This window comes from Leptonotus elevatus, chromosome 1, assembly GCF_054856555.1.
Source record: "Leptonotus elevatus isolate MCC_2025b chromosome 1, RoL_Lele_1.0, whole genome shotgun sequence".
Lineage (NCBI taxonomy): Eukaryota > Metazoa > Chordata > Actinopteri > Syngnathiformes > Syngnathidae > Leptonotus > Leptonotus elevatus.
In genome coordinates, this window is record NC_141239.1 from 8,202,955 (window position 1) to 8,491,312 (window position 288,358).

General features: G+C 38.0%; 12 protein-coding genes and 1 pseudogene across 26 annotated transcripts in view; 8 read left to right on the forward strand and 5 right to left on the reverse strand.

Moving 5' to 3' along the window:
- The first annotated feature begins 332 nt into the window (after positions 1-332).
- Positions 333-4,860, forward strand: atp6v0b (ATPase H+ transporting V0 subunit b). The gene is made up of 8 exons (XM_086058609.1): positions 333-609; positions 1,720-1,768; positions 2,058-2,141; positions 2,342-2,419; positions 2,913-2,982; positions 3,139-3,190; positions 3,314-3,504; positions 3,836-4,860. The coding sequence occupies exons 1-8, from the start codon at positions 525-527 to the stop codon at positions 3,860-3,862; spliced, it is 636 nt and encodes a 211-aa protein (XP_085914735.1). The 5' UTR covers positions 333-524; the 3' UTR covers positions 3,863-4,860.
- A 1,562-nt stretch (positions 4,861-6,422) lies between these two features.
- Positions 6,423-117,012, forward strand: b4galt2 (UDP-Gal:betaGlcNAc beta 1,4- galactosyltransferase, polypeptide 2). 2 transcript variants are annotated; one of them, XM_086081759.1, is made up of 8 exons: positions 6,423-6,819; positions 31,298-32,092; positions 71,301-71,419; positions 71,552-71,668; positions 93,788-93,975; positions 94,059-94,181; positions 99,483-99,587; positions 110,181-117,012. In XM_086081759.1, exons 2-8 carry the CDS (start codon positions 31,759-31,761, stop codon positions 110,329-110,331), a joined length of 1,137 nt encoding a protein of 378 aa, XP_085937885.1. In that variant the 5' UTR covers positions 6,423-6,819; positions 31,298-31,758; the 3' UTR covers positions 110,332-117,012. The 2 variants fall into 2 exon arrangements, with proteins under 2 accessions (XP_085937885.1, XP_085937892.1); XM_086081766.1 differs by lacking the exons at positions 99,483-99,587; positions 110,181-117,012 and adding an exon at positions 97,052-97,142.
- Positions 117,013-119,010: 1,998 nt separating this feature from the next.
- LOC147180573 (von Willebrand factor C domain-containing protein 2-like) lies at positions 119,011-124,164 on the reverse strand. The gene is made up of 3 exons (XM_086094669.1): positions 123,429-124,164; positions 121,363-121,492; positions 119,011-120,292 (listed from the first exon to the last, which is right to left on the reverse strand). The coding sequence occupies exons 1-3, from the start codon at positions 123,774-123,776 to the stop codon at positions 120,105-120,107; spliced, it is 666 nt and encodes a 221-aa protein (XP_085950795.1). The 5' UTR covers positions 123,777-124,164; the 3' UTR covers positions 119,011-120,104.
- ccdc24 (coiled-coil domain containing 24) lies at positions 123,474-148,083 on the forward strand. Of its 3 annotated transcripts, none has more exons than XM_086094658.1 (10): positions 123,474-124,264; positions 125,130-125,192; positions 125,277-125,444; positions 132,738-132,901; positions 139,266-139,361; positions 139,455-139,553; positions 145,024-145,078; positions 145,797-145,860; positions 146,013-146,109; positions 146,967-148,083. In XM_086094658.1, the coding sequence occupies exons 2-10, from the start codon at positions 125,175-125,177 to the stop codon at positions 147,232-147,234; spliced, it is 1,029 nt and encodes a 342-aa protein (XP_085950784.1). In that variant the 5' UTR covers positions 123,474-124,264; positions 125,130-125,174; the 3' UTR covers positions 147,235-148,083. The 3 variants fall into 3 exon arrangements, with proteins under 3 accessions (XP_085950784.1, XP_085950769.1, XP_085950777.1); XM_086094643.1 differs by having other exon boundaries at positions 123,477-124,264; positions 146,895-148,083; XM_086094651.1 differs by lacking the exon at positions 125,130-125,192 and having other exon boundaries at positions 123,478-124,264; positions 146,895-148,083.
- A 628-nt stretch (positions 148,084-148,711) lies between these two features.
- Positions 148,712-151,705, forward strand: LOC147180575 (protein THEM6-like). Its single transcript, XM_086080492.1, has 3 exons — positions 148,712-148,817; positions 150,005-150,509; positions 151,287-151,705. The coding sequence occupies exons 2-3, from the start codon at positions 150,009-150,011 to the stop codon at positions 151,392-151,394; spliced, it is 609 nt and encodes a 202-aa protein (XP_085936618.1). The 5' UTR covers positions 148,712-148,817; positions 150,005-150,008; the 3' UTR covers positions 151,395-151,705.
- Positions 151,706-154,546: 2,841 nt separating this feature from the next.
- Positions 154,547-158,162, forward strand: LOC147180576 (protein THEM6-like). 2 transcript variants are annotated; one of them, XM_086072612.1, is made up of 3 exons: positions 154,547-154,664; positions 155,903-156,407; positions 157,437-158,162. In XM_086072612.1, the coding sequence occupies exons 2-3, from the start codon at positions 155,907-155,909 to the stop codon at positions 157,545-157,547; spliced, it is 612 nt and encodes a 203-aa protein (XP_085928738.1). In that variant the 5' UTR covers positions 154,547-154,664; positions 155,903-155,906; the 3' UTR covers positions 157,548-158,162. The 2 variants fall into 2 exon arrangements, with proteins under 2 accessions (XP_085928738.1, XP_085928746.1); XM_086072620.1 differs by lacking the exon at positions 154,547-154,664 and adding an exon at positions 154,769-154,878.
- Positions 158,163-158,776: 614 nt separating this feature from the next.
- Positions 158,777-175,895, forward strand: ftr67 (finTRIM family, member 67). 3 transcript variants are annotated; one of them, XM_086072579.1, is made up of 8 exons: positions 167,363-167,825; positions 168,750-168,905; positions 170,134-170,220; positions 170,812-171,045; positions 172,148-172,307; positions 172,380-172,424; positions 173,744-173,806; positions 175,226-175,895. In XM_086072579.1, exons 1-8 carry the CDS (start codon positions 167,463-167,465, stop codon positions 175,750-175,752), a joined length of 1,635 nt encoding a protein of 544 aa, XP_085928705.1. In that variant the 5' UTR covers positions 167,363-167,462; the 3' UTR covers positions 175,753-175,895. The 3 variants fall into 3 exon arrangements, with proteins under 3 accessions (XP_085928724.1, XP_085928705.1, XP_085928716.1); XM_086072598.1 differs by lacking the exons at positions 167,363-167,825; positions 168,750-168,905; positions 170,134-170,220; ... (3 more) ...; positions 173,744-173,806; positions 175,226-175,895 and adding exons at positions 158,777-159,468; positions 161,280-161,375; positions 161,449-161,682; ... (2 more) ...; positions 164,822-164,920; positions 165,194-166,500; XM_086072590.1 differs by lacking the exon at positions 173,744-173,806.
- Positions 175,896-178,643: 2,748 nt separating this feature from the next.
- Positions 178,644-186,632, reverse strand: eef1da (eukaryotic translation elongation factor 1 delta a (guanine nucleotide exchange protein)). Of its 2 annotated transcripts, XM_086072689.1 has the most exons (8): positions 186,018-186,632; positions 183,293-183,416; positions 182,747-182,803; positions 180,891-180,969; positions 180,741-180,829; positions 180,467-180,664; positions 178,813-179,007; positions 178,644-178,727 (listed from the first exon to the last, which is right to left on the reverse strand). In XM_086072689.1, exons 1-8 carry the CDS (start codon positions 186,458-186,460, stop codon positions 178,689-178,691), a joined length of 1,224 nt encoding a protein of 407 aa, XP_085928815.1. In that variant the 5' UTR covers positions 186,461-186,632; the 3' UTR covers positions 178,644-178,688. The 2 variants fall into 2 exon arrangements, with proteins under 2 accessions (XP_085928815.1, XP_085928823.1); XM_086072697.1 differs by lacking the exon at positions 182,747-182,803 and having other exon boundaries at positions 186,018-186,628.
- A 4,500-nt stretch (positions 186,633-191,132) lies between these two features.
- cfap300 (cilia and flagella associated protein 300) lies at positions 191,133-194,836 on the reverse strand. 2 transcript variants are annotated; one of them, XM_086073176.1, is made up of 7 exons: positions 194,664-194,836; positions 194,478-194,559; positions 193,659-193,722; positions 193,433-193,581; positions 193,196-193,368; positions 191,799-191,865; positions 191,133-191,721 (listed from the first exon to the last, which is right to left on the reverse strand). In XM_086073176.1, exons 1-7 carry the CDS (start codon positions 194,771-194,773, stop codon positions 191,590-191,592), a joined length of 777 nt encoding a protein of 258 aa, XP_085929302.1. In that variant the 5' UTR covers positions 194,774-194,836; the 3' UTR covers positions 191,133-191,589. The 2 variants fall into 2 exon arrangements, with proteins under 2 accessions (XP_085929302.1, XP_085929293.1); XM_086073167.1 differs by having other exon boundaries at positions 193,433-193,590.
- Positions 194,469-225,825, forward strand: ghrhra (growth hormone releasing hormone receptor a). Of its 4 annotated transcripts, XM_086073148.1 has the most exons (14): positions 199,168-199,517; positions 205,884-205,992; positions 216,681-216,788; positions 217,799-217,899; positions 217,976-218,073; positions 218,319-218,451; positions 218,524-218,677; positions 220,582-220,642; positions 220,736-220,805; positions 220,886-220,980; positions 223,690-223,819; positions 223,904-223,963; positions 224,171-224,251; positions 224,664-225,825. In XM_086073148.1, exons 1-14 carry the CDS (start codon positions 199,431-199,433, stop codon positions 224,697-224,699), a joined length of 1,323 nt encoding a protein of 440 aa, XP_085929274.1. In that variant the 5' UTR covers positions 199,168-199,430; the 3' UTR covers positions 224,700-225,825. The 4 variants fall into 4 exon arrangements, with proteins under 4 accessions (XP_085929280.1, XP_085929274.1, XP_085929259.1 ...); XM_086073154.1 differs by lacking the exon at positions 199,168-199,517 and adding an exon at positions 194,469-194,617 and having other exon boundaries at positions 224,171-225,825; XM_086073133.1 differs by having other exon boundaries at positions 224,171-225,825.
- Positions 225,826-226,217: 392 nt separating this feature from the next.
- LOC147180581 (pituitary adenylate cyclase-activating polypeptide type I receptor-like) lies at positions 226,218-257,489 on the reverse strand. 4 transcript variants are annotated; one of them, XM_086072654.1, is made up of 15 exons: positions 257,345-257,489; positions 252,078-252,221; positions 244,846-244,942; positions 241,349-241,459; positions 241,174-241,274; positions 241,011-241,108; positions 239,772-239,904; positions 237,659-237,812; positions 236,537-236,597; positions 236,325-236,394; positions 236,115-236,206; positions 234,593-234,676; positions 232,540-232,669; positions 232,402-232,443; positions 226,218-230,724 (listed from the first exon to the last, which is right to left on the reverse strand). In XM_086072654.1, the coding sequence occupies exons 2-15, from the start codon at positions 252,117-252,119 to the stop codon at positions 230,521-230,523; spliced, it is 1,419 nt and encodes a 472-aa protein (XP_085928780.1). In that variant the 5' UTR covers positions 252,120-252,221; positions 257,345-257,489; the 3' UTR covers positions 226,218-230,520. The 4 variants fall into 4 exon arrangements, with proteins under 4 accessions (XP_085928780.1, XP_085928770.1, XP_085928797.1 ...); XM_086072644.1 differs by having other exon boundaries at positions 226,218-230,737; XM_086072671.1 differs by lacking the exon at positions 234,593-234,676.
- LOC147180582 (uncharacterized) lies at positions 244,961-247,618 on the forward strand (annotated as a pseudogene).
- Positions 257,490-281,424: 23,935 nt separating the features above from the next.
- The window catches only part of fyco1b (FYVE and coiled-coil domain autophagy adaptor 1b), a 16,376-nt gene continuing 9,442 nt past the window's right edge, over positions 281,425-288,358 (reverse strand). The window contains exons 12-18 of the mRNA XM_086076522.1: positions 288,191-288,331; positions 286,626-286,834; positions 286,412-286,547; positions 285,808-285,915; positions 285,195-285,405; positions 283,667-283,776; positions 281,425-283,588 (exon numbers count right to left, since the gene is read on the reverse strand). Of these exons, the coding sequence (XP_085932648.1) occupies positions 283,531-283,588; positions 283,667-283,776; positions 285,195-285,405; positions 285,808-285,915; positions 286,412-286,547; positions 286,626-286,834; positions 288,191-288,331 (973 nt within the window). The 3' untranslated portion in view covers positions 281,425-283,530. The remainder of the gene's footprint in view (positions 283,589-283,666; positions 283,777-285,194; positions 285,406-285,807; positions 285,916-286,411; positions 286,548-286,625; positions 286,835-288,190; positions 288,332-288,358) is intronic.

Below are 288,358 nucleotides of genomic sequence, written 5' to 3' on the forward strand. Positions count from 1 at the left end.
CTGCGCTTATAAAATGTGCCTAGTGTCCGCGGTTGTCTTGAACCCTAAACAAGTACAACGGGGACATCTAGTGTCATTTTCAAACACTGCATGGAGATGTCCTACTCCGTTATGGAACGCAGCCTTCCGGGATCCAGCCAGTTTTGAGCGCTTATAATGATTTAAACTGCCCATATTTTCACTATATTATTTTATAATATTTTATTAAACATGTTGGGAGAAAAATAATGTGTTATAATAAGAGTGTTTAAAGAAATGAGACATAAGCGGAACGTGTACGATAAAGTGAAGGAAGACGGTGAGGAGAGGAATCGAAATGGGACGCGGCCCTCTGGTCACATGCTTGTCAAGCTGGATCAGCTGACTTTGGCTAGCTTCTGCTTTTCACGCTTCTGATCGGCGTCCTACGAGCGCTGGCTAAGCCGTCATACTTCATAAAAACCTTATTTATTCTAGTGGCATCTTGTTTTCCGACACCGAGCCCGAAGTTCGTTCGCTTATCTACTTAGCACACCGCCGAATCGATGCTGCTGGAGTGGATGATGGACGGACACGCCATTCTTTATACGGGGGTCACTTTGGCCTTCTGGAGCACAATACTCGTCGTCGGTAAGCCCGTTTACGCCTTGAAATGAGTTAGTTATGAATTAAAGTATGCATTCAAGGACATTTTCGAATAATAGCAATCACTTGAGTCTTTTATTGTGTTTGCTTGACGCTTCGTGTGCCTCTTTGGCAGCTGTGTTTGGGATCAGGCTAAATACTGGTGGCCAATGGCAGAGCGCTGCGGCGGCTCCCGCGATGGCTAGCAATCGCTTAATTAAAAACTTTATTTATTCCTCACGATTTGTTAGTTCGTTCGGGATGCGTAACTAGCAAAGCGCATTTTGATTTAGTAAAAAAAATAAAATAAAATCAATCGACGTTGGCGTTGGTTTGTCATCGCCGACGAGCTGAAGCGAATATTAGCTCGTAGCTAATTTGTGCTAACATAACTGTTCTGTCTGGGTTTTTGTTGTTGTTTTTTTGCAGAGGACAAAAATGCAATACTTTAAGTCGTCTTAATCTTAATTGAGAGATAAACGTGCTCCTATACTGTATTTTGACTAGAGCGGATTTATTTTGGTCCCATAACGGAAGTGTAGCAGTTGTCATGGCACAGTGAATTATCACACCATAGTAGGCATATCTGAAAAAGTTTGGACACACCTACTCGTGCAATACGTTGCTTTATTTTCATGACTATGTACATTGTAGATTCTCACCGAAGCCATCAAAACTATGACGACGACTAATGAACACATGTAGAGCATGTACTTAAATAACAAAATAAATAAAAAGCCACCCTTTTCGTTGATTACTTTTTTTTTGCACATTCTTGGCATTCTTTCGATGAGCTTCAAAAGGTAAGTCACCTGAAAGGGGTTTCCAACCTTCTTTAAGGAGTTCCCAGAGGTAAGAATGCCAAGAGTATGCAAAAAAAAAAAAAGTAACCAAAGCAAAGGATGGCTATTTTGAAGAATCTATAATATAAAGCATGTTTTCAGTCATTTCACCTTCTTTTTTTTATGTTAAGTACATAATTTGACATCAGTTCATACATAGTTTTGATGCCTTCAATGAGACTCTACAAAGTAACCAGTCATAAAGCAAATACATCTAATAAGAATCTGCATATGTGACTTTTTTTGATTATGACCTCTGTCTTCTTCTTTTCAGGCATATGCTATACAATATTTGATTTAGGATTCCGTTTTGATGTGGCATGGTGAGTATCCTTTTCTTTGTCTTGCATGTACATGTTTAAAAGTGCTCTGTATATAAAGTTGAGTATGTCGGTCCCGACTCCCGAGCATCCCCCATACAGCGAATCTGTAAAATCCTCACTTGGGTCTTGTCAAAGGCGTTTTGATGACAAACCATAATCTTCCCACACATCTCAAATTTTCACGTTAACTACACTTCTTTATGTGTATAAATGTGGTCTTCGCAGAAGTGAAACTAAGACAAGGTTTCAATCAGATGAGAACACTCAATTGTTTATATCTTTTTGGCAGGTTCCTCACAGAAACGTCACCTTTCATGTGGGCCAATCTGGGCATCGGATTGGCCATTTCGCTGTCCGTAGTCGGAGCAGCTTGGTGAGTACTGACTGCATGACGAGTGACACATGGTGGGACATTTTTTTATTTTTGTAGTCGTTTCCTCTTTTGAAGAAAATCCTCTGAGATGGTGGAAGTGGCATATCTTTAAAGGAGTTGTTTTATAAAGGAGGATTTTTTTTTAGTGTGTAAGTGGTGGTGGGATTATTAATTATTGCTGTTGTGTGTTTGTTTCCCAGGGGAATCTACATCACTGGCTCAAGCATTATTGGCGGTGGAGTCAAGGCTCCTCGCATTAAAACCAAAAATTTAGTCAGGTAGGCTCATTTAAAAAAAACTATTTATGTTTGACCTGAAACACGTTTTTTTTTTGTTTTTTTTTGTGGGCAAGCATCTTGTTGATATTCTAATGTTACATTTTAAAAGCATTGGTTGAGGTGAAATTGGTGTAACATTTTACATTAAAAAAATGTCATCTGTAAAATTTGTAATGTTTTATTTGATTACATAAATATTACTTAAAAATAATTTTTTTGTTTGTCAAGAATTTCTTGAGAATGTAATTTAAAAAAATATATTTTCATACTAATTTGTTTCTTTACAATTTTTAGCATAAAATGTAAAGTTTAAAAAAATACATTTTCAATACAATTTTACTTGTTTAATTTATTTTAATTCATTTAAAAAAAATCATATTAGTCTTTTCAATAAAATATATATTTTGATATTATCAATGACATTTATATTACCGTAGGTTTTTCATAAAAAAGAAACATTCTTTTCATATTTTTTTTGCTGTTTTTTTTGTAGCATCATTTTCTGCGAAGCTGTTGCAATCTATGGCATCATCATGGCCATTGTCATCAGTAACATGGCTGAGGTAAACTTCATATTCCACGTATCTTATCTATCCAGCTAGCTAGCTATCATATGTAATGTAATACATGATATTTAATGTTATCTATGTAAAAAAAATAAAAATAATAATAATCTAAAATGCTTCTGATTTCTGAATATGATTTGTATAATCTTGCAGAATTTCAGCGGAACAACTCCAGAGACCATCGGGGCAAGGAACTACCAAGCTGGTAAGAACGTACAACTGACACAACGGTGGATATGAAATGAAAGTGACTCACATCAAAAAGTTAGTTGTGGCTGAAAATCGCATTGAAACCAACAAGCCATGTTGTCCTTGTGTGTGTGCGCAGGCTACTCGATGTTCGGCGCCGGCCTGACGGTGGGCTTCTCCAACCTCTTCTGCGGCATCTGCGTGGGCATCGTCGGCAGCGGGGCGGCGCTGGCCGACGCCCAAAACGCCAGCCTCTTCGTCAAGATCCTCATCGTGGAGATCTTCGGCAGCGCCATCGGCCTCTTCGGTGTCATTGTGGCCATCTTGCAGGTGAGCGGGCACTATTGAGAAATTGAATGGAATGGGAATTGAATTGTGATGCTAAACCCTCGGACAGGATTAAAACTGATTGTTAAATCGAACAAAATCGTGCTAACGGTGCGAGGCCGAAAACTGAAATTGTACATTTCATGTGTTTGTTGTTAATGGGGAAGTTTTGCACCGGTTCCCGCAGGGACATTTTGAAAGGATCTGTAGTCCATGACTTGATATAGACAATTATTAGGATTTTTAATTTTTTTTTGCTCCAGATCAAAATTAATTAGAAAATTAACACTACATCATTGTTATTGACACTTGTATGTTTTCTCCTCCCCCGAAGACGTCAAAAGTAAAGATGGGCGACTAGAAGAGGACAAGAGGGAGGATGACAACTCCGCTGGAAAAATTAAGATGTGTAAATAATGCACCGTAAATTATTTAAATGTTCAATTTGCCGCATATTGTCTTTAATTGTCATTTCAAGGAGAACAACTGTTTCTTCACACTCTTTATGAACGATGGTTGAAAATGACACTATAGAGTATTTGAACATATTTGTCTCTGTGTGTGTGTGTGTGTGTGTTTTGGATGTGTGTGTGTGTGTGTGTTTTTTTTCTTCCTGTGAAGCATGAACTTGAACGTTGTGTTCATTGTTGTTGCCTGGCCTGTCAGACCAACTTACTCAGTAGCGCCCCCTGGAACGCTTTCCGAATGAATTTTCGTCATCCTTCACATGACTAAAAGCCTTTGACTTTTTATTGGATTGTTTTGATATCCGCAGGGAAAAATAGGACAATTTAAATTTTGAGATCATTTTCAATCGACAATGTCTCAAGGAGTGACTGATATGAATTATATTATTATACTACAGGTGAGCATATAAAAAAACATGTTACCTTCAAATATAAAATTGCTTTTAATTGTATTTTTTCCCCCCCTGTCAATGTATGTTTTTTTGTTTTGTTTTTTTAAGCACTGTTATTGTCTTCATTTATTGTAATTGTAACATTCCATAACCTGGTCATTGCTTCTTTATTAAAGCTTGTGGTGAAATGATGTACGATATATCAGTCTGACATACCAGGTTAGCTAAACTACAAATCTGCTTGTAATTATTACCCTGAAGTTGTGAAAAAAATATTAACATGGATTTAATTGTCATAAATGTTACAAATGTGATTTTCCCCTCCCACTCACCGACATGAAGCCCGAAGGAAAATTCCCGTATTTTTGTTGGTTGGTAATCTGTGTGTAATTATGTTGACGTGATGGTGGCAAGAAAGTAAATGTCCAATAAAAATAGGAAACCGTTCATTGGGCCCTCATAAATGTCTGCGGGTGTCAAATAAAACTATCCAATCACAATCTCACCTGTTTGCTTGTTGCACTGCGCTATGCCAAGACATCAGTCGAATTGTGCAGTGTTATGATGAAACCTCTAGGTGGCGCAAGTATAACGTACGAGTATTGATGTGGACTCAATGGAACGCTATGATTCCTCACATTTTGTATAATAAAAAAAAATTAGCATAGTAAATCGATATACAAATACACACATCCTCATCTTGTATTTAAAGGGCCCGTTTTCTAAATTAATCACGTATGGAAGTATCTCGGGGCATTTTAATTTATAAGAACTTTCTTCAATCTCCATTTAGCTCTACCTGTCTCTGATTAAAATCCAACGTTAAAATGTTCTAGTAGGCTTTTCGTGACTATTGATTTCAAATAGAAGCCAGACTGGTTTTGTGATAACACTGTTACTGACTGCTAATTGGAAATTGTTCATAATTTCCTCCACTCTTGAAACAATTAAGCACCATACCTTTTGAAATTATGCCTCAGGGATTTAAAGTTAAAGTAACACTGATTTTTTTGAACCCACAATCTCCCAGTCTCAGGGCAGACACTATACCACTAGGCCATGGCTGAGCTACATTTCACCACATTTTGGGGTGATTTAAAATTGTAGCCAGTTTGCTTCTCTTTGAATGCATTTTTGGTCATTGGATGGAGCTGTCTTCACTATTTTCTATTTTGTATGTTTAATGCATTTAACATTATTTTGTTCCATTCTCCTGAATGATACATTCGATCCCTTTTGTGGAAGTTGCCGCCACACAGACGACTTGAACAGCTGAAATGTATTTAGGGTTAATCACAGGCACTTAAAAAGTGGTGGCAGGTGTACTCAGACGCCGTTGGTAAATTCTGAACACATATAATCTCTTTACAGTTATATAGTAAACCACGTTATCGCTGTTGTATATATATATATATATATATATATATATATATATATATATATATATATATATATATATATATATATATATATATATGCGGATGTACGTTTTTTTCCCCTCAATTGAGTTGGCTAGGTTATATCACATAAATGGTGGAAAAACTTTTATTAAAGAGTTTACCCTTGTCTACTTTTTTTTATATCACAAATATCTGGCATTTGAACATGCGGGGTCAAAATCAATTTATACATTTTAATTATCATTCATATCATTATTTGACATCTATATCTGTCAGTAAAAGTACTTTTCAGTTATTTTAAATTTATATAAATTAAAATTTTCACATTGTAATCATGTCTGTTGACTTGAATTCTACCAATTAGTTTGACATATTAATATCAAATTTATTATACGTCTAAATATCATCATGTAATTCCATTATGTTAATTGAAGTATTAATCAAATGGTTATGAAATGATTGTCGATCAGTGCACCGATTTAGGCATTTTTAATATATAAATAAACACTTTAGTGTCTTGATAGCCACGGTCATAGAGTAAAACAAATTATTTTAAAAATAAATTTAAAAGGATATTTAAAAAAATTTTTTTATTACAGGGTAGGACAAAAGGCGATTCTTTTTTCCTTCGCTTTCTCCTCGGGCTTCCGTAGTGAGTGAAAGCGGAGCAGAGGGACCTGCTGGAGAGAGGAAGAGGAGCATCCTTCCATCCTTCCATCCTTCCTCCTTTCCTTCGCTTTTTGTTTTTGTTGCCTTGTCCAAAAACCACCACAAAATGACGGCAAAACCATGAGGACGTCGCCTCTCTACTCGCCTCCTTTTCGCTTGAACGCCGACGACGCGGCGGATACGGTTGACGCTAGCTAAACAACACCGTGCTTCTTTATTTATTTATTTTCCACATTTTCCCCCGACATCATCGGCGAGTAGATATCCAAATTGGGTGGAAAAATCGACTTCTCACAATAATATTTTTCTTTTTTTTTAAATTGACATTTTCCAATACGATGTGCTGCAAGGAAGACACAACGATGCAAGTATTCGCCTGACAAAATCAAGGTAAGCAGCCCTGCGTTTCCTTTGTGCCTTTTTATTTAGCTCCGTTTTCATCTTTTTTTTTTGGAGGTGCCAATTCTTTTGTTGTTTCCTGCACAGCCACCCCGCACACTGCCTCTTTTCCACCCGCCATGCTAGCCTCCCTCCCCTGCACAGCTCTGCTGCCTCCCAGCTCTTCAAAAAGTCCACTCTGCAGCTCCCATGATTTTGCATAATGACATATTTGATTTAATAGAGACACGTGTGAAGGAGGAGGGCGAAGGGGGAGTGTATCATGACTTGTCCATGGGGTCTGTTTTGTGGGAGTCCGGCCAGCATGTTTCCCAACGAGATGATGAAGCTGGAGGTGGTGGTGGTGGTGGTGGTGGGGGTGGGGGGGGGATAACATGGATGTGGATGTGGAGGTCTTCCTCGCGATGAAGCTTAACCCAGGCAGGCAGTTCCGCACGGACTGGGGAGAGAAGATGGTAATCCAATCCGACGCATCTCTCATTTCTGACACAGTATCTCTTCAGTGAGGGACCGGAGCGGTGCTGTAAGTCACTGAACTATTTGATGCGTTTATAATAAGCATTCAGGAGCACAGTTGAAATACTACACGGTTGACTTCTGAGTTGTCCTGTCTATTGGCGGAAGCAAAGCAGTTGCCCCCCATAGAAAGCGATGCACAGTAAAGCACTTTCGAGTGGATTATTTCTAGTTGTCGTGTTTATTTTCCATTGTGCGAGGTGGTGTGATCAATGTTAGCTGACAAAAAGAATGATCCGATTGCATGTGGCCGAGTATGACCGGTACTTTTTGGATTATTTCAAGTCGTTCTGTTTTGTTTTCATTGTGCAGAATGGCAATTGTCACAAGTAGATGACGAAAGGAGTATTAATTGTAAGACTGTGGATTATTTTGGCTTGTTCTCGTGTTTCTGTTGGGCAAAATGAAAGTAATTTAGCATGAATAATAACTGGCAAGAGGCATAGTCACGTTAATTGGCAGTGTGACCAAGCACGACATGGACTTTTTTGTTGTTGTTTTTTAATTTGTGGATTATTTAGTCCTTTCTTGAGTTTTCAATTATCCTAAAAAAACAGATGAGAGGAATGATTGTGTTAGTTACAAACATGCACATGCGCCCAAGGTTGCCCAAGAGTTTTTGTACTCTGTGGATTATTTCGAGTTGGTCTGTTTATTTCCATTGTGCAAGGTGGTGTTATGGTTACCTGGGACCAGGGATAATCAGGTTTATCATACACATGTGCATGTAACGGAGTATGCCCAATACTTTTTAGACGATGTGGATTATTTCAAGCCTTTATTTTTTTCCATTCTGCAAAGGAGCTGTTAGTACAAGTAACTGGTGAAAGGAGGTGATTGCATAATAGTAATTAGAAGTCAATCCAATATACAGTACATGGGTTTTTCGATTGTGGATTATTTCAAGTCATTCTCTTGTTTCTGTTGGAAAAGGGGACTGTCAAAATCATGTTAATTGATAAAGTGTGTGACCAAGTGCATTCTATTAATTTCCATTATGCAAGGTGGCAGTTATCCTGACCAAAAAAAATAGACGAAAGGAGTGATTGTGTTAATTACCCCCCCCCACACACACACCAAGTTTGCCTTTTTGTTCTGTGGATTGTTTCAAGTCAGTCTATTTATTTCAATTGTGCTGCATTATTCATGTCAGACGTGCATTGCATTGCATATGTTTTTGTGCTTACTGTGTCCTTTTTTGAATGTGGATTATTTTTAGGTGGAAGTTACCATTAATGGGGTATAAGCCATGGAGGAGGCGGGACTTTCAACTTCCTGGTTTTCACACATCGGCTTTGTTTCTGTTTCCTGTTTGCGACGTGCGGGCCGCGTTCTTGCGCTTCGGCCTTTGTGCCCCCCGTTTGCGCGGCCCCTTCGACGGGTGCGAGTGTGTAGTGTGTCTGTCTCAGTTGTCCGAAGCATTTCAGAGAGTTGAGACACACGGTTGGGGGACGCAGGGGTGGGGGTGCGAGTGTTGGAACGCGGCCATCAGTGGCCGTAAACGACACTGATGTGTGAAACCCGGAAGTTGGAAGTCCGTGGCATCTACCCCATTGGCAAGAGGTAACATCACTTTAATTGTATGCACAGTGCACACACGTGACCGAGTGTGAACAAGCTTGCCTTGGAATTTTTCTGAATTTGCTGTCGCTGTCTTCATCCAAAAGAGACCCAATGCCACCCGCTGGCCATAGTGGATTTCTTTTGTTTACTTTCCCACCTTTATGATCAAACCAGAGCTGGGCAAGATTTTTCTCCGCCCATTTCCATTTAAAAAACGTAGTTGATGACAATTCCGTCACTGGCCCTCCTTGTTTTGTTTCCCGTTGACAACAATTCAGGTCAAATGCGCTCAAAGAATTAATAGAAATACTGTATACATACATTACATGTTTTTCTTACTCTCTAGATTTCTTTTATATTGCTCCTGTGCTCGTATTTACTTTTTTTTTCTTTTTTTTTCTCTGGATTATTTCTAGTTTCTTCTCATTAGGGTTGAGGGCGAGTGGGAGCACATCCCAGCTGACTTTTAGATGCTAAACGTTGACATGCTAACCCATGCTAACCATGCCAACATGCTAGGCAACCGTGCTGCTTTATTGTTTTCATGTTGATAATTTTTTTTCTGACTAAGTTTTCGTTGTTATTTTATTGATTATTTGTATAAAAAAATTTAATGACTACTCTGCACAATTAACTCATTCACTGCCATTGACTGCTATAAACGTCAAAAATTCATTTGAACTATTTCTATTAGTTTAACATTTTTTTCCACTTTTGTTAACAAGAGTGTGAAAACCTAATTTTTTTTATTGTACATTTAGAACAGATATAACATTTGTGATTAATCGTGAGTTAACTGTTAATGCGATTAATTACAATTAAAAATGTAATCGCCTGACGGCCCTAATTTTTAATAATCTTTTTTTTAATCGCGTCAGGCGATTACATTTTTAGAATTGTAATTAATCACATGACTTCAATAATTAACTCACAATTAATCACAAATTTTAGATCTGTTCTAAAATTTACAATATAATTTTTTTTTGTTGGTTTTTATACTCGTCGAAAACGAATAAAAATAGTTTAAATTAATTTTTGACGTCTATAGCCGTCAATGGCAGCGAATGAGTTGAGTGTAAAAAGTAAAGTAAAAGTACTTACTATTTGAAGAATCACTAGAACTAGTTGAGGCATGTTGCATTGCAGTACAGATTGTCAGGACTTGACTTTATGGTGTCAGTTGTAGTGCGACGTGAGCCACGGGGGTTTGACCTATGAACCTCGACGCACTCGTGCGCGGCCAGGCGAGACCAGGCAATATCGGCGCTCATTCGTCGGCCGGCAACGCCTGCGCTATCGCTCATCAGATAGCGCAGAGGCGCTCGTGCCGTCGAGGGGGTTTAATTACAGACGGGAAGGTCACAGCTTGAGCGCTCTGAAACACTGATGCCTGATAGATGGAGTTGATTGGAGTCAGCGCGTTCCTCTCGGGGTGCTGATATAAAGAATAACACACAATTAGCTGAGCGCGTGTGATACATTAGAAATGATTCAATAGACTTTTTTTTTTTTTTTTTTTTTTATCTGCACAAACCTGCATTGTACTGGACCACACAGCCTTCACTTCAATATTCAATGCTGCATTTTGCAACTTTGCCCATTTGTGGATTAATTTTGCCCCGCTTCTGTTTATTTCTATCGTGCAAGGTGGCAGCTATAAAGAATAACTGGGAAAAGGTGCAAGGGAAGGGCTTGTAACTGAGCGTGCTGGATGTTTTATTTACTCTTTTGATTCATTCTAGGAGTTGTTTATTTCTTTTGTACAAGCGGTGGCCATCATTATTTACTGGTGAGAGCAGCAATCATCATCCGTACTTTGCGTGGGCGTATGTGGCTGAGCATGTCGGTGACTTTTTGTTTATTATGTGGATTATTTCAGTTTGTTCTGTTAATTTGCATATGCCAACTGATAGTAGCCTGCCTGCATGGCTTGACTGGTAGGAAAACATTGAGTCTCCACCCAGAAACGTCCTGGACAGGCCAAAACAAATCCTTCGGATTATACCTTTAAGTGTTGGTGGCGGGTATCGACAGCCTCCATGAGTACCTGATACCTTGAAATATTGCCGACATCGGCCCAATACTGATACCTGGTATCGGTACTACTCACCCATCCTGATAATAAGTCAACATTAACTCTTTGACCGCCATAAACGTTATAAAACGTTTAGCATAAACCTAGGGAAGGGCGCCGAGGACGTTAAAAGACGTCCCCTATGTTTTTTTGTTTTTTTTTTGGAAACGGGTGCAGGAAAGCCTTGGGCAGCTGTGCTGAAAGTATCAGGCAGATCTGATTAGTAAAAGACTCGTTTTGGCCCCTAGAGGGCAGCGATGACTCTCTTTGCACAAGGTTGGATGGGCCGCCCACCGTGGGCGTCAGTAGAAGACGTGAGGCGGAGCTAGAGTGTTGAGGAGACAATGGCTGAATAAGCCACAATGGCTGACCAAGCAACCGGTTGCAAGCAGCTCACGCTTGAGCATTTTTTTCAAAGACGGAAAGCATCGATCAATACTAAAAAGCGCATTGATGTCGACGATGATGATGACTTCGAGCTTGACGCCAAAGTTGGAAGCCTTGACGCGACTGTTATGATCACGTAGTAAGCCTCACCGGCTAAGCGCGGCTAGCGCTGCTAAGGCCGGAAAACACGCACAATAACCGACCGGGTACTTCTACACAATCGGACATTCGATCGGGCGATGGAGAGTTGGCATCGACCAATGCAGATTGATGATGATGATGATGGTGAATCCCGAGGTTGACGCCACAGTTGGACGCCACAGTTGGACGCGGCCTTTATTCTCACGTCATAAAGCATCACCGGCTAGCTCTGCTAACGCCGGAGCTCCACATGCGGACATTTTGTCGGACAATGAAGAGTACCCCGAGTCCAATGCATATTCATCGGAGGAGCGGGTACAGTCTGATCACGGAGAAGACACTGGTTCTGGACTACGATGCCACCATGAATGGAGTGGATAAGATGGATCAGAACATCTACCACTCGGTATAGCAACTGGAGGACATGAGGAAGCCAGACGTAACACCACCGTAACGTAACCGTAGCTTGATCCTGATATTAGGCTTGATGGCAACACACACTGCAGTATATACTTGCTATTCCCCGGAAAAAACGGCCTGCAAGAAAGTGGAGCTTTTGCACGCGAAGAGGCAATCTGTTGTGCAAATGCTGTTGCGTCTCCTTGCACGCAGGGGAGAAAAAAGAAAAAGAAAAACTGTCGTTGAAACATCCACACATTTGTAAATAGCACCACAGTTGCACACATTTGTAAATAGTTTGCCAAATTGTTGTCAAATTGTTACACTGTTGAATGTAAATAAACGTATTTTGCTATCAAAAAACACTTTTTCATTCTTGGTGGTAGTGTTTTATAGAAGTAAAGCACTATTTAGGTGTTTGTGGCATCATTCGTGGACAAAAAGAAGTGTAAAATTCACTAGAATGCATGAAATAATATCGTTTCACTAAAAGCTTGATTTCTCCGTATTTGAGTCCAAAATGAGCGAAATCGGGTGAAACTAACCATTTTCTATTGTTGATTACTAAAGAACGGAATAAGGTAGAAACAAACTTTTTTTTTCTGATGAAAGATGAAAGTCCAATCTTTCATTTGGTAGCACAGAACATTTTCTGTGGACCTTGAAAGATCAGTCAAAATGCTTAAATCGGCTGGCACTGACGGCATCCCTTTTCTGAAAACGTCTGGCAGTCAAAGAGTTAATCCTGATGAAAATAAACCATAACAGAAAATAAATAAAATAAAAACATTTCGGGTGGAAAAGTGTTAGCCAGAATGTGCCAGCATGCTGTTTTTCCTGTTCCGGGATATTATTTCTAATCGTTTAATTTCTGTTGTCCAAAATGCCCTTTGATCATGAATAAATAACCAGTAAGCAACCATTACATTTGACCTCAAATCACATTGGAGCCAGAAAAAAACCGTCCAGACGTCAGACAGCCTTCCAGCTCTACATTCAATTTCCATTTTTACCCTTCCTTGCATTTACTGTACTATTCAGCATAACAACACTCGGGTTGTTTTTACACTCGAGTGGCTAAACAGCCTTTCTAACATGGCCTATTCAGTCCAGAGCGTGAAGGACGAAGGCTGATCAAATGGACAGCCGCGGCCCGCATAATTGGACGGCGGTGGCCTTAAGTCTGAAAGGCCAGAAAGACGCTCGTAGTTTAAATGATGCCGGAGCCAGAGTGTTCGTCTTTCTCCACTCCTCCGAGCTACCATCCTCCTCTTCTTCCGCCAAAGCTCTTCATTTACTCCTTTGCTCTGCTGCCAAATTAGCAGCTGGATCAGAGGCGAAGACTTCGCATCGGCGGGGGGGGGGGGGGGGGGGGGTCTGGGCTCCAGACGGCACTTTTGCCTGACAGCGGTACAGCATTAGAAATTGATACTCTCATACGGAGGTTTCACCGTGATTGGGACGACTTCTGGGGAATCCGAGATTTCCGTTCATCTTGGGAGACTTCTGCAAATCTTTGGAGGCAAATTCAGTAAAGTTACTGACTTGGTAGGTATATTTTTCTATGAATGTTTTGGTTGAACGTCTTTTGAGGGTTTTGGAGACTTTAACCAATTTCTTGAGACTTTGACAGGTCATGCGAGACTTCAGCAAATCTCATGAAAATCTTGTAAGGTTCTATCAATGAAGTTTTCTGTGATCTAAGAGCCCCCCGAAATGTCAGTTGAATTCCAATTTGGATGACATTAATCTTGTGAGACAAAAAAATCGTGTGAGTCTTCAGAAAATCTTGCGAGACTTCCACAATTCTTGAATGGTTCTATTAAGTTCTGTATGACTAAAGAAGCCGACTTATCATGAAATTTTCTGTTGAAGTTGGGTTTATATGACTTTGGGACAAAACTCAAGACTTTAGCAAATCTCATGAGTTTTCAACAAATTTTGTGAGACTTGTGCAAATTTTGAAAGCTTAAATCCATGAAGTTCTGTGCTACCAAAGGCGTAGTTTTCCAAAGTTTTCAGTTTAACTGCGATTTCTATTTTAGGGGTATTTGAAACTTGTGCAAATCTCATGAGACTTCAGCAAATTTTATGAGACTTTCACATGGCTTGAAAAAGTGAGACTTTGGCATGCTTGGAAGGGGTCTGTCAATGAAGTTCTGTGAGATAGTAGATGCGTATTTTCCCCAAAATGTTCGGTTGAATTTTGGTTTGTACGACTTCAGTGGTTTTTAGAAACTTGTGCAAATCTAATGAGACATCAGCAAATTTTGTGAGACTTTCACATGGCTTGAAAAGGCTCTATCAATGAAGTTTTGTGTGACTTGAGAAGCATATTTTTCTTGCAACTTGCATTTGAACTCGGGTTTGTCGTGGGTTCAGAAAATTCTGCAAATCTCGTAAGACTTCACCAAATCCCATGAGACTTTCACATGGCTTGGAAGGGGGTCTATCAGTGAAATAAGATTAAATTAGAAATTAGAATCATATTTTACCTCTAAATTTTCAACTGAACTCTGTTTTGTACGACTTCAGGGTTTTTAGAAACTTCTAAATCTCTTAAGACTTCGCCAAATCTCGTGAAACTTTGGCATGCTTGGAAGGGGTCTGTCAATGAAGTTCTGTGAGATAGTAGATGCGTATTTTCCCCAAAATGTTCGGTTGAATTTTGGTTTGTATGACTTCAGTGGTTTTTAGAAACTTGTGCAAATCACATGAGACTTCAGCAAATTTTGTGAGACTTTCACATGGCTTGAAAAGGCTCTATCAATGAAGTTTTGTGTGACTTGAGAAGCATATTTTTCTTGCAACTTGCATTTGAACTCGGGTTTGTCGTGGGTTCAGAAAATTCTGCAAATCTCGTAAGACTTCACCAAATCCCATGAGACTTTCACATGGCTTGGAAGGGGGTCTATCAGTGAAATAAGATTAAATTAGAAATTAGAATCATATTTTACCTCTAAATTTTCAACTGAACTCTGTTTTGTACGACTTCAGGGTTTTTAGAAACTTCTAAATCTCTTAAGACTTCGCCAAATCTCGTGAAACTTTGGCATGCTTGGAAGGGGTCTGTCAATGAAGTTCTGTGAGATAGTAGATGCGTATTTTCCCCAAAATGTTCGGTTGAATTTTGGTTTGTATGACTTCAGTGGTTTTTAGAAACTTGTGCAAATCACATGAGACTTCAGCAAATTTTGTGAGACTTTCACATGGCTTGAAAAGGCTCTATCAATGAAGTTTTGTGTGACTTGAGAAGCATATTTTTCTTGCAACTTGCATTTGAACTCGGGTTTGTCGTGGGTTCAGAAAATTCTGCAAATCTCGTAAGACTTCACCAAATCCCATGAGACTTTCACATGGCTTGGAAGGGGTCTATCAGTGAAATTCTGGGTAACATTAGAAGCATATTTTACCTCAAAATTTTCAACTGAACTCTGATTTGTACGACTTCGGGGTTTTTAGAAACGTCTACAAATCTCTTAAGACTTCGCCAAATCTCGTGAGACTTTGGCATGCTTGGAAGGGGTCTGTCAATGAAGTTCTGTGAGACAGTAGATGCGTATTATCCCCAAAATGTCCGGTTGAATTTTGCTTTGTACGACTTCACAAACATTCAACACCTCAGCAAATCTTATGAGACTCAAGCTAATCTTGTAAAATTTCCTTGGAATCAATTATGTTCTTTATATTGTTGTATTAAAATACCCAATTTTTGCACGGTGAAGTCATTTGTGACTTCAGCAATTATTGTAAGGCCAGCTAAACTTGTTAGAGACTTCAGCAAATTTCGGAATTACCAGCCTACGTAGTTGTGTGTGACTTTTAAAAGCAAATTTTCTCCAAAGTTTATGTTTGAACTTGCGGCTCTTGTTGTGCGTTGACGTGCAACAACGAGCAGCCGTCGGATGTCTTTTCAAGAGCCCCGACCTCCTTCAGACCGTAAGACGACTTGAGAGGCAATTAAGTGTTGTGCTCAAAGAACCCTGTTGTGTTTTGTTCTCTCTCGAGTCCTGTTTCCTTTTCACTCGGCTCTTTTCATCTCCGTGCCGCTGCTTCTTTTTTTTGTGCTCATTGCTGTTTTAATTTTTATTTTATTGCATTTTTTTTTTTTTTTTGCCTTTGTAGTTACAGTAACACATTCGGGCACTGGCTTTGGTCAGTTAAATGGACCACTGGCATTAAAGTCGGGTGTTTATTTTTGCTCTTTAATATCATTCTTTTGATGATTAAGAAATAACATGATTCAGTGTTTATTTACTTTACATACAAGCATACCTCTTCTACAATATATAAGGTTGCAACAGTTCTCAGTACTTTTCGTTAGTTTAGTAGGAAACAAGTGTTTTTGCCATGTGAATAAAATTCAATAAAGTCAAAGCAGTTGTCAGCGCACACGCATGATATCAATTTGTCCTTTTGCGCCAGAAGATTACGGTAGTAGGAGATCAGAGGTTGGAGACGCTTTCCTCTTTTTGGGCCGCACGTTCGTTGCTAACCGCTGCTCTTCGATTCGTTGCGTCTTTCCTCCAGGCGGATTCTTGATTTGGTACACCTGCCGCAATGCAAAGACCAGATCCAAAATTCAACCAAGCAAAGATAATAATTCTCCGTTTTGATTGGGATGCAACTGCATTGTGTCATATTGTGACTCTCAAGTAGCTACAAAAATACTAAAAACACCTGTAACCGAAATATCAGTCAGAAATGTTACATTTCGACTTTCATAAATCATTAAAAAAAAAAAAAAAAATCCGAAAAATGTATTTATCCATTTTCATGACAACATTATTGTAATATGATGCCATTTCTCTCAAATGTAACGTAAATGCATTTCATTTGCTAAATAAAATAACACAAATGTGTTCAATTTTCTATATAAATTCTAGCTAGTTTTCAGTTTTGGATGAGATCCGGATGAAAGTTGTTTTGACCATGAATAGAGATCGCATATAATAACCATCATCATCATCATCATCATCATTTGACATATTATTGAAATTATAATCAGTCTAGCCCTACTACCTGTATAAATATATATTTAGCTTATCTTTTTTTATTTTCATTAGTGTGTCAAGTTAGACTTGTCTTATTTTAGTATCAAATTATTTTGTATTATTACGACAATAACATCTTTGGGAAGTTGAGCTTGGAAACAGGCGTTCCTAACGTTCTTAGGGATTCTCCAGTACGGCTATACAATATTTGAAGTCGCCACGATGACATTTAAAGTCATCTCGCTGAATATTTAAATCTCTTCTTGTTTTCTTTCTCTCATTTGGTGAATAGAATAGTCTTAAGTACATTTAAACTAATGCACTGTAAATAAACAACCAAGTAAAAGTACAGTAGTTGATGTCCATCCCGCGCTTAGTTGTATTTTTTTTTTGGTTACTTTTGGGTTCTGTCTGTTGTTGTCGAGTGACATTTTGCCGTGCGCGCATGAGGGATTCAAAGATGCGCACGGTAAACCGGGGAGCCCCGGCCGGCCTCTCCTTGCTTTAATGATCAGCGAAAGGTCACCGCGCGGCCGATGTGTCTGATTCATGTCATCTGGGCGACGGCGTGTCTCAAGCTCGGAAGAAGAATGGCGGCGTATCGGCCACGTCATTATTTTAAGTCACACGCTGGTTGCAACGGACGGTTTCGTTGGCTAAAAGATCCCCACTGGAAAAGTTTATCATTAGTGCTGTAATTCTGCTAAAATGATCCGCAGTGAAGTAAATAAATGCCTCCAGCCACTTACTATTCTCAGCAATGCATGCTGGGTAACATTTAGCTGTGAATGTATAAATGCGTACCTGACGTCAGTTATATTACAGCCGGACTGCAACTTAGTCGCTGCAACCCTGCAGCACATTTATGTTTTATGACCCGATTCTTAAGCAACGTGACCCACATCAAAATGACGACTTTATCCCCCCCCCCTCCCCCTCCCTTCCGCACTCCCCCCTCCCCACACAATTATTGTCATGATGTCGCCCTCACGACAGGCATGTAATCCTCCGATGGGCTTTCAAAGAACTGACGTTTCAGCATTTCAGTTACTGTTGCACTAATGAAAAGTTGATCAGGTTTTTTCGGGCCAAAGAGCGAGTTTGAAAAATCTTCAACTTAAACACTTTTAGGGTACATATTAACAACAATAGAATTTACTTTTTAAATAAGAAAATATGATTTACATTACGGCATCCTGTGATCAGCTAGCACGCTACATACTACACAGCTTTCCAGGGCCGCTGTCAACTCGTCCCACTTTCGCATCAGGACATATTTTGACGAAGCAGCGCTCCGGACGCTCGCCAGCACTCATCCGGCCGCCATCTCATGGCCAATGTAGCGTTAGCGACTTAGCGGAGCGCACAGCCTAGCAAGCCAGCCAACCTTTGTTCATTAGATAGCAATGCCTTAGCAATACCGTAGCTTTTATTTTGAAGCCGGCGCTTGACTTGACTTTGAATTGAGGCTGGGCTTAGCTGTTAATTAGGGATGCGCGATAATATCGGTGGCCAACAATTATCGGCAATTATCGACCAATTTCACGTCGTACTGATAAACCAGATCATAAAGAAATCCACCGATAATAATAATTATAATAGACATGCCACGTTAGTCCATCTGTTGTGTTTGTGCCCAACTTCTCAACCCCTCCCCATTCCTCTGGTATTCCGTGTTTCCCACAGGTTTGAAATCGACTTGGATGGGTGGACTACGGCAGGGGACGCGATGGGAGGGGGGGTTGGGTTTTCAGTCCTGTTACTACATCTCTTCTTGCCTCACGATCCACAAAGTGATGGCGAACTAACATTACGTGCAGTCATATCCGGTCGCGACAGGGTTTTTGTTAGTTTGTTTTTTTAACTCATTCACTCCCAGCCATTTTCACAGAAGCAATCACTTTCAATCCCGGCTGTTTTACTGGATTTTGGCCCACATAATATTGTGTTCTATTGCTATAAAAACATGGCACCTACCAAAAGAAAGATTAAAGTCTCTTCTTTCATCAGGAAAAAAAAAAGTATATTTATATCTGTTTCCGTTTTGCAGCAGTTAGTGTTAGAATATAGCTAAGTGTCATCATTATTCACAAATCTAGAATTGCGAGTAATTTAGTTTTTTTTCTCCCAACATGGCCCTGGTTGATATATTTTGCTCCGCTGCCACCTGCTGGCCGTTTGTGTAAAAACTACCATTTCTTCAACCGTTCTTTGCAGTTGAGGCTGCATCAAAACCTTCTTTATGCTCTAGTCTAGCATAAAAAACATATAAATACGTATTAGGGACAAATTTAAACATTTAAAATAGAACGTATTTATACGTTTTTGGGAGCAAATGAGTTAATATATTTTTAATACATTTTCTTGAAAACTTCTTAGGTGGTGGCCACCCAGATAGCAAAATCAATGTTGAAACAAAGTATATACGTTGAGATCTAAAGTTTAAATCATACAGAAAACGCAAGGTTGATAAAATGTTGAGTCAACGTTTTCAACCATAAATCACACAATATCAATGTTGATTCAACCATCATCTAAATCAGAATCTACATCCCTCCGTCCATCCATTTTCTTAACCGCGTGTCTTCACAAGGGTCGCTGGAGCCTATCCCAGCTGGCAACCCTGAACTGGTTGCCAGCCAATCGCAGGGCACACAGAGACGAACAACCATCCACACCTATGGAGTGTTCAATTAACCTGCCATGCATGTCTTTGGAATGTGGGAGGAAACCGTAGTACCCGGAGAAAACCCACGCAAGCACGGGGAGAACATGCAAACTCCACCCAGGAAGGCCGAAGACTCGATCTCACGTCCTCTGCACAAGTGTCGTAGAGACGGGACCAAGTTTAATGGGTTCAGCGTCCTTCAAACATTCAGAAATACTCTTGCTCGAAAGAAAAGATTATTTTATTGATTTTTAAGGACTCTCAAATTCATTGGATTTAGCGTCCCTCAAATAACAAGAAATTGTCCTGCTTGAAACAAAACGAATTGCAATCACGTAAAATTGCAATTATGCAATATTTATATGCATGATTGTGCAATAATTATGTCCACAGAATGCTCCCCTCTCCTAATCCCTTTCCCCGCTGAAGGAAAAAAAGGAGGGAAGGCAAACAGATTCAACGTTAATTAAACATTGATCTTTCAAACGTTTTAATTCAACCCAAATACAATGTAGATGCAAACGGCATCTTTTAAACACAAACTTCAATGTTGACATCATGTTGTTGAATCAATGTTGATTGACCAATCAATCTTTAACCATAACCAAAAACCAACCTTCTTAACCCCTAATTTAATGTTGATTTAACATCTTTTGCTACCTGGGCAGTTTACCGCCCAAGTATTAACATGGTGTGGGAAACACTGTGTCGTATATTTGTGACATCATATTGTGCGCGACCTCGCGTTCACAGAAGATGCATCATGGCGGCATGGCATTCGCCAGTGTGTGCTTTCTTTACTGTCTCTCCCCAAAATGCTACCCTCACAGTTTTTTGTTGCTTTTTTTTAAAAAAAATTTTTTAAACATGACTGTTTTGTTTTGGCAAACTCAAAATGAGTTACTGGTTGTTTTTTTTAAGCAGACCTATCAATAAAATTCAGCGTCATGGTGCTTTTCACAATGTTTTAAAGTATTTGTACCATTTTCGACTTATAGGACTTAAAAGTGTATTTGTATTCAAGTTGATTTTGCAAACAATTATCGGCTTACCTATCGGTTCTCGACATCGGCACTTTCTAAATGATTGGTTTATCGGTTGAAAATAGCATGATCGTGCATCCCTACTGTTGATGCACAATTGGAGCGCCATATTGAATTTCCAGTGCTCTTGCGCTCCGCTTATCTGCACCCCTGTGTCTAATTGATTACTCCCTTTAAAGTGGAAGTCAACTTTAAACATTTCTTGACAATAATATGTTATACGTGACCGCACTAGTCATTTGTGGAATATGAGTTATGAAGCAAAATCCAGCCGTTTTTATCCATCTCAGGGGGGGGGGGGGGCAGCCATTTTGCCACATTTTGCTGTCGACATCAGTGTTGCTCAGGGCTCAGGCAACAACCAATCAGAGATCACCTGTTTTCCGAAGCTGAGCTGTGATTGATTGTTACCTGAGACCTGAGCAACTGTGATGTCATTTTCACTCGACAACAAGTGGCAAAATGGCCCCCTTCTGAGATTGATAAAAACAGCTGGATTTTGCTGCTTAACTCATATTCCATTAACGCAATATTAAACAAAAATACTGTGTTAAGACTAGTGGGGGCTGCATAGAACATATTATTATAAAAAAAAATAATAATTGGGGGTTGACTTCCCTTTTAAGCCCTAATGTAGCCCCAGTTTAGTTTCAAGTCAGTTTGGAACCCGAGCATGATCAATTGCAAAGAAAATGGATGAATGAATGAACTCGGTTTGGATAAATCATGTGATGTTTACATCGGTCTTCACGTGTCCTACGACTGTAACACGGCTGATCTGCGAATCGGGATCGATCGCGTCACATGAAGACCGGTGATCAGAAAGTCTTCACTTAGAATTATTTAAATGAAATCTCCATGTAAACCCGGCTAATGTTCAATTTTGAGTTCAAGAAAAGCTTTACCCACCTTTCTTTACATGCCGCCATTCATCACGTTCTTTCTTTACTTAGCCGCAATGCAGGGCGGGAGCTAGCAAGCTTCCGTTGCTTCCGTCTGTCCCGCAGTGTTTTGGCTGCGAACTTGGGGGAGCCGAACTCGCCTCCAGCCAGATGTGCTCCAGACGATCAGGTGTAGCCTGCCCTGATGCATTTTTGATAAGGAGCAACTCAAGTCGGGGTCGGGAGGGCGAGAGAGCGCGAGTGCGAGAGAGGAGGGATTTGCATGCGGGTAAATGTTTTCTTTTTGCAATTTTCTTACAATAAAGTCTCCCCAAGCTCCAGTCATGAGCCATCAACCTTTTATTTATTATTATTATTTTTTTTTACATCCACATTGTTCGCGCTCGGATGAGACAAAATGTCATCTTCCACATGAGTTGAGGACATACAATAAGCCTGAGGGCTCTGCTGAAAACATCTGCGAAAACACAGAGGGAAGAGACTCACGGGCCACATCATTAGGTACACTGGCACGATCCAGTGGTCACACTCGCATATTCACACCTATGGGCAATTTAAGCTAAAGTTTTCAATGAACCTGAACACCTGACTATCTTACGTCCAAGATTGTCCTATAAGATCATCCGTTGGTCTGAGAGTGGATTAGTCCTGATGTTGTGCTTTGCCACATTTTGCATTGACTGAGGAGATTAGCATAAAATGTCACCATTAAAGTGGAAGTCAACCTTAAACATTTCTTGACAAATAATACGTCAGATGTGACCTCACCCGTCTAAACATGACATTCGTTTGTGGAATACGAGCTATGAAGAAAAATACAGCCATTTTGATCCATCTCAGGGGGGCAGCCATTTTGCCGCTTGCTGTCGACTGAAGATGACATCACAGTGGCTCAGGGCTCAGGCAACGACCAATCACAGCTCACCTGTTTTTTTTTTTTTAAAGAGCTCAGTATTGTTCATTCGGTAATGTCATCATCATTGCTCTTTTTTTTTATGTGGGTGAGTATGTGCGAGTGTGTGTGTATTCGTTAGCGCACCAAAAACCTATAAAAAAAAAAAATCCCTTACCGTTCACCTAAACCGAACACCGCCGTCAGGAGACCCGAGGAAGGACCAAAGAAAACAGCTCACCTGTTTTCTGAAGCTGAGCTGTGATTGGTTGTTACCTGAGCAACATTGATTGCCAGAACCAGAATACCATATTTAGACCAGTGGGGTTGAATAGAAAATATTGTCAAAAATGGTCAAAAATGTGTTAACTTCCACTTTTATCTCCATGTATATTGACTTTACTTTAAACCGTGCCACTATCGAAGCCCTCAATTCTCAGTACGAGGCCACGTTTTGTCCCTTTCTGGCTCCCAGCATATGTTTGACCAACGTTATGAATTATGTACCGGCACAAAATGAGCTGTCTGTCCACTGCTATGTCTGCAGCCCAATTAAAATTTCAATATACAGATGTTTTACAGGTGCTGCCAGTTTTATGTTGGCTCCGCACTGGAAAGCAGGCTCCGGTCTCCTGGTAACAGCAGAGAGTGTCGCCGGTGACATTGCTTTACAATGGAAGGAAAGATATTTGGTCGATTTCGTTTTTTGTATACGGTATAAAATGCTTTTCTTCCTTTCAAGGTTGTGCCGAACACTCGGGTTGTTCGGTTGAGCAGATTTGTTAGAAAACTTTGGGTTTCCTTTTAGAATCAATATGTTCTCTGGCGTATTACGCTACAACATTCTTCCACAAATGTGGGCCAGCAGATGATATATATTTTTTCTTTCGAAACACGTTTATGTAATGTTCCTGTTTTACGAATGAGTAAAACATGCACATGAAAGTGCATCAAGGATAAACATTTTTATTTCCACAAAAATGGGGGAAGAAAACTTATTCATGTGGACTGTGGAGCACTGTACAAATGGCTATCATAAATAATTTGTGGATGCTAGGTGGATTACATGGAAAATGGGGATTCACCGATTTTTTTTTTTGACCAAATACTTACATCAGAATACTCAAAATATGCTTGATAATGCAATATGGCTTGCAGTTGTGATGACACGTTTTAGTTGAATCAAATCTGGTTGAAAACCATATATTTTTCATTTGCCAGTGAACTGGTATTGGGGTCTTAGTATCGGAGCATTTTTTAAACGTCTGAGTAGGAGCAAAGACGTACACGCGAATCTAATTAGTTGACGAGGTGGGGGGGGGATGTTTGGTGGCCTATAAATCACAGAGGGAAACCCTCACCCTCACTAAATGGATATTCCTATACTGCGGGTAAAATGTTAGCGAAAATAACTTTTCTTCCCATGACAACCAGCGTCGGGATTATGGGGGTTGCTAAGGTGTGAGCAGCTATTACTTGTGTGGAGGAAAACATGAGCAACCATAAAGACAGGTACAGCATGGGTTGTATTTTCACCCACCAAGACAGCACTTCATCACCAAGCCGCTGAATTACGCTTGTAATTTAGTGTAGTGGGTTTGTGTGTATGTGGCATGGACACGTTGTGAAGCACAAATATCCCCTATATGACCCGAAACATTCAAATATGTACTGCCTTTCGAAGGCTCGCGGTAATCTATGCTAACGCTGCAGCTCTGCTTACCTTTTCAGAAAGTCACAGACACTCCAGATATCCACCTATTTATATGCAAGCCAATTTTCTTGAATGTGTCTCCTTTAAGTGCATGCATCCATATACTATATGTAATTGATATGTAGATTGAAATAATGGCAAGTCATTTCTATAACGTGTCGTTCCAGCTCTTTATGTTCTCATTTGTAATTTTTTTTTTACTGCTGATCAAATTTGTGTGTGTGTGTGTGTGTGTTGGCTTGGGATAAAATATTGCAGCTGCGCACGAGGCATCTATTACATTTATGTGACAAGAGCAGAAATGATGAGAGAACTGCATGAAACATTTCCTTTCCGACGCTCCTTCAGCTTGAATTAAACTCTTCAATTTAAAACCTTGACCCGAGCGACTGCACTCGACTGATTTGATTCTCACACACACACACACACACACACACACACACACACACACACACACACACACACACACACACACACACACACACACACACACACACACACACACACACACACACACACACACACACGCACGCATACACACATGCAGTTTATATGCACACACTATCGCGTAATCCTATTCACCTTCTGAGATCTGCTGCGCCGCGCCCCTTCCTAGACATAACATTGCACTTAAGTTTTAGAAAATACACACGCCGTCGAGAGAGTCGCCGACGTCACGACGGAGCCCTGCTGAGTTATTTAAATGTAAATACCGCAGCTGCATAAAAGGAGATGCAGTTAAACACTGGAGAGGCCATCTTTTTCCCCTGCACTTTTCGTTACTGTGCGTAGTTAAAAAAAAAAAAAAATATATATATATATATACAATAAATTTGGCTTCATATTGGCTCAATCTTCTGAAATGTTGAATGTGGCTAATTCACTCATATCTAGGTATAGCCTTAATAGGCCGGCCGATTAAAAGGGCCAATTATGGCTCTTCATCGCTATAATCCATAATAATCTATAATAATATTTTTTCCCCATTTTTTTTATTTTTTTTATTAAGAAACCTCAAAAAAAAAATGTAAATGCTGATGAACATTCAATGAAAAACTGGAATAAATGGGGATAGAAATCCCTTAGAAGAACAGGGGGAAAAAATCAATGAAAAAAATATAGAAAACAATTTAAACAATCAATGAACATACAAATCTGCAGGTGCAGATATAGGCCTACAGGGGTCGACAAAAATAATCGGCCAATTGAATTTTTTCCCCCCATAAAAAAGAAACTCCAAATATTCTTTAAAAAAAATGCTGATAAACATTCAATGAAAAACGGGGAGAAATGGGGATAATAATCTCGTAAAAGAAGAGGGAAAAAAAATCAATAATGAAGAAAATATTGAACAAAAATTAAAAGAATCGATGAACATGCGAATCTGCAGATGCAGATATACAGGTGTCGACGGTAGTTTTCATTTGTAATATCACCATTCACCACTAGATGGCAGACATCATAGCTGCTCTTATAGTAGTTCTGATACTGCCCTGTGAGTAGGCAGATTTGAAATTATATGCAGGACAAACATAGTAACTCATTAATATTTAAATTTTGAGTGAGTTGATATTTGTGAAAAAATTTACCGAAGTTTCCAATGTTGGGGTTCTTGTTTGTGTGCCTTGCTTCAATCAATCAATCAATCTCATTCATTTTTAAAAGAAAAAAGACAATATAAAACAATATTCAAAGTAAAGCAAAAGAAATGAAAGAGGACAGAAAAAAGTAAAACTTGTTTTGTCTGCCGCTGATCAACTAAAAAAACTCACACACACAAAAACAACAACACAAATTTAATGGCAACGAGCGGCCAAGACTCTTTCAGTGTTGCAGCAAAATAATTCAACTGTGTGTCATTGTGCTATATATATTTTTGCAGTAATTGTGCTTTTATGCTTTAAAAAAAATACAATACAAATAGACTGAGAAGATTTTGTTTTACAATCCAGATTGTTCCACAGACTGACTTTCCCTTTCTATAAATTGAGTTTTGTATATTAACTGGTAAAATTTCATGATGGACTTTGTACAATATTTTAAGGCAGTTTTAGTTATAAATAATGAATTAGTGTGGTCTCTGTATCCACAACCGCAAACAACACGAATAGCACGTTTCTGTAAGAGAAAAAATGGATTCAGTGTAGGTTTTGGCCTCACACCCCCACACTTCAATGCAATAGATCAGTTATGGAACAATCAATAAATTATATAACAATATCAAAGCATTCTTGTTCAATGATTCTTTGACCTTGTGTAACGCGGCTACGGTTTGTGACACCTAAGATTTGACATATTCTATATGCGCTTTCCATGTTAAATGTTCATCACTAATGATACCTCGAAACTTAATTTCATAAGTTCCTTCTATTTCTATGCCTTGTACAGTCAGTGTTGCTTCGGCATCCATATTTCTACAACTGAAAATCATAAATCTGGTTTTACTAATATTTATAGATAGTCTGCTAGCATTGAACCACGACAACAGGACGATTACGATTTTAATCGATTTTAATCTGTTAAACCCCCCAAAATTATTTAAAGGTTTCATTTATTCAAAAATAATTCCTTTGCCAAATATAAAGACAACAATAATGTATACTAATTATAAATGAGTTTTAACATGAGTTTAACATTCATGGTTTGTGCTTAAATGGCACAATTAAGTAGTTGGTAGCTATTGTAAACATGTCTTGTAAACCACCCATCCAGCATTCTCTGCCACTTGTGCAAAATTGCAACTCACAAAAACATTTGAACGTAACAGAACATAAGAACAACATCTTTTGATAATCCAGAAGACAAAATTCGATTTCACGATTTAGCAAATTTTCAACTATTCAATTTTTAAAATGACGATGTCTCGAATTAATTTGATTTATTTCCCAGCCCTAATTTTAACAATTTCGAAATCATTGTAATATCATTCACATAAAGAAGAAAAAGTACTGGCCCCAGAATTGATCCCTGGGGCACCCCACAATTTACATGACTGTGTTTTGTTTGCCTACTATTGAATTCAACATACTGTTTTCTATTTTTTAAATAACTGGCAACCCAGTGGAATGGTATATTTTTATGCAAGAGAACCTTTTGCACTTGGAAAAAAACCTGGGAACTGAGAAGAGATGTTTTTTATAACAATATATTTACAATAGATAGCCGTTATTCATGAGGAATAGGGATCAGGCATTTTCACGAATAGCGAAAATCCACATATAATTGATATGCATTGAAATGCAGGAAAATAAATAAATAAATGATGCATTATATATATATATTTTTTATGAATCAGCCAATTAATCGGTAATCAGTATTTTTTTCCTGCCTAAACTCTATCGGCATCGGCCTAAAAAAATCCGTATAGTACATAAAATAGGAGGAAATACATGAGCTGTGCATTTGACACCCCCCGCTATTTGCGGGTGATAGGGACTATTTTATATTATATATATATTAGGGGTGTGAATTGTAAACCCCCAAAAAGTATATTAAAAAAAAAAAAAGTAGATTAACATTCAATATACATTTTTCACAAATACTGTGGGGATACAGCTCCGGGCCCGGGGGTGGGCCTTGGCGCTGCCGCGGCCTGGAGGGGCCGGAGGGTTGTGCTTGCTCTGTCCTGGCCGGGGTCGAGGGCTCCCCTCTTTGGTGGAGGTTTTCATGCATGCCAGATCCACCACACCAGCATGTACCGAAATTCAAACACAATCTGCTTCTTCCTCTGGTCATTGAATCGGTGGAGGCTGATGTCTGTGGATCTCACTCTGCTTCGTCTGTCCTTCCTTCCTTTTCTTAGTCTTTCCTATGGTCTCTTAAGGTCTCCTTAATTTGTTGGAATTTAGATGCTTCTGAGGTTGGTGAAAGATTCTGGTCGGTAACCCGGTGAGTAGTAGTTGATGTCTGGTTGGTGCTGGATTTCACTTTTCTTTCTTTTCTTTGATCCTTTCTCGGGTCTCCTGACAACTTCACGACTCTAGCTGGATTCTGAAGTATTCGGTTTAGGTGAACGGTATGGGATTTCTTATAGGTTTTAGGTGAATTATCGAGCACACACTCACACACATGCACATACTCACGCACATACAAAAAAGAGAAAAAAAGAAAAAAAAACAGAGAGCAATGATGATGACATCACGAATGAACAATACTGAGCTCTCTCAGGAAGAAACAAAAACTAATTCAGCTTTTACAAGGATTACTCTCACTTTAGATTGACGGTGGCATGTCAATTTTATAACATCTTTAATTTCACTGAATCATACTGAGAACATGCAACTATTGTTAGCCTAATAGCAAACTTGCTCAGAATACAAGTAAAAAAAAAAAAAAAGTCCAATTGTCTTGATTCAATCTTAAGAACATGCAGATTCCAAAAAGGAAAGCCTTAGCCGAGATTCACAGAGATGCTCAGCTGCTTTGTTTGTACTACTTAGAGATACCAAGCTTCAAGCTGGTCAGAGTTGGAAAATCAATCAGAGCTGTTGCACAAACAAATGTCAGTCAATTCGCGGTATGAGACTGCACTTCATTTTCTTATTAATGGATTAAAAAAAAGAGTCAAAACAGAGTTACAGTAAGTCAAAAGAATTCTCTCGCTGACCTTTTCCGTGGGTTTAATAAAAGGAATGTAATGCAACTGTTGTACGGAACAAAGCGAAATGTCAACAAATAAAAAGTGCTGGAAAAAAGCACATCACTTTCTATTTACAATGATGTCATCTGAACGAGAAATATTCAGTGAAAATTGTGACTGAAATACATTTTCACACTTGAAATCGCATCATGTGACCTGCGGTTTTATCTTTAACAGCACCTCGTGTGCGATTAAATGATGACACAAACACAGGCTTCTTCATCACGAGGACCTCTGGAAAAGTTGTTTTCACTGTAGTACATTTAATGACTTCATTCCTCCGCTTCTCGACCACGTTTTTAATGAAGAGCTTTCTCCTGCTGAGAGACAAACAGCCCAGCGGTGTGGAGTTTGGAAAAAGAGGAAGGCTCGTTTTTACCTTCCAATCATCAACAACAACAACTGCGGGGATACCATTGTTCTCATCCTTGGTTTGTCGAGGAGGAATCATTTCCACTGACCTTTTTTTTGTCTGTCAGCAGGCTAGCTGAAAGAGGAATGAATGAATGGGCAGTGAAGACTCTTTGTAAAGATTTTGGTTTTGTGTGTGGGGAAATTAGATTCCGGATGTGGTGGTGGACACTTGAGAAAGTGTCTTTCACATTTTTTTATTGCTTTTACCAAAAACCCAAGCACTTGTTTTAATCAGGTACATGTATACAATGATATAATGGGTCAGATTTTTAACAATTAGAACAGTAAATATTAGGGCAAATAAAGTTAGCAGGATGGCAAAAACACAGAACTTAAGAATATCCTTTACTGTTTTTGTGAGGATTTGTGGTAAATGGTCAGGAATCTTTTTTTACCATTTACCACAAATCACAATCCTTTAAACTACAGCTATCTTGGGTTTAGCATCACACGATTTGCTTGACTGGCTTAAAACAACATTCGCTAGCTTTGCTAACGTAAACAACATTCGCTAGCTTTGCTGACGTAAACAACATTCGCTAGCTTTGCTGACGTAAACAACATTCGCTAGCTTTGCTGACGTAAACAACATTCGCTAGCTTTGCTGACGTAAACAACATTCGCTAGCTTTGCTGACGTAAACAACATTCGCTAGCTTTGCTAACGTAAACAACATTCGCTAGCTTTGCTGACGTAAACAACATTCGCTAGCTTTGCTAACGTAAACAACATTCGCTACCTTTGCTAAGGTTCGCCCCTCAGTGGGGCTTTAATGCTGCATTCGAGGATGGTCGGAAGTCGGACTTTTCCGAGTTCAAACCAGGAAGTGTGTAACTCCAGTTGCGAAGTCTGAAAAAAAAAAAGTACCCCCCGACTTCACCGATGGACTACAAGTGACGTCTCTCGACAATGGCGACCCCTTTGGAAACATAGACCATGAATGGTAAAACAAAATTTACTCGAGTATTAAACTAGATAGCTTTCTTAATTCATAAATATTCGACATGACATAACACAACGTACGTGACACAATATGCCGCTATCTCCCTGCATGAAATTATACGGTGAACTACTGAACTGTATGGAATGCTTATGAAATAAGATAAAAACGAAACAAAATTGTGAGAAGACAAGTTTGCTGAAGGTCAAAGTGAGTTTTAAGGACCAAAATGAAAAACAATTTATCACTATCCGCCATTTTGGTTGTTTACTTTTGCCGGATAAATCCGACTTCCGACCATCCTCAAATGCAGCACAAGTCATTGACATTATGATGAAATATTGATGGAATTATTTGGTAAACAAAAACGTGTTATCAAACCAGAATGTTTTATCATTTTGATTCCTCAAAATAGGCACCTTTTTAGTCCAGATGACAGCTTTGCACATCATGTTATTTCTCAGTAAGTTTGAAAGGGTTTAAGGGGATAAAAGGTCAATCTAAAACCATCAGGGAATTATTTTAATGTTCAGTTAACTTGATAAGAGATGCTGCTGACCCTGGGAACCTTCTGAACCATTTGTTTTTGTTCGACATTAAAACAAAGTTTAAGATTTTGGGGATTTTTCAAATTTGGATGTAGAAAACTGTTGAGCTAGGGTATTTACTTGTTTATTAAGTTTCCACTTTTTAAGACGTACTGTTAACCTTGAAACCTGAACCCTGAACATTTTGTTTGTTGAACAAATTTTTTTGTCTACATTTGTGAAGTCTGAAAAATTGTTCAATAAACATTTCAACAAAAATAAGATTGGCATTTGTATTTTAAAGTTTTTTGATGGCAATATTTTTCCCTCCCCATTTGACTGAAAATGAATATCGGCTCCAAATATTGGTTATCGGCCTCCTTGACTACTAATAATTGGCATCAGTATCGGCCCTGAAAAATACAGTATCGGTCTATCTCTAGCAAAACCTACTCTACTTTGCTGAAGTTGGTCCATTTTCCTATTGCTTTTCCATGTATATACAGGAGATACTTATATGTATCATATTTTGTTCGGGCTAATGCAGTCAATGTCGCTTAGTTTTCAGTTTCTTGCCTGATTTCTATTAAAAAGCTCGTGAGATTCTTTTCATTTGATTTGACTTCATAAGTTCATTTTACCTTCCCCCCCCTTAGGTGCCTGAGACCACCATCCGGGAGGTCCACGTCACCAAGATCCCAGACTGCAACGGTCACCAGCGGGATGACCGGTTGCCGGGACCCTGTGACGATGTTTTTATTCATCTGAATGGCCGCCGGCTGCCATTGGAGCATGAGCACATATCACATTGCCTTATATCGAAGATAACGCTTATCATCGTTGGCTGAGCGCGTCCAAGTTCGTCTGGGATCAATTGTGATCAAGGTTTGTTAGGTTCGCAGTCATGCAAGGAAGCATCAGGATTGCTCGGAATTACTTTGGAGCCGCCCGTCCATTCCAGAGCCCCCATGACTCATGCTGAGATAGCCGTTTTTGGTGACCTGCGTGCTCTTTAGCATTCTTGCACATTGGGATATCGACCTCAAGGCCGTCGCGATGAGCGCATGATTGCAGCCGCGCCACGCCAACGGTGGCCCGCCGCTCGTCGTCCTCGGCCATGACCCGGCTGATGTTGGGCCGAACTCTGGAGCGCGTCTGCAAGGGTGTCCTGTTCCTCTGCCTGCTCCACTTTCTTATCATGATGATCCTCTACTTCGACGTCTGCTCGCAGCGCTTCGACCTCTTCAGCCGCTTTAACAACGGGCGCAACGGCTCCCGGAACAACGCCAGCGGACATCATTTTTACTTCTACAACATCTCCAGGTCCAGCGCCACAGTGGCTAGCTACGTGGCCGCGGGCGAGCAGGTGGGGCCCACCGCGCATCCCCACGCCAATCGGACCCCTGCGCCCAAGCCCCTGCCGCCATGTCCTGAAAACCCCCCTGGCTTGGGTAAGTCAACAATTCTCTCTACTCTTAGCTGACAGTCATGTTTACAGTTTTTTAATAAACAGGGGCACTGTTTATTTTGGCCCGTGGGTTCGTTTCACAATCAGCAAATGAGCTGCGAGCAGCTATAAACAACGGCCCTCGCAGCCTGGGCCATTTTGGGGTACAGGTCCATTCAAAGCCAAATTTCTTTGAAAATGGCATAATATACCTTTACATATGGATTGTTTTTATTTTTTTTGCCAGGTGTGATGTGTGTAAAGCTCAAATAATTTTAGTTAATGTTAAGACCCTCAAAAATCAGCATCCGTTTTTATTTTTGGGCAATGAGTTGCCCTGATTGCCATTTTTTTAAAGTAGATGTAAACACATCATCGTTAGTTTTACTCATAGCACAATATTGCTTGTATTGTCCATAGAGGGCATCAAAAATAAATAAATAAATAAATAAATAAATAGTACATATGTATTGATAGGTCTGATGCCACTGAACATTTTGAGTGGTGGAAAGTAAAAAAAAAAATTCATAAATGACTTAGTTATCACACTTACAAAGAGTATCCAAATTTTGGACAAAATACCTTATGTGTTGTATTTTTTTTGTCGACCCAAGGTCTAGGTGGCGCTATATAATATAAATGTAATAATAAAAATGGGACATTCAAATATTCATAGCTCACTTCCTGTTCAGCGGTCGCTCCTCGGGCCCTAAAAATAATAATACATTTATTTTGTATCGCGCTTTTCAAGGTACTCAAAAACGCTGCACAGAAAGTCCACAAAAGATCGAGGACAATAATAAAATCAGTACAAAACTAAACGTTCACAATACTAAACATTAGACATTAAAAGCGACGGATGGGTTTTGAGTTCTTTTTTGAAAGTGGAGAGGTCAGGGCGGGCACGGAGTGGTTGGGGCAGTGAGTTCCAGAGAGTGGGGGCGGCAAGGGAGAAGGCTCTGTCTCCCCACGTTCGGAGCTTGGTCCTATAGGGGAGGGACAAAAGGTTGGAACCAGAGGAGCGGAAGGAGTGAGATGGAGTGTGGTGGTGGAGAAAGTTAGTGAGATATGGAGGGGCCAAATTATGGAGAGCTTTGAATGTGATTAAAATAATTTTGAACTGGATGTGTTGAGGAATGGGGATTCAATGGAGGTTTTGAAGGAAAGGGATGATGTGTTCACGGGAACGGGTTTGGGTGATGAGGCGGGCAGCAGAGTTTTGGAGGAATTGTAGCTTATTAAGGGTTTTGGATGGTATGCCATAAAGAATGCTATTGCAGTAGTCAATTCTGGATGTAATGAAATCATGGATCAGGGGTTCAGCAGCAGAGAAGGTGAGTTAAGAGCAAAGTTGTGCTATATTTTTGAGATGGAAAAATGCTGTCCAGGTTATTTGCGTGACGTGAGGTTCAAACGAAAGAGTAGTGTCAAGGAGGATGCCAAGATTACGGATGAGTGGGTATGGAGTGAGGATATTGTCATTGAAATTAATGCAGAAACGTTGAGTGGATTTAGTGAGGTTTTTTTTTGACTAATGAGGATTATGTCGGTTTTGTCGATGTTGAGTTTGAGAAAATTGTGTTTCATCCAGGTTTTTATATCAGTTAGACAGTGGGTGAGGGTGGTCATGGTATCGGAGTTCATGGACAGGGTTGGGAGAGGGTTACTTTTAAAATGTATTCCGTTACAGTTACAAGTTACCTGCTAATAAATGTAGTAATATTCATATATTAAAGTAATGTAACTTGATTACTTTGGATTACTTTTGGATTACTCTAATACCGAGTATGCTCATGAAGACAAAACAAAAATAAATATCACCACAGTATATATTCTATACAATGTGCCCGTGCTATTTGCGGGGGTGATAGGGCAGCCTACAAATAGCAAAAATCATTTTGTAATTAAAAAGCATGTATGCTGTAGATTGATTGATTTGATTGAAGGCCGTATGCTGTTTTCGAACTGTCACTGAAAGCAACCACACCTCACAGTTTGATAGATAGATAGATAGATAGATAGATCAATCCATCCAATGAGGATGACGATGCGTGACATCAACTGCAAAATGAACTTTTAAGTTTAGTTGTGTATATGTTGTGTATGATGTTTAAATAGGGAATTGGTGGGAGGAAGATTTGTTTGGAAGGTGTAACTCACACTAGCGGGCTAGCTAGCAAGAAGCTACAGCGCGTAGCATGCCGCTGGACTCTCAGCTCAAAATTTCGCTCCTTCAGCAAGACGGCTCTCTAGCTCCGTCTCTCTTTCTTTCTCTCGCTCTCGCTGTCTCTCGCACTCTCTCTCTCATGGTAGAAATTGTAATCCCTCGAAGTAATCCCCATTTTTAATAAATGTACCTGTAATCTGATTACATGTTTTTCCCTGTAACTGTAATGGAATACTTTTTGGGGGGGTAATCTGATTACATAACGGGGGTACATGTATTCCGTTATTCCCCAAGCCTGTTTATGGATGTGGTGGAGATGTAAAGCTGTATGTCATCGGCGTAGCAATGGAAACCATGACGATGGATGATGTTGCCCAGGGGGAGAATGTAGATAATGAAGAGGAGGGGACCATGCACCGAACCTTGGGGAACACCCTGCGATAGGGGGGCTAACATGGAGCAGCCTGATTTATGGACCTTTTGGCCACTATTTTGTGCAGAATGGATCATACGCATTGGCGGAGCATCCGTCCCTCACTCCGTCCCTCACTCCGTCCCTCACTCCGTCCCTCACTCCGTCCCTCACTCCGTCCCTCACTCCGTCCCTCCCCTTGTTTGTGCTATCTGTCACTTTGTCTCCCCTCCCCCATCCTCGCCAGCGCTCGCTGGCCGACACGACAGCCAAACAATACGCTCTGTCCGAGTGTTCGGACTCAACGTAACAGTGTCAAGAGGCGCAGTCAAAACTAAAGTCAGATACACGATACATAAAACACACGATATAGTGTGTAAATAATGGTCCAAAGCATGTTTGGCTGATCATTTTTCTACTAGTAATTTAATGTGGTATTTGTTTTTGTTGGGAATAGTATGTTACATTGAGACAAAAACAAAAAACCCCATAAGGATTTAAAGAAAAGTAGTAATTAAGTTAAGGAATACATTGAAAACATATCTAGAAACAATAATTTTTTAAATGCTACTGAAACTAACATTTGCACTATTGTTGGGCTCATTCAACCTAGAACATTTAATAAACAGACACGGAAGAAAAACAAGAGATATAGGCTCGCGAGGAAAAATGAACAGAGATGTGCTGATCACAACCTCCTGCCCATTTTTGACACACACTCTGTCGTTTCTCCTTCTTATATTTGGGTTGACCTACCACATGGACATTACTGCTCTGAAGTGTTTGGGGGAAAACGCATAGCATTCTTTAACACTAAAAGCTTCTCAACCATAAAAATGTTCCGGCCAATTTGTCTTGGCCAATTTTTCTTGTGATGAGGGCAACATTTCGTGTCTTGTGACTGCAGTCGACTCCAACTCACACAGTTCAAACAGAGGTCACATTGTTGAATAAATTCACAAGGTTGAATAAATGCTTTACAATTAAGAAAAGACTAAATATGGGATAACTAATGTATACATTTATCTGACAACTATTCCATTTTGTAAACCCTCCCTTGATAATAGTAATTCAAACACATACTAGCTCATACGTATATACACAAGTTAAAGTGCAGTTCACTATTATGAGCTCTTAAAAAAATGGAAGATTTGCCCTGTACCTTGCCTTATTATCTCCTTATTTAGGTTTTATGTTTTATATCTAGGGCAGTGATTCTTAACCATTGGGGTTGGGCCGCGAGCGCCATCTAGTGGGCCGCAGAGTAATTTGTTTTGTAACTGTGGGACGCAACAGCCGCAGGCAGTTTTCAATTGAGGCTTTGAACACATGTAGCAGGGTATTTTTAAAACCGAATATCCCCCCCCCCCCCCCCCCCCCATGTAGAAAAAAAAAAATCTGTCCACACTGCCTCTAACCTTGCCAGCAAGCTGAATTTTAGAGAATCCATCTTGTTACTGATCCAGCGGATCTATTCGCAACCGAACTTTTTTGGGTCGGACTAATCAGACGTTGTTTAGGGCGGGACATGCAGCTGTGACGAAACCAGGAAGTGACGAAGCCGGGGCAAACAAACAAAGCTAACAGACGAACGGACGCTGCAATTAATTCTGTTCTCGCAGAATTACTCACCGTTTCCTTGTTGAATGTTGAACAGCGAGAGGCGCTTAGTGCATTTTTATCCGGTACAGATGTTTGTGCTTCTTTTTTTTCCTCCTAAAGACGAGACCGAAGATGACATTTTCATCCGTTGGCGTGATTAGCCAAAACAAACGTGCACAAGATGCGACATCGTCCAATCAGCTTAAAGTATTGTACAGAATGTCCCGCCTTTCCTGAGCAAATCAGTCCCAAATTGATCATGTGAAGAACTCCCTTGCGTGAATCACAATTATCAATCTGTTTACACTGCCTCGTTTGTTTAAACCAAAAAAACATCCACATAAACGCACACAAAAACGGAGAAGTTGATTTCGGAATACTTTGCTTGTTGAGCATCTTATTGGGTGTCAGTGTTTACACATAGATAAATGTCATTAATCATGTTATTTGGTAATGATTATATGAACCTTAACTAGATTTAATTTAATTATTAACAAACAATATTAAGTCAACATAAATCCTAATTTTTGAATGGGCCCCGGGCCACTTTTTACAGTAAAAAGGCCCCAAGGTAATAAAAGATTAAGAACCCCTGTTCTAGGGCATACGAGAGTTTCTAAAAAAAAATAATAATAAATAAATGTAAATGGTTGAATGTTATGTTTGTTCAAACCGCTGTGAGCCACTTCCTGTTTAATTTCGGGCATGGGTCGTTTGTCCTGTTATGATAGAAATGTCCAACTAATGTCAAGCAAACCTTTCCAGGCTTCTCAGTGAAATTTGTGAAGTCCTGTTTAGAACCCGTAAATTACACACTGCACTTTTACCAGGACATGTAAATATTCAGGCAGGGATTTATTACTTATATTTACTACGCTTATGAAGAGCTGATTAGAGTTACGAAGAGGCAAGACGGAAACTTGATTTCTTCTCTCTCTTAAGGTGCCAGTGTTCGTTTATTTTTATTTTTATAATATATATCTATACATTTTGGAACTATATAAACCCTTCCAGTATTTTACCAATTATCAGCAGAGCAAGTGTAGTTTTCTGGCCGGCCCGCAACATAAAATGGATTTAATATCAAGCATAGTGCTGCTTCGTTCCCACAGCGAGACCTCACAGCAGCATAGACGCTTGCCAAAAACGGTGTTTTCATTGATGATAGCAGCCCGAGCTCACGTGGAATAAAAAAATGTTTGACTATGATTACTGCAGATTTAGCTGGTTTTCTTTCATTTTCGACTTTGGCCTCAAAAGAAGACAGCGGTGTGGGTTTTTTTCCCGCGAGGAGCCCGCAGCGCCGTGCATCAGACAAGCAGCAGGGGGGGGTGCGTGAAAGGCGTCACTTACCTCGCCAGACATCACCTGCTGCTCTTTTCTTTTGCCGCCACTTCCCCGCCGCGTCTCTCCCGACACGCCCCCACATCCGGCGAGCGTGTTCGGACGCCCCGCCGCGTGTTGATGCAGACGTTTGCAGTAGACATTTCTGCAAACATGCGACTCTTTCAAGTTGAAATCCTTTGATTGCGATTCTGTAATCATCATACTTTTGCTGTTGCAAAGCCTCAGTGTACTGGTTTGTCAAAACAAGAATCATTTTAGATGGCCTGGAATGGTCCCGGCTCTTTGGGATTCCCACAAAATCCCTTATGGCTACCATGGCCGATAAATGGCAACTTGGAGTTTAGACTAGCTAGCTAATTTTGTGCTGCTAGTTTAAATCGTTTAGAAAAAAAATGCAGTAGATATTATTTCATGTTTTGTCGCCATAAGTATATGGAAGGCAAGTTGGGCCTGGTTCAGGTTCGCTGGATGATGATGATAATCAAGGCGAAGCACGATAATGGTAATAGCACATTTCCGCTAGCTATTTGGCAAGCTATTTAATTCTATAGGATCAGACAAGAACAGAAACAACACAAAAAACAGCATATGGTGTTGATATCTTGTAGACGAGCATAAAGATGGCCAAAATGGGAGGCTTTAATCAAAATAATGCGCCGCTAACCTCAAGTCACAAGCAGCTAGCTACCTAGCTCAACAGCTAACTGCTAGCGGTAGCGTTCAAGTACTTTTGGAACTACGGTATAATAGCTAATCAAATAAATTGTTGTGCCTGAGCTGTGATATGTACAGTAAAAAAAGCACTCTTGTGTGATATGTGAAAGAAAAAATATTAAATTATAACAGCAAAAGTAAAGTATTATCAAATGAAATACATTTACTATACTATACCATATATAGCACGTTTAAAAGACAGACTGGACACAAAACATGAAAAAAAAGGAAACAAAGCGTATTAAGTGGCAACATATTAAAATAAAAACTGGGGAAGTATATAGATAATAAATGTTTGTTCTCATTAAATTTGTTGTAGTTAATTTCATCATTTATACATTTAAATTTTATTTTTATTGTTTTTTAAATTTTACTTTTACTTGTACTATTAAACTATTACTGTATTATATAAAATGTGTAAAAATAATAATTCTAAATAAATGTGATTTTTTTTTCTTTTCAGATTTTCTTTTTTAATGCCATCAATACTATATTAATTAGATTTTTTTTATCCACACAATCACCATCCAGTCTTTACATTGTGTCAAACATTCAGGGATTCTTCTCTTATATCACACGCACACACGCACACGCACACGCATTTAGAGCTGTTGCTATTAATTATTTTGGTATTCTTTGGTGGAATAAGTGTAATAAATACCGGTAACCTCCACATTTACGCGGCACCTGTCAAGGTTTCGAGTGAATTAAATAGATTGAAAGAATGAATCGGTTATCATTAAAACACAATAGTAGCCAATTAAAACCAACAAAAACATGACCCCATTTCAGAACTTCCAGCAGTCGTTCCATAATCAACATCTGTATATATCAATAATAGTAAATGTATTGTTGTTGCATTACACTGAAAACCCAGTAACTGCTGCACTTTGCTTTCTTGCCTCAAGTGCACATGTTGATGAACCCTCAACTAATTGCTCCTCTCATTTGATCGTGCACTTCTGAGAAGGATGAAGCCTTCAGCCGAAGCGGTCTCGGCACTCTCAAACTGTTTGGGCTGCCAGGGACTCTTAACTGTTTTGGTATTCACGGCAGGCCCAGGTGTGCTCTTGTAGCTCATCTCGGTCTTTTGAGACAGAGAGAGCGGGTTTGCTTTTTTTTTTTTTGAAGGATGGTGGGAAAGTCAGAGACGACGGGATCGAAAAGGAAGGAAGTGCAGGTGGAGAGGTGAGGGGGCCGACTGGTCGGGACTCGGACGGGCATACGCACGCACGCACGCACGCACGCACGCACGCACGCACGCACGCGCACACTACATAATGGGTGGATGCGAGCCACTCATAGAAGCAGCACCTGTCAGCTGGTGATCTCCCGCAGCCAAGTGTGTGTGTTTCTGCATGTGTGTGTGTGTGTGTGTGCAGTGTGTCCCTCTGATTCCCAAGCAGCCAAGCCCATGCGTGTAAGCCAGAGCCTAAATGAACTCGTAGAAAAATAACTGCCAACTGAATAATAAATGCCACATTTTGGGCGGTTTGTTTGCCGAACTCCAGATGGGGTTTTGGAAGTAATTTAGGACTGAATAATACACAATATTACAGGTATTAAATGCATGGAGGTGCACACAACATTATGGAGCAACCATATGTCGTTCAAAGGCCGGCTGCTGCCACAACAAGTGAGATCATCTCTAATTTTGTTTGGGAGCCACACTTAAAAGGGAAGTCAACCCAAAAACAAATTTTTGACAATAATATGTCTAAATATGGTGATCTGGTTAATACTGTGTTTGTGGAATATGAGTTATGAAGCAAAATCTAACCGTTTTTATCCATCTCAGGGGACGGCCATTTTGCCAGTTGCTGTCGACTGACGATGACATCATTGTTGCTCGGGTCTCAGGCAACGACCAATCATAGCGCAGATTCAGAAAACAGGTGAGCTATGATTGGTCGTTGCCTGAGCCATAAGCAACTGCGATGTCATCTTCCGTCGACAGCAAGTGGCAAAATGGCCGCCCCCTGGGGTGGATAACAACGGTTAGATTTTGTTTCATAACTCATGTTCCACATATTCCACAAATGTTATACTACTTCAAATTCATCCAGGAGACTGTTTGTTTTCATGTCTTTGTTGGTGCTGCTCTTTTGGTTAGCAACACAGTCGTAACCGGCTCAGCGCTTACCACTTAAAACGAGACTTTGTCACAATTAAAAATGGATCCCAGGGTCGTAAAAAAAAGAAGCTTTTTAATTTGTGGGTGAACTGAGGTGATTACATTTAATTTTTTTGTTTCTTTCCTAGTGTGAAAAGGGTCTGTTAGAGGGAGGCACTTATTATTATTTTTTTAATCTGTAAATGGAAGATGAAGCAGGCCACTATTTGCATCAAGGTGCCTGTTTTTAAAGAAGTATACAGTTCGTTGTTATTCTATGGACCTTTGAGTCTGAAATAAATAAATATTGATTGATTGATAGATTACAGTAATTGTGCGGTTTGACCAATATGTTTACATGCCTCAGCAGGTGGTGCTGTTTTGGCAGGCCTCAGTCGTCGTCTTTATTGGCGTAGTAGCAAAACGTACAATGTCTCTTCAGCTTTGAAATCAATTCAATCTGACTCGGCGGTCGCCATCTTGACTCGTCATCACAAATCATGTGCTTTTACATATTTTTATTATTTTGTTTAAAAAATATATATAATTTTATTTTGAAACAAAATTTAATGTGATTCAAGTTACAAACAAATTCGACTTACAAACAACCACTCGGAACCCATTATGTCCGTAAGTCGAGGACTACCTGTATTCCATTATAGCACTTTTCCTTACAATGGCATGAAATTAATGGAAATTTTATATACAGTACTTTTATTCATAAAATGGCTGATATTGGTATCAGTGCTGTTGCGAGTACAGGATCTTGAAATAAGACCAGATATCAGTACTTGCCCAAATCCTAATTAAATCAGATCAGCGCATGTGGTGCAAGCAGCCCCCGTTGCCAACTGCGTCCACATGCCCCCGAACGTCACTTGACGGCACGTAATTGATGTTGTGACGCGGGTAGCACACATGGAGGAGGGGAACGAAGGAAAAGTGAAGCACAAACGGGTTGACATGGGGAGGACACGCGGCAACACAAACACACAGACACTACACCTCATGACAAACAAAATGGAGTCCCAACTGTCAACTGTGCGAATACTGACTACACAAATAGGGAAACTACTGTTATGGCGAACACTAATGAGTCATGGAGGATGAGCGGAGAGACGAATCATGGCGAACGGCGCACTACGCGAAAGACAGCGGACTGCGTGCTGGAACAACAAAAACAAGCAACACAAGAGGACAAGCAAACAGCCACCCAGCTCCCTGACTGGAGGCAACAAAAGGCTTTTATTGAGCTGGCACACCTGAAGCCAATGCTAGCGCATTAGTGCTCCTCGATTGCACCGATTGGTGGCCTGAGCCGGGGACGAGGACCACCAATCAAGGAGTAGGACCAACACACGCACGCAATCCACCACTCAACAAAAACGAAAAAACTAAACGGCCACGAAACAACGTGGGCCGTAACACTTGCAAGTGGCAGATTTCAGATTCGCGGTCGAGTGATGCATGGAAAAACGTTTGAGCGGTGTTCAATATTATGTAAATTACATTCAGTTTCTTTGTGATCCATCAGAAATTCTGTATTTGGGGAAATCAGCAGATCACAAAAGATTTACTTGGTTTTGAAATGTCTTACTTGATGAGAGGAAGAGGCACTCTCGAGACCCAACTATTTATAGACAAGCAATTAAAACGTTTTCATATGTCCCTTTTTATGTTCATGCATCTATGAACTTTTTTTTTTTTTTTTTGCATCATCAGTCTAAATTATACACAGACACAAACGTCAAACCTAATAAGTTGAACTGTCTCCTCTTTTGACAGAACAGCATACTCTCTCTCGAGCCTCCTTATCAAAACGGCGCATTACATTTGATGCTGTCGTTATCAAAACGCAGCTTTTTATTGTAATGTTACAAATGCTTTTATAAGCTCTTATCACAAAATGCCAGACTAAAGATGAGATTCTAGTTAAGACTGACTATCGCGTTCCTGTAGCCTTTCCTCTCCCAGCATGCCTCTGTGCTTTAAAAGCTCCCCGACTAGGCTTCCTCCATTGCCCAGCACCTCCTGTCGTGCTGCCTTATATCCCGCTGTCACCCAGCCAATTAACTTTTTAAATGAGTGGCCCCAAAAAAAAAGTAAAAAAATAGCCCGTAGCCACTGTTTCATCGTTAAGAGGTGCCAACCTTTGTTGTGTCGGCTCGTGGCGCTGCCCGCCGAGGTTTTGCTTTTATACAAAACACCCACGCACGCGTCTATTCTGCTTGCTGGTTAAATTAGAACGTCTACGAGGGTTAAAGCCCAGCTCGCAATAGTGTTACAGGCTGCCATTGTGCTTTAGAAATGGCACACGTTCGATTAATGGAGTGTGTGGAATGGCGGCCCATTCGAAATCAAGGATGGGGGAAGATACATAAATCCAGGTTACTACCTGCAAATTTTAGCTGCTAGCTAGGCTATGTGGCCCCTTCGGCTTGGTTTGTTTTGCATTTTATATGACTTTTTTTTGACGAAACTTGTTGACAAGGCAGTTGTGTCAACTGCTAACACAAACCCGCTAGCTAGCTAGCCCGTCAACTAGCATGCTGTTTTACCTGCGACTAATTGTTCTCAAAAGTAGCCCGCTTTCTTGATTTTTATCATTTGTTTTTCATTTAACTTGAAATGTATTCATTCAAATGTTTATCTTTCAACTTATTTTGACACTTTTTGTATGCTTCTGCAATTGGTAAAATGTTGCTTTAAAACCTGGTTGTACAGTTACTCTGTTAGCTTCTAACGCTAGATGATAGCTAAGCTAGCATCTAACGTTAGAAGTAGTTGATCTACGAGAAGCAGCGGATTTACGATAAATGTCATCATGTTATCAGTGGTAGTGTTTCATATTATCCATCCATCCACTAATTGATTAACTGATTGATTTGGGATTGAATAAGAACATAAATTAACTCCAGATTCTCTTACAAATGATTCCTAGTCCAGTGGAACTTTCCACACTCCACGGTATATCTTTGTGCTCATTAAGAAATAGCATTAGCTACTTTTAACCTCTCAATCAAGCCATTTAAGCCCCACATTGAGAAAGCAACCCTTCGGTTTAGGAGGTAAAAAGGCCTCCTCTTGACACAATAATGGCTGCCATAAATTTTCTTGAAAACGGCCGTCTCCTTGATGGTGCGCCGCTCTTAATTTTCCACCCGAAGGAGAGTTAGCATGAATTATTTCTTTCCTTTCTATTTCTGTTGCAAACGTCCTCGCTTTGCTCAGCGCTAATAAAAAAGCAACCGTGTGTACGCTCCGGCATGTTGTGCGCTAGCAGTTTCCTCACAAATGATGCTACGTAATAACAACAAATGGGTAGCAACGGTGGGACGTGATTAGCATGTCTTGGTTATTGGTTATAATCTGAAAATGAATGAAGGGTACTGGAGAGATGAGATTGATCTCACAGATTTTTCTATCCCTCTGCTCAGTTGCTTGTTTTTCACTCATATGGTTTTCACCTCTAATCTACCATTTCAGTTTCTTTTGGAGAGTTTTGACTGGTAAAAGTGGGTGCATTGGTTAAAAAGTACGAACACATCACTAGGTCAACACAGTGTCGTGTAAGTGGTTTTATCTGCGATTGTGATCTATGTGCATTGGCTCAAGCTGCTCATGTAGTGACAATAAAATTAGCGCATTAGCCCGCCAGCATGTCAAAGCCTCAAGTTGTCGCCAACAAATGAACCAAAACAATGTCATTATTCACGCCAGGTCTTGGATCGCAGTGTTTACGTGGGCCGTAACGCCTGGCAGATTAACATTGTGAGAGATTGGATGTGGATTAGTTAAAAGGATTATCAATGGCTGCACAAATAAAAACACAGTTTGTGTTTATTTGATGTTTTGAAGACAACCTCAGGATAATGTCTGCGGCGTCTTCATCTGCCGCGGATGGAATTAGCATCCGTCTCAGGAACTAGCGAAGGTCTCGCGCCGTTTCGGGCGCAATGAGGAGAAGCGCGGCGCGGCGTCAAATATCATCTTTCTAATGTGCTCTAAATATTCACTCCGGGGAAATTAGTGTGAGAGCGATTAGCGGATTGCTCTCTTATATGGCAGATTGAATCTTTTAGAATTTGTTTTATGAAAACGATAAACATTTGTGAGGTTTCCGCATGATTTGCTTGCACGTTTCTTTGATTGTGAGTTGAAAAAGTCATGGCGGGCCTTTGGTGTTTCTCAGTCCGTTGAGGGAAATCTACAGTGAAACTTAAAATAACTCATTCACTGCCATTGACGGCTATAGACGTCCAAAATTTATTTGAACTATTTCTATTAGTTTAACTTTTTTTTTCCACTTTTGCTAACAAGAGTATGAAAACCTAGATTTTTTTTTATTGTACATTCAGAACAGATATAAAATTTGTGATTCATTGTTAGTTAACTAGTGAAGTAATTTGATTAATTACAATTAAAACTTTTTAATCGCCTGACGCCCCTAATTAAAAATAAATAAAGAAATAAGGAGCGTCAGACAATTAAAATTTGTATTCATAATTAATCGCATGACTTCAATAGTTGACTCACGATTAATCACCAATTTTATATCTGTTAAAAAAAAATTCTAGGTTTTCATAAAAAATAAAATTAAATGATTTTTTTTTAAACTAATAGAAAAAGTTCACTTGAATTTTTTACGTCTATAGTCGTCAATGGCAGTGAGTGAGATAATATTTCTGCGACATGCTTTAGTCAAAATACTGTAAAAATCAAGAATTAATGGCTGACTTTCCGCACCCTGTTTTCCATCTTGCTGAGTTTAGCCTGTTTTGAGACGGCGATCCTGTCTCATGCAAGTGAGCTACTGTTCATCTAGCCCCGCTGGGCCAATGATGAGTCTGGCTTTGGTTACCATGGTGACTAAGGAAGGAACAAGTCTGCACAGTTTCACTAATGGAGGAAGCACCAAGCCCGTGATTGACACTTGTTAGTGAGCAGAAGCCTAAATACAACTCTGTGTAAGGGGTTGAAACAACTAGGTGACGGGTCGCCTTTGCCACTGCACAATGATGATTATAGCCAATCAGGTGTTTTGGCATTGACAACATGGATGCCTCACTGATATCAACATGTGGTCAATTGTCTATTGTGCACCCATCTTAGTTTTTGACTGTGTGTGCAAAGTTTGATGAATCATTGTTAAACACAAAATTGGAATAACGTCCCAATTCCTTCTGTACTACTTTATTATTATTATTTTATTTTTTATTTATTTATTGTTTTGGGGATGAAACTGAATGCAGACATCCCAAAAACAGAAAAACGTAATAAAAAAAAAAGCATAGCAGCGATGAAATTGAGGTCATATTCAAAAGTGAATGGATTCATCCGACGCATCAAATTCAGTCGAAACTTCAGTTCCTTCAGTAGTGAATGTGACCTCAATTTTGTCGCTGCTACGTGAAAAACACTTACGTTAATTTTTTGCCATTTTTTTACATTTTTACATTTTTGGGGGATGTCTGCATTTAGTTTCATCCCAAAAATGTAAAAAATGTGAAAAACACTTTTTTTTGTCATATTATATCCCAAAAACTGCGAAAAATCACACACATCAAATTCAGTGGAAACTTCAGTTCCTTCAGCAGTACAGAGTGAATTGGGACATTATTCCAATTTTGTGTTTGACAATGATTCATCAAACTTTGATGTCTTTTGGAATGTCTGCATTCACTTTCATCCCCAAAACGTAAACATTAAAAAAAAAAAAAAATACAAAAATGAATGTGTTTTTCACGTTGGTTTGTGAATTTTTGACATGTTAGTTTTATTAACATGACATTACAAGACATGGATCCAAATTATTTCAGGCTGATGGTTCTGATTTAAATTAAGATTTTTATTTGGCTTGCTTGATGCCGACGCTCTACTTAAGTTCCAATCTAGTTAATGAAGTATTTGGACAGTAAATGAACAAATGGATTGTACAAGATCTAAAGAGTAGCACTCAATAGTAGTCTCTCACGCTCGCACACACATGCAGGCAGGCTTCGGACAGACACTCTCAAGGTCCAATTACAGCGTCTCGATTTCTCATCAATTACCTGTGGGAACTTCATGCTGGCCTGCGCACACACATGACAGCACACACACAGCACTCCGTGAAAAATCAATATAGCGAACCAAGCTGGCTCCCCTTCAGCTACTGCACGTTGCCGGTTTGTCTCTTCGAAGTATGCCCCGCTGATCATAAAAGTTAGTTATTGATGCAGTCTGTCGGTTTTTCTGGACCTAAAACAAAGTCAGTTAAAGTATAGTTTTTTTCCCCTGGGTTTTTATTGAGGTCGAGATGTTTATGTAGTTAACTAATGATACAGCTTGTGGGTTTGACACAATGGAATCAAGTTTGAGAAATTGTAGTGTTTTATTCTCTTGGCTAAAAAACAAACAAACACACATACAAATAATAAATAACTAAAAACATAATCAAATATTTGATTATTGCTTTCCTTGTGAAAACCTTTTATGGTTAGCTAGTAGAAGTCTTGTGTTTCTATTTTGTTTTGTAATGGGGCCATGTTAATGTTTGTTGAAGCATTTCAAGACTTGCGTGTGTCCAAAAGAAGACGCTGAGGACGTTTAACGGCTGTAATGTATATGCCAAGTCTGGGGTGGCGCTGTAGCGCAGCCACATGGAGTTAACGGAAAGCGTAGAAGAAGAATCAGCGAAGAAGACGAACACGTTTTTTTTCTAACTTTATTGCAATTTACAGAACAAATATGGCTTTCATGTATCAAACAACATGAAAAAGACGAACACAGGAGACGTGACAATGGCGGGTGATTCAAGTACGACGCCGCTTGTTGAACGTGGGAATACTGGAAAAAATTTTTTTTTAATATATTAAAATATTTTGCTGCATAAGCGTAAACAAGCTAAGGAGGCTGCGCAAAACGACTACGACACGGCTATCCGCCATTGTTGTTGACAGACTGACGGTTCGCGCGCGGTCACGCGAGATCTGCCGCATGCGACAATGCGTCGTCATCACCGGAGGAGTATCCTGCATACGGTGTCCAGGCGGACGCGTACGGGGGCGCGTTTTGAAATCTTTCCACTCTGGAGCCCGCTTTCAAAAGTCATCGGTTTCAAGCTCCGAAACCGCGCCATCGTGTGGACGAAAGCGGCCTCAACGGAAAGAAACTTGTGAGGATACATTGCAACTGGCTTTCGTGTGGACGGGGCCTCGATCCTCAATTTATATACCTGTAAACATTTCAAGAAATTAAAACTGCAAGCACTCCTACTTTTTCATGGCAAATCCTCACAATAATCATCCAAATTTGATGCCATATTCCACCCACATTAGACGCCGTAGGCAAAAAGAGTGTAACAATTTAGCACCTCCCATCCTTCTAGGATGCTTGCTTCTGTTTGGAGCTTACTTGAGCAAATTCCCTTGGAGGCGATTTTAAGAATTCACGCAGTTCAAAACCAATATGTCTGACTTGGTCTTCATTTCTTGAGACTTTGAAAGTACAACCTCCGATGTTGTTTCATGTGAAAGCAAATCATGTCTTGTTCGCGATGGATCGGGGCTCAAATCAGGCCGGGGCGCTTGATTTCGAAGGCTTGATGGAGCTCAAACCCAAAAAGACCTTCTTCGAGCCTTTGAGTGATGGCAAGTTTAAGCTTTCTGTTGGCTTTTATGTTAAGTGTGTGATTTTGCAGCAAACCAGATTATTTTTGAGTGTTTTGACCTTACTGAAAAGTCCCAACAAATCCCCTTCATTAATCTCCCGTCCATCTTCTGAATATATCACTGCATCGAGGAAGTAACAATGTGTGGGTTTTGTCTCTTCTCCTTTTTTCAGATTTACAGAGACAGATTAGCCTTGCCTGTTGTAAACAATGAACATTTAACTGCGAAGAAAAGTTCAGGAGTTACAGCCCTTTCTAGTGAATTCTTATATAGTCCCTTAAGACATTGATAAACAATAGTATTTTGGCCTTGAAAGCTGCTGAATCATTGGGAAAGCTCATCCGCCGTGATGTACATCCAAAACAGCCAGCTCGCTTGGATGCTACTCGCTCACAAGTGTTCCACCTGGAAACTACCCAAGTGAGGATTCTCACCATGAGCTGCACCCACCAGTGGGAACGTGAGGCTGTGAGTCATCTCGCATCCTACCCAGGACACCCACGTGGACGCTACAGTTATTGGCTCCATTAAATATCCGGAAAATAAAATGCGGACGAGCCTGTGGACGGGTTGGCATTTCCCACCAATGGCAAAAATGGTGTCGCTGACTTGTGTGTAAGGCGCTGATGTACGATGATGGGTATAAATCGGGGTTACGACGTATCGGAGGCGGTACCGGAGTCGGGTAAGCTGCAAACGAGTGTAAAGTTTAGAACCAGGTACTCGCTGCCCATGCCCCCTTTTATGTTGAAAGTGATTGTTGCAAGTTCATCAAGGAAGTATAATGCAGTGTTTAAAAACACGGATACGGGTACCAAAAGTCCAACCGCAAATCTGCTGCCTTGACTTAGGACCAGAGGCGGGAAGCCGCGAGACTACCTACCCCTTTGTGTCGGAAACAATTGTCACTTTGCCAGACGTCAACAAACATCGAGTTATCTGAATACATGAAACCGCAATGGCTTTGTGAACGCGCGCGTCTGTGAGTTCTGTCTAAAAGAGACAAGCGGATAAATGCCGTTACGCCTCTGATGCGCCAATTTGCCAGGAAGGCGGTGTGAAAGGGGCTAATAATAGTCCCCGTTGTGTTGTTTATTCAGGTCCTGCTCTCAAGTTATTCCCATATGGTGTTTTTTTCCCCCTTCCCGTCGCCATTGTTCCATGGCGTGGGAGGGAAGCTTAAGTGGTTTGTCAGCTCATCCTATGTCTCCTATGACAGACGAGTTAGTTAGTTTCACGCCGCCACTTCAGCATCGTTGGGAAACAAAAAGGAAGAAATCGTGTTTAAAGAGGATACAACTTTCCATTCAGCTCAATGGCTGATGAACGTGATCCACTGTGGTGAATTACCTGTATTTAGGTCAGGCCTTTTATCTTTCTTTCTCCCCTCCGCCCACCAACGCGAGGCATGCGTACGCTTTTGGCACGGATTGGGTCCACGCCACCAGGGAGGCGACTCCCTGGAAACCGGCGCATCGCTGATCGGTGGCAGCGATCGGTAACGGCAGGAGACGAGTTTGCAACGGGAGCCAGTCGATTGTTGCTTGGTTCCAGTCCAGCTTGTTGTTGGCTCACAGTGAAGTCCCGTAAGGTGGCTTGGATCGTTAAGCGGGGGGTACACACATTCTGAAAACCAGGCCAGAATCCATGGTGGGTTTGACTGATGTCTCTGAAAGATTATCCGGAGCAATTATCCTGCAGTGTCGGTCGTGTTAAGAATGATTTTTTCCTCCCTAACCTGCTCAGAAAGCAGTCGGGGCAATAATCGTGAATGTTAAACTGATGTTCGTTATTTACAATGACAAATCCTTAGGCTGGTTGATTTGAGTGCTTGTAGAACATGTCACAAAAATCAGTCATTACAATAAAAATGGCAAGGACAGAAGTTTGTCACCCCAGTGTAGTTACCTTACCAGCAAAGCTAACAGTTAGCCTAGCCTCTATTTTCTTAAAGTTTTTGTTTTTGTTTTTGTTTTTCTTTCTTTCTTTATCTATTTTCCTAACAGTTAGCCTAGCTTCTTGCATTTCTTCGAGTTACCATACAAGATAACATTTAACCTAGCTTATTTTTCTTCTAGTTATCAGACAAGCTTACAGCTAGCCTAGCATGTTCTTTTTCTTATAGTTGCCAGACAAGCTAAGCCTAGCTTCTATTTCTTGTAGTTACGAGACAAGCTAACACTTAGCGTAGCTTCTTCTGTTTCTTCCAGTTACCAGACAAGCTAACACTTATCTCGATGTCAGACAAGTTAACAGATCAGCTTCTACTACCTCTTCTTCTACCACTCTTTCTTCTTCTTTGTATTTGACATCCTTTTTATTTATATTTTATTTATTTGTAATTTTTTTAGGTTATTGTATTCATTTTTAATGAATGTGAGCGCCCACACTTTTGTTAACTGTTATTTTACAGTTGAAATTCATTTGTAATGCCTTTTTATTGTATTATTTCTTTATTTATTTGTTTGTTTTATACATTTTTATATCATATTAATTTAGGGTTATTAAGTGATTATGGATAAGAGTTTGCTATAGTTGATCGATAGGCTAACATTGAACCTAGCTTCTTCTATTTCGTTTTCTATGACTATTTCTTCCTTTGTGTATTTTCCGACACTCGCTATTGTTAGCTATTTTCTTCATAAAAAAAAAATACTATTCACATTTATTATTTTTGTATTAATTTGTAGTGATTGCATGATTTTATTTTCATATCAAATGATGTTCTTTTCACATTTTTTTTTTACAATCTATGGACGTTTTAGTTTTTTAATGTTTTTGCCCTTAAACATTTTTTTTTTTGTAATATCTAATTTCCCCCCAACTTTGCTGTATAAGCTTAGTTACTTCCTTAACATCTCTCTACTTCTACTGCTACTTTTTCTTTGTATTTTCCAACAGTTTGTCCAACTGTCGGAATGGCATCATGCTGCCTCAGTACTGCAACAGATGAAATGTGTGTGATGATCCGCGATATCACATGCTATGAGAGCAATAAGCACACACTGGGTTAAAAAAAAAAAGAAGAAGAAGTTTTCAAATTCAAATATCGTTCTATGTGTACCCGGCGTAGTTCTCGACCTCTTATTTTGGTGCGAGTCCATTTTTAGGGGTGAAAACCATCTGCTTTGGAATGGACTCGTTGGGCGTGGATGCAGGATCTGCCTCAGAGCACTTTGGACCGAGACGTGACCATCTGCGCGTTGTTCCCGCGCCACCACTCTTTTTGTTTCTCCTTTGTGTTATTCAACACGCTCGAAAATGCAACAAAAATGGTGCCGTTTGAAACTTGCATGCCTTTTAACTTTTATGCATACGCTTTTCCCTGCTTGTAGACATTAATTTGTGTGGAGGGGAAACAACATGAAATCAGTGGAGCGTATTTAATCTTTTATTTTCTGTGTGTGTGTTAGCAGTTCAATTTAAAATCCTCAAGGCGAGCCATTAATCACAGCCAGCGTGTTTATTTTAAATAATCACAAGCCCAGATTTTCGCGATGGTAGCCTGCACAAGCGATCCTCCCCACTACGTTTGATATCGTAATTAAATGTGAGCACCAGAGGAAGCAGACGAATGGAGGCAGCCAGCTTGTTTTATGTTGCTGCTGTGAAGAACAAAAAAAGAACAATATGAACATGAGAGACTCGCAGTCAGTTATCATTATTGTCCCACAGTGAACTACTGCTGCCTCTGTTAGCATCACATACTCATGCACTTCATTACTGTAGGTTATTTGTGGTATTTTAGCTAACAATCCATCATCATTCGCACAGATTCTTGTCGGTCCAATCATCGGCCCCTCCTTCCACTGTCTTGCAAGCACTCATCCACTCACTTATTCATCCTTACTGTTCATACACCAAAAATGTATCCAATGAAAAGAAATACATCCACCCATTACATGCACATCCATCCATCCATCCATCCATCATCAGTCAATGAATCCTTATCTCCTCATGCCCAATCATCTATCTCACCTATCATCCACCCATAACATTCACATCCATCCATCCAGTCATCTTCCATCCATCCATCCATCCTATTATCAGTCATCATCCATCCATCCATCCTATTATCAGTCATCATCCATCCACCCATGACATCATTCATCAATTAATCCTTATCTCATCATGCCCAAACATCTATTTTACCATCCATCCATCCATCCATCCATCCATCCATCCATCCACTCAATAACCAGTCATCCTCCACCCATCCAATCATGAAATGCACATCTATCCGTCCATCCATCCATCCATCCTATTATCAGTCATCATTCATCCATCCATCAATCAATCCAGCCATCCATCCATCCACCCATGACATCCATCATCCATCCAATCATCAATGAATCCTTATCTCCTCATGCCCAAACATCTATCTTACCTACCAGCCATCCATCTACCCAATAATCAGCCAACATCCACCTATCCACTCATGAAATGCATATCTATCCGTCCATCCATCCATCCTATTATCAGTCATCATCCATCCATCATCATCCATCCATCCATTCAATCATCAATGAATCCTTATCTCATCATGCCCAAACGTCTATTTTACCTACCATCCATCCATCCATCCATCCACCCACCCAATAATCAGTCATCCTCCACCCATCCACCCATGAAATGCACATCTGTCTGTCTGTCCATCTGTCTGTCCATCCATTCATCCTATAATCAGTCATCATCCATCCATCTATCCATCCACCCAATAATCAATCATCTTCCACCCATCCACCCATGAAATGCACATCTGTCCGTCCATCCATATCATCCATCCATCCATTCATCCATTCATCCATGACATGCACATCTGTCCATCCAATCACTCATCCATCCATTCATCCATCCATCTGCCCAACCATCTGCCCAACCATCTCTTTCCAATCAATCAATCAGTCAGTCCTTCCGTCCGTCTATATGCCCAACCATCTATCTTACCTATCATAAATCAATCATCCATTGTCAGTCCGTCCATCCATACTTGTGCCCATTGTATTTATCAGTCAAGCATAATTCATCCATCCATCATCAGTCCATCTGTTCATTCATCCATTCATCTATCATCCATCCATATATTCAACCATCTCTTACCTATCACCAATCAATGAAGATAATCAATCCATCCATCCACCCACCTTGTATCAGCCATTCTTCCGTCCGTCCGTCTTGCATGTTCACCATTTATCACAGATTTCAGTCTTTCCGTCACGTGAACGTTTGTTCTTTGTTGACACGTATCAGCAGTAAAACATTGATGCCACTTTTATGCAAACATTTCACTTCCGATTGTTTGCGAGATGCTGAAGTGGCCTTCATCTCCCTGCTGTCGTCCCTCCGGTCCTGCAACAACATCCATACATGCTATTTTTAAGACTTTGTCCTTTTTTTCCCACAATACACGTCGACGGCCTCCTTTCAAGACAGGCTGTTCTTCAAAAAGCCCCATGACAAACCACAAAGGCGTCACGATGCGGTTTTACGGGACATAGAGTGATGTATTTCTGCCATTTTAAATATCAGCCATGTCAGCAAATGTGATGCATCATCACATTCAGATTTTCCCTTTTTTTTCCCCGCGCAGCCATGTGAAATGTTTTATTCAGCAGACTTGCTTTTTCTTTTTCTGAAAATCCAAGATGAAGGCCAAGCTTTGTCGACACACTGCCCTAAATGCTGTTTGCGTTCACTAAGATTGAATTCAAGACTACATGCGAAGAAGCCCTAGATGGGGAAAGGAGGAGTAAAGCCTTCACATGTCATCTCAATGTAGGCTTATGCACATAACATCAAGCCTGAGGGTTTGCTGCCAAGCAAAGACGCAACCTGCTGCAGCTCAGTGCACAAGGAGCTTCGGCCCACCTAATGCAACAATGAGAAATAGGTTCGATACAACTGACTTATGTACACAGATTCTGTTGACGTTTCGGACATATTTCGGCCCAAAACACACAAGCACTACTTCACAGCCACCAAAGTGCACAATAGTAATGAAGTGAATGACTACAAATAAGCCACAGTAAAAAAAAAAAGAAGAAGAAAAAAAAGTGAGCCATGTGACGTCACATGGGCGTGTCATAGAATCGCTGGAATGTGATTGTTTCTTGCACAGTAGAAATAAACCTAACTAGGGCTACAACTAAGTCAACCTTAAACATTTATTGACAATAATATGTTATATGTGACCTCACTAGTCTAAACATGACATTTTGATTAATATTACATTTGTGGAATATGAGTTATGCAGCAAAATCTGCCATTTTTATCCATTTAATGGGGCGGCCATTTTGCCACTTGCTGTCGACTGAAGATGACATCACAGTTGCTCAGGGCTCAGGCAACCAATCACAGCTCACCTGTTTTCTGAAGATGAGCTGTGATTGGTTGTTTCCTGACACCTGAGCAACTGTGATGCCATTGTCACTCCACAGCAGGTGGCAAAATGGCCACCATCTGATAATGATAAATGCTGGATTTTGCTGCTCTACCCATTTTCCATGAACACAATATTAACCAAAATCCCGTATTTAGACTAGTGGGGCTGCATAGAACATATTATTGGGTTGACTTCCCCTTTAAGACAGCTCTTATTGGTTATGGTCTCATTGGCTATTAATCTGTATCATTCCTGAAAAAAAACCCTATTGGTCTGTCCCTAATTAATTATTCAGCCTTAATTGCTACACTTTCCAGCACAATCAAAAAAAAATACAACAGAAATAACAACTCAGTAAATAATAATAGTCCTGTTCACTCTTCTTTGTCACATGTCAGAAATGTCTGATTTCCCAGTTTTCTGGAACGTAGCGCACTGTAAGACAGCAGAGGATGACTTTCGGATCAATACCGATGATCTCCCCTCTCCGGTTACCTCTTTTCTTCTCCTCGCCGGTCTAAACTCTGCCTCGGTGTCTGACTCGATGTCCTCTCTCTCAGCAATCTATTTTTCAACCTTTCAAACCGTCCTTCCCCCACTGCCACTGACCGGCGAAGTAGAAATAAATGGCGGCGGTGTCGTTGGAGTCAGATAGGCCTCGGCTTGTCGGGAGCTTTCAACCCAGCGGGGGGGCAAAAGTGCAGTTTGTTAGATCAGTTTAATCAGCTCCCAGTTGAGCTTGTGTGTGTGTGCGTGTGCGCGTGTGTGTGTGTGCGTGCTTTCAGAAACCTTCATCCAACTTCCACATTTTGCTCACCACTGGGCTCTGATGGCATAAACGCAATAAAAAGTGGAAGTGTCGTGTCGTCACGTTTGCCCGCCCCGCTTCCTCTTGCTAATTAGCTTGTTAGCCGGCTAACGCACATGCAAGATAGTCCGTCATCATTGCAGCGACACAGTGCCAGGACATGGCCACGCCCATACAGGGGATGAACGTAACCTAACCAATGTGTACCAAGTTTTTGGTCTTCTCGACTGGTCACCACTCGGCGTGGGCCGGCTACCGGTTTGACGGTTTACCGTGGTTTGAAAAAGTGAAGGTTTCAATAACCATTAATACTGTACTGGCTGTCACCAGTAATGAGTTATAATTTATTTTCATTTTTTTTGGAGGGGACGTCTAAGCAGGGCACAGTATGACTGGCTACTTTGTTGCCTCCAATGAAGTTTTTTTTTCTTTCTCCTTCTTAGTGAGCAGTTACGTACCGAGGAGGGAGGGAGCAAGATGAAAGAATGCCTTCATGCTCTGGGTTCATTTGCATTGCCCTAAAATAAAAATGGTGCCTGCGGATGCTAGTTAGCCCCAAGGACAACCTGCGTTATGTTCCCGTTCTGTGGGGTTGGTGTTTTGTTTGATTGGGTGTTCTTGTTGTCTTTTGTCTTTTGTTATGCGTTCCCTGTCTCTCCCCTTGTCTCGTCATGTGTAACCGCCTCCACCTGTGTGTGTGTGTGTGTGTGTCTTCCCTTCCCAGTGTGTTGACCAATCAGTGCCCTCAGCCACTGTTCTTCTCACCCAGGTGTGTCTTGTTGAATCAATCAGCGTGAGTGTATTTAGGCCCCGCCCAGACGGAAGCAGAGCCGGCTTCGTTCCTCAAACAAATCTCGTACACACGGAAGCATTTCAAGACTTGCGCTGAGGACGTTTAACGGCTGTAATGTATATGCCAAGTCCGGGGTGGCGCTGTAGCGCAAGCCACAGGGAGTTAGAATCAGCGAAGAAGACGAACACTTTTTTTTTTTCTAACTTTATTGCAATCTACAGAACAAACATGTCTTTGCATGTATCAAAACAACATGAAAAAGAAGAAGTGACAATGGCGGGTGATTCAAGTGCGACGCCGCTTGTTGAACGTGGGAATAAAGAAGCAAAATATTTTGCCGCAAAAGCATAAACAAGCTAAGGAGGCTGCGCAAAACGACTACGACGCGGCTATCCGCCATTGTTGACAGACAGGCGGTTCACGCGCAGTCACACGAGAATTGGAGCATAAGTCATCAAACTACGACAACGCGTCGTCATCGAGCTGCGGCCGTTACGTCATCACCGGAGGAGTATCCTGCTTATGGTGTCCAGACGGACGCGTACGGGGGCGCGTTTTGAAATCTTTCCACTCACTTCAAAAGTGATCGGTTTCAAGCTCCGAAACCGCGCCGTCGTGTGGACGAACGGCCTGAACGGTAAGAAACTTGTGAGGACACATTGAAACTGGCTTTGGAGGCTGGTGTCTGTGGATCTCACTCTGCTTCGTCTGTCCTTCCTTCCTTTCCTCAGTCTCTCCTTTGGTCTCTTGAGATCTCCCTGATTTGTTGGAATTTAGATGTTTCTGGGGTTGGTGAAGGCCTCTGGTTGGTGGCCCGGTGGGTGGTGGGCGGTGTCTGGTCGGTGCTGGATTTCACTTTCCTTTCTTTTCTTTGGTCCTTCCTCGGGTCTCCTGACGGCCTCACGACTCTGGCTGGATTCTGAAGTGTTCGGTTTAGGTGAACGGTATGGGATTTTTTAAATAGGTTTTAGGTGAACTAATGAATACACACTCACACACACATACACACCCACATACAAAATACAAATTAATAAAAAATAAAATAAAAAGAATAATAATAAAAAAGAGAGCAATGATGATGACATGTCAAATCGGTAAAATTACCGAATGAACTGAGTGAGCTCTGCAGAAAAAAAGAAAAAAAGAAAGTCTGTCAGTCTGCTGTCTTGGTTCAGTCCGTGCGGGAGCATTGTCGTCGGTGTCCGCGTTTCGTCTCACGGCCCAAGTCAAGCCAAAGTCAATGTCACAGCCACATCACGCCATGGTCAAGTCCAGCCTCGTCTAGTCTGTCACGCCAAGTCTGTTCCGGTCTCGTCCAGTCACTCAAGTACAAGTCTAGTCAAGTCCAGCCACACCAAGCCCAGCCCAGCCAAGTCAATTCAATTCAATTCACGTCACGTCAAGTCCAGTCAAGTCACGTCGTCTCACAATTGCCAGCTCACCTCCTTACCTTAGTTCAACAAACTCACCATGTTTACACCCCCCCTCTGTGCCTCCTTTCTTTTGGGTCCACATCTCAGACTCTACCACAAAAGCGTGACACTGTGTGTTAGAAACTCACTCAAATCCAGTTTTCTGCAAGAGTGCCTCGCCACTAATATGATCATCAATTTCCAGGCCGCATATTAATGATCCATTAACTAACAAATATCTCTTAAAGTGTCTGTTGTAGAAATTATTTTTACTCCCCCCCCCACCCCCAATAAAACTATTATGTAAACAGACTCGCCTTTAAAGGCTACAAAATAAAAAAAATAATGGCAATCCATCAGCGTTTTTAATTGTTGCTACACGGCAACAGTGTAAAATTACGTTCGCCCACAACAGACGCCTTGCAATTACTCTTTGTCCACTGTCATCATCAGCAGTATTATAATTAATCCACATTAATTATTCCCCCAAAGACTTTAGTCATCTTCATTATAGAGGAGACACTTTATTTCCAGCAGAGATCTTGCCACGTGATTATCTGCGTGTGTCCTGGCATGTAAATCAGTTCTTTATTTCGTACGTCACACACGTTCTGCTTCTCCTCTATTCATTTTGAGATTGTTGTTTGTGCGGAAAAGCAGATTTTCAACTTGAATAATGATATTTTGTGAGTCAGTGGTTGTGTAACTGAACTTTGGGACGGTGTTGTGAAAGCTCCCAAGGTGTGTTTGCATTCCCCCGATTGTTCGTCCTGCCTTTGTTTACCTTGTGTTGACAGACGTTTTTTGAATTGAAATGCATCACGACGGCTGCGGCAGACTCAAAATGGGGGTGCAGGTTTGACTGCCTGCAGGCCTTTGAATGGCCTTTTATTTTTATTTCAATGGCACGTCATGTTTTAATGGATCAAATGTCTTCAGGTTTCTCCAAAACACAGAAAGAATCACTGCACTTTCTTTTTCTCGTCTTGCTGAAATCGGCCCTTCACATTCAAATGTATAATCCTTGAATCCTATGCACGTTTAAGTTTCCCTTTTGCTTTTCTCCTATAGACAGCTCTACGTTCCTCGTGTTTGCGTATCGGCAAATGCGGTTTTAACTGAAACCCAAAGGCAAAAACGAGCATGATCTAATGTTTAACCAATCAATCTGAAAGGCGACACATGAGCAACTCGAATCACCCATCCGTCACGTGACCCAATACTTTTGCTCACCTGAAAAGTGAGTGGCTTCGAAATAAGAAGGTGCTCTTGCCTGATTTGTTAAAAAATTAATAATATAAAAGCTGGAATTCTGCGGCGCCATATTAGGGCCACATATAAAATTTTATGCATTTCATTTTTTAGAGTGGGGGTAATAATCCGAGAAAAAAAACCTCAAATATTTGCGACATTGAAAAAATTCCGAGAAACCAGCTACCCCCCCCCCCCCCCACGGAATAAAAAATGAATAATATAAAAGCTGGAATTCTGCTGCGCCATATTAGGGCCACATATAAAATGTTATGCATTTCATTTTTTAGAGTGGGGGTAATAATCCGAGAAAAAAACCCTCAAATATTTGCGACATTATAAAGTGCCAAAATTTCAAGAAAATCAAATATCAAAAAAAATCCGAGAAACCTCCTACCCCCCCCTACTGAATATTAGCGACATTATAAAGGGAGAAAAAAAGAAAGAAAGAAAATGGCAAAAAAAACACAAATTCACGAGAAAAGTGGCAAATTTGCAACAACAAAAAAAGACAAAACTTAAAAAATGATATTGTATATAGAAATATATACGTGGCCTTAATACTCCGTCGTACAACTCTGTGTAATCCCAAATTTATGTTTTTCCCCCAGTATTTGCTGAAAAACTCACGTATTCATGTTTTTTGTGCGTCAACATACCACAAAATGGCACACAAATCTTATATAAATAGGAATTGGACTCAAAGATGTATGTTGAACTAGTACAATTCTACTGAGAGACAAGCTTTGCCAGAGAAATAAAATCATCTTTTAAGGGTAATATGAGTTTGAAATGATACTAAACTCTTTTGGGACCATAGTTTGTGGCACAATAGCCGTTTTTTCTCTTCACGTTAAAGCTTGCTCCCGACCCACACAGAATAGAAATCTTTTCATTTCGCGTGCATTCATTTATAAACTTTACTTCCTGTACGTCATTCTGAAACCAATTGACGCGTTCCGCCGCTGCTGCGTGGATGGAAGCAAGACTTTGCCGTCTCATATTTAAACCCATTAGCCTCTGCGCTTCTTACCCCACCAGGAAGGTCACTTAGCACTCGCTGCGTCATTAATGCGGCGCATGCTCTAATTACTTTCTCACTGGGAGGCCTGTTCAAGAACATTACAGCTTTTTTTTTTGCTCTGTGAATATATCACTTTCGATGTGAGCAAAATTACAGACTCCTTTTTCATTTGCCTCAATCTGGTTAGCGAAACACTTTATACCTGGATTGGATGATGCATTGGATTTTTGGCCATAGCGATTTAATGCATTTATTCATATATCATTCAACATCAACGGCGATCTTGAACAAACCAGTAATTGGGGCAGAAGTGTCTGAGAAAAAGAATGTATTTAAGTCAGGTGTTTCTTTTTCCTAAGTGATGATTATTAGGGGTGGGAATCTTTGAATGTCTCACGATTAGATTAGATTCAGATTTTCGGGCCTGCGGTTCGATTCGGAATCGATTTTCGATGAAGAATGATTTTTGATTCAAAATGATTTGATTGACAATGATTTTTGCTTCAATCTATAGAATTGTCATGATCTACTCCAGTCTGACTCGCTAATGCTAATTAGCGCACCACTTTTACACTCAAAAGAACGTCTCCACGCGGCAAAAAAACCCAACCTTTATTGGATAAACATGATCGTGACTTTTTCCTTCTACCCTCTGTGGCTACAACTTAACAGTGTATCAGACCGCGTGGAACCACACTGCCCCGCAGTGGCCAAACTGGATACAACATGAACAGCGCTCCTAATAAAGGCACACACAGACAAAGGCAAGACGGTATAAAATAATTTAAATACAATCGATTTTGGGACATTTAAATTCGATTCTGAATCTGTACTAAATGAGAATCGATGTTTTATTTTTTTGGGCACACACCTAATGATTATGTACCTGACTAATTAGGACATATCTTGTAATAGTGGGATGTGACTATGGTACCAAGGGGTGTCTATTTATTCATCTTAAGTGGACGGCACATAACTAATTGGTGCACATTGTCCATTAGTGGCCATTCTTAGAATGGGAGTATATTACATTGTTTTCGGTGTACCTAATGTTGTGGCCTGGTGAATGGTTGTGGAAAAGGACGCTTTTCTCAAGCCTACCTTTGATAGTGACAGGACAGATGACATCAGAGGGGGGAAAAAAAATGGAATAAAGAGGGAAAGGGAGATTAAAGCAAAGCGGGATGAAGACAGGTGACGTTGGCCGCGCTCCTTGATGAGTACGCCGGTGCAAAAAAAAGAACCCCCTCCTCCTTTGACAGCCTCCCCCCGAGAGTTCAGATGTCAGCCGCGCTGGAGCGCGGCGAACGTGCTTGAAGTGTGGATGGCTTTCTGAAAAGCGTGCTTTTGCTGTTTTCCAAACTGCAAAGTCGGCTGGGGTTTTTTTTTTTTTAAGTGATAAAATCCTTGCTGTTTTGTGTGCTTAACAACAACATTTCTACATTAGATGCCTTGTGAAATTTTGAACGTTCACAGCAGAGTTTGAGCTTTTTTGACTGATGCATGAAAGACCACAGAAAATAAGTATATACTAGGAAATGACCTAACAGCAAAATCCTTATATGCTGCATATGTGCTTCCTTATTGGCCATGAGCAGTTTAGGGGTGACATTGTATTGTGTGTGTGTGCGTGTGTGTGCGCGCCAGCCATCGCATCGCCATGCCAGCTGGACAGGGCAGTCCGGGAGGAGGCTGTGCTTTACTGACTTGGATTCATTTCATCCCAAGCTAATAAACCAAAATAACCCGCAATTGATTACTTATAATTATTGCTCTTTTTTTTTTAAATTGAACACAAGGTTCTGTCCAAACGAGAACATCTGCTTTTCTTCTCGTACAACTAAAAACACAAAGCAGTGTTGGCGCTGTGGAAACGACTCAAGTTTGATTCCCTGCTAATGCCAAATAAAAAGCCACTGCCCAGAGTCGGCCTTTTTGGGTGTGCCCCTTTTATCATATAAGCGACAATTAATCGATTACCAAATTAATTGACAATTGTTTTAGTCATCGAGTAATCGCTTAGAAATAAATAACAACAATTTGCTAATAAACATGAACTCATTCATTCCCAACCATTTTCACTGAAGCAACCCACTTCACTCCCAGCTGTTATACTGGATTTTGACTGATTTTGCAAGGCCCACAGAATATATTGTTCTATTGCTATAAAAACATGGAACCCACCAAAAGAAAGATTAGGGTGTTTTCTTTCATCAGGAAGAAAACGTATATTCCTATCTATTTCCGTTTTGCAGCAATTAGCATTAGAATATAGCTTAAGTTTCATCATTATTCACAAATCTGCTCAAACACTGGGAGAAAGAGCTTTTTGCAACATGGCCTTGGTTGATCTCTTATACTCTGCTGCCACCTGCTGTCCGTTTTTTGTAATCACTACCATTGCTTTAAGTGACCTCTTCAGGTCAGAGGCTGCATCAAAGCCTTCTGTATAGAGTAAAAACACACACACACACACACACACACACACACACACACATATAATAAACGTATAAATACGTTTTTGGGACCATGGCAATATTTAAAATAGAAGGTTTTTATACGTTTTTGGCTGCAAATGAGTTATTTGGGAAAAATGGTTTGTAATACACTTCAGTGCAAAATGAAATTTTGTCCGATTATTCAATAGAATGATGAATTATTCAATAGAATGATGAAATCATATTTACATATAGCAAGTTGTTCGGCTGCCTCAGGAAAGGGATTTGGCATAAATACGGTCACTGGTGAGAGTCGAACCCAAACGCAGTTCATCAAATCACTCTAGTTGGTAATGACTTCTAATGTCCGACGTGACAGTCCAGAAACCAGGCTATTAGAAAGACAGTTCAATATCAAGTGCAGACCAAGAGTCTCTGTAGACTTGGGAAGGGTTCCAGGGCCTGGACATGTAATATTCCAACAGGGACTGATCCCACCAACCAGCCACAGACGGGGACAGACACACAGAAAGCAGAAAGGGCCAAGGCAAAGTGTTTTTTTTTCTTCTTCAAATTCAAATTGTTCAAAATTTTCAAATTCAAACTCTTAATCAAATTCTTTGTCAAATTCTTCAAATTTGAATTCTTCAAATTCAACTTCATCAAATTTAAATTATATAAATACATAATATAAAAAATTATATATATAAATTTAAATTATATATATATACTAAGTAGACCATAGTCTACTTCAAATTCAAATGATTTTTTTCAAAAAAAACATTTAAAATTCTTCAAATTCAAATTCTTCATAATCATCAAATTTAATTTCAAATTCTTATTGAAATTTGTCACATTTTCAAATTCAAATTATTAAATTTCAAATTCTTGATTTTTTTTTTAAAATGTTCAAATTATTCAAATTCCCAAAACAAATTGGATGATAAATAAATGTTTTTAGGGTATTTTATGGCTGATCTAAGACACGGAAAGCTAACACAAGAGGAAGGTTAATCAAATTATTTTTTCAAAATTTTCTAATTCAAATTCTTCCATTTCAAATTCTTCAAATTCAAATTCTTCATAATCATCAAATTACATTTCTAATTCTTATTGAAATTTGTCACATTTTCAAATTCAAATTATTCAATTTCAAATTCTTCAAATTCAAATTCTTCATTTTATTCTTGACTTTCTTTAAATTCTAATTCTTCAAATTCTACATAATCATCAAATGCTTCATCAATTCCTTCCATTTCTTATTGAAATCCTTAATGAAATTGTCAAATTATTCAAATTCTTAGTCTACTTCAATTTCTTCCATTTCAAATTCTTCTTCAAATTCACATTTTTACAAATTCAAATTCTTCATAATCATCAAATGCTTCATCCCATTTCTTCCAATTCTTATTGAAATCCATCATCAAATTTGTCTAATTCTTCTTGCGGGTTACAGCTGGGCAAAGAGTGAGAAAGAGTGGCTGATTAGAAACAGCTGTGCGGCCCGCCCAGGTGAGTTGAGTGGGTAATGAGGTGGGCGTGGCTGACTGGAAGAGCGGAGCAGTGGAGAGAATTGTGACACTAAAACAATCATCCGAGTAAATCATTGTGGGTCGCATTAAACTGCATTTTCCCTTCTTCACATAAACAATGCGCACATGACGTCCACAAGAGAGAGGGAAGGGAATTCAAACCCGAATCTTGCTTGAAAACTATTGGCCATAGGCTTGCAGGAGTTCCCGTTTATGAACAGCTAAGGTGTTAATCTAATTAAAAAAAAAAAAATCATAATAAATAGAAAATGAATAAAAAGGCTATTGTAAAGATATTTTTGGGCAAATTGTTTCTAAGGGCAGCTTTAAAACGATAAAATATTTTCTTCTTTTTTTTTTTTTTATATATCATCAACTGAATAGTTTGAGATCACATTTTGACTTAACAGTTACTAATGCTGGAGTTTATTTAAAAAAAAAAAAAAAGTTATTAATTTCAGTGTCTGGTCATCATACAACAGCTGCTGTTTTGAAATGAACGTACACTTTATCCGCCTTACTTGATGTGTGGCAACAAAGCAAATTCAAAACAATTACCATCAACTTGCTTTTCGTCTTCTCGGGGGCGTTGCAGCTGGCGCGGCTGCGCCCGTCTTGCCTCTTCGTTAGCTTGTGTATCTCAAAAGTGCCACTCAGCCGCACTCCTTCCCTTCTTTCTTCCTTTCCTTCACGCCCTCCCCCGCTTCCTCCCGCCACCTTACTCGCGTTCTCGTTCCGTTTCGTGCCCGCCGCCGCCGCCGCAGCCGCCGCCGCCGCCGCAGCCGTACATCAGCGAACATACCGTTCCCATGGATTCACGCCATTAGGAGCTTTTAAGACGCTCGTGTTTGTTAAACCAAGCACAGATGAAATGGACCGAGTATTTTTTTTTCCCACAGCTGCTTTGATGACAAAAGGCTCATGGCTATTAGGGGTGGGAATCTTTGAATGTCTCACGATTCGATTTGATTCCGATTTTTGGGCCTGCGGTTCGATTCAGAATCGATTTTCCATCGTTTACAATGATTTGATTGACAATGATTTTTGCTTCAATTTATAGATGTGCAAGGAACTGTAATGATCTACTCCAGTCTGACTCGCTAACGCTAATTAGCGAGCTGCTCGCGGCACTTTTATCACTCGAAAGAACGGCTCCACGCTGCAAAAAAAACAACTTTTATTGGAAAAACTTGATCGTGACTTTTTCTTTCTCCTCTCTAATGTGGCTACAACTTAACAGTGTATCAGACCGCGCGTGGAACCACACTGCCCCTACGTGGCCAAATCGAGTACAACATGAACGGCGCTCCCAATAAAAGCACGCACAAACAAAGGCAAGACAGTATAAAATAATTTAAATAAAATCGATTTTGGGACATTTAAAATCGATTCTGAATTGTACTAAATGAGAATCGAGATTCTTATGAGAATCAATTTTTTTGGGCACACCCCTAATAATGGCTATGTTCCATGGCAATGTTTCATTGGCCTTTTTCTGTTAAATGCTTGTGATGTCACCACAGGGTTCCAAAAGTGTGATCATAACCAAAGAATAGGAAATGGGTCTTCTGATGTAAAGCTGGCTGCTCACAATACGGCCCAAGTGGTCATAATGCCACCCTTTCAAAATAAAACAATCACGGCCATTGCGGCTTCCCACATTCAGATAACGTGTACACAAAAAGGAGCCAACGTTCTTATCTGTGGTTATTGATTGTCGCCCTTTTTGTCCTTTTGCTGTTTGCGGGCAGTAGAAGGACCGTCGCGCTTTTAACTCTTTATCTCGTATTGCAGCTCCTGCGCGCGCAAAAACGCACACACATGAACGCACGCGCACGCACACACTTAGGGATGTCGTGACTGAAAGATACTCGGATGGCGCTAATCCTCACATTTAGTAAATGCACGCACACACATACACGTTGCACTCAAGGCGGCAAAGACGAATGATGTTAAGAGGATAGAAGGCCGCGAAAGCCGCGTTGGACGATCGAAGAAGCAGATGAAAGACTGCAAAAAGCTGAAAAGGATGGAAATATTGTTTTTGATTGCATGCATGACAATTAAATAACATCTGCAAAATCAATTGGGAAGTTATTGATTGAACCGGATCAAAAAAAATAATTAAGATCTCCCATTAGCGCTTTGTTATTATAATTGTCGTTTTGAAGTTGAAGTTGGTATGCTAATACTCGATATACAGAATTTTACTTGACAATAAAGTATGCATTTCGTTACATTTGAACATATTGCAAATGATACATTGAGATTTTTTTAATTTGAGTTTTATTTTATAAAGGGATGTTGGACACCACTTTTTCTTCAGATCGATATCAGTACAAGTACTCAATTCTTGAGTTGTCACTCATACCACTAGTAGTTTTGATATATTAACTCATTCATTGCCATTGACGGCTCTCGACGTCAAAAATTAATTTGAACTATTTCTATTAGTTTAATTTTTTTCCCACTTTTGTTAGTTAACTGCAATTAATTACGATTAAAAAATGTAATCGCCTGACGCCCCTAATTTTTAATAATCTTTTCTCTTTTTTTTTAAATTGCGTCAAGTGATTACATTTCTTAATTGACTTCAATAGTTAACTCCCGATTAATCACAAATTTTATATCTGTTCTAATAGTACAATATTTTTTTTCTAGGTTTTCATATTCTTGTTAAGAAAGTGGAAAAAAAATGTTAAACAAATAGAAATAGTTCAAATTAATTATTGACGTCTATAGCCGTCAATGGCAGTGAATGAGTTACATTTCCCCCCAAAACAGTGATATATATCTCAATATGGCATTTTCCTTCAAATTGAATGAAAATAATAGCAATTTTTATCCTTCTAATTTCCAGTTCGTGATCGTAAAACGGCCATAAGAGGGCAGCCCGCTATTGGCTGCAGTCGCCAGTACCGATACCTTGAAATAAGGCCGGAAATTGATTGGCCCAATACTGATACCTGGTATTGGTACTCGCCCATCCCTAATTTTAAACCATGACAAATATGACAGAAAATTGGGCTCATAAAATGTATCCTGGTACAATCCTGCTGGATTAATGTGCGTTTTGCACACAAAATTCTTGTTATGGAAACTAGAAAGTTTTCTCAGCTCTTCTTCTTCTTCTTCTTCTACTTCTACTTCTACTTCTTCTTCTATTATTACTGCTACTTCTTCTTCTACTATTACTACTACTGCTATTTCTTCGACTTAATGGAAGACAAAGAAGAGCTTCCACCGGAATGACAAGGATTTACGTTGCCGTAACGTTGTACAATCTATAATAATAAATCAGAACTACTTTCATTAGTAACAAAAGTAAACGAAAACTACTTTTATTAGTAATAAACATAGTTTTCATATTTTACAATAGATTAACAGTTTGTTTTACTTAACGATAATGGCGCTGTACTTCCTTGTACTAACAGCAGCCAAATAAGGATTTACTGAGCCAAAACGTTGTTAATCCGCCAAGATTCTGGTTACGGTAAGACATTTTCAACAAAAATGAAAAACTTTATTTAACATAGTTATTAAGCGGACATTTTGCCGTCTTGGTGTACTGCGGGAAGCAGAGAATGCTCTACTCGCGTTAATTTCTGAACGCAGCCTATAAGGGGTGTGAATTGCCTAGTACCTGGCGATTCGATTCGCATCACGATTCACAGGTCACGATTCGATTCGATACCGATTACTCCCGATGCAAATTGAAAAATTGATTATTGCGATTTTTTTTTAAATCAAATTTAGAAAATACAAATCAGTAAACTTGTACATGTACACTGTAAGATTTGTATGAAAATGTATTTATCTGAAAATTCAGGCTTATAACTGAGCCACTGCATTTAGCAAACAGGTTGCAGCCTGTTTCATGTTTGAACAGCACGAAAATAAAATATTAAGGCTTAATGTTGCATTAATATAACATTCTTCCATGCTTAATGTGTGAATCCTAACCCTAAGTAAGACGTTTTGTTGAATATTCCCATAAAAAATTGATGTTTAAAAATCGATTCGGCCGCATATCGAATCGATTCGAGAATTGCGTGCTGTAATATCGCGATATATCGCCGAATCGATTTTTTCTAACACCCCTACAGCCTATAATGAGCAGCTTGTTCTTCAACTTTTTACTACTTTTTACTGCCTGACGCACTGGGCTCCAGTACTCTCGTTTTGGACGCTCTGAATAACCCAACGTCACATTTGAACAACATTCCGAGTTTACGAACGATCTGAGTGAAGCATTGCGCTTTTAACATGTTTTTTTTCTGTAAAAACAACATATTTCACCCCCCAAAAAAATAAGACATTTTTTTGAGTAGTCTAACTTGGAAGGAAGAAAAATAGCAAGAAAACACCGCGATCGAGTGAAGCAGCAACTACCGGAACGTGAAGTAGTAAGGGAACACTGTATACTGTACTATTTTTATGCAATTTTGCAAAAATTATCTTTTTAAATCAATTAATTAAACTTTTTTTTTGGGGTCACAAAATACGAATGTATTTCTAGCAAATTTCCAGAAAGGGTTTTCCTCAAAATTATAATATTTTCTTATATTGCAAAAATACATCTTAACACAAAATTATATATATATATATATATATATATATATATTAAATGACAATATTTTTTATTTTTGTCTACAAGAGCAAGCAAGAACCCTGCTGATTTTGAACGCTGTCCGAATAATAGTCCTTCCGTAATGCCGTCAATCAAGTGCCACTCTCACATAAAACACACGAGCCAGTTTAGCGCAAGTACAGTCGAGCGCGTGCGAGATTGTCACTCGAACCGAAACGCGTTGATCCTCCTTTGAGAGGCGTGACACCGTGTCCTCGCCGCGTCCTCCGCTCGCCCGCACGCCATCTGACCGTAGAGATGGCACGACAGCCTGCTCGTTAATCAGCGGCGGCAGCGGCCCGGCCCGGAGTCTCTTTGCGCCTGCCGTCTATTCCAAGTGACGAGCCAAACGTTGCCGGGCCTTCTCTGGGATTTTCGAGGGAATATTGAGTTTGGGATCTCTGGCCTCTGTCCGGAGGAGAGCCAGGGAGAGGAGGAACGTGCGTGTTGCTGTGCGTTGCAGCTGCAGTGTTGTTGCGCCACAGTCTCCACTTGGCTGCAGCACTCCCTTTTATTTGGCTCTCTCCACTAAAAAAATTGTCTCATAAGATAAGTTATTAGCATTATCTTAACCCCGCTAGGTTTTGATACTGAACAATTAGGCTCCACAATCTCCTCTTAGCTGCAACGCTTTTCTTGCCACTCATCTTCTTTTGACTAAAGTGTGAAAGAATTGGATACTGTACATCCTTTTGCTTTGCCTTAGTGCTGGACAGAGCAGTGTTATCCTCCACAGTCTCCTTTTAATCTGTTTTCTTGCTGCCCTTAATCTCCTCTCCAGTAAAATGTGTTTCCTCAGTCTCCTCTCAGATAAAATCCATCTCCTCAGAGCCTGAGATGTTAGCATCCTACCTTTGTTAATGTTTAATAACACTGGATGTTGCAGTGTTATACTCCACGTTCTCCACTTTGCTGTAGTACCCGTTTTATTTCTCCTTGTACAAAATGTGTTACCATAGAAAAGTAAATGCAGGGGATCTTAGTTTACCCTGTTGCTGTGCCTCCGGTACTGGATGCTGAAGTGTTATGCTCCGGAGTCTCAACGTGGCTGCAGTGCTCCATTTTTTGCTGCTCTGAGCCTCTTAAAATGTGTCTCCCTAGAGAAAATAATACAGGAGAAGGTAGAAAAGAAAACGACTTGGCTGCATGTTTCTTGCCCTAAGTCTCTTCTCGAATAAAATTTGGGATAGGAGACGTTAGCTTCCTTACCCTGTTGCTGTGCATTATAATGTATAATACCCCATAGTCTCCAATTAGGTGGGAGTGCTCTAATTTCATACCGCCCTTAATCTCCTTTTGAATAAAGTCTTTCCTCTTATAGATAGGATAGATCAACTTAGACTTTTGCTTAGGCACTGGATGCGGATGTACTATACTCCACAGTCTCTGCTTTGCTACAGTGCTCCCTTTATTCCTGCCCTCAGTCTCCTTTTAAATAAAAGCTGTTTTCTTAGAACAGGCAAATCTTAGTCGTACCAGACACTGCAGTATTACACTTCACAGTCTCCACTCATTTGGAGTGCACCATTTTCTTTCTGCCCTTAATCTCCTCTCTGATAAAAATAGCTAGCTAGCTACCTAGCCACTCGTTTCCTTCCTTCCTTTGACCGCGGCACCTTTGCCACCTTGCATTATTATCATTTAAAATCAATAGGGCTCTTGTCATGACCTTTTCGGAATATTGGATCGCTTGATAATTGCCGCCACTCGACTCGAGCATGTCTGGGTGCGTTTCTTTGAAAGATTTTCCAGGATATCGCTAAAACTAATGACAGGATGAAGGTGGTGAATGAAGAGAGGGCAGTTGGGACTCTTTTCATCGAGAGCGAGAGAGAGCATGTAACTCGGTTAGGGTCGATCACTCGTCAGGTCGTTCCGGCGCGCCGATTGGTCGAGGCCTCGTACGGCAAACGCGTCGATACTAAGTGGATTATTAACTCGCGCTCACGTGCGCACTTCGCTGCTTTGATGCGCAAATCCATCAAGGCAGGATACAAGAAATAGCCCCGAAGGAAAATGTCCCTCTTAACAACTTTACCGTATTGTCTTTCCACTCTCCTGACTTTTAAATACGTGATGAAATACTTTGTTTCATTTTCCCGTATGCACGACTGCGTCATTTTGATTCCAACGCCACCATTGAGTGTATTTGCCTCTTCCTTGACTGGATTTTTCAAGACTTTACTCTGCATCCAATCAGATTGCTCCTCTGCCGATTCTATCCACTAGAGGGCATAGTTGGCATTTGCTATGATATTAGGGATGTTAAAAAAAAATCAATTCGGCAATATATCGCGATATTACAGCGCACAATACTCGTATCGATTCGATATGCAGCCGAATCGATTTTTAAAGATCAATTTTTGATGGAAATATTCAACAAAATGTAAGCATGGAACATTAAGCCTTAAAATTGGATTTGTTTGTTTGTTTGTTAAATACGGTGGACCACAGTTTATAAGCCTGAAGTACATTTTCATACACATCTTACAATTTTATTGATGAGTATTTTCTAAATTTGAGTAGAAAAAAAAAATCACAATAATTGACTTATAGGTTCATATCGGGATCAATCGGTAATCGTGACCTATGAATCGTGATACAGATCCAATCGCAAGCTACGAGGCAATTCACACCCTTATATGATATGCTCTGATGTATTATCGGGCTCCAGGCTGTGCGCTCTACGATGAATAATTAGTATCGGAAAACCCTCAGCACATGATCAAAATCTGTGGAGTAGCATATGGTGTAGCTTCATCATCGTCGCTAACATCAAAGAGAATTTGGAGATTCTTAAGAAAGTGTGTTCTAAAGCCAGCCATTATTTTGCGCTGCAAATGTGACTTTCAAGATTTGAAATCTCACTCGTTTGTCATTCTGGTTATTTAGCTTGACACTCTCTTCTTTCCCATCTTTCTCGCTGCGTCCGCAGTGGGCCGCCTGTTGATCGAGTTCAGCTCCCAGATGACGATGGAGCGCGTGCAGCGAGAGAACCCCAACGTGACGGAGGGAGGCCGCTACACGCCCCCTGACTGTCGGCCTCGATGGAAGGTACGCGTTTTTCGACACCCTGGCTTCGAATCGAAAAATCGGATTCATCGAGTAACCGACAGAATCATCAATTATTAAAATTATTTTTTATCTTATTACGTCTTGTGTGTGTGTGTGTGTTCTATCCTCAAGGTGGCCATCATCATCCCGTTCCGTCACCGGGAAAACCACCTGAAGTATTGGCTTCACTACCTCCACCCCATCCTAAGACGTCAGAAGATTGACTACGGCATCTACATCATCAATCAGGTAGGAATCACCGCAACTGGAAAGGGTGACCTCTCACCTGACTTTTTTTATACCGTTAGGATTTGGAATGGTGTGTGTTTTAGTCGTAAATGATACTTCTTCCGTCTGAGTTATTTCCTCTTCATCACTCCCCTGTGGAACAAACCTTTTGGTTCCGCCCGCCCTGTCGATACCGCTGTTTCCTCGGTATCTGGTTAAGTCTATGGGACTATTTTTTTTTTGTGGTAATGCCTAAAAGTTGAAAGAAAATTGGGATTGTGAGTGCGGGGGGAAAAAAAGAAAAAGAAAAAGAAAAAAAAGCCTTAAAAATAGATACTCATTCAAATATGAATACAATTATAATTATATTTAAATATATATATATATATATATAACAAATGTTGAAATCATGTATTCAAATAACTATGATTATTGCTAACAAATAAACCATGTGTATGAAATAGATTTGCTTTCATTTGTAATTGATGGCATTTAAAATGGAGGCTAAATTGTTTGATATTTTATTTATTTATTTATTTATTTTTCAAATCAATCCAAGAAGAAAGAATACGCTCATGCTCAAATTTGGTTAAATGAATAAATGTACATAATAGAATAATTGAATTTAACTAACATTATATTAGTTACGTATAACTTAATGTTATTTGTAATCCTGTAAATTGTCCTAATTTGTCACTGTTGATTATATTTTTCAAACAAAAAAATGTCAAATTTAAAATGATTTGTTATTTGATTATGTAATTTAATCAAACAAGTCCTATATATTTTTTATAAACATTGTTTTAAAGTAGAGCTGTCAAACGATATTTTTTTAAAAATCAGATTAATCACATTTTAGAATTTTTATTAATCACGATTAATCGAAAGGAAAAGAAGAAAGAAGAAGAATCACTTCATAAAAAAGGCTTTTTATCAACTTTTTTCCCGCCAAATTTGAAGAGCACCGGTTATGTGTTCATTCTTTTGACATTTAATGTTATTTTTTGATCCACTGCACACGCTCATCCTCCTCTTTTTCTAATCAATTAATTACTTACATATTTTTAAAATGGGAAAAAAATTTCCCCAATATTATGCAATGAATAATATTCTAAATGTGATACGCAAACATTTATTAAATGCTTTATTTTAATGCATGTAATTATGTTTATTGCTCAAACACTTAAACGTAACCATCCGCTGTCACGCTAAATTATAATCTATGGTAAAAATTGATTAATCTGCGTTAATTCATGATTAATGCGATAATGTTTTGTGATTAATGAATCAGTTAACGCTTTAACTTTGACAGCACTATTTTAAATTGAAGTGTTTTATATTATTGAGTACATAATAATGTTATGCAATTTGATTGCTTTCGTACATCAATGATTTCTTTAAAAATAATTACCGTATTTTCCCGACATCGGGTTATAAAAAATTCACATATTGGCCGCGCCGGGCTATAAGCCGCGGATACATACCGTACGTTGTGAAATTATATACTCAGGCATGGGCATTCGCACGACGAGATCCGCGGCTGAAAAAAAAAAAACAATACATAAACCGCACCGTCACATTGGAAAATTTGAAAAAAATGGCAGATTATAGTCCGGAAAATATGGTAAATTAATTATTAATACTGCCAATTCATGATATAATGGCATAAATATTTCCCAAAGTGTAATAATATTAAGAATATATTCCGTATTAAAAACTGAGAGGCTTCTGAGGCAAGATGTCCGGGGTAGCAGCTTTGGGTTCCGATTTCTGCTGTGTCCGTGCTCTCCTGGCCGAGACGTTGCGCTGCGCCTTTAATCGCTTCCCTGCAGAACGGACCTTTTTTTTTCCCGCTTGCCCCGGCTGTGTCTGCTCTCGATACGCTGCTGTTCTCTTTTCCCGGAAGCTGTAGATGTGCCAAATGGTCTTTTCTATCCCTCTAAGGTTGTTTCTCTTATCGTTGTTTGTTCAATCTGAAACACGTGAACTCAGTGATGAAGTATCGTGTTGTATTTGTTGTGGACGTTTTGGCCAACATGAGTACGTATTGCTGAGGGACGGCCGTGCCCTTTAACCAGGCTGACTGCACCAGAGTTTGTTTGTTTTTTTGGGGGGCCATCATCTCTCATCGTGTGAATTGGAGAAGAGCCCAGAAGCAGAGGGAGAGACGGATGAGAACGAGCCAACCTGCGTTAGATCAGAGCTTTACTTTGATCCCGCCTTCATATATTTATATTTATTGATTTGGCCCATGTAATCTCTGCAGCTGGATGGCACAACCAGATGGGAAATTTAACTGTGGTCTTTCTTTTTTTTTCTTTTTCTGTAATTCGGTAATTTTACCGATTTGACATGTCATCATCATTGCTCTCTCTTTTTTATTATTTTATTTTAATTTTATTTTATGTGTGCGTGCGTGTGAGTGTGTACTCATTAATTCACCTAAAACCTATTAAAAATCCCATACCGTTCACCTACACTAAATACTTCGGAATCCAGCTAGAGTCGTGAGGTTGCCAGGAGACCCGAGGAAGGATCAAAGAAAAGAAAGGAAAGTGAAATCCATCACCAACCAGACATCACCTACTATCGAGTCTTTCGCCAACCCCAGAAACATCGAAATTTCAACAAATTAGGGAGACCTCAAGAGACCAAAGGAAAGACTGGAGAAACTGTAGTCTTTAAATAGTTAACTATCTATTTGGACAGTTTTTGAATCGTCGGCATTGTGGTTGACCAATACAGGACACAAGAAACAGCCCCAAAAGAAAATGTAAATGTACACACGTTATCTTATTGTTTTTTAACTCTTATGACACCTTAATACTTGATGAGATGCTTTGTTACATTTTACCTTAATACACGATTGATTGTGAAATATGTGAAGCACATTGAATTAATTAATTAATGCTTCCCCAAAACCCAAAGAAAAGACACCATGTAAAGGCCGTTAAAAAATAAATAATCCAACTGAGTCTTTTTTTTTTTCCAGTGTACTTTTTGGCACCCAAAATATTTATATATGAGTACTGTTAGCGCCCCAGGCCGGGCTAGCCGAGGCGGGCCGCGGACGCACTTCGTGGTGACCCGTCGGCCATTTGAGAGTTTACAGCAAAAAAATAACAATTGTGAATAATAAATTAGGAGTGCCAAAAGTATGCATTCCTTTCACTGTTGAACTCCCAAATGGGTCAGCAGCCGACACTTCCGCCTCCAAAAACAGTTAAATGTTTAGACCACTTTAGGGACCCTGGGTAATTACAAGCTCAGGGACATCCAGCGATTACTATTCGACGTTCGACGGGGGAAGTGAATTCAATGCGGCGATTGTAATAAAAGCCTATAAAGCACTAGAAAGAGATTAAGACAAAATACTTAACACTTGGAAATGTAAATGGCACCTAGCTGTTTCGGGGGGTTTTTAGGGTATAAGCATCGCTAACTAGCTAACTAGTTGCTGTTGCGGACTTGCGGTAGAAATGGGTCATTTTATAACTCACTCGTTGGGGACTAACGGAAGACATGTAGCGGCGTTACGTAATCAGAATACAAAAGAAAAGTAACTGTATTCCGTTACAGTACAGGAACAAAAACATGTAATCATACTAAATGTACATTTATAAAAAAAATGGGGATTACTTATATTGTGGTGATATTTATTTTTATTTTGTCGCCGTGAGCATACGCGGTATTAGTCATCCGAAAGTAATCCAAAGTAATCAAGTTACATGACTTTACTTGGATTACGTTACTAACTACATTTTGTAGCATGTAACTGTAACGGAATACATTTTAAAAGTAACGCTCCCAACCCTGCTCACTAACTTGTAATAGTGCCAGATAACTGCTGATGAAAAGTCTTATGTAGCGAGCGACTCAGCAAAAATCAGTCATCTCCACGATGGAGTCCAACACAGTTCTTAGTCGTTGCACGTTTTCATTCCCAATTCCTTTTACAGTGGCTGGTAGCAATTTAGTTGATGGTGAATGTGTACAAATGGCACGAAAAGTAACATAGCCAGCGTGTCAGTTTTAAAATCATGCTCCGGTTTATCTTTCCTATCTGGTGTTAGCATATTTTTCATTCTAATGCTAATGAAGGCGAAGACGATTTAATTATAAGTGACTGATTTTTCTTATCGACTTGCTACCCACCACCACACTCAGAGATAGCGAAATGTGGAACAAATGTTTGGAAAGAAAATTGGCACGTTTGCGCAGTTCACCGTAGGAGAAGATATTGATCCTCCTCTTCTTTCTTTTCATCCCGCAGAGAAAGTACACGGTGGAATTGATGTTCTTTTTCCAACCTTTGCGAGGGAAATAACTTGACACGTAGTGAACTACCAGTGAGCGAAAAGATATTTGAGCCATTCATAATTTAACATGCCCGCTCCCCAAAAATATTTTAAAGTGTGGCAAAAGAAAATCATTTAGTTACGCAGACTTGAGGGGTGAACACCAAAATACAATGTACAGTGCAAGCTTTAACATTGGGGAAAGTATGCTTCTAAAGTCTGACAAGACTTTGGAGTTTGAAGCGCCTTCATGCATGAAGGGCAACAACGTAGCAGGTAGGGTGGCTAGTGCTAGCTGCTAACACCACCTACACTGAGAGACAATGGAGTACATCAGTGCCATTGTTTGTTAGCTGCTAATCCTAGCCACAGGTAGATTGGGCTAACGTCCTTGCTGTGTCATTTCTGCGCTACGCTATATGCTAAACGATGAGACGCAGTATTTCAGTGTCGCTACTAACCTTCAAAATCTTCCGGTGTCTGCTTTTAAGTGTGCTGCTGTACATTTGTCTTAATATTCCGCAGCACTTCCATTGTATTATTAGTTCTGTTGTGGCTCTTTGTTTCCTTCTGTCTGCAGTTCATCTTTCGATCCACCACTGTAATACAAAAAAAAAAAAAGGACAAAAAGACGTGTTATAATAACATCCGCAGTGTTTGAGATTGCCAACAGGGATCATTTTGTATAACAGACTGTGCCGAACGGGGGGAAAAATAATGTTAGTCGTAATTGCTTCAGAAATAAGTCGCCCACTTATTGCCATTTCCTCCTGAAGGCTTTGAGATGTGTTTTCAAAGCAAAGTGGGGATAAGTGGGACATCATGTGACCTTCATTTCCGCCTGTTTAATAGAAGAGTGTCACCTCCTCAGAATCGTTTGAGTCAGCATACAGCAAGCGTCTTTGTTGAGCTGTTAACATTTATTTAGCATGGTATTTCAATGCCACCCCTGATAGCGCTAAATGCAGTGTCACTGGCTAGCTTGTCAGCTGTGAGACGTCAAGCGCGTTCCGTTACCTCTAAGACGGAGTATTTCATTTCCACCACTCATATTAGCTGTCGCTAGCCACAGGTAGCTCGACCCAGTGCATCATTAGCCGTGAGATGGCTAGCACATTGAGTTAGCTGTGAAACTGATGCTAACCTTTGCCTCAGGTAAACTGGCTAAGACGTTATCAATTGTTAGACTTAACATTTCAGTGCCGCTGCTATTGTTAGCGCTAGCGGCAAGTTCACTGGTTAGTTTGTCATTAGTTGTCAGATGGAGGAGTATAACACTGTCAACGCTAATGTTAGCTAAAAAGCCACATATTGAATGAATAGCACTTTCTTAGCTGTAAAATTGATTATTTAGTGCCTCTTCCATTGTTAGCATTTAGCGCTAGCCACGGGTTGAATGGTTAGTTTGTTTTTAGCTGTCAGATCAGTGCCACTTCGAACATTGCGAGCTAACCCTACCAAAAGTACATTGACTAGTACATCGCAATATCCGGTGAATGAAGTATTTTTTCAGTGCCAACGTTAGCTGCAACATTGCTGACACTGGCTTGCGCATCGTTAGCTGGGAGACAAAGTGGAGTATCTTAAGGTTAGCTGCTAGCGCTACCTAGAGGTGTACACTTGGCTAGAACGTCAATAATGGATGGAGACATAGTATATCAGCACTAGCCGCGCGCGGGTAGACCAGCTCTAAAAGTTTAATCGGCATGCACTGTTTTGACAACAAAGTTGCAGGCATTTGCTTTTTCAAACAAGGGACGCCGATGATGGATTTGGATGTGTTCAATAATGCAGCGAGGTCATTTGATAAAAAATTTCTTTGAGCTTGTTTTATCTATTACAGTCATCTGCCATTACTTTTTGAGCGCAAAGATCTCAGCGGCGATACCAAACACCCCATCTTTTTAAATATCGTCTTTGTGAGTGATTCATATCGATTCAGCGGGTGTGCTTTGAATCGCTTGATCTTACTCGTATGCTACAAAGAAAGCATAAAGTGAAAAATTGTGTGAAAGGGACGAGGTCGCTCCCAAGATAACTCTGGCTGTGTAACAGATGCCTCTGTCAGTCTCTTGATCCCGTATTTATTTACAGTATTTGTCCAGTTGGATATGAGATATTGTTATTGATTCTTTAGTGGCTGCCTTTTTTTTGGTTTTGTTTCGTTATTTGGAGATTGAGGTGATTTATTTGGACGTCTCCAGAGGCTTCGAATGTGCACGGATACTCCGTTTTTAGACAGGCCCTGAAATATGAGGTTTTGAGGTTACAAACAATGCGCAATCAACGAGCTTGTGTAAGAATGCATGGTCACATGGTGCATGAAGACATGCTCAGTTAACGTACTGTGCTTACTGTTTTTAATTTGATTGTTTTATATAGACTCTATATATAATTGTATAGCATAATAGGGCTATTTTTGTAATTACATTTTTCAATAGCAAAATTTTATAATTGTAGTACGTTGCTGTAGAAACGCAATATGGTCAAGGACAAATCACCGATTTGAACAATAATTCAAGACAGTTTGGATTCAAATTTGAATGCGGCCTATTGGTAAACCATGAGCGTTCTATCCCAAGTATGAACAGCAGCAAAATACCTTAAACACTTAATGGTGATAGCTGCATGAGTTAAGGCTATAATATAACTTGGTCGTAGCAGCGTGATGTAGTGTAAACCACGAGTGAGCGCAGGACAGTTTTGGAGGACTTCCAACAGTCCACTGGGCATTATGATCATTAGTGGACTGAGTGCACAGCCCTGGGGGACACCAGAGTGTAGTTTATGAACTGCTTAGGGATGGGCTTGTGTGGGTTATCTAAACTAGTTGATTTTTACTTTGATCTTTGGCTGTATGGTAGAGCACAATGTTAACGTGTCTGCCTCGGAGTCAGGTTCGAAGTACAAATCCTGGCTATTCTGTTCTGTCTTCCTCCCAAGTCCTTGAAGTTTCATTGAAGACTTTACATTGCCTATATGTGTGAATGTGAGTGCTTGTCTATATAGAGGACATACGCTATATAAAATGAATGGATGTATAGCACACCAGGAAATACAGTCAAAGGTTCTGGGTTTGAATCTTGCCTGTGGAAATTTAAAATCTTACAAGAGCTCTCAAGCAGGAGTGCTTGAATACAATCTTGTTTTTAAGCACTAGAATTGTTAAAAAAAAAAAAAAGAAGTTTTTAGGGAATCGTCATCTTACTGAAAATAAGCAATTAGTTCTTACAAAACATGATTTATCTTGTGTAGTTTAACAAATACTCCGTTTTTGCCATGGGCAAACATTTCAGCGACCACTGCCGTGACAGCTACAAAGCTTTCCAAGCGCCTAAATTAATCATGTCCGTACACTGCAAACCTTTTGTTGAATTAATAACAATGCATAGTGAAGAGGGTGGAAAAAAATAAGCATTTAGCTGTACTTTTCCATGCTGAATGTCTGTAAAGGTATATTCTAAGATGTATGCTCTCTGTGGTAATCAACACACGAGACCTGTGTGACCCCGCTGTGCTGACCAAAGTGTTTATTTTTTTTTGCTTGAATGCTATTCAAGAAGAAAATGTGCCTACACGACACAAATGCTCCGCGAGGCCTTATTTGCATTTGCAGTTTATAGGAGGTAGAAAAATAAATATGGGCTACTGCATGAGCATAAGAGGTATGCGAGACGGAGTATTTCGGAGTACTACTGCTAGCATTGTTAGCTATTGTTAGCTGCTAATCCTCATGGCAGGTTAACAGGATAGAATATCATATTTCAGTGCTACTTGTGACTGTAGCCAATCATGCTAATGAACTTCTAATTTTAGCTGATAATGCTAGCCACTTCCTGAATGGTTTGTGGGTTGTGTTACGTGTGAGATGGAGCCATATTACTACCACTGCTAACATTAGCCGTTAACCCGCAGTTGACTGGGTATCACGTAATTAAGCTCTGTAAGTATTTCAGAACCACTGCTAAAATTAGCCGCTCACGCTAGTTAGAAATAGACGGGTTCACTTGTAATTAGCTCTGAGGCAGAAATAGATTTTGAGATCAGAAGATGACTATTAGACAAGAGGGAAACAGACATTTTTCATATGAGTAAAAAAGTTTGTGTTGTATTTAGTTGCCCAAGTGTGTCCGATTACATTCAAACAGTAGCGCCATGAACAGAATTATCTTGCCATGTGCTGAAGAAACAAACCACCGGTAACAGACGTTGATGGGCTTTATCGTCCCATACTGTTGGAGGCGAGTGATGGATGGCGTAGTTTGGGATGCAGAATGATGTACGTCCCTCGTGATGCGTTCTGGCAAGTTCCGTCTCTGATTTTGTTTTCCCACACCTGCAGCTCAGCCCTCTGGCCTTTTCCGAGCGCTGGCATCGCTCAAGCGCTGCTTCCAACAGCTGGAGTTCCAGCCCAGATTCTGTTCAATTGAGTGAACTTTACCCCTGCGGGAAGATTTCCATCGTCTCCATTAGAGTCATGGTTGTGAAATGCCAAACCTCGCAGTGGTTTTCGTGTTGGGTCGGCTTGGAGCTGCTCCTCAAGGGCGGTCAGATAAGACTGACGGAGGTCCACTGCTGTGCTTCAGCTTTGACATTAAACACGCCCACCAGGTTGATTAGCTTAGTTGCGGTGATGCCGTCATGCCGGATGACTGGTTTGCCGGCCTTGTGGCATTTCGACCGTCACGACCGCGTCCGCTATATAATAGCCGCACAGTCAGCTTTTTCAGTTTGAAGCAGTCCTTTTGGGCAAATTCCAGGACTCCTGTTCAATGAACTTGCACTATGGAATCAGAAGTAGGCGTCGTTAACAAATGGGCAATACTAAACTGCCAATTTTTTTGGTCTGTCATCTAATGTGGGCGGAGCATATCTGAAAGTTTGATGACCATCTTGAGAATCGACAAGCAATTGATTACACGTATGACAGATCACACTAAAATGTCTCAAGGACCATATATGGAATTGAACAGGAGGTCTGCCATTTTGGTTGGAAGCAGCCATTTTTGTGCCAGTTCCAGAGCTCCTAATTGTTGAATTCTCCCAAATGAGCCTCATACAAAAGCAAGTATCGGAATGTGTTGACGTTAATGTTAGCACATAACAAGAATTGTCCAGGTTACAAAATTCCTCATTTGCTCCCAAAAACGTATGAAAACGTAAAATTTTAAATATTGCCACCGTCCCAAAAACGTATTTATATACGATTATGTTTTTTTTATGCAAGAGCATACAGAAGGTTTGGATGCATCCTCAACAGAAAGCTTAAAGCAATGGTAGTTATTACAAAAATGGCCAGCAGGTGGCAGCAGAGTATAAGAGATCAACCGGGGCTACGTTGCAAAAAGGCTTCCCCCCCCAGTGTTTTCAACAGATTTGGGAATAATGATGAAACTTAAGCTATATTCTAATGCTTATTGCTGCAAAACAGAAACAAATAGAAATATACTTTTTCTTCCTGATGAAAGAAGAAACTCTAATCTTTCTTTTGGTCGGTGACATGTTTTTATAGCAATAGAACACAATATTCTGTGGGCCTGGCAAAATCAGTCAAAATCCAATAAAACAGCCGGGAGCAAAGGGGGTTGCTTTATTGAAAATGGCTGGGTGTAAATGAGTTACGTTATTACACATTGCCGTACGTTCGTATTATCACTATCATAACAAAACTATTAAAGTGAAGTTAATGACTATCGTTGCTTTAATTGTTATTGTTTTGACATTCTAATATTATTATGCCAGTGTTCATCATCACTGTTGGTTTGTGTTGTACTGTCAGTTCATTTTGGCTCTACAAAGGAAGAATGGGGTCTTTTTATGCGGTTTTCAATCTACAATCACAGCAGCTCGTCCGTCATAATTATATGTAGCCTCCATAAAGTGTGAGATTGTTATAACAACAATCACCCGCGCCGCTGTGAGCGCCTTTCCTTCGGAACATTATGTTACGCATCTGATGCGTTTCCAGCAGGAGGCTAATTGCATATAGCACATTTGCATTGTTATGCATGATGACATGTCACGTCCGCGTCAGCAATAGACGAGATCCCGTAGAGAGCGTTACATATACAAAGGCAGCAAATGTTCCGTCGATTACACTGATTAAATTAAACTAGCTATTAATCATAAAAGTTGTTTTTGTCAACAATTTGGTTTCAATCAAGAATTTAAATATAGGCAAATCTTTTATTTTGGGTTCATATTTACTCCAGAGGAAAAAGTAGTGTCTCACCAGTCATGAATCTTGCCACGAAATACCGCCTCTAATTGACAGCCATTTTAAACACATTGGAGGAAAAATTAATTAAGACCTGAAACTCCGGTGATGAATAATCAATAAGTGTTTTCCGCCAAATCAAAAATCAACAACAAAAACCTGCATTTTTTTGTAATTAAAAAATATTTAAAATCAACTCGGTGCATTGTATCTCTAGCATCGGATGTTGTGAAGTGTGCTGGCGCCATCTAGTGGCGGGGGTAAATAGCACAAATTTTGCTGGTATCGCGAGACAAAAAAAATTGCAATCTCAAAACACTAAGTCAAGGTACTTCAAAACACCACTGCCACCATTTGTTTTGTTTTTTTATCGTGTATTTCTCAGTTGTTTTTGATATTACGATGACAAATATATTTATTTATTTTTAATGTATTTTGCATTGTTTTATTGTGTATAGTAGAATGACTTGAAATTCAATGTTTGTATTTGTTATTTAGTTCAAAGTCACACTAAATCGCTTTTTATTCTTAATTTTTTGTTCAATGCATTTTATTTTATTTTGTTTGTTTTATTTTACCCTCAATTGATTTTGATATTGCGATGGCTTGAAACCACGTAAAATTTATTTTTGTAATTCAAAATGTTTATTGAAATTTTTGTCTCACTGGATGTTTTTTTTTTTTAATGCTATATATTTTTTACGGTTTAATCTGTATCTTCCATTTGATCATTTTTAGTTTTTATTACCAACTGTTTGTAATATTAGACTTCTGGATTTTTACATTTTTAAATATTTTATACTTTTCTCAGTTATTTATGATTAGAATGACGGGAACTGTGGAAAATGTAAAAAACAAAACACACACAAAAAAAACTGTCCAGTGTTGACTTTGGAAACTCAGCCCGCCCCCTTTAAAACCCGGTTAGCAGCTTGCTATCTGCTCTTGCACTAGCATGCATGTAAAACTTAATCATCCCACATCCATGCTTCATATCGCCTGCCATATTCCCGCTAAACGGCGTCCTCCGTCTCGCCTCCCATTTACGAGCCCCGTGGCCTTCCCTCGTCCACGTAACAGCACATCATTCACTCAGAAGGGGATTCAGCTGAAGGCAATAAAAATGCACGTGGGATAATGTTGGGCTTTTCAACCCCTCGTTCCCGCCGCGCTCGTGTTGTTGACCTCAGAGCGGCGGCATTGACATCCCGATTGATCGCCGCCGCTCGCCAGTCGCCGGTCCACTCTGGGATGGAGGAAGAAATTTTAATTAGCTCAGCTGATTGGGATTCACGGCATGTTTTGCTGCGAGCACGTTCGCCCACATTTTGACAACTCCATGGCTGTCCGCGCAACATGCTAATTAGCAAATCCTCCTTAGACGGCGACTGTGATTGTTTTTGGTTTTTTTGTGCTGTTAAAGCGTTAACTCATTGATTAATGAAAAAAAAAATCATCACATTAATCATGTATTGATGCAGATTCATCACACTATTAATTTTGACCCCAGATGAGCAAAAAAAAGGTAGCATAGGTTGTGTTCTAGCAATAACATAACTACATGCATTGAATTAAAAAGCATTTAATAAATGTTTGTGTATGATGTTCAGAATATTTGTTCATGTCAAACAATTTTTTTAATTATGGAAGTTATTAACTGATTACAAAAAGAGGAGGATGACAGTGTGCAGTGGATCAAAAAATGTTGACGACGTCCTCATAACATTAAATGTCGAAATAATTATCATATAACAGGTGCTCTTCAAATGTTGATAAAAAGCATTTTCAATTAAGTGATTAATTTGATTGTGATTAATCAAAATTTTAAGATGTGATTAATCTGATTCAAAATGTAACCGTTTGACAGCTCTAGTTATTGTTGTTTTTAAACCAAGGCTGTCAGAAGGGGGCGGGGCATGCGTAGGCGATGGCAAAAAAAATTTCAAAACATAATTATGACACAAAATTAATTCTTGATTCATCTGTTTCAGTGAAACAGACCAAAAATTAAGCTTTTAAAGTTGCAATATGGAACTTTTTTCCCCAAAAATAACTTTACAATAAGCTTTTTATTTGATCATTTATGAGTGAAAGGCCTTCTAATTAGTAGATTAACACCTTAGCTGTTCACAATGGCTACTCTTGCAAGCCTCTGGCCAATAGTTTTCAGACTGGATTCGGGTTCGAATTTCCCGCGCCCTGTCTGCGGATGTGACATAATGTGCGTGGTGTGTATGTGAAGAACGACATGTGGAGTTTCATTTTTCGTCAGCAGGTGGCAGGAGCGATTCGAAACGGAATATTCTACGTTCATTAGCTTTAAGCTAACATAAAACAATGCCTGGCTCACATAACATCCATAAACCGGGGTCGGTATTCGATTCTGACGGTATGATAACCGTGAGCAAAAATATCACAGTATCAGGATATTAAAATCACAGCTGTCAAATGAGCTTTTTATTAGCTGTTAGCTATTAAGCTATTCATTTTGGTAAATAAAAAAAATAAAATTTCATTGAACGCAATCTATCTCTATTCTATTTTTATACAACATAATTATTTTTGTTCAAGTTCTTAGTAAGTCACACTGTCCCATCACTGGTGAGAATTTTTTTAGATCCCGTGGGCTACTCATGTTTACCTTGGGGCTAACTTTTGCTACAGCATTGCCACTATCTAGGAAAAGGAAGTTTTGCAACTCTCACCCAGCACATATTTTACACGCTCATGCAAACGCACACGCAGAGGCAATATCTCAAAGTGACGGCGAGATTGGAGAAGGCTCCAGCATTAAGGCGAGAGGCAGATGGTGTCCCATATTGGTCGTGATGGGAAATGAGGAGGGATGAGTCACCTCGCTGTATCGAGCTGCAGCAGGTCTGAGGGACACGCGGTGTGAAACCCAGACTGTGTGTGTGCATGTGTGTGTGCGTGTGTGTGTGTGTGTGTGTGTGTGTGTGTGTGTGTGTGTGTGTGTGTGTGTGTGTGTGTGTGTGTGTGTGTGTGTGTGTGTGTGTGTGTGTGTGTGTGTGTGTGTGTGTATTTCCTGTCCACTGCAAGAAGAAAGAAAAAGGAAAAAAAGTTCAACTACAATTTTTAAGTTTTCGGCACGTGAGGGACGTTGTGCAGTGTTTAACGTATCAGAATAGCATAAAATCATAATGGAGGGTTCTTGCCATACGGCACTTTAATCGATTGTATTTTTTAGGCTAAAATGTGTCCAGCATTAACCAATCACATTCAAACGCATGCTAAATTGGAGTTAGCACACACCTGCTAACATTTAAAATGCCTCTGATTAACCACAAATAAAGTTAGGCTGTCAAGTCATGGTAGGCAGAAAACTTGCACAGTAGGATGTCACGGTTCAAAAGTATCCGTCAGGAGAATGGTCCAAAAGAATTTCCAAGGCATTAAATATAGAATGAACCCACAGACAAAACATTTATCGAGTGGAGGAAACGTGGCTCGGCAGTCACAAGAACGAGACGTCCCTCCGAGATTGGGGAAAAGATGAGAAGAAATCTGATCAGGTGCAGCAACAGAAACAATGACGGTGCTTCAGGAATTTCTGCCAATTAATGGCTGTTTAGTATATGTGGCAACAATCTGCCGTCTTCATTATGTCTAAGCTATGGAGTCGGGTGAGAAAAACATCCCATGTTTTGTATTTTAAAATCATTTAAGAAAATGCAGATTTAACATTTTCCAAATGTATTTACATTTTAATCAGATTAATAAATTACTGTAATCTATTATTATTAAGATTATTATTATTATTATTGTATTTGTATTTTTTATCAATTGATTGTTAGCTGTTGAAACGTTTTTATACATTTGTCATTGTAATATTTTCAGATCAAACATTTTCTAAATTCATTAACATTTTAATGAGTTTAATAAAGTTTTTTAAATCTATGATTATTATCGTTATTATTACAGTAGGATTATATTTTATTTGTATTTTTTATCAATTGATTATCAGTTGTTAAAACGTTTTTATACATTTGTCATTTTAATATTTGTAGATAAAATATTTTCTACATTTATTAAAAATGTTAATGAGTTTAATAAATTATTTTAATCACTTGGTATTATTATTATTATTATATTTTATTGTATTTTTTATCAATTGATCATTAGCCGTTTACATTTATTGTCATTTTAATATTTGCAGATTAAACATTTTCTGAACGCATTAACATTTTGATGAGTTTAATAAATTATTTTAATCAATGATTGTTGTCGTATTACAGTATTATCATTATAATTATTCTCATTTTTTTAATCAATTGATTGCCAGCTGTTAAAACGTTTTTATACATTTATTGTCATTTTAATATTTGCAGATAAAATATTTAATAAATTTATTACAATTTTAAAGAGTTTAATAAATTATTTTACTAAATTATTTTTAATCTATTATTATTATTATCATCATCATCATCATATTTGTATTATTTATATACTTTTTAATCAATTAATTGTCAGCTGTTGACATGTTTTTATGCAATTTTAATATTTATTTTTATTATTAGTCCATTTCTCCTCCTGCATGTGGACAATACTAGCTCAAGCCCGGTTGACGCGCGGCAGGTCGAAAGCCCGCAGCCACGGCGACCATCTGTTTGTGTCTTCTCCCTTCATGCCTCGTGAGTGTCTGATGTCGGGTGGCAGCTCCCTGAGTATACAGTCTACGAGTATATAGCTACAGTTTGTCTCCTTCTGCATGAGTCGGCCATTTGTCTTTGACTGACACATGCACCCCCCTCAACCCCCCCCCCCCTCCCCCCTCCCCCTCCTCGCCACCACCGCAGGGTGCCGCCAACCTTCCCTGTCATGTCTTTTTGCGGCAACGTTTGTCACCGCTCGTCACGGTTCCGTCCAACCCCCTTCGGTCTCTTCCGTCTTTTGTTCACTCGCTTTTTGACATACTTCCTGTGTGATTTACACTTTGTTCCTGCTCAATGGAATTATATAGGGATTTTATTATTTTTTTTAATATACTACGCAAAATACTAACAAAGTCGTAAATGGAAGTTTGGATGGTGCAAGTGCGCTTCTCCCCCACAGGATTGCACCTGAATGAAATGAATTAAAGAGTTACCGTTCAACATTCCCCTGTAATATTATTGGGATTGCAAAAGGCAACATTTAAATGTACGCATTGACCCGACACCCGAGCAGCAACGTTCTCCCACGCCGCCTTCCTCTTTTGGGGGGCCGCTACGGTGTTGCACTTTTTTTCCAGCCATATGATCGCATTAAGATTTTCGGTTGAGAGGGGTAAAAAAAAATGAAAAAATGCGGAAGCAGAGGGCGGCACCTCGTTGCCATGGTGACTCGATGAATAGGGGCTCCATTGATGTGCAGTTGTTGTAGCTTTAAATATAACTTGTAACTTGTCTTATTTCTATGGAGTTGATTAGTGACTGATTACAGCCGATCTTCGATTTTGTCTAAAATTCTAAATATCGTCCGATCCAGCCGATCAGATCGGTGTAAAGGCTAGTTCTTATTTTTGGGAAAACCTTCGTTTTAGTTCAGTTTGATCTTTTATATATATATATATATATATATATATATATATATATATATATATATATATATATTAGGGGTGTTAAAAAATAGATTCTGCAATATATCGCAATATTACAGCGCACAATTCTCCTATCGTTTCAATATACAGCCGAATCGATTGTTAAAGCTCAATTTTTTATGGAAATATTAAACAAAATGTCTTCATTAGAATTAGGATTCACATTTTAAGCATGGACGAATGTTATATTAATGGAACATTAAGCCTTAAAATTTGATTTCAATGCTGTTTAAACATGAAACAGATTGCAACCTCTTTGTTAAATACGGTGGACCACAGATATAAACCTGAAGTAGATTTTCATACAAATCTTACAGTGTACATGTACAAGTTTACTGATTAGTGTTTTCAAAATTTTAGTTTAAAAAAATCGCAATAATTGACTTTTAGATTTGTATCGGGATTAATCTGTATCAAATCGAATCGTGACCTATGAATCGTGATACAGATCGAATCGCAAGCTACTAGGCAATTCACACCCCTAATATATATATATATATATATATATATATATATATGTAGTGTTTGTCGAGTTCCAGATTTAAAGACAGGTCACTCTGTATTGCGTAATAACGTAAACAACAATTCCAAAACGACTATCGGACCTTTCCTTTTTTTATACAGTCGAACAGTAATACTGAAATAAATACATTTAAAATAAACCCTCATAAGGAAATGTTTGCTGTAATTAAGTTTTAAAAATGTAAAATTATTTTCTTTCATTTTTATTTTTATTTTTAAAAGGGACAGCAACATGAAAAAAATCAACTTTTGGGAGCTTTTAGCCATGTTAAAATGCTAATTCCTCACAAAAAACATGACCAGCATATCATTTATACATGTATTTAAAGCAAGTTGTAAAATGTCTGAAGTCCTCTTGTTTATGTTGAACAAATTTAAAGCTTCAAGTTGTGTTTTCCTCCATTCGCCCCTGTATGAAAAATTCTAGGTCATTCTGCTCTCCAAGCACCAGCCCCTCCCAACCTGAGAAAACGAGCCGTTGGCACGGTTTGACGTCATTGCGTGCGGCCCCACCCCCGGACTAAACGCACGCCCACTTTCTCTGAGACCTCCCCCCATGGGATGTTGTCCAGATGAATTCAAAGCAATCAATTATCCTTCACATTTGCAATGCCAAAGTGCAATGACAATTATTGGCCGTCTTAAAATCCCAGAAAGGTTTCTGGCTGACACTTGTGTAAAGTAAAACTTATTGCTCTGCTTTGCATAACTGCACGGTTGGTATAGTGGTTAGCACGCTCGCCTTGTGAGTAGCAGGCTGGAGTTCGAGACCCCTCCCTCTTCTCGCCTCCTCTTCCTCCACCACGATTTCTTGCGGCAAGGAGCGTTTTTGTTTCAAATGTAAAGAATTGAACATCCATCCGATTTCCACATGTAAAGAAAACACGGTTGTACTTGCATCAGAGGGGCGCGGCAACCACAAGAGGAAAGGCGGGGTTTGACTGAACCGGGCGTTTTACTTCCACATAGGAAAAGTAGCCAGCAAAAGACCTAATATTTCATTAAAAAATGATATGCCTATAGTTAACTGTGGAAGGGCTTTAAATATCATGGTGTAGTCCCTTTAAACGAAAAATGAATTTCAAAAATGTTTTTTCACTAGAATAACCTTGGTCTGGAATGGATTCATTGGATTGACATTATTTCTGATGGGATAGCTTCCGTTTTCATATGATTTGTTCTTTTGTCTTACCTCTTCAAACGGATCCGCTGCATTTACATTTTATTCACTCATTCACTGCCATTGACGGCTATAGACGTCAAAAATTCATTTAAACTATTTCTAGCAGTTTCACATTTTTCCCACTTTTGTTAACGAGTATGAAAACCTAGAAATGTTTGGGGACATTTAGAACAGATATAAAATGTGTATAAAAAGTCATGTGATTAATAACAATTTTAAAAAAATTAACCGCCTAACGCGATAAAAAAAAATTATTTAAAAAAATTAGGGGCGTCAGGCGATTAAAATTTGTAATTGTAATTAATCACATTACTTCACTACTCTTGATTAATTACAAATTTTATATCTGTTCTAAATGTGCAATAAAACAATTCTAGGTTTTCATACTCTTGTTAACAAAAGTGGAAAAAAAAAAGTTCAACTGATAGAAATAGTTCAAATGAATTTTTGACTTCTATAGCCGTCAATGGCAGTGAATGAGTTAATATAGGCAATTGTAAAAAAAAAATGTTTTTTTACGGGGGTCAATTTAAAGCTAGATTTTACTACATTAAAATCCAGAGTGGATGGGATTGCTTCCTTCTTTTATGTTCCCACTGAAGTTTGCTATATTTTATATTGAATGACTGTCGTCCCATTCTTATTTACTTAGGACAAATTAGACTATGGTCTTTTGTACAAAAAAAGGGCGGCAGAAATCTTTATTGAATTGGCCACCACCGGCCGCGAGCCTTTCCGCTTGCGCTTTGCGATTGTGCGCGCCGCTATGAAAGTCATTACAGCAATTAGTTATCTTGGCTACGCGCCAGCCGCTGGCCTCTGCGCTCCTCCGTGCGAAGAAACATGGCACGGCAAAAGGGATTGAAGACTGCTTGCTTTTAAATTAGATATGTGCGTGGGGGGGGGGGGGGGGGGGTGTTCGGTTGGCTACAGTATCTAATCAAGCTTTGATGAACCTCCTGCTTCCCAAGTGATGCTGGGATGGAGGATCTTATATTAACAGCGCATGGGCCAGTATTTTTCATTTATTTTTTTGGGGGGGGGGGGGCCATGTATTATTTTAATATTCATCTCTATACAGTATGCTGTATATATGCCACATGCCCAACTGTATAGTCGGTCAGTCATGCATAAATAAGTCAATTCCTCATCCTGCTAGCGTCAAGTATTTATGTGACCGTTTGAAATACTAGTATAGCAGGAATGTCTTTCCCATGTTTTCGTTTGTGACAAATATGAAATCTTAGCTGTTTTGAAAACAATTCTATAAACGTTATAGATCTAAGTCCTTAAAACTTAAGGGTAAAGCGGATTTAATTTAGATGCTATTATGATCGCCGACTATTCATAACCTACAAAATACCTACAAAAATAAACTATTGAATATTTTACGAACAAGTAAGAAAGATTATTACCATGCAGAGCAGAACAAAAGCAACACACAAGAAATATGGAAAATACCGAATCATGTAATTAAAAATAGCTAAAAATAGATTATCCAGAATATTTTATAAAAGATAAAAATATTGTTTTTGAAAACATTTCAGACCTAGCTAATGATTTTAATGAATATTTTGTTAATGTTGGAAAAAGAAATCCCTGAGCCAAGAAACAAACGCATAGAAACAAAGAATATAAAAAAAACATCCATCCACTATGTGACTTAATGCTATTAATGATACAGAAGTATTAAATGTTGTTAAAATATAAAAAAAAATAAAAAGTCCACTGACTGCTTCAATATTGATGTGACATTAGTAAAAAGTATTATAGAATATGTTGTGCAACCTTTCACTTAATTATAATTTGTTGTTTAAAGCTGGTATATTTCCATCAAAAATGAAACTAGCAAAAGTTATTCCTATTCATAAAAATGGAGAAAGACATATATTCACTAATTATAGACCGATATCACTGCTGCCACGGTTCTCAAAAATTCTAGAAAAAATATTTTCATATAGACTGGACAATTTTATTGAAAAACATAAGCTTTTAAGTGAAAATCAATATAGTTTAGAGAAAAACGGACCACCTCAATGGCAGTCATGGAACTCGTACAAGCAATATCTACTAACAAAGATCATTTAAAAAAAATACTGTTGGAATTTTTATTGATTAAAAAAAAAATTGTTATACTATAGATCATTCTATACTAATTAATAAATTTGAGAGATATGGCATAAGAGTTATTTGGATAATAGATATCAGTACTTACAGTTTAACAATATACAATCAAAACACTTGAAGATTACTCATGGGGTCCCCCAGGGGTCTGTGCTAGGCCCCAAATTATTTATATTGTATAAAAATGATATTTGTTGTGTCTCAAAATGTTATTATAATATATATATATATATATATATATATATATATATATATATATATATATATATATATATATATATATATATTATAATAAATTATTATTACCATATCTGACCTATTGTGTGGAAATCTGGGGAAATGCATATAAAACAAATACCGATCCTGTTTTCAAACTGCAAAAAAAGAGGCATAAGAATTATAAATCAATAAAAATATACAGAACCAACTCATTCTCTATTTATTAAATCAAATACAATGAAATTGTACGACTTAGTTGAATTTAAAATAGCACAAATAATGTATAAAGTACACAACAATCTACTCTGCCAGAGTACTCAGAAGCTGTTTGAAATTAGAGTCCTTATAAGATAAGGGGCACAAGTGTCTACAAAAACAATTAAAACAAGAACAAATATTAAGCAAAGGTGTGTTTCTGTAAAAGGTGTTAATTTCTGGAATGATTTTAGAACTGGCCTGAAAAGATGTCAGTCACTTGCTGAATTAAAAAAATTGTTTAAAAGCAAAGTTTTAAAAAATTACTTACATCAATCATGAGCTGTCAAAAATGTATATATGCTGTAATTTCTTTGGATGTATCGATATGAGTGTAATGAAATATATGTTCGATAAAGAACCAAATCAAATCAAGTCATGTGTAGCAAGGTAGCATATAGCTTTGGAGCATGAAACAAAGTAGTATATGTAGCTTATCTGTGTAGCATGTGGCTAGTAGCATATAGCTGGGTTTTGTGTGGCGATGTCATATAGTTGTGTAGCTATGTAGCATTTAGCTGTGTAGCTTGTAATGATGAAGCATGTAGCAAAGTAGCATGTGGCAATGTAGCGTGTGGTTATGTAGCATATATTTATAAACTTATTTATGACTGGATGCTTGTACCATTAATAAGGTGGGGCACATAAAGGGTGAAGTGGATTTAATTCAGATGCTAATATGATCGCCGACTATTCATGAACACTTGTTGTGAATGTGTGGCTAGTTAGCATATAGCTATGTCATGTGTAAACTAAGTAGCATATGTAGCTCAGCTATCTAGCATGTGGCTAGGAGCATATAGCTGTGTTTTTTGTGGTGCTATATAGCTAATAGCTATGTAGCATTTAGCTGTGTAGCATGTCATGAGCAATGTAGCAAATTAGGATATGGCTATACAGCGTGTGGTTATGTACCATATATCCACAAAGTTTTTAGCAATGTAAGTTGTGTACAATGTACCATAATTGTAAGTAGCAATGTTGCGTCATATTACTAACATATACTGTAGTACACGCTAGCTTGCTAAATAAGTTACTGTAGCTGCCATTAGCCTCAAGCTTTGTCATTGAGAGGATGGAAGATATGGGAATTAAAATGGCTCATTCTCATTTTATTCATAATAATATTATATTGTGATTACTGTAGACACACATGGAACGACACGCAAACGCACACGCGCGTTGTGCTGAGTGAGTAAAACATAATCGAGCGCAGCAGCTTAGCAGAGGTCAATACACACATCCACCGGGCGATAATAAATACAGAGCAGCCACGCAGCCATGCTCAACCTGTACCTTTCGCCTTAACTACTTGGCACAACTCGGTGACGGCGCGGCATCGTAACTTTGCCGCGTGGAAAAAGTGATCTGTTATTTACTAGACACATAACGGTGTCAGAGCAGATGCAGATTGATTAGGCACATCGGAGGCGTACATAACGCCGGCGACACGATAAATCCTCCAGCTGTGAGGATTATATACTGATTAACCCGGTTGCTAATTAAACTGATCATACAGAGTAATCATACAGATAAATCAACATCATCTGTCTCAATAACTGTGCAGTGGGGCGTCAAGTAGCATACAGCTGTGTGGTATGTTGCCGTGTAGCATGTTTGAAATATAGCTGTGTTGCCATGTATGAAGTGGCAAATAGCATTGTAGCATACAGTTACTGCATTAAAGTGAAAAAATATCAAAAATGACCGTCCATTTTTGCAGTTGGGTGAGGACACGTTCAACCGCGCCAAGCTGCTGAACGTTGGCTACGCGGAGGCACTCAAGGACGGAGACTACAACTGCTTCATTTTCAGCGACGTGGACCTGATCCCCATGGACGACCGCAACCTGTACCACTGCTATGACCAGCCTCGCCACTTCGCCATCGCCATGGACAAATTCGGCTTCAGGTGAAAATGCACGATGTGATGTTGATGTTGGAACCGCAGTATATCTACAAAAAACATTAGGGTTCTTGTGTGTTCCGCTCCAGGCTGCCCTACGCGGGTTACTTCGGGGGCGTGTCGGGCCTCAGTAAAAAACAGTTTTTGAAGATCAACGGCTTCCCCAACGAATACTGGGGCTGGGGAGGGGAAGATGACGACATCTACAACAGGTGAGCTTCATAGAGCAAAAGATGCTTTGGCTAGCTATGCTACGCTAATATAGTGGTGCCTGAACCCACACGTTTAATGTATTCCCTGACCATGTGCGTCTCTCAAACATACATATCTCCAATTCAAATTGAAATGCCATTAATCCATTTTAGCCTCCCACAAAGAACAAAAAATCGTGCTGACTGCGCCACTGATGCTATTCGTTAGCCCGTATGGCGTTTTGAATTAAGCTAGCAGACATGGCACTGCTGCAGTGCTCGTATCTGATATGTTTGCTAACAAGTCAAAACGCAAAAGCATCTGAACAACAAAAGTCTTCATTTTGGGTCACCCATATCTCAATATTATGTCATCATAAATAAAATCGGTGGTCAGTCGTGCCGCGAAATTTGTGAAGGATGTTGTTAGCAAAGATGCTAACACAAAATGGTGTGTGAGTGTCCTAGCTGGTCCACCAACATTACAGAACACTGAAGTAGGTGTAAATTTTAAGATACCGTCGTAAATAAAATTTACCGTGGTCAAAATAACAGTAATCATACCTACAAAACTCTGAACCATGATGTTAGCAAAGATGCTAACACGTGATGTGTGTGTCCTGGCTGGTCCAGCAATAGTAAAGAACATTCAAGTAGGTTTGAATTGAAAGCCACTGTGGTAAATATCATCTCCAATGGTTGAATGTGTTTATAAACTGACATTTACGCCACAATGCTCTACAAAGTCATGTTAGCAGAAATGCTAACACAAAACGAGATGTCCAGGACACTATAGTAGCATGACAATCCGTGCGGTGCTATTCCAGTTATTGCAATCCAGTGTACCATTCATATGTTTTTTTTTTTCCAGTTACAACATTAGTAGCTATAGGAAAGCTCAACTTTGAGTCCGTTTGAAGTTGTCTGAGTGTCCGCCGGCGTCAGTACCAGATGTGATCGGGCTGTCAGATCATATCGGGGTCGCCTAACTAACACTTTACGCTACAGGATTGGCCGGAAATTATCCAGTTGACGTCAAACATCGGAAAGAAAATATTAAAGATGTCATTTAAACAACAAAATGTACTGACTGAAATTGCACAAACGTAAATGAACCTAAGAATATAAACGCAATATATATTGAATAAATAATAAAATAGGTTGAATAAATAATAAATACCAAACCGAAGTGAATCGCGCATTTCGTTAGCGCTGCAGTGGTGACGTCACCGGCATACTGTCTATTTGATTATTTCTTCATTCTTAAGTATCCTGCTTTTATATTCTTAGGTTTATTTACGTTTTCACAATTTTAGTCTTTCTTTTTTTTATTTTTTTTTATAAAGAGCTCAGTATTGTTCATTCGGAAATGTCATCATCATTGCTCTTTATTTTTATTTTTTTATTTATTATTATTTATATATATATATATATATTTTTTTTTTTGTATGTGTATGTGCGTGCGTGCGTGCGTGCGTGTATTTGTTAGCTCACCAAAAACCTATTAGAAAAAATCCCATACCGTTCACCTAAACCGAACACCGCCGTCAGGAGACCCGAGGGGACCAAAGAAAACCAAGGAAGGTGAAATCCAGCACCGACCAGACACCACCCACCGGGCCACCCACCAGAATTCTTCCCCAACCCAAGAAACATCTAAATTCCAACAAATCCAAAAAAAAATAAAAAATCAGGGAGACCTCAAGAGACCGAAGGAGAGACTGAGGAAAGGAAGGAAGGACAGACGAAGCAGAGTGAGATCCACAGACACCAGCCTCTACCGATTCAATGACCTGAGGAGGAAGCAGATTGTGTCTGAGTTTCGGTAGATGCTGGTTTTAGTCTTTCAATGACATCTCTAATCATTTCTTTCCAATGTCTTACCGTCATTTTTTTTTCCATATAACTTTATAGAACAATTGTAAACACACCATTTTCAGCCAGTCCTGTAGCTGGTACCGACACCGGATGCGTAAAAGGCTCCATTTGTCGAATCAACTTGGCGAGACGGAACATCATCGGCGTAACTGTGCCTTTTATCACAGTTTAACCCCCTCGGCGACAAGGAGGAGAAAAAAAAAGAAGCAGTTAGTGCTTGTCACTTTGCCGTCTCCTTGTCCTATTTTTCTCCCCAAAGTAAAGCTTTTAGATTCTGGCTAAGTTTGTCATTTGCATTTGGAGCGACATTAAAAAGGCAATAAATCTAACTTGCTTTAAGCTGCCATGTGTGAAGGTTATGGGTGGCCTCGCATTAAGAGCTAGCGCGCACACACACGCACACACACACGCACACGCACACGCACACGCACACGCACACGCACACCCTCCCTCGCCTTGTCATGGCCGGCTGCTTTAAAAGCCTTTCTAAGAGCAGTCGTAAGGAATATGTCCTTCAAAGCTCATTTTGGACAAGCTTCTGCATTCAGACGCTTTTTTAATATAAAATCTGGTATGTTTTTGCACACGTTGATCCGGTTCGGCCCTTTGGGCGCTGACCATGTTATGCAACATCTGCTTGCTTTGATTGCCTCCAAATGTCACTCATGTGACGCACGCAAGTTTGACTTCTTACTTAGCCCGTAACCTGTACCTCAACTAAAGGAAAGAATATATATTTTAAAGAGGGGAAGTAAAAAAAAAAATACACAATTGAGGTGGTTGCACAAGTGTGCACACCCTCTTATAACTGGGGAGGAGGCACATTCGAATTTGCGTTAAATGGGTGTCAGTAGTAGTTTAGCTAATGTAGTAGGCTTTTCCTTTTTTTTTCCCCTAGCACACGCTAATGTGTTTTTTCAGTGATGTGTTTGTGCCAAATATTGGTTAAACATGAGTTTCATCGCCTATAACACGTTCCGGAAGATTCCATGTGTTCTTTTTTTCTCTTGTAGGACAAGGCCTTCTTCTCCGTCTCGCCACCCTACCCCACATGGCTCAGACATGTGAAGATGACAGGCGATTGTTGTCATATGTGGCTCAACAGCCAGTAATTGCCACAATTTTCCTGCAGCTACTGCAATGTTGTTGCCAGCTTCTTGGCAAATATGCTAAAAGGAGGGATAAACACGATTTTACATTATTTTGCACAAAAAAAGTGTTTTTTTTCTAAATACAGTAATAGCTGAAAACTTTCTTCATATTAAAAATTTTTTTTTTTATTATTGTTATTATTTCTTTGTATGGTTAACCTTTTGTTTCTTGTGTTTTTTTTGGGGGGTTCACCAAAAATGCTAATAGCAGCGATATTTTCCTCAATTCCCCTTATGAAGATTATTAGAGGTCAAATTTTTGTTAAAATTTTAATATCTAAAAGTTTTTTTTTTTCAATGTTAAAGAAGTGTAGGACAATATCAATGATAAGTTATTTAGTACATTTGAGATTATACATTTAATAATATTTGAATTTGCTCAACCCCACACTTGGGGGGTCAATTTTGAGCATGGATCGGGTCAAATGAACACTTCTGGTGTACAAAGGAACAAATTAGGGTTACATGGGCGATAAACAATACCTAAAAATTGTCTTAAAAGACCCAAAAAATCAACAGGAACTCTGCAATTAATTACGGAAATGTATCCAAATGAGCCCAAATCTGAATCTGGGCTTCTAAAGACATGGCTCATTGAAATCACATACATTATTATCTATAGTCTGTCCTGTACCACCCACGGGGCCCAAACTGCTTGCCCTCCAGATCCGACCCCGCTCCCCGTACCCTTGTCTTGTCCCCACGGTCAGGTTGACGGCAACGCTTTCGTTTTCCCAGCATCCACTTTTGAACATGCAACAATATCCTGTAGCAAAGGCTGTTACGTCATTATGGGTGCATGTGAATGGCCACACATTTACAATATGCAGACTAATGTGTTTCCGTTATGTTTGTACCTGCTTACAATGTGAATATGTATAATATGTACCAAGTATCAATACAGCCATGATACATCAAATTTCCAAAAGAAAACGATGACATCATTTTCAAGAAATACCTATAAATGCCAAATTTCTAGTTCCTGATTGTAAAATGGCTACAAGAGAGCGGCTGATAATAGTATACCAGACACTGGTATTGGCTGCCGTTGCGAGTACTGACACCTTGAAATAAGGACGGGTGTTGGCCTGATACCTAGTATCGGTGCTTACCCATCCCTAATGTACAGACAGATATTGGTTTTATGCATTTGTTCAGTATTGAAAGTGAAAAAGCTCAACTACTTAGATATGCTGACAGAACTAACCTAATACACAATCAATAAATATTAAATATTCATACGGTTTCAATTATTGCCTAAGCTTGAAGCCCAGAAGAAAAAAAACGGAATAGTTATGAGCATGTCACATACGCGTGAGTGGCCCGAAACTAAAAATAAAACAAACAAAAACAATAATATGTTCTATGCAGCCCCACTAGTCTAAATATGGCATTCTGGTTAATATTGCAATAACAGAAGGCGGCCATTTTGCCACTTGCCGTCGAGTGAAAATGACATCACGGTTGCTCATGTCACTGGCGACAACCAATCACAGCTGAGCTTCAGAAAACAGGTGAAGCTGTGATCGGTCGTTGCATGCCTGAGCCCTGAGCAACTGTGATGTCATCTTCAGTCGACAGCAAGTGGCAAAATGGCCGCCCCCTGAGATGGATTAAAACGGCTGGATTTTGCTTAATAACGGCATAAAACCACAAATGTAATATTAATCAGAATGTCATGTTGAGACTAGTGAGGTCACAGACACGTTTACATAATATATCCGTGTGTATGCAAATTAACTACATTGTTTACATAATGGCCTACGGGAATGTGTTTACAATATGCGTGCAAAAAATGTAAACTCATTTATTTCTTGAGAGGTTCACATACAAACACAAACTGTGATTCAGAGTGCGCAGGGAAAGAAAAGAGCGATTAATTCAAGTGTAAGTGTCTTAACTGAAGTGGTGAGAAAGGCAATTTCATTCAGGTCACTCCACATTTTGGCACCAAAAAGACTTTTAAACAAAGCTTCTCTTTCGAGGCTATTATCTTGCACAAGAACGAGCAATGTGTCCATTTGATCGTCTTTTAATTGTCTGATTTCGATTGGACCATCCAGCATGTATCCGCACGCTCAAACCACTTTCCCAGACTGCTCCAATAATCGTCCCAAATTCGGTCTGCGCGGGCAAATTTGATTGGGTTCACGGGGAATTCCACCGCCAGTGGAGTTAATTGCATGAAAGCAATAGAGTGGAGGAGAACCGGAGAAGGCGCAGTCCAATAACTTGTGCTTCTTATTGCGCCTTACTCCCATCTAATGCTTACTGCCATGTGTGTGCGTTGCAGGATCACTCTGAACGGCATGAAAGTGTCCAGACCGGATGTGCGCATCGGCCGCTACAGAATGATTAAACACGAGCGAGACAGACACAACGAGCCCAACCCGCAAAGGTACCGCGTTGCTGTTCATGTTTCATGTTGATTTATGGCAACTTGTGTTTTTTATTTTTTATTTTTTTAAATATCACATTTGCCAATCACAAAATATATCAAAATGCAGTGTTTATCTTTTGACCATGTTTTTTTTTTTTTTTTGCTTTTATCTGACTTAAGACACGAGCGTCATACGGTAGCTATGCTCTTCGACAAGTATGAGTTCGGTTGATAGTGAAGAACGTCTTCAGAAAAAAAAGAGGCTTCAATGTCCAAGTTTTCTGTCAAACTAAACATAAAAAAAAGACTACAAGTATTTAAAATAACTCTGCATAGCATAGCTTATAGTCTGCTAGCTTAATGCTAACGCTAAATAGCATATATGACTTTAAGCAACGGATTGAACGCAAACTAAATGTATGTTCTGAAAGGGCCAAATTGGTTTAGGCCATGCTAAACTACACTGTTGCAGGGAAAAAATATCGTTTATTGCAATCTATTTTATTGCCATGGCAGCACAATCACTACTACTGTTTTTATGGCAGAATATAGCATTTTCATGGGCAATATACTTAGTGTTTTTATTGCAGAATATATTATTAATATATCTATATAATACTATATTAATGTTTTATTGGACACAGAATATAGCATTTTCGTGGCAAAATACAACATAAATAGCTCAAAATATATATTTATATATACGGGAATATTTGGCTATCTTAACGTCTCGTTATTGGCCTCTCGCGGCGTCCTAACAACAAACCAAAGGGAGTTTTCAAACGTGTACACAGGCCGGGCCTGAGAGACAAACTGGCTGAGTGTTAGGTAGGATGATTTTACAATAAGCTAATACAACATGGTGGTGATGGATTTGCAATAAAATGGGACCCAAGAGAAAGCAAGATAGTGATTTTATGGTAAAATATAACATCTTCATGGCAAAATAGATAATAGCAAAACAAAGTGGTAAAATATCGCAGTATAATGCAAAACTATCATTTTTCCTTTTTTTTAATTTCTAAATCAAGATGACAAAATATGATTTAGTGATAAAGTGTTTTTACAGTGAAATATTGTACGTAGTATTTTCACTTTTGGGTAGATTGGCATACCGGGAGAAACAACCTATTTAAATCCTAATCCCACTTCTCCTCTAAAGATCTTCCAAGAGCAAAACATTTCTGAGCGACATAACAAAAAAAAAAGACTAAATTAAGTGAGTTCCAACAAAAAAACACTATCTTCTGCCCCTCGCGACGCCATATGAATAATACATGACCCAGCGAACAAATAGCGTCCCCGTTGATGCCGGCATCGTTGTGCAGGCGGTGGGCCTGATACGGGCGGGAATCGAGCGCACAGCACAATGGCGTCCGGCCCGTCTGGTGGCTGCTTTATTGATTTGGTTGAAGGCGAGCAGACGAGACGCTCCCGTTTGAAGCCGTGCGGTTTTTGGCAGGCAATTACGGACGACGGGCGCACTTAAAACGATGATGGATGACGCGCGATGCGCACCTGCTTGTTTTAGATTTCGTGCCCATTCAGTCCGCAGATTGTTTTCAAGAGGTCGCCGCTGGATGTCTGACGTCTCGTTTGGCTTGGTTTCGTGTTGCATGACGTGATCTCATCTATGAAGGGGGACGTTTAGCTTGCGGTAACAAATGCAATGCGTAAAATTCGGGTTAAGTGTGAAAAATAGGCCTGGAATGGATTAATTATTCTCTATGTCCACGTGCAAAAGAAGTTGATATAAAGTTTATCAATCAATTCTGTTTATTTGTTTTTTCATTAGAAAAATTGTGGTAAATGATATGTCACTTAAAAGTGCAGTTCTTTTTATACCTCTATATTCAAATCCCAAAATTGGTTTTGAATCACAACTTTTGATTTTAAAGACACGACTGCATCAACTCAAACCGTATCGAATTAATAATATCACAACTGTGCGTCGAGCAATTGTAACTGGTGTTAATATTATCCGCCATTTTTCAATTTAGTCTCAGTTTTAGTCCAGTATACTTGTTAGTTTTTAGTTAGTCAACCTAATCCTGTTTTTTTTTTTGGCCATTTTTAGTCTATTATAAATCTAGCGTTTTAGTCTTTATTTTAATCCAAAAAAACATAATTTTATTTGTCTAGTTTTAGTCAACAAATCTGTCAACGTTTTAGTCAGGACAATCATATTACCCATGTATATTTTTTATCGGCCGATAATGTTGAACATTTCAGATAAAAAAAAAACGATTTCACATCAAATGTTCTCTCATCTTTTTGAAGAAAAAAACTTGACACACAATTACAGTATATCAACAAGTGGCTTCTATGACTCCATGCTACAAGCTAGCAAATTAGCCAGCATTAGTTAGCGGTCGGATTAGCATCATTGCTGGAACGTTATAGCCGTTGGATTATAACTTTAATTTACTTGCTTAACTTCACTAAACTTTTGACCCCTGGCGAAGCTTGTCAAAATGTTTGATGCCTTCATCGGTTGAACTCGGCACGGGACCGAGTGGGCACAGGTGTGGTGGTTTAGTATGTGGCAAGGGCGGGAGGAAGGTGCTCTTTAGAGAGAATAAACAGTGATAATCCCCGTTTAAACGGCTTTAACGTGAGGCGCTATACTCTTTCTGATTAATGTTCCTCCGAGGGCTCATCCCACCATATTGGGCCTCATTCATCACAGCGGCAAATAAGTCATTTATACAGGAGGAGGTTTTATGCTTGTCCGTAAAGCACTTTAAAATGGCGCTCGCCAAAAGTGCAACCTCAACCATGGCCCTTCGGAGCCCTATCAGTGCAAAGCCATCTTTGTTTTATTTGATTAAAAACATTTATTTTCCATGCACTCGCCTTTATAATATGACAGCGAGCATCAAGGCCGCACGATGAAGAAGGTTATTTTATTACAACTCCACATCAGCTATGGGAAGTGAAGTCTATCCCAGCTGATTTTAGAGTGAGGCGGTGTGCACCCTGGACTGGTTGCCACCCAATCACGGCGCACATATAAACGCACAGACTCCGCACAGGAAGGCTTCAATTGAGTTTCAAACCCAGAACCTCTCGAGTGTGAGGCAGAAGTGCTGACTTTGGCTTCACTGTTGTTTTTGCTCTTATGCTTTGGATTTTGTTGTCAAGATTGAGAAATCTGGAATTCACTGTAACATGCAAAAAGCTATAATAATAATAATGATAAAAATAATTAGAATTAGAATTAGAATTAGAATAATAATAATTATAATTATTATTTTTATTAGAATTATAATAATAATAATAATAATAATAATAATAATAATAATAATAATAATAATAATAATAAATTGTATTTGTAAGTAAGTGATACGGTGTCAAGTAAAAAAAATAAAAATAAATACAAGCTAAAAAGTGCAGGATTGTACCGTCAACAAAATAGAAAACATAACATTTTAGAAGGCCTTTTGAATTAAATGTGTCTAGATCTTTTTTTTAAAGGCCTCCACACTATTAATGTATCATACATGAATAGCTTTTTATATGTTAACTCATTCGCTGCCATTGACGGCTATAGACGTCAAAAATGCATTTGAATTATTTCTATTTAACATTTTTCCCACTTTTGTTAACAAAAGTATGAAAACCTAGAATTGGTTTTATTGTACATTTAGAACAGATATAACATTTGCAATTAATCGTGAGTTAACTATTGAAGTCACGTGAATAATTACAATTAAAAACATTTAATCGCCTGACACGATTTAAAAAAAAAAGATTATTAAAAATTTGGGACGTCAGGTGATTAAATTAATTGCATGACTTCACTAGTTATCTCACGATTAATCACAATTTTTATATATGTTCTAAATGTACAATAAAAAAATTCTAGGTTTTCATACTCTTTTTAACAAAAGTGAGAAAAAAATGTTAAACTAATAGAAATAATTCAAATGAATTTTTGACATCTATAGCCGTCAATGGCAGTGAATGAGTTAATGACTTCCATATCTCTTAACCAAAACAAAAAAAAGTCTTCACAAGTTGCATAAGTCGACTTTTAGTGCACCATCTAGTGGCCGAATGGCAGATGTTATTTGTCTTACTGACTTAGTACTTAGTGAGTTTTTCTTATGGACAATACAGCACATTGAGCTTCCCCAAGACACAGGAAAGGAAGTTCTGAATGTCCGAAAAACAACTTGGGCTCAATATATTCCAAAATATAACCTGCCACTCGGTGTTAGGTGTTCATCATTTAACCAGTAGAGGGCAGTCATGCTCTAAACGTACCCAAAAGAAGACAGGAACAGGAAGTTATTGACCTCATGTAGCTAACTATCTAGCTCTACCCTTGATTACTCATGAAATAATGTTGAAACATCGTCTGTAAGTGACTTTTAAGACACAATAATATGTGTAATGTTGATATACTGATGCACGTGTGAACTAAAAGGTTAGTGTTTGTTTACCTGAAGTGGTAACCGCTAGTGCGCTAATGCTAATCGCGATTGCTAACTATTTCGCATAGGCTGGTATTTGATAACGCGTATGTACAGAAAATTATGAGTACTTATATCCACACAATTCAACTTTAACTCATTCACTGCCATTGACGGCTATAGATGTCATCAATTCATTTGAACTATTTCTATTCATTTTTTTCCACTTTTGTTAACAAGAGTATGAAAACCTAGAAAAAAAAATTTTTTACATTTAGAACAGATATAAAATTTGTGATTAATCATGAGTTAACTTGTGAAGTCATGCGATTAATTACGATTACAAATTTTAATCACCTGACCAAATTTTTAATAATATATATATATATTTTTTTTTATTAAAATAATTGTAATAATTTTTTTCCAATTTTTTATAATCTTTTTTTGGGGGGTTTCAGGCGATTACCATTTGTAATCGTAATTAATTGCATGACTCACGATTAATCACAAATTTTATATCTGTTCTAATACAATAAAAAAAATCTAGGTTTTCATACTATTGTTATTACAATTAAAAATAGTAATCGCCTGATGCCCCATCATTTTTTAATAATCTTTTCTTTTAATAAAAAAAATATTAAAAATTGGAAAAAAATTATTACAATTATTTATTTTTGTATTTATTTTTTTAAAGAAAAGATTATTAAAAAATTATGGGTGTCAGGTTATTACAATTTTTTATCGTAATTAATCGCATGACTTCACTAGTTAACTCACAATTAATCACAAATTTTATATCTGTTCTAAATGTACAAAAAAATTATAGGTTTTCATACTCTTGTTAACAAAAGTGGGAAAAAATTTAAACTAATAGAAATAGTTAAAATGAATTTTTGACGTCTATAGCCGTCAATGGCAGTGAATGAGTTGATAAATTCATTAAAAAAAAATATATATTTGACAAAAGATTTTGGGGGGATGGAATAAAGAATAGGATCATCAATTTCAAAAAGATTCGATAGTGACAGCACTAAAATGTATGTTTCATCGCATACTGTATGAAATACTATAATTGACTCCCATTGGAGTTTGTTTTCATAAATGGACAAATGAGTTGATCTTCCGCACACTTTATTTATTTACTACGTCCTGAATGCACGTCGCCGTCTTGCCGCATGAATCATTCAGCATCCTGACCGCCACGTCTGAAACACAAACCACCACTTATAGAAAAGAGGCGCCTGTCGGTCTCTCGGCAGGACGGTCCGAACGTACTCAAGCGTTAAGATCTAGCGCTTAGCGCCCACGCTAGTGCGCCCGTTTTATGGCTGCGGGTGTATTTTTGGGAAGTTTCGACCTTTTCGAGCGAGCCGTTACACACCGTGGGTATTATTACCTTTTGATACCATAAAGGAAAAACATGCATGAATAATATAAAGTGTTATGGGACAAACTAAATGATGCATACTCGGATGGAGTGGTGGGAATGTGGGTCTTGATGTTCTCTAAAATCCTTTTGAATATTTCCTGCTTATCTACCTTCATATAGTACTATACCACATAACGATGAGATGTCGGGCCAACGCCGGCGAGAAAGGAGGCAAATTCATCACCGGCATACAAACGCACGAGTGTCCGTATAAATTACTCACACGGGCACATTCAATATTCCATTTATGTAATCAGCCACCATGCATTTTTGTATGGATTTTTAAAAGGTCTTTTTATGGAGTCAATTAGAGCGATTTAGTTGCACCGCTAGTGAGGCGACGCCGATGTGAGCTCAGTTACGAAGCATCGGGCTAATGAGCATACGTCATTAAAGTGCACTTCTCAATCATTTGCGACCGCGATCAAAAATGCATTACTAAAATATGCCCGCTACGAGATTGCGTTGTACCTAACGATGTGTCCGACGTGTTGCGACATCTACGTCTCGGATGTACGTCAAATTAAAATAAGCTTCTATTGGACGGGGCTGGCATGCAAATTGAGGGCATCTAATATTCTCTATATGTACGTTGGGGGATTAATCTATGGCTTTTAATCTATGTGCTCAATGACGGATTTATCTGGAGATGTCATTCTTTTTTTTTTTAATATCAGCATATCTTCCTCCATCCATCTGTCAGTTTTTCCCCCCTCAAATATAATTTTATCTCCGAGTTCATCCAGCCTTCATTTTTCTTCTATGTCATGCGGGCGGGCCTCATTTGGTTCTAAAGCATCTGTGTCCCCCCCCCCCCCACCCCCACCACCACCACCACCTACCCCCAATCCCGTTGAGATGGAAGTGTCAATCCTCTCCCATAATTCTATTTTTATCTCGCTGCGTTTTGCTGTTCAAGGAAAAGATTGCCGATTCCTGCGCCTTCCCCTGCTGTCAAGAATCGGTTTGGTAGTTGTGTGTAATCCTCATAACTCGCGCACACACAACAACGGAGCTGAAAACGAGTGGGAATCGGTTCTGTGGGGTTTGTGTTACGTAGGTAACAGGCCAAAATCATAATAATAATAATAATAGTAAGTTAGTGGGAAATCAGTTTAGAGATTTTTCTGGAAATCCTGATAATAAGCTATGAAAACAATGAATTAAATTATGGAAAGCCGATTTATTAGTCTTTGTGTGATCAAAAACGACAATGAATTTTTTTTATTCTAATCGAAAATAGGTCACATGAATTTTACAAGTGACAAACGGAAAACCCACAAGGTAAAACAAGTTAAATGGAATATCGGTTACTTGTTTTGGGGCAAATCTAGCTAACAAAAAGAGCGATCCGAAAGTTAGTGGAAAATCACTCCATTTTGCAATTTTTGCAGAATGTTGCTAACAAACACAACAAAAGTGTGTTCAGTGACGAAATATTTATATCATTTTTAGACTTTACACCGAACTGATCAGCTGGATCGGGATGGGACGATACTCATTTTACCTGCTCGATCAATGACGTCATTGATTGGCTCCACGGAGTAAGAAATTACATGATGTTTATCAGCATTTTGGAGATTTTTTTACCCATTTCAATTGATGTCCGTTGTACATGGGCGGGGCCAGTCCCTATCTCCTGCGAATGGCAGCGGTCAACTTAAGAGTAAATATAAACGTTTTTTTAAATAGATATATTGATCTGATCGAATTGCACATTGCCTATCGTTTTTTTTCCCGACTCGATCGGTGAACGGACGAAAAATCCTGATCGTGTGAAGCCTACTAATTTTGTCAACTAAACCGGGCGTCAGCAAAGGCCTGATTACGGGATGTCATCTAAAAGATTTTTTTTATTTAGACTCCTTTAATCTGAAAGATAAAAACAGATTGACAATTCAACATTGTTGGACTGGCCATTTTCGGTGTGGATCAGAAAAGAAAAGAATACTCGTTAATGGACCTGCGCCAGAGGGTAATTGCCCAGGAACGTCTTTCATCTGTTTCATCTTTCATCTGGGAAAATGCTCAAATTGGGCTTGATTTTCAGTATGCGTGTAGTCCACTAAAAACTTAAAAATTCAATTGATTGATCATTTGAGTGATTATCTAGCAGTCCACAAAATCTTATTAAAAGTTCAAATAAAATTAGTCAACAATAGTTTGAGTATTTTTACCATCATTCATTACAGCAGCAGCTTTTGTCATCGCACAGATCATCTCCAAAATGGAACGGATTGTCCCTGTCTGATTTTCTAGCCACCTAAAAAAAAAGCCATCAGCACAGCCCAGTTTCTGTTGAATGATGTTGCATCAGCAGCTGCCCGGCAAGCTAATGCATTGTAGCGCTCGTTTCCCGTCTTCTGTGCTCCCACGCCGGCCAATTTCCCACGTCAGGACGACTGGTGATGCAACTGCTGGACCTCAGCCAGTGCAACGACGCTGCGGCCTCACTTGACAAACCTGTGATGGATTGTGCCCTCGGCCGTGTCGCAATACAAACGCCTTGGCGCCATCTCTCGTTCGGATTGTCCAATGTTGTGATTTTTATGGCATGAAAAGTCGTTGAGAACGAGCAAATAAAGTACCGTCAGCCCTAGTTTGCTACTTCTAGGGACATTATTAACTCATTCACTGCCATTGACGGCTATAGACGTCAAAAATTCATTTGAACTATTTCTATTAGTTTAACATTTTTTCTCACTTTTGTTAACAAGAGTATGAAAACAATTTAAAAAAATTTAGAACAGATATAACATTTTTGATTAATCGTGAGTTAACTATTTAAGTAATGCGATAAATTACAATTAAAAAATGTAATGGTCTGACGTCCCTCATTTTTAATAATCTTTTCTTTTTTGTAATTAGGGGCATCAGGCGATTAAATGTTTTTATTGTAATTAATCACATGACAACTAGTTAACTCAAGATTAATCACAAATTTAATATCTGTTCTAAATGTACAATAAAAAAAATTCTAGGTTTTCATACTCTTGTTAACAAAAGTGGGAAAAAACTGTGAAACTAATAGAAATAGTTTAAATTAATTTTTGACGTCTATAGCCGTCAATGGCAGTAAATGAGTTAAGTCCTGCTTACTTTAATTTGACCATTTTAGCATTTTTTTATTTTATTAGAACAGATATAAAATTTGTGATTAATTGTGAGTTAACTAGTTAAGTCATGCGATTAATTACGATTAAAAATGGTAATCGCCTGACGCCTCAAATTCTTTATAATCTTTTCTTTAAAAATATATATATATAAAAAATTGGAAAAAATAATTACAATTATTGTATTTATTTTTTAAAGAAAAGATTATTTAAAAAATTAGGGGTGTCAGGTGATTAAATTTTTTTAGCGTAATTAATCGCATGACTTCACTAGTTAACTCACAATTAATCACAAATTTTATATCTGTTCTAAATGTACAATGCATTTATTTTCTAGGTTTTCATACTCTTGTTAACAAAAGTGGGAAAAAATTTAAACTAATAGAAATAGTTAAAATGAATTTATGACGTCTATAGCCGTCAATGGCAGTGAATAAGTTAAAGGGGAAGTCAACCTAAAAAAACAAAAAAAATTGACAATAATGTGATCTATGCAGCAACACTAGTCTAAATATGTTATTCTGTTCAATATTGTGTTAGTGGAAAATGAGTTAAGCAGAAAAATCCAGCCATTTTTATGCATGTCAGGGAGTGACCATCAGCGATGAGAAAAGTACTGACATTCTCTACTTGAGTAAAAGTACAATTACTTGTGTAAAAAAACAACTTTGGTAAAAATAACAATTCTCACTCAAATAATTACTCAAGTAAAAGTACAAAAGTACAGGCTCTGAAATGTACTTGATGAGTAAAAGTAAAAAGTATTTTTACCTTAGGTTCCTCCTTTGTCAATTTGAAAGAAATTAGCTAATGGAGCAAAAAATTGGTATACATCGGCCAATTGACTCTCTGACTTGCTGTCAAGTTCAAATTGTCCTCTGTGGTGCACGTCATGTGATTGTGTGTCGTAGAGCCAATCACAAGCTGGGATGTAGCGGGCCACGTGTAACGGTAACGCTTAATATGATTGGCGGAGCCAGGAGACATTGACGGCTGCTTTTTCTTTGCGGTCAAGTATTTTGTTTTCATGCATTTAAAGACAAAAGTAACGACCTTGTTTTGAAAATGTATCAAGTAAAAAATACAGAGATGTTCATGTTCAAATGTAACAGATACAAGTAAAAAGTAGTCTTAAAAGATAAATACTCAGGAAAGTACAAAATACTGAAAAAAACTACTCAAGTAAGGTAATGAAGTATTTGCACTTTGTTACTTCCCATTTCTGGTGGCCATTTTGAGACACAGCTCAGCTCTAGAACAGAGGTGAGCTGCGAGCAACTGTGATGTCATCTTCAGTCGACAGCAAGTGGCAAAATGGCCGCCCCCTGGGATGGATAAAAACAGCTCGATTTTGCTTCACAACTCATATTCCACAAATGTAATAATAATCAGAATGTCATGTTTAGACTAGTGAGGTCACATATAACATATTATTGTCATGAAATGTTTAAGCTTGACTTCCACTTCAAGGGAGACATATTATAGATGTCGAAGTGTCCTTGAGCGAGACACTGAACCCCGATTTGCTCCCAATAGACCCGGCAGCGCCCAACGGGTGAATGTGAGGCATTGCAAAGCGATGTGGGCACCATGTGGTGTAGTTAAAGCGCGAAAGCAGTCCGTTTACCTTTGGCCATTTCTGTTTGTCCAGATTCAATAAAATCCAGAACACCAAGAACACCATGAAGAAAGACGGCATCAGCTCGCTCACCTACCGAGTGGTGCAGATCAAAAGGTACCCGCTGTACACTAACATTTCAGTCGAGATCGGCAAACCGCCGCCCCGGCCTTTCAAGGGATAGATAGATAGATACAAGGTAGGTTGGGGGCGGGAACCTTTGGGATGGACGCACCAAGGAAGTCACAAGCACATCTAAGCGAGGAACCTTTTTTTGTTTTGTTTTGTTTTTTACACTTTAACTTGCTCTTCTAAGCCTCTGGACAACTTTTGGAACCGGTGGCCAAAGTTTGATGAATGGCGTAAAGCGGGGAGTTCATGGACTGAAATGGAGGACGTGGAAAAGGGGAACTCGAGGCGAAACGTTCCAAAATGGCAAAAGCCATTAAAATGAATGATGGGAGGACCACTATGGAAGTTTTTGGGACCTCGGCAGCAATTGACGTGATGGTATCGATTTATGAGGACACCTGCAAGGGTGGCGGAGCGACTCATCAAGATGATCACGGATGCCGCTTTCTACGTGTTTACCAAGAATTAGCATACGGCAGGTGTGCGTAAAAGCCCTCGCTCGCGTGTGTACATTATCCTGTGCGAGTTGAAAATGCTCCCAAAATCGAAGCCTCTGGCGTTAACGAATGAATGTATCGTGCCTGCATCTCCCACATCGGGACTACGCTGGGACAAAGTAGATATTTTTTCCTTTTTTTTTTTTTTAAAGCATAAAAAGTGAAAGTTATTGGATGAACTTGTGCAACATGAATATTTGTTGACGCTGTGCGGGAAAGTGTGATATGACTGAAGACGAACCCTTTTGTTTTGATCATTCAAATAGATAAGACTTGTATTGGAATAATGATGATCTGATTCGATGTGATGTGATGTGAGGCACAACAGGGTCATAATGCTTTCCTGTGTTCCTCCAAAATTGCATTTTTTTGCGCCTGTGGCTGCAACGGCGAAATGCAGAATGATCACACTTAACTCATTCACTGCCATTGACGCCTATATAAGGTAAAACATCATTTTAAACTATTTTTTTAGTTAAACATTTTTTTCCACTTTTGCTAACAAGAGTTTGAAAACCTAGAATTTTTTTATTGTATATTTAGAACAGATATAAAATGTAATTACGATGACAAATTTCAATCGCCTGACGCCCCTAATTTTTAATTATCTTTTATTTTTTATATCTTTTATTTTTTTTAAATAAAGAAAATATTATCTTAAAAGATTATTAAAAATTAGGTGCGTCATGTGATTACATTTTTAATTGTAATTAATCGCATGACTTCACTAGTTAACTCACAATTAATCACACATTTTATATCTGTTCTAAATGTGCAATAAAAAAATTCTAGGTTTTCATACTCTTGTTAACAAAAGTGGGGGGAAAAAGTTAAACTCAGAAATAGTTTTAAAGAATTTTTGACGTATATAGGCGTCAATGGCAGTGAAAGAGTTATTTTGATTTTCGTTTTATTTTGCCATATTCTCGCCCAGACTCGATGGCCTTTATTGTGTTGCTTTATCCCCTCCCTCTGACTTACTGGCTCATAAAAAATCTCTATTTGGTGGAAATGAACAGAGCTGGTGGAAATTGTTTATTGTAGGCATGGGCCGGTATCAGATTTCTTTTCTCTTTTTTTTCCAAACCCAAAAACACAACATCAAGCTAGCAGAGAGCGAAGCAATCATTAACACGGCATAGAAATCAGATTTCTGACGTTATGACAAAGCACGAAACTTTGTCATTCCACTCGAAAAACAGTTAAGTCAAAAGAAACCCAATTATGGATCAAAAATGGACCGATCCACCATAGTTGGGTTATTTTTGACCCAACTATTTTTAGAGTGTGGGTTGAGAAACTTTCTTATTCTAACAAGAAACTTTTGTCATTAGGATGAGAATTTTTTTTGTTTCTCATTACGATGAGAAAGTAGTCCATTGCATGCTAGCGTGGGAGACCCGATAACTACATTTTGGTTTGACAGTGCAGGACTTTATTTGTTTATATTTCCACCTGAGACGTTATTATATGGACATTGCTGCTTTACTTGCAAGTCGTCGCCATTATGAGAACAATTTTCGTTGAAACAGGAAAAAATTCTCGGCAAAACGAGAAAGTTTCTCACTTGTCCTAATGAAAAACATGTTTTATTAGATTATATTTTCTTCCACCATGTCAACTAAAAAGCAAAAAAATAGATATAAATAAAAAATGTAGTACAACAGTAAAAGTACTTATTTCTCAGTAAATAAGTAGCTACTTCTGTTCTTCGCTAGTTATCTACCTAGGTAGCGAGTCTATAAATATTTCAGTTGTAGACGTGCTAGCTGTTGTAGCTGGTTTACTTATGTTTTCCGGTTTTCATTGTGTGACGTTTGCAATGCGAGCCCGAAGGCACTTTGATGTCAATTTCAGTTTACAGCAGCGGGCTGTGCAGGACATAATGGCAGCAGCCTGAAACTGAAACTCTTATTCCACAAACACAATATTAACTCATTTGCTCCCAAAAACGTGTAAATACGTTCTATTTTAAATATTGCCATGGTCCCCAAATACGATTTTTTAAAAATGTTTTTTTATGCTAGAACATACAAAAGGTTTTGATTCAGCCTCTGAACTGAAGAGAATGGTTGAAACGATGGTAGTTATTACAAAAATGGCCAGCAGGTGGCAGCAGAGTATAAGAGATCAACCAGAGCCATGTTGCAAAAAGCTCTTTCCCCCACTGTTTTAAATAGATTTGTGGATAATAATGAAACATATATAACTATATTCTCATGTTAATTGTTTTCAAACCGGAAACAGATAGAAAAATACTCTAATCTTTCTTTTAGTAGGTTCCATGTTTTTATAGCAATAGAACACAATATTCTATGGGCCTTGCAAAATCTGTCAAAATACAGTAAAACAGCCGGGAGCGAAGGGGGTTGCTTCTGTGAAAATGGCTGGGATTGAATGAGTTAATCAGAATACCGCATTTTAGAACAGTGGGGTAACAAAATAGATCTTGTTGCAAAAAAAGAACTTGATGATGTAGAGTGACTTATTGGTTATTGCAGCTGCCCTTCCTAAGCATATTTTGCATATTCTCCCTCGACCAAGCCGCAGTACCTAAAATATCACTTTTTCGACACGAGAGGGACCAAAAATATCCACGTTCAAACTGCTGATGGCATTTTTGACAGTTTTGAGACGGACTTTTTCAAAGTGATCCTTGAAACCTGTCACCGGCCCATGCCTAGTCAAACCAAAGCTCGCAATGACAAGTAATAAAGTTTGAATCTTCAGCATATCGTGGAATCTCACAAACGACAAGCCTTATTAGTTTTGAAACGTTTTAATACTACTAGCACATGGTACTAGCAGCCCATCATTACACATATCCAAATGTTTTCATGCTCTTCATTTTGTCATACTGTTGTCGCCTACATTTACAGTACATATATACACCGATCGGATGCCTTCAGTAGTTATTTTCTATCAATTAAATGACGTTTTAAAATGAGAAACTGTAAACCAAAACATCTTCGCTGTTGTTAGCTTCCACTTTGGTGAGACTTGAGGGGGTTTAAAAAAAATAATTTTTTTTAAAACATGCCCACCTGTTTGGTACACTTATCTTCACCTGAAGGTTGTTGTTTTGCAAGGTGAGATGAGTCCTCACATTCACGCTGTCTTCCCTTCTTTTTTTACAGTATTTTTTAGTTTTTTGCATTTTATCACCTTTGATTGCCTTTGCACAGTCTCATTGACCTTTTCTGCCCTCCTTCTTGCAAATCTCACTGCAGGCTTGAGTGCCACCAAGAGCAGCCAAATGCAATCATCCGCCTCTGGACTGTATTTTAATTTGGCGATAGAAAACGTTGTCAAGTCATTAACGATGACCAAAGCTTGTTGTGTGTGCGGTTACAGCTGCGATGTGTTAGCTTGCGACGACAGGCTCGATTGAACATCATCTTTATTGTTAAGATAAAAAATACTTTAAAAAAAAAATCATCTGCTGTATTATATGTTAGGGGTGTCAAAAGCTTTGGCTAACCCTAATCCTAATATAAATATTAACTCATTTACTGCCATTGACGGCTATAGACGTCAAAAATTCATTTGAACTATTTCTATTAGTTTTACATTTTTTCCACTTTTGTTAAGAAGACAAGAGTATAAAAACCTAGAATGTTTTATTGTACATTTAGCAGAGATATAAAATGTGTGACTAATTGTGAGTTAACTAATGAAATCATGAGATTAATTATGTTTACAAATTTTAATCACCTGACTCCCCAAATTTTTAATAATGTTTTCTTTTTCTTTTTAATTCATTCACTGCCAATTTTGACTATAAACGTCAAAAATTAATTTAAACTTTTTTTATTAGTTTAACTTTTTTTCCACTTTTGTTAACACGAGTATGAAAACCTAGAATTTTTTTATTGCACATTTAGAACAGATATAAAATTTGTGATTAATCGTGAGTTAACTATTGAAATCATGCGATTAATTACAATTAAAAATGTTAATCGCCTGTCGCCCCTAATTTTTAATAATCTTTTTTTATGAATTCATGGCAGTGAATGTGTTAAAAAATTAAACATGAATTGAAAAATTTATTGTTTAATCTCAATGGGTGCCAAACCGTGAATAGGTGGCGTTCCACTGTCCAGTAAACAAAATACAAAAGAAAAACAAAAAATGAACAAAATCATATTTACAATAAATAAGTATTTCATAGTTGAGGAATTCAAACGCAATAGCAAAAATCTATATATTTTTTGTGAATTTAAAAAAAGAAATATTTGTGATTTCCAATAATAATAAAATATAAAATAATAAAACTTTATTTAGGGTATTAAAAGCTGATATAAATTAAGAGGCTCATTTGAAAAATCAAATCAAAACCTTTATTGAAGAAGTCTTTCAAGAAGGTCTTTGTCATTTCATCGTAAAATAGACAACCCAAAGAAAATTTCAGTAACAGTCAAGTCCAAAATGTTCACGTAACATTACGCTGCAATGGTAATAGAACAAAAAGCACCCCCCGCCTTTTAACATTTCATTGACAGGACAGCTGAAGAGTTAATTTTTGATCTAAACATTTTGCGCTTATTTTTAAGAATTTTCAGATTCGAAAAAGAATACAGGAATGATTTTGACCCGTCGTTATTTAGAAATTATTAAACCATGGACATAGGGGTGCAGCCTACTTAACTCATTCACTGCCATTGACGGCTATAGACATCAAAAATTCATTTGAACTATTTCTTTGAGTTTAATTTTTTTTACACTTTTGTTAACAAGAGTATGAAAACCTAGAATTTTTTTTATTGTACATTTAGAAAAGATATAACATTTGTAATTAATCAAGAGTTATCCAGTAAAGTCATGCGATTAATTACGATTAAAAATATATATATTTTTTTTTTTTAATCGCGTCAGGCGGTTAATTTTTTTTTATTGTAATTAATCGCATGACTTCACAAGTTAACTCACAATTAATCACACATTTTCCTATTAGCGCTTTGTTATTATAATTGTCTATTTGAAGTTGGTATACTAATACTTGATATACAGAATTTTACTTGACAATAAAGTATGCATTTCGTTACATTTTAACATATTGCAAATAATACATTTTAATTTTTTAAATTAGAGTTTTATTTTATAAAGGGATGTTCGACACCACTTTTCTTCAGATCGATATCAGTACAAGTACTCAATTCTTGAGTTGTCACTCATACCACTAGTAGTTTTGATATATTAACTCATTCATTGCCATTGACGGCTCTAGACGTCAAAAATTCATTTGAACTATTTCTATTAGTTTCATTTTTTTCCCACTTTTGTTAGTTAACTGCAATTAATTAAGATTAAAAAATGTAATTGCCTGACGCCCCTAATTTTTAATAATCTTTTCTCTTCTTTTTTTTAAAAGTGGGGAAAAAAAATTCAACTACTAGAAATAGTTTAAATTAATTTTTGACGTCAATAGCCGTCAATGGCAGTAAATGAGTTAAAATCACATTTGGGTGAAAGTGGCCCCTGATTTAAATGACACCGCTACATTAAGTACTCACACTGTCCTTAAACATAAGCACATATACTTGTGTAAAAGTAGAAGTAGAATTTCAAATAAAGTACAGATTCTGATATCTGTTTCACGTGTAATAACGAGGTAAAGACGGATAGCTAAAAAAGAAAAAATCTACTTCATTATTTGCTACTTCCCACTACAGATTAAAAATGTATATTTTTTTCCAAAGTCATGCCAAAAATAATCTAGTATTTTCTATGTTTACCCCCCCCCATGAAACATTCTTAAATTGATACAAGAAGACACACACTCAGCAGGCTTGCTGCATCACACGAGTCAGCCCTAATTTGATTTGATGGGAGTAAAGGGCAGGCGCAAGCGGCCCCCAGTGTGCATTTACACCAAGGTGGGTTTCGGCATTTCTATTCATTTCCTTTCCCTTCAGTCACGCGGCGAGAAGTGCTCCATGTTTGCTAATGGACTCTGAGTGCTCTGATGTTTGAATTGAAGCCGCACTCGTGGTCAAGCACACCTCAGGTGCTTACGACTTTTCGTTCCTCAGTACAGGGCCAACTTCCTGTCGGGACTTTCGGGCCCAAAGGCGTTTTTAAGATGGAAAAAAGATATATATCTACTGTAAATCCAAACGCAGTTTTTTTTTTCTTTTTGTACATTGAATGTTAAAAATGTTATCTTATATAGTATGCATTATGTCATATCAAAACTAATTTTTCTATACAATCAATAAAACTTCTGGTTAAAGATTGATGATGATTCTGTCATTTGTTGGGCAAAGTCAAACAACTGGGAATGATCTAAAGTCTTTTTTTTTTTTTGTTGAACATTTTTGAATGTTCAAAAGTTTTTTTAAAGTCGCCAAATGTGCTAATATAGAATGTCATCATTAACTCATTCACTGCCATTGACGGCTATAGACGTCAAACATTTATTTGAACTATTTCTATTAGTTTCAATTTTTTCTTCCACTTTTGTTAAGAAGAGTATGAAAACCTAGAAAAATATTTTATTGTGCAATATATATATTTTTAATTAATTTAATTAATTTAATTTAATTAATTAAAAAAAAAAGTTATTAAAAATTAGGGACATCAGACAATTTCATTTTAAATGTGTAATGAATCGCATGACTTCAATAGTTAACTCACGATTAATCACAAATGTTATATCTGCTCTAAATGTACAATATATTTTTTTAATGTTTTCATACACTTGTTAACAAAAGTGGGAAAAAAAAGTTAAACGAATAGTAATAGTTCAAATACATTTTTGACATGAATGAGTTAAAACGAATGAATGAACGAATAAATAAATAAAAGCAATTTTGCCTTAGTAAATATACCATTCACACTTTTTTTTCCTTTTTTAAAATATTTTATTACAATAATAATAATAATAATTCACTTTTGAACATAATTCAGATTTACTTGAAATGTATTTTTTAAATATTGTGATGATAAAGAGTGATTTTTGGTGATATTTTATATGTATACTGTATTAGATATACTGTTGTGATATTTGTATTGATGAATAATGAAGGTTATGACTGTTTTACTTTTGATTTGCTTTAATCAGTTTTATTTCATAATATTTTTTTAAATCACATTTTGTTATTAACCCATTCACTGCCATTGACGGCTATAGACTTCAAAAATTATTTTTTAACTATTTCTATTAGTTTAAAAAAAATCCACTTTTGTTAACAAGAGTATGAAAATCTAGAAAAAAATTATTGTACATTTAGAACAGATATAATACTTGTGATTAACCGTGAGGTAAATAGTGAAGTCATGCGATTAATTACGATTACAAATTCTAATTGCCTGACGCCTTTAATTTTTAATAATATATTTTTTAATCTTCTTTAAAAAAAAAAAGAACAAAAGATTATTAAAAATTAGGGGCATCAGGTGATTCCAATTTTTAATCGGAACTAATCGCGTGACTTCACTCGTTAACTAAATAGTGAAGTCATGCGATCCCGATTACAAATTCTAATCGCCTGACGCCTCTAATTTTTAATCTCCTTTTTAATCTTTTCTTTTTTTTAATTAGGGACATCAGGTGATGAAAATGTTTAATCATAACTAATCGCGTGACTTCACTCGTTAACTCACGACTTAAAAAAAAGAAGAGATTATTAAAAATTAGGGGCGTCAGGCGATTAAAATCTGTAATTGTAATTAATCGCATGACTTCACTATTTAACTCAAGATTAATCACAATTTTTGTATGTGTTCTAAATGTACAATACATTTTTTTCTAGGTTTTCATACTCTTAACAAAAGTGGAAAAAATGTTAAACTGATAGAAATAGTTCAAATTATTTTTTGACGTCTATAGCCGTCAATGGCAGTAAATGAGTTAATATTTATATGATTTTAAGTTATTCATACTTTATCTGCTGAATATAGGTAGGTGAATTTTCTGCCCTTTTGTCATTTTTTTACCGTTGTTTTAGTATATAGACAGTGTGTATTTTCCATTTTTTAATACAGTATTGATTCATAATTAAGCGCACATAATTTTTCATTTATTTGAACCGATGGTCTAAACCTGACAATATGATCTGCCTTGTCGGAGGTTTGCGCTTGCTCAGAAATGTGTAATCGAACCCACTACTGCAGTTCAATCCAGACTATTTTGTAGCCCATTCAATCCAGTATCGTATTGCACGAGCCTTTCGGTCACTCCAATCAATGAACCTTCAAGTCGAGGCTTGATTGCACAGAAGATATCCACTCGATCCGTTTTGCTAAAGCATCATTGACTTTAGAAAACGTGTATTTTTATTTCCATATAGAGCACTTACAAAAACAGTCATTTCCTCAACATTGCATTCGATGAAGTCACTTGACATTCACGCACACGAGGGCGGCTTCAAAACGGGATTTATTGCCTTGCTAAACAATTTGCTAATCTAGATTGCATCACAGCGGTGACCTGTGACAGGTCAATTACGCGTACTTATCGTCTCGTATAAACGGCATTAATCCTGTTTACAGGTTGTTGGAGTGCATTACAGATTTGGTGTGGATGATACAGTCCACCAGGAAGATAGCATGCCAGCTAACAAACAGAATGCTGTTAAAAGAACCCGCATTAACTCATTCACTGCCATAGACGTCAAAAATTCATTTGAACTATTTCTATTAGTTTAACTTTTTTTTTTTTCATTTTTGTTAAGAGTATGAAAACCTAGAGATTATTTTTTTTGTACATTTAGAACAGATATCAAATTTGTGATTAATCGTGAGTTAACTAGTGAAGTCATGCGATTAATTACGGTTAAAAAATATAATCGCCTGATGCCCCTAATTTTTAATAATCTTTTCTTTAAAAACATTTTTTAATAATCTATTTTTTTTAAGAAAAGATTATTAAAATTAGAGCCGCCAGGCGATTACAATTTGTAATCATAATTAATCGCATGACTTCACTAGTTAACTCACGATTAATCACAAATTTGATATCTGTTCTAATACAATAAAAAAAATTCGAGGCTTTCATACTCTTGTTAACTAAAGTGAGAATTTTTTTTAAACTAATCGAAATAGTTCAAATGAATTTTTGACGTCTATAGCCGTCAATGGCAGTGAATGAGTTAAAGATAACACCGGCACTGCTTACAGTAAAGGACTGTGCAATCAGCAGTTCTCAAGGGCAGCGGCCCCCAGTCTTTTTTTGCACCACAAACAGGTTTACGTAGACATATTTTAACTAACCATCGTAACATTGAAAGCCCAATATCCCAAACTTTTTTTTATGAGTAGTCTTGTTGTGTATGCAGCCTGTATTTTTTCATAGCTAACTAAGTCTTTGACGCATTAGTCAAGATCATCAGTTTTGGCTGTCGGACTGCTCGGGCGTGCAGTTTTTGAGGCGGGAACAGGTGGCCAGGCGGTTGCCCTCCCAGTAGCTGGCCTCCTGGCCGTCGTGGCAACGGCACTTGGTGCACGAGTCCACCCAGACGGGCTCGCCGGCGGGAATCACCCGGCTGCGGGATGAGTCCACGTAGCAGTTTGGACCTGGAGGGGGTAAAATGGTCAAATTAAAGTAGGCAGGACTTAATTGGCCTTGACTTACACACATAATGATAATTGGGTTAATGGTGAGCTTTTTCTACTCTTCTGATCAAAAGTATTTTTTTTTTTTTTTTTTTACTTTTATAGAGTTGTTTTACTCTTCACATTTAGTCAGTTAATATATTTTAATGTGATGTTTTGTTTACATTGATTAAACACTTTTTGTAGTATTTTACCAGTGACTTATTTTTTTTTTTAATTGTCATTTTGAATTGTGTTGTAGTGATTAAGTGATTTTTTTTTTTGCTTTCAACATTTTTTCCCCAGTTTTTATAGTCCTGGCATTTAGATTTGCACATTTAAAAAAATATTGTATTCATTTGTATTGATGAAGTATTTTAGCCTTGACATTTTTATTTAAACTATAATCTTATTTTTAAACTATCACTGTAATGTTTTTATTTTACTTTGGTTTAACACTTTTTCTAATTGCTTTACAAAAGATATGTATTTTAAAACATTTAGTCATTTTAAAATGCATTGTATTAATTTGTAGCCATTAAGGTGATTTTTTTTTTACAATTATTTTATAACTGGCATTTACTTTTTTTAAATAATTGCAGTAGGGATTAAGTGATATAAATATTTTACAATTTACATTTTTATATATTTTAAAAGGTCATTTTAAAAATGTTGAATAGTTTTTACTCTCAGTATTTCATTTCATATTGTTTTGAAAACATTTTGTAGTCATTTTTTTGCACTTTTGTTGACTATTTTCTATAAATATTTAACGCATATTTTTGCACACTTTTTGACATTTTAATTCATTCAACAATTTCATTTTTGTCTCTATTATTTTACTCTTGACATAATATCTCTTCTTTCTTTTTTCCAGCAGTGTGGATGCCCTGTGGCACCATGCTGCCTCCTACAGGTCAGTCTAGGTACTACAACACACCATGACGTGTTGTGTTTTGCTGGACATCTCAAGTACACCACACAATACAAGAACAATATCTCCCCCCCTTTAATGTGACTCTGCATTGTTTAGAATTGCTGTGGTCTCTCACCCTCCTGGCACTTCGGGCAGCACTTGCCGGGCTGGTACACGGCGTTGACGCATGGTGGGGGCGCGCAGTCGGCCACCAAACAGCGGGCGATGCCGTCGCTATCGCACGTGCACTGCTCACATTCGCTTGGCTAGGAAACACACAGGGCAACAGGAGTGACAATTTGACAAGTGACACGCTTGCACCTGATCCATTTTCAATGTGAATGAGTCATTATCAGGTGCTTTTAAAACTGTTGGAATTTTTCTCCCCCACAAAGTTCATATTTTGTATTTAACTTCATTTAAGTAGATATTATGCTGTTGGAAATGCATAGTGGTCAAGCGCTCACACTTTTCCAACAACGTTGGAATTCACTGGACACTGGAATTCAAATCTAGGCGTACACCTATTGAAGTGTCCAGTTACTTCCACTTTCAATAGGGGGCGCCATTTGCCATTAGGTTCTGAGACTCTGAGTATGTGTATTGTGCTGCATGAAACATGATCACATTTTTGTTCACACGCAAGATGAACATGAGCCTTAATATCTGTCTGTGAAAAAAAAAAATCTTAATGACTTGAATTGAGATTGTAGGTGAATGTGTACTGTACACTAACTTGCCACTAGGTTGCACAACTACACTTGCAGTTGTCAAAGTCCACTTTGTTTCTCACAATTTTACACCTGACATTTAGTTTGTATCTATATATTTTCAATGGTGTACTTTTAATGTCATTGTAATAATTTTACTGATTATTTTAACTTTTTAAAACTATTATACAAATAAATACAAAAACATTTGCAATTTTTTTTCCTTTTTCCCCATTTTAATAGGGTATTAATTAATTATTATTGTTTTAAATTATTTACATTTGTTTTGTGGGGGTTATTTTTAGTGTTCTGTATTAATTTGAAGTAATTGTGTGATTTTGTCACTTTTGTGACATTTTTTATTTTACTTTTATTTTATTTTAATGTATATTTTAAAATATACTTTTAAATGTAATTTTATAAATTTGCATTCTGTTTTTTAAACATATATATTTTTTAATATTTACATTTTTTTAAATCTTCATGATTTGTAATTTTTAATAGGGTATTCAATTCTAGCGATCAAGATAAAAAAAAAATTTTTAAAATTATTTGACATTTTTGGGGGGTCCTTTTTAATATTGTATTAATTTGAAGTGATTATTTTTCTCTTCAAGTGGAAATTAATTAGTAATTTATTTGGGAGGATCAATTTTAATATTAACATTGTATTATTTTTACTGTTACCTTTGTTTCAGATATAAAATGTTTGACTTTTTTTCTTTTTAAATCTTAAAAAAAAAAAACTAAAATATAATTATTTTTGTCCCAGGCCACATTAACTCATTCACTGCCATTGACGGCTATAGACGTCAACAATTATTTTTAACTATTTCTATTAGTTAAAATTTGTTTCCCACTTTTGTTAACAAAAGTATGAAAACATAGAAAAAAAAATTGTATTAGAACAGATATAAAATTTGTGATTAATCGTGAGTTAACTAGTGAAGTCATGCGATTAATTACGTTTAAAAAATTTAATCGCCCGACGCCCCTAATTTTTAATACTCTTTTCTAGAATAGAAAAATAAATGTGTGTTGTTGTTTTTTTTACAAATTATTTATTTATTACAAATTAGGGGCATCAGGCGATTAAAATTTGTAATCGTAATTAATTGCATGACTTCACTAGTTAACTCACGATTAATCACAAATGTTATATCTGTTTAAGTGTACAAAAAATATATATTCTAAAAATTCTAGGTGTTCATACTCTTAACAAAAATGGGGAAAAAATGTTAAACTCATAAAAATAGTTCAAATGAATTTTTGACGTCTATTGCTGTCAATAGCAGTGAATGAGTTAAAGTTACTATTTCCCTTGGAGGGCTGTCATGATTGAATTTAAATGCTTCATTGCCTTGAGTTTGACACTTGTATAGAGTTCAGTCGAATCAATTATTGAGTGTCAACTTTCACATTTAAGATGCAATTTAAAATAAAAAAAATCACCTAAGCCGATGCATTCGCGGAGGCTCCACCGGGGTCTTACCTGAAAGTTGTGCCCCAGCTCGTAGACCACCCCCCGGTACTCGCAGCCGATCCTCTCGCAGCGGGGGCAGCAGTCGCTGGGGTAGTGGCTCACATGGATGCACGCCGCCGGCAGGCTGGTGCACTCGGTGCGGGCACAAGCCGACCCTTCGACGGTGCACTCACACTGGGTGCAGTGGTCCGAGTCCAGGAAGTACCACTCCCCCACGTAGTAGATGCTCCCGTTGGCCTCGCAGGTGCCCTCCGATGGCTGCTGCTGCTGCTGCTGCTGCTGTTGGCCGACCACCGAGAAGCCAAAGACGGTCTGGGCGCACAGAAGCAGCACCGCTAAGAGGAGCTGGCCCGACATGATACTCTATCACAACACGGTGTGGGGAAAATCCAGGAAAGTTGGGTGGGTGGATTTTTTTTTTTCTGCTTGGAATATTTGTCACATTATTGCTGAAACTTGTTGACTCCGTTCCAAGTTCCAACTCGTTGCTCCACCAAGACTGTCCGCTTTCTGTTGTGTTGTGAAGTTTTAGTGGAAAAGTGGGTGGAGGCATTGAAGGAGAAACTATCCTCCCCCAGAGTGCTCCATTAGTGGGCTTTTATAAGAGATTTGTAAACGGTTTAACACGTTGTTGTTTTTTTTACCGCACTGCGACCTTATAGTGACATAATGAAAGTGACGGCAGCGTCTGACGTGAAATTAAAGAAGTCCAAATACAAGTATGTGCGCCATGAAATCACCTGAAGTGGAGGCCGCGAGCGCGAGACCTCGCGATACTTCACCCCCTTAGCAACTGACATGTTAGCCTTGGATACCAGAGGAGTCGTGCGAAGGGCAGATAGACGGTGAGTGTCTTACTACTTCATACCGTATGGAAATTAAATACACATTATGCATTTCATAGTGTTTAAATAATTGTATTTTATTTGTGTCAAATTACAAACTACCCGTGGGCACGTCTCTAACGTCATGTTAGTCGTTAGCAATGGCGAGCTACCCTGAATGCTTTCTGTCAGTCATAAATACTAACACTTATTAATTTACTTACTAATTAAAACCACTGGTATTATTTTCTCCACTTCTATTCAATCAGCTGCATTATATATTAACACTAGTATGGAAGTTTTCCCCCAACCACATGACATTTAGATATGTATTTATTTTTCCAATAGACTATTCGAACATCCGGGCATTTATGATATTTCCGCATTGCGATGCTTCTTCTACACGGTGAAAACAGACGGCGTATTGTATGGCATGCCTGTGACTAGCATACGAAACCAGGCAGATTGTTATAGTAGCCAAACGAAATGTCATCACATTTTGAAATCAAAAATAATCTTCGCAAATCAAACGATCCAAAGTCCAATGCTTTCCAATGAGTGGAGAGCTTCAATTTCACTGACTAAAACCACCATTTTGGATTGTGAAGTAAGCTCGGAATTGGCCATGGTCATTTCGGAGCCTTGCATTAGTGGAAGCAGTGAAATAGTGTTTTCCTCACATTTTTGAGGTTCTGGGTTCGAATCTAGGTACAGTCTTCCTGTGTGGAGTTTACATGCTCCTGCGATTGCAAAGCTATCCTCCCACATCCCAAAACATCCATGTTAGGTTCGTTGAAGACTCTAAATGGACCAAAGTGTGAATGGATGTATATCTACGGGTGCCCTGTAACTGATCAGTCCAGGGTATGTATGTATCCTGGGTTAGGCTCCAGCTCACCCGCCACCCAAATGAGGACAAGCGCTGTCGAAAATGGATGAATGGATGGATGTGAGTTAATGGAGAATGAGAAAAACATTCCATCACTTCAGTTAACTATGCTCATGTAACATTCAATTTTGTTTCATTCTTCAGCCACGGACTGCCACCCATATGCAGTCTACCAGCGGGGACCAGACTTGGTTCCCGGGTCCGTGTCTTTGGAGCCTGATTATTGAGCATGTCCCAAGGTCTGAGATGCCCAAGATTCACGCCACGCTGGGCCGCTCGCTGGTTGACACGTACACAGAGCTACACGCAGAGGTGATGTCGATTTTTTTGAGGCAATATTTTTAATTCAAAGTGTGCAGACAGACAATATAACAGTTCTCAAAGGCATGTATTCATAATCCAATTAAGAGTAAAACTACTCACCATCTAAAGATGCTTGACGGTGAGGTCACCTGTGACACTAGTGAGAATAAGCAGTAAAGGAAAATGTGTGGCTTCTATCCCACCATAAATTCTGTTAAAACTCTATGGTTAAAAAAAAAAGCCGAATTATTCATCTTTCTTTGAGAATATGTGTCTGTTTCTTAATGGTATTCAATCTCCGAATGAATCAGCTTTTACTCACCTCAGCAGTCCCAGCAGTTAAAGTAAAAGAAAAAAGAAAACCCTTTTTTGTTTCGCAGGAAGCTTGGCTGAGCCGCTTAGACTCAGCAATTACAACTCCCAGACTGCCTAATAAAAAGCCAAACTGGGTTAAGAGTGGCACCGCCGTCCAAATGTTAGCCAGCCAGACATCAATATTTACACAAGGGCCCGCTGAACTCTCCCTCAGCTCTGGCTTATTGACCCTAGTCAAGACAGATTTGCTGTATTGTTGACAAGTCCTGATATAAGCGGGATCAGGATCACTTTGGAGGGTGGATTAAAGGGAAATACCCCCTTTTTCCCTTTGAGGAACCGGGAAATAAGAATTGTTAGAGCAGGGGCGAGGAACCTACGAAAGCATTTGATCCGGCCCGCCAAGGAAGTCTAAAAGCAAATCGTGCACCAGATGAACTGTTGTAATCGAACCCACAAATGCTTATAAGACACTCCTTTCCAAAAGTATTGGAACAGTGAGTACTAGGGATGCACCAAAATGAAAATGTTTGGCCGAAAACCGAAACGGCGAGAAAAAAAAAATGATGCCAATTTTTACTGTTGTTGCATTTATTATAATTAATTAAAATTATATTATTATTATATATTTAGCACTGGCATTTTAACAAAGCACAATATACATTGAAATGTGCCCACAACGCAGACATGTTGGCTAAAGGTACATTAAACACCAAATGACGGTTGAGCATTTTCTGGCGCTGCGATCGCAGCTTATATTCAGTGTAGTTCTCACAGGCGGCGACACGGACGCGTGCGGCGGGACAAGGTGCGGCGCACTTAAAATCGGCACATTCACATATTCACTAACGTTTAAAAATAAATAGGAACGGACTGCAAAGTCACGCACAGCGTGCTGTGCAGGTCTGCCGCCATCCGGAGATAGCGGTAAGTGTTTCCGTGTTTAAGACTGTTGATAGCAATAGTGCTAGCGTTAGCTAAAGTATTTAGCACGGCCACCGGGATGCCGGTGAAAAAGTGGAAGCGTTTGAGGGGCTCTTGTTTAAAAAAAAAAAAGAAAAGAAAGAAAAAAAAGGGGAAGGCGCTGCGGGAGTTCTGTCTTTTTTCGACCCACTTAAATGTTGTACACCAAGCGACGCCCCTCTTCTCCGGTGTGCGCAATGACCCCGGGAGCCGGTGCGACCCACCGGTGCAAACTCACACGGTGAAAAGCCAGCGAGAAGACAAGGCGGACACTCACCCCCGCGTTCGCTGTTTAATTCAAACAGACGCTTGCTTGCAGCATTTTTTTTTTTTTGCTTGTGTCACCACAACCTATTTCAGCCATATTCTTTTTGGCTTTAATATTTATTTAACAAAATTTTGGGTGGCCGAATATTCGGTGCATCACTAGTGAGGACAATTGATTTATTGTTGCTGAAGTCAAAATAGGAATATTTTAACTTTGATAAAAGTATTGTGACTTGTGACTAGCTTGACTTTTTCCGTACTGTACAAAAAATAATACAGGGTTGTTTTCCTAACCCACTCGCAGTGTAGTCGTGAATTTTGAGCAGATTGTGTTACTTTTGCCCAAGGTTGAGTTAGGCATGGGCCAATTACCGGTTTGACAGTTTACCGCAATTGTCATAAATGTCATGGTTTCAATAACTGCTAATACTGTCTGTTCTGGTAATGAGCTCTTCTTTTTTTTTGAGGTGACTTCTAAGGACACAATATCATTGGGCTGCTTGCAGAATTGAGTAAACGAGTCGCCTCTTTGAAGTCAAATGTTCTCTTTCTTGGTGAGCACAAAGGGGAGGGGTGAGCAGTTTTGCACGGTCATTGGAGGGAGCAATGTGAAAGAGACACTACAGCCATGTATGCCTCGTCTGCTGATTAGTGTGTCCTAAATTGTCCTAAAAATAGATGTTCAAGGACAACATGAGTAGCCCACGGCTGTGTTTTAAAAATGGCTCACGAGTGATGGGACACTGTGACTTAATAAGAAGTATTAAAATAAAAGAAGAACGTTAACATTTCTATTTTTATACAAACTTAATATGGGGCATGTTTGTTTCTTTGACAAATATTCTATATTTTGTTAAAAAATAAAATGTTTATTTAACCCCAAATATTTCACTGAAGGTCATTTTAGAGCTGACATTTTCATACCGTGATACTGCGATATCTTTGTCCACCGTTATCAGAATCTAATATCAGCCCATGCCTAATTGGGTTTATTATTTTGACAAAGCAGGTCAGGTTGAAGATTGGATTTAGGTGAGCTGAAGCTGGTTGCAATTTTGTACAGTTTTGTACAATTTTGTTGTGTTTTAAAGTTGAAAGAAATTTTACATAACTTTTCCTGGAAAACGGAATCAAATTCTCAACCAATTCATTATGTAAAAATAACTCAGCATTGTCTCAATCCCTTTTGGACACCAACGCTGGGTTAGCTATTTCCCTTAGTTTGGGTTACTGATGATGACACAGCAGTTTGAATCAATGTACTGAAAAAAAAATGTCATCACCCTCAGACGACTCCCCTTAAAAGAAAAAGAAAATCTCCTCATCTCTTTATGTGGCATAAAAAAAAATGCCTCATTGCAAACACTGGACACGTTTTGTGTGTCTCTTGGTGTCTTTTGTTTGTTTATGTTGAGGTTTTTTTTTTCTACTTTTGTGCTTTCTGCCATCCGCTCGCCTCCCATCTGTTGATGAATGTCTCTCGGCAGTCAGCGCACCAACTGACCTGAAAAACAACTACTGGCAAACAAATAAATAAATAAAACCCACTGGGACTTCTCTCGACAAATACTCCATATATATATATATATATATATATATATATATATATATATATATATATATATATATATATATATATATATATATATATATATATAAAAAACTAAAACAAATACAAAACTAATGAAAACTAAACTAAAAAAACGAACAAACTTGTTCTAAAAACAAGTTAAAACTAACTGAATTTAAAAAGCAAACGTCAAACAAGATCAAAACTACCTAATAAAAAATTCAAATCGATTATTTCCCAGGCACACGCATATATACGCACACACTTTTCTCAACCTCTGCATTGATGTTCAAGAATTCATGTAGCCAAGTCTTATCAAGAAGGGAGGATTAGCCGGTTTTACGCTGCTATGCCGCCCCCCCCCCCCCCACCCCACACACACACACCCGACTCGCTGAGCCTCTCTCTGCATGTATGTGTGTGCGTATGATTTGCATATGAACCGATTCCCTCTGCATCGTTCTAATTTGATTTCCGTTCTCCAGGCCTCTAATCGTCGCCAATTGTCTTCTTTTGCATGTGAAAGGCCATTAAAGTTGATTACATAATTGAGGACCTAATATGCCCTTGATTGTGTTCGTGCGTGTGCGTTTGTGTGGCACACAAAATGTGAGGGCGATGTTGGCTCAGTAAATTCGGTTTCCCAGTCAGGGCAAAAAAAACGTCAATGCTGTTGGAAAGGTTCTGAAAAAAAAAAAATCCCCAACGCTAATAACATATGATTTAAACGTAACTTGAGCAAATTTGTTATTTCAGAAGTGTGTATCAAACTGGTAGTCCTTTTTGCATGAATCAGTAGCTCTTAATTTAAAAACAAAAATGTGGGGGATCCCTGCTCTACATTAATACTGAATGTAAAACCTCGTTCTTCACATATTGTGAAAGTCTACACGTCTTTGAACTGGAAGATTTAGCACATATCTGAAACCATTTTAAAGTGCCTGTGAATGACCCCCAAATAAAGTTATTTATTTATTTATAACTCATTCACTCCCAGCCATTTTCACTGAAGCAACCCCCTTCGCTCCCCGCTGTTTTACTGGATTTTGACTGATTTTGCAAGGCCCCACAGAATATTGTGTTCCATTGCTATAAAAACATGGAACCTACCAAAAGAAAGATTAGAGTCTCTTCTTTCATCAGAAAAAAATATATTTGTATCTGTTTCTGTTTTGCAGCAATTAGCATTAGAACATAGCTAAGTTTCATCATTATTCACATTCCTGTTGAAAACACTGGCAAAAAGAGCTTGTTGCATCATGGCCCTGGCTGATCTCTTATACTCCTGCTGGCCGTTTTTTGTAATAACTACCGATGCTTTAGCAGAAGCTGCATCAAAGCCTTTTGTATGCTCTTGCATAAAAACAAAACAAAAATGTATAAATACGTTTTTGGGAGCGAAGGACGAAGTATTAAAAACGTATTTACACGCTTTTGGGTTTGAATGAGTTTATATAACAAAAATCAAACTTTTGAACACGGATGTGTAGACTTTTTTTTTTTATCCACTGTAACTTCCTGTGCTGAAATATCCACATCCTAGCAGTCAAAAATCAAAATCACAACCCACCCAGATTGTGTGGTAGCGACCCACTAGTTGAGAATTGCTGCTTTTGAAAGCACTAGTGGCGAGTCCATCCGCCCCGCATACCCGAGGATTCGGGTTCAAATCTCAAATTTGCATATTCTGCCCATACTTTTCTCCAGCTTCTTCCCAAAATTCCCAAAACACGCATGCTATGTTCATTAGAGACCCTTAGCGGAATGTGACTGATCGGTCCAGGGTGTGCCCTGGGATAGACTCCAGCTCACCCGCCACTCTAATGAGGACAAACAGTCTACGAAAAACGGATTGATGGCTGCTCTGTCCCTGACTTGTTTCCACTGCGGCCTTGTAATGAATCCCATGCTTCCATGCACCCAAAGTGAAAGGCATTGAGCGGCTTCTAAATTCCCCAACACCATCATCCCCGCCGTCAAGGTCTGCATTCTTCCTGCAGCAGACAAAAATAAACCCTCCGTGTATTCACAAACCCTGTGTAATAATTTTGAGTTTTCACAGTGCTCCACTTGAAAGTAGCTCCTGCGTGAGATGAACTGTTTTACTGCAGAAGGAAGGAAGGAAGGAAGGAAGCCGAGTCCACTTGTCAGCCTTTGAGCCGTGAAGCCGTAACATAAACACTCCAGTCGACAGCCAAGGGCCCACAAAGGAAGCCGCACTAAATGGCCGTGCGCTGTCAATGCTGAATGCACACAAACACGCATGCATTAAAAAAAAAACATGTGTTTCCAGCTCCTCTGGTATTTTCCTTTGAAGACACGTTTTTACGGAAAAGGGGTCAGACGTGATTGACAAGCAGCAGGTGTAGAAGCGTGTTAATGGTAGCCAGGCGCACATGCACGACATTTTCTTTCTTCGTTTCCCCCCTCATTATTTGTTTCCAAAGCACACGTTAAGAGTTTTCAGCGTCATTTTCAGTGACAGTTTGAAGATTTGAGTGTGGGAAGAGTTTAAGCGCGATGCACACATAATAATATTACAGTTCAACACATTTTTACATTTTGTTATCAGAGATACAAGACAACTTTTTTACATTTCTAGATTTTTTTTTTGCAGTCATTCCGAATCTGCCCTTGGTTTTTTTCAGGTTTTCATTGCTAGTAATGTAGTCAAGACCACACCAACCGAGACCAAGACATCAAGAGTCGAGAGTGCTATGACCAAGACTTTTGGAGGCTGTGACAGAGACAAGACCCAGTCTTTTGGAGGTCGAAACCGAGACAAGACCAATACTTTTTTAGGCCAAAACCTCGTCTTTTGGAGGTCGAGACCAAGACAAGACCAAGACTGTTGGTGGTCGAGACAGAGACAAGACCAATACTTTTTTAGGCCAAAACCTAGTCTTTTGGAGGTCGAGGCCGAGCCAAGACCCGGACATTTGGAGGTTGAGCCCAAGATCTAAGCAAGATCCAGATTTGTGGAGGTCAAGACCAAGACAAGACCAAGACTGTTGGTTGTCGAGACCGAGACAAGACCAATACTTTTTTAGGCCAAAACCTAGTCTTTTGGACGTCGAGGCCGAGCCAAGACCCATTCTTTTAGAGGTCAAAACCAACCAAGACAAGACCCAGACATCTGGAAGTTGGGAACGAGACAGGACCAAGACTTTTGGAGGTCTAGACTGAGACAGGACAAAGACTTTTGGAGACCGAGACAAGACCAAGACTTTAGGAGGTCAAGACCAGGGCAAGACATATACTTTTAGAGATCAAGACTGAGACACAACCCAGTCTTTTGGAGGTTAAAACCGAGACAAGACCCAGTCTTTTGGAAGTCAAAACCAAGACAAGACCAAGACTTTTGGAGGTCGAGACCGAGACAAGAGCAAGACTTTTGGAGACCGAGACAAGACCAAGACTTTTGGAGGTCGAGACCGAGACAAGAGCAAGACTTTTGGAGACCGAGACAAGACCCAGTCTTTTGGAAGTCAAAACCAAGACAAGACCAAGACTTTTGGAGGTCGAGACCGAGACAAGACCGAGACAAGACCGAGACTTTTGGAAGTCGAGACCAAGACAAGACCAAAACTGTTGGTGGTCGAGACCGAGACAAGACAAAGACCGTATAGAAAGAAAAAACAACGATAGAACAAAAAGACGAAGAAGAAAAACAAATTCTGCTATGTTTGAAATCATACAAAGAAACATCAAATCTAAGCAAGTTATGATATTTTCCGGGGGAGCTGCTTCTCTATTCTCGTCTCTATCCACTCCCTGTGTGCAGGGGGCGTAGCACTCTAGGCAACATTGGCAAGGCAGCGCAGCACCTACATTCTTCGTTTCTCACTGATCACAGCAATACTGGCCTGGTGATCAAAAATCTTTACTCCGCACTGCGAGACCGAGACAAAAACAAGTAAAAATGTCTTTGATTCCGTAACGAAACCTTGACACTTAAAAAGTGGCCTCGAGACTAAGACCGATACAACACTAGTTATTTAGCTATAAATTACAATGCATGGTAAAATCCGTACGCGGTTCAAATTTAAACACCCCCCTCCCCCCCTTCCCCCCTGTCTTCTCTGAAAATGGTCGGGCCAACAATCGTAAATGTAATTATGTATTTGTGCTAATCGATGGATATCATCTCCACCCCCTGCTCTCGCCCTCCCTGTGTGTTCTCACAGGCAGTCATGTGGCACAAGATATGGCAGGACAGCCAGCAGGTTGGGGCCCAGCTCTCCCGATCGAGGGTCCCCCTGGCCGACCCGCCGGTGATCAAGGAGCTGGTGAGGGCAGAGGTCAAGATGCTGCTGGAGAATCTCCAAGAGAAATTCCTCAAGGAGGGAAGGTCGGTGCATGTTGTCACTCATAAGCTCTCTTGTTTCTACCATAAATGTTGTGAGAATATATATATATATATATTTTTTAGGTTTGTGAGTATTTTTTTAAAATTTGTAACATTTTATTTGTTTACTATGATAACGTTATAAAGGTGGGTTCGAATGATACCAGGAGACATCTATTATTCATTAAATTGTTGCTATTCGCAGCAGAAGGTTCACTGTACTTACTGCTTGGGTCAGAAAAAATTCAGTTTTAGTTACAATTTTTTTATTATTATTCAATTCATCAAGGGCGCCATTTTCTTTTTTTTTCAAACACAGCCCGCATTGTTAATTTGTTGTTCTCGCGTCAACTATTGTTACATGTTTCCTTCCACCTTAATTCAAAAGATAATTGATATAATTTACCACATTTGGCTATTAAAATTACCATTGCAGTGACCAAGCCTTGGTGTAAGACTGCGCTGTTATTACTATATTATTAATATGTTATTACTAAGGCCCGGCTGATTAATTGGCCAGCTGATTTAAAATTGGCAAAAAAAATTGCCTTTTTTCCCCCCCATGGCAAATGTTTTGGATTTATTTCTTTATTTACACACAGAACTTAAAACAAAGATATTTATAAGATTTTATTGTAATTTATATTGATCAAAGCATCCCAAACATCAAAGTCCTTCAGTGTTTCACAGGAGATAGAGTTCCTTTGATTTTGAGAATTGGAGTGACTTGGGAAAGAGAAAAAAAAAAGCAGTCTAAAAGTTGTTTTGTAGCGTGTCAATATTTGTTTTGGCAGATTTCATTCTCGCCAGAAGTTATTTCAGTGACCACTGTGAATTTTTCAACAGCATTATAGTGCGTGTGGCACCCCGGTAGGAAAAAGCTTCCTCAGCCATGTGTTAAATCTTAGGATGGCTGCGAGATAGCAACTTTATCCTCAAGTTAAAAAAAAACGGACAGAAAGTGAAGGCAAGTCCTCCTTTTTTTTGTGTGCTTGTAATTTGTCTTGCCACCACGTCTTGCTTTGTCCCAACAGCTGGGATGCAAGAGGATGATAAGTACCCCCCCACCCCCACCCACCCCCCCACCCCTTTCCCCGCTCTCGCATCCTCAATGCACATTTTCCCCTCCCAACAAAAACGTCCATAAAACACGATACTTTGCTCCCTTGTCAGTTACAAATGAGACGGAAAGTGCAGGAACAAAAGTTTGTGTGAGAGACAATAAGTCACTTGAGGCAGAGAAAAGCGCTTGATTTTAGCGGCCCCCGTTAGCGCCGTGTTAAGTTATTGGATTGAATATAGGAGCGTGCGCTAAGTGGCCGGCGAAAAACACATCTTAAAAAACGGCGCCCCCGCTGCGATAAGTGAAGAAACATCGAGTCGTCTGAGCGGCTGATGCAGCTTTTTAAGTGCTCTCAGTGACATCCTTGCCACTCTGGGTCTATTTTTTTTTTTCCTTCTGAAAGTTATCAGCGTTATAAAAATCTAAGGAGCGGTGATAAAACAACCTAATTGCTGTTTGCTTTTTAATTTCTCACGCTAATGTCAGGGCATTCGACGGGCAAGTACTTCTTGGCGATCAAATGTCACTTATTGGAAAACATGGATGAGTCGTAAAACGTTGCTTTGTGTGTATTTGTTTGCAAGTGCGTGTTCGTAATTCTCCTGGCAACTAAAGTTGTTGCTGGCAGGAATGTTGCGTCCCTTTTTCTCGTTTTGTGACTATTTATTGCCTGTCAATATACCGACTTCCTTCCTATTGTTTTTTTTTTTTTACTTTGTCCATTCAGCATTTCATGAGGGCAAAAGTAATGAAATAACTCAAACTAAACTTGAAAAAAATATATTTTACAAAATAAAAAAACTACATTTTTTTTTTTTTTTTTTTTTTTTTTTTTTTCTTTTTAAGAGCTCAGTATTGTTCATTCGGAAATGTCATCATCATTGCTCTTTTTTTTTTTTTTTTTTTTTTTTTTTTTTTTTTTTTTTTTTTTTTTTTTTTAATATATATATATATATATATACACATATATACATACATATATACATATATACATACATACATACATACTTTTTTTTTTTTTTTTGTGTGTGTGGGTGAGTATGTGTGTGTGCGTGCGTGCGTGCGTGTGTTTGTTAGCTCACCAGAAAACCTATTAGAAAAAAAAATCTTATACCGTTCACCTAAATCGAACACCAGGAGACCCGAGGGGACCGAAGAAAACCAAGGAAGGTGAAATCCAGCACCGACCAGACACCCCCCACCAGAACTCCTCCCCAGCCCAAGAAACATCCAGACCCCAACAAATCCAAAAAACATAAAGTCAGGGAGGCCTCAAGAGACCAACGGAGAGACCGAGAAAAGGAAGGAAGGACAGACGAAGCCGCGTGAGATCCGAGACACCAGCCTCCACCGATTCAATAACCTGAGGAGGAAACAGATTGTGTCTGAGTTTCGGTAGATGCTGGTGTGGTGGATCTGGCATGCATGAAAATCTCCACCAAAGAGGGGAGCCGTCGACCCCCGCCGGAACAGAGCAAGCGCAACACCTCAGGGCCCCCCAGGCCGCGGCAGCGCCAAAGGACGACCCCCGGGCCCCACCAGGGCCACCGGCCGGAGAGCAAACCCAGGAGCAGGAGCGCCCCCCGCCCCAACACGGCCCGCGCCCCCGGCCCAACGCAGCAGGACGGGGCACTGCAGGCCCACCAGGCACCCCACCGGCCCCCAACCCCCGCCCCCCCACCACCCCCCGCCCCCCATCCACCCCCCGCCACCCACCCCAACCCAGCCCCAGCCGCCCCCATGCCCCCAATCCCCCAGACACCCCCCACCCCCAGCACCCCCCCACCCCGCAACCCCGCAACCCCGCAACAATAAAAAAACTACATTTAACGTTAACAAAATTACTTAAAAACGATAGCAAAAACGTCCTTCGTTTTTGTCTTTGGCAATTAATTCAATACATTAGCCTTCAAATGTATGTTACAGTACGGCTGTTAGCTAGAAGAAACAGCAACAGTTGTAGTCCTTTTACGTTGTCACCTAGAAGTGATGTCATCTAGCGGCAGCCAATTAACTAATTCACTGCCATTGACGGCTATAGACGTCAAAAATTCATTTGAACTATTTCTATTAGTTTCACATTTTTTTCCACTTTTGAGAGTATGAATTTTTTTATTGTACATTTAGAACAGATATTAAATTTGTGATTAATCGTGAGTTAACTATTGAAGTCATGCGATTAATTACAATTAAAAAATGTCATCGTCTGACGCCCATAATCACAAATTTTATATCTATTCTAAATGTATTATACATTTTTTTCTAGGTTTTCATACTCTTGTTAACAAAAGTGGAAAAAAATGTGAAACTACTAGAAATAATTGAAATAAATTTTTGACGTCTATAGTCGTCAATGGCAGTGAATGAGTTAAAAAAGTGCTGACAGATGATGTCACACCTAGCCGACAGCTGTGCTTAACGCAGGCTTAAACACGATGCTAGCCAGCAAGTGCGCTCTTTTTTGGTTCATATATGGAGGGAGCAAAATACATATAAAAAGATATATACAGCGCACAGTACTGCCAGGTTTAATACTTCTAAACGGGAATTCGAGCCGCAAATTCACTTTCGAAGTTAGCAACTTGGCAAACAAGGGATAGAAGGTGAGAAGAAGAGAACAGCCGAGCTTTTTTTAAAGTCAAAGTCAAAAATTTCTTGATGTTCTATTTGTGCCCACTAGTCTATCTAAACACGGTATTCTGATTAATATTGTTTGTGGAATATGAATTAATAAGGAGCAAAATACACTTTTTTTTTTGTATCCATCGCAGGGTGGCAGCCATTTTGCCACTCGCTGTCGACTGAAGATGACATCACAGTTGCTTAGGTCTCAGGTAACGATCAATCACAGCTCAGCTTCAGAAAACAGATGAGCTGCGATTGGTCGTTGCAAGTGGCAAAATGGCCGCCACCTGAGATGGATTTTGCTGCTTGACTCATATTCCACAAATGTAATGTTAATCAGAATGTCATTCTTAGACTAGTGAGGTCACATATAACATATTATTGTCAAGAAATGTTTAAAGTTGACTTGCCCTTTAAGAAATGACTCATTCTCTCGAAAACTCCAACTTACATGCAGCAATGAAAGAAGCAACCGGTCTGCTTGTGTCAAATCAAAAAAATGTTATGGTTAACTTCCACTTTAAAAGAATAAAATAAAACTACCCTAAAGCAGGGGTGGCCAAGTTGGGTCCTCGAGAGCCCCTATCCAGCCTGTTTCCCATGTCTCCCTCCTTTAGCGCAGCTGCATCTAATGATCAGCTCATCAGCTTTGCTGATAACGATCCTGATCATGAATCAGGTGTGTTAGTGGTGAGAAACATGGAAATCAGGCTGGATAGGGGCTCTCGAGCGCCCAACTTGGCCACCCCTGCCCTAAAGCATTTACTCACTAATACAAGCTTCAGCAGATCTCATTGGATTTGGAGAAGTTACTTTTGAAATTGTTTCCGTGTCACATTTGTCAAGTCGAATACATTGTATAACGTCCCCATTGTCTGTAAATGTAGTCCATTGTTATTTACTAGGGGAGCTTTGCCAGACTATTTTTTACTTGTGTTTGTGTGTCTATATATACAGTAGGGGTGTGCCAAAAAATCGATTCTCATAAGAATAGCGATTCTCATTTAGTACGATTCAGAATCGCTTTTAAATGTCCCCCAAAATCGATTTTATTTCAATTATTTTAACTGTCTTGTCTTTGTCTGTGGTGTGCCTTTATTTGGAGCGCTGTTCATGTTGTACCCGGTTTGGCCACTGAGGGGCAGTGTGGTTCCACGCGGTCTGATACACTGTTAAGTTGTAGCCACATTAGAGAGTAGAAGGAAAAAGTCACGATCAAGTTTTTTTGCAGTGTGGAGCCGTCCTTTTGAGTGATAAAAGTGCCGCGAGTAGCGCGCTAATTAGCATTAGCGAGTCAGACTGGAGTAGATCATTACAGTTCCTTGCACATCTATAGATTGAAGAAAAAGTCATTGTCAATCAAATCATTTTGAATCAAAATTTTTCTTAACTCATTCACTGCCATTGACGGCTATAGACGTCAACAAGAGTATGAAAACCTAGAAAAATTAATTTTTATTGTACATTTAGAAAATATATAAAAATTGTGATTAATCGTGAGTTAACTAGTGAAGTCATGGGATTCATTATGAAAAATTCCTAATTTTTAATCTTTTCTTCTTTAAAAAAAAAAGTAATTTAATTTATTTTTTATTTTATTTTTAAGAATCTTTTTTTTTTTTTAAGAAAAGATTATTAAAAATTAAGGGCGTCAGGCGATTAAATTTTTCATCATAATTAATCACATGACTTTACTAGTTAACTCACGATTAATCACAAATTTTATATCTGTTCTAAATGTACAATAATAATAAAAAAAATTCTAGGTTTTCATACTCTTGTTAACAAAAGTGGGGAAAAATGTTAAACTAATAGAAATAGTTGAAATTAATTGTATTCATTATTTATTATTCATTGATCTATAGCCGTCAATGGCAGTGAATGAGTTAATCGAAAGTCGATTCTGAATCGAATCGAAGACCCAAAAATCGGAATCGAATCCAATCGTGAGACATTCAAAGATCCCCCCCCCCCCAATGTACAGTACTCAGGCTTATAAAGTGAGTAATGCTCATAAAACTGACCGATATACGACAATACAGTGTTGATTTGTTCATTTGTTTAATGTTCTGTCGTTGCAAAAGCAAACAATTCTTCAAGCGTTAATACTTTTTCTCTCTCTCTCTTTATATTGTATACACGCGCAATCTAATTACCAGGGCGAGTCGCAGCCGGGGCAAAGTTGCTTGACGTCAAACCCGCGGGAGCCGTGGGTGGCAAATGTCAGATTTTTCTTTATTGTGATTTCGGCCATCTGTGTGAGGGCGCATGGGGGGGGGGTGTGCCTTATAAAAGTCAACTGATTTATCTTATTGGACTCCTCCTGTGTGGTCCGGATGCCCGGCCATCCATTCTCTCTCTCTCTCTCTCTCTCTCTCTCTCTCACACACACACCAGTCAGTATCTGTGTGATTTGTCTCCGGGTAGAAAAGCCTCATTTTCTCTAATGCATGGACAATAAAAGCAAGCAGGCTGTTGGCTCGCCTGCGGCTGCCTGCTTTACTTACTTTGTTTTCCCCCCTCAAGGATTTTCCAGAATATATGATGCCGCTGCACAACTTTTCCATTTTAAGGTCTATGTTTAAAGGGCTCATATAATCATAGCTGGGATCAGCTCTTATTTTCGTTGCGAGTGTCTTGATGCACCGTGACGTCGCAGGTGTCGTCTTGTCGTTACAGGCCCGATGAGGAGTTCTTGAGTCGTTACGACACGAAGACTGTAAACTTTGCCCTGGGCCGCCTTGACATCGGCTCAGAGCCCAAAGATGAACTCAGGTGTGGGCCGAGCACCGCCGAGCACCGCCGAGCACCGCCGTGCAGCACGTGTCGCGATGTCACTGTCTTACTTTCTTTGTTTCTGTCTCGAAGCTCACGCGCTTCCATCCAGTCGAGCATCGAAGACGAGATTGAAGCCATGAAGGATAAGCTGAACATCACCGACATCAACAGTGTGGTTGAACATCTTAAGTAAGTCGTAAAGTTGCGAGCTCTTAAAAGAGTAATGCAGTGGTAGGGATAGAGCGATAATCGGCCCGGCAGATAATCGTCCTCTTTTTATGTTTTGATGGCTTCACTGCCATTGACGGCTATAAACGTCAACAATTCATTTTAACTATTTCTATTATTTTTTGTTAACAAGAGTATGAAAACATAGAATTTTTTTATTGTACATTTAGAACAGATATACAATTTGTGATTAATCATTAGTTAACTAGTTAAGTCATGTGATTAATTATAATAAAAAATAAATTAATTGCTTGTCGCCCCTAATTTTTAATAATACAATTTTTTTAATTTGTGGCAGTGAATGAGTTAAAAACTGTTATTTTTGCTCCTATGGGCGCTTTTCTCCTCCGTCTTCTTTGAAACAGCGGCTGTTTACTCCCTGCAGCATTGGCCCGCCCACAGCACCATCTTATTAATTGCTCGTGCAGTGCTAACAGCCATTGAGCAGCAATTAGTGGCTATTAGCCCGCGAGCTAATGGCTAGCTGCGGCTAACCTAATAGCTGTTTCTTAGCGGCTGTTTGGGAGTTATCCCAGGGTTAGTGTGTGGGTGAACAGTTAGCCCACGAGCTAACAGTTAGCTCGCGAATTAGCAGCTATTTGGGAGTTAGCATGCGGGTGAATGGTTAGCCCGCGAATTAGCGGCTATTAGCCCACGAGCTAACGGTTAGCTCGCGCTCTAACCTAATAGCCATTTTTTTAGCGGCTATTTGGGAGTTATCCCGGGGTTAGAGTGTGGGTAAATGGTTAGCCCGTGAGCTAACGGTTAGCTCGCGAATTAGTGGCTATTTGGGAGTTGGCATTATAGTTGGTGCAAAAGCTGATGGCAAACAAAAAAACTTTAACATGTTGCAAATCACAAAAGCTGCTTAATAAACACGTGCTTGAAGGCATTTAAGCAGTCAAGTGCTGGAGTTGTTATTATTATTTTATTATTAAAAATTTTGACACCTTGTATATCGGCTTCAAAATCGCATAAAAAGAAGCATATCGGTCTATCTCTAAACTTCGGTTTACGAACGACCCAGTTTATGAATAATTCGGTTTATGAACCATTTCTAAAAGGAACATTTAAACAAATTTTCAGTTTATGAACAGCCTTGGCACGGCCGCAGTAGACTAAGAAGGTATCTTTATTTATTTCATTTTTTGGGGGGAGGGGGGCTAAAATGCAAAGCGTGTTGCATTGTGGGTAGTGGCAGCCATTTTGCGGCTAGCAGTAACTGATGTGCTAGCGAGCCTTTATTTTATCATCATAAATTGTGTTTTCACCTATTACACAATCTTCATTTTTAACCACACAAAGATCAATACATAGTCAACAGGGTTCACCAATTCCGGTCCTCGAGGTCCAGACTCCTGTAGGTTTAAGATGTTTCCGCCCACTAGCACACCTGATTCCTATAATTAGCTCATCAGCATGCCTGATAGCGATCCTGATCTGTAGTATCAGTTGTGTTGGTAGGTGGAAACATATAAAACCTGCAGGACTTCGGACCTCGAGGACCGGAATTGGTGAACCTAAAGCATGCAGAACTGTTAGTTGGTGGGGGATAGGGACTGGGCCGACCCACAAAGAGCGCAAATCTGCACATAATTGACGCCTATTGAAAAGCATTGAGAAAATAAAATGTTGCAAAAATATAACCCAAAAAACTTTAAAAAATAAAATAAAAAATGAATTATATTGAAAAAAAAAGTACTTACTAGGAACTTTGAAAATTATTCAATTTTTTAAACATTCATTGGCTGGCCGATATCAGCTCTTTTAAAATGGACAATAATCAATAGATTTTATTTTATTTTATTTACACGTTAACAAATTGCAACATAAGACAAAGATAATGTCATTAAGCAGCCCCCCCCCCCAAATATTTTTTTTCCTGATTTTTTCTGTTGTAAAGTTGAATACTAAAGCGCAAAATAATGTCAAATATTCTGCCTGTAATTCATATCTTTATTGTTGTAAACCATAAGTCTCAAACAGTCCTGCTTGCTTTAGATGTTTCCTCTTCTACAACACACCTGATTCAAATGATTAGGATCGTTATCAGCACTTGCTGTGCTAATCATTTCAAAGCATCTAAAGCAGTGGTCCTCAACCCTGGTCCTCGGGGACCGGTATCCAACCTGTTTTCCATGTCTCCCACAGCCAACACAGGTGATTCATATCATCAGCTAATTAGCAAGCTCTGGAGAAGCCTGATAACAATTCCCACCTGTGTTGGCTGTAGGAGACATGGAAAACGGGCTGGATACCGGTCCCCGAGGACCAGGGTTGAGGACCACTGATCTAAAGCATGCAGGACTGCAGCACTCGAGGACCGAAGTTATGAAATGTGAAGGGACCAAAACTGAAATTTGTTTGATTCATTCCATCGGTTGATTCATCTGTTATCAGAATTTTATTCCACCAAATATCAGAATCAGAATGCTCAACATAGTGTCGTTGCTTCAAATATATTACAAGATGTAAAGTGGTTTTAAGTTGTTTGGGTTGTAAACGTCTATTGTCCAGAGGAAAACATTTTTCTTTCATTGAACTGAATTGTTTGTTAAACACGACGAGTGGAGCATCACCCCATTTTCTTGCCTCAGTCGCCCCACATCCGTCCCAGACAGCTTTTCCCCTTTTCTCGCCTCCTTCGCCCTCCATCTTTCCTTTCCTTCCTTCGTGGTAGCAGTGCGGTCAATGGGGCTACCTTGGAAGAGCGCCTGTTCCTCTCTCTTCTCTCCCACCCACCCTCCCTCCCTCCCTCTCACTCTTTCTCTCTTTCTTTCTTCCATTTCCTGACTTGAGCAGAACAAAAGAGCCCATTGTGAGAAAGCGGCGTCCCGAGCCGGACGCCGGTCGACGGGCGGCTCGAGCGCGCTTATGTAACTGGAGGGGGACGGCCGCTTCCATCGGGAAAAACGACTGGCTCGTATTTGTCCTTGCTTTGTTAAGCCATCTCCTCCTGCCTGTGTGCAACTTTTTAATAGAGACTCATTTATAGTGTGACTGGGGACCTGAAGTTTCCTACATGACCCAGATTGTTACTTGTGTCTCTATAGGTTTCCAATGGAAAAAAACAACTGCAGAATATGTGGCTTTAGTCTTTGAATAGATTTGCTTTTCATCTACACAGCAGACCTACCGCAATACCTTCCTCTCTCTCCTGATTATCTACTCGCATACCTCCCGACCCACCTGTGTAATTTCCTTGTTCAATCTGCTTGGGCTCCAAACTTCTAACGCAACCACCCAGCAACTTTTTTTGTCCTATATATATATATATATCAATAGATAAAAAGTAACTTTACTGATTTACTTGAATTGACTTTACTTTTTAAAGGAAGTCCTTTAAAAAAAAAAAAAAAGTAACTTTGATACTTAGATTACAAGTTACTTTTACATTTAGCAGATACCGACTACATTGCTTAACATGAAAATGGCAGCCAGTTTTTTCACTTAATTAGAATTCTGTTTGTAACAGTGATCATTAATAAATAATCACAGTCACCTTTGTTGCGTAACATAATTATAATTGTATATATTATTATTATTATTTTTAGAATGGGTCTTTTCAAAGTTCTACTTAACAAATTTGCTACTTGTTTTTATTTTAAATATATAACTTTAAAAGTCAGTCTTTCTCGACTTCACAAAATTATTATTATTTTTTTTTATAATTTCCTAAATAAAGGCAGTTGTATTTACTTGGCATATTTAACTATTAATGTTGTAAAGGCAAAACTTAACATTTATTATGTACATTATTGATAAATATAGTGATTAACTCATTCACTGCCATTGACGGCTATAAACGTCAAAAATTCATTTGAACTATTTCTATGGGTTTAACATTTGTTTCCACTTTTGTTGTTTTCCACAATAGTATGCAAATGTACATTTAGAACGGATATAAAATTTGTGATTGTGAGTTAACTAGTAAAGTCATGCGATTAATTACGAGTAAAAAATGTAATCGCCTGACGCCCCTAATTTTTAATAATCATCTCGTCATGGAATTACATTTTTTAATTGTAATTAATCGCATGACTTCACTGCTTAAATCACGATTAATCACAATTTTATATCTGTTCTAAATATCCATTTTCATACTCTTGTTAACAAAAGTAGAAAAACAATTTCAACTAATAGAAATTGTTGAAATGCTGTCACACAATCGACTGTGAAGGCATACTGCCCTGTGTTTTTTTTAAATTTTATTTTATTTTTGTGTGCGTTACCAATGCTACATAGACAACACTCGACAGCACAACCTTACTATTTTTTGTTTTTAGCCGACACAAACGCAAAATAGTGACTTTTACTTGTATCTTAAAAGCGTGACTCTCTCTCCTTCCCTGTTGCTGTTTATGGACGCGAGTCTCAATGTGCTGAAAACAATGACGTCACTCCCTCAGATGTGAATTTTAATTTGAGTACTCCCACAATGCATTTCACCATGTTCAATATAGGAGTTCTATTGTGTTGTCTGTTCTATGTAGTTTTTTGTTTAGTGACTTTAGTGAGTACTGTAACGTTCAAAATTTTAGCATTAGTTTCTCTCTCTCTCTCTCAGAGAGAGAGAGAGAGAGAGCGCAGAATTTATACTTATACACACTCATTCATCCAGTCACAACTCTAATGGCTGCCGCATTAGATTTGTGACTGTGAGTCAGCAGGAGATGTTAACTCATAAACTTATAAAACGTTAAATACTAAATGTCCTTTATTCCCCAAAATGTATTTATATGCTGCTGTTTTTTTGTTTTGTTTTTATAGTAGCACAAACAGAAGGCTTTAATACAGCTTCTGACATGACGAGGTATTTTAAAGCAATGGTAGTTATTACAAAAAAACGTCCAGCAGGTGGCAGCAGAGTATAAGAGATCAGCCAGGGCCATGTTGCAACAAGCTCTTTTTGCCAGTGTTTTCAACAGGTTTGTGAATAATGATGAAAATTTGCTATATTTTAATGCTAATTGCTGCAAAACGGAAACAGATAGAAATACACTTTTATTTCCTGATAAAAGAAAAGACTCTAATCTTTCTTTTGGCAGGTTCCATGTTTTTATAGCAGTAGAACAGAATATTCTGTGGACCTTGCAAAATCTGTCAAAATCCATTAAAACAGCCGGGAGAGAAGGGGGTTGCTTCGATGAAAATGGTTGGGAGTGAATGAGTTAAGTACTTTGCCTCATCATAGTTTTGCCTAACCAGGACAAAACAAGGCATCAAAACTAGTGGAATATGTCAAAACAGCTCACATCCAACTCGTTGTCAGCTCAACTAAACTTCCGCGGTGAAAGGTGGAAGTTCCGCCGACACCAAATTGCCCCTATGAAGAAGGGTTCTACTAACTACTGTACCTACCCTTTTTACAACCTAAGCCCATACCCATTAAAATGCCTCCCTCCTAACCTACCACCGTAACCGTTTGCAGATCTATCCTGACTGAAGAATGCTCGACACTGAAAGCACAAGTACATCACGCACAGGTAAGGCAGGACGGGGTCGTGAATTAATCTTTAATCCTCTTTTGTTTTAATCCCTAAAGCCTTCAACTATGTGTGGATAAGAGTCATATTTACTATATCGATGTGAGCCGTGGATTCTGCTGACCGTGAAACTTTTTTTCTCCCCCATACTCGTGCATAAACACATGCAAAAAAAACACATGGCTTTTCCTTGAGCCCCTCACATTACTGCATCTGTTCATGTATTGTTCTAGTGGGATAAAAACAAAAAATGCTGCATTTTTTTTAAATCAATGTTGTATATCGACGCCTTCTTAACATAATCGCCTAAGTATTTTTTTTTTTTTGATATTTCAGGAAACACAACCAAATTGAACCATTTGCATCATGAGGAGATGATTTAGGCAAAAATTTATCATATTTGCAAAAAAAAAATGATTTGGGTTGCTAACACGCACACACGCTGATTGCTATTTGCTCTGGACGGGAATTTCTGAGCGCATATTACGATGGAACACTTCTGTTTAAGCGTTTAGTGGTTGCATGCACAAATTCCTCTCCTCTCTCCCTGTTAGTTATTTTTAGCCCATTCGCTTCCTCTGCTCTTTCCAAAGGCATTCTCTGATCAATGTAGTACATTTACCATCTACTCTACCATCCTGGCTTCAGTAGTCGCAGACCATACTGCTATAAGTACATTTAATGTAACGTGCGTGCCCTTTTGTGCTGTGATTTGCAGGAAATGATCAAAAAGCAGTGCAGGAGTCAGACTGAGGGGGTCAATAGTGAACCAACCCTTGCAGGTACGGCTGGAGGAACGTTTGGACCAATGCCGCCATCTAGTGGCCTATTGATGCAAATGGCTGGGGTTTGGTCTCCTGTACTGAAAAAGTATTTGAATACAGCTGATATAATTGACATGTTTGTTGTTTGTACTGCACGTGTTTTGTTTTAGAATTGAAAGAACTGAGAGGGGCTATTCAAAAAGACTTTGAGCAATATCCCTCGCCTCCCTCGCCTGTCGAAGAAAAAGCAGTGAGACCGACATTTAGGTATGGTGGATATATATCTGATGGGTGGATGGATGGATGGATGGATAAGATAGATAGATAGATGGATGGATGGATGGATAGGATATATTGATGGATGGATTGATTAGATGGATGAATGGATTGATAGATAGATAGATAGATGGGATAAATTGATGGATGGATGATGGATTGATTAGATGGATGGATAGATAGATGGATGGATAAAATTGATGGATGGATGGATTAAATGGATGGATGGATGGATTAGATGGATAATGATGGATGTATGATGGATAAGATGGATGATGGATAAAATGGATGATGGATGGATAAAATAGATTGATGTATGGATTGATTGGATGGATGGATGGATGGATAAAATGGATGGATGGGTGGATGGATCAAATTCAGTGTTTCCCACACCATGCTAATACTTGGGCGGGCCACCCAAGTAAACTGGCCACCACCCAAGTAGATTTCAAGAAAATTTTATAAAAAAATATATATATATAAAAAAAAAAACATGTCGCGACCAGATATACCGCATGTACCATGAGTTCGCTGTCACTCACTTGTGGATCATGATGTTAGAGGAGACGCAAGTAACAGGACTCAGAACATCTCTCTGGCCCCTCACCCTCCTGGAGTCCACCCACCAAAATAGATTTCAAATCTGTGGGAAACACTGCGATAGACATGATGGATAGATGCATAGATAAGATGGATGGATGGAGCTGCTTTTTACCTAAATATAAACATCATTTTTGTCCGTTTGTGTCTTCCCCTCCCATCGCCGTGGTCACCAGTTGCAGACTGTCAACAGGACAAAAGAACTCCGATAAAGCCTTGTACACATTAACGTCTACCTCTCTCCGAAGGCCACACCCTCCCTCCACTCCACCTCACCTGAACTTTTGCGGCTCCCTAAAGCCGATCGACGCTTCGGAGACCACCCCAAGGACTCGGCATAAAAGTGCCACGTCGGCGTCTCGACACAGAAAAGTCCGCCTTAAAACCCCCGCCAGCGACCCGGTCCTGATGCAGCATTCGCGCCCGGGGGAAGATGACTCGGATTTCCTCTGGCGGCTTCTCACTACTACGGATAGCTCACCCTTCTTCCCGGCACTCTATCTCCAGCCTGGGTAGGAAGGGGAAATTATGCACATAAGAAGCTTATCTGTAAATTTTGTGTGCAGTGAAAGATTGCAGAGAGAGTAAGAAAAAGGCTCACCGTGGACAATATGTGAGCCAATAGCAAAGAAGCTACCAGGTGTCACTCGTCAGTGGTAGTCACGGAAAAAAACATGGGACATTGTTTTTTGTTTTTGTTTTTTTAACAAGACTATCTGTACAAGTGTTTACAACCAAGTCACTTCCGTGACATGTCAGCCATCCAAGTTGACGTCATCTAAGGTTTTTCTTCAGGAGATATTTACTAAAAGGTGTGATTGTAGTGGAGAGTGTGACTCATTTGCACATAGTGTCTCGCTATGTATTTATAAAGAAAGGCAGATTTTAAAAAGAAAAATTGCATTCCTATTTAAAAACAGGGCTGATATGCATTTGTCTCAGTTTGAAAAGAAATAATCACAGGTCTACTCCCCCAAACAAATGTAGAAGCTAGTCTAACTGTTATATGCTTATCTGAAAACTAGCTAGCTGTTAGCTTGTCTGAAAACTAGCTAACTGTTAGCTTGTCTGCGGTGAAAGAAGAAGCTGGGCTAACTGTTTGCTTGTCTGGTAGCTACATTGGAGTGGCTAATATGGCTAACCTAGCTCCTTATCATTTTTTGTTGTTGTGTTGATTGACTTGTGAGACATGTTATAGAAACACTCAAGACAACCAGTTGCTTCTCTTATTTGTGTCTGGATGGATAGGTGGATTTTTTTTATTTTTATGTAGCACTTTCAAATATGGAAAATAAAATAGCAACAACAACAAAAAGTGAAATACAGAATGAATCACAGCATCTTCAAATCAAAATAAAAATCGAAACTAATCAATACAATCTACTGCAATTTTACTGGAATTCCTGCCGAAACAACTGTTTTGAACAGTTTAAAAAAAAATTATAATCAATTTGGATTAGAACGTAATCCCAAATCCATCTAAATCAACGGTGTCCAAATCCGGTGCACAGGGGCCACTTTCCTGCATGGTAATATTTCCCTCTTCCAGCACACCTGATCCAAATGTTCAGGCTTCTGCAGAATGAGAGATCTTGATGTGATCTAGATGGACGGACAGACACAAGACAGACCGATAGACGGGTTGTTTTGTGTTATTTTTACTTTCGATATCTATAAATATATATATATATATATATGGAGAGAGATTAATTTCACATTTTTAAGCACGCTAAAACTGGACTTGATTTATGAACCAATCACCGACGCCCTCATTCTGCTGCGTCACATCCGGTTTGTTAAATCCGGAAATGAAGCAAAAAAATCAAAATAAACCCTCAGTCACGTTACCAAACACAAAATATGACATAGTCTTCCAAATAAATAATTAAAATGAGCACTTTAAAACACTCCTTCAATTTCTCTGTTGTGTCGTGGTTTCTCGGCGCTTTTAATGTGACGGTGTGCGTAATAAAGAACATTCCTCACCTTGTATTTGAAAGGTTGCATCGGAAGTAGTTCGAAGAAGTAAACCTGGTGAATTTCCCCTCCTCAATCAAAGTATGATTTTGTAAAGGTTGTGCTTCACCAAAGACCACTGGGTGAGTTATTTGGTTTCACGCTATTAATCACTTCCAGTTTTTATCCACTGTGTTTGTTGCCAGAGCTAGCAACTTCGCGGGTACTTGTGAAAGTTGTTGAACTGACAAATGCGTGCACAGCTATTGGTTATATTGTTTATATATATATATATATATTTAAATTGCATTACAAGTAGTGACCAAATTTAAGTTCGAGTCCTTGCCTAAAGCACTTGTTACGCGTGACGTCCACATACAACAATGTGGAAGTGCATTGATTTATTTCCCTGCTATTTAAACGTGGCTATGGCAAGTTGACAACAAGTCAACCTGATCATTTAAAACATTTCTAACTTTATAATATGGCGTTTGGCACATTAAGATATTTAGAAATCCCAACCGTGCGTAAAGCAGCACACTTGCTCATCTTGCAAGACCTGTTTTGCTGTCGAGCCATCTCTCAGTATCCTGAGAATAAGAAAACCAATGCAAAAAAAAAAAGAAGCTTCGGATTAAACGTCAACAATAAAAGATGAGTGAGAAGCTAATTACTTCTCCTAGGTATATGGAAATTATAACCTGTAATTGACTTGGGGGGACAGACAAAACTGTTAGTGGGTGAAACAATAAAATCTGAAAGAAAGAAAAAAGTTATTCCCAAAAATTGAAGACAAAAAACCCAACACAAATATATATGTTAATGGGTGAAAAAAAAGGCCAACAAAAAAGTATGATGACATATTTATTCCCCAAATTTTGAACTTTATAGCCTGCTCAATTTACTTGATATTCATAAAAATACGCAAATCTTAAAAAATAAGAAATCCCCTTCCCCACTTCTTTTCAGTATGGCCCCAGTGGACTCAAAATTGACCTCAAATGTCCCTAACCAAGCATGGAAAATGAACTTTATTTAAATAATAATAATTTAGCATATTATTTGCCCCAAATATGAAAATTATAATTGATACAAATGACCTAAGAAAAAAAAATATTCAAAATATATTAATAATATATTTCTCCCCAAAATATTGTAACTTTTTTTAACCTGTTCCTTTCATATATTTTTTTCATGGAAAAAAACAAGTTAGACTGCAAGGAAATCTCTTTTGTAGGATCACCCCAATTGGATTTAGGTCTGGACTCCTGAAACTTAAATATTCTTCTCTTCATTGCTCACTGTCACATGGACCCGCTTTGCCCACCAGAGAGATGTGGCTGCTGCTGCTGCTCGCCGTCCTTCTGGCTCTCTTCTGCAGCCTGGACGTGTGGTACTTCGTGCGCGCGGCCACCGTGGTCATCCGCGCCTGGCTGCAGCCTACCGTGCGCGACGTGACGGGCGAGCAGGTCATGAGCAGCCGGGTGGCCCCGCGCGACATCGACATGTGTCACATGAACAACGCCCGCTACCTGCGCGAGTGCGACTTCGCCCGCTTCTCGCTGTACGTGCGCAACGGCGTCTTCAAGGCGCTGCGGGCCCTCAAGGCCTCCATGGTGGTGGGGGCCACCACCATCCGCTACCGCCGGCCGCTTTGCATCGGCGAGCCGTACGAGCTGCGGAGTCGGGTGGTGACGTGGGACGACAAAGCTTTTTTCCTGGAGCAGAGGTTCGTGTCGAGCAAGGACGGGGTGGTGTGCGCCGTCATGTACTGCAAGCAGACGATCCTACGCGGCAGCCCGGACAGCATCATGCAGCATCTCTGCAAGCGGAAGGTAAGACGACGTCAGGATCCTGTATTCAACCGAGATGACTTTTAACTCATTCACTCATTTGAACTATTTCTATTAGTTTAACATTTTTTCCCATTTTTGTTAACAAGAGTATGAAAACCTAGGAAAAAAATGATTGTACATTTAGAACAGATAAAATTTGTGATTAATCGTGAGTTAACGAGTGAAGTCATGCGATTAATTACGATTTAAAAAATTGAATCGCCTGACACCCCTATTTTTTAATATTGTTTTTTTTTTTAATATAAAAAATGTATTTTAATTTTTTTAATTTTTATTTATTTATTTAATTTTATTTTTTATTTTTAATAATATTTTTTAAATAATTGTAGTAATTTTTAATATATATATATATATATATATTTTTTTTAATAATCGTTTCTTTTTCTTTTTTATATTGTAATTATTTTATTTTTATTTTTTTTTAATATAATTTTAATTATGTTTTGTTATTTTTAATAATCTTTTCTTTCTTTTTTTTTTAACCCAAAAGGTTATTAAAAATTAGGGGCGTCAGGCGATTAAAATTTGTAATCATAATTAATTGCATGACTTATCTAGACATATCTATCAGGATCAAGCACAAATGTTATATCTGTTCTATATGTACAATAAAAAAATTCTATATTTGCATACTCTTGTTAACAAAAGTGGAGAAAAAAAGTTAAACTAATAGAAATAGTTCAAAAAAATTTTTTCTTTACGTCTATAGCCGTCAATGGCAGTGAATGTGTTAACTTGGCGGTTTGATCCTTGCAGGTGGAATGTCCTGAATTCCCAAAAGACCTGCAGCATTGGATCAATTTCATCTCAGCCAGCAGTCAGAGCCTCAGAGCAGAGAGCGGCCTACAAGAGAAGGACAAATAAACACGGACATTCAAATGTATCACAGTGAACCCCCAAAAAGCATCAGTCCCATGCATCTAGCATGTACACAATCACGTTACACGCAGACTGTATTATTATTATTACTACGAGGTGCATTCAAGGACCTCCATCAAGATTACACCAGATAATGCTAAAGTAATACCTCAGGCCTAAGTGCAAAAACATCAAATAACAGAGGATGTGTTCCCCCTAAAAAAATTCACATGCGAATGCCGAACCGAACCGGGAATGTGTCAATTATTTTTGTAATGAAGATGACTTGTGAATTAAAGTTGAGCCTCTTTACTGCATCTTGGTACTATAATTAGAACCTCTAATGCCAAACACAACTCATTCAAGGATGTTGGTCGACTCTATTTGGACTCCTAAACAGCTTTTCTCCATAGGATGTCATGGAAATGGAAATGATCTGTTTCAGGGTCAAGCTGTTGTCATTGGAGAGATTTTAAAATAAAACGAGAACAAAAAAAACAGTTTCTTTTTTTTTTCTTCAAGTTATTGTATTTTCCCTCAGATTTTTTTATTTGTAAATTAATTTGCATTTTTACTTTCACTTTGTCTAATATTTTTATACTGTTTTCTAATACCTTAAACTTTTTTTTCTTTGAGGATTTTTGTTATTACTTTTTTTTTATTATCAAATATTTATATTCCATTTTCTATTATTTTAGGGGTATTGTTTTCTACTATTTGTATGTGGTATTTATGCTTTCATAATCATTTTTATTTTCTCCTAAACATTTTTTTTTCCACAAGGATACATTTAAGTTGTACTGGGTTTTTTTTGGGTAAAAAAATCCCTTTTTTTGTGTGTGTGTCTTTTTGTGTTTGAGTTTTTTTTTCTAATTTTGTATTATTCGCCTATGTTGTAGTTTTAAGATGCATGAGCATAGGATGTGTTCCAACTAGGGGTTAATTTTTTAAATTGTAATTAATCGCATGACTTTAATAGTTAACTCACGATTAAACGTACATTTTATATCTGTTCTAAATGTACAACAAAATATGTTTTTAAAAGGTGAAGAAAATGTTAAATTAGTAGAAATATGGCTGCATCTTTTAGTCATTTATATGGTAATTTGATAATTAATAAAATTGTGTTAAAATTTAAAAGATGGACTGTATTGTAAAAAGAAACGAGTGTCATATTGATTTGTGTTGAGGTCATTTTCTGCCACTAGATGGCATAATTCGGTAAGACTGTCCCAGCTTGGTGCATTTTTCTTTTCATATTAAGAGCTATTTAACATGAAGTGACTTGTGAAATTCTGCACATTTTTAAAATTGTAAAATACAACTTGACCCCCAGTCTCCACAAATGTATGCATTATTACATTTATTAATGCAATATTTAAAAAAAAAAAACCTCAGCGTCCCTTGTAGTCTATTTCTATTTATCTCTTAATTTGCCAATCTTTACAAAGTGCCTAAGATTATTGAATTTGGACACGAAGATTGCGTTTTCTGTAACTTCATCTATCACTCTAGACCCGCCCAAAGGCAGATTAATTACGATAACTTCAATCTAGCTCGATAACTGGGTTTGGGACCATTAAAAATAGAATATTATTATAACTTACTTGAAATTTAGGGCCTTTTGAGGCTAAATTTCCTAATATTTTTGTCATCATAGTTTTGCCACGCAACAATATTTGGTCTATATATAATAATAATTATTATTATTTTTATAATTTATCAACCAGAAGTGAATGTGTTTTTTTAGTACTGTAAAAAAAAAATCGCGGACTATACGGATGACATCATTGTTTATCTTTAAAAAAAAGAAAGAAAAGAAGCATGATTAGAATTCAAACATGCTGAAGCGTCACATTCCAGGAAGTGATAAATTACTTTTCTCTTTGATGGCGTTTGTTCACCAGCATAACATCACGCGTCATCTTGCAAAGCAGCTACGGGCTAGTGAAAGTTGAATGACATCGCGTAATTTGAGGAATATGTCATATAATGTCATTGTAATTGGCACTTTCGGAGAAATGGATAACATCGAGGAAGAGACTAAAAAGTGAGCAACAACAACAAAAAACACCTTACGTGTTTCTGTTCTGGGACCGTAAATGTGGGGTTAAGGGTTGGATTTGTTGGGAGCAACGGACTGTGTTAAAATTGTGTGTCTGAAATCCGGGGGGTCTTTGAAGAGGCATCCCGGAAGAGTGATGTGTGATTGGTGGGGAATGAAGAAGAGAGCGGGTTAGCTGTGGACCGAGTTTAGTTGCTGGGAAGTGTTATGGATAGAAAAATCCTTCATTTAGTTTCTTTATTGGAAATATTTAATTTGTTATTGAAAGTCCTCTTACAAATACAATTTCTGTTGATTTGTTATTCATGTTTTTTTTCTATGTTCAACTATATTGTTAGAATGCTTATACTCAATGAATGCCAAGTAATTTGTCATTTGATGATACATGAGTGTTTTGTTTTGTTTGTTTGTGTATAATTGTTAAAAAAATAATTAAAATTAAATTAAAAATAAATAAGTTGCCGAGGAGTTGGCGACGCATGTTTCGCGGTTGAAAATGACCAGCCGAATGATTGCAATGAATCTATTTAAAAAAAAAAAAAAAAACAGCAGTCTCCGTGTGCTCGGAAGGTTACAGTTCGTGACAGGAGGAGGCGGGTGTACTTTCGATTTAGCACTTCCGTATACATAATATTACTTTTGATTGCGTAAAGCCCCGTTAAATTTAGACAACTCTCTCAACCGCTGACATGAATATACAAACAAACAACCCAGATAAAAAGTGGCTAGTTTTATTTAGTTATCATTTTATTCACGCATTTTTTATTTAATCAGGTTTATTGAACCATAGAATAAGTACAGAACAATATACCCGAAATAAGCAAAATGAAACATTATATATTAGTATACTAGTGTACACCATAAAGAAACAAACCAACACCACACCAAAAAAACACAATAATGCCAGAGGTTTCATAACTCCAAATAACGTATTTTTATTAATCTCTTCTTTCTTTCTTTTTTTTACAAACATTGACAGTTTTCAGAGCCTTTCTGTTATGAAAGTCATTTATAAAACTAATATAGGTGATGGTATCAATGTGAAAGTGGGTTTTATTCACGCAAATCTTGGATTATGATTAAATCACGTGACGTCACACTTCCGGAAGTCATGCTAGCTCGCTGCTGTAGCCTGTACTGTGCTTAATGCGGTACCGGCTTCTGGTCTCCCCGCTTCGCAGCCGATGTTAGTGCTCCCTTTGCCACGCACGGTGAGTCGTATGACGCCGTGAAAAAAGAAAGAGGAAGCCTTTGGTGCTGAACACGAAGGAGTGAACATTTTTGCGGCGCATGCTTGTTTTTATTGCGTAGAGGAGGAGGAGGGACCGGTGCGGCTATGAAGCTAGCTAACTAGGTAGCTAACCAACCAGCTGACGCCAGGCCATCGGGCTGGTGGAGTTGGTGTGCCGTCGATGTCCTTTCAAGGTTGAAGTGAATGAGTTTAAAATGTTATTTGCATGAAATGACAGACTCATTCATCTTCGTTAATAATGCAACACTTTGACTGTTAATATGACAGTCAGTAGTTAGATGATAATCCAGAAATGGTCAAAATGATCATCCAGAAATTGTCAGGAGGGGGTTAAAACTCAGATCATCCATTTTGTAGTACCTTTGTAATTTTCTATTATGTGTCCATTTATTGGAATATATTTGTGTATGTTTTTAATATAATTCATATTTGTTGTACAATTTTCCATGTTGTCTAAGAGAATTGTTGCATTTTCCCCCCAAACGTTCATTTTCAGACAATATTTTGCTATTTGAATGTTTTTGTATTTTTCACCCAAAATGTTGCCAGTTTTTTTTTTTTGTCATCCGGTATTTTGATCTTGTTGTTTTCTATTTTTATATTTGTCTCTTTGTAATTTTCTCCTCAAATTTTCGTCAGAATGTTTTTGCATTTTTTCAAATATTTGTTCATGATCTGGAGCCTCAGCAGGGGGTGCTCTCGCCTGTCATATCCGACATAGGGGCGCTATGGGGCGGCCTCCCTGACCAATTTTGCCCCCTCCCCCGGCTGGTTCTCAGAAATGTTCAAAGTCAGCCAATCTTTTTTTTTAATTTGCGTTTGTTTTTGCCGGGTTTAAAAAAAATCAAATTATTGTTTCTACAAGGGGTGGGCAAACTCAGTCCTCGAGGGCCGGAGTCCGGCAGGTTTTGGATGGTTCTCTTCTCCAACACAGCTGATGCATGTTCAGCTCGACAGCAAGCTCTGCATAAGCCTGATAACGATCCTGTTGACTGGAATCAGCTGCATTGGAGCACGGAAACATCCAAAACCTGCAGGACTCCGGCCCTCGAGGACCGAGTTTGCCGCCACTGCTCTAATTTGTGATTATTTTTTTGTCAAATATTTTTGCAATCCTGTATTATTATGGTCACTAATTTATTTTCCCCATCATTAGCCCTATTTTTCTAATGTGGTTGTTCCCCCCCATTCTTTCAGAGACATGCTGCTGTTAGTGCTGGGGGGCCTCTTGGTGCTCTTCTGCACCGTGGACGTGTGGTACTTCCTGCGGGCGGCGTACGTATTGATCCAAACCCTGTTCCAGCCACGCATAAAGGATGTGCTGGCAGAGCAGCAGGTCAACGGCGTGGTCCTCCCCCACGACGTGGACTACAAGGGGCACATGAACAATGCTCGCTACCTGCGCGAGTGTGACTTTGCCCGCTTCCACCACTACATGCGCAACGGGCTCTTCATGGCCCTGTGCAGGATGGGGGCCAAGATGGTGATAGGGGCCTCCACTATCCGTTACCGGCGCTCCTTGGCGTTCGGCGAGACGTTTGAGATCCGCACCAGGGTGTTGGGCTGGGACGACAAGGCCTTCTACCTAGAGCAGCGCTTCGTGTCCAAGAAGGACGACTTCGTGTCAGCTGTGTTGTTCTGCAGGCAGAATGTGGTGCACAGCAGCCCGGAGGAGATTGTTGAGTTTGTCTGCAAAAAGAAGGTGAGGGACTCGTTTTGCGGCACAATTTCACAGGCCCACACATAAATGGTTGGATAGGCCCAAATTGGAACAATTTGGGGTATTTCTAACACTGCTTGAGAAAATTGAGCTCACCAAAATTGTGTAATTTGAATAGTAAAATAAAAATGAACAAGAATGCAAAAATATTTTATTAAAAATAAAAATATATAGATGTACACAAATAAATAAAAAATTAGACAATACAAACAGATACAAACACAAATTAAGAAAAACTGCATCAATAATTTCACAAAATATAAAACATAGGGAAAATGTAGAAAATAATACTAAAATGTTATATGAAAAATATTTTAGAAAAATTCCTAAAAATTAAACAGCAATGGTAGAAAATAGTAAACAGATACAAATAATACACATTCAAAATACTTAAATACAATGTTAATAGGAAAATGCACCATTTGGGGGGGGGGACAAATTACACACACAAAAGAAACAATAAATGAAAAAAAATACGAGTTGTCAAAAATACCCAGAAAAATTGGACAAAAATATAAAATAAAATACAAAAGTGTTTGAAAAATAAATGGGAAAAATACAAACTGCTCGAGGATGGAATACAAGTATTAGATGAAAAATACGTAATTGGTAAAATTACTAAGAATAAGGAAAAATCTAATTAGAAAAAATACTAGATGAAAATACACAAATTGTAAAATAATGGATGAAAAATACACTCAAAATATGTCATCTAAAAACATGACATAAAAAATTACTAAAATATTACAAAAAAAGACATAACTACTTAAAATTTTTATAAAAATAGAAATAACAGCTCAGTCTAGTGGTTCAGGCTGCTTTTATGTTTAAAAGGAGCAAAAGCAGAAGGCGTTTAATTAAGCGTTTTTGTGTTTGTTTTGTTTTTAAAGCTTTTGTGTTTATTCATGCAAGTGGACGCTCCAATGCGTAACCCAAGTTAGTGTGACCTCTGGTTGTTTGTTTGTTTGCTTGCTCAAGACCTCTTTTTTTTTTTTTTTTGCGTGTCACCAGATTGAATGTCCTGAACTGGGCGAGGACGTGAAGCACTGGATCGACTTCATTTCAGCCAACAGCCAAGCCCTGAGGGCAGAACGCGGACTGCAGCAAAAGAAGGATGAATAAGCGCATGCATATCATTATATTAGCAATATAATCACAAACATAGTAGAGGGCCGTCACCGGCCTAATGATATTCCACTTGTTTAGTTTCTGCAGAGTATTTATTTTATGGTGTATGTGACATACTATAGAGATAGGATCATGAACAGTGAAACATTCACAGGCATGCAGCAGCAACTAAGACAGGAAAATGTTTGTGTGCGTTTGCACTTCTGATTAGTAAGTAGTTGTACAGTACTTGATTAAAAAGAACGCACAAAAAGGCTTCCCATAAAGAAGTGTTTATATTTATGATAAAGGGATCATCTGCTTTTCTTCTTCTTTTTTTGGGACGGGTGGTATTTAAAGTCGTTAATGCAATGTTGCTGGCAACTTTGGAAAACAATACATGAATAATTTTTAAAACTTGCACTTCATCTTCTGACCAAATTGTTTCTATTATAATTATGAGATTGAGGTATAGGTCTGAATTGTTAATATATTGTTAATGCACTGATGGAGAGGAGTCACACATTGCCCTGTTAGGTTCCTCTTATACTATTTATGGAATGAATCCATGTACAAAAACAGTATGTTGTATTTAATAGCATTTTCAAATAAAAATGCTCTTAAATCCTTGAGTGGCCAACCTTTTGTATTTATTCATAGGACATTTAGGCACACCTGCACAACTCGATTCTACAAGAGTGTCATAAGAAAAATGCCTTTGCTCAGTTCTGATTGACACTAGCAATAGGCATTATTTTAATGTTTATTAAGTGTACAACTTTACATCTACTTCCGCCACTTGATCCTATCCCATGACGCATCTTCCTTTTCTAATGTTTACATTGTTTAATTTTATATTTATATTAGACTTCCTCTCGAAAAGGCTATTTAGTGTACGACTTTCTTCCATTCTGATTATTTTGTTTTATAATTGTAACATGTCTTATTTGAAAAACAAAACGTACAACGATTCAAGTTTTAACAAAGTTGCCTTGCCATACGACGAGTCTGCTTCCGCTAGTTGGACCTGACGCTTGACGTAACTTTCGATGTAATTAGACCCATTTAGTTGTTCTATACGGGGATTATTCATGTCATCACCGATCATTTAAAAATATATATGATTATCTAACGTTTTACATAATTATTTAACACATCGTTGAGGTAAAACTTTTTTTTTTAAAGCAAAATGAACAAATTCACAAACAAGTCCACTTCCGGCAGTTGTTCCGCCCATTGACGTCATTTCCTGTAAACAAAGTCACTGTGGCGTCCTGTTGTTTTTCTTCCGTCCCACGTTTCTCTTAACTTCTTCACTTCGGGAACGATGGCTCAGGCCGGGGTGGTCCTGGATAAGGACCAGTTCACCTGCTCGGTGTGCCTGGATATCCTGCGGGAGCCGGTGACCATCCCGTGCGGCCACAGCTACTGCTCCGAATGCATCCGCAACTTCTGGGACCAGGACGACTACCTCGGCGTGTTCATGTGCCCCCAATGCCGACAAAACTTCAGCCCGAGGCCGGCCCTCGCCCGCAGCACCTTACTAGCCGACGTGGTGGACCGATTCAAGCAGAGCGGACTCCAGGAGGTTCTGGGAGGCGAAGCGGGACAACAACTGCAAAACCTGGCGGAGGCCGACGACGTGGAGTGCGACGTGTGCCCCGAAAGGAAGAACAAAGCGGTCAACTCGTGCCTGGTGTGTTTGGCGTCGTACTGCGAGCTGCACGTCCGGCCGCACCACCACTCGGCCGTGTTCAAGAAGCACAAGCTGGTGTCGGCCTCCAAGACGCTCCAGGAAAGCGTGTGCCCGCGGCACGATAAGCTGCTGGAGGTTTACTGCCGCACGGACAAGCAGCGCATCTGCTCCATGTGCCTGACGGATGAACACAAGGGACACGACACCGTGCTGGTGGAGGTGGAAATGCAAACGCAGCAGGTAACAACTGTCGTTGCTTTGACAAGGGGACATACTGGACCCCAACATGATTGCGGTTAGGCACCCACGGATTCGCCCACGCCTGGTCCTTATTCCACTGTACAATGGAAATTTGGGGAATTCGTAATTCTGGGCTGAGAATCTTTGACTGTCTCACGATTCGATTCCGATTTTTGGGTCTGCGATTCGATTGGGAATTGATTTTCAATTTCGAACGATTTTAGATTAAACAAATATTTGATTGACAATGATTTCTGCTTCAATTTATAGATATGCAAAGAATTGTCATGATCTACTAGAGTCTGACTCGCTAATGCTAATTAGCACGCTACTCATGGCACTTTTATCACTCAAAAGAACAACTATTCATACAAAAACGCTTCAGGAATGTATACAGAGAAGCATCTTAACCTCCTACACTGCAAAAAACAACAACTTTTATTGGAATAACTTGATCATGACTTTTTGCTTCAATGTGGCTACAACTTAACTGTGTATCAGAATGAGTGGAACCACACTGCCCCTAAGTGGCCAAATCGTGTACAACATGAACATTGCTCCCAATAAAGGCACACACAAACAAGGGCAAGACAGTATAAAATAATTGAAATAAAATCAATTTGGGGACATTTAAAATTCATTCTGAATCATACTAGATGAGTATTGCGATTCTTATGAGAAACAATTTTTTGGGCACACCCCTAGGAATTACCTTTTCGACTCACTACAACACGTGCTAGTACACGTTCACTGGGGCAGAATCTGTAATTCATTTATGGCCGACTGAAGATGACACGAACGTTGCTCAGGGCTCATGCAAATAACCAATCAGATCTCGCCTGTTTTCTGAGGGTTTGCTGTGATTGGTCGTTGCGTGAGACCTGAGCAACATTGATATCATCTACAGTCGACAGCAAGTGGCAAAATGGCCGCCCCGAGATGGATAAAAACGGCTGGATTTTGTTGCTTAACTTGTATTCAACTAACGCATTACCAACCAGAACACCATATTTAGTGGGCTGCATAGAATAGAACATATTATTGTAAAAAAAAAAAAAATAATAATCTTTGCGTTGCTGTTGTAACTTTATGTTCCCATCAATTGCCGCCATATTGAGTCAATTCAAACTGAAATGTACTTAAAATCAAAAAGTAATTTAATCGAATTGGTTTTATGTTTTGTTGCAATTGTCTAGTATACCTAATATATATTTTTTTAAATCTAATGTTCAAGATTTTGGGTTGGGGTCTAATTATTTATTTTAATTTTATAAAAAAATATTCTCTCCACAATATTTTCTCGTTATATGTATTTTTTTCAATTGTATTTTTAATCTAGTATTTTTATATTTTGTCTTTGTTGTGTGGTATTTGTTATATTTAGGTTACTCTTGTACTATTCTGTAGTATATTGTCAACTGTTTATGTATTTTTTCTAAAGATGTTGTCTAATATTTTTTTTATTTGTGTATTTTTCAGGCCATATTTGTGTTTTGTATTTTGTTTTTTAACATGTCGTCTTTTTAATTTTATTTTATTATTATTTTTTAATATGTGGTCTTTGTTTTATCCATTATTTTAGCCTACCCACCATTTGAATTTGAATTAATACAAGCAACCCGAGGTGGCAAAAGTACTCGCAGAGAAACGTGTTAAAAAATAACAGTAGTACTGATTCAAATTACTGAGTCAAAGTAAATAAATAAAAACTTTTCTCTTTCTTGGTAATGCATGATAATCAAATCATGTCTTAAGTAGGAATGGCTAAAAACGTTCCTTTTTCTGTGTAATTTATTTTTCCTGGTCCACAGAGACAACTGGGCGAAATGAAGCTGAGGTGTCAGCAGAGCATTCAGCAACGAGAGAAAGAGTCTCAGGATCTGAGACAAGCCATCTTCTCTCTCAATGTAAACCGCACACACTGTGGACATTTTCCTGTCAAACGTCACAAATGGCGACTCGCCGCCTCTTACCCCGCAGCGGTCAGCTCGACTGGCGACGGAGACGAGCGACAGCGTCTTCACCGACCTTCTCCGCTCCGTGGAGCTCAAGCGCTTCGAGGTGCGCGAGCTGATCAAGGCCCAGCAGAAGCAAGTGGTGAGTCTGGGCGAGCTGCTTCTGGAGCGGATCCAGAAGGAGATCTTCGAGCTGAAGAAGCGAGAGGGCGAGTTGGAGCGGCTGGCCGTCGCCAGCGACCACCTGCACTTCCTTCAGGTGACGGCGTCATGCAACAACGGGCTTTTCCTGCCTCAAATTTTAGGCTGAAGGATTTTGAGAAATAATCCAATTGCGCACCCGTCTCCCCAACATTTAAAAAGGGATCATTTGTTCAAGGCCATATAATTTTGAACAAACACAAGTTATAAATTAATCTGTACTGTATTTTCTCAGTTACGGGTGCTATTTCTGGGTTTAACACACACACACACACATAAGGCGCACCGCACTATTGGGCGCAGGCACGCTTGTACTTGACGTATATAACAATGTACTCGCGTTGCGTTTGATCAATCCTAACCCACAAATCCCTCAGTCTTCATCTTCTGTATCCGAAACGAACACGTGGGCAAGTTCTCCGTCAAACATGCCGGGCTCCGCCTCATTGTCAGTCAGTCTCGTCGACGTGCGGCTCCTCGGAAATGATGCCGGCTTGCCCGAGGATTCACGATCCATTGACAAATTGTGGCGTAGCTCGCAAGGCGTTGCCTCCCGCTCTTGGTAAAGCTGTGTTCGCCATCGGTCTTGCCGCTCTTGGTAACTTGACTTTGAACGCCCTGTTTTTGCCGGCAGTAAGTCAGATTTATTTCCATTGGGGGTTGGCCTCCGCCAAGGTAGTCCAATGTCACTGATTCGATTCATAACTTTTATGGACAGAATTTCTCGGCGCGGCCGAAGCGTTGAGGGGATCCAGTTTGGTTGCCTCAGCATTGCATCTCTGCTTGATGATGATGTGGTGCTGTTGGCTTCTTTAAGCCGTGCTCTCCAACTCTCACTGGAGCGGGGCTCAGCTGAGTGTGAAGCGGCTGGGATGAAGATCAGCACCTCCAAATCCGAGACCATGGTCCTCAGTCGGAAAAGGGTGACGTGCCCTCTCTGGGTCGGGGATGAGATCAGTATCTTGGGGTCTTGTTCACGAGTGATGGCAGGATGGAGCGGGAGATCGACAGGTGGATCGGTGCAGCGTCTGCAGTGGTGCAGACTTTGTATCGGTCCGTTGTGGTCGATCTACATTCCTACCGTCACCTATGGTCACAAGCTGTGGGTTGTGACCGAAAGAACAAGTTCCCGGATACAAGCGGCCGAAATGAGTTTCCCCAGCAGGGTGTCCACAGGGTGTCCGGGCGCTCCCTTAGAGATAGGGTGAGAAGCTCGGTCATCCGGGAGGGACTCGGAGAGTTGAGGTGGCTCGAGCATCTGTTTCGGGTGCCTCCTGGACGCCTCCCTGGAGAGGTTTTCCGAGCATGTCCCAACGGCCGGAGGCCCCCGGTGACGACCCAGGACACAATGGAGAGACTATGGCTCTCGGCGGGCCTTGGGATCCCGCTGGTTGAAGTGGCTGGGGAGAGGGAAGTCTGGGCTTCCCTCCTAAAGCTGCTGCCCCCGCGACCCGACCCTGGATAAGTAAACGGATGGACGGAAAAACTGATTTGCTTGAATGTCCAACTTGACTTGGGATCCCGCCGGAGGAGCTGGTTGAAGTGGCTGGGGAGAGGGAAGTCTGGGCCTCCCTCCGAAAGGACAAGATCCCGGATACAATGAGTTTCCTCCTAAGGGTTTCTTGGCTCTCCCTTAGAGATAGGGTGAGAATCTCGGTCATCCGGGAGGGACTCGGAGAGTTGAGGTGGCTCGAGCATCTGTTTCGGGTGCCTCCTGGACGCCTCCCTGGAGAGGTTTTCCGAGCATGTCCCAACGGCTGGAGGCCCCCGGTGACGACCCAGGACACAATGGAGAGACTATGTCTCTCGGCGGGCCTTGGGATCCCGCTGGTTGAAGTGGCTGGGGAGAGGGAAGTCTGGGCTTCCCTCCTAAAGCTGCTGCCCCCGCGACCCGACCCTGGATAAGTAAACGGATGGACGGAAAAACTGATTTGCTTGAATGTCCAACTTGATTCTTTTGTCACGACAGAGCTATCAGGCGCTGGACGCTCTGACGCCCGTGTCGACGCCGATGCCCGCCGTCACCATAGACGCTGGCTTGACGTTTGACTCGGCCACAAAATCCCTGTGCGAATTTAAAACGCTGTTGCAAGAGGTTTGCCAGGAAGGATTCGTCAGCATCTATGAGAAAGGTATACTTTTACTTCTTGACACTTTTGGTAAATGCCATTACATGGAGGGTTCAAGGTTTGACAGTAGATACGAGGAGGACAGGAAAGACAACGATGGAGGACATCCAATGGGGTTGGGCAACTTAAATGCTGGGTGGGGGGATTTTTTTATCTGTACTACTGGGGGGGGGCACATACAGTGCAAAATAATTGCTTCTTAATACAAATTGTAGATGGAAAGCTTTTCATCCAGCCATCCACCTAAATGCATAAACAGATAGCGGAGATGGTTTGACAGATAGAAGAATAGACGGGTAGGCAGATCGATTTGTGTCATTTTGCACCATGGACAACGTCCAATAATGGAAACACTGAAGACAAACGTATTCAGGGTGATGACGGACTTGTGTTCCACCAGTGAGGGAAGTGGTGTTCATGGCTCCGCCCATCCTGCCCGTCCACGCAGAGGTGAACGTGTCCTCGCCCGTCGTCCAGCCCGCTGTTCAAATGGAGGGGGCAGGTGAGTCGACAAGATGTCGCCCAAACTTCACTGAGCCAGAAACATCATTTTACATTAGAAATATCAAATAGGAACGTCACAAAAAAGTATGTGTACTGATACTGAAGATGAACAAATATGCACTATTTATAGATTACATTAAAAAAAATACAAAATAGAACAATGATGTGAAATTGAATCCATTTCACTGGTACACAAAGGTTCTTCAACACATCCTGAGTGTGTGTTTAACAGCGACATCTAGTGGCCAAGTCAATGCAAGTACAAATGTGAACAATTGCATGTTGATTCACGTTGCATTACGTGCATTATTTTATTTTTGACATTTTTTATACACCCTTTCAACTTAATGGAAATGTGCTCATTAACTGATTCTCACAGTGAAAATACATTCAACAGATTCAAAATAAACATCGTGTGCTTATCACTTTCAGCACATGCACAAAAAAACAAAAAACTAAAATACTCGGCCTGTTTGTTTACGGCAACAGTTTTCTGAGGCAGCACTACTGCCCTTGATACAGTAACACATTTTCATACCCCGTCCCTCTTATCTGTGTGTGTAGCGATCCCGTCACCCGGCCTGGACCAAAGCCCCGCGAGCCCCCTCAACCCTTTCCTGAACCCGGGACCTGTTGGGCCCACGTTTGTCCTCTCGTCTTTTGGTTGGTAACTTCTGCATGAAAAGGATTTGACCTGTCTTCATAAAACAAAAAAGACAACAATGCACATAACGTATATTTCCCCCTCTAATAATATGTATTGTTAGTACATTTATTTTACAATTTTCATAATTTCTAATCAGTGAATTTTATATTAAGTCAATTTTACTATAGCAGAATATGTCTAAATAATATCAACAGTAAAACAAGCACTTCACATGCGAGTATTTTCTGTCATCCATAATTACATAAATGTTTTTATTATTATTTTTGCAGGCTCCAAAATGTCTACAGGCACCAGGCAGAGGCACTTACAGCGCAGGTCTCATGCCAGAAAGAAATGAGACTTGAACGTTGACGTTAATTTATGTATTCTGAACATTACATGCAAAAGCCTTGAACTATGATCAACAAGCTGTAGTATTTTCCACTTTTGACATACCCTGTAACATTTTTATTTATTTTTGGTCACCAAACTTGGAACGACGCTATTCAACTTATTTTCCGATAGCATCAGTGTTGTGTCGACGAGATGAGCAGAGGACAGGGTCTCGCACACAAACCCTGTTATCATTTGGATAACTTTACTTTTATTTGATTTTTATAAATTGTCATTACAGAACTGAACGAAGTGTAGTAGTAAGAAGCAGAACTACCTTCGAATTGAATATGGTTGTACATTTTATGAAAATGTTACATTTATGTTTTAAGTTTTTTCATACATCCATAATATATTGGTTTGTGCCATACAGCCATTAAAGAAACAGAATTGTGAATACTGTTTACAGAGTGACGTAAAGATATGATGTGTTGGTATTTGGCATTGTCATGGTGCATATATTTATTTCTCTTATGATAGTGTTGACACACTGGTCAAATATGGATACTGTCCGACGCGGAAGTAAATGGAGATTAACTCATCTACTGCCATTGACAGCAATAGACGTCAAAAATTAATTGTAACTATTTCTATTAATTTATTTTTTTTCCCCCTTTTTGTTAACAAGAGTATGAAAGCCTAGAATTTTTTGGGGACATTTAGAACAGATATAAAAAGGTGTGATTAATCGTGAGTTAACTAGTGCGATTAATTACGATTACAAATTTTAATCGACTGATGCCCCTCATTTTTAATAATCTTTTCTTTAAAAAATGTTCTTTAAATTTTGAATAATCTTTTTCTTTTTTAAGAAAAGATTATTAAAAATTAGGGGCGTTGGGCGATTACAATTTTTTTATCGTATTTAATCGCATGACTTCACTAGTTAACTCACGATTAATCACAAATTTTATATCTGTTCTAATACAATAAAAAAAAACAAAAAACTAGGTTTTAATACTCTTGTTAACAAAAGTGGGGAACATTTTAAACTAATAGAAATAGTTCAAATAAATGTTTGACGTCTATAGCCGTCAATGGCAGTTAATGAGTTAAGGTTTGTGATGGTAAAACAATGACAGCTACAGTAGTTATACACCAATAATATATTGGTTGTCCCATAAACACTGTATTGTGTGCAAAACTAGTGCAGTATCTCATTGGAGTGTGCAAGTGTACTTAATAAAGTGGTCCCTGGGTGTAACTGTAAAGTGTATATATTTTAAAGATGATGTTTATTAGTCCCACAGTGGATACAGCATTAGTGGATACAGAAAATATTAACAAGCAGAAGGCTTATATAAGAAGCACATTGGACAAAATAGAAACCTAATCTGTGCATAAACTGTCTAATCGCTATCCAGGGTTCTAGTTAGATTCTCTTGACGGCTGTAGGGATCATTTTCGGAAATAAGTGAATGATTCCAAACAACAGCCCTGGTTTTGCCCAATGTATATATTTTTTCTTTTTAGAAATGTTTACTTCATAAGTCAAACTTGGAATTAATTCACTTTGATAGACGAACATACAAAAGTGAAATAATATTCTGTCTATTTAAAAAAATGGTGGGTCATTAGAAGTAAAAAAAAATAATTAAGAACTGAAGACATTGAAATGGGAGCACAGTGTCAAGGTTTTGATAGCTTTCTTGTTTTTAGCAGCAGATGCTGACATAAAATACAGTTCCGGTTCTTTCATAATCAAAGACGCACAAACTGAGTTTACTCGACCAAATTTACATTTGCGAATATGAAATGTTGCAAGAAATTATCTGTGAGTTGTTTTTTTCCAATTGTATTGGGTCAAATAAAATACGTTTTTATGCAATTATAATGGGCGTCTCACACTTTACAAATCTTTTTTTGGTGTAACTTTATTGAAAACAATACATGAACAATACAAGGTACATGGTTGTACAGAAAATTGGAAAGAAAGGGACTCAAGGTTATTTCCTCAAGTCTTTATAAAATCTTGGGGTCCAAAGAAAACCTTAGATTATCCAGATATAACAACATTATTTTAAATACATCAAAATGAGGTCACGCAAGCCCAAAGTCCAATATCAACATTGCGCTTTGTGACGTCACGCCTTCCCGCCTACAGCAGGTGCAACCTTTAACAACATACCTGTAAGGCTGGCTCACTTGGTCTCTCACGGGAGCAAGATGGCGGCAGGTGCAATGACAGCGGCGGCGACGACGACGACGACCTCCTCCACTATCTCCGTGGAACAGGACCAGTTCACTTGTTCGGTGTGTCTGGAGGTTCTGCGCGACCCGGTGACCATCCCTTGCGGCCACAGCTACTGCCTGTCCTGCATCGACGACTACTGGAGCAGAGGCAAGCCGCAGAAGGCCGCCCAGTACAGCTGCCCGCAGTGCCGCCTGGAGTTCAAGTCGAAACCGCTGCTCAATCGCAACACCGTCCTGGGAGAGCTGGTGGAGAAGTTCCTCCAGAGCGGGATTCAAGAACAGCCGGCCGACGAGCGTCTCCGTGGACGGGGACACGGCGTGGTAGTAGCTCCAAAGGTACACAAAGACGACCTTGTAAAAAAAACGATTAGAGCAGTTGTTGTTGTTTTTTAATGGAAAAGTTTTACAAGGTGACGGACATACGAGGACAAGTTTTGAGTTTGTAAAGAAACACTGCGCATGCGCAGTTAGACGCCGTCTTCCGGGTCTGAAATTTTTAAAAAGTTTGACTTTAAAAGTTGAATTTGACTTGAGTTTTAGCTAACAGTGCCGTTAAATTATTATTTCTCTTAATGTTAAGGAACTGTTTAGATCCTTAAACTCCCCAAAACTCAAAATGATCTTATGATAAACCTCTCATCCAAGCTATCTTGCTAGCAAACTGCTAATCTCATACGTAACATTTTTTCAATGTAAATTTCCAAAAGTACATAAAGTAAACCCACGCTTATCTCAGATGACAAACGCATAGTTGGTTTTAAAAAGTACTGACAACCAGTCAAATTCAATTATCATTTAATTAATTATAACATTTAAAGTACGACACCCAACAAAAACACATAAGAAGTATGATTAGTAGATTTAGCCCTTTTAAATACTATTTATTATTATCATTATTTGAGTGAACCTTAGCTATTGGACAGTGGACACCTGCACTCCAAAAAGTGCTTATATTAATAGTTAAAACTCTAAATAGACATTGAACTTCTTTACTTTTCATCATTTCCCATTAATGCGCCATCCTTTTCCATCAAGGTGGTATTAGGGCGCTACAAAAGGCACAAAATTATGCGGCTTTGTGAGAATAGTTGTTAGCCAGGGTCCCAGGAAATATTTTTACACAAATTGGTGATTTGGTTAATGGTGAATCACAAATAGACAAACGTTCCTGTACATTTATAGAAGAAATCTGTTTTGTAAGGAGGTATGATTGTAACTAAACATGCAGGTTCTCTTTCTTTTTCTTTTTCTTTATCACAGTCCAGTGTTGTCAGAGAGCAACTGTGTCCACAACATCAAAAGCCGGTGAAGAGTTACTGCCGCGCAGACCATCAGGGCGTGTGCTCGCGCTGCCTCAAAGGCCAACACAAGAACCACGACACTGTGCGGTTGCTCGACGAGCGGGTGGCACAGCAGGTATGTCAGGGGTGTGCAGAGGGGGCGGGGCCAACGGGGTGGTGGTGGCTCCGGGCAAATAAAACCCCCACCCCTGGTGAGCGTGTGTTTATGGACAGGACTGGACTGGCCATCTTTTGGGGCCGATGCAGTGCTTTTTAATGATTATTTTTCCTACATTTTAACTCTAGAGACTGGCCACAATTTAGAGGGACCAGTCCGCTAATCCAGTTCGAATATAGATAGCAACCTGAAACATCAACAAACATCAGTGGCAGAACGACATGTTGGGTAGGAGTTGGGCTGGGACGGGCCAAATAATAACAAAAATGTTTTTTTTAAATGGTGGCAGTCCAGCCCTGTTTACGGACATGTTGAAGGGGAATCCAGCTGGGTTTTTAGAAATGAGGGGTTTAAAATCCGGGTTTTAAACTAGGGTTAGAGTTTCAAAGTTGGATTTTAAACTATGGTTGGGGTTTCAAACATATTTTAAAACCATAACCCCAGTTTAAACTAGACCTTGAAACCCTAACCCCAGATTTAAAGCACCACTTGAAATCCTAGCTCTAGTTGAGACCCTGTTTAACCCTAACCCTGCTCAAAAACCCTACTTTGAAACCATAACCTTAGTTTAAACCCTTCATTTAAAAACCCTAGCTCCAGTTTAAAATCCTACTTTGAAACCCTAGAGCTTGTTTAAAATGCTACCTTGAAACTCTTAACCCCAACTTTGAAACACTAACTATAGCTTAAAACCCTTCAATGAAATTACAACCCTAGTTCAAAACTCTTTTCTGGAAGCCATAAATAGTTTGAACCCCTAACCCTAGTTGATCACTCGAATATGAAACCCCAACCTTAGTTCAATACCCAAATTTGAAAACCTAACCCTAGTTTAAAATCCAAATTTGAAACCGTAGACCGAGATCAAAACCCTCATTTGAAACCAGGGTCGTGCAAAAACACTGCCCGAGCATCCATAGTACTTACCACCCTCCGACGACCAAACTTTTTCATGGCATTTCCGTCACTGATGGTAAATGAACGGCCATCTGGTTATGATTGAAGGGCCTTCAAATTAGACCGTGGACATTTTTGGGGAACGTCACATTGACACATTGCACATGCAAATCGGCACCCTTCATTTCACACGAGATTTCCCTCAGGAAAAGTCAACAGTGCTGAGTTTACTTACAGCAACTCAAGGGACTAAAAAGTGTGTGTGTGTGTGCACTCCATGTGTTTGTAGAAAAAACTCCAAGAAGCGTCACTGAAGTGCACGCAGAACATAAAGGACGTGGAGAAGGAGCTTCGCTATGTGGTCAAATACATCAAAGTGAGTGTGTCTACATGTAAATATTAGGGGTGTGCCAAAAAATCGGTTCTCATTTAGTACGATTCAGAATCAATTTTATTTAAATTATTTTATACTGTCTTCCCTTTGTCTGTGTGTGCCTTTTATTTGGAGCGCTGTTCATGTTGTACCCAATTTGGCCACTGAGGGGCAGTGTGGTTCCACGCGGTCTAATACACTGTTAAGTTGTAGCCACATTAGAGAGAGTAGAAGGAAAAAGTCACGATCAAGTTATTCCAATAAGTTTGTTATTTTTCAGCGTGGAGCCGCGTTCTTTTAAAAGTGCTGCGAGCAGCGCGCTAATTAGCATTAGCGAGTCAGACTGGAGTAGATCATTACGATTCCTTGAACAGCTTTAAAGTGAAGGAAAAATCATTGTCAATGAAATCATTTTGAATCAAAAATCGGCCTTAACAGAAAATCGATTCTGAATCGAATCGCAGGCCCAAAAATCGAAATCGAATCGTGAGACATTCAAAGATTCCCACCAAATATGCATGCATCATCCAATGAGAACATTTCCTGTTTGCGCGACCACTTGCGTAAACGACTCCCATTTTGCCCGGGACTCAGCACGCCACCGAGGCGGCGGAGGAGGACAGCGACAGGGTCTTCTCCAAGCTGCTCCGCGCCATCGAGAAGCAGCGGTGCGACGTGAAGGAAGCCATCCGAGCGCGCGAGCGGGTGGCCCTGGCGCAGACCGAGCAGCTGCTGGAGAAGCTGGAGCGCGAGGCGGCGGAGGTCCGCAGGAGCGAGGCCGAGCTGGAGAAGCTCTGCCGGAGCGATGACCACCTTCACTTTCTTCAGGTAGCGTTCATCGGGTGACTTTTTGTCTATAGTTTGGCACATTTTCTGAATTTTTTGGTGATTGTCAAAAAAAAGACCTAGACTAGACTAGACTAAGTTCTTGCCAGAAACGGACAACATGAGCAGAATTCCTTTCGCGGTGTGGTCAATATGACAAGATTAAGAAAGGAGCCCATTGGGAGGAAATTGTGTTGAACGTGGTCAAGTACATTGCATTGGGAATTTTTGACTCCAAGTAGGTGTTGCCAAGTTGTACATATTTTATTTGCATCATCTGCAATTCTAAATGAAAGAAATTCTTACATGCAGTTAACCTCATTTATTGTTGTTGAATTATTGAGCTTTTCAACCGTTAATTTATTAAGAATCGCGTTGAAACAAAGAAGAAAAAAAAGTATATTTCTATATATTAGGGGTGTCCAAATTAGTGCATTCATTTTGAGTTAATTTAATGTTCGTTTAACGGTACAAAAATTTTTTGGGGTGCGATTAATGACCGCCCCTTACTTGGAAAGCCTGTACTGGGGAAATTCCCATCGCAACGCAGCAAAGATGTCCGCGTCAAAATTTAGCAGTAATAAATTTAATAATCATGCATATATTTGTGGAGAATGGGGTCAAGTTGTATTTTACTCTTTTTTTTTTGTGTGTGCAGAATTTCACAAGTTACTTCATGTTAAACATTAGATAGCTCTTAATGTGAAAAGAAAAATGCACTGAGCTGTCACCATCTTACAAATGCAACTATGCCATCTAGTGGCAGAAAAATGACCAACGCAAATCAATATTACACATTTTTTAACAGCACAGCACATCTTTTTCATTTTAACACAATTTTATGAATTGTGAAATTACTGTAATAATGACTAAAAGATGCAGCCATATTTCTATTAGTTTAAAAAAAATCCACTTTTATGTTAACAAGAGTATGAAAACTTCAGAAACAAATATTTGATTGTACATTTAGAACAGATAGAAAATGTGTGATTGATTGTGAGTCAACTATTGAAGTCATGCGATTTGATTATTATAAAAAATTGTAATCGACTGACACCCCTAATTCTCAAACGCTTTTTTTTGTCCCCCCCCATTCTAATTCCAGAAGTGCAGGTCCCTTCATTTCTCATCCAAACGTGTGCAGATGCCCAACACGGACACGTTCCCGTACTTGATGTACAAAACCATGCGAGGAGGCCTGGCCGAGCTGAGAGACGGTCTGGACGAAAGCCTCCAAAGAGAATTCAACAGAATCTCCGATAAAGGCAAGCGCCGCCAACCACCGCCATTGATGATGATACATCAGCGGTGATGTTGACATCTGCGTCTATTTGCAGTGACCTCGCTCAAGGAAACCAGCATTCCAAATGAAAAGACTAAAGGTATGCAAATGAAGTTGCCGGCAACCGACAAGATGGGATGGGATTCAGGAAGTAGGAATCCGATGGAGTTTTTAAACGATTCTTGACAAATGCACAGCTCCCAATAAAATTTTATGACGTTAAAGTATGTAAATAAACAAACATAAAAGCAGTATTTGATTATTTTGATTTTTTTTTTTTCCTCATGGGAACGAGCATGCCAAAATGGTGGTTGGCAGTGGGTTTGAATGTCGCTGTTTGTGCTGCAATCTCTAAAATCAGGAGTTTTCGAAATAATTTACACTTCAGATTGGTCTTTAACTCATTCACTGCCATTGACGGCTATAGACGTCAAAAATTAATTTGCACTAATTCTATTACTTGAACTTGAGTATGAAAACCTAGGGGGGAAAATATTGTACATTTAGAACAGATATTACATTCGTGATTAATCGTGAGTTAACTAGTAAAGTAATGCAATTAATTACAATTAAAACATTTAATCGCCTGGAGCCCTTAATTTTTGATAATCTTTTCTTTTTTCATCACGTCAGGCAATTAATTTTTTTTAATTGTAATTAATCGCATGACTTCAATAGTTAAGTCACGATTAATCAAAAATTTTACATCTGTTCAAAATGTACAATACAATTTTGTTCCTAGGTTTTGATACTCTTGTTAACAAAAGTGGATTTTTTTTTTAACTCATAGAAATAGTTCAAATGACTTTTTGACGTCTATAGCCGTCAATGGTAGTGAATGAGTTAACTTGTGAAATAAAAATAACACACACACACTTGTTTTGCTATCTTTGTGGGGACACCTCATTGACATAATGCGTTTCCTAGCCCCTTCCCCAACTATCAAAAACGATTGCCTAAACCAATTCCTTACCCTAACCTTAACCATAACCCAATTTAAACATTAACTCTAAAACCAAGTCTTGACCCTCAAAAAAGAAGTCTGAACTTGTGGGGCCCTCCAAAATGGCCCCACAAGGACAAGTGAGCCCCACAATTCTGTGAAATCCCGGAATATTGGCCCCACCGTGTAATAAATGGTAGACCCCACACGCTGAAATTCCCCAAAGTTGGACAGGAAGTTTGAGTTTCAGCTCGACGCCAGCGATCGGCAACGCTTGCGTGATTTTTCTCCTCCTACATTCCAATGACATGCACGTTGGCTTCATTCATTAAAGAATGTAAATTCATGTTCATCCTGTTGGTGTCGGTCTGTTTGTCTGCCTCCTGGCGCAGGCCTGCCCAAAAAATAGAAAATAAAAACTTTAGAAAATAGATGGATAATTGTCTTTTTTTTTTTTTTTCTTGTCATTTTTCTAGTAACAATAGATGCTCACATACTATACAACTCGGAACCAAAGACAAGAGAGGATTTTTTACACTGTGAGTACAGTTTTGGACTTTTTAAAGATTGTCAAATTGTTATTGCTAAGTGCACACCGGGGTTAGAATTGTTTTTGAATGTTCATAATTTTTTTATTTTTGACTTTGTTCTTTTTGGAGCAAATTTGTTACTTCTTTAGTGTGTATTTTTTCAAAAAGGCTTAATTTTAGTTTACTGTTATTAGTTTTAGTATTAGATATGTAGTGTAGTGTTTGTCGAGTGCAAGAAAAAAAAAAATCACTAAGTATTAGAAAGAGTGATGTGGATTTTTCAGGGTTGATACAGATTATTAGTTGTCCATTACTAGGAGGCCGATAAGATGTCGGGAGCCGATACTCATTTTCAGTAAAAGGAAAAATATTAGTGTAAAAAAACCACCAACTCTTGTCTTTCAGCATGTTTATCAAACGATTTTTCAGGTTTTCAAAAATGTTTAATTAAAAAAAAAAAAGTTCACGAAGCTCCCAGGGTCATCAGAATGTCTTAAAAAGTTCAATGAAAACTTGAATGAAATGAAACAATTGCTCCCCAGTTTTCTATAAATAATATAAATAATTTTAAAATGATTGCTTAGCGGCTTTCTGACTCTTTTTTTTTATTTTTATTTTTTTAATTTTTTTATTTTTTTTTAGGCAATGCCGATATTCATCTATAATATTTGGCGATAATCAGTCTATCCCTACCAAGTATTGTATAATCAAGTAAAACTACAAATGTACAGCAATTCTGAAATGTTTTATTTGTAATTTCAGTTGGTCTTCATTTTCAGTTTTTATTGAACTAGGCGTTAGGCGATTCATTTTTTAAATCGTAATTAATCACAGCTTCAATAATTAACTCACGATTAATTGCACATTTTGTATCTGTCTATATCTGAATTTACAATAAATAATGTTTTTCCTAATTTTTCATACTGTTGATATAAAAGTGGGAAGAATTGTTAATAATTTTTTAAAATTCATTGATACAATAATATAACAATACACAAAATTGTTTTAAAATAAAAAAGATGTACTGTACTGTAAAAAAGGAGGGTGATATTGATTTGTGTTGAGGTCCTTTTTCTGCCACTAGATGGCATAATTTCATTTGTAAGACGTTGGTCGAAAATGCTCAGTGCATTTTTTTTCCTTTTCATATTAAGAGCTGACAATTTTTTTTAACATGAAATATCTTGTGAAATTCTGCACATTTTTAATATGATCAAATACAACTTGACCCCAAATTATTTTGTTAAATTCAATACGGATGCGCACTGTAAAATGACGCAACTCAACTGCAAACAAACCAGAAAATATTGATGTGATCTTTTCATATCGAGAGCTATCTAATTTGTAACATTTTTGTTCAAAAATTTCACAAAAATGTTTTCTCAATTTTAGTCATTCCGCCGTTAACTATTAATAACCTTGGTGCAGACTACCAGGACTTAACGCTGGACGCCAACACGGCCAACTCTTACCTGAGCTTGTCCGAGGGCCACCGGGCGGCGACCACTCGTTCCGAGGCGCAGCCGTACCCGGAGCACCCGGAACGCTTCAGCAGCTGGGCGCAGGTCCTGTGTCGCGCCGGCATGGCGGGTCGCTGCTACTGGGAAGTGGCGTGGGCCGGCAAGGGCGGGGCTTCCGTCGGCGTGTGCTACCGCAGCATGAGCAGGAGCGGCGGAGGCAGCGACAGCAAGTTGGGCCACAACGCCAAGTCGTGGAGCCTGGACTGCTCGGACGGCGCGTGCGCTCTCCGACACGACAAGCACAGCCTGAGCGTGGCCGCGCCGTGCGGAAACAGGGTAGGAGTCTTTCTGGACTTCAGGGCCGGGATTTTGGCTTTCTACAATGTTTCCGCCGGCATGCTTATGCTTCACAGCGTGCACGCCGCTTTCAGTCAGCCCGTGTTTCCGGGATTCTGGGTGGGATTGGGATCGACTCTCAAGATCTGCTCGCTGTGATTGTCAACTTTTGCTGCTCACTTCATTAGGTTGGCCCGCAACTCGGATTCAATGTGTGTTTTTGCTAAATAGACGAGAAAAAAAGGGATTATCTTGTTACAAACAAACGGTGACACATTTCCCAAGTGCCTTTACAAACATAGAAAAATAAAAATGTTTTTAAATTTTATTTGCACATTTGCTTCTCAAAATTAAAGGCGACTCTTTTAAATTCATTTGAACTATTTCTATTGGTTTCACATTTTTTTCCAGTTTTGTTAAGAGTATGAAAACCTACCCCAAAAAATATTGTACATTTACAACATAACATTTGTGATTAATCTTGAGTTAACTAGTGAAGTCATGCGATTAATTACACTAAACATTTTTAATCGTCTGATGCCCCTAATTTAAAAAAAAAAGGAAAAGATAATTAAAAAATTAGGGGTGTCAGACGATTAAATGTTTTAATTGTAATTAATCGCATGACTTCAATTGTTAACTCACGATTAATTACAAATTTTATATCTGTTCTAAATGTACGATAATTTTTTTTTTTAGCTTTTCATACTCTTGTTAACAATGATGTCAAAAATTAATTTGAACTATTTCTATTAGTTTCACATTTTTTCCACTTTTGTTAACAAGAGTATACGTTTCATACTCTTGTTAACAAAAGTTTCACATTTTTTCCACTTTTGTTAACAAGAGTATACGTTTCATACTCTTGTTAACAAAAGTGGAAAAAGTGAAACTAATAGAAATAGTTCAAATTAATTTTTGACATCTATAGCCGTCAATGGCAGTGAATGAGTTAATAAAGCGTAACAGGGGAGAGACGGGGCATGTTGTCACACGGGTAGGTTGTCACATTGCTATTATCGTCGCCACCAGAGGGCGCAACTGGGGTCGTGTTCCGTCTTGAGAAGAGAATAGCGCATTGTGAGCCGAGATGATCACCATTTAACCATTTTGCACAACCAAAGGTAAAAATGTTTTCTTTATATGTTTTTACACAAATTCTAGGAACAATTCATGTGGACTTGTTAGAGGAGCGATTCGGGCATCTTTTGCCATGCCTCAGTCATTTTGTTCTTTTTTAAGACAACTTGACTCACTGAGCCATTTTCAGCAGTTAAAAGTTAATATTTTGTCCAGAATTAATTTGATAACTTCATTATTTTTCATGTACAATTAATACCTTTAAAAACACATTTTCCACTTGCTGTCGACTTGAGATGACATCACCTGTGCTGAGGAAATAGGTAACGACCAATCACAGCTTACCTGCTTTTTGGGTTTGGTCAGCAAAATGAGCTATGATTGGTCGTTACCTGTTTCCTCAGCACAGGTGATGTCATCTTCAGTCGACAGCAAGTGGCAAAATTTATTTTTAAAAGTATTAATTGTTCATGAATAATAATGGGAGTTATCACATTATTTATGGGCAAAAAATCTTTGTGTTATTAGTATTAGTAAAAAAATTAGTTAAAAGAAAATGTAGTATTATCAAGAAGGGTAATTTGGGGCAACAAGTCTCAATCGTTTTGGGGTTAGTTGTCACATAAGCAAAAGCTGGGCCCAAAACAATGCACCGCTGGCAAATGGGTTTATGGACTTGATTCATAATGAAGCAATGCTTTCCTTTTTTGTTATTCAATTTTTTCTCAAATTTCGGTTTAAGGAAGACAAAACAGCCATTTGAGTCTGAGAGCCGTGACTAACAAACAAGCAGTTCCAAAGGACTTTGCACAACGTTTCATGTTAATGTTTGCTAAATGGCTATGTTCAACAAATTGTTCAAGATCAATGATAAATATTTCATATGGCAGACTTCAATGTTAAAAAAAAAAAAGGCAGTTAAATCAGTTGCAAAATCCAGTGTGACATCTTATCCCATGGAGTGAGACAACTTACCCAATGGTGGGATAAAATGTCACATGTTCAATTTCTGATTGCTTATAACTCTGCACTAAAAATATGAAAATGACATAAATACAAACTATATACCCAAGACTTTGGTCTTTCATCTGGTACACATTCTGTTTATACATATTGATTTCCAAGAAATATAGATGTAAAAAGTGACATCAAGCCGAGTCTTCCCTACTGCTTCAAATTGAATCAACTGCCTTTAATACAAAACATATTTAATCTATCATGAAAAATAGCAAATATTTTTTATATATATTTTTTTAAATTATTTTTTTAGGTACAGTAGTTTTAATCTTACAGCTTCAAACAAGTGGTGCTAAAGACTGATGTTTATTGTACAATGTATAAATTGTTTTAAAAAACGTTAAATCCGAGTGACAATACATTATACTGTACTGTATCTGAATGGTCTGCCCATAAAGTATTTTCACTTCTGCTCTTCTATTGGATCTCATCGTGTAAGAGTACCCAATGTGCCCAGTGAATCGCAACTCATTTGCTCCCAAAAACATATAAATACGTTCTATTTTAAATGTTTTAAGTGTCCCAAAGACATATTTATAAAAAAAAATTATGTTAGAGCATACAGAAGGCTTTGATGCAGCCTCTCAAATGCAAATAACGGTTGAAGAAATTGTAGTTATTACACAAACGGCCAGCAGGTGGCAGCAGAGTATAAGAGGTCAACCAGGACCATGTTGAAAAAGACCTAAATTACCCATAATTCTAAATAGATTTGTGAATAATGATGAAACTTAGTTATACTCTAATGCTAATTGCTGCAAAACGGAAACGGATGGAAATATACTTTAATCTTTCTTTCGGTAGGTTTCATGTTTTTATAGCAAAAGAACACAATATTCTGTATGCCTCGCAAAATCAGTCAAAATCCAGTAAACCAGCCGGGAGCTAAAGTGATTGCGTCAGTGAAAATGTCTGGGAGTGAATGGGTTAATATGAAGAAGCCAAAGCACAAGTTGAGTTTTTAAACTTTAATGACCCATGAAACAGCAGCACTTTGTTCAGATCTTATTGAAGGCAGCAACGTCGACACTCTGGACCTGCAAGGTGCGAGACGAAAAAACCTTAACTGTACCTCGTCGCTTTTGAAGTCCCAAATAAAAACGGTACATTTTGTCTACTCACAAAGTCCTCAAACTTGGTGATCTCCTCCTCCAAGATGTCTGTGCCCACTTTGTCGTCCTCCACCACGCAGTTGATCTGCAGCTTCTTGATGCCGTAGCCCACCGGCACCAGCTTGGACGCGCCCCACAGGAGCCCGTCCATCTGCACCGAGCGCACGCACTCCTCCAGCTTGCTCATGTCCGTCTCGTCGTCCCACTGGGGAGGACGCAGAGAGGCCAACGGTTAAACCAGGAAAGAGAAATGCTTCAAACTTTTTACTGATACTAGCAAGTTGACGTTCAAACCCAAAAACCTATAAATACGTTTTTTTATGCTCGAGCATACAGAAGGCTTTGATGCAGCTTCTGACATGAAGAGGTTGCTTAAAGCAATGGTAGTGATTATGAAAAATGGCCAGCAGGTGGCAGCAGAGTGTAAGAAAGAGATCAACCAGGGCCATGTTGCAACAAGCTCTTTTTGCCAGTGTTTTAAACAAGTTTGTGAATAACGATGAAACTTAGCGACATTCTAATGCTAATTGCTACAAAACGGAAACTGGTAGAAATATACTTTTTTCCTGATAAAAGAAGAGAGCCATGTTTTTATAGCAAAAGAACACAATATTCTGCGGGCCTTGCAAAATCGGTCAAAATCAAGTAAAACAGCCGGGAGCGAAGGGGGTTGCTTCAGTGAAAATGGCTGGGAGTGAATGAGTTAATGTACTGAGGGCCCAAAGAGCTTCTTCACAGGAATACAAAAATATGCAGCTTTTAATACTTTAAGGTTCATTTTCTTCTATCTTTCATCTTCAATTCTTGGATATTTATTTTTAAATTTAATTTTCATACATTTTAAGACTTTTCTGCCTCAAATTCCTGACATTTTTGTCAATTTTATGGATATAATGGAAATGTTCTGCATATATATTTTTTTCATTTTTGGAAGATTTTATGGCTATATTTCGATTTTTTTTAAATTGTATTTCTTTTTTTGAATTCTTTGGCAATTTATGGACATTTGATAGTAATTTTGCGGATTTCTTTTATTTTTGGACAGTTGATAGTTACTTTTAACATTTTCTTTTCTGTGTGTTTAAAAAAAAAGAAATGTTTTTTTTTATTTAAATTTTTTAGCAATTCTAAAGACATTTTATAGTAATTTTCTGCCTCTGTTTTTGGGACATTAATGGTTACGTTTTTAATTTTTAAAAAATCAATTTAGGCTTCTTTTTTTTTAACAATTTCATGGACATTTTATTGTAATTTTCTGTTTTTTTCCGCTTACTTGCTGGATATTTTGTTTTGGACATTTTTAAGGTAATTTTAAAAACATTCTATTCATATACCTTTCATCTCTTTTTCTGACAACTTAAAAATTTGGACTAACATTTATAGAATATTTCATTATTATTGTTTAACTTAATCATGATTGCATTTAAACAATAATTGATCTAAAGATAAATATGAAAAAACAAAAAAAAAGTCTAAATTTTTTTGTTTAAGAGAGCCACAAGGAGACGGCCTTAAGAGCCGCAGGTTGCAGACCCCCGCGCGAGACTAACGCCAAGCGAGAAACGGCATAGACGAGCGAGCAAATGCACATGGCTAGCATTTCAAAATCTTTCCACAACTGATACAGAAACACAAATGACGCAACGGCTGGAATCAGGACTCACGGGCTTGACGTCCAGCAAGATGGACGACTTTGCGATCAGCGCTGGCTTAGTAGCCTTCTTGGCGGCGTAGGCGTCCACGCGCTCTTGCTTGAGACGGGCCGCCTCGTCGTCGTCTTCGTCGCTGCCGAACAAGTCCATGTCATCGTCATCCCCGTTTTCTTGCGCCCGTTTAACAGGAGCGGCTTGGACGGGAGCAGCCTGGCCGAGGAAAACGAGATGAAAAGACGGGAGAGAAATTCCGGAAGGTGCGATGACGTCATGGTCCCTTTTCTACCTTGGCGGCGGCGACGGCGGCGGGACTCTTCTCCAGCTGAGCCACTCTGGCCTCAAGTTTCTGCATCGTGGCCCTCATATCGCCCACCACTTACAAAAACACACCAGTAAGACAAGAAAAAGGGGGAAAAAAAAGCACCAATGCGTCTACCTTTGTGCAAAGTGTGATTCTCGATTTCCAGGCTCTTCATGCGGGCGACCAGCTCCTGCTCTCCGGAATGTGAGGAAGACTGCCGAGGAGGAAGAATAAAGACAAAGAATGATGAGTGGATGTTTAAAAAAAAAAAAAAAAAAAAAAAAGGTAAGATGTAATTAAATTTCACATCAACATGCATGAAAATATGAATTAAATCCAATTTGAATTTTGAGATTGCTTGCAAAATGGCAGAAAATTCCCATGAGAAGTTGAGATGACATTGAATGATGCAGGGGACGCCGCAAACTGAAAATCTGCCAATAACTGACACTGCTGCTCCCAAAAATAGTAGTGACTGTTGTTGCCTATAGATGCCATTAGATGGCGGCGTAGGGCTACTGTCTAAATGAGGGGTTCTGAACCTTTTTTATATTTTCCTGTAAAAAAGTCGCTGATGATTTATGTTGACTTATTATCGTTTGTATTTAATAACTACATACTTGTCCATGATGTTCTTTGTTGGGTTTCTTCTTCTTCTATACTACATTTCTATATACAGGTCAATAAAATTTGGGACTCTATGTTCCACTTATGATGTTGATGATTGTTGACTGTTTACATGCATATATATTTTTTTTTTTATTAACTCATTCACTGCCATCAATTCATTTGAACTATTTCTATTAGTTTAATGTTTTTTTTCTACTTTTGTTAAGAGTAAGAGAACCTAGAATTTATTTTATTGTACATTTAGAACAGATATAAAATTTGTGATTAATCGTGAGTTAACTAGTGAAGTCATGTGATTAATTACAATCACCTGATGCCTCAAATTTTTAATAATCATTTATTATAAAAAAAAGATTTAAAAAAAAAAGATTAATTTTTTTTTTAATCGGAATCAATCGCATGACTTCAATAGTTAACTCACGATTAATCACAATTTTATATCTGTTCAAAATATACAATATTTTTTTCCTAGGTTTTCATACTCTTGTTAACAAAAGTAAAAAAAAGAAAAAGAAAAAAAAAAGCTCAACGAAGAAATAGTTCAAATGATTTTTTGACGTCTATAGCCGTCAATGGCAGTGAATGAGTTAAAAAAAAAAAGTTTTGCGTGGGCTGACAGTCGGTGCTTGCCTGACGTATGGTGGAAGTGACGTCAAAGTCGAGCAGTATTTGGCCAATTACTGCCGCCTAGAAGCTTGGTATGCAACTAAATGAACTTAAAAACACACTTTTTGTGTGTGTTTATGTGGATGTGTTTTATAAAACAAACGAGACAGTATGGATGGATTTTTTTTTTCTACATGGGGAGGGGGGGAAATATTCGGTTTTAAAAAGCTACACGTGTACAAAGCCTCATTTAAAAAGCTGCCTGCGTTACGAAACTGAAATGATTTGCGGCCCACTAGATGGCGCTCACTGCCCAGCCCGATGGTTAAGAAGCACTGGTCTAAATGAAGCTCCTCATCTCATTCCAACAGTTTTGGACCACAGGACATAATCAGGATTTTTTTTTCATGCATTCTATGTGTGGATGAAAACAATTTGTATATCTGATTGAGTTTTCAATTGGAAACCAAAAATAATATAAATTAATCAAAAATGCTGCATAAGTAAAACCATTATGAACAAAATGGCAAACCCACAAACCCAATAAATGCAATTATGCTAGCAATTGAGTACTGCACAGCAAATTAGCATTTTACGATTGTGATCATGAGCATGACGAGTAAAACCCAAAAACTCCACAATGAAGCCACTCTGCGTGCAACGATGACATGTTGGCGATTCCACACAAGCGCGTCAGGCGCTCCGCGGCTGCCATGCGGCGTTGGCGCGCGCGCGCACACACACGCGTGACTTACGTTTCTGTGCTGGCGCTTTTGCGGTCGCCCTTTTTGCTGCGGCGCGGCGCTTTTCACCTGACACAAGATTACATTCAAATAAAACAGAACAACAAGACGCCCCCTTGCGCAAAAATGAGTGAGCACCTGGCAGACGTCCATTTTGTCAGCAGTCCGTTGGCCTTGGCGCTTATCTAACTCAACTTTATTTTGAGCCGATAGCGTTCGGCTGGACAAGGTCACAAAAAAAAAAAAAAATCCATAATAACTTTTGACTTGACTGTTACGGACAGAAAATAATTGTCTAAAAGGAAACTAAGGCAAGATTCTACCATTTTAGTTGTCATTTTTTTCATTCTTAGTATTTAGCAGCAGGCCCTGCGAGGGGGGAGGGGAGGAAGCTGCCAAACCACCTGACCTCACTCGTTCGCTCGGGCTTCTAAATCGAGCGCATACACGCACGCGCACAGCTGCTTGGAGCGATGATGTAACGGTAGCTTAAACCAAACAGAGGCCAGCAAACTGACGGATCATAAGATGGAGCTGAAAAAAACACAAAGAAGCAACCTGTTGCTGCTTGGGGGCGGGCCCATTGGCACCCTCGTAGAACTTCCTCTCGGCCTCGTCGTAGCGCTGCTTGTCGAACCAGAGCTTCTCGGCAGTCAGGCACTGAAGTCCGCTCATGTTGGCGCTAAGCACGGGGAAAATGCATAAATACATAAATAAATAAAAGATTTATACTTCCAATCAAGTTGTGATTCGCACCCTAGAAAACGGACAACGAAGCAAGATGCTCCCTTTGCGACATCATGTAATACACGCATTAATTGGCCACTTCATGTTAGTGTACTGACATTAACTGCGCAATGAACATCAAGTACAAATAAATAAAATCGGCCTCACAAAAAAAAGAAAACGACAACAACAAAACAGTTTTAGACAAACAGAGACACCCCAAAATGGCTCCCATGCAGCCATTTTACAAGGGTTAGTGTGTAAAAGGAGCTTTTGAATCACACTTCAACAGTTGCTCTCAGTGATGGGAAAATGAAGCCTCATGAAGCTTCATGAAGCACTTGTGCCATTTTTGTTTTTTTACTCCTCTAGATGGTGCTATTGGTTTAAATATAGTGCAATGAAAACGTATTACATTTCCACTGCAGCTTTAAACCAATAGCGCCATCTAGAGGAGTCAAAAAAAAATACCACAAGTGCTTCATGAAGCTTCATTTGTCCGTCACTAGCTCTACTTCAAAGTGGAAATTCCATTTACGAGGTTTATAATACTTTTGCCTAACTGCCAAAATAACCCCGATCTTAAATGATAACATTTCTGAAACTTTCTAAGAATTTTTTTTTGATGAAATCATGATTGCCAACTTCACCACTAGGTAGCGCCAAAGTTAACGTGGCCAGTGACTAAAATGTCAACTTACTGTATGTATTCATGAAATTGTAATATATATTAGGCTAACTTTAAATATTATTCGATAGGGCTGCTTGATTACGTAAAAAAATATTCATCGCATTTATTTCGGTAATAATTGAAATCACAATTATTCAAATGATCATTTAATTTCGGGGGGCAAGAAAATGTTTAAACATGAAAAATGTTACGACAAATAAAATTATTTCAAACAATTGGACCAAACAATTTCTAAAATTAGCTATTTAAAAAAATAAAAAAGTAGAAATGTACAAGCTCAAGTATGGTTTTCTTGTGTAAACGAACTTTTGTAACATTTAAATAATTTCATTCGATCCCCTCAAGTGCAAAGTTTGAACTCAAGTATGCTCACTATAGTATTGGACAAATGAAAACTATTTTAACAATGTTGACAAAAGTGCTACTTGGCTACATCAGAATAATTTTTATTTTTTTACAATTATGCCAACTTTGTGAACATGGAGCGTAATAATCAAAATCGTAATTGAGTTTCGATTAATTGCACAGCTCTACTATATAACTGTGTTTATTATTGTGTGGCTGAAGTTGGTGCACCGCATCATTGGCGAGTCCTTCCCTAATATTTTGACCATCTTGCCCGATACCGACAAAAACACCTCAGTATTGCGCAGGACGACGACAACGCGGCAATAAAATTGCATCTTCACCACAATACTGTATTGCAAGATACATTCCTGATTCCGCCCTTTAAGGCACATTTGGTCAATTGATCTCACTACATTAGTCAAAAGCAGTAAATTAAAGAGGAAGTCCAACCTGCCTGTGACCCCCCCCCCCCCCCCCCCCGAAATATACAAATACAATCTTGACAATAATATGTTGTATGCAGCCCCACTCGTCTAAATATGGTATTCTGGTCAACATTGAATTGGTGGAATATGAGTAAGCAGCCAAATCTAGCAGTTTTTAACAATATCAGCAGGCGGCCATTTTGCCTCTTGTTGTCGAGTGAAAATAACACAGAAAACAGTTGGGTCAAAAATAACCCAACTATGGGTCAAAAATGGACCAAATCTTCTACTTGGGTCAATTTGACCCAACTTTGAGTCAAGAAGTTGGTCTCAGTGTAAAACAACTCAAATATTGATCAGATTATTTTCTTGGGTCAAAAAAATGGGGTCGTTTTGTATAAAACAACCCAGAAAGTTGGGTCAAATTGACCCATAAAGTGGATCGCTCCATTTTGTTGAGCCATAATTCGGTTACTATTGACCCAACTGTTTTTAAGAGCGCATCACAGTTGCTCAGGTAACAACCAATCACAGCTCATCTTCAGAAAACAGGTGAGCTGCGATTGGCCGTTGCCTGAGCACCTGTGATGTCATCTTCAGTCAAAAGAAAGTGGCAAAATGGTTGCCACCTGAGATGGATAAAAACAACTGGATTTTGCTGCATAACTCATATTCCACTAACTCAATATTAATCCGAATGTCATGTTTCGACGAGTGAGGTCACATATTATTGTCAAGAAATGTTTGAAGTTGACTTCCACTTTAAGTTAAGCACAAATTCTCTGGCAAAGTCCAACTTTCATGCAGCAATGAAAGCAGCAACCGGTCTGCTTGTGTCAAATCGACACATTCCTAGTGCAGCGAGGCAGACTTGCCGCCTCAGCAGGATTCCCGCACAAAAGGCCAGAACGTGACAACCAATCAACAGCCAGCCACATTTAACGATTCACTTCCCTCGGTTCCGCCTTCATAGATGCTTTTTTTTTTTTTTTTTTTTTAACAACAACATGGAGGCCAAACGAGAGCGCGCAAGGCAGACAAAAAGTAGTCGACGACGTCACGTGACATGTGGGCCATTCCTGGCGTGTCATACTTGTCGCTCTCCGAGAGGCCCTTCCGCCGAGACTTGGGCTCCCTGCTCCCCTTGCCCCCCTTCTCCGCCTCGGACGAGGTGCGGTAGCGGCCCCTGCTGTAGCGCCGGTGGGGGGTGCCGGACGACTTGACGGTGGGGATCTGGGCGCCGTCCTGCTGCTGACGCTTGGCCCAGTGGCCCCGGGCGTTGGGGCTCCTGGGCGAAAACGACTTGAAGGTCTCGCCGTGGGCGGCGGCGGGGCTTCGTCCGTACGAGCCGCCGGCTTCCGCCGAGGAGCCCGAGAACTCCCGCTCGGGCCCCGAGCTCGGGTTCTCCGGCCGGGCCGAGCGGGCGTGGCGTCGCATCTTCCCGAACTGGAGGTTGTCTCCGCTGATGATGCTCCTCTCTGGCGTGGCGGCGGCGGGCTTGGCGGCCGCCCCCTGCTCGGAGATCAACTGGTCCATATTGCTTAGGGGGAAAAAGGCGCTTCAAGCAACAGGCGGCAGCTGACGTTTGGCTTAAACGTCACAGAACAACTTTCAGGGCGCACTGACACTCGGGCATTCAAATTGTGACGGACGGGGCTGCTATTGCCCCGCCCTCTCCACCGCTGTGCTCGTGCTGATTTTTTAATTTGTCATCATGAATAACTGGCAACAGGAGCTATCGCATTCATCATGATATGGAATTAGTTGTCGTTTTTTTTCCTAGCCCGACGCAGTTGACCTCACTATTCGCGGGTCGGCAAGCGCGAATAGCAGCGCCGGGTATCGATTCTAATTTCCTCAAGTGATCCGATTTGGATTCAAAAGAGTTCCGTTCGATTCGGTTTGATTTACTTCACTTCAATCCGATATTGAGTAATTATTATTGCTGTCAAAGTTAAAGCGTTAATGGATTAATTAATCACAAAAAATTCCCGCATTAATCATCTATTAACGCGGATTAATCGCACTATTCATTTTGACCATAGATTAGCCTTTGGCTACGTTTAAGGTAGCACAGGTTGTGTTTGAGCAATAAACATAATTTCATGCATTAAAGTAAAGCATTTAATGAATGTTTGCGAATCACATTTGGAAAATGTGCTCATGTCAAAATATCGGGGTCATTTTTTTCCCATTTAAAATCATGCAAGTAATTACCCGATTAGAAAAAGAGGATGTCGGACGGGCGTGTGAAGTGGATCAAAAAATGTTGAAGACGTCCTCATAACTTTAAATGTCAAAAGAATTAACACATAACCGGTGCTCTTCAAAGTTGGCGGGAAAATAATTTTTAGATTAAAAAAAGGCTTTTTTATTAAGCGATTAATCGTGATTAATCAAAATTCTAAGATGTGATTTAAAAAAAATCGTTTGTCAGCTCTAGTAATTATGGAACATTAATTCTTCTTTAATATCAAGGACATGATAAAAACATTTTTTTTTTTTTGCAAAGGTAGTAAAACTGGTTAATGATGTAGTTTATTAATTAAAGTAACCCACGTTACAATCACTTAAGCGTGATAATATGAAAATAATATTTTCCTAATTCAAATTTATTCAAAAATTGTAAATATGAATTAAAAAGATTCAGAATTGTCTTAAAGGGTAATAAATCAGGTCTTAATGTAAGACACATAAATGTAAGAAAATTACTTTTAAATTCATGTGAACAGTAAATAAATAAATAAAAAACAGTAAGATACAAAAAATATATATATAATTTTCTGATGAATTTATGGGAAAAATAGATATTAAATTAATTGATTCATGGTTTTACGAATTGATATCAGGCTCGAAGAAAAATCACTTGGATATCGCTAATTTTATTTTTTATTTTTTATTTTAAACCTAGCCCTAATTTTTTAATAATCTTTTTTCTTTTTTTAATAATAAAAATAACTAGTGAAGTCAAGCGATTAACTGCAATTAAAAATTGTAATTGGCTGACGCCCCTAATTTATAATAATCTTTTCTTTTTGTTAAAAAAAGAAAAAATGTTTTTTTTAAACAAATAGAAATGGTTAAAAAAATATTTTTTTTACATTTATAGCTGTCAATGGCAGTAAATGAGTTAAATTGGTAGTGCTGAAAATGCACAAACAAAATTGATTCGGATTTAGTTACTGATTTGGTCCGTCACATTCAGGCCAAAAATATTGACGATTCTTTTCCTCACCAAGTAAAAGCAGATGTTTCCAAATGTAGACACAAAGAAACAATTCATTCATTGGATAATCAATGACTTGTTGCAGCGCTCTAATAAATACAACAAAAATGAGCGATAATGGGAGAAAAATAGCGATAAGATGAACCTGTGGGAGTCCTACTGCGAGTATGCGAGGACGTCACAGCACTCACACAAGCTCATCTATAGTATTTAGAGGTCAAGTGGGTTGAAGCATGGTTTGAATGGCCTCGTGCAAGTACACCCTGAAACTGCTTTTAAAACATGCTCTCCAAGAGTGACGATTGATCAAAAAGCTTTACTGTAATCAAAAAAAAAAAAAAAAAAACGTTCACAACAGGAAAAACAACCGGTAGTCTCAACAACATTCAAAATTGAGTGCGCATTTAAAAGGGCCGTCAATCAAAGCTCATGGATCGACCTCACATTACGTCCCGCTTTGAAATTTGAGCATTCAACTGCACACAATTAGAATTTACAGCGGAACCTCCAAATTCAAACACTTTTTCAAGTTGCACAAAAATGTTTTCCTTTTAGTGATGCCCCCCCCACAGAAGGGTACGATGACAAGGCAATAACCAAAGAACGGGAGCTAGAAAATTATCATTTAAAACATTTCTTTACAGTAGAGTCTAAAACAAATCATTGTGTACACAATTTCCTACTGTGTTGGACTTAAGAGGTTTCACTGTAATTTGTTTTGAATTATTCCACGAGTAACACGTGACAACTTGGCAGTATTGGTACAATAATAAACCACAGCAACAAAGCAAAATAGACACGATTCCATGGCAATGAACTCGGTATGCACCCTTGAATTAAAATACAAAAAAAAATTAAAACAATCACCACCCCAATAATAAAACAAGCTAAATTAGCATCACACAGGCAAATAAAAAAACTACAACAATTACAAACAACACAAATCACCCGTAAATTTACAATCCTGTATAGATTGATGTTAATGCATCTTTCAAAGGAGGCATATGATGGAAAATTGACTTTTTGTTTTGTCCGTTTCTGGAAAAATTGTCTGTGAGCACCATTGTTATGAAATAGGGGCAAATTTACACAAGTCCACCAGCGGTGCTCTGCTGTTACGCGGACAGCGTGGAGTAAAAGCTCATTTCAGCAGGACAAGGAAAATAGTGAGCAAAGGGTACTATAATAATTTATCTTGGTGGTACTTTGACAAAATGTTGTCACTTTTAAATTGTGAAAAAAGTACATATGTCTCCTTTAAATGTTGCCACTAGAAAGTGAACAGAAATGCATTTAAGTAGTTCCGTCATTTTTTTCATAGGTATGAAGTGATTTCACGTCCAATTTTTTGACATGATCAGGTATAATTAACCCAGAAAAAAAAATGCATTTTCTTAAACGACCATCATTACAGAAACAGGTAACATGCTGATTCTCAAGCAGTTTTACCAGTTGATGCTTTCCATGCAAGCAAATTGACAAATTTGAATTATTTCAACGGGCAGGACGGGTAGGGCATGATTCAAGAAAAAAAAAATCCAATTAAAATAAAACACTCACCTTTGCTGATAAGAGACAAGCGGACAACATAGAAATACAAATAAACAATGTTTAACTTTTACACCATTTCATAATTGACAAATGGAAGGACAAATCATTAGGTACACCCCTAGCAACTAAAAACAACTCCTGTATTGGTCTCAGCGATGTCCATGAAATATCATAGTAGTTGGTAGAAACAAACTATGAACATTTACAGACAATAATCGTCGTTAATAGCCCACAAGTAACCGATATCGACGGCCAATATCGGCGTTAATTCGAGATGACACAACTCGCTGGAAGTTTTTGACAGCTGCAAACTCGAACGGCGGCTGAACACGTGGCGCGTCCACGAGGAGAAATGGCACACGTTCGCTCGCTTTCGAACCCGCACGCGCTTGTTCAAATTCACGGTGGAGCCAAGCGTCAACACTTACCTGGTAGTTTAATTCGACGTTTCAAGTCTTTGGAGTCGTGCCTTCGCGTGCTGCCTCCGCTGTAATCCGACAGGAAGAGGGCTAGCGCGAAACGGACGCCTTTATTCGTTGAGAGCGGAGGGGGTGGCCACTTTTGGAGTTTTGACAAAAATGTCCATTAATGCCTCGTTTAAATGATAGTATTTGTATTTATTGCGTGATTTAAAACACAATAATACGCCTTTGTTGAATGTAAAATACGCGTGTCATGTTCATTAGTATTTACGATTAAACTTGAATGTGGTATGTCCCATTTTTTCCCCTCAAGACTACATTACCCATAATGCTATGAGAGTCCGGAGAGTTTATGCTTCCTCTCTTTTGACGTAAATCTATGTATTAATATGTGTGCCCGAAAGAAACAAAAGTAGTACCAAATACTAGTATTCTGTTTTGCTGTTTGTCACATATTATAAATGGGACGGGTCTAAAACAGGTATTTTTAGAGCAGTTATGTCGACACTTGTCCTGTAGAGGGCAGAAGATTGTCATATACAGACTAGTGCTAAGCAAAGCAGTCAGTCACTGACCTTTACATTTTACTCTTCCAAATTGCTTATATTGATTTTTTTCCCACTCAAAATTCTACACACTACACCATATATTGTCAACGTGAAATCACATCTACAAACCTAAGTGCTGTTTTTACAGCTTTTGAACAGCACTTTTAACACACAATGTGTGCTCACTGCTCAGCATAATTGCTCTATTGAAAAATGAATAATCGCCTCACTTTTTTCATGTTCTCATTGTGGGGTGCTGTGTGCCGAATGTGGTGGAAGAAAATATTTTTTTAATTCTCGCTGCAACATAACAAAATGTGGGAAAAGTTTCGTGCTTGGAATGCTTTACGTATGGAATGCATATTGCGTAACTCACTTGGTTTCTAAAATTCACTCAAATGTTATTTAGATCACACACAACCACTATTTATGCATGATATATTTAATTCAGACATGTTTGGATGACACAGAGCCAATACCAGATCATTTACCTGCATTAAAAGAACAAATACACTATCATCACAAATTGAGCTGCATAAAGAATAAATGCACAACTTCTAGTAATATTGTCAGACCGCCCATTTTAGCTAACCTTCCATTTTGAAAGAAAGGGCACAGTCTTTGCAATGTGAACCCGTAGGGATGATGTGTAACCTTTAAAATCCCAACACACTGCCACCACTTTTGAAAAGCAAAAGGACAAGAATAGACTCAAAACAATGCTGCCTTTCTGCTATACTCTCCTAAAAGTTAAATGCTTTGTGTATGATCCATGCAGTTTTTGTATGGTAGAGAACTCTTCTTTTCTTTTTTTTTATCTCTCAAGATGTGTGCAGGTCCACGGTTATATTTGTGAACCAAAATGGAGTCTTTGCTGTGTTATGAATGGCTAAATGTATTCCTACATCATGTACACCACTAAAAGGACATCATTCCAACACCATAAGAGTGGCAGAGTAGCGTCACGTGCCGTTTGAATGGGTCCACAATCAGGTAGGCAAACGTCTGCTCTTCGTCTCGTTGGCCAGGGTAACACTGGCCCGACTCATCCTACAGGGGAAATACATAGAATAGATGGGTAGTTGGTCACTTCAGTGTACATCAAAACGAGTAAACGCTAGACTTACATAGACGTGGACTTTGAGCACCATGGACGCGACGGCGATCTTTTTCGTCTCTGGATCCTTTTGAACACTGCAAGAAAATATCACCAAAAAATTACAGTTGAATTGAATTACCGCTGCATACTAAGCGATTTAGTAGCGCACGTCTACACGCTAATGTGGAGAAACCGTAATGTAAAATATTGGGTTTTGCGGCTCCACCTAAAATATACTGTAATGTATTATTTTTTTCATTGTACCACAAAAACATAGTGTGATTGTCAAGGAAAGAGCGGATTGTTATTGATGTTATTTGTTTATTATGTTGAAAGAAAACTAAATCGTAATTTTGTTGTGAATATATATATATATATATACCAAAAACTATTACCAATGAAACTATATTAAAAACAAACATGTATTCATAAATGCATTACTGTATGATTTTTTGACAAAAATATAAATGATTAAAAAAATAATGCCAGGGATTTTTTTCTTACATAAATACAGTAAATAAACCATCAAATCAAAAATGTAAATCCATTTAAAAAATATACATTGTTTGTATTTTTATTATACTATTAATTATTATTTATATATCAAATTAAATGTAAAATCATGACTATGATAGATATAATTATGTTTATGTCAAAGTCTAAATAAATATCTATATTAATAATATTATGTAATTATTATTAATATTATTATTATTATCTTAACTACATTATATATTATTGTTGTGCGGCAAAGTTGTCCTATTTGCAGTTTGATTCACCTCAAAAGTCACAAACAAATCGTCCACGACCAAACTGTTTGGCAATGTATCTACATAGTGTAGTTGTAGTGTATGAAGTGCTGCCTCCATGAGTGAAAATGCTTTTATTGTCTTTATGGGTGCTATTTCAACCCCAACCCCACCTTCACAATCTGGCACTGCTCTCGCATGGAATCTCTCAAAACTCAGTATTTTAAAATGTGGGGAAAAATACACAATATAAACATTGTCTGTTACAGTCGAACCCTGAACCAGATACAATGTTTTCTGTCTTGGACCTTTTGTACTTTTGTACTTTTTATTTTTTATATTTTTTTAGAGAAAGCTCAGTATTGTTTATTCGGTAATCTTACCGATTCGACATGTCGTCATCATTGCTCTCTCTTTTTTTTCTTTTTTCTCTTTTTCTTTTTTTTGTATGTGCGTGAGTATGTGCATGTGCGGGTGTGTGTGTGCATGTGTGCGTGCGTGGGAGTGTGTACTCATTAATTCATCTAAAACCTATTAAAAATCCCATACCGTTCACCTAAACCGAATACTTCAGAATCCAGCGAGAGTCGTGAGGTTGCCAGGAGACCCGAGGAAGGATCAAAGCAAAGAAAGGAAAGTGAAATCCAGCACCGACCAGACATCGGACCTTTTGTACCTGATAAGCTCTTTGTACATTTTCTTGGTGACGCTGATGTAAGGCTCGACGGTGTCTTCGTACTGATTCAGCTGTCCTCCGAGGCAAAGATGCTTGAAAAGGCGAAACAGCAACTCCCCTCGCTGGGCGCTCCCCAGCACGTGGTAGTTCTCCGAGTCCTCATCCTGCAACATCTGCAGCCGCGCGGAAATATCCGATTGGACGGGAAACGAACAAAACAAAGTGGTGAAGTCTCACCTCTCTGAGTTTGTCGTAGTCCGAGTAGACTTCGTGGAAGCATCTGGCGATATGTCCAGTGGGCGCCACAATCCCACAAGTGTAGATGGGATCGAATAAGTCCATGGAGACTTTGGTGCATGGTACCACCTCCACGTTGACTGACGCCACTGTTTTGTCTGTGGCGTAAAGGAAAATCAAACCGCAAAATATTTGAGGTGACAGTAAGATGACAGGACTTACTTACCCAGAGGCTCCCAGGTGACCGTCGTTCTCGCACTGGAGAGCACGCTGGCGTCTGTGAAGAAGCACTGCATGGAGAGTGAAGATGATCAACCATTCTGCAGTTTTGTCAGCAATTTTTAACAAATCCTACATAACATGTTTGTGGCATGTTTTCATCAAGATAATCCCAAGGATGGGCAATTATAGCACACTTTCTGGTCTATTGGTCTTTTCTCAAAAGTTGTCCCTCGCTATAATCACAGTTAGCTTTTTACACGATGAGTTTAATTGTACTTATATTGCGGATTATTTGCTATATTGCAGTATTTTGTGATTATTTTTCCACACTGAGTGTTCCTGCTGACTCATTTAACAAAAAGCGCAAGCCGGTGTTTTATCTTGGTATTATAATATAAAAAAACACAATGTATTAAAATAATAATTAATGCTCATTATTTTGTATTGAATTTAAGTAGAATTGATAAAAAAAATTTTTTAGCAATGTTATCAAGTTAAAATGTTCAAAGGTAGTCACATAATTAATGAATTATTTCACAAAATATGTATTTTAAATGTAATTTTTTTTATTTTGCTAATATTTTCTATTAATCATTACAGGATAAACAATTACAAAAAATAATACAATTCAAAATAAACACATTTTAGAGGGGAAAAACGCTCAAATTAATGAAACAATCATTCAGGATTGTTGATAATGTAAATGTATAGTAGGCTGCACGTGAAGTGGCCATTGCGTTGTATTCTTGTTACTCTTAGTGGACAAATAAAGTTTTTATTTTATTTTCGAAGTGAGTTGCAGGAGAGTGACGTCATGTATTACCAGCGCAAACCTCTCGCTATCGTAAAGGTGAAACTTCTGGTCAAAGCTGAACGTTTGTGCTGAGAGCCTTCCAAGCATGGACCTGAAAGAAGAAAGAAACACCACTGGAAGAATTTACCACAAGATGGCGATAAAACAGAGTATGTTTACAAATTCTTTCAATGACGTCCTGTCTCAAAAGTTTACCATTTCATCAAAAGAGCAACGGTCTCCTTTTCCTCCAGGAACGAGAACTTCCTGGAGGGAACTGGATGGAAGGAAAAAGTTTGTTCAAAGTCGTTTGTATCTCCGGACATGTTAGCTTGTTGTGCTACTGAACCGAAGCTATAATAGAAAAACAAACGAGAGAAAAAAGAGGGTTTCCTAGCAAACGTGCTGATTGGCGAAAACTGACCAATCAGAGACAAGTGTGCTCAGACTACGCTTTTGCGTTGCCTTGACAACGGACGCGCAGACGTTTGTCAGGAAGCTTTTTCTTGAAGAATGATCTAACGTAGGTAATTACGACATGGCATTATACAGCTATTGACATTGACAAGTCGAAATAATAAATAAAATTATGTAGACTACGTATTTATTTATTATTTAGTCTTGAAATTGCAGCTTTAGGACATGCATACACGCACAGCGTTTTGTATAAAAGTATAAAATACATCAGATTTCATGGCTGCATTATTATTATTATTATTATTTTAAACATTCTGATTAAAAATACTTGAAAGTAATTTTTATTGATTATTAAAATAGTTTCCAAAATTAAAACAATTGTTTAAAATAGATGTTTTCTTATTTATTGCGTAAAAAATAAATTATGAAAAAAGTAACCTATTAAGAAGTATTATTTTATAGTTTAATCCATACAATGTTATTCATTTATTATGTTGAATGTAAACTAAATTTGATTAAAATAAATACATATTTAATTTAAAACAAATCCAGGTTACTGTCTATATAAAAACAATTACCTATGAAATTGTATTAAAAATATAACATGTATTCATAAATGCATTGTTCATTTATTATAATTAATGTAAAATAGTACATTTTTGACAAAAATATCTGATTAAAAAATACAATGCCAGAAATTTTTACATAAAATGTATTTAAAAAAAAGATTTTTTGCTTTTGTTATATACTATATAAATGTAACTTATATATACTATATAAATGTAACTTAAAAAAATCTTTCTTCCTATTCATGTTTTTTTTTCACTTCAACTTATATTTTATACTTGTAATGTGTTTATGTTTATATGTTTAGTAAAACCAAACAATCAACAATCAATCCACTTTGACATATATTTATCTAATTCTAAAATGAAAGTACAGGTTCATAAAATATATGTATGAGTAAACTGCACCAGCAAAAAAAAAAAAAAACCCTTCCAAATAAATAACCGACAACGATGCATTCCATTACGTCCTTGGTAGAGGTAATAAACACTCAACGACTTTGTGCTTGGCTGGCTTGATGTGCAGTACATTTTCCAAGCCACTGAGCCAGCAATATTGATAGTATTCAATGTGCAAGCCAAACTTTCTTTGACAGTTTGAGCTACCGTACGGTGGTCATTTTAAGAAACAGCTGAGCAATGTAAACAGCTAAATATCCATTTGCCATTTTTGTTTTTGTTTTTTTCATATGTCATCACAAACTGCCTTGGCTTGTTCTTAAACTTACATATTTCTAAATGCAATGCTCCCAAGGTTGTTTACACGGCTCGGAGAAATAAAAAAAAAAGTTCCTTTCCTGCAAAGGCAGGGGCCTTCAATCATGCGCATCACTTGTCATATTTACGTTGTGAGTCGTGGCTTTGCTCTTGTGTGGTGATTTAACTCTGCCGGAAACGAGCAGGTTTGACACCGCAAATCATCTTGAATGTTGAAAAATAATGCACATAATAACAGTGAGGAGTTTAGAGCGACTCTCCCTCTAATCACAAGATGACCTCAGTTTGTCAGTAAGTCATTACCGCCAGCAAGCTCGGGGCTAATTAATGTCATCTTCTCGTAACCTAGCGTCGTCATCTCGTTTTGACGCATTTAAACTGCTGTATGCTGCATCACGCTGATAAGTGTTTCCCCCTGCTGGGTCATCCACGTAACAAAGCAAACGCCTCCCTCAATTTGAACATGGTGACATTTTACATTTGATCGATTTATAAAGCACAGACGTAAATAAAATACTCATTAAAGCTACACTGCATCACACTGAGAGATATTTCACCATGTGGGTTAGACTACTAAATGCCTCCCTCAAACTGAAGAGAAGACACATTTTTATAGGCTTAAGATTTGCATTGTAAATGAAAGTCTGTTCTCAATTGCCTTATCAGGATAAATACATAAATACATATTTAAAAAAAATTTTTTTTTTTAAATAAATAAATAACACGAATAGGTGTTTTCAGTTGAAATTAAATGCCTCCCTCAAATGAAAAAAAAAAGGACATTTTGAGTTTGATTGGCACTAACGTAGACTTAGGATACTCAATAAAACAGCTGAGATGTGTTTTGCTGGGCAGGTCCTCCACTTAAGAAAATTAAATACCTTTCTCAAATAAAAAAAATCTTTACGTTTTCAATCTGATTCATTTAAGAAGCTCTGCTTTAGGTTTAAGAGCCTCAACTGCACTGCGTCACTCTAATAGTTGCTTTTCCATGTGAAATGCCTCAAATATAAAAAAAATATATATGTATTTTCAAATTTATAGACTTACAAAGCAGAGACATAGCCCTAAAATACTCATTTAAACTCTACTGCCTCACACTGAGATATGTTTTGCCAGGTGGGGTATCTACTTTAGATAATTAAACGCCTCCCTCAAATAAAAAAAGCACACATTCCTAATTGAATAGACTTAGAATAGAAAGCATCAACTTAAACTAAAGACCCTCATAAAAAAACACTCTTTTGCTGAATGTGTCATCCACTTCAGACAACTAAATACCTCCCTCAAGTAACTCAAAAAAAAGTTTTCAACGTTATGAATACTGTTTACCACTAGCCTATGCTAAAGATACTCATTAAAACATCACACTGATAGTGTTTCGCCTGTTTGATCCACTTAAGACTAAATTAAACACCTCCCTCAAATAGATTTTTTTAAATTTGCAATTTAAAAAGAACAAGCATAGCCTTACAGCAAGTTAGTATTCATTTAAAACTACACTGCATCAAACTGAGAACCTTTTCGATTAGTTTGTCATCCACTTAAGACACCTTTAACGCCTCCATTGAGAGGCCCTGTGGGTCAACTTTTTAAGAAACTAAACACCTCCCTCAAATAAAATAAATAAAATAAACCTCAAACATTTTTTAATTGCATGGATTTGAGATGCTGTGCCTTAATGTGTGTATTAAAAATTCCTGAGAGTCACTTTGACTGGTCGGTCATCCACTTCAGGACATTATCTGCCTCCCTCAAATAGAGAAATAAGAAGTTATTAATTGAAGTAGCCTACCACAACGTTAGGCAAAAAATACTCACAACAGGTGTTTTGATGGGTGGCCTATCCACATAAAACAACTAAACACCTCTTCAAGCAGAAAAAAAGACTTTTTCAATTTGATGGACTTACAAAGAAAGCACCTACGCTTACTTATTAAGACTACACCGTATCTAGACTGGTGGGCCATCCACTTAACTCATTCACTGCCATTGACGGTTATAGACGTCAAATATTCATTTGAACTATTTCTATTAGTTAAATTTTTTTTTCCATTTTTGTTAACAAGAGTATGAAAACCTATCATTTGTTATTGTACTTTTAGAACAGAAATAAAAAGTGTGCTTGATCGGGAGTTAACTCGTGAAGTCATGCAATTAATTACGATTAATAAATGTAATCGCCTGACGCTCCTAATTTTTAATAATCTTTTCTTTAATCGCTTCAGGCGATTACATTTTAAAATGTAATTAATCGCATGACTTCAATAGTTACCTCGCGATTAATCATACATTTTATATCTGTTCTAAATGTACAATAAAAAAATTCTAGCTTTTCATACTCTTGTTAACAAAAGTGGAAAAAATGTTAGACTAATTGAAATAGTTAAATGAATTTTTGACGTTTATAGCCGTCAATGGCAGTGATTAATTAGTAATTTTTTTTACCTTACAAATAATTTACAATTGCTCACATTTTTGGACACGTTTTTTTTTTTTTTTCATTTATTCACTTCTTTTTATAACACTCTTTTCATTAATTTACTATTTTATAATAATTTTTAAGCTTGTTTTTTATACCAGCAATTATTGCAATTATTATTTTTAATCATAATGTTATTGATTTATTTTCATAATATTTATTATTTTTATTAATTTAATTTAATTTATTATTTTTATTAATTTAATTAAAAACGTTAGACAAATTTTTGACGTCAATAGCCGTCAATGGCAGTGAATGAGTTAAGATGCCTCGTCTCAAATATAAGAATTAGAAAATCAACAAATGAATGAAGCCAACAAAGCCAAGCGATGTGCAGCGGGAAGCCTAACGATGACAGAACATTTGCAGGAATCCATGGAAAGGGACAGACTTTTTAAATGAACGTAATCCAATTATCTGTCTGCTCAATCAAATCAAGCCCATTTGCTGATGCGCACGCATTTGTCCGGGGCATACGTGCACGCCTCCGCCGCCGCCGCTCGCTGACATTCATTAACGCGTGACCGATTGCCTCTTATTAGCGCTGAGGAGGCACGTCGTGTCTTTAAATGGGCCTGCGCAGTCTTGTTGCCTCTCTTGAGATGCGCCTTTACCTGATTCTCAGAGAGAGCGAGAGAGGGAGGGAGTGCAAAAAAAAGAGACAGAGAGAGAGAGAGAGAGACTCAAGTTTTCATCTGGCAGTCATCTATTTTAGGTTGACACAGTGCATATTTCATAGCGGGGCTGCACACACACCCGGGACTGAAATACTCTGGAATTATCGCCATCATCACCGCCGCTATGAGGCACATCGAGAGGCCCGATCGGGAAATATTTTCCAAACATCTGGAGATATTCCTGCTCTTCTTGTGTCTTTGTGTCCCCGCGGTGAGTGTCATCTCATTTGTAGACATGTTCATTTTTATTTATTTATTTATATTTAGCTGCATGGGGCCACGTGTCCTCATTAGGCCGGTGACACTAATTAATGTTCATTAGGCAGCGTGACCATCCAGTCATAACGTCATGTACACGAAAATAATCAGCCGGGAAACTGTTGAGCGGATTTCGAAATGACTTCAATCACCTTTCAGATACTGTACTTAGCAACTTTGATTCATATTTAAAGTGATGGGCACATTTGTTGACCGCAGTGGTGTACGGTAGGTCGTCGGGGTCACTATTGAGCCCTGTTGAAATTCTGCAAAATTACAGTACCAGGCGGTATGAGAAGGTCGTGAACCGTTCCTCAAACCCAAAGTGTGACATTGTCGAGAGGCAAATGAAACAGTCATGTAAAATATATGTCAGACAGCAACAATTGCTTTCAACAGAAAAAGATGGAAGAACGAGATCAAGTGGAATTTGCTATATCAGAGCGATTACAGAAGGTCAAGAATTTAACCTCAAATAAAGGCGAGATCTTGCCAGAATTTGATGACATCACACCTGTGGTCCGGAGTAAGGTGACTACTGACTGTTTTCCTCTTCATAGAAAGAATTAGGGCTGGGTTGAAAAAAAATCGAACAATCAATATCGATTGGATTTTCCTTTTTGAGCCTGATATCGATTCATTAAACCATGGATGTCTCATTTTCTCATATTTTCCTAAGAATTTTTTTTTTTGGGGGGGGGGTATCTTACTGTTTTCTTGACATTTACTGTTCACATGAATTTAAAAGTTTTTCTTACATTTATGAAAGACCTGACTTATTGCATTTAAAGACAATTCAGAATTGTTTGAATTTACAATTAGTTTGCGTATTACCGTATTATGTTATGTTATGTTATGTATATTGCGTATTATGTTTGTGGACTATTTATCATGTTCTTGACATTTCAGAAAGAAAAAAAATGATGTTCCATAATTTATCAATATTGGATTAAAGTGAAGTGAATCAAATCAAATCTGACAAAAAAAATCGAAATCGAATCAAACTGAACTCTTGTGAATCGATTGAGGAAATTAAAATCGACACCCAGCCCTACAAAGAATTTAACCAAATGATACAGAACCAAGCAAAGGCTCATGGCGTTCTGCAGTTAGATATTCGTACATTTTCATGTATGATATTTTCTCTCAGAAAAAAAAGGTTAGAATAAAAAATGTTCAGAGAGCAATAAGGCAGAAGAATTAAGTATTGGGACTTAAGCTTGTGTGCTCGTGCGTGATGTAGCACAGTTCACAAATATAACTATTGAACCTCCTTAACTCATTCACTGCCATAAATTCATAAAAAAAAAAAAGATTATTAAAAATTAGGGGCGACAGGCAATAACATTTTTTAATTGCAATTAATCGTATGACTTCACGAGTTAACTCACGATTCATCGCAAATTTGATATCTGTTTTAAATGTACAAAGAAAAAAAATCTAGCTTTTCATACTCGTTGTTAACAAAAGAGGGGGGAAAAAGTTAAACTAATAGAAATAGTTCCGATGAATTTTTGACGTTTTTAGCCGTCAATGGCAGTGAATGAGTTCATCATTAGCATTAGCTTCTTGACATGCAAAATTCACACTCCTTTCTATAAGGGCTCTCTCAGAGCGCATACAATTTGACATGGGAAAAGCTTACTTTGACGAACTGCGTCAACACATCTCTATCCGTTGATTGTTAGCGTTAGCATCTTCCAAACAGTGGTCCTCAAAGATTTGTGACGTCACTGCTGTAACAGAAATGTTGAAGCAGCAGTATAAAAAAATATATATAATCAACCTACAAGGATCAATACCCACAGTGCTTCTATCCTGGATTTTATATATACAAACATACATGGCGAAATAAAAAGTGGTATATTTACAATAGGCATAAGTGATCATCTCCCTGTATTTATAATTTATGAAAAATTAAGTATAAAAAAAACTCGTATCATCATAAGAGACACATCTGGAAAAGCAGTAGAACTTTTAAGAGAAGATTTGAAGAGGCAGAACTGGGATTACATGTTTACAAACGACTTAAATAATGCATGTAAGTCTTTCACGACCACACTCACACATTCATATAATAAATATTGGAAAAAGATTACAATTCATGCACAAAGCAGGAAAAATACTCGTAATCCTTGGATGACAAATGAGTTGAAAAATGCTTGTAAGGAGAAAAAAAAACTTCTATATAGAATGTTTCTCAGACATAGAACAAAAGATGCAGATTCTAGGTATAAAAATATAAAAATAAACTGTAGTGCAAAAAATACCTGTGGTATAATAAATAAAGTATTGAATAAAGGCAAGGCAAAACCAATCTATCTGGTAATTCATGATAAAGAGGAAATTGCAAACCAATTCAATGATTACGTTGTGAATATTGTTAATAAGGTGATCACAAAATATCCCTAATGAAAAAATTGATTATGGAATCATACCAAACAATGTTAACAGTATTTTTCGTGAGGCTGTACAAGCTAGTGAAATTGTTAAAAAGTGATTATAGAGCATTATCATTTATAACGGTAATTTTCCCAGAACAAATGAAAATAGCTACAGTAGTCCCACGCTTCCAAAAATGGAAATAAGAATGATTTTTCTTACAAAGTTACAGACCCATATCTCTACTCCCACAGCTTTCTAAAATATTGGAAAAATTGTATGCGATAAGACTAAATAAATTCATAGACAAGCATACAATTTTAAGTGATAGTCAATATGGGTTTCGTTCCAATCACTCGACTAGCATGGCATTAATGGAATTAACTGAAGAAATGTGCACAGCCATGGATAAAAAACACGTTTTAGAAAGCGTTTTTGTAGGTTTACAAAAAGCATTTGACACCTTAGATTATGAAATATTATTGCATAAATTGTTTAAATATGGTATAAAAAGTGCCGCACATCAATGGGTTGCCAGTTATTTAACAAATAGAAAACAATATGTTGAATTCAATAGTAGGCAATCAAAACACAGTTATGTAACTTGTGGGGTGCCCCAAGGATCAATTCTGGGGCCAGTACTTTTTCTTCATTATGTGAATGATATGACAACCATTTCGAAATTGTTAAAATGTATTTTGTTTGCAGATGACACCACTTTATTTTATGCCGGGAAAAATATATATAATGTATTACAAGTAATAGAGAAAGAGTTTAAGAATATTATGAAGTGGTTCAATGCTAACAGACTATCTATAAATATGAGTAAAAACTGATTTATGATTTTCAGTTGTAGAAATATGGATGCTGAAGCAACACTGATTGAATAGAAGGAACTTATGAAATTAAGTTTCTAGGTATCATTATTGATGAACATTTAACATGGAAAGCGAATATAGAATATGTCAAATCTTAGGTGTCACAGACCGTAGCCGTGTCATTGAACAAGAATGCTTTGTTATTGTTATATAATTCTTTGATTGTTCCATAACTGACCTATTGCATTGCAAGTGTGGGGGTGTGAGGCCAAAACCTACACTGAATTCATTTTTCTCTTACAGAAACAGGCTATTCGTGTTGTTTGCGGTTGTGGATACAGAGACCACGCTAATTCATTATTTATACAACTAAAAAGTTTCAAATTTAAGGAATTGATGGAGTTTAACTGCTTTAAAAATATTGTACAAAGCCCATCATGACATTTTACCAGTTAATATACAAACCAAATTTATAAAAAGGGAAAGTGAGTACAAATTAAGAGGAACAGACCCCCCCACCTCCCACCCCCAAAAAACAGAACAAAACAAAAATAACGAAGTATTTCAACTCAAGGTGTCAGTCAGTGGAACAATCTGGATTGTAAAACAAAATCTTCCCAGTCTATTTGTATTTTTTTTTTAAAATGCATAAATAAAAATAGCATATATATAGCACAAGGACACACAGTTGAATTATTTTTGAATTATTTTGTAGAATTGTTATACTGAAAGCGTCTTGACCGCTCGCTGTCATTTATTTTGTGTTTTTTTCTTCTTTTTTTGTGTTGATCAGGGGCAGACAAAACAAGTTTTACTTCTTTCTGTCCCCTTTCATTTATTTTACTTTACTTTGATACGACGGAAGCGTACTGCATTCACTTGGAAAAAAAAAGTCCTGTTTTTCTGACTAATTTTTTGGGGGAGCTATTTTTTCCCTCTGTTTTATTTTTTTGAATATTTTTTTTTCAGTTTAAAAAAAATATATTTTCCTCTGTTTTTCTGAATATTTTTTTCAGCCTGTTTTTTGGAATAATTTTTTTTGACAGAAAAAAAATATTCAGTAAAACAGAAAAAAATATTCAGAAAAACTGTAAATAAAAAATAAAATACTTAAAAAAACAAAGCTCCCCGAAAAAATGTGTCCGTTTTTCAAGTGAATGCAATACGCTTCCGTACAATATTGCTTTATATTGTCTTTTTTCTTTTACAAATGAATTAAATCAATTGAATTGAATTGAATAGTTGTTGGACAACGACAATCACCAAAAAAATCACTCATGGATTTGAACATGATGCTACCGTATGTTTGTCATTCAAAATGTCCAAATTAATAGGCCGACTCACTCACCCTTGTAACGGTGCCGTATAAGGCAGTAAGGTTCTTCCCTGATTGCCCCCTCTGCATTGCAGGTGCGCCATCCATCACAACAGCCGCTATTAAAACACCAAACACGTTTTCAACACTATTAAATGTTGAATATTCATCTTTTTGGAGGACACAAAATGAAGTAACTCGTCATTCACGTCAAATGAACTTGAAACATTTCATGACTGATTGCCACTCTTAAAAGACACAATTCTCTTGACCTAACTTGGACCCGCTCTCTCTTCTTTTCTGATGCAGTAGTGCACTCTTGGGTGATGTCTGCCATCTAGTGGCGAACGCTTTTATCACAAGTAAATGGTTTTATTTTTGCGAAATGAATGGTTGCACATCCCACCAAAGCATCTAAGTCATGTTGAGAGGCAAAATTAAAAACAAACTAAGTGTCAGCAACAAAAAGCTCATTTGTACTTATTTTGACGGGGTGGGGGTTATTCAGTTTTTGTTTCCCATGATATTATTTCTCTCTCTGTTATGGCGTCCATTACAATTATAGCCCGATTGCCAGTTGTGTAAATTAGGTGATGACAGACAGCCAATAGTTAGTTTGCTTACTGGGGAGCTGGCAACATTGATCTACTGTTTGATTGTAATATTTTACAGTTGGCCACCAGATGTCGCTGTGGGGAGATGTTTCGAACGTTCCGAAAGATCGTTTCAATGTTCCATTTCTGACATCCCTAGTAAAAGCCGCATAACCTTCCGCACCATCAACCTGATCACCTACACCTGTGCTTAAAAGGATTGGGGAGGAAGGATAATAACATGAAAAACATGAAAAATAAAATGTGACTCCTACAATTAGCCTCTTTTTAGCATGAGCATTAGCTAAAAGTTAATAGTACATTGTTATTATGTTAATTTGTTAATGTGTGTGTAATGTGTGAAAATAATTTTAAAAAATCAGTACAGATTTTTTTTGGGGGGGGGGGGGTTCATGTCATTATCTTTGTCTTATGTTAATACAGTATGTGAATGTGTGTGTAATGTGTAAAAAAAAAATCGCAAAAAATCAGTGCGGATTTTGTTTTTGGTTTTTTAAACTTTTTTTGGCACTTCTTTTTTTTTATTATTTTTTTTTTGGGGGGGTTGAATGTCATTATTTTTACTCATTCACTGCCATTGACGGCTATAGACGTCAAAAATTCATTTGAACTATTTCTATTAGTTTAACATTTTTTCCCACTTTTGTTAACAAGAGTATGAAAACCTAGAATTTTTTCTATTGTATTAGAACAGATATAAAATTTGTGATTAATCATGAGTTAACTAATGAAGTCATGCGATTAATTATGATTAAAAATTGTAAGCGCCTGGCACCCCTAATTTTTAATAGTCTTTTTTTTTAGAAAAAAAGATTATTAAAAATTAAACAAAAAATGTTTGTTTATTTTTTAAAAGAAAAGATTATTAAAAATTAGGAGCGCCAGGCGATTACATTTTTTAATTGTAATTAATTGCATGACTTCACGAGTTAACTCCCGATTAAGCACAAATTTTATATCTGTTCTAAATAACAAATGATAGGTTTTCATACTCTTGTTAACAAAAATGGGAAAAAAATGTTAAACTAATAGAAATAGTTCAAATACATTTTTTAAAGTCTATAGCCGTCAATGGCAGTGAATGAGTTATCTTGCTTCACATCCTTACACCGAGTAAAATCGTAGCCATTTGATGTTGTGTATGAGTGTGTGTTTATCTGTTGGCATCTGTATTGTGTCATACTTTCAAGATGGAAGCCATTCATCCGGACTGCGCCATCATTGCTCAGCACCTGAGGGCCGGCGAGACCTGCAGCCAGGCGAGGAGGAGAGAAGTTGAGAACCAGACGGCGCGCGGCGGTGGGTGCCTTTGCTGATGATGCGTCGCACGCAAAAACACATCAACGCACACGCCTCACGTGACAAACAACAACACGCTCTAAAATGTTTTTCTCAAGACAGATGTGGAATCGAGTTTAGCCGTGTGGGATCTATTTTAGGCCGAAGCAAAAGCTAAATTATCAAACAGCAAGCATTTTCCCACACTAGGAGTCTAGGACTAATACTGGATTAGCGCGTTTTAAAGGAAAGCAACGCTCAATATATTTGCATGGCTGAAACGCTCGTACTTTATGATGTTTATAAAGGGGGAGGTTTCAGGTTTAAAACAGCTAGCAAGATTGGAATCTAGCATCACTTCACTAGCCCCACCAACTTTGAATATCCGACCAAAGCCGCGCCCCTATTTAACATATACAAGATTACTAATCTAATGTGCTAATATGACTAAACAACACTAAATGTTATCAATTTTAAGTTAAAGTTAAAGTTCATGCTTTAAAAAAAATCATATGTATACACATAATTGTATGATATAAACCTTAGTGTTTATTATTAATCAATTATGGTGTAGTAATTATTATAAGCACATTTCTTTTTTTCATTTATTATTGATAGAATTACTACTGACCAACTATGATAATAATAATAATAATAATAATAATAATAATAATAATAATAATAATAATAATAATAATAATAATAATAATAAATAAAAACAGATTATTTTTAGAAATGTATTGAATTATATATTTTTTAATCGGTTATCAGTACGGTAATTAAAACCATGTATTGAAACTAGTATGATGCAAATTAGCGGCAACAGGCATTTATGGTACAAAAATATGACAATTGGCAAATATCTAATTTTATGAGTAAATAAATGTTCTGTATAAAAATGTGATGTCTGAATTTATTTCCAATATTAAAAACATGTGTGCGTGTTTTGCTTTGAAGTAAATTCTAAATTAAGTTGAGGGTGTTCATTTAAGTACAGTACATAAAATTAAGGATGGTCGATACCACTTTTTTTCAGACCGATACCAGTACTCAACTCTTGAGTCGTCACCGAAAATACTGAAACAAACAGTATACTTTTGATCCATAAAAGTTCCCACAATACAATGACAGATAATTTTAAGGAAATACCTATATAGCGCAATATAAACATTTTCTTCAAATTGCATGAAATTAATGGCAGTTTTCTATTTTTTTTCCCCATTTGCTCATAAAATACATATTTTGTATAGAACACACAATAAAATGAGTTTAAATGAATAATGTATTCTTTATGGTCACCTGTCAGACATGTGTGCCTTATGTTCGTGATCATAAAACGGCCAGAAGAGAGCGGCTGATACCAGTATTGCGAGTATCTTGAAAGAAGGCTTGGTATCGGTACTCTCCCCTACATAAAATAGATATAAATTTAGATAGGATGCAAATCAGCGACAACGGGCATTTATGCTAGTCCGAAAATTATGGCATTTTAGATCATTAACGAGTTCCTGTTGAGTACTTCAAGGCTGCTCACTTGCCGTTCTCACAATCATCCTCAGGATCGATAGAATTGGGAGTTGACAAATGGATTTTTAGGACAGCTGTGGTTTACACACATGAGGAGTTGAAGATCAGCAGTGTGCCAAATAAGTACAGTTTTATATTATTATCATTATATTATTGTGCTGTTGATATATATTTATATTGCTTTCATACAGGGTTATTATAGTTTTGGAATTTTCATTATAGTTAGCTTTTATTTCGTTTTGAGTTTGATATATTTTTTTTCATTAGTTTTAGGTAGTTTCCAGGGCGGCTCTGTTAGTTTTTTATAAAACTTTGTTAAGCCATTCACTGCCAGCCCAGTTAAAATGGTCTGACGTCTATATCCGTCAATGGCAGTGAATGAGTTAAAAATGCTTAGTTTTGGTTTAGTTTTAGTATTAGTTTTCATTAAAAAAAAAAAAGTTTATTACTTGTGTGCAAGATTGAACAAATACCATGGTAAAATGAAAAAAAAGTAGCGCATTTCTTACCTAGCGTTTCGTTTCAGCTGAATTAAATAAAAAAAGCAGGCAAGGCGAACCATTGGAATCAAAAATCAAACACGCAAAATTGTCAGCTAGGAGCGACGTCATTTGAAGGTGCTTTTCTATTGGCTGCTGCTCGATGACGTCACTTCCGTGCGACACACTTTCAAAAATCCCTTATTTCGGTTCATATTGAAATAAATTTATTTAAATCCTATTTAAAATCAACCCTAAATGCTTATGCATTGAATTAATTACCAAAGATGAAAACTAAGGACATTTTCAATTCTAGTCTGTTTTTGTTAGTTTTGTAAAATGTAGTTTCAGTTCCCGGAGTTAAAAAAATTTTTAATGCATTTTTTATGTTTTTTTTAATTTTAGTTTTAGTTCATTAAAATAACCTTGCTTTTATATAAACTATTTATACACAAATGCTGCCTAAAATGTAGCTCACTCTTTTTGCCACTGGCCACCATTATGTTTATGAATATACAGTATGTAGCATGTAAATTATATTCATGTGTAGTATTGCATAGTTTTCTCTACTAAAGTATACCAAATTGCTTTACGTGTTTTTTACATAAACCCTGTCATCGGGTGAAATCCTTGTACTTTGAAAATCATCACTTTTCAGGAGACCCCATAACGTCATTATTGTTAACTTGATGTTTGTCAAAGAGCAAAAAACATTTTCAACTTTTTAGATTAGCCAAAGGTTTGTGAAAAAAAAACACGTGTAAATTATGAAATTGACCAAATTATGACATAGGAGGTTTCGGCCTAACGCTAGATATATGAAGTATTGATACAAAATATGTTTGTGTACAATGTGTTCACTTATGATATTTATAGTGTAGTTTATTCTGTTTACATATTATTTGTATCTGTATTGCTACAGTCATTGCTTTGATACAGGTTATTTGTTGCTGCATTTGTACTTTTTTGCATGCAATATGACTTGTGACTTGTTCACATCAAGGTGATTATAGGTTATGAAAACTAATGGGGAAAACAAAAAACAGAATCATATAAGCTAATCATAGCGAAAATACCCTCTGTTTTTGTTTTTGATAATTAATATCATGAGCTTTCGGAAGGTCAAAGAGTTATTTGGGAATTGTAGTTTTGTTTACTTGTTTACACAATACTGATTGACTTTTTTTTTTTTTTTAATCTTGCACTCAACATATATATCATATATTTAAAAGAAAAGCTAAATATAGTGCTAAAATCAATTTAAGATGATTAAATTGAAGTAAAAAAAAAAAAGTCAATATGAAATAAAAAAATTAAAGTACTGAGTAAGTCCTCCTCGGCAGTAGTTGGCGCTATACTGCGGCACTTTGACACAACGGCAAGTCATCATCTGCGTAGGAAAGAAAGGACTTGTGTTCTTGTTAAGCCAGGATTTCCCCACACAATATTTGTTAGCGTAAACGCTTGACTCTCAGCCTCCCCGCTGCGATGGCGCCATCCGCAGTCATCATCATCATCATCATCATCAGCACGCTCTCCCCTGGGTGTCCAAAGCAATCCACAAGAGCGCGGCTAATCCTAAAAAAGGTGACATTCAAGTGTCAAAGCGTCCCTTTTAAAGCCGTCTCTCAGCCACAAAAGGCCAAACCAACAGAGAGAAAAGCTTTCTTCCTCTTCTTCTTCTTCTTCTTCTTCTCCTCCTCGCGAAAGGGCTGTTTGCACTTAAGCCGCTGTTCGTTGGCCTCACTGGGAGGAAATGATGTGACACGACACGTGGATCCTCCCACCTATCTCCCCTTGTGATTACGCCTCGATGAGAAACAATGTCGGTCCCGAGAAAAATAAGTGCACCTTTTCATTATTCATGTGGCGTATTGATAAACGAGGACAAATGTTACATCATAGAATGGCGCTTATTTCTTTCAACTAAAAAATGAGAATGAACTGCGCCGCAATGTATTGATCGGAAAGCCGCTAATAGAACCTGGCTATCGACTTTGTCTTTAACTTGAAGCTTCTTGGTCTTCTTTGGTAGCCGCGGCTCGGAGCATTTGTCAGGGCGAGAACCTAATTGATTGGAAAAGGTCAATTCATTAACGTAACGTGGCGCTAATGAAAAGAAATCCCATAGGAAAAACATGAGTAAAGTGAATTCACTTGTAATCTTGTAGTCTTTTCAGTATGAAAAATAGCATTCTATAATAGCATGCTTTATATAAAATAAAAATATAAAGCAATAACAACTAAATTAAATGTGAACAATGATTTCATGCATTAATTTCTATTTATTTATTTTTATTTATTTTATTTAACATTTTTTCCACTTTTATAAACAAGAGTATGAAAACCTAAAAAAAAATATTGTACATTTAGAACAGATATCAAATTTGTGATTAATCGTGAGTTAACTAGTGAAGTCATGCGATTAATTACGAAAACAATTTAATCGCCCGTGCCCCTCATTTTTAATCATCTTCTTTTTTTTAAAGTATTTTTTTAATTTTTAATGATCTTTTCTTTAAAAAAAAAAAAGAAAACATAACAAATTAGGGGCATTAGGCGATTATTTTTTTAAAATCTTAATTAATCCCATGACTTCAATAGTTAACTCATGATTAATCACAAATGTTATATCTGTTCTAAATTCAAAACAAATTTTAGGTTTTCATACTCTTGTTAACAAAAGTAGGAAAAAAAAGTGAAACTAATAGAAATAGTTCAAATGAATTTTTTTTTTACATCTATAGCCGTCAATGGCAGTGAATGAGTTAATGTCCATGCTCTTGCTGGTGGGCGTGTCTTGGCCACCTGGGGGCAGTATAATTCAGATATAGAAACACACACGAAGAAGAGTTTCACAACTGACTCAGCAAGCTGCAGTAAAATAAAGTAAGACAACTTAACTTTTGATTTATAATTATTATTTGGAAGTAATGTTAATTTTATCTGACATTTTAAAATTTAATCCAGTTTTTAATCACACTTGTTAGTTTTTATCGTAGTCAGTCAACCTCATCCTGTTTGTATTTAGTCAACTATAAATCTAGCATTGTAGTCTTTATTTTAGTCCGAGAAAACATCATTTTATTCATCTAATTTTAGTCAACAAAAACTGTCAACTTTTTATTCTAGTTTTAGTTCGGACAATCATTTGACCTGTATATCTTTTTGTCAGCGTTTAATATTGAATGAACATTTCGGATCTAAAACTATTTCACATAAACTTTTCTCCATGCTACGAGCTAGTAAGTTAGTCAGCATTAGTTAGCGGTCGGATTAACATTATTGTTGGAATGTTATAGCCGTTGGATAAATGTTTACGTTAAGTACTTATAACTATAATTTCCTTTTTTTAAATTTAATTAAATTTTTTACCTTTCTCTGTGAATCCACTTCCTGTCTGTCCCATGTGTTGGCCCATGTTGCACTCCCTAGCTGCAGATATGAAAGGGGGCGTGTCACGGTGTGTCGCATCATCATGACTCATTTTGTTTGGCGATTCGGACAGCCAGCTCACTACTTTTTTTACTCGTCGCATATCAGGTGACCATTGTAACTCTTACGCATAAATCACCGACTATTTATTGTGAATGAAAATGTTATAAAACTGTACTTTATTTCCTTTGTTGTACATATTTTCAACTAAAACAAATTAATTATTTTCCTAGTATATATTAATGGTATCGGATTTGATTCCCGCGCTTGCGCTATAGCTCGCGCCATGTTTTTTTTCATACTCGCAATGCATTGTGGTCTATATCAACCCGGTTGAGTGAACATTGATGTTCACTACTTTTCAGAGTGCATTGTGGGTAGTAATTTTGAGTGCCCTACATTTTCGTTCCCAGGACATTTGGACGCCGCTGTAAAATGGCGTAGTAGTAGGCCACTGTACTAGGGTGCACATTCGGACACAGCTAAGAATTTACAAAATCATATACGTAGTAAGTACATATTCGTCTCGTCTTCATTAGTCGACGAAAATGCATACTGATATAGTCGCAGTTATTGTTTATTAACTCATTCACTACCATTGACGACTATAAACGTCCAAAATTCATGTGAACTGTTCTGTTCTATTAGTTTAAAAATTGTATTTCATTTTTTATGAAAACCTATATATTTTTAATTGTACATTAATAACAGATATCAAATTATCATGCGATTAATTACGAACTTAAATAAATAAATAAAACTTTTTTAAATTGGGCCCGTCAGGTGATGAATTTTTTAAAATTGTAATTAATCACATGACTTCACTAGTTAACTCACGATTAATCACAAATTTGATATCTGTTCTAAATTTACAATAATTTTTTTTCTAGGTTTTCATACTCGCAAAAGTGTATTTTTTTTAAACTAATAGAAATAGTTCAAATTAATTTTTGACGTCTATAGCCGTCAATGGCAGTGAATGAGTTAATAAGGGTTTTAGTCTAGTCTAGTATAGTTTTCGTCCGGTGAAAAATGTGTTGCCGAAAATATTTTTGTTTATTTTTCGTTGACGAAATAAACACTATTTGGAAGACACATATAAGGGAGTAAGAACCGGGAAACATTTCTATGCTAGTATTTAGCATACATGCTATTTATATTTACATATACAGTTGACTTCTAATTAATTGTACTGAGCAGTCACTTGCGTTAATGCCCAACTGGTATCTTTCTTTGGTGGCCACACACACACACACACACACACACACACCCACACACCCACACACACCCACACACACACACAAGAGTTTAAAAGTCGCTGGCAGACATTTTGACTCGTCGCGTTTAGACATGTATACTCAGTGTCATTGACAAATACGGCAACAACAACGACTCAGCATCATTTTAGTGACCCAGAAAGCCAGTGAGCCATCGTAATGATTTCAATGTGATGCAGCCATTATTAATGTTATTAGTAACGCTTGCGGACTCATGTCCTGTTTAGAAGTTTTTAATAGAGACAGACTTTTTGTTGTTTTTGTTCTTCCGAATGAATTTTGAATACATTTATCTGTTCTACGATAAAGCTTTGCAAAAAAGCCTGATAACGATCCTGATCAGATGATTCAGGTGTGTTGGAGGAGGGAAACATCTGAAACAGGCTGGATAGGTGCTCTCGAGGACTGGACTTGGACACCCCTGCTCTAAATCATTGCAATAATCTACTCATTGAATGTGTTTTTATTATCATCATGTCAAATATATTTTTAAAATCACACTCTTCGCCACCTCACAGCTGCCGACATTACATCATCCCCACATACATTTCCTTATAAATGTACTTTTGCGCGAGTCCATCTCCTGCATGGACTCCAGTGAGTCGTTTGTGCTTCCGCCACGTGAATTGCGCGCTTCTCCTGTGTTGAATTTAAAGGGATTACGAAGAGCCGCTTGCATTGGCCGGGAAGCTAATCAGTTGTGTTCACTCCCACAACGGCACATTTCTAACAGCGTGTGTCTACGACAGTACCAAAATAAATAAAACTCTACCCATGCTCATAGTTAGACTGCCACGATCCGCTGGAAATGAAGGGGAAAAGATCAGATTTTTATTTTTATTTTCTTAATTTCTAAAGTCAAGAATAAAATGTTTTTGGACTATACTTGATTAGAACCACTGCTGATTTACAGCCATATATAATGTAAATGTATCATTTTGTGATACCCTTGTCAAAAATTTAATAATAATAATAATAATAATAATAATAATAATAATAATATTTGAGCCGTTTTTATCCATCTCAGGGGGCAACCTTTTTTATTTATTTATTTTACTTTTATTGAGACAATCATAACATAGTCACAACATTTAAGAAAATTTTTGCATTGTTTTCTGACAATATCTCTGTTGGGGGCGGCCATTTTGCCACTTGCTGTCGAGTGTCGACTGAAGATGACATCACAGTTGCTCAGGTCTTAGGTGACAACCAATCACAGCTCAGCTTCAGAAAACAGCTGAGCTGTGATTGGCCGTTGCCTGAGCCTGTGATGTCATCTTCACGCGACAGCAAGTGGGAAAATGGCCGCCTTCTGATATTGATAAAAAAATGCAGGATTTTGCTGCTTAACTCATGTTCCACTAACACAATTAACTAAAAGAACATATTATAGTCCCAAAAATGTTGGGGGGTTTGACTTCCCCTTCAAATACATATCAGTAGAAATAAATCAATACAAATAAATAACAAAATAAAATACATCTGATACTTGCAAACTACAACGATACAATCATGCACATTTCGTTAAATAAATACCTTTCTCACAGGATAAGTCAAACCAAGCATTATTATGAATAAATATACATAATCTATGTGAGGATTTTCATGCAAATTGGTTAGGAAGGAACACCGAGAATAGGAATAGCTCCCCATCAATAAAAAAAACAAAAACAAAAAACAAACCATATCGAGGTTGATGTAAACATTGCCAGCTTGACGGGGGGCAACGAAAGAGTGCGCAGCATGCGTGCGTCATAAAAAGTGTGTAGTGTGTGCAGCACAATTCATTTTGCTGCACGGAGACATCAGATGACATATTATTTTTATACACACATGCCTATGGAAGCGTATTTCATTCACTTGGGGAAAAAAACCCTCCTGTTTTTCTGACTATTTTTTGGGGTGGGGGGGTTATTTTAAACTTTTTGTTTTTCTTAATCTTTTTTTCTGTTTTACTGATTTTTTTTCTGTCATAAAAAAAATACATTCCAAAAAACAAAAATGTTCAGATAACATGGGGAATAATTACTCAGAAAAACAGAAGGAAAAAAATCTGAATAACAGGGAAAAAAGTTATTAAAAAAACTGGGAAAAAATATCCCTGAAAAACAGAGCACCAAGTGACTTGTTGCAGATGCAATACGCCTCCGTAGAAACTTAACTGTTAGCTTACTAAAATTATACTGATCGATTGGCATTAGCTTACATTAGAATGATAGTATAAAGTAAAAAGCATAAAACATGTGTGTTACTAATTACGGTACATGTGTAACCTTAACTGAGCCAGGAAGTCATACAGTTGAAGTCACTTGGAGTTCCGAGGTAAAAATAAAATAAAATAATGATAATTACTTCAAAAAACAGAAGCTAATGTTTTTCAGAATTTTTTTTCCTGTTTTTCTGAGTAATTTTTTCTCTTCTTTTTCTGAATATTTTTTTATGACAGAAAAAAATCAGTAAAACAGACAAAAAATATTCAGAAAAACAGAAAAAAAATACACAAAAAAAAAAAGTCCCCCCCCAAATTAGTCATGAAACAGGAAGGGTTTTTTGACCGCAATACGCTTCCTGACATTAAATCTAGAGTTGCTTCTGAAATCATTCTGTGACGTGCCCTTTGTGGCAGGAAGCCACATCGTCCGCTTCAGGTCACACACATTGAGGTGACGTCACTTTTATTCCCTTGAACACACACCAATGGACAGAAATAGACACATAGGGACCATATTTGGAATAAGAACCTAAGAACAATAACTCATTCACTGCCATTGACGGCTATAGACGTCAAAAATTCATTTGAACAATTTCTATTAGTTTAACATTTTTTTGCACTTTTGTTAACCTAAAGGTATGAAAACCTAGAATTTTTTAATTGTATATTTAGAACAGATATACAATTTGTGATTAATCGTGAGTTAACTATTAAAGCCATGCGATTAATTATGATTACAAATTTTAATCGCCCGACGCCCCTAATTTTTAATAATCTTTTTTAAAATTGTTTCTTTTTTTTTCTTTTTTTTTTAAAGAAGAATAAGAAAAGATTATTAAAAATTAGGGGTGTGTCAGGCGATTAAAATTAATTGTAATTAATCGCGTGACTTCACTCGTTAACTTACGATTTGAAAAAACAAAAACAAAAAATCATTAAAAATTTGGCTTCAATGGCAGTGAATGAGTTAAGAAATATCAAGCCCTAACTGAAGGCAAGGTTTGTATTTTTAGGGGAATAAGAAAAAAATCTCTGTCCAGCGTTTGCTTTTAGAGCAACTGTCTCCTGCAGTGAATATATTTGACATATACAGTATTTTGCTGTCACATCAGCCAGGAGCATTTTGATTGACATGCCCTCCCCCGTCATTCCTATTGTTGCATATTAGTCACTGTATGTTTTTGTCATCTCATCAGCGGGCCCCTGTGAGCTGTAGAGCCAAGTTCCTCCGGCTCGTCTTGACTTGTTTACCTCCACCTTGTCTCCTCGGCCCTCGTGCCGGGCGATGACGGTTACGTAAGAGGCTCTGAAATGTAAAATGGAAAAATGGTTGCCCCGTGTGACAGGAAGCCGACGAAGTCTAGCAAGACACTTTTAGAAAGGAGAGCGAGGGGAAGGTTCTTTTTAGCCGCTTCGTCGGATGGAAGCTGTCAGGTTGTTTGACGAACTCAAGACAAAATGTCATGAAAATGTTCACGGAGGTTTGTGACTGGTAGATAGAAGGCACAGTATTTCTTTGCGCAATATTAGGAGAAAGCGTTTAACGGGTGGTTGCCCTCGCAGCCCCAAATTCAACATGCAAATGTAACCAAATAAAAACGACTCCTTAATGTTATACATATAACCCTGAATCTGTAACTTATGCAAGATACAAATGTTACATATGCATTTATGTGGGTAATTCAAACATTTGGACAAACAACATTTTTGTTGGACAAGCAACAAAAGACAAAATCATTGAGACATTGTTAAGTGTTTCTTTCCTTTGAATGCTTCCAGGATGCCAGACTGAGTGGGACCAGGTCGGATGCTGGTTGAGAGCCGACGTGGGTCAGGTGGTCAACGTGTCGTGCTCGGACATCTTTCAACATTTCTCCAGTGGTCAAGGTCAGTTGGAAAATGTTCAAAGTTTATGTTGGGACAATTACATTTTTCAAGTCAATTTTGTAACAACTGTTAAAAACTGTGACACTCCTTCGAAGCCAAACTTTGAAATCCTACTTTGAAACCTTGACTGTTTTAAAACCTGAGGTCACACATTCTGACAGCTGAATTTTCCACTCTGTTTTGTAACAACTGTTAAAAAATTGTGACTATTTTTGGACGCCAAACTCCCTTTTGAAACCCTACTTTGAAACATTGACTGTTTTAAAACCTGAGTCCAGGCATTCTAACAGCTGAAATTTTCAACTCAGTTTTGTAACAATTGTTAGAAGTTGTGGCAATGCTTTGAAACCTTGACTGTTTTAAAACCTGACGTCACACATCCCGACAGCTGAATTTTTCAACTGAATTTTGTAACTGGTAAAAATCATGACACTGATTAGAAACCAAATTCTCCTTTAAAACCATGCTTGAAAATCTTGACTGTTTTAAAACCTGAGGTCACACATTCTGACAGCTGAATTTTTTAACTCAGTTTTTTAACAAATGTTCTAAGTCATGACCATGCTTGGAAACCTAACTCTCCTTTGACAACCTACTTTGAAACCTTGACTGTTTCAAAATCTGAGGTCACACATTCTGACAGCTGAATTTTTCAGCTGAATTTTGTAACTGTTAATAATCATGACCCTGCTTGGAAGCCAAACTCTCCTTTGACACCCTGTTTGAAAATCTTGACTGTTTAAAAAAAAGAGGTCACACATTCTGACAGCTGAATTTTTTAACTCAGTTTTTTAACAAATGTTCTAAGTCATAACCATGCTCGGAAGCCTAACTCCTTTGAAACCTGGACTGTTTTAAAACCTGAGGTCACACATTCTGACAGCTGAATTTCCACTCAATTTTGTAACAACTGTTAAAAGTCATGACCATGCTTGGAAGCCTAACTCTCACATTTGGCGTTAATCATTAAACCTTCCTCTTGTTCTCTTTATGTTTGTTTCCATGGTAAGGGTTCGTTTACAGGAACTGTACAGCAGACGGCTGGTCGGACATGTATCCGCCCTACCAGGAAGTCTGTGCTTTTAGCGATGACAACGGGCCTGAATCAGAGGTTGGTTGTAATCACACACGCTCTTATACCTCATTATACTAACGAGGCTGCTCTGTACTTTGTTGCCCACCTGTAGACCAGTTACCTGTCCACCTTCAGACAGGTGTATACTGTGGGCTACGCCACCTCCCTCATCTCCCTCATAACCGCCATAGTGGTGTTCACTGCCTTCAGGTAAAAAAAAAATAAAATCAAAGAATTTGATCGATTATTTTGGTTAGACTATAGTATATATACTATAATTAGTTGTGGTGAAGCAGCATGTGGCTCATTGCCTTTGCCGTATTTTGCTTCCCATTCAAGTAGCTTTCAACATTTGTATTTAGCAACTCAATATTATGGCACACGCATTCCATGTTTTACTTCTCCTCACGCAGAAACGCTCGTTCGCCCCGTTCATTTCCCCCCGCTCTTCTCAGGAAGTTCCACTGCACCAGGAACTACATCCACGTCAACCTGTTCTCCTCGTTCGTCCTGAGGGCCAGCGCCGTCTTCGTCAAAGACACGGTGCTGTTCGCGGACGAGACCCTGGACCACTGCTCCGTGTCCACGGTGAGCCCGGCGCCCCAATAGACGTCAAGTGTGCGAAAATGTTGACTTTAACGACGTCTACGAACCCGGCAGACGGCGTGCAAGTCGGCCGTGGCCTTCTTCCAGTTTAGCATCCTGGCCAATTACTTTTGGCTGCTGGTGGAGGGCATGTATCTGCAGACGCTGCTGGCGCTCACCTTTGTCTCCCAGAGGAAGTACTTCTGGTGGTACATCGTGATTGGATGGGGTGAGTCGGTGTGTTTGGTGTTAATTAAGGTGTCAGGAGTCGTCTTCATCTTGTCCGCAATGCGCTTGAAGGACGAAGACGCATCGAGCGGAGGACTGCTCGTATTGTATTAGTAAGTTAGGCCAATTCAAGTAGCGATAAGCAACCATTGACTCGGATCACTTTGTATCCAATTTGTAGAAGAAGTTCAGTATATCTCAGTTATTCAAATACATGTATTATTATTAAGTCTAAATTCAAATATCAAAATGTTAATTTAATAATAATTGAAAAAAAGTTAAGGTTATTCACTTTTGTCGTCTTCCATTTTATTCAATGTATTTTTGGTTGCATTATAAATAAAATGATTTATTGAAATTTTGGAGAAAAAAAATTTGTTTTTAAAAAATAGCTAAGACCAGCCATTTTATTGTTTTATTATAAATTTGGGATGTTCGATAGCCCAACATTTTTTTAGAACAATACCAGTACGTGTACTCAATTCTTGTGAAGTCACCAATGCCGATACCAAGTACTGATACCACTAGTACTTTTGATACATAACATTTTCCAAAATAACAATAACAGATCATTATTTTTAGACAGACCGACTTAGGCCACGTTTGCCCACTCCCAGCCTGGTTCTCAGAATTTATCTAAGTCAGCCATCTTTCAGAATTTTTTTAAGTCCAACCTCTGGAGCCTCTGCAGGGGGGGCTCCCGCCCTCCCGCCTGTTGTATCTGACAAAGAGGCGCAAAATTGCATGAAAGTGTTGTCAATTTTCTATCGTCGCTTTAGCAAGTACCTTGAAATAAGGCTTAGTTATTTTTTTTATAAGATGTGGTTTGTCACCTATTAAATGTTTTCAATATTAAATCTCATTCACTGCCATCCCAATTAAAATGGATCTTTGATGCCTATAGCCGTCAATGGCAGTGAACGCGTCAAGGTCAATTGCTAAGCAACATAGAAAATGAATGGATCGATGTTTAATTTTGTTTCATTTTTTTAAATTCAAATGAATTAGATTGAATTTGTACATGTTTTCATATTTATTACTTTATGCTACATTGTAAATTAAAATACTTCCCTTTTATTAACTCAAAACGTTTTTACGTTTTATTATAATTGATTTTTGAAAAATATTTTTTGTAAAATTAACATTTTATTATTTATTTTTGGTTAATTATTTTTATGGTATATTAAGATTGTAGTGATTAAACAATGAAGTTAAACATTAGTCAAAAAGTAGACCATTTCATAGTTTCTACATTTTATTATAATGGATTTTTTAAAATATATTTTTTAGTAAAATTAACATTTTATTATTTTTTGTTAGTTATTTTTATGTTATATTAAGATTGTAGTAATTAAACAATGAAGTTAAACATTAGTCAAAAAGTAGACCATTTCATTGTTTTTATGTTTTATTATAATTGATTTTTGAAAAATATTTTTTGTAAAATTAACATTTTATTATTTTTTTTTTTTAATTTATCTTTATGTTATATTACAATTTTAATAATTAAATAATTAAGTTAAACATTAGTCAAAAAGTAGACCATTTCATTGTTTTTACATTTTATTATAATGGATTTTTTTTTAAATATATTTTTTAGTAAAATTAACATTTTATTATTTTTTTTGTTAATTTATTTTTATCTTATATTAAGATTGTAGTAATTAAATAATGAAGTTAAACATTAGTCAAAAAGTAGACAATTTCATTGTTTTTATATTTCATTATAATGAATTAAAAACTTTTATTTGTAAAATTAACATTTTTTGTGTGTTAATTTATGTTATATTAAGATTGTAGTAATTAAACAATGAAGTTAAACATTGTGTTTTATCCTGCCCTTTGGTTGGTAATGTCGTTCAAAATTGTGCGTATTCTCTTTTGATCACTGTTTGCCTGTCGCAGGCCTCCCGTCGACTATTCTCATCCTTTGGGTGCTGACCAGATTCTTCTATGACGACAGAGGGTAATCATATACAGTATACAGTACAGTAGGTTGTTGCATTTAGTCATGACACAGCAAACAAACTAAATCATCATTTATTTGACATGTGGCTAGTTGCTGGGATGACACGGACAATGTTGGCATTTGGTGGATTATCAAAGGTCCTATAACAGCGTCCTTGCTGGTGAGTTGCTCGTGTTTTTTTCATGTGCAAATATTCAAAATGGATGGCTTTTGCTAATATATCGCCGTCATATCAACCAGGTCAACATCGTCATCTTCATCAACGTGATCCGCATCCTTGTCCAGAAGCTCAAATCTTCCGCCATATCCGGGAACAACGACACTGGACATTTTATGTGAGTCACAAAGGATGACATATTGAGATGGGCTTTGATGTGGAAAAAATAGCTTTTGATTTGGAATGAAACTCTAAACTGGTAGATCAAGCGTTCTTCGCAAAAAGCTTCTTTCAACATTGCACTGATTGAATTTGAATCAAGTCTTTGATGTCGTCAGCTTGCAAGCAAAACCTCCGCCAAGGTCAAACCCTCAAAAAGGAGGGTCAATCGTGTCATTGTTTTTGACCTTATACCATTTAGAAGATATAGACGTCAAAAATTAATTTGAACTATTTCTATTAGTTTCATTTTGTTAACAAGAGTATGAAAACCTAAAAAAAAAATGTATTGTATATTTAGAACAGATATAAAATTTGTGATTAATTTTGAGTTTAAATAATTAAGTAATTAAACAAAAAAGAAAATATTATAAAAAAAAATTAGAGGCGTCAGACGATGACATTTTGGAATTGTAATTAATCGTATGACTTCAATAGTTAACTCATGACTAATCACATTTTATATCTGTTCTAAATGTACAATACATTTTTTTCCCTAGGTTTTCATACTCTTGTTAACTAGTGAAGTCATGCGATTAATTACGAAAACAATTTAATCGCCCGTGCCCCTCACTTTCAATCATCTTCTTTTTTTTAAAGTATTTTTTTAATTAGCTTTTCTTTAAAAAAAGAAAAGAAAACATATCAAATTAGGGGCGTTAGGCGATTATTTTTATAATCTTAATTAATCCCATGACTTCAATAGTTAACTCATGATTAATCACAAATTTTATATCTGTTCTAAATTCAAAACAAATTCTAGGTTTTCATACTCTTGTTAACAAAAGTAGGAAAAAAATATGAAACTAATAAAAGTAGTTCAAATGAATTTTTGACGTCTATAGCCGTCAATGGCAGTGAATGAGTTAAGATGACTTACCTAACAAATTTGGTGAATTTAATGCTACATGCTAATGCCTTTTACCCACACATAGAGTATACAGTAAAGTCATACACATGATACATGTCCACATAATTATTTATTGATTTATTTATTTATAATTTAACAACAACAAAAGTATTGTACAGGTTGTGCAGAATGTGTATTGAGACCTTCTATTATTCCTTTGGATAACATTTGTATTTGATTAGTGCTCAACTGAATGAATTCAGACGGGAATACCTTAAAAATAGCGCAATACCAGAAATAGATTTATCACCCGACACGATTGTTCAAAGAAAGTGTCAAAAAACTTTTAGTAACACACATATTGATTTAAGTACAATATATTATACAGGCTTGTGAGAAAACAACCTTGCTATTATGACAGAAGTCTGTGCATAATAAGTCATTTAAAAATATATATTTATATGTCTATAAATCTACAATTGAAATCATGAGAGGGTCAAAACGGCCCCATCATAAAAGCAGGATAAAATAATAATTAAAGGTCATACAAAAAGAAACATAAGAAATATCTGTTCCATGGTCAAAATGTCATCACTGGATTATAGTACTAACTAATATAATAGGAAACAACAAAATGTTAACATGCTAGCAGTTGGTATGCTAACATATAGCAAGATAGCAACCTGAGTCGTGAATACAAAAAGCCGTTTGAAATGGGTTTAATTATTGCCCTGTCATCATTTAATCTAATGACAATTAATGCTAACTTGCTTGCAGTTGGCGGGCTAACATATAGCAATATGAAAGTGCTAGGATAAGTGCTTGGATCATTTTACATTTTGCCCTGTTATCAGTTAGCTGCTACATTCAATGTTAACTGTTTAAATGGCAGCATGCTATTGCTAGCAGTTGGTATGCTAGCAACCTGAGCAGAAAGGGCGTAGGCCATTCGATAAGTATTCAAGTATCGTTCCAAATGACAATTGACCAAATGCTAACATGCTGGCTGGCTATTTATTTTACTCCTGTCATCTGTAACTATGTTCAGTGAGAATTGCTGAAATGGTAACATATTAGCGGTTAGTATGCTAACATATAGCATGATAGCAATCCGAGTAGCAAAAGCGCTAAGGCTAATTCATAAGGGTTTTACATTTACACTTTCACTGAAAATGTCTAAAATCGTAACATGCTAGGAGTTGGGAAGCTAACATAAATAATAAATGACCGTCACTAACAAATTACGTTATCAACAATTCGTGGCTAAACATTGGTTCCAGGTGCCACAAATATGGTTTTAAAACCCATTAATTATAGTTTCAATGCAATTATTATTTTTTTTACTAATTTTGTGGTCGACTTAACTGAGTTAGCCAACTTTTCCCCCCCCAGACCTAAAATAATAAGACCCCCTGGACTATGGAACTACGTAGTAAAATATGTAAAACTGTAGACTGCCATTTAAATCAAATGTTCTGTATTTATAGCACATTCTGACTGGAAAGTTGCCCCTGCCAAGATGGCCGCCACGTATCTTGGTGGGCCGCTACAGCGCGCAGCTACAGACATTTCTTGTCTTTAAACACAGTATGTGTGTTAGACGTGCTAGCTAACACGCAGCTATATCCCATTATATTATACTAAAAAATTCAACTCAACTTTCAGAGGCATGAGTTGCTGTTTTCTCTCATGACATTTAATCAACTGATTGGAAATTTACATGCGGGTCTCACTTGACATTTCAAAACAAAAGGATGCCTTGATGAATGATTTTTTTCCTTGTCATCTCCCGTGTGAATTTTGTTTTTTTTTCCTCAGAAGACTGGCCAAATCCACGCTCTTCCTAATCCCTCTGTTCGGGATGCACTACACCGTGTTCGCCTTCTTGCCCGAGAACACGGGCGTGGCGGCCCGGCTCTACATCGAGCTGGGCCTGGGATCCTTTCAGGTACCACCAGATCCTAAAACACAGCAGGCATTTTTTATTTATTTTTTTATGAAAAAATGCTGCCCTTTTAATTTAGTTTCAAAGTTGTTGTTTTTTTTTCAGGGCTTTGTAGTGGCTCTGCTTTACTGTTTCATGAATGGAGAGGTAAGCCAGATGTGTTCAAACGTGAATCCATTTGAAAGTAAATATTAAGCTTTTTTTTCCGTAATAAAAAAAAAATAATATATATATATATATATATATTTAAAAAAATATTTAAAACCGTGCAGCAAACTCTGACTTGACAATCGCACCATGTTTTTGTGGTTCAATTACGAATACAGTTCAGCATGAATCTCCCTTGCTTCCCAGGTGCAGGCGGAGCTGCGGAGGTGGCTTTGGAAGTGTCACAACCAAAGTCGGCGCACGCCAGCCAAGCGAAGCATCAGTCAGGTTAGTGTCGGAGCACGCGGGGGGCTTCGGCGGCCCCCCTCCACCGGCAACATCTACGCCGTATGACCGTAAGCAAACACTGAAGGGACAATTCAATTCACGTTTTGGGGTGGAGTGACTTGTGTGCTACACTGAGCCTTGAGAACACTTGTTGTGTGTATGATGTGTGTAACATGTTTTATTTTTGTTTTTGGGTGCCAAATTTAAATGATTACAAAAAAATAATGTTAATGAAATAATAAACTATTTTTTTAAGATTATATTTCACAATTGTTTTACATATTAACTCATTTCCTCCCAAAAGCGTATGAATATATAAATATATATATAAAATATATTTATATATAAATATTACCGTGGTCCCAAAAAACGTATTTATATGTTTTTTTTTGTGTTTGTTTTTTATGCTAAGAGCATACAGATGGCTTTGATGCAGCCCCTGAACTGAAGAGAACACTTGAAACAATGGAAGTTATTATAAAAAAAGGTCAGCAGGTGGCAGCAGAGTATAAGAGATCAACCAGGGCCATGTTGCAACAAACTCTTTTTGCCAGTGTTTTAACAGGAATGTGAATAATGATGAAACTTAGCTTCTAATGCTAATTACTGCAAAAACAAAACAAACACACAAAAAAAGCAATGGAACACAATATTCTGTGGGCCTTGCAAAATCTGTCAAAATCCAGTAATACAGCCGGGAGCAAAAGCAGTTGCTTCAGTGAAAATGGCTGGGAGTGAATAAGTTAATAATATTTTTTAGTCTAAACAAAATGGCTTTAATTGTTATTTGTGTATTTTTTTTAAATACTTTTGTTGTTGTTGCTGTATTAGAATAAATAAAGCAAACAAGAGTAATAAATACAGTAGTCTAAATTTTTGAAAAAAATCTGAAGTTGTCCAAATTTGGGCATGCGATCATTATGGGTCAATTGTGTTTTTTTTGTTGTGTTTGTGTGTGCCAAAATAAATATTTTTTAAAAGACAGTAAAATAAATAAGTTAAATTATTTGAGATTATAGTTCACAATAAAAAAATTCCAGGGTCAATTCATTTTTTATTGAATTTTTTATTTTAATGATTGACTCATTTGTTCTTATTTAAGTGGCTTGATATGTTTTCTTGTACTGTGTGCATTTTATGCTGTTCCTCGTTGTCAACATGCTATCTAATTTGGCACTAAGCGAGTTACCAAACGTCAAAATGGCATCTAAGTTGTTAGATGAAGCATTTCTGATGACAATACTCTCGTGTCTTACTGTACAAATCCCAATTCTAATGAAGTTGGGACGTTGTGTAAAACGTAAATAAGAAGCAAAACACATTTACATTTGACATAACATCCCGACTTCATTGAAACACGGGTTTGTGCATTTTAAACCAATTGTGGAACTTGTGTTTTGTCGTCTATGTTTTTACTGTTACTGTACAGTATCATTAGGCACTTTGTATCAGCACACGCTGATGTATTGTCACAGTATTTTACATGCCATTTTATACCAAATACGGAGAGAAAGAAATGTTTGTGAATAGGGAAAAAGCACAGTAATAAATTGAAAAATGCATTTAGGGTGAGAATAAAGAATTTGTGGTTATGTATTTTGAGACTGTAAAATATTTGAGTCCTAATTCTGTTTAAATAACATTGACAATTATTTAGAAGCACCGTTCCAGTCACGCAGGGACTGCAGAGCATAGCATAACATTAAAAGTAATGCAAAATATAATATATGATGTACTAAAATATAAACAAAAATATAGCAAATTTAAGTTACCTTTAATTTTTTTTAACTCAATTGTATTATGTTTTTTTTTTTCAAATCCATTTGTACAAAAATAAATAAAATAACAAATTAATTGAATTTTAAATGATTTCTACTGATATTTATACGATCTATTTGAAAAAAAAATACAATTAACATTTGTTACAATAGTAAAAAAAAAATAAAGAAATAATGTAAACTACCAATCAGGTCTGACAATTTTGCACATATTTATTGAGCATTCAAATGTACACAACATTGACGTGAATGTCGGACGTCACTTTTTACGACAGATCGTCACAGAAAGCTGGATGACCAAATATCCTTTTCTTTTTTCTTTTTTTATCTATATACATTTACTTTTCTTATAATGCACGTCATTACAGAGATGTGCATCCATTTCACTATCACGCGCTCACTGACTCGAGCGTTCAAAATGTAGTCGTAACACTGAGAGGTAAAAAATATGAAACAAAATACACAATAATACTGTATATATGAATGAACACCATATAGTTTCATAGCAGGCATCATAAAGAGCAGCTGAGCGACAACTGTACATTCAAAAATGCATTGGCAATAAACAAAAATGTTCACAGTTAATCAAACACCCAAAAATATTTTACACACTTTTAATATTCATTAAAAAATGTCGTCAATTGTTTTCTAGCCAAGACCAGTTCCCTTTGTAAACAAGCCTGTTACCCTAGCTTAGCTTAGCTTAACTTAGCTTAGGCTAGCCTAGCTCCGTTTGCGCTATCCACCTTCTAATGATCTCAATAGCTTTTGAGGCGCTTATAAAAAGTTTAAACAAAGTGGTAGCTTGACATTTTGTGTTCGGGGAAATTGTGCTAAGCGAAGCTAACGAAGCACGAGCTTGTCACCTGGCGCTCAACAAGCAGTTGAAAATTCCCTGAAATGTCCAACTATGGCCTTCTGCGCTCTTTTCTTTGACACCTATAAGTGAAAATAGCACGCGTGTGGTCAGCCGAGATGTTGAAGCGCAATGTCACGCAATGTGAAGCGAAATGCTAACAAAAGTGCTTCGACTCCTCAAACAGTTCACAGTTTGTTGTTGGAAATAGGAAATATCGGGACTTCACAGAAGGCACAGTAACAAAATCACAATGTTAACACGTTTTTTTGTTGTTGTTGTTGAAAATCATTGTACATCAGGCCATCAATACAAATTGGTAACGCTAAAACAGTAGATGCTACCCATGTCTATTTTTTAAATAATTTTTTATTTTTTTTTTACAGCTATTTAGCATCAAAAACATTGTAAATAAAATAGCTAAAGCTAGTAAAACAAATGGATGTGTGGCTCATTTTTATTTGAGAAAAAAAAAATCATCTAAAATCATGAAATTGACAAATTAGCCTAGTTAACCAACTACCATAGTGACACATGTTCCTGTTTATGCAAAATGTTAAATAGATGCGTTTCAGAGGGTATTTAAAAAATATATATAAATTTTTGACATTTTCACATTGATGTTCACATTCAGCAATATTACGTGGAACGTCCCGGCCATTTTGATTCTGAATTTGAAATGTGCCGTTCATGCCACTGACAATGTTGACGGTCATTTTAATTAAGTTGAATTATTGAAATTGAACAAGAAACAATTCTAAATGTTTTATGTCTATTTTATTATTATTATTTTGTACAATTGGTTTTATATTTATGTAATGTATGATTCATGCCATATACGCCATAGTGACAAGGGCAACGTTTTTTTTGTGTGGTGTATGCCAAAATTAAATAAATAGATCTAAAGTCAGTAAAATATTTTTTACACACATACAATACAAATATAATGTAAAATAAATAAATATGCTCAGTACATATATTTCATGGCACAATTGACAATTTAATTAACTGATATTTATTTCACATTTTAGTATTTTATTTTATTTTTTTAATAAATGCGTAAATCACATTTATTGTTTTTGTCATTTCGCAAACTATCAAGTTAGCTAGCGGCTAACTAGCAGTACCGTGACCTCTTTTGTGAAAATGAAGACGGATGCGTTCATACTAGCTAACGTTGGCTACATCCACTTCTTCTTCTTTTTTTTTAAAGAAAAAAAAACACGCGACTGCCCCCTTGTGATGGGCACAGATACAGCACACACGCAAAGTTAACAGCTTTGACATGGTCGTTTCCATCCGAGCTGTATTCAGACTCAGAGTGACAGCTGGTGATAGTGCACATAAGCAGCAGCAATTGTTTTTTTTTTCACATACAAAAAAAATAATGAAAATCATAATTTAAAAAATGTTATGGTACAAGTCGCACATTCAAGCAAACATTAAAAAACATTACGTCACTTCACGTGAGATCTCAGCAAATCGCGTGAGACTTCAGCTCATCTACAGATCCACGTATTAATCCCAGCAATAATTATACATAATTAAAAAAAAAAAAATGCCACGCCATTACATGTTTTTCAGTCGTCTTTAAACAGTAATAGGACTTTATTTTAGTATTATTATACAATGGTTAATTTTTCTTTCTTTTTTTTTTTACACCTATGAAAGTTGAGAAAATGTTAAAATGTAAACTGTACAGCTCTAGGCTCGGATGAATTCTTTTGACGTTGTTTTCTATAGGGGAAAATATATTTTGAAATTTGAATTTGCTGCAATGATACTTTTATATCATTATTATAAATGTACTAATAGTGACTTAATACTGTAATAATTTTACGGGTTTAAATATTAATGAAAGAGGGTGAATGAAAATGATTATTTTAAAACATATATACATATATTATATTTTTTTTTTTTATGTGAAATCGTTGGATCGGCTGTACTGTCTTAATTTGCCAATTGATCAATGACGTCATTGATTGCTTCCACGAAATAAGAAATTACATTTTAGATTTAATATTTATCAGCAATTTTTGAAGATTCCCGCCCCCATGCATTTCAATTGATGTCAATTATGCGTGCGTTTTCACTATTCGTGGACCGGGCTAGTCCCTATCCGCCGTGAATGGTGGCGGTCGACTGTAAATATAAAAGTCTTTTGAATATATATATAAATATATTAGTCCAACTTCTGGTCGAATTGATTATCGCTTTTGACCGACCGAAAAATCCTCATTGTGTAAAGCCTAGTTATACAAATATTGAATTGACTATACACATGAAAATGAACCTTAAAAAGATGATAGCTGCGCTTCATCATGATAATAATAATAATAATAATGAAAAAATCACACTAACATACAGAGTAAAGCACAACACTGTACATTCAATGCAGGAAATGGCTTTTTCTCAATGTCCATTGTAAAAAATTAAAAATAAATAAAAAAAAAAGACGAGTGAGGCACTTTTTGTAGACGCACGCGACGGTGGGCACGGGATGCACGGCGAGTTTGATATCCTTGTACGACGTGTGGAAAGCTGCAGATGAAGTCACAAAAATGTCATGGCACTGCTCTATTGCACTGAAGAATTCATAGAAAAGTCATTCATTTTGGCACGACTTAAATAATCTCCATATTGAGTCGAATATGGCATGAGATCTACAGATTTGGGCTCCAGTTCCTTTTTTTGTTGTTGAAACTTTACATTACAATAATTGTTATGCAAATGCAATGAGAAGACAAATCTACTTCTTTACACTCAAAATATTTACAAAGTCCACAATTTTTTTTTCTTTTTGGTGTATTTTTTTTTATGTGTTATCTTTTGACATACTCAGTACTTACGGCTGATTGTAGAAAAGTTAAATGGAACATTTAACTCATTCACTGCCATTGACGGCTATAGATGTCAAAAATTCATTTGAACTATTTCCATTAGTTTCACTTTTTTTTTTCATTTTTGTTAACAAGAGTATGAGAACCTAGGATTTTTTTTATTGTACATTTAGAACAGATATAACATTTGTGATTAATCATGAGTTAACTATTGAAGTCATGCGATTAATCACAATTAAAAAATTTAATCGTAATTAATCACATTGATTCACTCACAAATGTTATATCTGTTCTAAATGTACAATAAAAAAAATCTAGGTTTTCATACTCTTGTTAACAAAAGTGGGGGGAAAATTTAACTAATAGAAATAGTTAAAATGAACTTTTGACGTCTATAGCCGTCAATGGCAGTGAATGAGTTAAACAATGAGCATTTTAGGGAGGGGCTTTAGGGTTTATATTTGGGTTGGGTTGAGTTTAGGGTTAGATTTTGGGGGTAAAGGTCACAAGCAAGGCAAAGGTTTCTTTTACCTTTAGACTTCTATGGCACTTAAAAGCACATTGATATTCACTGTACACAAAACCTAATTTGACCCCATCAAATAAAAAAAGAAAAATGTCAATAATTTACAATGTCACCTTTGATTGTTTTGAATTAAATCCCAAGCGCGCCATTGAGAGAAACTTAAAATGAAAAGTACTCATATGCCAGGGGGCCACTTTGGTCTCTTCCGCCCGGTGTGGCTTCATTCAAAATGGCTGACGTCTGGCGGCGAGGGTCACGTGATCACACGCTCAAGTAGGCAGGCTGATGTTGGCGCTCTCCGCCAGCGGGCTGGACATGCGGATCTGAGAGCTGCTCTTGCTCAGGATGGACAGCTGCGTCCCGCCGTTCACTCCACTGCTGGCCAGCGACGGGTGCCTCTGCTGCTTCAGGTCCACGGCAAAGTATCGGTTCACCGTCCAGCTGCGCCATTTCCTCTTGATCTCTGACTGCACCTTCAGGGAGAAACTTCACAAGGTCATTTTTACATGTACTTTAGGCAGCGACTCATCTTTTAGTAACGTCAAATGTCCGTTCGTATTGAAATCACGAATAAAAAACTTTTCATTATTCACTCATAATATTGTCAAAGAATGCTGTCAAACAAAATATCGTTTGTTGATTTGCTGTGATAGTTATAATATAAATATTTTTTGTTGCCGTTTTTACTAATATCCTAGTATATTTTTTTACTCTTGCACATAACACAGATTAAAATAAAAAACTAAACCTAATTAATTAGTTTTTAATGAAAAACTAAGCTTTAAAAAAAACTAAAACTAATGTAAAATTATTATTTTTTCAAATAAATTTCAATTCGGTCATTTTTTTCATTCATTTGTAAAATAAAAAAGACACAAAAAAATTAATTAAAACTTCATAGTATTTTTCAAATCTTGCACATAAACACCCAAATAAAAAAAACTAAACCTAATTTAATTTTTTTTAATGAAAACTAAGCATTCAAAAAACTAAAACTAATGCAAAATGATTTTTTTTCTAATACATTTTAATTCGATCATTTTTTTCATTCATTTGTAAAATGAAAAAGACAATAAAAAATTTATTAAAACTTCATTGTATTTTTTAAATCTTACACAAACACCCAAATAAAAAAAACTAAAACTAATAAAAAAAAAAATGAAAACTAAGCATTTAAAAACACCTAAAACTATTTCAAATTAACAAACATAAATAATAATATATATATATTTTTTTTTTCAAACAGACTCAAAACAAAATAAAAACGAACTAATTCCAAAACTTTTATACCACTGAACCATAATAAAATCTTGACATCCCCCTCCCCAAACGTGCTGTGTCAAATCCTCAACCCAATGCACTGGGTATAAATAATAGGGGTGTGCCCCAAAAACAATTATTCTCATAAGAATCTCGATTCTCATTTAGTACGATTCAGAATCAATTTAAAATGTCCCCAAATTGATTTTATTTAAATAATTTTATACTGTCTTGCCTTTGTCTGTGTATGCCTTTATTTGGAGCGCTGTTCATGTTGTACCCGGTTTGGCCACTGAGGGGCAGTGTGGTTCCACGCGGTCTGACACACTGTTAAGTTGTAGCCACATTAAAGAGTAGAAGGAAAAAGTCACGCTCAAGTTATTCCAATAAAAGTTGTTTTTTTGCAGCGTGGAGCGTGAGTGATAAAAGTGCCGCAAGTAGCGCGCTAATTAGCATTAGCGAGTCAGACTGGAGTAGATCATTACAATTCCTTGCACATCTATAGATTGAAGCAAAAATCATTGTCAATCAAATCATTTTGAACCCAAAAATCGATTCTGAATCGAATCGCAGGCCCAAAAATCGGAATCGAATCAAATCGTGAAACATTGAAAGATTCCCACCCCTAATAAATAACCCAGCATTGGCTCAGTCCCTTTTGGACCCTGAACAAGTCCCCCCCACAGTTCATACTGTGAAGCTCCCTCAGTTTGTCATTGTTTTCATGTTTCTTGGACGTCATGTGACATCAATAAAGTCATCTGAATCTGAATCTATCCGACTCCATTTGGAATACTTTCAACCCCAAAATGAATCAATCTTGATCTGTCTGCATATTTTGACAAGTATCCGTCTCCTCAAAAGGATGCAAGGCAGGTAGCACAGCTTACCTCTCCGTTGAGGAAGCAGTAGAGAACAGCGACCACAAAGCCCTGCATGGGGGCAAGCGGAGAAGAAGTTTAGGATTTGTATTTTTATTCCAACATTCAACGAATGACTTTGTTTGACCGACGTCATCTCAACGTTACCTGGAAGGATCCGAGGCCCAACTCGAAGACCAGCCGCTCCCGCTTGCTGACGTCCTCGGGGGAGAAGGCGAAGACGGTGTAGTGAATTCCAAACAGCGGGATGAGCAGGAGGGTGGAACGCGCAAGACGCCTGCGCAGCGCACACACACACACACACAATCGCACTGCATCAGCATATATAAGAAAGATATCTCAGCACAAGCACAATAATGAACATATGAGCTTCATTATCGGTATTATTACGCCAAGTGTGTGGGAAGGAAACCTTGAAGCCATTGTTGGACAACATCAACACGCAACAAATAACACACAACATGAACAGTATGACGGCAGACACACAAAGGACAAAACAGGATGTGACCAAAGCACGTCTAAGGGGTATTTAGTGGGATTTTGTACGCACACACAAAAATGCAGCAACTTGTAAACAAATGACATATTTTGGGGTTGCTTGAACAAATAATTTAAAAATGAATAATGTTGGAAACATTCTTATTCTTAAGTCCCATAATAATAACAATTTAAAAAATCCCATAATAATAATTTAATAGTTTTAAATAAATTATGTATTTGGTAATAAATAAGTAAATGTAAATACATGAAAGCATCCCTTAAAATTTTTTAATGTAGCAATAATAAATACATAAATAAATATTATGAAATTAAATTAATAAAAATAATAAATATTATGAAAATAAATCAATAACATTATGATTAAAAATAATAATTGCAATAATTGCTGGTATAAAAAACAAGTTTTAAAATTATTATAAAATAGTAAATTAATGAAAAGAATGTTATAAAAAGAAGTGAATAAACGGAAATAAATAAAAAAAACGTGTCCAAAAATGTGAGCAATTGTAAATTATTTGTGAATTTTAGTGTTAAATTTTTTTTACGGCTATAAACGTCAAAAATTCATTTAACTATTTCTATTAGTTAAACATTTTTTCTACTTTTGTTAACAATAGTATGAAAACCTAGAATTATTTTTTTATTGTACATTTAGAACAGATATGACATTTGTGATTAATCGTGAGTTAACTAGTGAAGTCATGCGATTAATTACGATTAAAAACTTTAATCGCCTAACGCCCCGAATTTTGTAATAATCTTTTCTTCTTTTCTTTTTTTAAATTGATCCACTGCCATTGACGGCTTTAAACGTCAAAAAATCATTTAACTATTTCTATTAGTTTAATATTTTTTCCCACTTTTGTTAACTATGAAAACCTATAATGTTTTATTGTACATTTAGAACAGATGTAAAATTTGTGATTAATCGTGAGTTAGTGAAGTCATGCGATTAATTACAATAAAAAATGTTAACCGCCTCTTGCCCCTAATTTTTAATAATCTCTTTTTAAAATTAATTTATGGCAGTAAATGAGTTAAAATTATATTAACTTGTCTGTAAAATAAATAACAATAAAAATATATAAAGTGAACACAATTGAATACAAACTAATTGAATGAAAAATGCAATTTTTTTTTCATGCATGTAATGAAAATAAATGAATTAAATTTTTAATCCCATTAGAAGGACATCAAGTGCAACATTAATAAAAAAATCTGATGAAAATAAATAATTATTTTTTAAATCTAATTTAAAATGACATTAACCGTAACTACATGAAATAAATAAATAAAATAATATACAAAAGAAGGTTCAAAGGAGACTTTAAAACACCGCCTATGACTATTTTCTATTTTATATTCCGCTTTTTGAAACTTTTGCATACTAACGCACTTAAAAAAAAAAAAAAGTCTGATTCCCTACCCAATTCCCGTGCGAGCACACGAGCAAAAAGTTGCTCTTTAACGAGGAGGTCAGGATTTGCTTTTTGACATGGGGGCGGAGTCCAAAAAGGTTGCAGCCATTTAAATGCCAAAAGATCCCAGCTAATAGAAGCACCATGACATCATCATGGCTAAGACGACCCTTGCAATGTGAGCGTCTATTTAATTAATAAACTGTGCGAGCCCCTTGGGTTATGTCAAGTATATCAATGTAATCGCACGCACACACACGCACACACACACACACACTTACAGTGTGATGGCGGACAACTCTGACATCCTGCACGAATGCTGAACAGCCTGTGAGGGCTCACTGAAGCATTTCTGAGCACAGCTGCTACACAGCACAAAGACAACACAACAGCACAACTAAGACGTCTGAAAGGACACACTCGTGATCACGCACGCACGCACGCACACACACACACACACACACACACACTGCATTTATCTGCAGGTAATGTATTTGGATAGGCTGGACCCATGTTTTCTTTGGCTACTTTTTCATTTTTTCAAGTCCCGTCCTAAAATATGTCAATTTTGACAAATTTGTAAAAAATGCAGTATGCAATAAAAAGTCTACACACCCCTGTTCAAATGCCACATTTTAATAAATGACCTAAAGCCTACAAGTTACTTGAAAAAAAATAAAAAATAAAAATAAGCAGCTTTGATATTGTGGTTGCACAAATGTGCACACCCTCATAACTGGGGATGCTCAGAATTAACCAATCACATTTAAGATGTTAAATGGGAGTCATCTGAATAACAGAAATTTAAGTTGAGCTGTTCTAGTAGGCTTTTTTTTCTTTCTAACAGAAGTCTGGAGGTTTTTACTTTACATCAACTTCTTACACCCTCGCTCAAATCAGCCCGTTTTGAGGGGGCGGGGCTTTTGCTAACACAACAACCAGGGGCGGAGCTACAGGCTTAAGATGAGTCTTGGCGTTAGTGTGAGAATTTTTTTTTGCATTTTTCCTCGTGGGGGCAGCACTTCATCGCCAAGCTGGCAAAACACCCTTGGTGTACTTCGATCTTTTTTTTTTGTAAAATAAATAAGACACAAAATGTTTTATTAAATCTTGCAAATAAACCCCCCCCCAAAAAAACTAAAAGTAATTGTAATTTTTTTTATGAAAACTAAGCATTTAATAAAACTTAAACTGATGCAAAATGATTTTTTTTCAATTAAATTTCAATTCGATCTTTTTTTTCATTCAGTTGTAAAATAAAAAAGACACTAAAAAATGTATTAAAACTTCATAGTATTTTTGAAATCTTGCACATAAACACTGAATAAAAAAATTAAGCATTAAAAAATCAACTAAAACTATTGCAAATTAACAAACACACTGTGAGAATGATTTTTTCAATTCAATTTAAATTCGATCATTGATTTCATTCATTTGTAAAAGAAAAAAAGACAATATAAATAATAAAAAAAATCAAAAAAGGAACTATTTCCAAAACTTTTATACCACTGAACCATAATAAAATCTTGACATCCCCCTCTCCAAGCTGTGTCAAATCCTCAACCCAATCCATTGTTTTTTTTTTCTTTCTAACAGAAGTCTGGAGGTTTTTACTTTACAACTTCTTACAACTCAAATCAGCCTGTTTTGAGGGGGCGTAGCTTTTGCTAACACAACAACCAGGGGCGGAGCTACAGGCTTAGGACGAGTCTTGGCTTAAGTGTGAGGAAAAAAAAGAAGCATTTTCCCTCGTGGGGGCAGCACTTCATCGCCAAGCTGGCAAATCACCCTTGGTGTACTTACAGATAAATGCTGGATTCATTGCCGCCAATGTCAGGGGACTGCAGCTTCTGCACCAGGATGATGATGATTCCCACAAAGAGAACAAAATTGATCTAAAAACAGCCACAAAAATACAGCAAGCACATCTTGTTATACGTGACGTCTTCAGGCGGGTCTGACATTGTTGAGAAAAAACGAACAAAAAAATAACATGAGTAGCTTCTTTCATACCATGATGGAGGCAACTACAGGTCCTTTGATCACCCACCAGAGAGCAGTGTGCTCATTTGTATCCCAGCATCTACAGCAAGAGGAGGAGGAGGAAACAGTCGACAATTTGACAAGTGCCAAACCCATTGCGTAACTGTCAGGATGTAATTTGCACATAATGATGATGAAATATTATTGGACGATAGAATGGTGGATAAAGAGCTTGAACTCACCCAGTGTTGTGAAAATGGAGCCTCAGCACAGCCCAGATGGTGACACAAATGGTGGGGGTTCCTATTATTTATAAAAAAAAAAAAAAAAAAAAAAAAAAAAAAAGATGCTTTTAAATTTTACAAGTGTATCATTATTTATGATATATTAATGACTTGCTGTGGCAACACCACCAGAAAACAAAGTCATAATTAAATATAGCCAGGTAGAGTATTTTTTGTTCATGTATTTCAAATAATTCATAGGTGGTGTAGTGGCGCCATCTAGTGAGAGAGTTGGTGAATTACAGTTTAAACGGGGAATTGTCCAAATTGGAGGAAACATCAAATATTAATCGAAATAAAATCATATGCAAAAACATATCTTGAACTAAATGCAGCATGTTTGGATATTTACGTTTGATATGTATAAATATAAAATAAAAATCACAAATATCAATTTGAAGTAATTTGTTATAACAATTGTTTTTCGGGTGAGAATGTATAAAATATGTACTTAAATAAATAAGTAAATATAACTATTGTAAATAATGTGAAAAAAAAGCAATATATAAAATAAATTAGTACATAAAATATTAAAAAAAACAGATTATTATCATTGATATGAATATGTAAATATTAGAATATAATACAGAATATTTATTTTTTAAAATGAAAATTGATGCTGAAATAAAAAATGTATAAAATGTGTACCGAATAACATTATAGACTTAACATATCTATGAAAATAAATATAGTTGCTGTTTTTCAGATTTTATAATTTTGATTCAGAATACAATGCATTAAAATATATCTAATACAGTCCAATAAAAAGATATACCATATATCACTGGCATTGTGCCAAAAATGTAATTTCACAAATCTATAATATTGATCAGTCCTCACGTGCAGGTGTTATTTTATTTTTATTTATCTTTTTTTTTTTTTTTACACATTTTTGACCAATGTAAAAGTGTTGAAAACGGTTCTTTTACAACATAAAGTTAACGGTCGAACAAAAGTGATGATTTTGGAGGCACAAGGATTCCGCCAGCAAAAAACATAATTCATACAATGTGATTATGATCGAAATAATATTGCCCTGCTAACAAAAACAACAAGAAAATCTCATTTGAAAAGACTTGCCCCATCCGACGATGGTGTACCAGTAGAAATATCGCCTCTCGGGAAAGAAGGTCTCCACCAGCAGGGTGAAAAGGTAAAGGCCTTCGATGAAGAGCCAGAAGTAATTGGACATGACGCAGTAATGGAAGAAAACCATCACCGCTTTGCACGCCACCTGCATCAACGCATAACAGGAAAAATGAAAGTGAACCTTCGCATATTTCGAAGTTCGGCATGAGTGAATTTGTGTATTTAAGAAAGAAAGAAAGAAGTTAGTCACTGAAAATCTTGTCCATTTGCTGGTATTGTGCTCACGCCATTGTGTACATGGCGTTGATGCTTTATGATCCTTTCCGTTTCAAGTGCTTCGCCGCCATCTTGTGGTATCTATATACATTACACACCTTTTTTTGTTTTTGTTTGGGGGTAGGGGGTCAATTATTGGCAGAGTTTGGCTATTCACATCAGGGGCCGGTCGTTATCCCCCCTGAATGGTGGGACTTCATTGTGTAAAGGCTTTGTTGCCATGGCGACAGGGTTGTTAAAACAGCATTGATGTTGTTCCAGTTCAAGAAACTATAAATGGCATTTTCTCTCAATTTCTCATCATATAAAAATAACAATCATAACAAGTCACACATTTTAAAATGTTTTAATAAATATATATTTTTTCTTAAGGCAAGCACACATTTTTTGATGCCTCTGAGCGAAAATGGATGCCTCATACCTCAAAATAAGGCAGAAGAGCAACATGATTTCCCAGAATAAAATAACAAAGATATTGATTTGTTATATTTGATATATTAAATGTTATTAGATTTTTTTTTCTCAATTTTTTAATAGCGCAACAAACACAAAGTGTCCATTGTAAGACATTAAAATCTAGGGATAGACTGATTATCGGTGCGAATATTTAACATTTTGGCGAATATCGGCAGCGGCCATTTTTACAAATCTGAAGACCGATAAAAGTCGTATCTCTCTGAGCGGCGAATGCTTACGAACTCAGTGACATTTGTGTTTTCTAGAATGTTGCAAAAGGTTGTAAAGATGTTCACAGACACAGGTTTTCCTTTAACAAAGAAAATGCGAACATGTTTGCGAACATCTTTTGTAACCTTTGATGAACTCTGACGAGAACCCTGAATTTGCAATGCTCGCAAGTAAAGAGCGATACAACCTTAAGAGATCAATTCAAAACTGATGCTGCTTTTTGTTTTTGTTAAATTAAATTAAAATAAGTGAAAGTTTAACATTTCAGTTATGATTTTTTTTGGGGAAAACTATTTACTATAGAAAATTATTATTATTTTTGATAGAATTATAAAACAAAGCTGTCCATTTGCTGTATTTTTAATTAAAAGAAAAACAGACATGTTGAAAATGTGAAAAGTTGTTTTAACAAACATGCTTTTTATTTTTATTTTGATGCTAATATTTTTTTACTTTACTGCAAAAGAATATCGGCTCCAAATATCGGTTATTGGCCTCCTTGCCTACGAATAATCCGTATCGGCATCGGCCCTGAAAAAAAACATATCGGTGTATCACTATTAAAATCATGTGATTCCTTCCAGCCGATCAACAAAGTAGGTGGTGACAAAGGATAAAACTATAAATAAATATAAGTATAATGACTGTATACTGGTGTTCCTTTATTTTGAATTGACAATGAATTATCAAAATAAACATAATAATTAATTTTTAATGCTGTCAATCGAATGAGTGTCGTCACTGATGCTTGACAAAATGTGTCTCCATTCACTCCCCTTGACGACCCGAGAGGGGTGAGGATGTTCACCTCTGGTTGCCAAGGTAACCACCGCGACTATGTTAATTCGAGGCTAACAGCAACATGGCCATTAGCGCGGCCAATTAGCTGCATTCATCATGGCTGCTTAGAGCGGACGAAGTGCTGTTGCCGTACAAAGAGCTTGTTTTGCATTTGTAATCAGATGGATTATTCTTTTCTTTTAATGAGACGAGATGACGAGGAAGTGACTCTTAAAGCCTTGAACCGGATATTTCTTCTTAGAAATGGTTGACAACTGTCGGAGTTTTTGTGCAGAGAATAAAAATAAACTGAAAACGGGCTGGAAAGAAGTCTAGCGTGCGGCATGTCTGTCTGACGGACCGTGTGCACGAAGCAGTGGTCGCTGTCCTCCTGCGCGTACAGTACGCCGTCCTTGATGAAGACCGAGATGGCTCTCAGCATGAACGACACGAACAGGTTCATGTGGATGAAGTTCCTGGTGCAGTGGAGCTTCCTGAATGGGAAGAAGACACACCCCCCAAAAATAATGCAACTGACTTCCTTTTTTTTTTTTTTTTTTTTTTTTTTAAATTTGTGACGCAAAATGCATCTTTGTTCATCTATCGACTTGGAACAGGCAATCAGCCACATGCTACTTCACCGTGTCTAAAACACATTATTAGGACCCAGCTTTCTATAGCATCGTCCGATATTAATAATTGGCTGGAGTTTTGTTGATTAAACGGCAATATCATGAAACAGTAAATGCTGTTCGGTCGATATGAGCAGGAAGTAAAGGACATGAACGGCTGACAGAACATTATTCTGTGTGAATTAGATACTGCTCCGTCCTCTCTAATGCGCATTAAGATGCAATGTCTGTAAGTATATACTATAAATATGTTGATAAGTTTTGTATTCATGCTTAGTGTGCACTTTGTTTAAAATGGCCTCCCAATTTCTCTGTACATTATATATTGCAAATGCAAATCTGTCACAGATGACTTTTTTTTTTTTTTCATGTGAGAAAGGCATCTCTGTTCTTTATTATGAAGTCATGGCAAAACAAATATGTAGAAGATATGTAATTTCACATTAAAAGGGAATATTCATAAATCATGTTTTGCCAGTAAATTTACTCATTATGTTTATATTTTCATTTATGGTCTAAATCTTAAGAAGCTATAAAAGCAGTTGATGCTTTTTATTATTATTATTATTATTATTAAATTATTTGTATATGTTTTTATACTATAAAATTCCTCTCTGTTTATTATCTGTTTATTTAATTAATTATTAATATAATATGTAATGCACATAGGTCAAAAACAAAGTTATTTTATTCAAGTCGTTATACGTTCTTTCAAAAATAATTGGCTGATCAATTGGTTATCAGAATTTTTTTCTGCCAAATATTGCCATCAGCATGGGCCTAAAAAAAATAAATGTATGTGTATATATATATATATATATATATCGGCTTTAAAGTCTATCAAAACAACTGCCACAGTATTTGGGATTTTATGGACATTAAGACTAAAGGGAAAAGCCGAAAGAGTGCGCTCATAAGTTTACATACCATTTGACTTTCTAGTGTATTATTATCATTCTTATGCTCACCTGAACCTGCAGAGGATGACCATGGCAGTGGTGAGAGAGACCAGGGACGTGCTGTAGCCAACCGTGTACAAAGCCTTGACTGAGGCGTAGTACATGTCCTAAAAGAGGACATCGAGTGAGTGAGATTAACATGAGCATGCGTGCGCGACTGTGAGCGCCTTACCGGTTTGGTGGCGTTGTCGTAGAAGAGGCACACGTCCAGGTAGTGAGGGTACGGTTCCGACCAGCCGTCCTCCGTGCAGTTGCGACTCACCCGCCCCATCTCTGCGTGCAAAACATCCACATGAGAAGAAAAGCCTTCGCGGGATTGAAAGTCCTGGGAAGATTCTTTGTCTCACCGTCGTCGGGGCCCATCAGGTCGTGGAAAAACTCGGGGCAGTTGACCACTACCACCTCGCCCACGTCGGCCGCCTGCCAGCAGGTCAGGTTGTCCCACATCCAAGGGCACACTGTGAGAGCGAATATAGTATGTGTGAGGCTAGTCAACGTGGAGCACATGCAATGATGAACAGTTCCCGTGCATGTGAATGGAGTGAGGTTCCCATGGTTGGGAAAGTTAGCGTATTCATGTGTTTATGTCATTCATTGTAAATATTGCAATAGTGAGTTATTTACAGCAAAGAGTGGTGAATGGAGTGCGGTTCCCAAAGCCGGAAAAATTAGCGCATCAATGTCATTCATCATTCACTTGATTGTAAATACTGCAATGATGAGTTAGTTACAACAAAGAGTGGTGAATGGAGTGAGGTTTCCCATCTTGAAAAAGTTAGTGCATCATTGTGTTTACATCACTCAATGTTACATACGACACTACAGAGTTAGTTACAACAAAGAGTTGTGTATGGAGTGAGGTTCCTCAGGCTGTAAAAGTTAGGATAGCAATATATTTACAAAATTCATCTTAATACAGGAAAGTGCTATGAACCAGTAACACAGAAGTGTTGCAATACTGTATATACCTACAGTGGTGGAAAGTGAATGGAGTGAGCTTCCTAATATAAGTGAAGTTAGCCGTTACAACGCAGTGTGGCATCAAATGAATGGCGTGAGGTTCCCTTTGGATGGCAAAGTTAGCCATCTATATGCTTACATCATTTACTGTACGTACTGCAAAATGTGTTCTGTCTACAGTGAAGCGTGGTGAATGAAGTGAGGTTCCCCTAGCTGGAAAAGTTAGCAAGTCAAATACATTACATTGTCCTTTGTAAAAAGTTCAACATTGGATATACAGTAGTTAGAATGCAGAGTGGTGGAAAGTGGAGTAAGGTTCCCATGGCTGGAAAATTTAGCATGTCCATCCGTTTCACTGTTCACTGTTAATAGTGCAAAACAGTATGTAGCTACAAAACACAGTAGTGGAAAGTGAATGGAGTGGGGTTCCCCGAGATGGAAAAGTTAGCACACCAATTCTTTAAATAATTTCGTAAATTATTGCAAAACATTATATGCCTACAACACAGATGAATAGGTAGTGAATAGAATGAAGTTCCATAGGATGGAAAGTTAGCATCTCAATATGTTTACGTAATTCATATAATTATTGCAAAATGTTACATGCCTACAATGGACATCAGTGGATAGTGAATGGCGAAAGATTCCCCTCCCTGCAAAAGTTTATACAGTACGTCCATATTGTTGCATCGTTCCTTTAAATATTGCAAAAAGTCAAGCGCCCACAACTTGGAAACAGAATGAGGTTCCCCAAGCTGACCACATCTTCAAGTCAATACATTTACATCATTCATTAAAATACTGTAAAAAGCCGCATGTCTTCAACGCAGGTGAGTGGGAAGCGAGCTTACCCAGGCTGGAAAAGTTAGAGCGTCAACACTTTTACATAATTTATCCAATTATTATAGAATGTTGTATGCCTACGCCGTTTAGTGGGTAGTGAATAGAATGATGTACCCCAGGCTGACACATTTAGCATCAGTACACCTAAACATTAACTTTTGGTCTGACTGCCATTACCCACATTTGTGAAAAGAAGCCACATTTTGTTGTAATTGGTTTGTGTTTTGAAATGTGAGGGAAGTTTAGCTCTGACTTTCAGGATTTTAGCAAACGCATATGTTTCATTACTTTGTCTCACAAAAGTCAGTCTCAGCCAATTAATGCAAAACACTTAGCGTTTATAAGTTTTTTCTTCTTCTTCCCCGTCTTTCCCCTTCAGCATTTCCAGATGTTCTCCATCGTTCACACTCCAACGGTTTTTTTTAGTGAAGCGTAGGCGTGTCCAAGTGCGCATATACGTGTGAACGTGAGAGAGCGTTGACTCGCATGCGTTTTTCCTCGCGATACTCTCGTACCACGCGGAGTACTGTATACACTGCGGACGTGTACAAGTGTGTGTTTGTAGACCTTTCTCTTCTCCCTAATGTGTTTTGCTTGTGTGTGGTGAGCCGGACAGGAAGCCAATTACTTTGAAAGGGCAAATCTGAGTCAAATGAGGCACGCGGAGTTGCCTACCAAGCGCCGCGTCATCGCTGGCTACACTATAGTCAAGGTGCAACGTCCACTCGACGCGCTTAGTGCAACGCTACCGTGTTATACCAACGCATCAATGTCTTAATACAGGATCAAAGAAAATAGCAAATAAACATGCTATATTACTATAAATAATGTCTCAGGTGTTTATGGAGGAGTCCTTTACTTGGGACCTTTTGGATCATATTTAACAACAGCACAGGTGTATTACAACTTATGTTAAGTGAAATGAGAGAAAATTAAAAGGATTCCGATGGAGAAAAAAAAAAAAGGGAAATTCATACATTTGGTTAATTTAGGCCCAACTCATTAGATGCCAAAAAAGGGCTGCAATAAAAGTCAAAGCAGGAAGGAAACAAGAATAGTGGAGGAACTTTAAAAAATACCGGAAATATGAATTAAAAGAAGATATAGTGGGGTGGTCTTCATTTGTGATGTTTGGAATAATATCAATGTTAATTCAAGCCCAACAATTTAGCTGCCCATTTTTTGTTGTTGTAAATATTGGAATAACTGCAGATTTAGGTGTGTTTTTTGGAGTAATATTGAATATTCATAATTAAGTGCTTAAACTCTTCATTTCTAAACTTTTACAATATCATTCTCTAAAAACACCGTTACTACTTTTGCTTTCTTATTTCTTCTTGTCCCATTTTTCCCGGCAATTGCATGTATGCCCATTTATTCATCCGTCTGTCTGTCTGTCTTTCTGTCTACCTATCTCAGCACAGGGATAGCGAGATCCGGTCCTCGAGGGCCGGAATCCTGCAGGTTTTGGATATTTCCCTTCTTCAACACAGCCTGATAATGATTCTGTTAATTGGAATCAGCTGCAGTTCGAGTAGGGAAACCTCTAAAACCTGCAGGACTCCGGCCCTCGAGGATTGCAGTTTGACATCCCTGATCTAGTAGTAAAAGAAAACATTCTTTGTGAGGTAAGGCATTTTTTTCCCAAGTGGACGTCATACTGTGACAAATTTAAATACACAACTACGAAATAAAATACATAGGAATAAAATCACATATATTATTACTGGTTGTAACACCATATTGTAAAAAAAAAACATGTACTTGAAGTAAGGCATTTATTTTTTCAAAGGTGACAATAAACTTTATATTATTCTACTGTATACCGTATTACGAATATATTTTTATCCCAACATATTATATAGTACAGAGAAATGTGACATATTAGTTAAAACAAGATTTTTTTGAGCATGAGAAAAGAGAATTGATTGGAGGTGAGGCGTTTATTGTTTTAAGTTGACAACACAGGTATTGCGTCTATTCAAGCGGAAATAGGCTATGCGTATGAAAAGGGATTTTTGTTTCTAATAAAATATCTCACCAATGTCCAAGTCGTCGTTGGGGTCGTGCATGTCCATCCTCTCCATGCATTTGTCATGCTCTCGCTGAATGATGCAGTGCTCCGACTCTGACGCCACCTGAACAAAACACACATCATGGTCGACATATTCTCAAACAAGGAAGGCACTTACAAGGAAAATCGGACGAAAAGTTAGTTATTGCTACAGATGAGATCATGTTGTGTTGTCGATAACGTCCCAAAGGCTTGTTGCTGGCAAAAGAAGTGAGAGTCACTTTGTCAATCGTGTGATGTCACCAATGACAAAGCTAACATGCTAGCATGCTATGTGTTTTTCGTTTCTTCTGTTTCTTCATTTTCACGCATTGCTTTCCAATTGTATTATACTCACATATTATTTATTCTTTTTCAGATTAAAACGAAATGAAATGGTGGCAAACACTCTTTATTGGGCGACAATTTTAAAATGTATAATATTTGTGAAATAAACATATGTTCATTCAAAAATATATATTTTACATATATATAAATATATATATATATATATATATATATATATATATATTTTTTTCTTTATCTCTGCCACCTCCAGCTCTGCCTCCTGTCTTTTCCTCAGTGGCACCGTCTCCGGACCAAACAACATGGCTGGTCTCACCACGGTTTTATAAACCTTTCCTTTCATTTGAGCTGAAACTCTTCTATCACACCTGACACTTTTCTCCACCCGTTCCAGCCGACCTGCACACGCTTCTTCACTTCTTTTTCACACTCTCCATTGCTCTGGACTGTTGACCCCTCATCCACCTTCTTGGGCTCTTCTCCCTTCCACTTGGGTCCCTCCCATTCACACACAGATACTCCATCTTGCTACGGCTAACCTTTATTCCCCTCCTTTCCGGGGCAAACCTCCACGCCACTAGCTTCTCCTCCACCTGTTCCCCGCTCTCACTACCGATCACAATGTCATCTGCAAACATCATAGTCCGTGGAGATTCCTGTCTAACCCCGTCTGCCATCCTGGATATTACCATAGCAAACAAGAAGGGGCTTAGAGCTGATCCCTGATGTAGTCCCACCTCCACTTTGAACTTCTCCGTCACACCTACAGCACACTCCGCCTCTGTCCTCATACATGTCCCGCACCACTTGAACATACTTCTCTGCTCCTCCAGACTTCCTCATACAAAACCGCAGTTCCTTTCTCCAGATCTACAAAGACACAATGCAGCTCCTTCCGACCTTCTCTGTACTTCTCTATCAACATCCTCAAAGCAAATACTGCATCAGTGGTACTCTTTACCCTTTTCCTCCATTCCTCAGGCATCTTCTTACTATTTAAGATCTATGTTGAACAACCCGGTCAGAAATTGCTACTGCTACCTCCCCGAGACACTTCCATACCTGCACAGGTATATCATCAGGGCCGAGTGCCTTTCCACTCTTCATCCTCTTCAATGCCCTTCTCACTTCATCCTTACTAATCTCTGCTACTTCCTGGTCCACGACAGTCACCGCTTCTACGCTTCGTTCTCTCCCATGTTTCTCGTTCATCAACTCTTCCCATCACTCTTCCCAAGTCAACCTTAAAGATTTCTTGACAATAATATTATATGTGACCTCACTACTGTAAACATGACATTCTGATTATTATTACATTTGTGGAATAAGAGTTAAGCAATCAAATCCAGCCATTTTTTCCCCTTCCATCTCAGGGAGCGGCCATTTTGCTACTTGCTGCCGACTGAAGATGACATCGCAGTTGCTCAGGGCTCAGACAACACCAATCACAGCTCACCAGTTTTTTTTCATAATTGGTTGATACCTGAGATCTGAGCAACTGCGATGTCATCTTCAGTCGACAGCAAGTGGCAAAATGGCCGCCCCCTGAGATGGAAAAAAAACAAACGGATTTTACTGCTTAACTCATATTCCACTAACGTGATATTAACCAAAATACCATATTTAGACTAGTGGGTCTGCTTAGAACACATTATTGTAAAAAAAAAAAAATATAATAATAATTAGTTAATAGATTTATATTTCATGAAGTTATAAATTAGTGCCAAAATAGTATTAGACAATGTTGTGCAAAGTATGAAAAAAATAAAGGATTACTTTCTCCCCCAAAAGTAATTGAATTTATTAGTTACCAAATGACTTATCCATGAATGTGATTAGTTAGCAGTGAAATTAACAATTGGGTTACATTTTTGAAAAACCTTAAAATATGTCAGAGAGTTCAGATTCAGACTCTGTCAACACGCTTCCATCCCTACCCTCTATTACCCGAACCTGTTGCACGCCCTTCCCATCGCTGTCTCTTTGCCTTGCCAACCCGCATAGGTCAGTCTCTCCCTCCTCACTGTCCAACCTAGCATACAAGTCATCGTAAGCCCCTCGTTTGCCCTTCACCCCTTCTTCTTCTTCAGTCCTCTCAGTGTCCCACTTCTTAGCGAACCTCTTTCTCTGGATCCACTTCTGCACCTCCTCCTTCCACCACCAAGTCTTCCAGATGACACACCAAGGACTCTCCTACCTGTCTCCCTGATCACATTGGCTGTAGTTGTCCAGTTATCTGGAAGCACCTCCTGACCATCCAGAGCCCGTCTCAACTCCCTCCTGAAAGTCATACAACACTTCCGCTTTCAGCTTCCACCATTTTGTCCTCTGCTCTGCCTTTGCCGTCTGTGTCTTCCTACACACTACCATCCTATGCCGTCTGGCTACACTCTCACCTACCACTACTTGGCAGTCGCTGATCTCCCGCAGATGACACCGTCTACGCAAGATGTAGTCCACCTGTGTACTCCTACCTCCACTCTTGTAGGTCACCCTACGTTCCTGCCTCTTCTGGAAGAAAGTATTCACGACAACCGTTTCCGTTCTTTTTTGCAAAGTCAACCACCATCTGTCCTTCTGCGTTCCTCTCCTGGATACCAAACTTGGCCTTCACCTCCTCATCACCTCTGTTTCCTGCACCAACGTGTCCGTTGAAGTCTGCACCAATGACAGCGCTCCATCATTTCATCACGGTCCAGCCAAAAGTTTTCCTTCTCCTCCAGCTCACATCCTACCTGTGGCGCATACCCACTAACAACATTGATCATCACACCTTCGATTCCTAGCTTCAGGTTTATCACTCTATCTGACACTCTTTTTACCTCCAGGACGTTCCTAACAAACTCCTCCTTCACGTTAACTCCTACTCCGTTTCTCTTTCTATCTACACCATGATAGAACCACTTGTACCCTGCTGCTAAACTTCTAGCTGGTCTCCTGAACACACAACATGTCCACCTTCCTCCTCTGCATCATGTCAACCAGCTCTCTACCTTTTCCTGTCATCGTTCCAACATTCAAAGTAACCTACTCTCAGTCCGAGACTCTTGGCGTTCCTCTTCTCTTTCGCCCAGTCCAGTTTCCATCGGCACCCTGTAGGTCAACAGCACCGATGGCGGTCTATTATTAGACTATTTTTTTGGGACTCTTTCTTTTTAGTTCAGTATTTACTTTAATTGATTTATTTTTAAGTATTTACAGTAAGCCGTGGCACGGTGGCTGACTGGTTAGCACGTCCGCCTCCCAGTGCAAAGGTTGTGAGATCAAGTCCGGGCTTCGGCCTTCCTGGGTGGAGTTTGCATGTTCTCCCCGTGCTTGCGTGGGTTTTCTCCGGGTACTCCGGTTTCCTCCCACATTCCAAAAACATGCATGGCAGGTGAATTGGACACTCCAAATTGTCCATAGGTGTGATTGTGAGAATGGTTGTTCGTCTCTGTGTGCCCTGCGATTGGCTGGCAACCAGTTCAGGGTGTACCCCGCCTACTGCCCGAAGCCAGCTGGGATAGGCTCCAGCAACCCCGCGACCCTTGTGAGGACAAGCGGTACAGAAAATGGATGGATGGATGGACAGTAAGCCGTTTCTTTTTCATTTCACGCATTTTCCTGGCTCAAAATGATCACTTTTATTTTTTTCCTTTTGCAGGACCATGAATGATGAATGACAAAATAGCAAAGGAGCGCTTGATGCAATTCCTTTGGGATCCTGTGCAAAAACACGGTCAACATAACAAGCCATAAGGTGATACATTAAACTAGACTTCCGCTGGTTAGAAAACAAACTGAATGTATGAAAATAAACATCAAGAAAAGGGGCCTAATGTTTGCACCAGATTCCATACCAATGGCGCATCGTCATTAGCGGAAAACCACGATTTTACGGCTCATTTCGACGGAACATCACATGATAATCAGCGCAATCAATTAGCTTTCCGCTCCAACCTGCCAAATACAACAGAAAGCAAAGAGACTGAATTTAGACTCATGATGAGTCCTTTCACTCTCTCTCTCTCTCTCCCCCTCCCTCTTCTCTCTCTCTCTCCAGGCAACAGTCACTCTCTGCATGAAATGACGGCCGAAGCATGTCTTTTTAGCTGACTCATCACTTTAAAAAAAATATATATATGAATTGACCTCAGGCACCTCCTTGGTCTTGGAGAGACTGTAAGTGACTTACTGTGAGTGCCTCCCACTTTTTGTGTTTAATGATTGCGCTTATCGATGTGCTGTTTTCATAATCAAACCGACACGGGCTTCGCCTTCGAGGGAATAGATCCATTGTTGCTAGGCAGCAGCGCAGCAGCAGCCGCCCCACTAAATATGTACAGTATACTAATATATATATATATATATATATATATATATGTATATATATAAACATGTATACTGAGCGAGCACACGCACGCACGCACGCACGCACGCACGCACGCACGCACGCACGCACGCACGCACGCACGCACGCACGCACGCACGCACGCACGCACGCACGCACGCACGCACGCACACACACACACACACACACACACACACACACACACACACACACACACAGGTATCAAATAAACAAATGCATCACAACAAAATGGTGCTGCAGGGCCACATTAGCATATATGTTCTTAAGATAAGCGTCTCCCAAAACAGATGACCAGTCTGAGAGGTCGCTGCAGCAGAGCGGCGCTCGCCATCCCCAAGGCTATTTTCAAGGGCCAGTTAACACCGGGCCGGCACTCTGGCAGCCCCAGACGCGGCACGGATAATAAAAGCGCCATTCGACGCGGCTGTCCGCTGGCCGGCTGGCCCCTCACCTCGGCCGCCGCTGACCCAGTCGAGGCAGTGGCGCCGTTTGACACACGCTAAGTACATGACAAGGGGAGGCCAAGGTTAGGCGGACAGCGCAGTGGGCGCTGCGTGTAAAGATGTCAGCTGGAGGGACACTTCACCTTCGTTGGTTGGGTGGGGGGGGGGGGGTTAAGGGGGTTTAATTACATGCTGCTGGTAAAATACATGCATGTGTGACTGTAAACAAATAATAATAATAATAATAAATTCCACCCATAACTGCCACCATTTAACAATTTCCGGAAACCACATTTGGTTCCTTATGTTTGACTCTGCATGCCTCACCAGAAAAATGTATAAATAAATACATAAGAACATGTCTGCATGTATCTGTAACATGTGCTGATATATTGATTTCTGAAACATAATAGCATGTATAGAATGTATATTTAGGAAACCCTATGTGAAAGCTCACATGCCTCTTTATGATGCAATAGAGTAGAGTCATGCGATTCTCAACAATTAGAAACAAACAGAGTAGCTCTATATTTAAGAAACCAAAATTGGCTCCTTGGGTGGAAGCTTACACATCTCACCATGAGTGCTTCCACATTATTTCTATCAAACAAATCAATAAAACAATAAAACTTACACAGTTTTTGTAATATAAATGATTATATTTAAGGAAATGTATTTGGTTCCCCAAGTATGATGCCGCACGCGGAAACACGAGGCAGTAGAACCAGATAACAAATGTGGAAAATAATGAAATTTCAACAGGTTTTGTACTACTACTGAACATAGCTATATATTTACAGGGTAAAATGGGGACAATTAAGAGACTTGATCACTTCTTGTATTATACTGTAAATGCGACATTTCTTGTACTATATTGTACTATATTGTAAATGAACACAACTATTTGGTTCCTTATCTGGAAGCCAACACATCACATCCTGAGGCGGTAGAAACGTGATTTCCACCGAATAAATGAAGCAAACAATGTGGCGGTAGAACCATGTGAATTCCACCAAGCAATCAGAAATCACTTTACAAATTTACGTGCTAAAAATAAATGTACTGGTAGCTATTTATTTTAGGAACCATATTTGGTTCCTTATGTGGAAGCCAACACATCTCATCATAAGGCAGGAGAAATGTGATTTCTACCAGACTAATTCACAAAATAATGACATTTCACCAATATTTGTAATAAATTGACATAACTCTATTTGAGAAACCGTATTTGGTTCCTTAATATGACACTGCGCATCTCACTATGAAGCGGTACAAGCATGTGAATTCCACCAAACAATCAGGAAAATAACATCACTTTACCAATGTTTGTGATATAAATGTATGTAGCTCTTTATTCAAGGGACCATATTTGGTTCCTTATGTGTGAATCTGTTTGCATCACCATCAAGCAGTAAAATTGTATGATTTAAACCAAACAAATATGAAAAATGATCAAACTTTACCAGATTTTGTATAATGTAAATAGATGGATAGATGAATAAACATATCTCATTACCAAAAGTTTACATTTGGTTCCATCGGTATAACACCACACACCTAGCTATGGGGAAGTTGAACTATGTGACTTCTTCTTAACAAATCAGGAAAATATTATTATTATTATTATTATTTTTTTTTTTAAAGAGCTCAGTATTGTTCATTCGGAAATGTCATCATCATTGCTTTTTTTATATATATATATATATATATATATATATAACTTTTCCAGATTTAGCATCATAGAAATGAAAAAAAAAAAGCTCTATACTTAGAGAACCGTATTTAGTGACATGTGTAAAAAAATTACACAAGCATACATAAAGGAACAAATCACGATAATTGAGGAACCATATTTGGCTCCATAAGCAAAACCCTGACTTCACCAAGCCTATCTTCAAATTAAAACAACAATAATCAGAAAAAATAATTGAAAAGCTCAATTATTGTTTATTATCTGATTGCACTGCATCATAGTGAGGCAAGAAAGCTCCATCTTGAACACGCACTTAAGTTACCAAATATGGTTCTCTGCTATCTGGGATGACCTCCGTTTTAAGGCAACAAACAAACAAAAATCTCACACACACGCATTGTGCACACTTCGCAGCGGAAATTCTCACCAGAGGCAGAAGGATGATCACAGTCAGGACCAAGTCTCTCATTGTCTCCTTTGAAGGGCTTCTTCTGAGTATGCGCGTGCGTGTGTGTGCGTGCGTTGGCTCCGATGCACCGCCCCTTTTCACAGCCGTTTTGCATCAAGGGCCCTGCAATAATAGCACATCACAAACGACGTGAGAATTAATAGTCGCTTATTTGAAGTGATTGCACGCACCCCCAACGTAGGACAGTAATACTCAAGGATAATTAATTGTAACTAACCGTTGAATCAACGGCATACCCGCAGTTTGGTGTTGGAATTAGAGTTACTTTTTCAGTGATCAAATACATTTTCAATTATTACAACACCGTTACCATTCCTGCCAATTAATGCACCACGTTCCTTGAACGATTAGATCATTGAAGCAGCTTTCAGCAGACCAGCAGGATCCCTTATCTGAGAGGCAATTTTTGGGGGGGGGGGGGGGGTGGCTAGACTCACTTCATCCCACTGAATCCCAATAGAATAGTTTGTATTTGTGTACAATGTTTCTGTTAGTTCTTATGAAGTATGAAGAATATTCTGTTGAAGATAAGTATGGAGCAATTGTTTGACAGTTTTTTAACAATTTATTCATTTATTTTCACACTACATTAGTCATAACGCCAGGGTTTTCCCCGTGTACAAAATTCAGAGGCGGCCACCGCCAGCCTGAGCCACTGATATCGCTCAACACAGCGCTCCCGCTGAGTTGTTGATTTTGATATTTTAACTGCAGTTGCAGTGTTGCGCCATTATGGAGGCGCTATATCAACAGCTTTCTTTTTTTCAAACTTTAATGTACCGAAGAAGAAACTGATCATGGTGCAACAGTTGGACACGCCCATTTCCTGGTTGTGAGGCAGAGGTGGCACGCTCCAGCCATCGCCAAAGTCATGAAACACAGTATATACAATAAACATAATAGTGTTGTACAACAACGCTGAACTATATTTACAATTTAATATGTACTAGTGGATGAATTTTTAATGATTGTAGTTCAAAAATGGCAAACATTAATGGCAACTTTTCATATAATTTATAATCCCTGATTGTAAAATGGCTGCAGGAGGGGTGGCCGATAATGGTATAGGTCACCGCCGCGAGTACCAATACCTTAAATAGGACTGGTATTAGCACCGATACCTATACCTGGTATTGGTAGTCACCCATCATAGTCAGGATGATACCACCTCTGCCTCATTTTGAGCCAGGAAAAACCCTGTAATGCACTTACAATACATTTTACATCATTGGAGAAAATACTTGGATCAGGGCCTACAGTTTGTCTACTAGTTGTAGTTTGAATAAATAAATAAAGTACTTATATATAATGTTCTACTCAACGAGTCCCTTGAAATGAAATTCCCTCTGAATTCGCTGACATATTTTAAGGTTTTTCAAAAATGTAACGCAATTGTTAATTTCACTGGTAAGTAATCACATTCATGGATAAGTCATTTGGTAACTAATAAATTCAATTAGTTTTTGGGGGAAAGTAATAATTTATTTTTTTTATAATTTGCCCAACATGGTCTAATACTATTTTGTTACTAATTTATAACTTCATGAAATATAAATCTATTAAATCTTTTTTTTTTTTTTTTTTTACAATAATGTGTTCTTAACATCCCCACTAGTCTTAATATGGTATTTTGGTTAATATTAAGTTAGTGGAATATGAGTTAAGTAGTAAAATCCAGCCGTTTTTTTTTTTTCAACTCAGGGGGCGGCCATTTTGCCACTTGCTGTCGACTGAAGATGACATCGCAGTTGCTCAGGTCTAAGGTATCAACCAATCACAGCGCAGCTTCTGAAAACAGGTGAGCTGTGATTGGTCGTTGTCTGAGCCCTGAGCAACAGCGATGCCATCTTCAGTCGACAGCAAGTAGCAAAATGGCCGCTCCCTAAGATGAAAAAAACAAAAACTTAACTCTTATTCCACAAATGTAAATATTAATCAGAATGTCATGTTTAGACTAGAGAGGTCACATATAATATTATTGTCAAGAAATCTTTAAGGTTCAACTTTAATAGTGATTATTTTCCAAACTATTTTTTTTACATAGATATACGAACACATACATCAAAAAATATCTAGATATTGGAACAGATTGGCAAAAATAAAAGTCAAAACAATGTATGAAATACTGTAAATATAAATATAGTCAAATTGTTTTCAATTTGTTCCACCATGAACCATATTTTACATCACATAAATTCATGTGAATAAATGAACAGGAGGCAAAAGAAGCCGGCTCCCATTTGTAATCGTTGTTTTATTATCATTGGATGGCCGTTGCCATGGAAACTGCACTGTGCATCATCGCTCTCTAGCAGTATTTAAGAAAACGAGCAGCACAATATCTCATACATCTGTTAACCTTGAACACAACATGTGCTTTTTTTTATACCAATACAATGATTTCATCTGCATTTGTTTATTCACTTTATTCAAAACCACACTCAACAAACAATGGCAACAAAACAAAAAAAAACTATCAGCTTTCTCCATTGAACTACTTTTACCCGAGTGACGTCTCAAATGAAACGCAAACCAGCTCGGAACAAACGCACAACAACATTTAGGATTTTTTTTTTTTTTGGAAGGCTCACAGTGAGGAAAAATTAGACAATACAAATAAAATGAAGCACTACCCCCACCCTCCTTGACTTACTCATCCCCGCAGCGTCCTGAAACAGCAATGAATCACTCACTGCAAGCACACACACACACTTGCCAGTACCAGTTTTTACACATATGTCCACGCAGTATACTAGAGCAAAGGAGCTTTTCTGGACATTGCTGTTGCATGGACCAGTCAAAATGTCCCTGCAGGGTCTCATGTCCTCACATTAGAATTTGCGCCACACAAACAGAAAGAAAAGAACACATACTGTCAACTGTGGCAAAATGAGTTACTGCTGAGATTTATTATTATCATTATTAATTGGCTGAGAGGGACTTCCCCCCCCTGCAGAGACAAATGTCCCTTCAATAAAAGGTACAATGTCGATGGTAGTGCCACACAACAGTAGACAGAAAACAACAAACACACACAGTCATATCTGGCAAAAGTTCCTGGCATTTTTTTTGGGGGTGCCAAAATGCCCCAAGCGACAAATTTCCCGTAAGGTTGTGCCACACTCATATTAAAAGACAAGAACGCACATGCACATAAATATGGTCAATTAGTTTATCCTGTATTTTTTGTAGCAAAAATGTTGCCTTCACAATAAAGATGGTGCCACGTAAAGATACAAAGACAAGAACACACAGTCAAATATGTTCATTCCAGTTTCTTTTTTTTCTTTGACAAAAAAAAAGTTAAAGGGAGCTAATAGTGGTATTTTGCAAATGTGGACGAGGCAAACTTTAAGTGTGACATCAAGGATAGTGCCACACAAAAATAGAAAGACAAGAACACTCTCTCACACACACACACACACACACACACACACACACACACACCCCCACACACCCACACACACCCACACACACACACACACACACACACACACACACACACACACACACACACACACACACACACACACACACACACACACACACACACACACACACACACACACACACACACATGCCCCAAAACAGTTAATTCCAGCTTTTTTAGTTTGATTTTGTTTTTAAAAATGAAAAATGAAAGTGGGATGTTAAGGGTGGTGCCACACAAAGATAGAAATACAAGAAAACACACACACACACACAGTCAAATAACTTAATTTTGGCATTTTTTTCTGGATTTTTTCTCTCCAAAAATATGAAAGGCAGCTCATAGCTACTGGTACTTCATGCCAAAAAGTCCCCAAAATGAAAAAGCGATGTCAATGATGGTGCCACACAAATATTAAAGAAAGACAAGAACACACACACACACACACACACACACACACACACACACACACACACACACACACACACTTGTACTTATATAATTGTGACGACATCCATAGACATAATGCATTTCCTAACCCCTTCTCCTAACCCCAATCATCAAAAATTATTGCCTACCCCCATTCTTTACCCTAACCTCAACCATTACCCAATTCAAACCTTAACTCTAAAACCAAGTCTTGACCCTCAAAAAGAGGTCTTGAGTTGTGAGGACCGGCCAAAATGTCCTCCCTTCACAAACATTTCCTCAATCTGTTGGTTAAAGTCCTCACAATGTCGTATGTACAAGTACACACACACGCGCACACACACACAGCAAGTTCACTACAGCATCCCCCAGCCCTTAGTATTTTTTATTATTATTTTTTTTTATGTGAATGTAAGCTCATACTGTATTTTGAAAGTGTGGGCGAGCAAAAATGTCCCCAAAATCGTGACGTCAAGGGTGGGGCCACACAAAGATAGAAAACAAACACACACACAAACACTGTCAAAAAGGAGCGCATACTGTTTTCCTGTTGTTGTTGTAGTTGTTGTGAAGCAGTCTAAATGTCCCCACATTCAAAAAGTGTGGTGGTGCCACACACAGATAGAAAAACAAGCACGCAGAGACACACACCTCCTCTCCCCGCACTCATCCAGGCACAGACAAATTCCACCTCATGTCCCTTCGCCTCTCGTGGCCAATCCAATTAGCCGGCGAGCATCTCTCGCATGTTTTAGCGAGTCGTAACTCACCGGGACCCTCCCCCGGGGGAGCGGACGGCGCCACAGAAGAAGAAAAAGAAGATTAGGATGATGAAGAAGAAGAAGAGGAAGAGGAGGTTGACATGCTGCAAAGAAATGAAGGGAGCCAACATGGCAGATTGAAGCGTGTAGGAAGACGGAACGTGTCACGTGACATTACAAATAAGAAGGGGCATGTGACTCATACGGTTCAAATCCAACATTGTGGGGGGAACAAGAGGTGTGTGTGTGTGTGTGTCCATTGATTGACACAAAAACAAGAGTATAATCTGGAACATCTGGGACCCGACAGACGTTGTACAAAAAGGCACATTCTGTTTGGCGCTATCGCAAATGAAGCTTACAATTGATTGCTTATGATTATGAATGTGTTAATCCTGCAGCGTTTAGTGCATCCATGTGTCATCGCGTGTACCCCCCCCCCCCCCACACACACACACACACCTCCCACACACACACTGCACCCATCCTCAGCTGCACATTGACTCCCATTCAAAAAAGCTCATCGGAGTCCTTCAGTGTCGCTTTTCTTTTTTTTTTCACCCTTTCTGCAGACAAGGCAAATAAGAAATAAAAGAGGAACTTACCGATGCGTAGGAAGCCATGCTCGCTTTCTCTAGGGGGGGCGTCCTCCTTCCTCTTCCACCCAAAAATATGCGCGGTGAGGGTCCTGTCCGTCCGTTCTTCTTATGCTGCTGCCGCACGTCGTGTCTGCTGCTGCTGCTGCTGCTGCTGTGAGGAAGAAGAGGAGGATGAAGAGTCGGAGGTAGGGGATGGCGAAGGAGCGGGGTGGGGGGTGGTGGGGGGGGGTGGTGTCAGTTCCGTTGGGATTTGCACCTCGTCGCATACAAGTGAGAGGAGTGAGTGCTGCGGGAGCAAATAAATGTGTCAATAAATAAGTAAAAAACTGTTTTTTATTTTTTATATATATATATATATTTGTGGCAAAAATAAATAAATAATTATTGTTATTGTAAATATGATCATTTTTTTAAGCATTTTTACAATTCTTATTTTTCATAATTATTATTATTGTGAATTTTGTTTTATATTTTTATATTTCATAATAAATACTAAACACGATTAATCACTACTAATACTACAATAACTAGATGAAGCAATTTTTGGAAAAATTGCGTGTGAATGCTGAAATGCTGAATTATTGTTGAAAGATACGGAATTATGTCAAATGATATTGAAAGATTTGAAATTATATTGAATAATATTGAATTATTTGGAAGTGGGTGAAATGATATTGGTGACAATGTGCAATATGTGTGGAATTTTTGGTATGTGGAAATTGTTAACCTTGCCAGCAAGCTGAAGTCTGGCGGTATTTGTTCACAAATACTACGAGAATCCATCTTGTCCTGCTCCCGCTGATACGTTCGCAACCGACCTTTTTTGGGGTCGGACCAATCAGGCGCTGTTTAGGGCGGGACATGCAGCTGTGACGAAACCAGGAAGTGCCGAAGCCGGGGGAAACAAACAAAGCTAACATAGACGAATGGATGCTGCGATTAATTCTGTTCTCGCAGAATTACTCACCGTTTCCTTGTTGAATGTTGAACATTTTTATCTGGTAAAGATGTTCGTGCTTTTTTTCCCCCCCTAACTCGAGACCGAAGGCGACATTTTCATCCGTTGCCGCGATTGGTCAAAGCAAACATGCACAAGATGCTGCATCGTCCAATCAGCTCGAAGTATTGTACAGAATGTCCCGCCTTTCCCGAGCAAATCACCGTGGAGCAATCCCAGATTGATCATGTGAAGAACTACTTAGAGTGAATCACAATGATCAATCTGGCTATTGCCAGGTCAGGAAATTGTGGGAATGTTGAAAAATAATTCCCAAGGTAAACTGAATGATTTTTAATAAAGAATTGTAATGAATTGTTAAATGTGTGGGAATTTGTGGGTCAAAAATGTCGAATTTGGAAAGATTTTGCACGGGTGAAATATATCAGATTGAATGGCAAGATGAATTCAAGGAGGAGAATGTTAAATAATAATAATTATAATATATGATATATAATATATATTATATATATATATTATATATATATATATATGATATAATAATAATATATCAAATTTCAAGTGGAGCAGTTTGTGTGCTATCACTCACAATGGCACGATGAATGAATATCACACACACGCACGCACACGGGAAACCATTCACAAAAATGTGTGTTCTTCGCCACGCTGACCTTTTCCAGATGCGCCCGCCAGCCAGGCAGCAGGTTCGCTTCCCTGTTGGGTGTATTTTGCGTGACTCACCTCACGTTGGCTCTCCACCACCTGTTCGACTTCAGGTGTGCGCGCACACACATAGAAACAAAATCATAACCTGGTCGCGTGGCGCTAACTTACCGACCTGTAGCTCATCTCCCCTCAGCACCACGGACAGCAACCCGGGCCTGGAGCCATCACACAGGGATCAATCAAACGTCAGATGCACAAAAGTATTGGGACAGATTCACAGCCAGTAAGGGCTATACAAATAAACTCGACTTGACCAAAAATGGACCCCATCAGGTATATTGAGAATATTTAAAATGATCATCCTACATAGGGCGTTTTAACATATTGCTAATCGCAAATGGGCATGAATCCAAAGATGACATCGTTGAATGCTGCTTTGGTCGGCTGGCTGCTCGGCTAGCTAGTAGCGGCTAATCTGTTCATGTTTACATGGGCAGGCTGTGCAAACTCACAGATGGTCACCACACTCTTGGAAGTAAAAGTGCTTGTTAGAACCTTTTTAGGTTCCCCAGCTTGTCCTCATAGGGGAACCCTTTTTTGGTTCTTGTTAGAACCGTTAGTGAAGGTCCCACCCGGAAGCCTTCCAAAGGGTTCTACCGAGAACATAATGGGTTATACCCAGAACCCTGTATGAGAGGTTAAACAAAGAACCCTTTAAGAGGTTCATCTAGATCTCAAACAGGGAGTTCCACTGAGAACCCTTTTATATTACAAGGGTTTCATCTAGAACATGCATAAGGAGTCTCTCTCTGTCTCTGTCTCTGTCTCTGTCTGTCTCTCTCTCTGTCTCTGTCTCTGTCTCTCTCTCTCTCTCTCTCTCTCTCTCTCTCTCTCTCTCTCTCTCTCTCTCTCTCTCTCTCTCTCTCTCTCTCTCTCTCTCTCGTAAAATTAACATTTTATTTTTTGGGGGTTAATTTATTTTTATGTTTTATTAAGATTGTAGTAATTAAACAATTAAGTTAAACATTAGTCAAAAAGTAGACCATTTCATTGTATTTACATTTTGTTATAATGGATTAAAAAATGTTTTTTGTCAAATAAAAAAAATACGTTTTGTTAATTTATGTTATATTAAGATTGTAGTAATTAAACAATGAAGTTTAACATTGTGTTTTATACTGCCCTTTGGTTGGTGGTGGTGTTCAAAATTGTAAAGTAAAGTTAAACCATGCATGGTCGAATGAGAGCAGTCAGAGTATACATTTGTTTTATTATTATTATTATTATTTTTAACACATACTAATGGTGACAGTGGAACAGACTGAATAAGCCTATCCTCAAACTCCTATAACAAGAGCTTCCACTGGCACAAAATCAGGTGAAAGTGAGCGAACCCCACAAGGTCTTCACATGAATTGCTTTCACTAAAGTTGAAATACTTTTCAGTAAAAAATAAATGACTGGAAAATGAGGTTCAATGCTCACCCTAATCCACTTGTTGAAGCCAGTGGCACACGTCTTTTTTGTCCAAACTCTAACTCATTTCTACAAAAAAAGAAACAAAAAAAAGTCTCCTCGAGTCACAATTGCTGAAATAAAATAACCCCAACACAACCACCAGCAAACATTCGCACCATGGGTACACCAGTGTAAGTGGCACTGGAGGCAATGGGTGTACCAGTAAAATAAAAAAAACTAAATAATATACAGAGAGTATATTGTGTTGCTACATTTCTATTTGTACCGTATTCTAAATTTTCACACCAAAAAGATATTCTGCAAACAAATGCCTCTTAACTCAGTCCCATAGTGAACTGATTTAAAAAAAAGAAGAAGAAAAAAAGACTTGAAAAAACGTTTGCCATGATTCAGTATTTACTTCCAAATCAATTTTACAAGGAGAGCTTGAAGTACATTTGACCAGTTTTACCAGTGTCCCACCCGAGCCATGCCGCTCCTGCTGTGTGCTAGTATATTGCTATTGTCAGGTGGAATCCTCGTACCTCAGAGTATGTTGGCCTCATTTTGGACAGTCAAGCAATGCAGTAGAGGGACAAACAAGATTGGCATAGCTTATCTGGTACAGTGATTGTCTCCCGAGTCCAACCTGAAGGTCATGAGTTCGATCCTCAATGAGTAACTTCGTTTTTTTAAATAAAATAGTAAAATGTAAAAAAAATTCCAGAGAATTTCTGAGTGAATACTGAATCATGGCTAAACATTGGATTGTAAGGATCTTCTACTACCCATGTTTTCAACAAGGAACTCTTAGCTTCAAAAATAACCCTTGAAGTTTTTTTTTTAAAGGGTTCCTCAGAAGCCCAAAGTTCAGGGTAGAACCTTTGCTCTTCATGAAGAACCCTTTTGGAACCCTTACTTCTAAGCATGCATAATAGGATTTTTTTACTCAACCCCTTCAGACCCGCATTTTTTCAGCTGGGCTATTAAAAACATTTTTTTTTTTTTTTACTTACTGATTTTGACTCCTTTGCCACATAAGAACTACATGGAAAAAAAACTTTTTGGGGTTATGTCATGTTTTTGTTTGTTATAGTGGACGCCAGGTAGTGTAGCTGCAACGTGTTGTAAACTTACCAAGCTTATATGTAACATTTTTAGTATGAACATCATGCAAATCCACTTGCGAATGTGATTGGTTAACTAGGATCCAATCATGAACCAGAAGTGTTGACATCATGCAAATGATGCGCATGTTTTTATTGGTTTAGATTAAGGGTTTCAAAATGAATGCGTTAATTTTGAGTTAATTCAAAGTTCATTTAATGCCATAATTTTTTTTTATGTGCGATTAATGCCTGCTCCTTACTTGGAAAGGCTGTACTGGGGGAATTCCAGTCGCAACGCAGCAGACGCGTCCACATCAAAATGTAGCAGTAATACATTTAATAATAATGCATATATTTGTGGAGACTGGGGTCAAGTTGTAGTTTTAAAAATGTGCAGAATTTCACAAGTTACTTCATGTTAAAGATTAGATATCTCTTAATATGAAAAGAAAAATGCACTGAGCTGTAACCAATGTCTTACAAATGCAGTTATGCCATCTAGTGGCAGAAAAAATGACCTCAACACAAATCAATTTGTTACAGTACAGTGCCAGTCCATCTTTTTTTTATTTTATCTAAATTTTATGAATTATTATGAAATTACTGTATTAATGACTAAAAGATGCCGCCATATTTCTATTAGTTTAGCATTTTTTCCACTTTTATGTTAACAAGAGTATGAAAATATAGGAAACAAATATTTTACTGTACATTTAGAACAGATAAAATTTGCGATTTATCGTGAGTTAACTATTAAGATTTTATTATGATTTTAAAAATGTAATCGCCTGACACTGCTAGTTTAGACACACAAATATGTCATGTCCACTGCAATCATCTATGGGTCCGAAGGGGTTAAATTTCCCTTTAGAAGGTAATCGACGGGGTTGGGGATTGTGGGGTCCTTCACAAATTTCTAGATGTTTTGTTTTTTTGTCTGTCTCTGTGCAGCCAGGTACCAAGTAGCGGAACAGTTTCAGAAAATTCCCTTTTCTGTTCCAATTGCACAAAGCAAAGTGCGTCGTGTTTTTCAGTGACGGCATGAAAAGTCCTCAACCGGAAACCGAAAAGTATTTCGAGAACAACAGGCCTTTCGAATTGCATCAACCAGTAAAAAAAAAATTGAAAACAAGGAATGGAGAGAGAGAAGGAGTGATGTGATTGGATGACGCCTGTGACGCAAGCACCCTTTCATTTACAGGAAGGCATCACTAGACTTGCCTCAAGGACGTGGATGCAAATGGGAGGGGAGGCCAGTCAGTCACTCAGTCGCTCGGTAATGGTAGGTCTGTTTCGGCTGCTAATAGCAGCATCGGCCTTGTTGCCATGGAGAAGTGCCGGCAGCGTCCGCCTGTGGAGCCTTCCAATACTACTTTGACATCTTGTTGCGCTGCGTCTATTATTTCACTGCTTGGTGCGTCAGACAGACGGGTGGACCGAAAGGCGCAAAGAGTCAGGTCGGAAGATGGAGAAGCAGAAAGCGGGGAGATGGACAGTGAGACAAACAGACAGTAAGATAGACAGGCACGAATGGAAATACATACTCTATAAGCTGAAACACGATCAGAAAGAGTGAGACAGACAAGCAGATAGTCAGCTAGACAATCAGAGAGGCAGGAACAGTTGGGAACAAGTAGAAAGACAGGCAGAAGGACGGACAGAAGGACGGACAGAAGGACAAGCAGATTGCCATACAAGAGACAGACAGGTAAAAAGACAAGCTGACTAGCAAACAGAGAGGCTTGTCCATGAGACAGACAAAAAAATTCTGACAACGACAAGTAGACAGGCAGACTGCCCAAGAGACACACAGACAGACGGACAACGAGACAGAATTCAACTGGACAGACAAAGAAAGAAAGAAAGACAGACAGATGGACAGGCAAAAAGACAGAGACGAGTAGACAAAGAGACAGACAGGCGGGAGGACAGACAGATAGGCAAGATAGAGGCAAGCAGGTACAAACAGAGGCAAAAGGAGAAACAGGCAGTCTGACCATGTGACAGGCAGACAGACAGACAGCGAGGCAGACAGACAGTGTCCATGCGCAACGCTCCAGAAGGGAAGCACTGACTGCGCTTCCCCGCTGGGTGCAAATTGCACCAAGTCCTCGAGTGTGACTCACTTGTTATTATTTTTTTGGGGTCGTTTTCATTTGAAGTTCCGCACTGAGTGTTGACGTTTAACACCTCCGCAGAAGCTGCTTTGTTTTGTTGTTTTTTTACTTTAATATTATGTATTTTCTCTTGGTAACCATGTTTTTATCATAACGCTACAATTATTTTCAACTTTTATTCATTTTTTTGTGAACTTTTATTAAAAAAAAAACAAAAACATTACAATTTACTCTAATATTGTGATCACATAAAATGTCTACTTTTTCTGTCAATATTTCGATATTTGGAAACAATTCTCTTAATATTACTATTGTCAAAAATAAATCTACAAATTATATAACACATGCCCGTGACCCGTGAAAAAGTTAGCAGTCGGAGGTTATTTGCTGCGCATAGCTGCAGTATTGATGAAATGTGATGTGTGTGCTTCAGTGCGTCTCCACTCAATGAGCAGCCCCCCGTGGTCCTGTGCTAACAACCCGCCCACCCGCAACGGCTCGAAGCAGAATCGGCAGCGGGGGTTGCGGAGGGCCCCTGCGAGGGACCTGTTCCCTCTTCAACCTGCACTTGTCTTCCAATGAGAACCTCACGTAGAGAGGAACCCCTATTAGTGTTTTTTTTTGGGGGGGGGGGGGGTATTATTAGGAGGATAAGTCATAGTCTTATGAAAATTAAATGTTTTGGGGGTAAAAAAAGACACAAAAATTTAATACAATAATTTTGTAGTTATTATATTAAATATTTTGTAATTTAATAATAATAATAATAACAATACAATTTACGTTATTATTTAGAATATTATGGGAATGTAGTATTTTCTTCAGGATGAAAAGTGGGACTATCATGAGAATACAGTCGTATTTTGTGGATAAAAAGTTCACATAAAAAGAAAAAAACATGATTTAACAAAAAATTATATTCCTGTAATATTACAATTTAAAAACAGTAACATTTTCTATCCCCCCCCCCATAAAAAAAAGGCTTCTCTGCATATGTGCCCAAGTTGAAATATTTGATTGTAATTTAAAAAAATAAATAAAATAAACCGTCATCATGCCATTCACTGCACAGTAATCGTAGCAAATTAAGAGACCGCCTGCACTTCCTTCGACACAGAAGGCAGGAGGGCATGTTTTCTAACAGAGACAGATGGTGAAATAAATGAAAGGCTGACGAAATGTGAACATTTTTATGATACAGCGCCCCCTGTCTAGCTCTTCAAAAGTAGCGAGATGACGCATTTCTGACGCATTTCATGTCAAGCAGGCACTAAATGCGAGTCTCCAAATTCACAAGGCTGGGCTGCATGACGTCACTCCCGGCGCGACTCGACAGCACGCACATATGAATGGATTGTCAATGCTGCTTGTCGGTAGCGCATTGACTGGCACTCCATTCATGTGTAAGTCTGTGCATGTAAAAAACAAACAACAAAAAAAACGTACAAGTAGACAGACAGTATGATGATAATCAGGGAAATATTCTTTATCCTCTGCATAAAATGGCTAATAATACTGCATTTTACTGAGCTTGTGAATGTATTACCTATTTATTATACTGCTCCCCCAGAATAAGGGATAAGTTAAATTGGCTTTGAAGCATGAATTCATGATCCACAATGCAAACATTGTATTTCTCACACCTAAACCAAATAAATAAATGACTAAATAAATAAATGAATAAACGTGAAAATAAAAAAACGGATCTAAAAAATATAATTCGAAAATTAAATTAAAAAAAATATATATAAATGGAAATAAAAAGAACAAAATGTGTGTGTGTATGTATGTGTATATATTATATATATATATATATATATATATACACATAAATAAATAAATACAAGTAAATAAAAAAATAAAAACAAAATTAAAAAAATAAAAATAAACGTTGAAATAAATACAAAATACAAAAATAAATATATAAAGTGTCTGGAGCATGTATTGATACATGTATGTATTGATTGATATTTAATTCTATTTTGTATTTATTTTTATATTTATTTGTAATATTTTTAATCTCGTTTTTGTTTTTTTGTTTTTTGTTTTATCAATTTATTTATAGATATATTTTGTTGTTTTTATTTCCATTCCCGTTTATCTTTTTGTATTGTCTAAAACTGTTTTGAATTATATTTTTATATAAGTTTTTATTTAGTTAGTCATTTATTTATTTATTTTAATTGTGGCAGTGTTGGTCCTCCATATATTTAGTGATGATAACATGTAATCCTGAGTTTAGTCGCACATGTGTCACGACAAGTATCTTTTATGAAGCTCCTGTGTGCGGCAGTGAGTCAGTCAGCCTTTAGAAAGCTGCTGATTGGCTTCAGAGCACGAGGCCGCCGCCGCCACTTTGTCATGTAATTGCAGGTTGTCAGAGAAACAGAAATGTTCTGTAATGGATGACACATAACTGACAAACGGCCCACGACCATCTTCGGGTATTATGGGTGATGGGAAGTGGAATTGATAGGTATACTCCCAAGTATTGAATGGAGCCATTTGTGGAATTTAACCCATTCCAATGATTCGGAGGCTGTCAGCTGTCAGCCCAGATGACGTCATGCAAAGTCTAATGAAGTACCGAGGGAATGTGACTTTACAGCATCTAGCTGGTCGTCCATTTCAGACTGAGATGTGCACTGTTTTTCCAACAGACTTGCTGAAAATAAAATGGAGGGGAAAAAAAGGACACCAGTGCCAGATGAAATATTGAATGATTTCAATGAATGTTTGAAAAGCACTCAAAAGACGCGAGAAGAGTCCTCGCGGGAAACAAAGATCTTGATGTTTTTTTGTTTGTGTTTTTAAGGCTGGGATAAAAGAAGCCTTTGGGTAGATCATCAAAGTTTTTTTTTTAAATATCACTTGTGACACAAGCAATTATAGGGAATTGTATTTCATTCACATTTGAAATGTTACATTTCTTAATTTGATTTCCATTATATTTTTGGGAATACAAAAAATGTCTTCTTTATTTTAATTTTAATTTTTTTTTACCTTTTTTGGTGAGATCAGTAACTATAGTGCATTTTATAATTTTTATTGATTTTGGAAATTAAATAACATGTGGTTTTAATGTTTTAGTTTATTGTAATTTCGACTGACTGTTTTCTACAGAAGAATTTTAAATTCACTTGAAAAAAACCCTCCTATGTTACTATTTTTTGGGAGGCTTTTTTGAGTACAGTAGTTTTTTTAAAATTATGTTTTATGAATTTTTTGTTTCTTTTTCTGAATATTTTTTCAGTTTATATATATATATATATATATGTCATAAACAAAATATTCAGAAGAGAAAAAAACAAAAAATATTTTTAAAAGAAACATAAAATAAATTAAGGGGAAAAAATCCATAAAACAGTAATAATAATAAACAAAAAAATATGAAATATTATTATATATATAAAAAATATTTATTTTGAGCACTTTTTAAATATTGCTTTCTTGTAATAACATCCATTATTCATCTTCAAACAATGCGAATCCAAATCAGTTAGTGGCTAACTGATAGCTGGCTAACTGTTAGCCAGTCTGAAGCATGCACAACTGGGACTATTAAAGACCCAGAATTCACTGCAGGTGGCTCTACATGTACCGTCACCGTCCCCTGTTAGCAAAGCAGCCACATTTGTTATCCCGTTAAAAAATAACATAGGTTAGAGGATATAACTTTGAGCGTCTAGCTTCCTGTGTACGGCAACCAGTAAGGGGCACAAACTGCTTTGGATAAAGACAGGTGTTCAAAGTAAAAGTTTGAACATCAAAGTAATAATAGTATCCAAAGATTGTGCATTGTACCTAATATTGTGGCCAGAAATATGCTGCAACCAATTCCATCATCCCCGACCCGACAATAGAGCCTGCAAGTGCGCCCGCAACAATCAAACGTCGTAACTATGTGGCTCACTCAAGCCACAATCAATCATAACGCCACATCACCAGGTCGTCATGGCAACATGGAGTCAAAGCAGCGTGTGTGAACTTTTCTTTTTCTTTTTTCAGACATGAAAAGGCAAGACATTGATTTGAAAGAAGTGTTACTGTTGATGTTTCTGACAAGGATTAAGGGACAAGACGTGGAATAAATAGTATGAGAATAAAAGCAAATGACTTGATGGCGGTCTACACTTTAGTGATTGCCATTTTACTTATTATTTTGAGTCTGAGAATTGTCACTAAAGGACTTGTTAATGCCAAAGTTCCGCACTTTTCAAACCAAAGTTAAGACCCAACGTCCCCAATGTCCTCATACCTGCTCCATCCTGTCTTGTCTTGTCTTAACCATCTGCTGAGGAAGCTGTCCTCAGCACATTGTCCATCCACACAAGCACGTACGCGCACACCTCGGTCGGTCTCTATGCCTTGCTTGTCAGTCCAGCTGGTGGTTTCCGTGTAGGCCTGTCAGATGCAGAGCTCCTTGGTGCGGAGGCGGGGAGCGAGGAGGACAAATAGATAATGAATAAAAGATCAACGGGGGGCATCACAAGCACATTTTGCTCTATAGCTACCGGTAAGCATGAATATGAAATGGGAAAGAGTAAGAACAGGAAGTTACAAATCTGCAAAGTTTTGGCAGATGAGATGCATGTCGGCGTAGTCATTCCGTATTTATTTCATTTGTACATTGGGGATGTTCTCATCGTACTTTCTTGTGTGCAGTAACATTAGCATGCTACGCTAAATCAGGTGAGGGCAATTTGTGCATTTGTGTATCCTTTAATGTGCCTTATTTCTGAAATAAAGGCAAATAATGCACATTTGTATAAAGGTTCTATCCAATCGAGCTTTTATCAAAGGTTCTAATAACAAAGTTATAGGTTTAGATGGTGTCTCAGCTGAGCACTTAAAAGTTTGCAGGTGCGAGGTTAGTCCCCCTGACCTCAATCTGTCACACAGCTTTTTTTTTTGTTCATGGGTTTTTGCCTGACTCCATGCTAGCAGTTCAGACAATTACATACCAATTGCCTTGGCCAGGACTGTGTCGAAAGTCGTTGAAGCAATATTGCTGGATAAAATCTCAACAATTGTTACATCCACAGACAGCCAGTTTGGATATAAAGCGAATTTAGGCACAGGCATGTAACTATGCTCTTAAAGAAATTATTGACAAATACAAGGCTCAAAATGCATCGACGATGAGAGTTGAATGGGGGAACGGTGTATATTTATTTACCATTTCATGCTGCAAATGGGCTTAGACAAGAAGTAGCATTTATCCCCTGTTCTTTTTAACCTATATTTGGATAAGCTATCAATAAGGTTGAAGGCATTGCAATACTGGCTGTTACAACGGTGACTTGCTGTTAAATCATTTGATGTATGCAGATGATTTGATGGTTTTCAGTCCAAGTACTGCTGGGTTGCAACAACTGCTTAACACCTGCGAGGACAAAAGTATGACATTTCCTGTCTTTTACCTGGCTAATCTATCTATCTATCTATCTATCTATCTAGTGAGATAGCTAGCTAGCTAGCTACCTACCTACCTATCTATCCAGACACAGTATCTATCTATCTATCTATCCATCCATCCCATCCATCCATCCAGCTCGCTAGTGAGATAGCTAGCTTGCTAGCTACCTACCTACTTATCTATCCAGATACAGTATCTATCTATATAGATAGCTCGCTAGCTAGCTAGCTAGCTACCTATCTATCCAGAAACAGTATCTATCTATCGATCTATCTATCTATGGATAAATAGATGATTGATCCATCCATCCATCCATCTATCCATCCATCCATTTAGCACAGTGAAGAGGTGGTTAGCACATGCGTCTTACACTTCTCATGTTCTGTATTTCAATTCCAATGTTCTGACTTCCTCTCACATTCCAAAACAAAGTATATTAAACATCCTTACGACATAAAAGACCAGACAAATAATGTAAATTGTATTGATGTTTAAAAAAAATTCTTTAACATATTTGGTGTCAGAGTAATTGAAAAGTAATTAAAAGTAATCATGTTACATTACTGTCATATTATGGTACTTCAATTACGTTACTAACTACTTTTTTTCACAGATTAAAAAAACAAAACATTTTATTAACAGATTACAGTACAAGTAATAACACCAACTCTGGTTATGTGCCACCCAAAAAAAATCAAGTTTCGAACCCCATAACTGTGAGGTAGGTTTGTCAACCATACAGCTGCTGTTCCCTACAAAAAAAACCTTAATGCACACTATTTCCTAAAGCGTAAACAACCAAAATTCCGCCTTGCTCACTCGGAATACAACGAAAAGTAATTGTATGCGTTTGCCCTCCTCGATTCGGGCTGGGAGCTTTTCCCGTCACAATTAGCGAGGTTAATATCACGGGCAACATCTCTCTAAATGAAATCTGTGACTGCATGACTATGCTGGCTGAGCGATGCACCTGTTCGCTGTAATTAGCCGTGCAGTGCTTGTAATGAGCTGCCATAGCCAAGGTTAAATGGCTTTAAAGGCACATCCCGCCACTTTGCCGCTAATGGTTGTGATTGGCGACACGGAGGTGACTGGTTAAATTTTTCGTGCGACGAATCAGTGATGCTGTTGTTGGCTTGTCCGAATTTGGAGGCCTTGTTCACCAACAAAAGCTATAAGGTCTGTTGGGATTGCAGTAGCTTTTACATAAAACTCAGCAAAGACATATTGACATAATTGTATGTCAGCGGTGGCCAAGTTCGGTTCCCGAGAGCCACTATCCAGCCTGTTTCGATGTTTCTCTCCACTAACACACCTGCAAAGCTTGCTGATGAGCTGATCGTTAGAAGGAGGGAGACATGGAAAACAGGCCGGATAGTGGCTCTCGGGGACCGCACTTGGCCACCCCTGCTGCTGTACACACAGCAACACAGCGTCTCTAAAACGCCTTTGCCTTTTATACAGAACCCAGCAACGGCAAGATATTTACAAACTGTGTTCTTTTACAAACATGACATCGCTGATTTAATCAAACAAGCTTTTCTTTTGCACAGACATCTTGCAAAATTGCTACATTAAAGCCATAAGAGAAAATACCACATTCATCCTTTTGCCTTTCACACTGAACCCAGTGAAAGAGGCAGGCCTATTGCTGCACATGTAAATGGTTTCACACAGATCACAAATTTAGATAATTTTCCTTTATACAGGGACCCCCCCCCCCCAAAAAAAAAAAAAACCTGCATCACAGAAGATACGGAATTTCTCAGAAATCGCTTTATACACAGAACTCAGAAAAGTAGGATATTGCTGCAACTGTGGCATCACATATTCAGACAATTACGCTTCTTTTAAACATAGATCATGCAAAATATTCACATCAGAGTTGCTAAAGAAAGTCCCTGAAAAACTCTCTCTTGCCTTTTACACAGAATCCAGTGAAACTGGATATTGGTGCAACTGTGGACATTTTCGCACAGTGAAACAGCATCATGGATTATGTCAATACAGTTTTGTTTTTTTTATACATAGCGATCTCACATCGTAGCCGCATAATTGTCTTAAAAGAAGGTTCTGAAATAAGCCGTCGTTGCTTTGTACACAGAACCCAGCAAAAGCAGGACATTGACACAACTGCGTGTGCTAGAACAAAGTGGCCGTATCAGAGGCAGAAAAAAAACTTTCCTGTAATGAATATCTTTTCCCTTTTACATGAAACACAGCATCCCTCGCCCTCAGGTCGTCACTGCAAGCCTTTGAGGCGTCTCTCGGGGCGTACGCAAGAATGTGTTGTGGGCAAAAATGGCCTTCTGCACTAATTGAAGTCAAGGAGCGGCGGGGGTGGGCGAGCGCGTTGCCATGGAAACACGCTGGAAAAGTGGAGACGCGAGAAGGCCTCCACATGAGGGAGGGAAGGCGGGTCATGAGGGTTATGTTGACATCACAGCCGGCCTGACGTCAGTCAACCAAGGCGAGGGTTAACTTTTATTTAGCGATTTAGAGCACACCTGTTAAAAAAGCTGTTGTTTTTTTTAAATGTAAATGTAAAAATAATTAAATGAAAATAATTGGTTTTGTACTTTATTGAGTTTTATTTTATTGAATTTAAAATACATAATTTGACCTTATTGGGGGACATGAACAAATTAAATCAAGTGGGTCGTACTGTTTTATTTGTCCAAAGATAGGCTAGATTTCACTTGAAGAGCATTGAATAAAATACAATTCAGCCATTAGTGTAGTATTTCATTGAGTTCGGGTCAACATTTTATTAAAAATAGACAATTTTAACCAGATTACAGAATATTTAAAAAAATAAAATGAGTATAGTATAGCATTTTTTTGGTTGTCGTTTTGGGTTTTGTTAATTAACTAAATTATATTTTACTTGATTATTAGCATCATATGTGGAGTGTATTTATACATAATTTATAACTATCAAATCTTCATGATTTAAACTTAATTGTAGAATATTCCGATTTAATTAGTTGAACTAAATTATTTAATTACTTGGACATGGTTATGCATTTAATTTAAAATAAATCATTTTAATTTAACGTTAGTTAAGACCATTAAATGAAATAACATGATTTTTTAGTATTGTATAATAGTATAGTCATTAATTTGAAAAATCAATCATATTTACATTACAGAAGAAAATAATTTTATATTAAACTAAATGACATAAAACTGTTGGAATTAGGGATGTTCGAGAGACCAGCATGAGTATTTACTCTTAGAGGACTCACCGATACCAAGTACCGTTACCTCTCATACTTTTAAACTTTCACTTAACACAATGACATAAAAAATTGTAAACAAGGACCTTTTTGTCGCACATAATGATTTGCCGTGTGTCAAACTGTCGCAGTATAGCACTGGAGGACACAGTCAATGTCAGATTTTTTACCCCATATCTTAAAACAAGGCCGGTATCGTTCTGATTTGACACCTGGTATCGGTACTCGCTCATTCCTAGTCGTAATCTATTTTTAGTTTTTCCGTAGGTTATGATTACAAATCTTTTTTAACCTGTGGTAGGCATAAAACATATTTCAATTTTATTGCATTAAAATGTTTAGTAAATTAGTTGCATTTTATTAAGTTAAATTATTTTTTATCATTATTTAATTCATTCTAATTAATAACTCACAATCACCACCAGGTGGAATGAAATCAAAAATCAAACAGTACATTCAAAAATATCTTTCAACATAATAGAGTATCAGTTCTGACATATTCTTCTACACACACACACACAAGCGCTGCAGTAATTTCGTTTTGCAGCCATGTTTCGGCGCGTGCACATCAGCCTCGCCCTGAGCCTTCCTAGAAGTGCACGCATCCAGTGGAGAATCTCCATCGTCTGGCTTATGTCACTTTAAAAATAACACTCCTGATCTTTGGAGACGCTGCGGGCCGATGATGCTCCGGTCGCGTCGCCATGGAAACAGCAGCCATTAAGCGACTATTTCGCTATTTACTTCCAGATAGAAGACGGGCTGTCGTGAACTGTGACCCCCCACCACCCCACCACCACTACCCCGCCCTTTCCTTTTCTATTCTCAGCTTTAAATTGAATTCATGTGTGACATGGGGGGTGTCAAAAGCTGAATACATGTAGATTATAATAGTTGCATGAAGATACACATGATAATGGTACATAGCAGTGGATCATGAATAGCTTGGAAATTGTGGCTCGGCGTACGTTTCAAATTGGGATGAAAGTGGCAGCTTGTCTCTCTTGTCTGGCACTACTGTGGGAGATGAGAAGGAATGCGTTTCAGTACATACTGTATGTATATATATATATATATATATATATATATTTTTTTTTTTAAATAAACATGTCCATTTCCCTCATATCCACATCTATTTATATTAGTATGAAGAAAGTCATCAAGTTAATTATTGACAAAATATTATCTTCTTACTGCTGAAAATGGCTAAATGGGTCAAGTATCCCTTTAAAAATACAGTCAAATGGTTCATTTTTTGGACATTGTAGTACAATAATAATAATAATTCTATTCAGTGCATTGTATCAATAATATATTGCGCACAGTAAAAAGTGGGTGTGTTCTTTTTAAAATACATATTTTCTTTGTACAAAAAAATAATGCATTAGGAAATTTCAGAGGAACAGTTGAATTGAATTTTTTGAATTGAATTGAAATACATGTGTAGCTCATGACTGGGTGAAACATTGTGAAACTTTCTTATGTAGCTTGAATGTTGTGTTTGTTCATATGTTTTTTTTATATTTTGTCTTTACACATGCGCTTTTATAAGCATTTTTTTCTTTATATACATGTTTGAAATAAAATTGAAAAAAGAAATTGGGGACAGCACTAATATCACCACAAAATCGTGAAAAGTACATAAACACACACACACAAGACAAAAATAACATCAATAAACATATCAATGCATGCAACTACACTGAAAAAAATAATAATAAATCGTTAAAAAAAAGTAAATTTCCGGCAGCTGGGGCGCCAGAAAATACTGTGAGATAACAGAAAACTACATTCTTGTAAAAACTGTTTTTTCCATAATCAAAGTACAGTTTTTAACTCAAATTTTAACAAGATTGTATGTAATAACAGTATATGACAAAAAATATAATGTGATTAATCTTTCAAAACATGGCCAATAACTGTTAAAAAAAACAAAAAAAAAACCTAGATATTGGGTTTAAAATTGCAACAGTTTACTGTTAGGGTAATTAATTTATACAGTATAGCATTTTTACCCCTTACGAGGCTCTCAGACCACTTTAACAAATAACAACAACAACAACAAATATTCTTTAATTTTGAGTGAAATAGTTATTTGCCCGTCAAAAATTGCATAATATAGATAGCCATTTTAATATATCTTATTTTATAACACATTTTGTATATTTATTTTACGTTACAAAGTATTTATGGGTTTTAAAAAGTATTTATTTTTGATTGTTAATTTAAAAGTTGGCCCAGGATGACTGTAACTGATAAGGAACTCTTGCTTTTGTGAAATAATCATCAATTATTTTTCACGTTATTTATTACATACCAATTACTTACCGTTGAGGGTGTTCAGTCTCATCATAATTTTCATATCTGTGTTCAATTGCGGCACAAACACGCATATTTATACTATAGCTAATAGCGAAATAGTCATTTTCATCCCCCCCCCACACAAGGTGAGTGCTTTCCTGGTATTGCTGCACTACAATAAGAACTGCTAGGAAAGCACTCACCTTGTGGGGGGGGGGGGGGGGGGATGAAAATGACAATCTATTTAATTTGTAACAAAATACAACGTGCCACAAATAAACTTCTGTCTATGGAGGAAGCCTGTGAATCAGCACTTAGGACTGAACCCATTCTATGTTTGACAGCAAACAGACACCACATGACATTAACACTACAGGAGGCTGCTTGACCTTAGGAGGGGTCAGACACTCGCACAAAAGCACGCGTGTAACACACGCGCACAGACAAGAGAGAAGGTTGACGTGCACTTTGCTTTCTATTATTTTAGAGTTTCTTTCTTCACTATTTATTGTGATAATGAAGTGTCACAATAGGAGAAATGGCCCCAAATTTCACCTAGAGAAAAGCTTTAAAAAAATAAATAATGTTTAGGCTTCCTTCTGCATTATCTACTCACCTCTCCTTCCGTTCATGTATTCATTCATTCATGCATCTTTCATTTATCCATCCAAATTGCACTCACCTATACCAGCATCCAGCAGACTCTCCTATTGTTCCTTCAATTCATCCATCATCCACTAACCTCACCCTCGATCCATCACCCACTCATCCCTTCAATCATTCATTCATCCGCTTGTGTGAAGTGGTCCCTATTTCATCCTACACCGGCTGAGCAGGCGTGTGTGAGAATATCAGCACAGCATACAGTTCATGTGCATAAAAATAAATGTACATTATGCCCACGTGGAGGCATTTATCAGCATGTGTGTGTGCGCGCGTCTGCAAATGGAGCGGCGGAATTAACATGCGGCGCACACTCACACGTACGCGCATGTGCGCAGACGCGGGAGTCGAAAGGAAAAGCAAGCAGAGCAGAGCAGAGAGCGGCAGCGGATGGATGGATGATTGTGACATGATTTACAATAAGATCATTAACCTTGAGGAAAAGCGGCGGCCTCTGTCAGACGGACACCGAGCTGGAACAACACCTCGTGCGCACAAATACACACAATATACCGAGCAAAAACACACGTGGGATGGAAAAGCAAGCAAAAAGAAGCGCAATCCGGAGGGTTTTGTGAGAGTGAGTGAATTATCTACTAAATCAAATGTGGGAATGTACGGTATACATACGGTCAATTAAATCACGACAGAATAACACACTTAAACCTTTGTTTTTATTAATCCATCCTACTACAAATATTTAATCAGTAAACATTTCAATACAGCCGACAATGATTAAAATGTCGCTACGACTTCTGTAAACTACAAACCCAATTCCCAAAAAGTTGGGACACTATACAAATTGTGAATAAAAACGGAATGCAATTATGTGGAAGTGCCAACTTTCAATATTTTGTTCAGAATTGAACCTAGATGACAGGTCAAAAGTTTAAACTGAGAAAAAGTATCATTTTAAGGGAAAAAAATATGTTGATTGTATATTTCATGATGCCAACAAATCTCAAAAGAGTTGGGACAGGTAGCAATAAGAGGCTGGAAAAGTCAATTGCACTTATAAAAATAAAAAAAAACAGCTGGAAGACCAGTTACCACTAATGAGGTCCATTGGCAACTTGATTGGAGTATAAAAAGAGCTTCTCGGAGTGGCAGTGTCTCTCAGAAGCGAAGATGGGTAGAGAATCAGCAATTCCTCCAATGTTGCGCCGAAAGATAGTGGAGAAATATCAGAAAGGTGTTTACCAGCAAAAAATTGCAAAAAGGTTGAAGTAATCATCAGCTACCGTGCATAACATCATCCAAAGATTCAGAGAATCTGGAACAATCTCAAGGCCGAAAAATCATACCGGATGCCCATGATCTTCGGGCCCTTAAACGGCACTGCACCGCAAACAGGAATGCTTAATGTAAGGGAAATCACAGAAAGGGCTCAGCAATACTTCCAGAAAACATTGTGGGTGACCACAATCCACCGTGACAGCCGCCGTTGCCAGATGAAAATCGACAGTACAAAGAAGAAGCCATTTCTATAGCAGACCAAGAAGCCCAGGCGTTTCTCTGGGCCAGGGGTTATTTCAAATGGAGTGTGGCAAAGTGGAAACCTGTTTTGTGGTCAGACCAATCACGATTCCAAGTTCTTTGTGGAAAACTGGGGCGCTATATCATACCGACTAAAGAGGACAAAGACAATCCAATTTGTTATCAGCACTCGGTTTTATAAGCCTGCATTTGTGATGGTATAGGGTTGCATGAGTGCGTGTGGCATGGGCAGCGTCCACATCTGGAAAGGCATCGTCAATGCAGAAAGGTATATTCCGATTGGAGAACAACATATGCTCCCATCCTGGCATTATCACTTTCAGAGAAGATCTTGCATTTCTCAACACGATAATGTCAGACCACATGCAGCAGGAAAAGGATCCGGGTATTGAAATGGACAGCCTGCAGTCCACTTCTTTCACTTCTAGAGCACATTTGGCGCATCATAAAGGGGAAGGTGCAACAAAGAAAGCCCAAGACGGTTGAATATACAATCAACATATTTTTCCCTTAAAATGATAAATTTTCTCAGTTTAAACTTTTGACCTGCTAGGTTCTATTCTGAATACAATATTAAAATTTGGCACTTCCACATAATTGCATTCAATTTTTATTCACAATTTGTCGTGTGTCCCAACTTTTAGGGAATCGTGTTTGTACCACAACAAAAAGTGGTAACAAGGAAGAGAAAGAAAATGTGCTGACATCATCAGTCACAGAGGCGCGATGCAATAGTGGGACAAAAATAAACTTCATTTCAATAGAATATTTCCACAATATATTTGGCAATAAACAGATATGAATAGTGTACAAAAATTCATGTTACAAAAGTAGCTCAACATAATGAGACATTGTTCTTAATTTGCTTTGTGTAATTTTCGTCAGTAAAAAATTGCAATATAAAGAAGTATAAAAAGTAATTTCAGGTTTTTGTTGAATTTCAGAGAGCACATCATGCAGAAGTTATCAATAAGGCTGGATACCATCCCTCCTTCTACCACCATTCCAGGGTACCTTACCTAGCTAAAAAAAATTGTGGATTTTGTAATCAAAATATACATCCTCCAACCTATGCTCCAAGGATCTTCATAAAACAACCAACCTATAAAAAATGCTACCTATCACCCAACTGTGCTTTAAACTACTCTCAGGATCCTGTGCGACTGTGTTTCAGTGTTCCCTCACTACTTCGCGGTTTGGTTATTGCAACTTCACTTTTCACATTTGCGACCATAACTTTATCTATTGCGGGTTTACCTCGCTATTTCTTGGGGTTCTCCTTGCTATTTTTCTTCCTTTTAAGTCGAACCAGTTAGAGAATGTGGAAAGAGATGTATGTGTTGTATTGTTTATTGTTTCTGTATGTTGGGCACCCTCTAAAATGAGATGGTTCATTTCAAGGGGTAGATCCAAATAAATGTGTTTTTTGAGGTGAAATGTGTTTGACAAAAACTGAGACCATGAACAAGTAAATAGTTGAAGAACGAGCTGCTTATTATAGGCTGCATTCAGAAATTAATGTGAGCAGATGGCGAAGCATCCAATTATTGACAACCGGTATGTTATTTCTCTTTTTAGTTTAAAATGGCCTAGCTTAATAAGAATCCCAGTTCGCATTGTAGCCAAAGATACAATTCTGGTGAATGAATGCACCGTTTGTTTGGCACAGTAAAACCTTGTGGAAAGCGCAAACTAGTTCCCATAACTATCATTCTTCTTCTTCATCTTCTTCTAAATGGAAGACAGAAAAAAAGGATTTACAGCGCCGGTACTTATTCTTCATTTTGCATTTTAAAAGTTGCATTTGTTACTAGGCATACCAAAATGTTTAGAAGGGCCGAAACCGTCATAATAATGGCTTAATACATTCTTTAAAAAAATAATTGTTGAACCAATTTAAGATTACAAGTTAAATTGTTGATTTAAAAATAAAAATCGCTTCAATTGGTAACACATGATTGAATTAAGATTGATTAATTATTAGTCCATTCAACTTAATACTTTGGATTGGAGTCAGTTTGGATTAATTTAATTCAGGTGAATATATGAACTCATAATTAATTAAACTTGGAATATTCACTTTGGACTAACTTAATTCAACCAATTGAAGTAATTTTTTTTTAATTGGTCAACAATTCAATTTGTAATCTTAAATTGGTTCAACAACTCTCTTTATAGAGTGTAGGGGAAAAAAAGTAGATCAGGGAACATATTACCAGCAAAAAATGAGGAAACACTATTTTTAAATCTCAACGAATATCACCACTCAAGGAAAGTCAGAGCTAACGACTGACGCTCACACAGTTGGCTGAGCCCAACACAGAATTTTGTTTAAAACTTGTTTAATTCTTCGTGTATCCCCAGTTGAGCAATCGTCATAGGTAGAAAAGATGGAAAGATAATTCTATCTTTAGGGGCAATCCTTTAACCTACCTTACTACCAGTCATCTACAGGCTAGCTAGCTAGCTTCAAATTCCTGTCGTGTCCTGATTGACCTTGCCCCAAGGGATGCGATTAGTTAGCATTTGACTTTCTTTACGGTAGATAACTCCTTCTAGCAACACCGACTTACTTACTTACTACTAAACTTCTAGTCTACCTATCTTCCCTCGAGACATTATGCCAAGTCCTGTTTATTGTCTGTAATAACTCTACTCCATAGTGGTTTGGATGGCCGACAATACAGCTTTATTGAACCCTGAAGGAAGAGCTTAAAGAGGGACGTTACCGTTTAGTGAGATGCTCCTCTACCTTCCCGTCGTGAAAACATACCAAGTTCTCAGTGTTGTCTGGCATGCATCGACAGCAAAGTGATTTGAACAGATATGTCTTACTTCAAACCGAGATTGATCAGTTTAGCCTCCATGATCCAACCGCATCTCAAAAAGCAAAGAATGAAGAAGATCCAACTTGAATCTCAAGACATGAAAGGAATATTAACGTATTACGAAAGACGTCATTAAGAATCATTCTGATATGTTTGTCGGCATGCCATCAACAATAAGGTGGCATCTTCTTAAGAAGAGCCTCTACCTGTGAGATTCACCCTTGATCGGATCAGACTCATGTCAAAGTCTTTTCCTGGAAGCTGACGTATGTGGTGCTGCCCTGCCAACTAAATGCTGAGCCACCTGAGTTCAGCGAGTTCAGGACTACATTCTCAGGGCTCATTGCGGGGTTTCATACATGCATGGCAAGGGACATCATCTAATTAATAGCTGCACTGAGAAACGTACATAGAGCAGGGGTACTCAATAGGTGGCCACTGAGCCACGTCCTACCCGCCCGCTGCTTTCTTGTGGCCCACAAACGGTTACGGACTTTTTCCGAGATGAGTTTGAGGTGTTCTTATGTAGCCGCGAGTCACGAGTTCGGCACCGGTCGCGCTGTTGAAATTTATTTTTTTCCTTCAATACGTTTTAATTGGATCAGTACATGTAAGACCGGGATTTGTCTCCATGCCAACATTAGGCTTTGGGAGCAATGGAATACATGTGCCAACCTTTTTTTTTTTTTTTTACGGGGGGAAAAAACACAATCAATAAAATGTAATTTAAGTGATTATTTCACCAGATTATAATTTTACTGCGGTAATATACCTCACATAGTCGCGGTGACTAAATATAGTTTCCAGGACAGGACAGTTGGGGAGCTTTCTATAGATTTTGATGTTTACATGTTTTTCCCTTATATTCTTTGTCAACACAAACTCAACAACAAAGTTGGAAATCCTCGTAAAATTAAAACATACTTTGTACCCCCCCCCCCCCCCTCATGGGTAAGTTTGGGGGGAATGTACACGTTTCATAGCGTTAACAAGTAACAAACTGAGAAATGACATACAGGTAACTGGTCATTGTTTCAAATAAGATAATTAAAGGAACACAAGACTTATAAAAAACTATTCTGTGAAATGGTTCATTTCAACCCTTAACTGAAAAAAATTGTCAATTTATGTCGAGTGATTCTGATTTTATAGTACATTTTATAAATATTTTTGCATTAAGTACAGGATCGGCCATTTTGGGACAGTCACGTGATCATCGGGATGTATCGCGTGCTGTAAACAATGACTACAAGAGACTCACGAGGAATTATTGCGTCCCACAGCGGACATTTGAAAGTGAAGATGAAAATGGCCGATAAGGAGGACACATTCAGCCAGACGGTCGGCCCATAGAGAGTAGAAGTTAGGGACCGTCTGCAAGTTGCGTGTTACAGAGCCTCAAGTTACAAGTCAAGTCACCATTGACAGTTGTCACTCTGGAAATGTAAGTTGTGGACGGTCCCGAACCTGGACGGTAAACATCCGGCTGACTTTCTCTCTGCTAGGCCAGCTACATGTTGCTCAGCGCACCTTAGCCCACATTAGGAGAGGCCACCCCCCACCGCCCCATCCCCACATGAAAGGTCGTGAAACCTGACATGTTGAGGATTTTATTCCGATCAGAATTGGCGCAGTATTTGGCGAAAGAAGACGACATTTTTCTTGCCCGTTACGTCAGCAAACTCCCATTCAAATGAAAGAAGGCGGCTGTCGTTTACGCACCGGGTATGTCATCACGATCATGTGACCAGGATAATGGCGTTGCCCACAGTGTGTTCTTATTTTTATACATAATTGGGGTTTTGTTTAATTCAGGGAATAAGACGCCAGAGATATTTGCCCTTTTATTCTTCATACACAATGCATAATCTACGACGGCTATTAGGGCCACGTATAAATATATATATATTTTTAGAGGGCGGGGGCAATATTCCGAGAAAAAAAATCGCAAATTTGCCACTTTCTAAAGTCGCAAATTCACAAGAAAATATTTTTTTATTTTATACTTACGAGGAATACACGTAGCGTAACTATAATCTGATGTGAGGATTCGTTGGTGGTTAATGGGACACTGTTTATAAAAACGAAAAGGCAGGATGGAGACGGATTTATTCTTAATTTAAACTTTACTCGTCAAACACGGCAACTAGAGCGACAACACTGCCTGATCCCCTATCAGCTGACTAAACACTAACCAATCAGAAGCTAGCATACTTTAGGTAAATGCAAGTGAATGACGGAGAGCAGCAGATTCGACACTTGAACAAAAAAAATATATATATATGAATGAGTAAATAATAATTCTGGAAACATAAATGTACAAGTAAATATATATTTTAACAAATTAACTTAAATTCTTGATCCTCAGGGTGTGGACCTTCGTAAAGCGAGGCGTCTTTGTCGCTGGCAGTACCCAACGCTTCAAAGTGTGAATGCTTAATGATATGGTTAATCTCTGCTAAAGCAATTAATATCTCCTTATTTGAAAACTCGACCGAAAAATATTGGCACAAACATCCGAGTAGTACACTACATGCATTTCTCGTAAGTTTTTGAGTTTTTTTCTCGCAAATCTGCAATTTGTGACTTTATAAAGTGGCAAATTTGCGAGAAAAAACTAAGAAATTTGCCACTTTATAAAGTGGCAAATGTAAGAGTTTTTTTCCTCCGAATATTGCCCCCGCCCTCTAAAAAATATAAATTCATACGTGGCCCTAATACGTCGTCGTAATAATCCAATACTGGAAAATGAGTTATACGTCTTCTGTTCCTTTAAGCACATACACAGTATATGGTATTGCATCAACATTGCAGATGTACTCATTATTGCATCACGCCATTACATTTCCAATCATTTTTGACAGTAGAAAAAGGCAACCATAGAGAAATGTATATAAAGAACATATTTTGGACACAATTAGTGAGAACTCCTCCTCCAATAAAGGCTTAAAGTAGTAAATTACGTTCCATCAAAAATACGAATTCCACAGCGTTTGTTGGTAATTTGGATGAAACAAGTTTAGTTGGGTTTTTTTGCATCAATGTGATGAACAATGAGTTGATTTGATAACAAATACATTTGCTGCAAGTGTCATCATTATTTTTCATGGAACAATAAAGATGATGACACTGAAATCTCTTTGACAACACCAAATTGCATTAACTGAAATGTGATGGATCCCGACATAGTGGAAATGTGCTTCAGCCTCTGTGAAAACATTCTCATTGTAAGAGCAATAGTCTTATTGTGACTAGTAAAAACTATATAATGTCATTGCTACAATACAGTAAAACCTCATTTAACTAAAAACAGTGTGTTGGCTGCTTAAAAAAACAGAAAAAAAATCACAAGGATTAAAAACCCACAAATATAGAGCTGTACACTTGAGAGTAATTTGATGCTTCAGTAAGTTCTAAAATTTTCCAGCAATTCCATGACAATCAACAATGTTGTATTTTTTGGGTCCATAAGCTCACCTATTTTTTTTTCAGGAAAAATCCAATCTCTCACAATTAATGAGTGACTTAACAGAATCAATAGCTCATTTGTCCCTCTGTGTAGAACAACAGTAAACATGCTTGAATGCTCTCAGCATTAACTCAATAAAATTAACAGAAAAAACAACTTGTGCAGTGATAGAGTAAAAATGTTATTTTTCATGCAATGTTAAGAGTGTGTGTGTGCGCGCTGGCAATTCCTAATCGGTGACACTTTTGCTTAATTATACCTACATCAATAAAAACAAGCAATGCATGCTATCTAATTCAGTGGATTATTGACAGATTTAATGCATTTTCCACCGCTTTCCTATGACGATATCACTTGATGTGTGGTAGTCCATGACGTTTCTAAAGTGCCCTCACCATTCACCTGCTTGAAGTAGACTCTGCTTCAAGTTACCTTGCATTCACCACCCGACTTGACTTGCTTTTACTCTCATGGGAGGTCACCCGCATCCACAGCCAGATGATATATCACCCGCTTAGAGATGAACCTGGATGACAGGAGCATGTTACACCGGGTATTGATGCTTCCTGTTATGAGCTTCAGAGAAAAAAAAAAGAGGTCTAACCTCGAAAAGGAGTTATCAAAGATGAGTATGTACTCTCCTGGTTTTCGAACCTTCATTTCTCCCTTTATTGTCTCCTTATGGGAGTTGCAGCGAGTCAGCGGGATCAAGACCTGACAAAAGAGACTTGTTTAAAGGAGACGTATAACACCACTTTTCCACAAATGAAAACAGTTCCCAGGTGTTTTCATAAAATGGCAGCACAGCACACTTACCAGCCTCTCTAAACGCGGCCATGTTTAGAGCAGCTGGCTTTGATGACCCGCTTCGCACCCCCCATTGCCCTCTACTGCAGTATGCGATTGCAATATAGTGTATGCATGAACAGGAGTCAGAAATTTATGTTTGTGCTCAAGCCAAAGCCATTTCGAATATGAAAATCAGGGCTGTTCAAATAAAGCGTTAACTCTGGAGATTAATTTTAATTCATTAAAGTGTTTAAAAATAATAATAACTCCGTTATCTCAGTGTGCAGCCAAACTTGGAAGAGTCACTGGCGAAAATATGAATAAACATGGACTATTATAGGTAGTTTTACTTTCTGGAGACCATTTGGATCATTTTGTTTCACAGTTGTATTTTACAGGGGAAGTATTCTATTCAAGGATAAAAGAAAGCTATTAGAATAGTCTTTGATTCTAAATATACTTTCTATTTGATGATTTTACATTTAATTCCAAGATTTTACTTAACTAAATATCTGCTACAGGGTTTGAAGAAAAAAAAAGTAGAAGTAGAAAAATGTGATTAATTGCGATTAATCGCAAAGAATTGTGCGATTAATTAGTTTTAACCCCTTATATATTCGCGTGTCTAAACCAAAAAAAACACATAATTTGGATGATGTCAACACTTCTGGTTCATGGTTAGATCTTAACTAACCAATCACAATTGCAAGTTGGTTTGCATGATGTTCATGATAAAAATGTTGCATATAAGCTTGGTAAGTATACAAGAAATTACAGCCATATTTGCCTGACATTTTGCCCAGTGGGAAAAATGCAGGTCTGAAGGGGCTACAAAAAATTTACAGTTTGACAGCACTAATCAAAATGTTGCTTGGTGCTATCTTGGTGCCAAGCAGCTATGTTGAGGTGAGGGGGAGGTACTTCATTTAGTCGGGCCATAGCTTTGTCTAATATAAAAATAATTGCTATGCTGCCATCTAATGGCATCGATACGCAAATACAAGCCTTTTTGGGTGGTCATTAATTACAAGATTTTCTAGATTCATAGTAGGGCCCAGTTCTTATCCCCCACTTGTATGTATTACATCAATCGTTTCAGTAAATATCATGGGTGGAGAAACTCCATGCTAATTTAAATTAGCCACTGTAACGTAAGAGTAGGGCCAAAAAAAGAATGGCTTTCTTTAAGGCAAATCTTCAGGAAAAAAAAAAAGATCAATAACGTCACACTTGATGTGTAAACAAGCAATTAAAAAGCCAATTTTCTAATATATCCTAAGCATCACAGAGAAACAAATGTGTGTGTGTGAGCATGTGTATACTGTATAGATATGGGGCGTTACCTTGGCCTGCTCCAGTGGCGCCTGTGCCCTTTCCCGGAAAACAACACTGAAGAAAATGCCTTTGGGTTCCGAGGTAAACGTCCAGCAGACGGTGGCACCCGACCAGCCCGCGCTTATGGGCACAGTGCTATAACAGCTCGATTTGATGAAGAGCTCCCGCGAGCTGTCGCCAAAGCTTGAAATGTCGTCCACCGTGAAGACAGACGCCAACCTAAGAGCAAGAGACTAAAAATGTCAAGATCAAACTGTCGTAATGTCACTATGTGAGTTGTCAATATGCCTCACTTGACCTGGTTTTGGCAATCATCAAATGTGTGTCAGTAATTATGTTGATGAGCGAAAGATTCTGTTAAGCCATGCTACTGCTTTTATTTTGGCTGGTTCTCATTCCCTGTATTGTGGACAAAGCATTTTGATTTGGATCATCTGTGAGCCATGTGGTGCATTTCAGTTCATCTTCATTTGTTTTCCCACTGTACGGTTTTGTCATGTCAGGTGATGCATTCAATGCATCAGCGTTGTTTCACTTCATTTCTCACTTCCCCATTTGACAGTGAACATGATCCAAAACACAAGAAACCGTGTGACAAAAAAAAAAAAGTGTGAAATTTACGTCAGTTCTCCCGACTTGAGCAGACAGATCTCGGCATCCTGCACGGCGCCATGTCGGTCCTCTGGGTCTTCCGATGGGACGTCTCCTGGGCTGGCACTGCTGCTGCTTCTGCATAGAACAAGAAGACACTAAATATGGGTACAAACTAGCTGATAATTGGGGCCAAATTTGAGCCCGATCCCCCTGGCCCTCCCCCACATCTGATCAATATCAGCAAATGCCACATTGCCAAATATCTTTAAAAGATTACCCCTCATTTGAATAACATTTCATGACGCATTTGATACTGACAGCGTCTGCAGCATGAAACCAATAAATATGAGAGCAGAGTGTTTTTATTTGATTGACATTTAATTATATTTAAATATTAATTTTTGTATTTATTTCCACATATTTTTATATTAATTTTTTGAATCTCGTTTTTTTTTTTACTTTTATTTATTTACTTATGTACAGTATTTGTTGTTTTTATTTATATTTACTTTTATATATTTAATTTCTGAATTAAATTTTTTATATCCGTTTTTATTTTCTCTTTTATTTAGGCCTTTTTGGTCCTCCATTGGTATTCAGTAGAGGCACCCAAGCCAAATGAGGTACGTACAGTTGTGCTGCCTCCTGCTGTCCATGTCCGGGAGAGCAGGCAGTGGCAAACGAGTCGCCATCAGAGACGCCGCTCACTTCCTCCTCTGTGATGATGTCAAACATCCCATCCTCCAGCTTGTCACCTTCATCCGCACCTGGGATATAAGCACCATATTCAGCATTCAACAGGTGAACATTGCGTCATGTATTGCCACAAACAGACTCCTAATTACCCAAGACGCTCGTTACGGCTCTCAGAGGCTGCAACAGCCGGCTGAAGGCAGAGCCTGGCGTGCTGGTGGAGACGTCCTGCAGCGGGGGTTGCTCTGCCTCTACACCGTGCTGGTTGCAGCAGTCCCGACAGCAGCGCTCTTTGGTACCGCCCAGTTGGTTACTGGCTGCATTGGCTAGGCAATAGTGGCAGAAGGTGCGGCCACAAAATCTAGGGGGAAAAAAGACACTCAAGTCAATATTTTGTTTATCCTTTTTTTTATTATTATCCAAATGATTTCATTCTAGAGGCAGAAATACTTATTTTTCTTGTTTCTTTTTTCTTGTTGAAGAAGACAGAAATACTTTTTAACAAGCACTTTAAAAATGCAACAAATGCTATGGTATGACGGCATATTAGGGCCATGTATAAATATATTTTTTTAGAGGGCAGGGGCAATATTCCGAGAAAAAAAATCGCAAATTTGAGACTTTGTAAAGTCGCAAATTTGCCACTTTATAATTTATGGCAAATTTGCCAGAAAAAAAATCGTAAATTTGCGAGTTTATAAAGGATTTATTCTTAATTTAAACTTTACTCGTCATACACGGCAGCTCGAGCGACAACACTCCCTCACCCCCTATCAGCTGACTAAACACTAACCAATCAGATGCTAGCATACTTTAGGTAAATGCTAGTTAGTGAATGACGAGAGCAGCAGATTCGACACATCAACTTAGATTCTTGTACCAAAAAAAAAAAGTATGAACGTGTAAATAATAATTCTGGAAACATAAATGTACAAGTAAATATACATTTTAACAAATTAGCTTAAATGCTTGATCGTCCGGGGTGTGGACCTTCGCAAAGCGAGGCGTCTTTTTCGCTGGCCAGTGGCCGTACACAATGCTTCAAAGAGTGAATGCTTAACATCATATGGTCAATCTCTGCTAAAGCAATTACTATTTCCTTATTTGGAAACCCGAGCGAAAAGTATTGGCACAAACAGTCGAGTAGTACGCTTCGTGTCGTTCTTGTAACAATTTTTTTATCGCAAATCTGCCACTTTATAAACTAACGAGAACAAATTAACGAGTCTCTGAATATTGCCCCCGCCCTCTAAAAAAATATATTTATACGTGGCCCTAATACGCCGTCATACGACTGTAATATATATTCATACAAAATGTTTATATTAATATTTATAAATTAAAACTCCTGTTATGTTGCAAGTCAACTTTACTTAATTTATATATATATGCATCCTTTTATTATTTTTTAAGCAATAACTTCCATTATGTTAATGTTTTTTTTAAATTATTAAATATACAGCAGATCACATTAACTCAGTATTGTTGGCACACCTAAAAATTTAGAAAAAAATCATGAAAACATAATAGCAGAGGAAAAGTTATTAAATTATTTTAATTTTATATATATTTTTAAATATTATGTATTTTAAAATGTGTCAACTCGGTTTGACAGTAGTTTTTTCTTCTTCATATTTTCTCAGGCACTTTTAAAACCTGGAATATACTGAATCAAACACCAAATGTAAGTCTGCTGTTAATGTGGAGTCTGTCCGACCTGCAGTTGTGCTTGCGGAGCCACCAGCCAAACGGGGTGTTGCAGCCTCGGCAGTAGTTGACGTCACGCTCCGTCTCCTCGTCGCGCAGCTTCTGCTCAAACTCCAGTGCATCTGTCTTTTGCCACAGCTTGTCTTTGTCCCTATACAGATAAAACCTTCTGGCCATA

Excerpts from the sequence above, each read along its gene's own strand:
- atp6v0b (XM_086058609.1), top strand. The coding sequence starts at position 525 with ATGCTGCTGGAGTGGATGATGGACGGACACGCCATTCTTTATACGGGG. Across the intron at positions 2,983-3,138 it reads TCATCAGTAACATGGCTGAG|AATTTCAGCGGAACAACTCC; the intron begins GTAAACTTCATA and ends ATAATCTTGCAG. Across the intron at positions 3,505-3,835 it reads TCATTGTGGCCATCTTGCAG|ACGTCAAAAGTAAAGATGGG; the intron begins GTGAGCGGGCAC and ends CCTCCCCCGAAG.
- b4galt2 (XM_086081759.1), top strand. The coding sequence starts at position 31,759 with ATGACCCGGCTGATGTTGGGCCGAACTCTGGAGCGCGTCTGCAAGGGT. Across the intron at positions 93,976-94,058 it reads ATGGACAAATTCGGCTTCAG|GCTGCCCTACGCGGGTTACT; the intron begins GTGAAAATGCAC and ends GTTCCGCTCCAG. Across the intron at positions 94,182-99,482 it reads GATGACGACATCTACAACAG|GATCACTCTGAACGGCATGA; the intron begins GTGAGCTTCATA and ends TGTGCGTTGCAG.
- LOC147180573 (XM_086094669.1), bottom strand. The coding sequence starts at position 123,776 with ATGTCGGGCCAGCTCCTCTTAGCGGTGCTGCTTCTGTGCGCCCAGACC. Across the intron at positions 121,493-123,428 it reads AGCTGGGGCACAACTTTCAG|CCAAGCGAATGTGAGCAGTG; the intron begins GTAAGACCCCGG and ends TGTGTTTCCTAG. Across the intron at positions 120,293-121,362 it reads CTGCCCGAAGTGCCAGGAGG|GTCCAAACTGCTACGTGGAC; the intron begins GTGAGAGACCAC and ends TACCCCCTCCAG.
- ccdc24 (XM_086094643.1), top strand. Across the intron at positions 139,362-139,454 it reads GAGCCCAAAGATGAACTCAG|CTCACGCGCTTCCATCCAGT; the intron begins GTGTGGGCCGAG and ends TCTGTCTCGAAG. Across the intron at positions 146,110-146,894 it reads GCAGTGAGACCGACATTTAG|TTGCAGACTGTCAACAGGAC; the intron begins GTATGGTGGATA and ends CGTGGTCACCAG.
- LOC147180575 (XM_086080492.1), top strand. The coding sequence starts at position 150,009 with ATGTGGCTGCTGCTGCTGCTCGCCGTCCTTCTGGCTCTCTTCTGCAGC. Across the intron at positions 150,510-151,286 it reads AGCATCTCTGCAAGCGGAAG|GTGGAATGTCCTGAATTCCC; the intron begins GTAAGACGACGT and ends TGATCCTTGCAG.
- LOC147180576 (XM_086072612.1), top strand. The coding sequence starts at position 155,907 with ATGCTGCTGTTAGTGCTGGGGGGCCTCTTGGTGCTCTTCTGCACCGTG. Across the intron at positions 156,408-157,436 it reads AGTTTGTCTGCAAAAAGAAG|ATTGAATGTCCTGAACTGGG; the intron begins GTGAGGGACTCG and ends GCGTGTCACCAG.
- ftr67 (XM_086072579.1), top strand. The coding sequence starts at position 167,463 with ATGGCGGCAGGTGCAATGACAGCGGCGGCGACGACGACGACGACCTCC. Across the intron at positions 167,826-168,749 it reads GCGTGGTAGTAGCTCCAAAG|TCCAGTGTTGTCAGAGAGCA; the intron begins GTACACAAAGAC and ends TCTTTATCACAG. Across the intron at positions 172,308-172,379 it reads CAACAGAATCTCCGATAAAG|TGACCTCGCTCAAGGAAACC; the intron begins GCAAGCGCCGCC and ends GTCTATTTGCAG.
- eef1da (XM_086072689.1), bottom strand. The coding sequence starts at position 186,460 with ATGGACCAGTTGATCTCCGAGCAGGGGGCGGCCGCCAAGCCCGCCGCC. Across the intron at positions 180,970-182,746 it reads AAAAGCGCCAGCACAGAAAC|TCTTCCTCACATTCCGGAGA; the intron begins GTAAGTCACGCG and ends CCTCCTCGGCAG. Across the intron at positions 179,008-180,466 it reads TCTTGCTGGACGTCAAGCCC|TGGGACGACGAGACGGACAT; the intron begins GTGAGTCCTGAT and ends CGTCCTCCCCAG.
- cfap300 (XM_086073167.1), bottom strand. The coding sequence starts at position 194,773 with ATGTCCGGAGATACAAACGACTTTGAACAAACTTTTTCCTTCCATCCA. Across the intron at positions 193,723-194,477 it reads ATAGCGAGAGGTTTGCGCTG|TGCTTCTTCACAGACGCCAG; the intron begins GTAATACATGAC and ends CTCTCCATGCAG. Across the intron at positions 191,722-191,798 it reads TGCTCAAAGTCCACGTCTAT|GATGAGTCGGGCCAGTGTTA; the intron begins GTAAGTCTAGCG and ends TTTCCCCTGTAG.
- ghrhra (XM_086073133.1), top strand. The coding sequence starts at position 199,431 with ATGAGGCACATCGAGAGGCCCGATCGGGAAATATTTTCCAAACATCTG. Across the intron at positions 218,074-218,318 it reads GTGGTGTTCACTGCCTTCAG|GAAGTTCCACTGCACCAGGA; the intron begins GTAAAAAAAAAA and ends CGCTCTTCTCAG. Across the intron at positions 220,643-220,735 it reads TTCTTCTATGACGACAGAGG|TTGCTGGGATGACACGGACA; the intron begins GTAATCATATAC and ends ACATGTGGCTAG.
- LOC147180581 (XM_086072644.1), bottom strand. The coding sequence starts at position 252,119 with ATGAGAGACTTGGTCCTGACTGTGATCATCCTTCTGCCTCTG. Across the intron at positions 241,109-241,173 it reads ACGACAACGCCACCAAACCG|GACATGTACTACGCCTCAGT; the intron begins GTAAGGCGCTCA and ends GTCCTCTTTTAG. Across the intron at positions 236,598-237,658 it reads GTACACCATCGTCGGATGGG|GAACCCCCACCATTTGTGTC; the intron begins GCAAGTCTTTTC and ends TATAAATAATAG.